The sequence below is a fragment of the Lontra canadensis genome, unplaced genomic scaffold (genome assembly GCF_010015895.1).
Source record: "Lontra canadensis isolate GAN:19392208 unplaced genomic scaffold, GSC_riverotter_1.0 scaffold32, whole genome shotgun sequence".
NCBI classification, from domain to species: domain Eukaryota; kingdom Metazoa; phylum Chordata; class Mammalia; order Carnivora; family Mustelidae; genus Lontra; species Lontra canadensis.
In genome coordinates this window covers 6,980,286-7,258,999 of record NW_022631026.1, presented here as the reverse complement: position 1 = coordinate 7,258,999, position 278,714 = coordinate 6,980,286, and the positions used below count along the sequence as shown (strand labels likewise).

Sequence of the window (278,714 nt, the reverse complement as noted above, 5' to 3'; positions counted from 1 at the left end):
CACTAACACCAACGCCTTGACCTTGGACTTCCGGCCTCCAGAACTAGACCATAAATGTCTGTCGTTGAAGCCTCCCAGCGTGTGGTGCTGTGTTCCGGCAGCCTTGGCAAGCCGACACGGCGGGCGGCCCCGTCCGGAGCCCCCGTTCTTGCCCGTCTCGCTCTTCCCCGTCAGGCCTGGAGGGCTCGCCGATGACGGATGCAGGTTCCCGCCGCTCCTGTGATCTGTCCCGTGGCGCTCGGGGTAGTGGAAGGAAAGGTCCCGCGTGGCGGAGGGAGGCCCACCCGAAGAGCGCCAGGCTGGGCGGTGAGCAAGGCCTCGTGTGCCTTCAAAGGGAAGTCGGTGCCCCCGAGCCTCGCTGACCCGGCTCCTGTGTGCCGGTGGAGGGAGCCCAGCGGCAGCCGCTGGGGACGGCCGCCAGTCCGTGCTGGAGGAAGGATGCGGGCAGCGCCTCTCTTTCATGGCCTGAAGAATAAAGCGGCCATGAAATCAGTGATACCACATTATTGCTTCCTGGCTGTGCGGGATGGGCTTCCTTCCCGTGGCCAGCGGCCCCCGAGCGGCGGCTCCTGCTCTGGAAAAAGGCTGCAGACACGTGTATCCTGGACAGCTGGGGTAGGGAGTATTTCCTCTTCATTGTTTGAAGGAACACTCAGGGGAAAATATGGAAAAAGCCGGAGAGTACACGCAGGTCGCCTGATCCAGGTGGTGCGGCCAGGCCTTGGGGGACGCGGCCAGCCTGCCACAGGCCCCGGGCCCGGCCTCCAGCTCCCAAACGCCTGGCGAGTGGCATCCTACCCGCCTGACCCTTCTTGTCCCAGCGGCCTGTAGAGCTGTGGTTCCTCAGAGGACACGGGCAGTGTCATTTCGGGGGACCTGTGGGCTCCCCACTGCCTATAGTAATGTGGGGGCCTGGGAAACCACGCTGGGGGGCACCCGCCCACACTCTGCCCTCACAAGGGAGCTGCCATGTGGGGCTTTCCCTCAGCTTCCTCTGGGGTTGGGGCTACTGCTGGCGGTGGTGGGTTCTCAGCTCTCAGGGCACCTGTCCCGCTTGCCCACAGGGCATACTCCCACACCCTCCGGGTCCAGCACCACCATGCACACATCGGGAGCTACGTCAGAGTCCCCCGTGCCCCCCACACCTCATGGAACCTGCACCCCATCAGGTTGCTGCATTAATTGTTACTGCATGGAAGTTTCCAGAAGGTTTAAGTCCAAGCTAGAAAAGAACCAGGTGAATCAAAGAAATGCAGACTGCCTTACCAGGCAATGAATGACTGCCCAACAAGCGGTGGGCTCCAACAGAAGAGGGGCAACCGCACCGTAAGAAGCAGTGTTAGCCATTACTGGGGCCGCAGGTACGGGAACAAGTGGTCCTCCATGGCCTTTCAACTGGAGCTTCTAAGAATCTTTATAACTGACCGGAGCACCAAGGCCCTGTAGCCCAGCTTCTTCCTGATGCCACTGCCCTCCAAAATACCACTGTTTCCTTCAGGCTTTGGGATTGTAGAATATGATATCCCCAACACTTCTCCCTTCTTCCAACAGAAGCCCCAAATGTTAGCACAGGACCCCCACGAACAAAGACTATACTTCCCAGCCTCCCTGGAGCTAGGTGTGACCGTGCCAGTAAGTTCTGGACCAGGGGGTATGACAGAAGCGGTAAGTACCATCTCTGGGAGTCAGGTTCCTTAAGGAGGGAGCATCCCTCCTAATCTCCTGCCTCCTACCCAGGGGCTGGGATTCCAGCACAGTGGCCAGATTTCAGCAGCCATTTTGGGCTGTGAGGGCAAAGGTTACACCCGTGGGGTGAGTCTCTGAAAGCTGGGAGGAGCCCAGAGATCCTGGTGATATTGTGGAGCTCCTGTACGGTCTCACCTTCTGGAACACCGGAGGGTGCTGCTTTGGATCCTTCTGCGCTGGATGGAACGACTAGTATATTCAGTTGATGGTGATATCCGCAACTTCCAATTTCCTTGAAGGGAGGGACTGTGTTTCACATTTCTTTGTATTCTTTCCAGCATCTGGCCCATAGTGACTGTTTTGATTTTATTTGATCTGATCTTTTAAACGACGGGTTAGCCAGGGAGTCACACAATATATGCAGAACTTCCTGCTCTGTCCACTGATGCTTCCCTCTTGCGTTCTAAAAATTACCTCTTTTAGGTTGCAGACAGGCCCTTTGTAAGGGATGCCAAGCTCACTTCGGACCCAAGTGAGGCTGATGACAGGTCTGGCTGACCTCGCTTCTTAGATCCAGTTCTTTCCAGATGGGAAGTTCCCTCCAGTGGCTGAGAAGGAAGCCTCTGATGGAGCCCCTGGGCGAGCCTAAGGCCAGAGGAGGAGAGGCCTCCGGGAAGGAAGGGCTGGGGTCAGGGGACCGGTGCAGGGCAGCCCCTGGACGTGAGGCAGGCTTTCTGGTGTGTCCTGGGCCACAAGCAGAGGGGACCCCTGGAGCTGGGGCCCCGCAGCAGCCCCGACTGCTTCACTGAGGAGGTGTGCACAGCTAGGAATGGCAGGACACAGAATGTTGGGTGCCGGGGCCCAGCTCCCCTGGGTGGGCTCTGGATGTGGACAAGCTGTGGCTCTTTTCCTGACAGCAATAGTTTCTTCCCAGCTTGGGGAGGATGGGGCCCCTTTATATCTTCCTTTATACACAATTGCATTGTTTTTCTGTTTTTGAAGCCTATTTGCTTTTGAAGGACTCCTGTCATTCAAAAGGAAATATTTAAAATCAATTCTTAAAAAAAGAAGCCATTAGCATGGAAAGATAAAAACCCAGGAATGCCTCTCCACAGCCTTCTCTGGGAATGGGACTCGTTTCCAACTGTGGGGTCAGCCAAACTCGGGGTCACTGGTGAGAAAAGCTTCGGGAATTCCAGACGCGGCTCTGGGCGGGGGTGGGGGGATGTCAGGTAGTCACAAGGGTCAAGGAGCCTGGGACGAGTTACATGCATGTCTGCCAGTGAAAGGAGTCAGGAGAGTATCTCTATTTCCATACTGTTTAGTCCTGCAGCCACCGAGTTGGGCTCCCATAAGACAAGGCTAAAACCGCATGGTTTCGGGGCTTGGCTTCATGGGAAGGACCCAGAGTTAGGGTGGGTAAGGGAAGCGCGCCCCTGGCTATGGGACAGCATCTGGGTACTCTCTCAGGGTGCACTTTGCACCCCTAGGAGCTAGACACTGTGTAAGATGCTACTCGTGGTGTCCAACTGCGGCTCACACTGACCCTGGTGGCCCCATAGTGTCTGCCCATTTCATAGATGAAGAAACTGACTCTGACCAAGGTTCCCACAGCCCGTGAGTTGCCCGGTTAGAACTGGTCCCTCTCGGTCTTCCAGGCTGAGCTGTGTCTACCCAGACTGGGCGGGCAGGCACAGTCTGTGCCCACTGAATCGATCTGAATGTGCAGGAGATGCTTAGCACAAATTATACTAGGGTTCACACATTTTCGTTTGCTTATCAGGCACCTGCTGTGTGCGTGGCCTCGTGTGGAGGTTGTCAGAGGTATGGGGGCAACATAATGTTGAGTGTTCCTTCAAGTGGCTGAGAAGCGAGGTACACACAGAGGACAATGCCCCGTGTGCTGGGTTGGGATCAAGAGCCCCGTGGGACACAGAACCCAGCCCCTTCTGGGTTAAAGGTGTCATCTGAGAGGGCTTCCCAAACAAAGTCAGGTTTGGGTTGAGCTCCAAGGCATGAGCGGGGCAGGAGTAGGTAATAACAAAGGAAGAACTTTCCAGAAGGGAGAAATGGCATGTGCAAAGAAAGGGTCGGGGACAGGCACGTGTTGGGCATAACGGGGAGACGATAATCCAGGCTGGCGGTACAGCAAAGGTCCTGCTGGGGTCTGGAGGGACCTCAACTTGGAAGGCACCCTTGTGACCCATGCCCAGCGAGGATGAACACTGAAGACATTATTTCTTCACTGAGCAGTGAAATAAAGAAATAAAGAAACCAGATCAATAAATGAATCCAGAGCCTCATCGTTTACTTGGGCTAAATCATGTTTCTCTTTCAAATCTACCAATTACACAAAGATTTTTGTTGGCTGCTAAAATCTGGCTAATAGCTTTCCATCTTCCCTGTTGTCATCTGTGGTTTGTGTAAACTAACTGGAAGGTTTTAGAGTTTTAATAAATGTGTTCGGAGTTCACCAAATCTCTTCATCGCGACGGTTTGTAAGCCGGCTGGAGAGTTATATGCTCAGGGTTTTGAAGTGTGCAGATACAGAATCTCTCTGGTTGATGTACTGCCAGTGGTCCCACCACCAAAAAAAAAAAAAAAAAAAAAAAAAATCACACGACAGTAGCATTTTCAAATGTATTTTCCAAAATGCTCAATTGTACAAGATAAAGCGATTTCTTGGCATTACCAGAATGTCATTTCCGTCAGAAGGGACAGACTTTCCGATAGTCCCGTGACTCAGAGAAAGGGTCACTAAGTTGGGACACTTGAGTTTCGTTTGTCCTCAGCTCCGTGGACCTTTTCGCTCTCCTGTCACAGATCACGTTTGGACCTTTGTGGAACAAAAGATGTTCTTTTCCCTCTGTCATGGCAAAAAGTGGAGAAGATTCTACTATGTTTAAAGGTGTTTTTTTCTCTAGAATCAGAAAGATAAGAAACAACAAGTGTTGGTAAGGACATGGACAAAAGGGAATCCACATGCACTGTTGGGGGGAATGTAAATTGGTGCAGCCACTATGGAAAAGAATATGGAAACCCAAAATGATAAAAAAAAAATACAATTACCACACAATCCGATAATTCCACCACTGGGTATAGAAAACAAAAACACTATCTTGAAAAGATATATACACCTCAATTTTTTTTCATTATGTTGTACATGTGAAACTAATATAACATTGTATGTCAACTATACCTCAATTAAAAATATAGTAAACAATTTATTTCATCAAAAAAAGGGTATTTTTTCCTATGATTTTATTTATCCATTCGACAGAGGGCATGAGAGAGAGAGAGACAGAGAGAGAGAGCGCGAGCGCACACGCAGCGGGGAGGGGCAGAGGGAGAAGCAGACTCCCCGATAAGCAGGGAGCCAGACCCCCGCCACGGGACTCGATCCCAGGACCCTGAGACCATGACCTGAGCCGAAGGCAGACGCTTAACCAACTGAGCCACCCAGGCACCGCAAGGTTTTGTTTTGATGAAAGGACCCACTGATATTTGCATGCAGTTGTTTCGCACGGATTACCTCGACTTCCTCAACAATGAAAAGAACAAATTCCCTGCTTCACTGTCTTTGTAACTGGATCCGGAATTCTTTCCTTAAAAAAAAATTCCCAGTGAACATGCCGCTCTGGTAGCCTGCAGAGCTTCTCAATAACACATTGTTTTAAAGAGGTCATTTACAGTTGAGACAATACCTTCCTCCAGTGGCTCAGAAAGGGAAAAAAAGTAGCTCTTTGTGCGTTTCATTTAGTTACAAATAATCTTTTCCAGATACAGTCGCAGGATCTGTAGTTTTATGCAATGGCTCAGCGCACTTGCCGCTGAGTAGTAACTGGTTTCACGACTGCTCAGGGTCTCCCCGCTGTTCTCTGGCATTTGCAGCAGTGTTTGCGGTGGAGGAAACGACTGGCGCCTGTTGTCACCTGCTAGTCCATTCTTGGACCCACGCAAGCGTTTGCCCGCCGGTGACACCTCTTAGACTTTTTCCATTAAAACTGAACTCAAAAGAAGCTTCTAAACACGTCTCATCAAACGTGCCGGGGTTGGCGCAGAGCCGGAGGGGGCAGCGACATCCCGGAGGGTGTGGAGATGCCCCTGGGGCTCCGGGTGCTGGGTTTCCCAACGTGTTGCTGAGTGATGGGGCGTCACCCCGGTCAGGGCCCGAGAGACCCAGAGGCAGGTGTCCGGTCAGCAATCGCAACGGATACCGACCTCCGCTCCCAAGTGCCTCAGTGGGTTTTCAGATCCGAACTGCGTGGTTTGTATGGGGTGTTCGTCAGCTCCGCGCCCTACCGTGCAGTGTGCGCTGATGTCACTGCGGGCACGAAATGCGCGCTGCTTTTGCACACCCGCGACCAATTCCCCATCTCCTTGACACCTGCCGGTGACCAGCTATGCCACTCCCTGCCGATGCTGTCCACCTGGAGCTTGCGTCCAGCACCCCCAAGTTAAAGGCTCAGCCCTGTAAGACCAGCTCCGCTTCCGGCTCGAGCCACTGTGGGGTGTCCGGGGCGCCCACACGTCTGCCCAGCTGCCTCCAAACTCAGGGCTTCCCGCCCTGCAATAACTCACAAGAATGTCTCCCAGAGCCCAGGACACTGCCTTCCTGACCGTCACAGTTTATTATCCCAGTGGACACAAACAGGCAGCACGGGGCCGGGTCTGGAAGGGTCGGAAGCATGCAAGCCTTGTTCCCTGGAACTCGGTGTGCCAACCTCCCGAACGTGAATGAGCTCATCGGATCCCGCCAATTCTGGGGTTTTGATGGAGGCTTCATGACTTTGGTACAATTGATTAGATGGTTGGCTGCTGTGGACCGAACTCAATCTCCAGACCCTCCCTCCTCTCTGGAGGGAGTGAAAGTTCAAACACCCTGATTTCGGTGGTGTCTTTCTGTGGACCAGCACCCACTCTGGAACTTTCTAGCACCCTTTGGGTCTTCTCATTAGCATATATACAAAACACTCTGGAGATTCCTGGGGCTTTAAGAGCTCTGTGCCAGGGACTGGGGACAAATACCATATCCACTGTTATTATTTTCAATTTATTGAAAATAAATTGTTTTTTATTTTAGTATCTTTTTTTTTTTTCCTGAGCCATTTTGAAGCTGCGTTTCCGTTTGAAGACAGTTACTGTAGTTAAAATCAGATGACATATAATCCATAGATCCCTCGTGACTGTTCTGGGGACAAGTGATCTGTGAAGATCACACGATGCTAAAAAGAGACAAAGCGTCAGGCAGAATGTGGGCGAGGGCTCCCTGTATTCTGCACACAGGAGCAACCTTCTGATGGTGTCAGTCTGAGAAATAAATATTTGTAAATCCTACTCTCAGGATAACTGAGTCAGCGAGGATTCTTGGGGCTGAGTGATTCATGCACAGATTCATCCCACAAACACGCACGGGGAGCCTCTTGGCTTTCAGATACTGTGGGGATTTGGAAGATACGGTTGCTTTGAGAAGCACATAGTACAGTCATCGACCCAGAAGGGCAAGCCAACAATCCCACTATCAGGTATCAGAATCACAGGTGATGACAGGTGCCCAGGAGCAAGGCGGGAGTCCCTTGTATCAGCCTTGAGTCATAGGAAAAGGGTCAAAGATAGACTTCCAGAAGGGAAGGATACACGGGCTGAGTTTTGAAGGTCAAAATAGAGATGACCGATGTCAGGAGAATAAGATTCAGGAAAATAGAAGGAGTGGGGTGAGGCCCAGAAAGAAATTTCCTGAGGTCAAGCTGGGCAGAGGAGAGGTCAGCGAGAGGCCAGGTTCTAGGTCTTTGTGTGAGGGTCCCCGGAGTTTCGACTCTCCCCCCAGGATAACGGGAGCCAATGAGGGCTCAAGGGGAATGTCAGGAAATATGTGAGTTTTAGGAAATCTCTCTGAGAGCAGATTAGAGGACGATCCAGAGAGAAGGAGACATGAGAAGCAGGCAGCCAGCGAGGGGGCACTGTAACTGTGGGGTGGTGCCTCAGGAAGGGGAGCTCCCTGGGGCTAGCCAAATTCAAGGTTAAGGGCCATCCTCCACAAGTTAGACCTCACTATGGACATCCACCCCAAGCTGAGGGGTCCCCAGGACCACCTTCATTTCGGAGCTGCTGGCTATGAATTTGGAGGTCCCCATGGACACTCTCAGGCTTGATAATTCCCTAGAAGGGTACACAGAACCCAGAAAAGTGCTATTCTTGATGGTTACAGCTGTATTATAGCCAAAATTCCAAATTAGAACTGAGCAGAGGAAGAGGTACACAGAAGAACTCGGGAATGCAGAGCCCACACCATCACGAGGGTCATTCTCTTGACATCGAGTGTGACAATACTCAAAGGCTATTGTCCTCTAGGGGTGCTCACTCGAGCTTGGCACCCAGCATTTTTATCGGCATTTAATTATATAGGCACAACTGATTGAACCATTGGCTGTGGGATTGACCTCGACCTCTAGTTCCTCATCCTGCCCCCAGGTCGGGTCTGGGAGCATGTGGCTTCAGCCCCAACCCTATAGTCACGCAGCTGGTCATTCCGGTTGCGGCCAGCCCCCATCCTGAGTCGTCTGCTCCCATCAAGTATCCGGACTCCCCCATCACAATGAAAAACAAGACACTCTGTCACTCAGAATCCTGAGGGCTGAGAGGCTTGTCCCAGGAAGTGGGACACAACCACTGGTCACAGGACACTGTGGGAACGTGTGGAGTCCAGGACCTGGAGATGGGACATGCCGGAAGGAAGAAGTCTGAGCCGTGGGGGTGGGAAGGACGGCTGGGGTCTGGACAGGGGGTGGGGCTTGTGAAGCAGAGTCCGTATCTTTTTTATTCCCTCCCACAGTGTGTGCATTTGGGGTCTTGTACAGGAAGCGTTTTCCAGTCTCTGGGTTACACAGATTCTCTATCATAGTTTCTTTCTACAGGCACAGCCCGGAAGTATTGCGCGTTCAGTTCCAGACCATTGCAATACAGCAACTATTGCAATAAAGCATGTCAAATGAAGTATTTGTTCTCTCAGGGCATAGAAAAGTTTCTGTTTACACTACACCGCAGTCTCTTAAGTGTGCGATCACACTGTGTCTATAAGTGTCTGTACCTTAATCAAAAAGTACTTTATTGCCAGACTATGCTCGCCGTCATGTGAGCGTTCGGTGAGTCATAATCACTGACCACATAACAGATCACAGGTCACCGTAGCAAATGAAATCATGATGAGAAAGTTTGACATATTTACCAAATATTTCATTACCAAATTATGGTGCAAAGACACAAAGTGAGGGGCACCTGGGTGACTCAGTCGGGTGTCTGCGGCTCAGGTCGTGATCCCAGAGTCCCCGGATCGAGTCCCCCATCGGGCTTCCTGATCAGTGGGGAGTCTGCTTCTCCCCCTCTTTCTGCCCCTCCCCCTGCTCATGCTTTCTCTCGCTCGCTCGCTCACTTTCTGTCAAATAAATAAATAAAACAATCTTTAAAAAACAAAACAAAACAACAACCAATCAAAGACACAAAGCGAGCCCCTGTTGTGGGGAAACTGGCGGCAGGAGACTTGCTCTATGCTCTAACACAAACCTCCAGTGTGTAAGGAACACAGCATCTGCGAGGGCACAAGCCGAGGTATGGCTGTGTCTGGTTTGCGATTGAAGTTATGATCCCGTCTGGAGTCCACCATTCAAGATGTGCTACAAGGTAGAGGAGTCCAGCTTAATTTCGCACAAACGAGGACCAGTTTTCTCAACCCCACCTTCCGATGAGCCCCTCTCCCTCGATGCTGGCTAGCAGGTGCCCGAGTACATATGGAGACATTTATGAACGGTCTATCCTGTTGGTCACTTTACTCGTCTACCCCTGGCCTAGAACTAGACTGATTTTATTTCTGACTTTCCACTTACAGACTAACGGCCCTGGCTTGGGGAGACTGGGGCCTCCGAGCTGCCTTTGCCCAGGAGGGCCGGGCAAGAGAAAAGGAGAAGCCTCAGAGCCCTGCTCTCTGGGGAAACCCCCCCCCCAACCTACTCTGATGTCCCCGAGTCCCCCTCTGTGGACCATAGGCCTGGCGTGACTGAGGGACTTTCGTGCTGAAACAGACCTGGGCAAACCAGCACCGACTCAACCCAGAAATAAAGAGACAAGGCTTCTGTCCTCAAATACCCCGCCTGAGCTACAATCAGCCTGACCAGTCTCAGAAATAAAGGTTTTCCAGACACGAGATTGAAACTAAAAGCCAGAAGAGTATTAAATTCCAGGGCAAGGAATTTCCAAACAACCAGGCTCCATTGTTGGTGTGTCTGCGAAGGCCGAGATAGGGAAGGCCCTGTTCGTTCTGGGTCTGGGCTGCCCCTGGAAGCAGAGCTAAGCAGCAAGCCACAGCTCGGAGCAGCCAGCAAAAGTACATTTGTTAACAAGGCATGGCCGGGGCAGCACCGGGGAGGCGGGGGACAGCCGGCTCTGCCTTTAGCAGCCAAGGAGAAGGTGGACAGGAGGTGCCTCTCCATCTGAGCCCCAGGACGCAGCCATGCCAATACGGGATGCTGGCCCAGACAGGTGACAGCACCAGCGGGCTCGAGAGGAGGCCCGGCCACTGCGGCACCGCCCAGGCCCGCCCGCACCTGGGGAGGATCCCACGTGCGCGATGACACTTGTGAAGACCAAGAGTCAGGTGATCAGGCTTGTTCTGGGTCTGAACGCGGGCTAGGCGCCCATGTATGCCCCTGAGACCTGGATGTCATCACTCCTGCTGGGCGCCCCATGGCGGTCTCTCAATGCACCGCCAGATGCAACTGAGGTCCTTCGACAGAGGCCCCGGGTGCCAGGAACGGCGTTCCAGGTGGCCAGGTGTCTCCGACCCGGAGCACGTCCTCCCGGTGGAAGGGGGAGCAAAACCCCATGCAGCCCCGCAGCGGCTCTGATGTTCCATCGGCCTCCTCCCCCCAGCAACCAGCCACCAGCCTCGGTGGCCCCCTCAGGGTCACCCTAAACAAGCCCGAGTCTTCTTTTCTCAGCTGGTCCCCCAGACGTTCGCTCATCCTTTCCTGCTCCGTGACCGTCCCACGCTCTCCGAGGTAGGACACCCAGCCCCGCAGCAGGGTGCAGGCTTCCCGAGGCGCCTAGCCACCCCAGCTGGGCCTGGCTACGGAATTTGTAGAAACATTTAATAATTGAGGAAACACCCCCTCCTTGTTCTCCTGTGTCACGCTGCTGCCGTGCTTGACAATTCACACACCAGAGGCAGGGGGTGGGGGCTGGGGGCAGGGGGCTTTCCCTGGATTGGACGAGTCTTTGACCCCGGCTGGCTGTCCCAGCATTGAGCTTGCTTCTGACGCCATCCACCTGGAGAGAGCGTCAGGGCCCATGGGCTCCAGCCCCAAGACTGTGCCCCCACCTTTGGCCACCAGCGGCAAGTCCAGATTGTCACCTGCGCTTCTGACCTCCTGGCTGCAAACTGTAGACGCTTGCAAGCTCCTCCTTCGATTAATTTGCTAGAGCAGCTCTCAGAACTCACCAAAACAGCTTGTTTACTGTTCACTGTTCCTTCTAAGAATATACAACAAAGGACACAGGTGAACATCCGGCTGGAGGAGATGGGTCGGGTAAGGTGTGTGGGACGGCGCTTCCCTCCATGCACGGCAGCCCCCCACCCCAGCACGTCCACGTGCCTCCAGCCGGAAAGCTCTGCGAGCCACGCCGTGGTGGGATTTCATCACACAGACACGATGGATCATCAACTCCATCCCAGCCTCTCTCCCCTTCCTGGAGAACGGAAGGTGAGGCTGGAAATTCCAACCTTGTCATCGCGACTGGGTCTTCCGGTGACCGGTCCCATCTAGCAGTGCGCCCAGACTCACCGTAGAACAAAGACAGGGCTATCATCCAGAAAATCCCAAGGGATTTAGGAGCTCTGTGTCAGACTGTGGTCAAAGACCAACGATTCCAACAAAGGATGCTTCTAGTGCTCTTATCACTTAAGACCTCGCAAAGGTTTTCGGAGCTCTGTGCCAAGAACCGGGGACAGAGATAACCTATGTATTTTCTATCATCCGCCCACAGTACAGAAGAAAACTGTGGGGCCCTGGTTCAGAAATCAGAGCACATTACGAAACAACAACAGTGGAGGGTTGCACGGACCCAGGGCCCTGTGTGACGGCACAGATCACACACCCAGGAAGACAGCCCCATCACAGTCACTCCCTCCTGGGTACCCCATGGCCTATCGGGGGTCCTCCTCAAAGGCCAGGGGTCAGGCTCCAGGGGCCTGCTCAGAGCGGCCATCAGAGTCGGTCGCGTCTTCCTTCCTTGCCCGGTGTTGCAGCCTGTGGTCAGAGAGGAGCCACTGGCCTCTGAACCCCAGAAGGGCTGGCCAGGAATGCAGATTCCAGGCCCCCCAACAGGCCCCCAGACCCCTGGATCAGCATCTCCGGGTGTGAGCTGGGGCCTCTGCCAGTCCTCAGCTCACACTGCTGCAGGAGGGAAGACTGAGAATCATCGCCGGCCCCGGGGCTGATTCTGCAGCCTCTGGGGGAGGAGGCTGGGCTGTTCGTGGAGCTGATTGTGACCTAAGTGTCTCCTTTTCCTGAGGGCTGCTGGTCAGCCTCATTGCCCCATCCTTGGCGTGAGCCAATTCCTTCTGACCTTCTCCCTGCAAGAGCAGGCCTGAGCTGACATCAGACGCGTCAGGCCTGAGGGTTGCCCAGTTGGCCGAGGTGGACGGCTGAAGGGTCCTGGGGCCCATTCGGAGCTCCTCCCGCATGCCCCGGAGGCCGGACGAACAAGCAGGGCCACTGGGGTCCAGGGCAGCTGGGAAGGAGCCATGGAGGTCGGAACCTACTCTGGAGGTGGGGACAAAACACGGGACTCCTGTTGGCAGCCACAGCCATGAAGCTCAGTAAGGCCCCCAGTGGACCAGGACCTGTGGCCGAATCCATGGCCCTCATGTCAGGCCCTTCTCTTTTCTGGGCCTCCCAACCTGGTTTTCCTTCTTAGTCCCCAAGCCAGCTTTCCTTGCGGCTTCAGAAGCTCAGGGCATGAAATGTGTCTCCTGGGGCCTCCCAGCCGGTCAGAGCCCAGGGCTCAGAGTTGAACAAAGGTCTGTCTGGGGCCAAAACCCGGAGTCAGAGGGGAGAGAGGAGCCACGTGTGGGCCCAGGTGCTGGCCCGCATCTGCCTTGCTGGGAACGTTGGAGAAAGGAAGCTGGTGGCCTCCACTCCCCACCCCCCCCACGCCATTCCTACCTTTGGAGGATGCTTTCCCAACACGATGTCCTCACACCCTCACTCTAGGGGGCGTGGCCTCTGTTTCTGAGCCGAAGAAACTGAGTCTTCACATAGCAGGTGGGAAAGGGTTCAGGAGGCAGGAGAGGCCACCCCCCCGTTTCTGGGAGGAACGTTACAATGTACCCTGTGAGCATTGCAGAGCAAACCTTTAGGGACAGAGGTTCTCCCTAGGAGGGAGGTGGCTCCAGGGACCAAACCAGGAGATCTGTGCCCCCAAGGGGCTCTGTGGGGGCAGTGGGAGATGTGCGTGTTTCTGGGCTGTCCTTGGGACCAGGCGTCCACATCCAGCACTTCAACCCCGGCTCCAGTGACTGGTCCAGGTCGGGTCTCCTTTCCGGAGCCCGGGAGGTTGGGGTGGCAGGTGGGGAAGCAGGGAGTGACCCCGGCAGAGTGACACAGCTCTGCACGCTGTGCAAACCACTGAGCCCACGGGTTTTCTCCACGACTGCGGCAGTGGCCTGGGCACAGCTCGGGGGCTGTCACTGTGTGGACCGCAGGAGGAGAGTCCAGTGGCGACAAACTGCTCGAACCCGCCAGGTGGGTGGGGGCCTGGGCAGGCAGCACGGGCTCAGGGACCCTCCCGGGGCTTGACATTCATTCACGGTGTGCGAAGGCGGCCCTGGCATCGGTCAGCCAGGAGCAGGACAGGGAGAGGCGCTCCAGAACCTGAATTCTCCCAGGTCCGCTGCTAGGGCACAAGCACACTCAGCGGGCTTAGTCCTGCATGCTCTGCTCTTTTTTCTTTCTTTCTTTCTTTCTTTCTTTCTTTCTTTCTTTCTTTCTTTGCTGGTTATTTCTTATGTAAATATCACGGTTCTTTTGTCATCATCAAAGCCCTACATGCTTATGTGTCTTGTCTTGCTCGGGCGTTTCTGAGCTGGTTAGACAGAGCCCCGTGTCCCCAGATGAACTCAGGATTTCAAAACGATCTCTGGCCCTGATTGATCCCCAGTCCTTCCAGAACCATGCTCCACACGCACAATCACCGGACACTGAAAAGCAACCCCAGTGCCTGGGCCCCACCCCAGAGCCCCGGATTTAGTGGGACGAGAGTCTGCTCCCCCAGTGACTCCAGCACCAGGCTCAGGCAGGACCCAGGGTGGCAGGGAAGCTCGCCGGGCAGCGCTGCTGGATGCCCGCCGACCAGCGAGAGGCAGGAAGGACCCTTGGTTCTTACCAGGTGTGTGACGTCGGCAAAGGCTCCGAGCCCCCGAGGTCCTGGGTTCCCCGCTATGAGTCAGGAGAGCAGCCCTGCCTTCTGTGTCTCCCAGAACCATGGAGAACATCAGATGATTTCGAGGATGGGCCGAGAGCAGGCTGGCAACCGGGAAATGCTCTGCCTCCTCCAAGGTCTGGCTCCTTGGGAAGGGCTCCGAGCCCGTGTGTAGCTGGAGACGCGAGTGTGGGACAAAGCCCCATGGGTCCGCCCTCCTGCGGGTTGTGCGACTGTGTGGAGAGTCCACCACGGGGTGGTGTGGGGGTTCCTTCCACGGGCTTCTGTGTGAGCAAGGCCTGGGCCTGGCGGGACACAGCGGGGACCGGGGAAGACGGGCCAATGTCAGCAACGTCTGCAGCGTAATGCCCGGAGGCCCAGAGTGTGTCCGAGGGGAGGCTTTACCCGGGTAGGATAGAGGAGTTACAGCACAGGAGTGAACGAGATCCCGGTTCCACGCTGCCGATGTGAGAATCCCACCCCCATCCCGGAGAAGGTGCCGGAGCCTCAGTTTCTCCATCAGTACAAAGGGCCTAGAGCCACTCTGAGGACTAAGTGAGACCATCCAGACCCGCTGCTCGCTTTCAACCTTGTGCTACCACGTCCGACACCACCGCCACGGAGGGCTGCTGACAGGCAGTGCGGACACCAGTCCTGCTGGACGTCCTATCCTCCCCCTTTTCTCAGGGGACAACTGGGACTCAGGCTGAGTCATTCACCTGAGTTTACAGAGCCTGCGGGTGGAGACAGAGCCAGAATTTGAACCCACGTCTGCCTCACCCCAGAGGCCGCCTGGCCTCCTCTGAGCGAGCCCTGTTTCCGAGCTGTTTGTAACTGGGAAGGAGAGAGGGCCCTGGGCAGCTGGGGGCAGGGCTGGTGGCCGCTTGTCTGACAGAAGCTGCTGGGTCCCCAGAGAGGAGCCCCAGGGACACATGCGGGGCAGGGGGCGTGGGGAGGCCCCAAGAAGCAGCCATAGGGGATGAGGCTTTGGGGTCTCCTGAGCCCCTAGTCTGTGCTCACACCCTGTGCCTTTGCTGAATCCTGGATCCTCACACCCGGGCGGGGGCGGGGGGGGGCTGTCCCGGAGACAAAATGCGACCTGCAACAGACAAGATGACCACCAGGCACTGTGTCCCCCCCGCCGGGAGCCTAGAGGACTGCAGAGCGTTGCAACAGACAGCAGGGTGAGGAGGACCCACGCCCTGGCCGGCTGGGTGCTCCCCGCCACGGAGAGGCCCTGGGAGTACCCAGTCCTCACGCCGGCGCCAGGCCCGGGCCCACGGCCTCTGCAGGGCTGAGCCCTTCGCGTCGAATGCAGCTCCCCGGGCCGGTTCGCAGCCTTCTCTGGGACCCCCGGCCGGATGGGCTCTGCCCTCCAGGCTGCCACAGCCATCGGGCCCATAGCCAGACACCCGCACCGCCTTCTGTGTGATGAGACCGGAAAGGCAGCTCGAGGAGCAGAGAGAGCAGCTGGGGCTGGGCCTGGGCCTCCAGCACTGGGACCCCAGCGCTGGGCGGGTGACCTGTCCTGTGCCTACATCAGGAACGGGGGTGACCGGCAGGCCAGCCGTGGGGTTTCTTTCAGAAACCCTTCAGGGTCTCTCCCATGGGGGCTCCTCCCGCTGAGCGGCATCCAGCCCAGCTGTCTGTTGCTCTCTGAAGCTCTGAGCCTCACAAGCCTGGCTGCAGCGGGCTCTTGTCCGCACCCCAAGACCCTCCGGAAATGGGGATCTGGCCTCGCTTAGAGCTGCAGGCCGAGTGGCCCCGTTGCCATTAGAAGGGCCCACGGTGGAGAAGCGGTCACCTTGCTCACAGCCCGTGCTCTGGAACGAAGGCCTGCGGAGCCCAGGGGTGGCCGGCCGTGTGGTCGCTGGGGGACCCACTTTGTAGACTTTATTGATTTGAGAGACAGAGAGAGAGCGAGAGAGAGCGAGCGAGCACGCAAGCACACGAGATCAGGGGGCTGGGGCCCAAGGAGAGGGAGAAGCAGACTCCTCGCTGACTCGGGACTCCATCCCAGGACCCTGGGATCACGACCTGAGCCCAAGGCAGAAGCTTAACCGACTGAGCCCCCAGGTGCCCTGGGGCGAACCGCTGCAAAGGCTGTGAGATGAGCTGGGCCGCCGCTCTTAATCATGTGGCAGGTTTGAAGAAAGAAATGACAGGCTCAGGACATGCTAACGGAATCACAGAGCTTGTCTTTGTAGTCTTGGCTAATGAGACTCAAAACGGAGCAGAAAGGCGCCTGGCTGGCTCGGTCGGTTAAGCGTCTGACTCTTGATTTCTGCTCAGGTGGTGAGCTCAGGGTCCGGGGATCGAGCAGGGAGTCCGCTTCTCTGCCTCTCCCTCTGTCCCTCTGCCCCTCCCCCTGCTCACTTTCTAATATGAATAAATAAATCTTTAAAAAAAAAGATTCACTTGCCATTTCATTATTAAGAAAAACAAAACAAAACTGAGCAGAGTCTGACTTTAACACCAAGTGCATTTATAGCCCCTCTGGGTCTTTTACGGGAAAGTGCCAGAGCCTTGGGGATTGTTGGGACTCTTTGGGAATGTTTGCTTTGCTGGGATCCCCAAACCCCTGGAGCCCACAAAGCAGCTCGTCCGTCCCAGCTGATAAAGCTCAACCTTTCTGTTTCCTCCTCATCCGCCAGCTTTGGCTGCCCATAGATGAGGGAGATCACCTTCCCCCACCAAAACCCCCAAACTTGCCAATTCATTGAATCCCAAACTCGAGGAATATATGTGAGAATGGATTTGAGAATATTAGACTGGAAAGAAAGAAATTGAATATTAAACTGGGCTGATTTCATGAATATAGCTGCTCTTAGCAAAAATCTGGAGTCTCTGGGTGAGCTGGGAGCAGTGCCGCGGGCCAGTCACGGGCTGGAACCTGTGCTCTGTGGGCCTAAGAGAAAGGAAGGGCAGCTTGCACAACCGTGGAGCAAAGAACCCGCACACGCCCGGAGAATAACAGTGGTCGGATCTACGCAGCCCCTCCCCCACCCCCGCTGTCCCCCTGGGGACACCGTCCCTTTACCTGAGACCAGCTGTCAAGGTTATCATCGGCATCTTTTTTTTTTTTTTTTTTAAGGATTTCACCTGTTTATTAGAGAGAGAGCAGAGCGAGAAAGAGAGCGTGGTGGGTGGAGCGGGAGGGAGGGGAGGAGGGAGAGCGAGAAGCAGGCTCCCCGCTGAGCAGAGAGCCCGATGCGGGGCTCCATCCCACGACCCTGAGATCATGACCTGAGCCAAGGGCAGACACTTAACCCACTGAGCCACCCAGGTGCCTCTCACCAGGGTCTTTGAAGAGATGAAGTGACTATCCCCGTCCTTCCCCGGGGCTGCCGGGATGGCCTAGGATTTGCTGCCCCTGAGATGGGCTCTGATTCAGAGAGAACGATGGGATCCCTGAGGGGCCAGGGGGCCGTGTTCTTGAGATGGGCGGCAGGACCCAAGTGGCCTGCGGACGTCTCCCATGGATCACAGGATTCCCGGGACCGAAACAGAAGAACAGCCGCTGAGGTCCTCCTTGACTCTACGACCGAAAAAACTTCCAGCCTGGCAAACAGAGACCAGGCTCGAGTCATCGTGGTGGAGCGTCACGGTGCTCAGCCACACCACAGACCTCAGAGCCCCTGGGATTCCCGAGAGAGGTTCCCCCAGGTAACACCACAGGCACGAGCTCTGCAGGTCAGCGCTGCAAAGGCCTCCTGAGCTGCCTGTGGCCATCGCAGGAACTCTGGGCTGGGCAAAGAGGAACCGAGACATTGCAGAGACAATCTGACATTGATCCTGAGTTCTGACGACCCAGGACGACTTAGTAGGGTCTCGTGACTGTAGCCCCCCAGTCCCGACACTGGTTTATGGGAGTCAGTGATAAAACATTCTTGGATGCTTCCATCCATAGAAGCCCATGGCGCCAAGAGCCCATGCCATGGGGGCGTTTCCCGACTGTGTGGCTGGAATCCCCACACTGGCTTCCCAGCTCACAGAACGGGGACCGTCACAGTGGAAACCAGCTACGCAGAGGTCTCCAAAGCTCCCTCTCCTTATAAAAAGTATCAAAGCACTACACACCCCGGCTGACATCAGAGATACTGGGTTTACCATCAAGCCTCAAAAGATGGAGAGACCGTGGTCAAAAGCCTATCAGTTTGGGCTTTGCGGGGACCTACGGGTCCTGGAGAATGGCAGTGGAGTCACTGCAGCTTAATCAGCGGAGGAGGGGGGGTTCTACCTGCAGCTGCTGCTCTCCCCAGGGCCCCTTTGCTGGGGCAAATATGGGCAGTGGTTCCCCGTCCGGGCAGCGATGGATGTGGGAAGGGCCCCTGGGCAGTCTACCATGCAGGCGGCGTGGGGTTGTTTACCTGCAGGGTTCTGGGTCTCCAGGGCTGCTCTCCGGCTCCTTGCTACAATGTCGTCCGCAGGGACATGAACCCCTCATTGTTGCAGAAGACATCTGGCTGGACCATGACACGGATAACGCCATGCCGCAAGCACCTGCTGAGCGGGAAGTTCTAGGTATCGTCTCAACGCGTCTGCGAGACTTCTGTGTGCCCGAGGACAAGATAACCCTCCGGCCCGAGCCAAGTTCCTGGGACTGTTGGGCGTCTCCCCTGCCAAGTGAACCTTGTAGTCCACACTGAGAAAGAAGTGCAAAGCACGGTGAGTCCCTGCGGATTTGGGAGACAACAGACATGATGTCTCTGCCGGCTGCCCAGTCCCCGGTACTGAATGGGTATACCACAGGCTCTCTGTTTCGTGGCGAGGGCAGGTGGAGGCTTTCTAGCTGATTCAGGCCTCTGTGCGGGGAGCTGGGCCCCTGATGGCAGGGTGTGCAGAGCCAGCATGCCCTAAGTGTCTAGCGAGACCAGAAGGTGGTAGACCAGAGGACCCGGGTCAGCCCCGATGGAGGGACAACTGTGCAGATGCCCAGCTCCAGGAGCAAAGCCACACTTTCAACAGCAAGTAACAGCCCTTCATTTGAGAAACAGCCCCTAGGCTGAATGTCGGCCATGGAAGATATCAAGTAACTGTGACCTTGAGCGAGGCATGTGGGGCTGGGTGTGGTCGGAGCCATCCAGCCAAAGGCTGGCTGTGTCCATCAGCCGCTAATCACCAGGGCGCTCGTTCCCTCTGAAACCTGTAGGAGGAGCCTGCCTTGCCTCTACCGGCTCCTGGTGGTTTGCTGGTGATCCCTGGCTTTCCTCGGCTTCTAGAAGCATCCATCACTCCAATCTCTGCCTGTGGTCATGTAATGTTCTCACCTTGTGTGCCTGTGTCTCTTGCCCTCCTCTTACAAGGACACCGGTCATATTGGATCATAGGCCTACCTACTCCTCATCTTAACTAACTACATCGGGAAGGACTGCGTTTCCTGTAAGGTCACGTTCTGAAGTTCGGGAGGTTAGCACATCCGTATATCTTGGCGGGGAGGGCACACAATTCAGCGCACGGCCCTAGTGGACTGAGGAGAAGTCTGAGTGTGGGTTAAGGATGGTTCGGCAGGACCTGCCCCAGGGGAGGCCTCCCGCACTGCTGGGCCCTGGGGCCCTCACCCTGAAGGAGGGGAGCGGCGGGCCTGACAGCGCTCATCCACAGCGTGAGGCTAGACCCAGCCAAGCCTGTCTCCCTGGCTGTCACGCAGGGCACCAGAACCTAGCTGGGCTATTGGTCAAGGGAACCATCTCCGAACCATGCTTCTCGAAATTTGCCCATGCGGGGGATGGGCAGATCGGTGTTGCACTGCCTGGAGCTCACTCCGTTTAAGAAAAGGGACACACGATTATGAGTATCAAATTGTGGGCTTTGGGAGCCTCCTGGAATATGACACGGTCAGGTGCCGTCCTGGGAATCAGAGAAGCACAGGGGGACACCGTGGGGAGGAGACCCACAGGGGCATGTGGGACCCACCAGTGGGGCTCTGGGCAGCTGGTGACCAGCGGGAGTCGTGGGGTGGGGGTGGGGCATCTGGGGGCCTGGGACAAGGCAGAGGGCCCTGTGGAAGAAGCCGGACTGGGGGCTGCAAGGGAGAGCAGGATGGGGTCCAGAACCCGCGTCTGGGGGAGCCAGCCAGCTGGGTGAGTGTAAGAGAAAATGAGTCTGGCAGGAGTGTCTTGAGTAAATTAAAGGGAACAGAGGCAGGGAAGCTGGGAGTTGGAGACGGATGTTCCTGGAGGCACAGGGTTGGCGGCGAGGAGGCCAGCGCAGGTAGAGCCCGCATAATGCAGGCTTTATATCACGGGAGGAGCAGGGCCTGGCAGCCAGCCCCGGGGTTCAGGACTGGAAAGGGAGGGTAGGAGGGAATTTGACCTGAGGGGATTGTTGGGGGAGCCGGGAATCTGTGGGAGGAGAGGCCAGAAAGGGGGTCGGGGGAGGGGGAGAAGAGTCCACAAGAGGGAGGAGGGGGAGCCAGTGGACACCAGGTGTGTGGAGACTCAGGCCCTGAGAATGGGCTGTGGGGAAGGAAGCGTGTCCTTCACAGTTGGAGAAAAGTGAGTAAGAAGTGGCCCAGGTGGGTAACCAGACAGCTCTTCTGAGGAAAGGAAGGTGAGTGGCCAGCCTGCAGCGAACCCGCCAGGGAATCTGTCTCTGGATCTAGTGACTCCGATTCCAGTACCAGGTCAACCTGTCTCAGCAGGAAGAACCCAGGAAGCACAGCCCTGCCCTTCCATTATACAGGTGGGGAGACTGAGGCCTGGAGCGGGAACCAGAACCCAGCCTCTCTGGCGCCACCCCTGGCTCCTGGTGTCGGGCTGCGCAGCAGGAGCCCCTGTATCTTGCCCCCGAGGCCCTGTGCCAAGAGGAAAGGAGAACCCATACACCCACGGCTCAGGGAGAGAGCAGAGCCCAGCCCTCAGGAGCGGGGCTCTGGCCCCACAGTCTCGAAGGATTGAGAAATCACTCACCACCACGTTTTGCTTACTCAGGTCTAATCTAAGAGGTTTGCGATTTCCGTTGGCTTGCAGGTGCATAGCCCAAGTGTAGGGCTCAGTCGTGAGAACCTGGTAGAGGGACGCTCTCCCTGCGAGTGGCCTCCGGTGACCCAGAGCCGCTGTGGTCACTGTCCAATTGGCACAAGGCAAAGTAGGGTCCCCTGGGGTTTGTCCCAAACCTGAAAATCAGTGCAGAGCAGAGAAGTACTTCTCCTCCCCATCCTCCGGCCCCGGCTGCCCCACCTGACCATGGCCTCGACACCATTAGCTAATATACGTTTATAATGTGAATCGCTTTTTATGATTATGAAAGATCCATGCTTGTGAGAAACTGGGAAAATAGAGGAAAGTAAACGAAGAAGACAGAAATCCTGAGCAATCATAGGAGGTGTTGGGGGGTCTTTTTTTTAGGCTTTTCTCAGTATCTAAATGTAATTTTCAAAGGTCATTATAACTGGGTCATACCACCTGCTGTTTCATATGCTGGTTTTTTTTTTAACTGAGTATAATAGTCTGTGGGATCTCCCACACTGATAAACATTATCCAAAAGCAAAACATGAATTCACTTTATTCAAACATAAATTTTTAGAGAGGTTAAATTATCCATGGTGCCTGGCACACAGGAAATCCCAACTGGCAAATAAATACCTAAATAAAAATGCCACTTCGTCCCCCGGTTCCACAACTTCTGCCTTGAGCTGGTCGGCCTCATGGGTGGACTTGGGCCAAGCAGGTCAGGCCCAAGAGATTTGGAAGCCCTGACGTATAATGGAGAAAAGACCCCTCCAGGAAACAAATCTGTTTTCTAGCAGAGACCTGGCTCTGCCCTGACACGGTGAAGACACTGTTCGAAGATTCATGTACATTATTCTATCGACCTACACGACAATCCATCAGATGGTGCAACTGGCAGGGATGTCCTATTTTCTCCCAATGTTCCTCCCCCTTCTTCCTGAGCATAAAGACCCTACTTTTATTGAGACACATGGGTGTGGGAATAAAAACTATATTCCTTGGAATTCCTGGTTGCTGGGTGGGACCATGTGACAAATTCTGTCTAAAGGCCTATAAGCTAACGTGTTGTGTGTGACTCCAAGAAGTGCCCTTTAAAGAGAGGCACTTTAAGATTTTATTTATTTGTTTGACAGAGAGAGAGATCACACGTAGGCAGAGAAGCAGGCAGAGAGAGGGGGAAGCAGGATCCCCACTGAGCAGAGAGCCAGATGCAGGGCTTGATCCCAGGACCCTAAGATCATGACCTGAGCCGAAGGCAGAGGGTTAAACCACTGAGCCACCCAGGCAACCCAAGAGAGGCACTTTAAAGAGAAGCACTCCTTACTCCTTTTTGCTAGCTGGAAATAGGATGTAGTGGCTGGAGCTTGGCAGCCACATTGGGCCAGGAGGTGAGAGCTTCCTGCAAGAGTGGCAGAACAGCGAGAAAGAGGGGGACTATATCCCTGCAGACTGTGAAATCACCCTGTCAGCCCAAGACTGCTTACCTGTGGAACTTCACATGACAGAAGAATAAACTTTTATCTTATTAAAAAAAGATTAAAAAGCCTTGGCAGGACTGTTAGAGCCCTGGGCTCTTTCCATAGATAGCTCACTACTATTAGGGAAGATTGTTAACATTTATTGAGTGCCTACCACTTGCCAGATGTATTATATACTGTATTTAATTAAATGTAATGTAATTTAGCTTAATTTAATTTCCTCAACAACCCTGCAGTGTTAGTATTATTATCCCATCCTAGAGATGAAGAAACTAAGGCTCAAAGAGGCTGAGAAACTGGTCATGTCACACAGCTAGTAAATGATAGAGTGTGACTACCCAATTTCTGTCCTCCCGGCTCCCCCCACCCTCCCAGACTCTGCTAGGTTCCTTGGCTTGCACTTCCGACAAGATGAGCTCCCACCGGAGAAAGTTAAGCTGCTAAAGGTAGCTTTGTCTCGTTTTCTGCTGGCCTCACAGTTGAGCTGAAGTTCCAGAAACCACTCCATTTCCCAGGGGCGTGAAGGAAAACTTAAATCATGTTTTAATATCATAAATTATTTTCTTCACTTAAGGGGGGGGAAAAAGCCCATCGTCAGCTATAATAAATCCAACTCAATTACACTTATTACCGTGATGACTGTTCATGCCACTCTAATTGGCTTCTCTCGGCATTTTCATTAAGAACCTGCATCTTCAAAGGTTTATAACTCAGACACTTCTTTACTTGGAGCTGAAATTTGGCGTTAACAGCCAGATGGGGAACCCAGGCGCCACAAGAAGGAAGAAAGCCCAGCCCCCACCCCTGGAGCCAGTGCTCAGTGCTTCGGATGGTGCTAGAAGGTTCGTCGGGGGACTGGTCACTGCACAGTTGTCCCCACACAGACCTGAGTCTTGTCAGGATGGGTTCCCGGGCTTGTCAGATGGTAGTGGGGCCACAGCCTGGCCAAACCTGGGCTCCAACAGGGATTCTGGAAGTCCTTTCGCTGTGAAACAACTCCCCAGGGACCCCCCCCACCAGGGGTTGTGGGGTTTGGTGGAAGGAGGCCAGTACAAGAAGTCAGACCTGGGTCATGGTCCTTCTTGCTGTCCCACGGTTTGGGGCAAGGTGCTTGGCCTTCTGAATGCCTCATCTTCAAAGTGGGTAATAGTTACCATGAGGCTCAGTGAAATCAACCATGCAAAGCAGTTATGGAAAGTGCTAGATAGATGGGAGTCTCTATTATGGCCCCCTCCCCAGGACACCCACTGACTTCTCTCTTAAGTAGAAAGCTTGGACAGGCTGGTTTTCTGGACCAGTGAGACTCAGACTCAAGTCACTTCTGCCTGTGTATGTCAAGCCGGTGAGAGTCACAGTGTGCCCCTTTGGTGGACGGGTTCCTGGGTGGATGAGGGGCTCCTGCGTGGCAAGGGGAAGGGTGCTTTCTTTAGACGGCCCTGGGTTCCAATCCTGCCCACTCCCCTTACTCTTCAGGTGACTTTGGGCAAGTCACTTAGCTTCCCTGAGCCCTGTTGTCACTAATCTAGAAGGCAGGTAATAATTGTGTGAGGTACAGGCCAGCACAGGCCTGCCCTCCGCACAGCAGACCTATTGTTATTAGCAGTGGGTGACCTTGCACAATTCAGAGAAACTGGTGTGTGGAGGGGAGCTGGCCGGCCCTCGTGACTGCTGGTGAAGGAAAAATAAAAAATAAAAACTTTCCGGCTCAAGGGGACCAGGCCCAATCAAGGGTAGCTTTGGGGGAGCTCATCTGGGGACCTCTGCCTGGGGATCCCCCAATGGGACTCCCAGCTCTCCCCTCAGCCAGCCCCACCTGCTGCATTCCCGCCGCTCATCTGCCTCAGTTTACTTCCTGGAGGAAGACAGAGCCAGCCTTGATTCAAGGGGTGTGCAAGGACAGGGAGAAGGGGGTGGCCCCTGCAGAAGCACCAAGGAAATGTCTAGGAGGGGCTCCTTCATGTGGCCGTGAGGCAGGGTGGCTGTGGGAACAGGGAAGCTTGAACTTACTCCCCCTCTAGCCCCATCCACCTGCCCTGGGGCGTCTCTCCATGTGACTGTCTCTCCTACATGCTGAGACCTGACCACCAGTAACTGTACACGGAGTGTGGGACCTGGGCTCAGCCACTCACTTGTCGGCTGGAGCCGCTTTCTGGGCCTCAGTTTCCTCATCTGCAAAATGGGGCAACAGTGCATACCTGGCAGGGTTGTAGTCAAGGTTAAATGAGACAGTGCACTCTGGGGGCCACACGGGGCCCAGCATGCAGCAGGCTTTCAACAAACAGGGCAGAAGCAACAAGTCGGGAGCCTCCCGGGACCCCTGGTGACCAACCAGTCCCGCCCCGTCATCTAACACGCCCATGGTCCAGGCATCTAGGGGTGAGGGCAGAAGCCTGCAGCTTGCCCCCTTGCACCCCTCCCACCGGGCCGGCTATACGCACCCCTCCCCATCAGTCTCTCTGCCTCCAGCCTCTCCCTTTCCCGTCCCTTCTATGGCCCACTGCCTGGGCTGCCCTCCTAAAGTCTCTCCATTCAGAAGTGCTCAATGGTACTACTGGATGGGTCCAAGTACATGACGTTCTGGAAAAGGCAGAACTGTAGAGACAGTACAAAGTTCAGTGGGTTCCAAGGGGAGGGACAAAGGCAGCACAGAGGGGGTTTAGGGAAGAGAGTACTCCGTGTGATGCTGTTGCGGGGCAAACATGACATCACACACTTGTCCAGGCACCTAGAAGGTACCACAGCGAGAGTGACTCTAGACTATGCACTCCGGGCAATAATGCATCTACACGAGCTCATCAGTTGTAACAAACGCACCGCACCGCCGCCCTGTATTAACACTGGGAGAAATCAGTGGGAGGCGAGGGGGAATATGGGAATTGTAGTTTTTGCACAGTTTTCCATACACCTAAGACCACTCCAAAAAACAAAAACAAAAACAAAAAAACACACTATTACATTTTCTTTAAGCCTCAACTGTTGTAAACCTCTTGATTTCAACCCCTCGGTTTGGCACTGAGGCCTTCTAGGAATGGACTTCACCTCCACCCCGTCTCCCACTCCAGACAGGGATACCCCCTCGCGGGAGGGGGCTGTCTGGCATCCCCAGAGCCCTGGGCCCTGGCTCTACCTGCGGGCCAGAGGCCAGCCTGTGCGGGATCAGCACGCTGGAACCTCCCCTGCTCTGCGGGGGCGGTGGGGGGTCCTCAGAGCCACCCAAAGCACCTTGGGCTCATCTGAGCGGCTTGGCCTCCCCTTGAACCCCCATGTGCAGTGTTGGGCGACAGTCTCGGGGTGCCTAGGGGCGCTGCAAGGAGGCGCCATCATCACGGCTGCGCTGGGTCCCATGTCCCCAAGGGCAGGAAGCACAGGGCAGCATGAGGGCATGGTGGCCGGTCACCCAGTCCATCCCATGCCAACAGTTCTAAATGTCCTGTTTGTGATTCCCTGGAGCCTCACGACGACCCAGATTTACTCCTCCTCCTACCCCCACCCCCCAGCTTTCAGACAGGAGGTGTGGTCAGCTGAGTAGTGGCCCCTGGAGGCCTGCGTGTCCTAATCCCCAGAGTGTGGCTTATGTGTCCCCAGGGATACATGCGGGGCCGTGCAGATGGGACAGGGCAGAGGCTCCGGAGAAGGGGGGAGGCCCCCAGTGTGACCGCCACGGGCCCTCCAGGGAGCAGAGGGAGCGCTGACGGCAGAGTTGGAGGAACAGGCATGGACCAGCTCCTCCCACCGTGGAAGTAAGCAGCTCTGAGGTCACCCAGCTTCAGCCCCGAGACACTCAGCTCAAAGTTCTGGCCTCCAGAGCTGGAAGAATAAATCAGGTTACAAGCCACTAAGTCATGACTTGTTACAGCAGCAACAAGGAAGCTAATGCAAAGGGGAAGCGACTCACCCAAGACCACACAGCCACCCGGCATGGTGGGATCAGGCCCGCATCCCCATGACCTTGGGTGCAGGTGGAACTCTGCCACCCGCACAGTAAGGCCCAAGGGACCGCAGCGGGCCAGAGGTACGCTACACAGCCTGGGTGGGCTGGACTTGACGGGATGGGCCACTGCGAGGTTGTCCTGGCCACTTCCATGGAGGTCCGTCCCTTCCAGCTTGGCACCTGTGACCTTGACCTCAGTGCCAGCACATGTGGCCGCCGCACTAGCCTCCTTCCCTCAGCCGGCCTCACACCCACCCCTCCTCCCTAACGCCAGGCCAGACCCCCTGCCTCTCCTTTCCCCATCTCCCCTGCACGTCTGTGCCCCTCCCTTCTGCCCACTGCCCCTGCTCTCCCCCTGCCTGCCGGACTCTGTGGGCCCAAAGCCCCCTGCCCAGTTCATCGGCAGGCTCTGGCCTTGCCACCCGCTTCCCACACCCCTTCCTCCCCATCCATCAGTCCCTCCAGAGCACTGATGCCCACTGCTGGGGACAGAGGCCCACTAGCTCACTCATGACTCATTTCTTCACTGGTTCTTCATTCGACAAACTTCCGTCAAACCCCCACAGGTGCCAGGCCGCATCTGGGTGCTGGGGACACATCATGAACCAGATAGAAAACTCCTTGCCTTGGTGGGTTCCATTCCAGAGGACAGGCCCCCATAAAATACTGTAGGCCCCTTCAGCCAAAGGTCAGGATGGGATAGGGAACAATCCCCTCCCACCCCCCACTGGGCATTCGGGGTGGGAGAGGGAATCATAAACATGGGAGATGGAGGACCCGCTGAGGGGAAGGAATGCAGCCAGTGGAATTGGGGGGCTCAGGGGTGCCGCCAGGTTCTAGGCCCAGCTCCTGGTCCCCGGATGCAGGCCGGCAGCTGCCGGGACATCGCGGACCTCATGGAGCCCAGTGGGAAATAGGCAGGAGGTCCCTCCCCTCCACCTTCCAGGCCCCATCTGCGGAGCTAGCCACAGTGAGTGTGGGCGAGGCTGTCTGCAGGGTCCCCCTCCTGCATCCCCAGAGCCCAACAGGGAAGGGCATGGCTGGGGCCGGGGGAAGACAGAGCCATCCCTGGCACTTTTCCCACCAACAGTACAGATCCCTGACGTCTGAGAGCTGCTCAGAGAGGCACAGCAGCACGCCAGACACCGACCCCCAGCCCCAGGCTCCACCTTGGGTCATCACCTGCTCCTCCCAGCTTGACTTCTAAATTTGGGGAGTGGGGGAATCTTTTCCTCCCCCTTTCTCACCTCTGGCTCCTCTCATCCAGGTAATTGCAACAGCCTCGACTCAGGCTTCCTGCCTGTGCTGCCTCCACACCACTGTGCGGGGGGCCTACCCATATCATAAACACACCAGCATGGACCCCTCTGGAATGCCCCCTCGACCCCAGTGCCCCAGCGCCACCGAGACAAAGGCCCTGCTCCTTCTTGGGGTGTGCACAGCTGCCTGATGGGGGGCCCTGTCCATCCCTCAGCCTCGGCTCTGGCCTCCCCACAACAAGAACACTTGCTCCTGGCTGCACCTCTCCATCGCTGTTCTTGCACCTTGACCTTGGTTCAAGCAACCCCTTGATGCCAGGCTCTTCACCTCCCCGCTTGCTCAGCTCACACCTACCCTGCTCGAAAGACTTGGACTGGATGTGGCCCTCCAGCAGGGCCGGAGCTCCCCGCCCCCCTTCCTGAGTGTTGCCGAGGTGTGCCCTTTGAATAGGAAGCAGGGTGTGGTGCAGCTTTGACCGGGGACCTTGACTGGGGACCTTGACCGGGGCAGGCATCTGTGGCACTACACAGGAGGGCCCTGGGTGAACCTTGCTCTCCTCGGCTCCGCTGAGCACCCACGGCAGGTCAGGCGTTGTGGGGTGCTGGGTTCAAACTCTCACTAGAGAGGTTGACTGACATGCAGAACAGCCCAAAGAGCTGGGTAACCCCTACCATCCCAAGACCGCTCGTGGGTGTCCTGGTCTCCAGCCTCCCCGTCTCCAGCCCTCCCTTCTCTGAGCTCCCTGATGGCTCTTTCCAAACAAGGAACACCCACCTGATCCGGAGAGTCTATGAGGAACTGATGTCAAAACTGAGATCTGAAGACTTGGCAGAAGTATCTAAATCAGGCTGTGGCTGGGAGATAACGTTTCTGGCAGAGGAGCATGTGCAAAGGTCCTGGGTCCCCCGAAGTGTATGAAACATAAGAGAAATAACAAGAAAAATGTGGCTAGCTCAGAAAAAGCCTACTCTTTCCTTCCCAGAATATCCCTGCAGGGATGGATTTCTCCTTTCCACACCCTCCCCCTGCGACTCGCCCACTCCCGGAAGCCCTGTCTATCACTCACCAGCCTTCTAAGACTGAAGACCAGAGATCTTTTGCCCCTGGCGGGAATATGGAAACGGGAGGCCCTTGCAGTGTATTTCCCCAGTGGGCTCCAGATTTAGGTCTCCAAGGATAGGCCCAGCCATAAATCCTGTAAAAACCAGGCCAGGTCTTCCTTTATCTACCCAGAAGAGGAAGACGGCTACTGATGCCTACAGACCTCAGCTTCGAAGTACAACAGGTGCGCCCTATCTGATGTTTATGTGCGGAGAGAAAATGCTTGGGTGTAACTTGCCAGAGGGATTGTGAAAAGTGGGAAGCTCCTCTCGTTCCAGTATCACCGTCTACACCTCTTTCTGGCACCAAGAGGACAAACCCTCATGGGTTTGGTCACACAGAGGCCCGGCCTGGAGACTGCCTGCTTTCTCTACTTTGACAACATCTGGACTCCCCGCCCTCCCCTGCCTTCATCTGCATCTGGACGCTTTTTCAAGGGCAGTCATCTCTCCCAGGCGTTTTGGGGATTTAAAAACAACAACTGATTAGGAGAACTGTCCTCTTGCTGAGAAGCCCACTTCTGGAGGCTCCCCTACATGGCAGACTCTCAGCTCCGTGACTTGGCTTTGTGCTGCTTTACTGGAAGGGGGGCAGTGAGCACAGTGAGTGCTGAGCACGTCAGGCCCTAGATTGCCTCTCTAACACAGTCTTGGCTGTCTTCAGAGCAGGAGTGTGCGGAGTCCAAGGGGGAGGACCAAGACTGGTTTAATCATGACAAGCTGATTCCTATTGCTGGATACTTGGTTTCTTAGGGTTCCTCATAGCTAGGACTAGTCATGAGACCACATATTGGACAGTGAGATGCCAGGGAGGGGTCTGCTGGGGAAGCTTTGGTTTTCCTGATAAAACAGATAGATGGGACTCTAACTCCTTCCTCTTTTCTTGCCCTCAACCAGGGTATGATGTCTTGAGTTATGGCAGTCATTTTGTAACAATGAGATGATCAACATGAAGAAAAGTCAACACATATGAAGGGACGTGTAGAAAGAGTCTGGACTCCCGCCCCCCGCCGCATTCTTGAGCATCTGAGTCAATGTTGTCTACCTCTAGACTTCTATTATATAAGAAAAATAAACCCCTATCTCTTGGGTCTCTACTATTTGTAGTTGAAAGCATTCCTACCTGATTCATCTTGTACCTCTAATAACCCTAAAATTCTCTAAAGTTGGTTCTGTAGAATTTATAGTTCCAGAATCTTTAATACAAGAAAATACCATGTCTGGTGCGGCAGAAAGAATGACATCAGTTTCATTTCAAGGAGCCTTGTCTCCTTTCATAATTTTCTGAGATTTAGCACACTTCTGTAGATTCATCACTATGCTTAAAAGAAGAAAATTAACGTAGGATTCAAAATCAAAGCCCAGGACCCATGTAAGGTGGCGACACTACTAGAAGATCTTGAACCCGTTATGCTAGAACTCTAAAGGGACACACACCCAGGATTAGTGCAGACCAGAAGTCAACCTTCCCTTCTTCCACCACTGTACAGACTACAAAGAACAGTTTCTTGGCCCTGAGGAGATGGGGAGGGGGGAATCTCAGCTCTGGGAAGTTTTGACCCCATATTAATCCTTGCGCAGATGGGTGGCCCAAATACACATTACCTGAAGCATCCAAAAAACTTCAAGAAGCAGGTGTACATTACGGTAATTCGGGAGTGGAAGTGTTCCTAGTCCATGGAAGAAGCAAGGACAGATCCTTTCTAGAAGAAGTCACATTCATCCCATCCTCAAAAAATTCCCACTAAGTAATTTTTCAAGGATAGTAATCACACTCAGTAAAATATAAAAAGCTCAAAGGGAAATAAGGCAACAAGAGCAAGAATAAGCAGGAAAAAAAAAATAGATAGCTAAACTGATGCCCAAATGCTTCATATATTGGAATAATAGGAAGCAAGCCATAAAGCTGTTTAGTATGCTAAAAGAAATAAAATACAAACTTAAAAATATCTGCAGGAAACAGAACTATAAAAAAGTGACCTGGCAGATTTTTTTAAAGAATCAAACAAAATTTTTTTAATGGAAATGAAAGCTACAATAACTGGAATTTGAAATTCAGTAAATGGATTTCATAGATTAAATATAGACAGAGAGAGAATCAGTGAACTGGAATATAGGTCAGAAGAAATCATCAAATGATAGTGCAGAGAAATCAAAAGATGAAAACCATGAAAAAGAGGTTCGGGGATGGGCAGGAGGGAGTGAGAATGTCCAAAAACATTCGGTCACAATTCCAAAAGGAAGAGCAAGACCAAATGGGGTCAGACTATTTTTGAAAAGATAATGTTTCAGAACTTTCCAGAACTGATGAAAGAGGTCAATTCATAGATTTGAGGAGCCCAACACATGCCAAAGATGAACAATCAATTGTGAAAAGGATGTTCAGAATCTGAGGGCTCATCACAGCCCTGTCTCTTATGGGCAGGGTAGACCGGTAATATGTCCCAAGGGTAGATTTACTCAGCCCATCCTGAAATGCGGAGCTCCTGCAGGGGCTTGAACAAAGCAAGTACAAATGTGATAACTGTCTCTGCAAAGTCCATTCCTTCTTTCCCCACCTAGAGCTACAGCAGGCCATGATCAGAATGACAGCTGAGGTGCCAGTATGTCCTGACCCTCCTTCTGTTTATTAGGTATAGCCCAAGAGAGAGGGAGGAAAAGATGGGAACCCCATTCCTCCAAGGCCGGATTAACTTATTATTGAGAAGTCTAGCATAAATTCCTTGTTGACCCCACCTGGCCCTTTACCTTAGTCTCCATGCCCACCTTTGTAGTGCCATGCACTTAGGATTTGATAGCAAATGCTCTGGGATCTATTGTCTAGCAAAACTCTTAGAGAAAAGTTCAATCCTGTAAATTTTGGAATATCGAAGCTTACATCTCATTTTCAGGTGGAAAAACTGAGGCCAGAGAAGGTCAGGAACCCACAAGGGAGGTCTGAGGTAAGGTCAACCTGGGCCAGGGTCTCCTGATGCATGGTTCAGGGTACTCTCTGCCATTTGCCTGCCCACTTCTTGAAGCATAGGGAGGCAGGCTATTTCATTCTTAAGGATGGCTTTCAAAAAGGGGTCATGACAGCGTGTAACAGAGTGAGTGATAAAGAAGATTCCAAGCTCCCCAAGGGTGACATGGAAGCATAGATACATGTGCACCCCAACTCCAAACAGCCCAGTTACATAACTGCGACAGCGAATGCTGAATCACTGCCGTGTAATGGAAAAATCAGATTGGCCACTAGGAAAAGTAAAAGGATCACTGTGGTGAGTCACGGGGCCCACCCTCACGTTGAGTCTCCGAAACGCTACACCTACCGGTTGATTCAGAGTCTGGGCTTTGTCTTCCTTTCTTCCACATCAATGTTTCAGATATTTCACAATGGAGCTTTCCAAGTGATGCGAATTTCTAAAGAAGGCTGGGCCAAAGCCCCACACGTTGTCTCTGGACTGTTCTAACGGGTCAGCTCTGCACCTACCCCCAGCAGAGGTGACGGCTTAAAATGGAATAGAAACCAATATTAGTGAGTGCTTACCGAATTCCAAAAAGACACTTGAACTCCTGAAACTCATTAAACTGATTCATCCTCATTATACCTCTATGAGATCGGCACTGTCCCCATTTCACAGATAAAAGAGCTGAGGCTAAGAAGGATTAAGAACATGCCCAGAGTCTCACAGTTAGCAGGAAATGACAGAGGAAAGAATCATCCCAGGAAAATCCATCCTAAGGCCTACCCATTTTCTACTACAATAGAAAACCTCCTAGGATTTTGTGACCTAAGAGAAAGACAGAACCGGGTGGTGGTTGTCATGAGGGGGAGAGGAGAGAGTGAATGGAGAGGGCCCCACTGTCCTGGTGCCTGTGGTGACTGTGCAGTAGGTATGATTTCCCCCTTTTTAGGAGATTGTAAGAGTTGAAGTGAAGTGGGACAAGAAAGGCAAACGCAGCCCTTGGAATAGGCCTTTTTGTTCAACGGAGGGCAAGGCTTAAATTTCTCTGCTACTCCCTTGGTAGACCATGTGGAAAGTTCTGGAAGGCAACCTTTTACTCAACACTGATGAGGAGCACTGACCCATACTGCGTAGTGGAAACTCACCCAGAATAACATTTTCCAAAGCAGCTGTTCACATGATAGGCTGGGTGTGGAGAATGCCTCTCCCGCAGGAAGTTCCAGCTCAGCATAAGTAAACATGCTATTTTGATGGCCTGAAGAGTAATTCACTTATTTATATACATTACTGGTGTGACCCATGTCCTCAGCCACTTCTCCTTGTTGTACTCAAATGAGTCAGCTGAGCCATTGCCCCAGAGCCTCAGGTACTTAGTTCAAGAGGACCAGACCCTCTGCCTCCAGTTGTAGAGAAGTTGACTCAGTTTCCCTCTGCAGTGGTTTCATTGTGGACATGAAAGATCATTGCCATGCACAGGTCCATCTCGGTATCTTCCCCACCTTGGTCTCAAGGACATCCCGACTGGCCTGGAGGCGGCCCCTTGGGGTGCCAGCAAGGAGGCGTGGTCTCTGCCTGCATCAGCTCCACTCTAGCTGCCCCTGGACAATTCCTCAGCTGTGTGTCAGACCGAGGGTTCTTGTGCCCAAGCTCACCTTTGCCCTCTGGTTCCCAGCCCTTAGAACACAGAACCTCTATGCAGGGGGTAGCAGCCAGGCCAGCCTTGTGTGTGTTCTGGTCAAAGGCCTGGGGAGAGCTCAACCAGCTCCTACCAGGTCACATACTCCAAAGTCCCCTCCCTCCTGGAGCCTTGTCTCTCCCACCTCAGAGGTTCTGATGATGCTGAACCTTACTGGCCTCACTCCACATACTTACACAATCAATTCCAGGTGGACTGGAGACCTGTGAAAGGAAAAACAACAAAGCCTCTAGAAGAGAAAATAGGAGCAAACCCTCATGGTCTTGGGGTGAGCAAAGTGTTCTTAAACAAAACACCGAAAGCGCTAACCATAAAGGAAGAGACTGGAAATTCAGACTTGACTAAAATCGAGAACTTTCGGTCATCAGTGAAGATGTCATCATCATGAAGACAGTGGAAAGGCCAGCCACAGACTAGGAGCGACCTGCCATACATATTTGTGACAAAGGACGTGTACCGGGAACATGTTTTTAAATATTTTCACGAACCGCTAATAATCAGACAAGCCAACAGAAAAAAGGGCAAACAACTTGAACAGGCTCCTCACCAGAGACGACATCCGACGGCCCGGAAGCAAAGGAAGCAAAGGAAATTGTAGTTTCCTTCATCCACCACTGGGGTCGGCACCTGGAACTGTCATCACTGCTGCTGGGAGGTGAAAATGGGGGCAATTGTTCTGGGAAGCTGTTCAGCCCCCTCAACTAGACCTGAACAGAAGCTCCCTGCCAGTCCCAGTGCCCACCAACGGCCACGTACACACACGTGCACAGAAGTGTGTGAGGGACTACTCACGGGAAATCAGTCTCCCAGAACTGAGGTAATGGAGTAGGACATGGCCAAGGCCGTGGTGCTGATTCTCTGATCAGCCTGTGTAGACGCCAGCCGGCCGCTGAGCTTCGGAGAGCACGCTGCAGGCTTTCATCCATGAACTTCCGAAACAGGACAGAGGAGGGTCTGCAGTGGAAGAAGTCAGAAAAGAGGTTACCCTTGGGGGCGGGGGGGCTTAGTGACTGCAAGGCGCACAAGGTGGCTTCTGGAATATTCTGCCTCTTGTGCCGGGCGCCAGGTTCAGCTTGTGAGAATTCACCAAGTTGTCCACTTAGAATGTGTGTGCTTTTCTGAGGCAGGTTCTAATCAATGAAAAATTTTCTTCAAAAATGTGAAAGGAAAGAGGTCAAGGTGTCTCGCTCTTTTCCACTCTTACTGTTTGTGAATTTACCCACCTCTGCCATGACCCTTGAACTCTGTGTTTCAAGGATTATATCCAGGAAGGGACTGCGACTCTTTCATGCGTGTAACCGACTCCGGGACCTCTGCCAGAATGCGGGGCACCAGCTGCGCTTTTCCTGCTGGAGAAGCCTCTGGCAATCGTGCCACGACAGCTGCTCTCACCAAAGCAAACAAGTAAGCTTTGCCTCACATCCTGCCACACACACACACACACACACACACGCATGCACGCACGCACGCACACCCACTCTCTTTCTCTGATTATGCAAGAGCCGCAGGCCCATTATCAAACATCTAGAAAACACAGAAAAGAATAAGGAGAAAAGGAAAGTCATCCACGATCCTTTTTGCCCAAACACAAAAGAACTCATTTTGACATGTTTTCTTCGATTTCATATAAATGTATTATATGAACACATTTATTTAACAGCTTCATTGAGGTATAATTTACACACAACGTAAGTCACCTGCTTCAAGGGCACAATTCCACACCTTCCAGTAAAGTTACACAGTTGTACAACCACCACCACAACCCAGCCATAGGACATTTCCCCCACCTCGAAGGATCCCTCGAGCCTGTCTACTATCCCTCCCTGTCCCCCTCCCACCCTCAGGCAGCCGCGATCTACTTACGGCAAATTTGTCCTTTCTGGACATTTCATATAAATGGAATCATACAATAGGAAGTCTTCCTCACTTGGTCTGTCGCATTTACCGTAATTATTCTGAGGGGCATCGCACTGTGGCACAAACCAGCCGTTTGTTCCTTTTTACGGTTGAGTATCACCCTGTGCAGGGAGATGCTGTATTTTGCTTATCCATTTATCAGTTGAAGAGCATTTGGATTTTCTCCATTTTGGCCATGAGTAATGTTGCTGTGAAAATTTGTGTACAACCCTTTGTCCAGCCCTCTCTTTTCATTTCTCTTGGGTATGTGCTCACAGGGGGTATATGGTAAACTTACGTGTAACTTTTTAAGAAACTTGGGGTGTATGGTAAACTTGGGATTTATGGTAAACTTACCATATCTTGGGGTGTATGGTAAACTTATGTGTAACTTTTTAAGAAACTGACACACTGTTCTTTTTGGGGGGGCTAGCCTGTTCCATGTTCCCAGTAGCCATGGGGACCCGTGTTACTGCAAGTTTTTAAAAATGATAGCCATTCTGGTCAGTGTGAAGTGGTTTTAATTTGAATTTCCCTAATGACTAATGAGCCATTTGTGTATTTGATGAAGTGTCTTTTCAAATATTTTGCCTATTTTAAAATTAGGGGTTTTTTATTGAGTTGTCAGGGTTCTTTATATATTCTGGTACAAGTCCTTTGTCAGATATATGGTGGACAAATATTTTCTCTCAGTCTGTGGCTTGTTTTTTTCATTTTCCTCAGGGAGTTTATTGAAGCACAAACATTTTTAATATTGATGAAGTCAATTTATCCTTTTTTTTTTTTCTTTTACTACTTGCGGTTTTCGGTGTTGTATCTAAGAACTGTTTGCCCAGCTCAAAATCACAAAGGTTTTACCTTATGTTTATTCCTAAAAATCTTATAGTTTAAGCTCTTATACTTATGTCTAGGATTTATTTTGAATTAATTTCTGTGTACGGTGTGAATTCAGGATCTAAATTCATCTTTTGGCACGTGGATATATAATTATTTCATTTGTTGAAAAACCATTCTTTACCATCCTTGAATTCCTTTGGCATCTTTGTTGAAAATCAATTGACCAGGGGCACCTGGGTGGCTCAGTGGGTTAAAGCCTCTGCCTTCAGCTCAGGTCATGATCCCAAGGTCCTGGGATCGAGCCCCACATCAGGCTCTCTGCTCAGCAGGGAGCCTGCCTCCCTCTCTCTCTGCCTGCCTCTCTGCCTACTTGTGATCTCTGTCTGTCAAATAAATAAATAAATAATCTTTTAAAAAAATGAAAATCAATTGACCACAGTGTTAGAATTTATTTCTAGGTTCCTGATCTGTTCCCTTGATCTAAGTGTGTATGTGTGTGTGTGTGTGTGTGTGTGTGTGTGTTAAGTCAGTACTATACTGTCTTAATTATTGTAACTTATTTGTAATAAATTTTAAAATCAAGAAACATGAGTCTTCCAACTTTGTTTTTCTTTTTCAAAATTGTTGTGGCTAGTCTGGGCTCTTTGCATTTCCATATAAATTTTAGGATTAGCTTGTCAATTTCTGAAAAAAACACCTGCTGGGATTTCGATAGGGACTATACTGTATGCACTTTCCCTTTGGAGAGGATTGCCATCTCCCCAATATGGAGTCCTCCAATCTATGAACATAGAACATTTTCCATTTATTTCAATCTTTAGTTTCTTTCAGAGATGTTTTTGGTGTACAAGACTTGTGTTTCTTTTTGTTTACCTTATTCCCAAGTATTTTATACTTTCTGGTGCCATCATGAGTGAAATTGTCTTTGTAATTTCGTTGTTGGATTGTTAATTGATACCTGTAATTGAACTTTAAACTGTGACCTTGATGAGTTCGTTCTTACTTCTAGCAGTGTGTGAGTGTGAGTGTTCCTTAGGATTTTCTATATATAGGATCATGTTGTCTGCTAATAAAGACCGTTTTGCTTTTCTCTTTTCCAATCTAGATGCCTTTTGTTCCTTTTTCTTGCTTGATTGCACTGGCCAGAACCTCCAGTAGAGAGATGAATAGAAACGGTGAGACTGATCGTTCTTGTCTTGTTACCAGTCTTAGGGAGAAAGCATTTAGCCTCTGGCTATGAATTATCACGTTAGCTGTAGGTTTTTGGTAAAGTAGGTTGAGAAAATTTCCTTCTATTACTGATTTGTTGTGTTTTTATCATGAATATTAGATTTTTTCAAATGCATGTTTTTGTGCTGACTATGTGATTTTATTTTTTATCCTATTTATACGATGTATCACATTAATTGATTTTTCTTGCATTCCTGTAGTAAATCCGAGTGGGTCATGGTGTCTAATTCTCTTTATATGTTGTTCAGTTCAGTTTACTAGTATTTGTTTTTCTTTTTTCTTTTTTTCTTTTTTATTTTTTTAAATTTTTTTATTTGACAGAGAGAGATCACAAGTAGGCAGAGAGGCAGGCAGAGAGAGAGGAGGAAGTAGGCTCCTTGCTGAGCAGAGAGCCCGATGCGGGACTCGATCCCAGGACCCAGAGATCATGACCTGAGCCGAAGGCAGCGGCTTAACCCACTGAGCCACCCAGGCACCCCTACTAGTATTTTTTTTTTTTTGAGAATTTTTGTATCTGTACTTATAAGAAATATTGGTCTGCAGTTTTATTTTCTTATGCTGTCCTTGCCTAGTTTCAGCATCAGGGTAATTTTAGCTTCACAGAGTTAAGCGTTCCCTCCTCTTCTATTTTCTGGAAGAGTCTGTGGCAGGTTGGTGTTATTTCTTCTTTAAATGTGAAGTCATCTGCGCCCAGACTTTTCTTTGTGGGAGGTATTTAAATTATAACTTCACTTTCTTTACCTGTTAGAAGTCTATTTAGATGATCTCTTTCTTTTTGAGCCTGTTTTGGTCATTTGTGTTTCTAGAAATTTGTCCTTTCCATCTTACTTGTCTGTTGGCATAGAGTTTTCCATGGGATTCCCTTATGATCCTTTAATTTTAGTTGAGTCGGCAGTGATGTTCACTCCTTCATTCCCGACTTTGGTAAGTGGTGACATCTTTCCTTTTTTCTTGATCAGTTCAGTGAAAGGTTGGTCATCATTGTTGATCATTTCAAAGAACAGGTGTTGGTTTCATTGCCTTCTTTTTTGTTTTATTTTGTAGAGTCCACTTTCATCTTTATTTGATGTACACACACATATATGTGTACATATCATAAATGTGTGCACGTACACATCTGTGTACGTATCACATGTGTATGCATGTCATAGATGTGTGTGCATATCACATATATATGCATATAATGTATATGCACATGTCATGTGTCCATATCATATGTGTGTACATACACATGCGTGTACATATCATATGGGTGCACATCATTTGTGTATGCATGTCATAGATGTGTGCATGTCATATACATGTGCATGTATGCACCCATAACATATGCACACATCATGCCTATCACATGTGCATGCCGTGTGTGTGCATATACATATATGTGTGTGCATATGTAGTTTTTTTAAAGACTTATTTATTTATTTATTTGACAGAGAGAGAGAGATCACAAGTAGATGGAGAGGCAGGCAGAGAGAGAGAGAGGGAAGCAGGCTCTGCCGAGCAGAGAGCCCAATGTGGGACTCGATCCCAGGACCCTGAGACCATGACCTGAGCCGAAGGCAGCGGCTTAACCCGCTGAGCCACTCAGGTGCCCCCATATGTAGTTTTTAAAGTAGGCTCCACACCCAGTATGGAGCCCAATGCAGGTTCCAAACCCATGACCCCAAGCTCCGAGAGCAAGAGTTGGATACTTAACAGACTTAACCGACTAAGCCACCCAGGTGCCCTGATATAAATAGTTTTTTTTTTAAAGATTTTATTTATTTATTTGACAGAGAAAGATCACAAGTAGACAGAGAGGCAGGCAGAGAGAGAGAGGGAAGCAGGCTCCCCGCTGAGCAGAGAGCCCGATGCAGGACTCGATCCCAGGACCCTGAGATCATGACCTGAGCCGAAGGCAGAGGCTTAACCCACTGAGCCACCCAGGCGCCCTATAAATAGTTTTTAATGAAATTTGAGTCACACAGCTTTATATCCTGTTTTTTTCTTAAAATTGTCACAAATCTTTTCCCATCATTAAACATTCCTTGAAACTCCGTTTTTGTGGATGCTTAATGTTACATTATGCTCGTCACTGATTGCCCTAAATGCTGAACATTTGAGCAGTTTTCTGATTTCTCCTGATCATGAGCAGTTCAACTTACCCCTATTTCTGGAGAGCAGTTTCTCAGATGCAAGTTTGCTGGGTCGAAGCAAGTGACTACGAATTCCTGTCTGGAAGGTCTTTACCAAGTTCTCTCTCTCCGCTGGGACGCGAGCATTTATTTGACTGCATTTCCATTAAATATGTTAAAGGAGGAGTCCTGGCCCAAGTTTTCTGGGGCTCGGTGACAGTGGGGACCCTGAGGGCTCCGGCAGGGCTGAATCTGAGCGTAGGCTCCCCGAGCTGGTCAGGCTGGGGGTGAGCGGAGGGAAAGCGGACGATGTCCTCTCGGAGCCAGGTCTGGTCTCAGCGACTGTTGACTGGTGCCTGTTGGCAATGGCGGTTCAGCACTGCAAGGGCGGAGATTAAGCTTCCTCAGCCTCTGCGATGGGGACCTGGAGGCTGGTTCAGGGTCCCCTAAGAGCCACGTGGTGCCCTCGGGGTCAAGGGACCTTCAGCTCAGCACAGACTTTGGTAAGCACCACACATCAGCCACCAGGATGGTTTGAGCGTGATGACATTGGCTCCCCCCATACCCAGAAACCCGCCATCAGTCTTCAGGAATGAAGTTCAAGTTCTTTAGTTCCGTTTTCTACACTTTCCTAGAGACGGGCCCAACTTCATTTCCTGGCTTTGTTCATTTTTTCATTCATGTGTGTAACAACTGGCCGTGCCTACTCTCTGCCGGGCACTTTTCTAAGGCCTGGGACCCGGCCGTGGTGAACACAGGAGGCCTGTCTTTGGGGAGCTTCCCAGCTCCCCGGCTCTCTCCCCACACACCTGTGGGGTCACCACGCCAGCCTCCTGCTCTTACGGGACACCGAGAAGCATTCTCTCTCCATAGTTCTGCCCCACCTTTCTAGAAAGTCTGCTGCCACCATGGGGATCTGGGCTGCTGCTCTGTAAGACAAAGGATTTGGCAAGATGGGAAGTCACCAGAAAGTAGCGACCCCAACAGTCCCCCTCTGGGAATTTTGCTACAGGTCAGAGTCCTCCTGGTCCCAGCTTCAGAAGGTCTGACCCAGGGGGCTGTGGCAGGTTCCAGGAAATGGCGTCTCTGATGATTGCCTGTCCTTGGCTTAGGAAAGACTGGACGAGGGCAACTGTGAGGTCTCCCCAGTTTCCCGAGTTCCTTGGATCTAAATGCAGTAACTCAACCTGGAAGTTCTGGGGAGTCTAATGAAATCGGCTCCTTAGGATTTCTGCCGTGTTTCTCCCTTTGAAGATGGGGACCACTGGCTTGTCCAGTTTTGGGGAGCCACGTCAGCTGAAAGCTGTGTGCAGCCCTCAGCTTCCACAAGACAGTGGCCTCAGAGTCGTGCTGTGCCCCGAGTCCCAGCCTGGGAACCCCGTTTGAAGCGGCCCCGCTGTTCTCCGAGCAATCTGCCCGCCACGGGCACCCTGAAGGGGAGGGTGTCGGGGACCCACACCTGGAGAGTTGCCGCCTCACTGAGCCTCGCCTTCCTCTTCTGTTCCGTGGGGGCCCCTCCAGCCTGCCTCAGAGGGGGTCCTGATGTGAGGGTCTGAGCCCCCTACCCCGGCAGGGAGCTGTGCTCCATTTCAGCCCTGGTGCTGAGCCCGGGGAGAGGGAAGCGAGAGGAGCAGGGGCAGGACTCTGACGGGGACAAGCAGCAGCTGGACCCCCGGACACTCATTGGGCAAAGACCCGAGCCAGGAGCCCGACCCAGTGGCAGGCGTTCAGGAGCGGGGCAGAGAGCGGCGGCCTTCAGTGCCCGGCGCTGGCCCCCGGCCCTGGGTGACACTGCCTGTCCCCACGGCTCCTGGAGGCCCAGGGCCCGCCCAGGGCAGCTGCTCCCTGAGGCTGGGTTTCCTTCCTCTTCTGCAGCCATGGAGAATCTAGGGACCCACCTGGGAACGCCGCATCTCAGAAAACCTACACGGGCAGGAAGGGGGCTCAGAGTGGGCCTGGCCAAGCCCGGACTCCGGCCAGCTTCATCTGTCTCCGATGCGGGTTCATGCGAGCTACAACTGGGGCCAGGGCCCTGAGTGGACCCAAGCGTCATCGAGTCCCACACGCCCGTTTCACAGATAGGCAAGCGAAGGCCAATCAGCAGAGCACGGGCTCCGGGATCCCCAGTCGGAGAACCATTCCTGCTCCGCTGTCCTCCGCTGCTTTCCGCCCTTCCTGGGCTTGCGCAGGCCGGGGTCGTCCTGGGCGTTTTCCTCGAGAAATGCCCGGTGAGTCCCGACCGGCCTGAAGGGGCTTTGGTGGGGATGGGCTGTGAGAGGGGTTTCTCTTGTCTCTGCTGGCCCTCCCCTTAGCCGCTGACCTTGGCTGGCCTTGAGTGGAGGAAAACAAACAAGAAACACCTGTTTATCTGCCGAGGCCGACTTTGGACTGAGGGCTGCAGGCAGGCGACCGTGAGGTGGGGGTGGGGGGTAGGAATTCTCGTCTCTTCCTCACGAAGCTGGAAGAGGCCAGTCTCAGAGCTGTCGGTGCAGGCCCGGGAGGTGAACCCTGACCCTGCGACTCCGGGACAGAGCACCTGAAAGAGAAGAGAGAACTCTGAAATGGCGCCAGGATTTCAAGCTCGAAGGACAAGACCGCGAGCAACCCCACTGCACCCCAGCTTTGCCTGCGCTCCCGTATCTGATTTTCATTTCTTGGCCACAACAGTCCTGTGATGGGGACATGACTCTCCCCACATGGCAGACGAGGACCCTGAGGGTCCTCGGAGCACATGTCCTGTGTGGGGCCATCCAGCTGGCAAAGTGGTGGGCAGAGCTGGAGCCTGGTGCTGTCTGACCCGACATCTGCTGACTCCATCCAGAACCTTCTAGTAGGGTAGGGGCAAGAGTAGTGCCAGGGCTGGAGCTGCCCGTGCCCTCCCACTTTACAGGCAGAGAAACTGAGGCTCGGAGGGGCATGCCAACCTGCCAAAGCTCGCATCACACGCAAGAGGCTCCAACCAGCCCAGCAGCCTTTCCTAGATGTGAGACCCCCTTTTGATTCCTGAGTTCCCCAGCTCTTCCCAGACCCGTTGCGGACAGACCGGGCCTGAGGCCGTCCGGGGAGGCTGCCCACCAGCCCAGCCAAGGACCGGGCCTGCGGCTGGGACTCGAGGAGACAGGGATGGTGTCCGCGGAGCCTGGCACAACACAGAGCCATCTGGTACTTTCAGCTCTTTGCAAATCCTGAAGTATCACCTTCTAATTGCTTAATTTTCTGCATTCTTCATTTATTTAGACTAGCCTGGGGCTCTCCCGCCTAGCATATTAGAGAGCTTTTTACTTTTTAATAATACTTAGCATTTATATCGCGCGTTTCACGTTCAAAGTGCTTTACCGAGTTCCCTAATTAATCAGAACGCTAACTGCCGCCCTGGGCAGGTTTGACCAAGTTCTCGGGCTCCTAATTGTGAGGGGTGGAATTCCTCCTGCTGCCCGACCCCTGACTCCCCCACCCTGTGGACCCCCATTTCCCTCTGCAGACGAGATTCTGGGCCACTGCTCACAGCTCGGCCCCTGCCCTGGGCCAGGCCTGGGCTGGGGACATGGAGGCAGGACAGACTGCCACCATTAGGGGCCCCTGGGGACAGAGGGAAATAGACTGTGTGCAGGTGACCCTAGGGTTGGGGTCGATGCCAGAGGGGAGAGAACCAAAAGACCCACGGCAGGGCATAGCGAGGCTCCTGGAAGGATGGAGATCAGAGGACTGACAAGGAGACCTCCCTGCAGGGGAGACAGGAAGGGCATCGGAGGCGGAGGGAACAGCCTGTGCAAAGAGGTGGCGTTGAGAAGCAGGAGTTCAGTTTGACGCAGGAGGTGGGGGGGAGACAGGCACAGAGGCCAGAGCCCGGGCTGCAGGTGCTGAAGGGCCCGCAGAGGAAGGGAGGTCTTCTGCACAGACCACGAGCTGTCATTGCGGATCTGCTCTTTCCAGGAGAGCAGGGAGGCTGAGTCAGGCACAGGAGTAGGATGGGGGCCTGAGCCGGGACAAACCCAAAAGTGAGATGGGGACTATGAGCAGGACAGGTGACCTGTTATGTGGGCATGGAGGGGCATGTGGCCGGGGCAGGCTGGGGTTCCCAGCCCATTGCGGGAGGGTCCAGGAAGGGGGTGCCTGCAGACCTTCTCCCAGCCTAGCTACGGGGAGACGGGCTGTGCGTGAATCTGTGCGTCTAGGGCTTGGAGGAGATTGGAGAGAGGTCCTGAAGAAGCCAGACTTGGAAGTCACTGGGCGCAGGTGGCATCTGAGACCTGGGAGTGTCTGGGTCTCTGGAAACATCAGTCTGTCGGGGGTGGGTTGAGGAAAGGGACTGGCATGGGCAGCTGAGGCAAGGTGGGCAGAGTGCGGCAAGGTTGGCTGGACAGAGCAGTGCCAGCGAAGTCGGGGGTGGGGTTGTGGGGGATTCAGGACAGCAGTGGTGTGGCAAGCCCGGGAAAGCAGCCCTAGGGAAGCACAAGAGCGCTTCAGGTCAGGGAGAGCTGGCCGGTATGTGCTGGGGGTGCAGGAAGGGTGGCTGGGCTGTGGCCGATGGGAGAAAGGGCAAAGGAGAAACTTGGGGGGGCACCCAGAAAAGAGGAAGGATACTGGCTGAAGGGGGGAGAGCCCAGAGGGGCGTCTGTCTTCACCTCGGTGGGCCTTGTGAGGACACACGTCGGGTGGGCTGGTGGGAGTCGAGCGGTTTTCCTGCCTATGCATGCTGGTCCTGTTGGTGGAGGAGGAGATGAATCTTTCCATAGGGCCGGGAATACTGGGCCCTGGTATCCGAGGCTGTGACCCCGTCCCGGACCTGTCCCACAGCTGGGCCTGCAGAGCTGGAGGGAGCTTAATGGCCATTAGGACAGTGGGCAGGTGTGTGGTTTACATCGTGGGCACCTGCTGTGCCCATTGAGGGCTCCAGGGGCCCACCTGTGGGTCCCTGCCCTCCCCAGAGGCTCCCAGGAGGATGGGGCCCAGCTGTTTGCTCACGCTCCATCCCAGCCTGGCCCAGTGCCAGGGCCTGCTCCATCAGGAGTCTTTTTTGGAGGAAGTGGACTCAGCCCTCCTTTTGGTCAACTCTTGGAGTGTGGCAAGCCATAGGGGTCAGGCGGCCTGCCCTGATTCTCAAATCCCTATCCAACTTCCAGCACAAGGGTCGGAGATGAGGCTTGAACCCCAAATCCGTGGGCCCAAAGGGGCATAGAGCCTCAGAGACCACTTCCAACTCGTCATGATGCACCCACAGCTGGACACACCCACACCTGAAGCAGTCCTCTAATCCGAGAAGACCAGGGAGAAAGAAGAGAAGCTTGAGGGCCAGACAGACGGCAGGGCCCAGGAGCTGGAAGCCAGAGAATCAGCAGCAGCAGCCTCCCGTGGCCAGAGGCGTCCAGGCCTTGGGAAGACGGGGGTGGGGAGGGTGCGGATGGAGAGAAGAGGTACCTGGGGGGAGTGGGGAGAAGGGCAAAGGCCGGCCAATGCCCCTTGTCTCTCTGATCGGCTGATTGTCTGATTGTCTTCCCCAACGACAAAACCAGGCCAGGCCGGGAGGGAGGCGGCCCTGAGGCTTGCTGGCTGGGGCCCTGCCAGGTCTGCAGCAGCCCAGAGACGTTGTAGCCCCGGAGGGAGGGAGGGGCGTGCCGGTTCTTAGTCTCCAATGGGGCTTCTGACTAAGGGGGTGCTCAGCGCCCAGGCCCAGCAGCCTCCTGGGTTCGCAAGTCCTCGGGGCTGGGAAGGAGAGGAAAGTTAATTGAACAGCTAATAGGGAACAGGCCCCATGCCAAATACTAATGATTAGCTTTTACCGAGCGCAGTGCTTGGCGCTCCCCACGGCCCTTCACACGGATTACCTCAGGGAAGGTTCACTGCAGCCCTCAGAGGGAGCAGTGTCCCTCGTTACAGATGGGGAAACTGAGGCAGGCTGCCAGGCAGGGGCATGTGAAGAAGTCACAGCAGCAGGAGCAAAGCCAGCCCCGAGCTCTTGTGCTGTGGCCCACCGAGGCTCGGGATGCCCAGAGGATATGGTGTGTATGTGGTATGCCGGGTGTGTGGAGTGTGGGCTGTGTGGGTGTATGTGTTGTGTGGGGTGTGGTGTGGTGTGTGCGTGCGTGTGTGGTGTGGGCGTACAGTGTGTGTATGGGGGTGTGTGTGTGTGTGTGGTATGGGACGGGTGTGTAGCTTGTGGACAGACAACTTCCTCTTCCCACGGTCATGGGTTCCTTCACTGATGAAATGAGCACTTTGGACCAGAAGTAGTCCAGCCTTTTTAACCACAAACTCTTACTCAATGGCAATCTGACATGAGATCGTCGAGATCGAAAAGAGATTAAAAAAAAAAAGAGAGAGTTTCCAGGGGAAGCCCCGGCTGACCCGACTTCTTTCCCGGCCCCTGCGGTCCGGCTCCCACCCCCACTGGTGCAGGAGATGTCAGCGGTGAGCCTGGCCACTGGGGGTGCCTTTGGGATTGAGGAGTCCAAGGGCACAGCAGTGCTGTGCACATTGTTCATTCATTCATTCATTTATTCATTCCTGTTATTTATGCATGTGAAATCAATCCACATATAGTGGGTGCTTTCTGCCCAGCTGAGTTGGGGGCTCCGAATCCTGGGGGCCGGAGAGGTCACACCTCCGGTGTAGAAGAGTATCCCTATTGCAATGGCCAGTGTAGATAGGCTGCGGTGCTTGGGCTTCACGTGGGCACCTGATCTTCCGCTTCTGCCCCCACTTCCTGGGCCGGGGTGTTGGGGGAAGCCACTGGGAGATGGGCCGGCAGTGCGAGGACCGGCCTGGGCCCCCCAGAGAAACACATGAATGAGCCAGCTTGGGGTGACAGCTGGGAGGGGCTCTCCCAGAACTCTGGCTTCCCCAGACACACCCCTGGACACAACCCCTCCAGCCATCCTTCGCTTCCTTCTTCAGGGGCCTGGCCCGGATGGCCAGGATTCTCACTTGCATGGTAAAGAATTCTGGCACAATGACCTGAGGCAGTCACCTAAATGGGTTTGTCAAACAAATCAGAATCCTTGAGTTTCGCCCTTGGAAAGTCCCCTTGACATTATGCAATCCATACGAATGTGGCCTGAACAGGAGGCTTGCCTGCCCTTGCTTGAATACCTCCCACGACGGGGACCTCACTACGTTTAAGGCAGCTCCTTCCTCTTCTTGATGGCTCTTATTAGAAATGTATGAAGTTTTCTCCTTGGTGGTTGACACACGTATCCTTACAGCAGCCCAGGCCAACCTCTATCCTTTTCTACAGAACATTTCAGCTGCTAGAAAACAGGGCTCACGTGGGCCAACCAAGGCTGCAGTCACATCTGCATGGGGTACCACTCATTCACCTTCAGGGGTGCAGGACCCGGCATTGACTCTGTCCCTTCCACGGAGCATGCCCAGCTCCTGTCTCCAGCGCCCAGCCTTCCTGGGCTCACGGCCGCTCGCTGTTCCACAAGAGATCTTCTGTCTCCTATTTAAACCAGAAACATCTATGTCAGCTTATAAATTTTGCCAGAGAGTCCATTAAGGTGATCACCACCGTGAGTCCTTTGGTGGCAGAGGGAGGTGGTGTGGCTCAGGAGAGGGTGTATGGCAGGATCTCGGGGGCCCAGGTTCCACTGCTCACTGGCCACGGGATCTGTGGTGCAGAGCTGGGGCTTCCTGGTTAAGGGGTTCCCTCGCCAAGCCGAGTGCCTGGTGGGGGCTGTATTTTCCTAGAGATGTTCCCCCTTCCGGAGCACAGGAACGCACCTCTCGGCACCAGCCACAGGCTGGCCTGGGGAGTCAGAGCATCTCTGAGCCTCAGTTTCCTTATCTATAAAACCATGTGAGTACTGACACCTGGGGGCTGCTCAGAAATATTGGAAGGAAGGAAGGAAGGGAGGGAGGGAGGGAAGGAACGAGGGAGGGAGGAAGGCAGGCAAGCCACCTTACTGGGCAGTTGTAAAGACTTATAGGATAAAGGGCGCTTACGCCCACTTGGCACCCAGCAGGTACACCATATATGAGCATTTCCTTATTTTACGTCCTTCTCTAGGTCAAAAGAAGAAAACCTTGCTGCATATCCACTCCTTTGTACACGGAGGCCCCGCTTTGGGGGCCTGCCTTGCATTTTGCTCTCTTCCTACACCGTGCTCTCTGCCGGGATGGACCCAGCCGAGCATCTGGCCCGGGGCTAAGGGGAGCCTTGGCGGCCCACAGAGGCTGCTTGGTGGCGTGGCTGCTGTTCCGTGCTGGGCCGGCTGTCTCGGCTGCGGGCCCCGACACACCCACCCCCTCTCTCGGGGGAGGCGATCCCAGGCCGTTGACAGAGGAGGCAAGTTAGTCCGTGGCCCTGGCAGCCTGCAGCGGCCACGGCTTCTTACATCACAGGCCGCACGCCCGGCCGCGGTCACCCACCCAGCACGCAGGACAACGCCCCAGCCCCGGCCCGCGATGCATCATGCCGGGAACTCCCTACAGCCTCCCTCTCCAGCTGGCGGGCCCCGTCTTGCCTCGGCACCCCGGCTCCTGTTCTTGCTCAGATCATTACGGGGAGTGTGTCGTGAGCAGCCTCTCTGTCTCCTAGGGTGAGGTGGCTTAGAATGCCCGCCCAGGGCTCCGTGGGACCTGGGGTTGTCTCCCAATGGGCCTCTGTGACCAGCCACCAGCAGCCCGGGGACAGCTTCAGTCATCAGGGTCAGTGATGCACATGGAGCGGGCTGGGGCCGCCGGTCAGTGTGGGGGGGCGAGGGCCGCCCCCGGCCGGCTGGGACTCTGGGAGCCATTCTAGCACCTCTGAGCTGTTCCGCCAGCCAGAAACCTGGGATGTGATGGCACCTGCTTCTCCTGGCGTCTTAAGTTCAATGCGATGATCCCCCGTAGAGCCCACGCCCCACGTGCCCAACACAGAATCGGAGCGCATCCACGAACGGTGCGTCCGGTGCAGCCAGAACGACACTCGACGGTTCTTTTCCTCTCCTCTCCATCAAATGGCCCGATGCAAATGCTCTTTTCAATGCAAGAAAAATCCTGAATTATAGAAAATCCCTCAGGCTGCGGGGCCGTGGGTGGCAGAAGGATGGAACAAAGATGGTACCTGTTCAGGCTAGGCCAGGGGCACACGGGGTCCTTACGCCCTTCTGTCGACATTGGCCAGGTCTGGTGTTTTTCGAAATAAAACGGTTAAATGAAAATCATTGTCTGTGGGTCAGGCCAACACTCGGGTTGGTTCGGGACACTCCCATTGACTGACATGGGACAGATTTAGCAACGATTTTTACTGAGGCTGATTCTACGGCAGGCTGGGGAATCGAAGATGAGGAGCGGAGGGCCGGCTCCCAGTGCTTGCAGCGGAATTGAGGAGGGAGCCATCAACAGCTCATCTGCTGGAGACGAGCCCAAAAGGAGGCCTTCCTAAGGAGACGAGGTCTGTTGGAGGTCTGCAGCCGAGCTCAAGCCGAGCTCAAGGGCATTTCAGCAGGGAGGATATCCTGAACGAACACGCGGGGCGCACGGCGGGCCCCAGGCAGTTCTGGACGAGGGTGACTTGTGACACCACGTGTGGGAGATAACAAAGCTGGGCAGGTGGCCAGCCGACGGTAGCAGTGGCTGCCTGTGTCACTGGGCCTCCATATGGAGACAGGAAGAGCCCTGGGGGTTGCACCAGGTAGAAGGGCTTACAGCGAGATGATTTTCAGAAAGTTCGTTTCACTCATAGCCATGGGGAAGAGATTGGAGGGAGCCAAGGACCAGCTGGGACGCCCCTGCAAAGGGGCTGGTATCATTGCAGAGAAAAATCAGCAGGGCTGGGCTTTGATCAGATGGAGGCGGGGGCAGGGCTCTGGGCGCCCCCCACCCTGATACCTGGTGGGATGACTTGTGGAATCTGAAGAGTGGAGAGGAAGGCATCTGGGATGGACCCCAAGGCTGAACGTGGCTCCCATTGAAACTCGCTGGGAGATGAGTGCACCCTCCTCAGCCATGGGTGGAAACTGAGGGTTGGCGTTGTGAGCGGGGAGGTGACAGCCGAAGCTGTGGGGTCCCTCAAGTGGATCCTCGAAAGTGAGAAGGGTGGGGGGTGGTCAAGTTAAGGGCACCTCAACATAAAGGGTGAGCAGGGCAGGAAGGAGGGAGCAGTCATGGAAACCAAGATGGAAAGAGGATCTGGGAGCAATCTTAATGTCAGATGGGGGCTGGCAAAACATGACATTTGCTCATTGGATTGACAGCGCAACCATTGCTGGAGAGCTCTACCAGGATGGACCAGCACTACAGCCCAAACCCCATGGGTTGCGTAGTGCACAAGAGGCCGGGTCATGGGCGCCCTGATGGAGTAAGTGAATCCTGCAAAGGAGGAAGAAGGGGACAGGGCTCTGGAGCAGGTGCGCCCACGGTGGGGTTTGTTTGGCGTAGGATACGTTTCTCAGAGACGGCCCCACCCTTCTGCAGGGGACTCTAAGCCTCTAGTCCTGACCACAGGCACACCAACGCCAGCTGGACCCAGTCACACAGCATTGGACCGTTCGCACCATGGAAACCCAGTGATTCAAATGGGTCCTAGGAGAAGGTCACAGAAAGCATCTGTGACCTCGATTCTTGTCGCAGCTCTACCCATCCTCAGTGTTCTCTTCGGTGAAATGGGCATAAACACATTGGGTCATTGCCAAGCTTGGGCAAGGTCGCACGCGTGGACATCCTGTGCAGATGGTATTGTGTAAGGGGAGCATGATTCTTGCCAGACAGTACTGGCCTCAGTACTCAGGGAATCTCAGTGTGTCAAGGGTCAGTCTCCATGATGCCACCGTGAAAAGCCGAAGTGGTCTTCTTTGGGTTGTAGCTCCCCAGCGACTTCAGGGACCTCATCGGACACAGGGGTGTCTCCAGAGCTCACGCAAGTCCACGGCACTGTCCCACATTCTGCTAAAATAAACATGGCTTAGTCTTGATGGCTCCCTGAATGGTTTCCGGGTGAATCAATGAGAGAGTGTACATGTCCTGTTAAGTAATCATCTTCTCTCCTGGGAGTTCCCCTCTTCCCAGGATGTGATCTATAGAAAGCTTGTTGTCTCCACGTGGGCTCTGACCCAGCAGCATGGCCTGCGTTGTGCAAATAGCCTGTGAGGAGCGCAAACAAAGGCCAGCTGCTAAGGTAGATGCTTCTGGTGAAAGGTGACGTAGGGCCCAGCGCAGGGAGGACACAGGTTCCTGAAACCGCCACTGGTGGTTCTGGCCCCTGTTCTTCTTATGTTGTCTGGATCTCAAGGTGCCAGCCCAGGGGACAGGCAGACCCTGCCTCCGAACCTACAAAGTCAAGTCATCTCCAGGGTGAGACACCTGGCTTCCTTGCAGTGTAAGGTTCAGTACCTTGAAGGCAGCTCAAGCCTTAGGGCCTTGAAGGGTAATTCATGAGCAGTTGGACCCAGCAAACATTTCTCTAGACACCTACTCTATGCTCATGAGATCTCCTCTTACCCTGTCATGAAATTACAGTGTTTAACGGTCAGAAAGGACGTGCACGGTCATCTAGTCTAACCCTGCCTTCTTAAACTACGCTTGAGTAATCTCTCCAGGGGCTCAGCCAGACAGATCAATCCCTGCTTTGTTGAATCCTTCAGTGCCAAGGAACTCATTGCCCTACAAAGTGGTCAGGGCCATCTTATAGCACCTTACACTGGTAGATTTTCTTAAAAATGAGGATTTTAGTAAATCCTTAGCAAATTATCCAGGATTTAGTAAATCACCCCAGAAGCTCAGATTGGATTTGCACAGACACTGGAGCCACAGGACCCTCACCCACCTGCCAGCCCTCCAGGTATTTTATATACAAACCTGTTGGCTGTTTCTGCTTCTCATGATTTCTCTCTAATACTTGTTATTGTCTGTTTTTTTTTTTTTTTAATTACAGCCATCCTAACTGGTGTGTGGTGGCATCTCATTGTGGTTTCATTTCCACTTTCCTAATGGTTAACGATGTTGAGCATCTTTTCATGCACTTACTGGACAGTCGTATGTCTTCTCAAGAGTCACATCTATTCAAAATCTTGGCTCAGTTTTAAAATTGGATTCTTTGTCTTTTTTTGTTGAGTTATAAGAGCTCTTTATATATTCTGGGTACTAAACCATTTTAAAATATATGATTTGCAAATAGTTTCTGTCATTCTGTTTTTGTTTTTTTACTTTCTTGATAATATCCTTTGACACACAAACATTTAAAAAAAAATTTTTCCAGCTCTATTGATGTATGATTGATGGTTAAATTGTAAGATATTTAAAGTGTACAACATGATGATTTGAAAAACATTTAAAATTTTTAAGGTCTTGTTTTTTAAAAGTAATCTCTGTGCCCAAGGTGGGGCTCAAATTCACGACCCGGAGATCAAGAGATACATGGTCAACCCACTGAACCAGCCAGCCACACCCCCAAAATTTTAATTTTGATAAGGTTTAATCTAGCAATTTTTTTGTCTCTTGTGCTTTGGGTGTTACATTTAAGAAGTCATTGCCTCATTTAGGCTCACGAAGCTTCATAGCTAAGTGTTTTGTTTTTTTTTTCCTAAGAGTTTTATAGTTGTAGCTTTTTTTTTTTTTAAAGAGTTTATTTATTTATATGACAGAAAGAGATCACAAGTAGGCAGAGAGGCAGGCAGAAAGAGGGGGAAGCAGGTCAAGACCTGAGCTGAAGGCAGAAGCCTAACCCACTGAGCCACCCAGGCGCCCCAGATTTAGCTCTTTATATTTAAAAGTCTTTGATCCAGGGGTGCCTGGGTGGGTCAGTGGATTAAGCCGCTGCCTTTGGCTTGGGTCATGATCTCAGGTTCCTGGGATCGAGCCCCGCATCTGCCTCAGCATCCCTGCTGAGCAGAGAGCATGCTTCCCCCTCTCTCTCTGCCTGACTCTCTGCCTACTTGTGATCTCAATCTCTCTCTCAAATAAATAAATAAATAAATAAAATCTTTTAAAAAAATCTTTGATCCATTTTGAGTGATTTTCTGTATATGGTGTGAGGTAGGGGTCTGCCTTCATGCTTTCACAGGTCGCTATCCATCTGTCTCAGCACATTTGTTGAGAAGACTATTCTCTCTCCCATTGAACTGTCCTGGAACCACTATTGAAAATCACTTGTTCATATGTGTATGGGCTTTTTTCTAGGTTCTCAAATTTATCCCATTGATATGTCTGTCCTTACACTAGTACCCAATTAGTAGCTTTGTAGTAAGCTTTGAAAGTGGCAAGTGTAAGTCCTCCAACTCTGTATTTCCTTATTAATATGTTTTTGGCCATTCTGCATCTCTTGTATTTCCATATGAATTTAAGGATCAGCTTGTCACTCTCTAAAAACAAACAAACCAAAAAACCACTCATCTGGCATTTTGCTAAGGATTGCATTGAATCTATAAAAGAATTTGGGAAGTATTGTCTTCTTAACAATATGAGCTCTTCCAATCCATAAACTGGGAATGTCTTTCTATTTATTTAGGTTTGCTTTAATTTCTTTCAACAATGTTCTCCCCCTCTCTTTGGGTCCACTCAAACTTTTCTCGTATCTCAAAACCTACAGTCCTTCCAGGTTACACCCATTATCCCTTGGCCTTCTGGCTGGTCCTCTGAACGTGTTCCTGTTTGTCTGAAGAACCCCTAAGCACCATGCTCCCAGTCTGGCCTGCATCTCAGGCAAAGAGGACTGCTCCTTGGGATCCCCTCCACTCCCTAGGATGCCATGCTGACCTCCAGTAACCCACTTGCTCCTAGATGCCAGCATGCTGGTCCTCGGCGTTCACTCATCTGCTTCCCCCAGGACGCTGTGAGCTGGTCGGAGGCAGTAACCCAGGCTCAGCCAGCTCTGTGTCTCCAGGGACTGACTGTAGAGCTTTTGCGAATGTTTGTAGAACAAGGGGGTTTTCTTGTTCTGGATCTAGAGAGCTGTGAATTCCACTAAAGAGAACACCTTGGGATGCTCCCAGAAACTGGTGATCTCATGGCATATCTGAACGTTAAAATCTCTCTTTGGAAACCAAGCGTTCTGACCATCATTGAAAATTCCCATCCTCCTTCTCTCATTCCATAGCCTGCTTCAAAGTGACGACTCAGGACATTTAGCTCTAGCTTGGGTGCTTAAATAGGACCATTGTTCACTTTATGAGAACCCAGAGGCTCAGAGATGGAACACTTTAAATGTGATAAATAATAATAATAATAATAATAATAATAATAATAATAATACTCTCCTCTCCTGGGGCCCAAGTCTTTAAATTAAATGTTTGGTTTGGGTGGCGCCTTCCAGCGCCTGCAGGCAACATGCAGCACGTTCAGATAGGAATTGCAAATAGTGAGAACCATGACTCAGGTTCACAGGAGACACTCGGGAGAGTGTGAAGAGGCTGTTCTTGAGGTACAACGTTTCAGGGGACAGAAACAGTCGGAAGTTTCCCCGGTAGGGCAGAAACAAGACCAGTCAGAACAGAAGACGCTGGATATGAGCCTGAGAGTTTCCTCGGGGAATCAAGCTGTGAATTGCCAGACGTTCTGCCCACGCTCCTCACTCGGGAGGGTCTCACGGAGTTAGGCTACCGAGAGAAACCCCACCAGCCGGGTCACTGACACCCTGCTGCTGTCCAGATACCAGGTGGGTATAGTACATTCTCTTTTGACTAACAGAACATTCTGGATCCTCACCCCACGTTGCCGGGGTGATTCTGCTCACCCAACGGAAATTCCAACGTAGGTGCCATTGATATTCCATTGGTCTGGTCCTACATTCTTGGGGGCATCGTTCTTTCTCAGAGCGCTATAGAAATGTGAGTTTTATGAACTGATCCTGTTTTGTGGGAATCTGCTCTCAAATGCTTATTGATGGGTTGGCTGGGGGTCGCCCAGCCTTGCCTCTCACCCACAGCGGGTTCTGCTTTGCGTCTTTCAGATCCTGAGACTCAAACGCTTCCGCCCTGAGGTGGAGCGTTGACTCAGTGAGCTCCAGCCCATCAGGCCCTGACGCCCCAGGGTCCCTTCTGCCCCCATGTTTGAGCCTCAGCTGAACCTTGGGAAACCATGAGCCCCTCCGCGGCGCCCCTCGGCAAGGGGCAAGCACTGGGCTTCAGTCCCACAGCCTGAACCCTCAGGCTTCTCTCAGAGTTGGCAAATCTGAGAAAACCCAACAAGTTTCTCATTGGATTCTCTGTTCAAAATATAAGAATTGTCACACAACAACATTTAAGGTTTAAACAAGTTCTAAAACACCAGCCCTACCTTTCTCTCTCTTCTTTACCTGTGGGCTCCTCTGTGTTCTGTTTGGCCCAACTGTTGAATCTGAATTTATCACAAGAACCTTTTATCCCAACACTCAAGGTCTTGGTCAGCTTGATGTTAAAAGTTCCTCCCAGACGTGCCCTTTCTCTGCCCCAGTCACAAGCAGGCTGGGTGGCCCAGCCGGCCCTCCACCACACGGGGCGGAGCCAACCTGTGCCCAGAGCCTTCGGCCGGGTCCCCACGGAGGCTGGCAGGAGCGTCGAGGCTGGAAGGTACCTTGAGGAGGTGGAAGGACCGGGTGGGCTGGGGAAGGGGGTCTGGCAGCAGGAGCAGGGAGGCCCGTGAGAAGAGGGGTGAGCACTTCCTCCTCGCCAGAGGGGGGTCCTGGGTCAGCATTGCCAGAGGCACCCGAAGAAGGTCTCCCAACGTGAGCCCGGAGCACAAGCCCCCAAACACTGCCTTGGAACAACATAAGCCAGGGGCGTTGGAGCCTCAGACTGTCTGGGCCACCAGGCTTCCAAGTCTGGTATCTTGGGCCACCACCTACAGGACCAGTCCTGCTGCCCCTTGTGTCCCCCTCACTGGACAGTGTGGCCCTGTGCCTTGCTCTCAAACAGAAGAGGTTAGCGAATAACCCCCAATTGTATCTTCATACTCCGTTGCCTTTTGGAATTTCCAACAGCACGAAAACAAAAACTTAAGGTTACGCACATGGTTGTCCCTCCCAAAGAAAAGTCCTCGGACAATTGACCCCACAGCCCTGTCTACATGCCAAGGGCTTCTCATTGCCATTTCAGCACCTCAGACAACCAAGGACCCAGGACCTAGAAATACAGAGACCCAAACAAATAAGCCAGAAGAAATAGTTTGTGCAGAGGAAAGAAAAAAAAATCATTCTTATTAAATTCCTGAAAGAAATATTAATTCCACTCACGAAGGAAGCAATAATAAAATGCTTGATAGAAAGACAAGAAAATTAAGGAACTCTCCCAGGAAGTAAAGCGAAAAGGTAAGTGAAGGTGTAGGAGAAGAGAAACAGGAAAACTAATGGTCTAGTGCAAAAGACCCATTTACAATAGAATAGAAGGGAATACATTCTGGAAAGAGAAGCCAAGAAAAGAGGAGAGGAAATAATAACAAAATAATTCAAGAAAAAGTTTCCCAACCTAAAGGTCCGAGGGTCGAGAATGGCACTGAGTTACAGTACAGTGGAGGCAAATGGACCAATGACCAAGGCTTCCCTGGAAAGGTGGCTTGATTTTTATTTCTCTGAAAAGTTGTAAAATATATGAAGGGAGGCTCCTGGTTCTGGTGGGTGAGAAGGCTTTGCAGATGGAACGAAAGGGGAGGCTTTGCATGTTTGCCGCTCAGATAGAGCGTCAGGGCCTGTGCCCTGTGGGTCCCCACCACTTCTTTTTTTTTTTTTTCCCAAAAATTTTATTGGGGGAAAACTACAAAACATTTACAGTACAATGTTTACAGTCACAATTTGTAGTGAACTGATTCCCCAAAATATATTACAACTCAAGTTGACTTATCTTGTTACATTCAAAAACCTACTTCTGTCAAAGTAGTCGCGAGTACATACATACATAGTGCTCCAACTGTACCTACGTACAAACTAAAGCTACTGCTCATTCATCCGCTGTCCAGGAAAGCATTCCTGCCTTTCTACACACGCGCAAAAAAAAAAAAAAAAAAAAAAAAAAAAAAAGTACAAGTTTTGGAATTTTCTGTAATGAAAACAAGGCATATTCATGTACTACATACCATTCTTAGCACTAAGAGGTGGCCTTTTCACTTTAGATCTATGTAAGGAAGTGGTAAATATTTTCTCCTTTTGTGCAGTTGAACCCATCCTACATTCAAATTCTCTCAAGCACTGATAGAAAAATACTTATTTGGTTGAGGAAGATTTAAGGCAAGTTCTGGCCCTTTCCAAAGGCACTATGAGACCAACCCCCCCCACCCCATTATTGCTACATGTCTTTAAACGCAGAGTATGTCACAGTAGAATTGTCCCCACCACTTTTTGAAACATGCTCCCTCCTTCCACCCTTGGGAACCATCTGAGACTTTTCTTGTGTCCAAATGTCACAGGAGGAAATGTAGGACGAGCGGGGTCTCGTCAGTGGAGAAGCTTACCAAAGGGAAGTGAGGTCGATCCTGAGTGTAGGAACTCCATTAGAGGTCCAGGCACCCTCAACACCAACCCTCCAATGCCTGCTGACTTCCTGGGGAGCTGGAGAAAAGAACTAGGGTCTGGAACAGGGGCATCAGGAACAGGGATCCTTGAAGGCTCCACGGGGTGAATCTGTGATGGGTGAGGGAGGGGTGCTTTGAATGCATTTTGGCAGAAAGAACAGATGATACCATGACACCCCCCCTACCCTCTTGGGGTAAACCTTCATCTGCTGTCATACCTGTATGTGAGGCAGTGACATGTGTTTCGAAGCAGGTTGAGCAATCCTCTCGTATTTACTTTGTGGTTGGGTGTGAAGAGACCAAGGCAAGGATGACAAGGCCAAGGGCCTTTCTCCAAGCGCAGGATTGATCTGTGATTCCTGAGTCACAAGCAGGCGAATGGGAGAGGCTTTCAAATTGGGGCGTTGGAGAGAAGCTTGGGTTATGTAATAGAAGCATGGTGAGTTGTTCTTGATATGATTACCACTCTCAGTAATTATTATTATTATTGTTTGACCTACTCAGATAAATCCAATTAAATAGAATTATTTTGCAATCAGCTGTTCCGACGATGGCAAGGAGCTCTGTCTGTGGAAGCATGAACAATCCCTTGGGGTTATACTACATGGGCTGGTTAAGAAGACGGCCCCACCAGTATGGTCTCTTTTTGATTTTTGATCCACACAACCAGAAGAAGAAGAAGAAGAAGACCAGGTATGATTCCCCCATTTTATGAGCAAGGAGTAATTTTATGGCTCAGAGGTGCCAAGTGACTTTCCCAAAGTCACACAGCAGGAAAAAGACAGAGCCAAGACTGGGCTGGTCTCCTGGACCCCATTTCAGACTTGGCTCTACTGGGGCAGGCTAGGTTGCAGAGAACCTCTATCGCGTGGCCGTCTTCAGTGCTGGAAAGAGTGGGAACTTTGGATTAAATAAAATACTGCAATGTGGGTTCCTATAATGAAACTATTGTGTGGTATTGAGCATGGCAGGAACCAAGCAGAATCTGTGAGCCTCAGTCCTTCACTGGGCTCTGACCAGACTGTACTGGAAGAGCCCTGGGTGCTGTTCGCCTTTGAAGGACATAAAAATCTTGCCATGGCCATCTCACAATGAAAATGTAGTTTTTCCTCCTGATTATAACAGCATGACAAATTGATTGTAGAAAATCTTGAAAATCCAAAGAACTATGAGGAACAATATAAAAAGCATCCATATTTCTATTAACCTTATGTATTTCCTTCCTGACATTCTTCTTGTATAGATAGCTATTTCTTTTTTAAGGACTTGGAATCATGCTGTATAAGGTTTTGCATCCTAGTTTCCCCCCCCCCACTTTAACTTAACTTTAACTTTCCCCATGACTTTTGTCTTTAAAAATAAAAATTTTCCTTGGGGCGCCTGCGTGGCTCAGTGGGTTAAAGCCTCTGCCTTCAGCTCAGGTCATGATCTCAGGGTCCTGGGATCAAGCCCCGCATCGGGCTTTCTGCTCGGCAGGGAGCCTGCTCCCCCCTCTCTCTCTGCCTGACTCTGCCTACTTGTGATCTCTTTCTGTCAAATAAATAAATAAAATCTTAAAAAAAATAAGAATTAAAATTTTCCTTGATTTTTGTCTTTGTTAAACCATAGAAATGAATTAAAACAGAAAGAATGAGAAACAGGATAGATGCCTGTATAAATTTCCAAGCTTGAAAGTCTGTTCTTAGAAAACAAAGTCTAGCAATGTAAAGAAAAGAAAATCACACACACGCACACATGCACACACACAGAGACTGATTAAGCCTAAAAAACATTTGACAAGCATTTAGTATCCTTTCCTAAAAAATTCTAAATAATAGATCATGGAAACTTTAGAAAAAAGGCCATTCACCAGGAACTAACAGGGAGTAGTTTTCTAAATGGTGGAACTTTAGAACAATGTTCAGTGAAATCAAGAACTAAACAATGATGATACTAGAAACAATGATGATACTAGAAACAATGATGATACTACCACCATTATTATTATTGAACTTGGTCTTGGTGCTTCCAGCAAATGCAATAAGATAAAAATACTATAAAACTGATTTGAACCTTGGAAAATAAGAAATTAATTTATTTTTCTTGATGATATGACTATATACTCAGAAACCCCCAATTAGCAAGGTGACCAAAATTAAAAAGTATTTGCTAACATAGCTAGATACAAGATAAATAAGCAAATATTGACAGTTTCTTTTCTAGCCTTAAGTAATTAGAAATGAAAAAAAATATATTCACAACAGTAAATAAAACTATCAAGTACTTGGGAATACAATATACAAAAAAGAAAAACATTTGCTTAAAAACATTAAAATATTGAGGCACCCGGGTGGCTCAGTGAGTTAAAGCCTCTGCCTTCGGCTCTGGTCATGATCCCAGGGTTCTGGGATTGAGCCCCGCATCGGGCTCTCTGCTCAGCGGGGAGCCTGCTTCCTCCTCTCTCTCTCTTTCTCTCTCTCTCTGCCTGCCTCTCTGCCTACTTGTAATCTCTCTGTGTGAAATAAATAAATAAAATCTTTAAAAAAAACAATAAAATATTATCATGTTACATAAACCAAGACATGAATAAAAGGAAAGCCATATCCTATTCTTGGATGAGAAGATATAACATATATTTAAATTTGCCCCTCCTAGAATTAATATATATATTTAATTCAATTCGAAATAGACCCCTAACAGAGTTTTGTGTGTATGTCTGTGTTTTAGGACAGATAATTGGACAAAATGATTATGAAGTTTATTTGGGAAAATAAATTCTTAAGAATACCAATTTTTTGAGGGGCACCTGGCTGGTTCAGTCAGTTGAGCATCGACTGTTAATTTCGGCTCAGGTCATGATCTCAGGGTTACGAGACTGAGACCACATTGGGCTATGTGCCGAGTGTGGAGCCTGCTTAAGATTCTCTCTCTCCCTCTCCCTCTGTCCCTTCCCTTGCCCTGTGCACACATATGTGTACGCTCTCGCTCTCTCGCTCTCTCTCAAAAAAACAAAACAAAAAACCCAACTTTTTGAAACAGAATAATTAGAGGAATTTGCATTTCCCAACCACGACATACCAGAAATACACTCTACGTGAATAAATATGGTATGGGCATAGGAAGAGAACATTATATCTAGGACAAAATGAGAAAGTAGAAATAGAAAGCAAAAAGCAGTATGTTTAAAAACATAATACATGAGGGGCGCCTGGGTGGCTCACTGGGTTGAGCCCCTGCCTTCGGCTCAGGTCATGATCTCAGGGTCCTAGGATCGAGCCCCGCATCGGGCTCTTTGCTCAGCGAGGAGCCCTTCCCCCTCTCTCTCTGCCTGCCTCTCTGCCTACTTGTGATCTCTCTCTCTCTCTCTCTCTGTAAAATAAATAAATAAAATCTTAAAAAAAAATAATACATGAAAATGATGGTCTTTAATAATGGGAAAAGATAAATTGGTCTTCAAGCTTACAACTTTACAATGATCAATTTCAGATAAAAACTTAAATAGAAAAAGAAAGACAATAAAAATCTCAGAAGAGGGATTTAATTTCTTTTCTTTTTTAGGAAGCTACATAACAATTTAGCAATAAGAAAACCTTTTTCTAGAAACTCAGAAGCTATTAAAAGGGAAAAAAAGATAGGCTTGTTTATCAATATTGAACCACTTAGAACTGTTCACGGCAGAAGATACCTTAAACAAGTTGCCAATTATATATACTTGCAATTCAGAGACAGACAGTGGCTTAGTATCTATTATACAGAAATTGATGAGACAATCACCCAGTTAAAAAATGGAAATCAAGGATATGGAGAAACAATTCATAGAAGAGCAAATCCAAGGGACTAACAAATTATTTTAATGATTCTCAAAACTCTAATGGTATAGGAAAGGTAGTTCATATTAACTGAGATAACTCTTCAAAATGATAAAATTAGTAAAATTTAAAAACAATAATAATACTTTCTACTCTTGGGGATATGGGCGAATCAGTACTCAGTTACTGGTTACAGCTTAATTGAGAGGCAACCCAACAATAATTCAACAATATTTCCAACAATAATTCCATGCCTGGGAATCCAGAGCATAGAAATAAAAACATCAGGATATAAGCCTTTATCTTCAAGAATTGCGGCCCTGGATGACTGTGGGAACAGAGGAAATACATACCTGTCAAAAGAGGTTGAATAAAGCGTAGTAATTCTCACTTTAGAATATAATAGAACCGTTAGGAAGGGTAAATTAGGGCTGTAACTGTTGACATCTTCGAGAAAACGGGATGCAAAAACCTGTATGAAGTATGACCTTGTTTTCGCAAACAATAGGATTAAAACCCTCTCTGTGCTTGTATGTTGTTATGTGAGTGAGGCGAATATGTACTGGGTTGTTAACATAGACATCCTGGAGAGTTGCTGTAGGTAGAGCTGGGAGGGGGTGGAGGGCTGGCAGAAAAAAGGAGAAGGAAAAAATTAGCACCCAAAAGAAAAACAGACCAAAGGGTGGGGATGGTGTGTTCTGATTCTCACTATCTTGATAGAAAGACCCAGCATGGAGGCTTTTCCTCTAATACTTAGGGAGTGGAAACTGGGAGACATGAGCTTATCAGTTTTTGCTTACTAGGACTCTGAGCTGGTCAGTATATTTTTACTGTAGCTTCTTTAGCAAGAAAGCAGTAATGGAAATTCTCACCTCGTCTGTCCCTCATACGGGTGATGAGACGCAGTAGCTGTCCCAGCGCAAACCCTTTCTGGGACAACCTCACTCCCCACAGTGCCTATAGCCCGTGAGGGCCACCCGACTCGGGTAGCTTGTCCATTGGCAGCGGAGGCAGGCCAGCTGGGATCAGGGTGAAAGAGGGAGCTGAGAAGACACAAGGACAGTCATTGGTCAGTCGTCTGGTGATTGTAAGCTTTCGCACCAGGAGGTCATACCGAGCCAGGGTTGGGATGACCATTGGGGCTGAGGAAGCAGGATTGCCGAGAGTGATGATGAGGACACCTGACTCCATGGCTGGCAGGGGGGGGGTCTGGAAGACCAAGGGCCCTGTGCCTCTGCTGGCTCCTTCCTCAAAGAGTATCGATGAGGAGAAGATTCCTCCTGGTGCTGAACACAGCAACAGCCTGTGTCCCACGTTCCCCTGGCATGCGACATTCGCGGATATGGGCCGCCATGTTCCCATCTCAGCTTGGTGGCTTATGAGATCTGCACCCTAGGCGGTGTTTCGTTCCACTTTCTCATCTGTTCGGCGGTGATGGTGACACGCCCATCAGCGGGATCCACCAAGGGGGTTATCTCGGGCACTCAGCATGGGGTCTGGCACTTGGCAAGTACCCTGTGAGCATTATAGTTAGCGGAAACCAAGTCAGTGCTCATTCGCTTCCCAGGCCAAGTGATGAATTGGTTTCCATGACACAGCGCAGGGGCGCCTGGGTGGCTCAGTGGGGTAAGCCTCTGCCTTCAACTCAAGTCATGATCCCAGGGTCCTGGGATCCAGCCCCTCATCGGGCTCTCTGCTCAACAGGGAGCCTGCTCCCCCCCCACCTCTCTCTGCCTGCCTCTCTGTCTACTTGTGATCTCTGTCTGTCAAATAAATAAATAAAATCTTTTTTTAAAAAATCACGACATAGCGCATTCGTGTTTCTCTTTCTCTCTTTCTCTGCTCTCCATTAACCTTCAAGGAACTAACAAGACTTTAGATCACTTTAGGCTACTAAAGAGTATCATGATTGCCACAGGCAAATTTGTGGGTCATTCTGCAATTGCATTGCTAGGTATTTACCCCAAAGATACAAATGTAGTGACCTCAAGGGGCACCTGCACCCCATAGCAGCAGTGTCCACAACAGCCCAACTATGGAAAGAGCCCAGAAGTTCATCAACAGATGAATGGATAAAGAAGATGTGGTACAGATACGTACACACATACTGGAGTGCTATGCATCGATCCAAAAAATGAAATCTTACCATTTGCAGTGACATGGATGGAACTAGAGGTATTATGTAAGCAAAATAAGTCAATCAGAGAATGACAATTATCATACGATTTTACTCATATGTGGAATTTAAGAAACAAAACAGAGGAGCAGAGGGGAAGGGATAGAAAAATAAAATAAAACAAGACAAAATCAGAGAGGGAGACAAACCATTAGAGACTCTTAATCAAACTGAGGGTTGCTGGAAGGGAGGAGGGTGGGGCGATGGGGTAACTGGGGGATGGGCATTAAGGAGGGCACTTGATGGAATGAGCACCATGTTAAATAAAACTAATGAATCGCTAACTTTTTCCTCTAAAACTAGTAATGCACTATATGTTAATTAATTGAATTTAAAGAAAATAAAATTAAATTTTAAAAAATTGTGGGTCATTTCACCATCTTGAAACTGCTGATAAATGTTTTCAAGTGAGCACATCTACTCATGCTACACTGAGTGGCATGACGGCCCCCAGAACAACTTAATAATGGTGGTTGGTCTTCAAAAATTCAAATATCAACTTTAAGAGGTGGCTTAAACTCCGTGTGACGGAGTTTATATGACCACCACTGTTAGCTCTAAATCCAATTCGCACAAAACCAGAGAAATTTATTTCTACTACCTTGAAGGGAAGAGAAACTTCATAAAAATTAGTGATTTTTTTTAAAATGGAAACTTCCAGAAGAACATTCCATAGGCACAAAGTTTATGGCCTTTGCAGAGTGGCAACATTTCTCTTCCATCTCTCCTCTCTGATTTCCTACCTCTTCTTCATTTCCCCGCCATTACAGAGTGGCAAGGTCAGACCGGGGTCAACGACCATCATGAGAGAGGAGAGCTAAACCCTCCTCATCTCTTGCTGACAGGAAGACACAGGCAAACACATTATGGTTTCTGCTGGGGTTGATGTGTGGGGCACACACCCACACACTGCTGTGTGGACTTGTTCCCACGAAATGAGTCTCTCATGGTGGGAAGGGAATATTAATTTATTTGATTGGATGCTTGTCAGCATTGTTCTAGAGGGAAAATACCAGAACCGCACCAGCAGACATAGTGATGACAAAGCATCAGCTGAAAAGTTTTCCTTGATTTACTTTAGCCTTTCTTCACCACAACTCCTGGCTGCCCTTGTGCCTTGCATACACCAACTGAATTCACTCCATTGTTCATTCCACAGGTATCTGGTATCTTCCACGTGTTGAGGATACACAAAGAACCTAGGATCCCACCTTAAGGAGCTCCCACTTGGGGGGGGCAGAAGAGGAAACACACAAAGGACCAGTGCCCAGTGCCCTGCAGAGAGCAGTTCTGGGCAGTCGGGTAGACAGGCAGACCACTGGCTTCACTCAGGATAGAGGCGGCTCCCTCACTGGGTCTGGAAGGCTGAGTAGACCAGGAAAAGAACCAGCAGGTAGGTACAAATGTTCAGAAGAGGGAAAGGCAGTGACCTCGGACTCCTCCAGCTGTGGGGTGGGCGGGCAGCCCATAAACACACCAAAGTACCATCCTTGTTTGTTGGACTGCGTATCTTGCCCAGTGGCCTGTGAAGGTGAGCGCACAGATGGTGTTTCCTTCCTTTGTGGGAGCCCCGGCACCCCACAATGGGCTTGATACAGGTGGGGCTACTCATGAGTAGAGAGTGATTCAAACAGAGGCCATCACCTGGTGAGCGCGCCGTGGGCTCCTTCCTGTCCTGGCCCAGCCGGGACTGGCATCCTTCCTCCTTCAGCAGACCCCGAGACTTGGGATTCTGATCTGAGAGCTTCATGGGTCCCTCAAAACCCCAAGATTCTTCCTCTCTCTGTACCCGTTTACAGAAAGAACACTAACGCCATCCCCAAAACCAGGATTTTTTTTATCCTCCTTTTTGGTCTATCAATTAATGTCAAAGAAAGACAAATGGGTAGAAGATCATACCCTTTAAAAAAAATTAATTATTTGATCAAAGAAGAATGTTTGGTAAACTTGCCCAGAGTTAAACTAATTGGTTTGGGAGCTGACAGAACCTTCCTGAGGTGTTCTGTTGCTAAATTAGTATTGGTCAAGGTGTTTGAAGTTCAGAGGAGAGCGGATTCTCAGAGGAGAAGCCATTTGAATAATTAGCATCACGTGGAGCTCTCAGGCCCCCGTCTTCCAGCACCCAACCCTCCTGGAGAGATGAAAGAGATGCTTCCTCTCCCGCTGACCTGGCTCCCATGCCGATGGAGATGTTCTGGAAGCTTTGAAGAGCGAGTGGCTTCTGGAACACTCACGAGCTCGAACGAGAAACACAGGGAGGGCCCCCTGCCCCCCACCCCAGGGTCTGGACCACAGCGAGTTTCCCAACCTTAGCGGTGCTGTTGACCTTAGGACCCAATCACTCTCCATCGTGGGGGCTGCTAGAGGCTTTGTGACCCGGTGGCAGCATCCCTGGCCTCCCCCCCCCACCCGAGATGGCAGGGGCACACGCACCCCCCCCATTGTGACAACCAGGTGTCTCCAGACATTGCTGAATGTCCCCTGGGAGGCCTAATCACCCCAGTTGAGAACTTCTGGGCTAGACCTATAGCATCTGTTCTTCTATTCTTGGCTCTAAACAAAATGTGGTACCCGTAGCCTCAACTCAGAGACTTTCTTGGTTAGAGAGTGGGTGCTCCTTCCTCTAGCTGGTGGCCATCCTCTTCCTAGCCTGCGGTGTTAAGACAGAGATTGACATCATAGGGGCGCCCAGGTGGCTCAATCAGTTAAGCATCGGCCTTTGGCTCAGGTCTGTGATCCCAGGATTCTGGGATCGAGCCCCGCATCAGGCTTCTTGCTCAGTGGAGAGCCTGCTTCTTCCTCTCCCTCTCCCTCTGCCATTCCCCCTGCTGGCTACTAAGTCCTCTCTCTGTCGGCTTAACTCTGTTGGCTTAACTCATTCTTATACATTTGGAAAGAGCCGGGAGACTGCTCTCTGGGACAGGTGCTCAGGGCTCAGGGGCAGAGCATGGGCCTTGGGCTCAGTCGGGCCACACTCGGGGTCTGGCTGTACTGTGGCACTGCTGGGGCTGGGTCACTTAGCCTCCTCACGCTCCTCTCGCCTCTGCTGAGCAAATGGAGTCAAGAATCTCTCCTTCACAAGGTCTTGGCAAGGAGGAAGTAGGGAGACAGATGGAAAAGTTCCGGGCGCCGAGCAGGTTCACGGACATGGTAAATGGTCCCGTTGGCTCGGTCCAAGTGACGAGGCCAAGCTGCGAAGGCAGAGCACAGAGCGTGACAGCAGTGCTGTCGGCGGGGGTTGACCAGGCAACTCTCTGCGGGAAGGTGCTGGAGCCGTTTCACTCGGCTGGGGCCTCTGTGCTGCGTTAAACCAGGCGCGAGCTCCGTGGAAGCCTGGCGGCTGAGCACCCTTAGGTTCTAGAACCATGAGACCTCAGCGCCGAGGGGACCGTTCATGACCTCCCCCAGGGCTTCCTGGCTGTCGGTTTTACGTACGAAACTCAGTTCCTCCGAACTAAGTCATCGGTTCCCCTGAGACCATAAAACTCTCCCAGGCAGTGACGAAGAGCTAGGGGCAGGTGGGGAGTGGGGGGTGGGGGGGGAGGGGGAGATGTCAAATCCTCTGGCGTCTCCCCAGGGGACCTTCAAGGTCAGAGACACACAAGTCCAGAAGCACTGACTGCACGGTCTTAGATGTGGCACGCAGTTTGCTTCCCCTTTTTCTTACTCTGAGACCCTTGGTTCTCAACGGCACCACCGTGGGTCCTGCTGCCCGTGCTCACACATGCCGCGCATCCACCTTAGCACGGTGAGGACGGCCACCGAATGCAGTGTAGACCTCCTGGTGGGTCCTTCGGGCGATTGTCCTCGCCAGCATCGCAGTGCCAACGGAAACCACTTTTCCATGGACGTTTATGTCACCAAGTTGATAGACACACATATCCTTAATTAGTGTATTCTCTTTTGTATGGATGGCTTTGTCATTTTTCTACTAACCTTTGTCTTTCTAAATTTTGTAAGTATGTGCAGTTTCCAAAATTAGCCTCGGAACACAAGACACATCTGGAGGCGTCTGGTTTCCATGCCCATGTCCCCTCTGGCCCTGCCCTTGCCCTCTGCTGATGGGCTACTTTTTCAAGTGAGGGTGCCCGGGGTGTCAGTCAAGCAAGTCAGTTAAGCATCTGCCTTCGGCTCAGGTCATGATCCCAGGGTCCCAGGAAAGAGTCCCACATCGGGCTCCTTGCTCAGCGGGGAGTCTGCTTCTCTCTCTCCCTCTGTCCCTCCTCCTGCTCATGTTCCCTCTCTCTCTCAAATAAATAAATCTTCCAAAAAATATAAATTAAAAAAAAATTCTAAATCAATCATCGTTCACTCATTGATTTTTTGTGAAAAATGATTGAATATATCTCACATCTACATTTTGAATGTGGATCTGTATCATGTCATGTATATATACATGTTATATCACCTAACATGTATATAACTTTTATTTATACATATAATTTTTAAGTTTGCATACTATATATGTACCATGCTTCTATGTCTCCATTCATCTTGAAGATCTCTCTCTCAGCGGAGTATGAAAGCTTTTTTTCATTCCTAAAATCTGTACCTCCACCCCTTTCGCTCTGACAGGTAAGGACACCAAGGCACAGAGACTCCCGTCTGCCCGCTGAGCCCCGCGCGGGGAGGTCCGGGAGACCGCAGCTCCCGCCCGGGACTCCTCGCATTAACCACAGACGGACTGAGTGTCCAGGGCCCAGCAAGATGACAGGCCAGGTCCCACGCATGCCGCCCTCCACCGTACCTCAGGCAGAGGGCCAGAGCCCCCCGGGGACCCCCTCCAGACCTCATCCAGACCACAGGACCCAGAAAGATGGCTAGAAAAGGCTTAGGCTACCGTCAGCCCCCTGCAGCTCCCCCTGCACAGACAAGAGGCCAGAGGCTGGGCGAGTCCGTGCACAGAGGTGGCCTCCCCACAGCCTCCCCATGCTCTGGGGCCTCACGTGAGTCCCCTGACAGTGCTGAGTTCCAGTGCCCTCATCTGTGGAGCAGGGACGCCCCCACGGCTTCCACTGCAGGATGGGGTGAGGTGGCCACACAAGGGGGTGAGCCTTTCCCGCACCCCCTGGCCGGGCGGGCTACGCACAGCAACCCGATGTCATCCAACACGGCCTCTCAGAGACGGCCACCCAAGGACAGCCATCCGGAGCACCGGCCAGCGGAAAGCCAGTGTGGGGGGCTGGGGGGAGCAGTGCTGGTCAGGGAGCAGGGTGCCCTCCCCAGCCTGCTTCCTCATGAAACCGGGCCTGCGTAGGCCCAGAGCTAGGGGCCCGCCTGGATTCAGCGCAGGGAATGGACAGAGAGAGCCTTCAGCAGAGGCTGTGAGAGAAGGCTGGCAAGGCCTGACAAAGCCATTTCTGCAAAAGGAGGCCCAGAAGTACCAGAGCCCCAAAGCCCGGCCTCCAGCCCCCTCTCCCGGTTCATAGATAATTGCCTGCGGCCCTCACCACCCCCAGGTGGCCTTGCCAGCCATAGTTTCCATTCTCATGACCGCTCAGGCTGCCCCACAGCCCTGTGGGGCAGGCCCAGGAGCGGCTGTTATCCCAGCTTTGCAGATTGGGAAACAGAGGCCTGGGAGGTCCCCCGAAATGTTAGAGTCTGTGAGAAATGCAGTAAGAGGACCCTGGTCTTCCCCACCCAGGAAGAGCATGTCCTCTACTTTCGTACCATAGGAAAGTCCCCGGGCCACTCTGAGTCCCAGCTTCCTTATCTGTAAATTAGATTCTCTCAAAAGTCCCCTCACTGCTTAGTTAACTCCTCAAATTCCAAGAATCCGGGAAAAGGATTTCCTTCCTCTGGCCCATTTGTGCCCAACCCTGCCTTGGGGGTCTGAGCCAACAGAGCCCGGGGCCCAGTCTGGGTGCCCATATTTGGTGGGATCGCAGCCCCATTGGCCTGATCTCCAGGTGTTGGACTCTCCCTGGCTCTTAGTCACCTGCCCAGGAATGCGGGCACTTGCAGGAGATGACAGAGTGTCTCCGAGCTCCCGCCTGCCAGGTGCTCTTCAAGCCCTCGGCTTCCTGTTCAACTCCTTCCCGGAAGGCTGCTGCGTGCACCCTGGAGATCGAGAGAAGGCTCTTGTGTCTGCCCCATGACGTCTCAGACTTTATCTTGCTCCCTTTGTTTCCGAAGAAGGAGATTTTTTCTGGAAGGTAAAATTAAGATGCTAACACTTCACCTCATAGATCGCTTGGAGGGAACCGAAGAAGTGAGACTTTTTAAAGGAAGCTTCAGCAAGGAGCTAGCCCAGACAGGGCACGGAGGGGCCTCGCAGGACCAGGAACCTGAAAGTGGGCAGTTCCCCAGGTTCGGAGGGGCCATGGCCACGCTGTGGGGAGGGCATCCCTGTTTTCCAGATAAGAAAATGCCCAGAGAAATGAAAATACTCCCGGAGTCACAGAAAACGAGTGGTAAAGCTGAGATTTGAAGAAAGGGAAGTTATTGGCCCTTCCGCATTTGGTGCCCAGAGCAAGCAGCTGGGGTGGGCTGTGACCCCGATGGTGCTTTCAGCATTGCCTCTATGTACCCCCCGCCTTGTCCTTTCTCAGATAGCCTCCCCCCGCCAGCACAGACCTCTCCCCTGACGTCTGGGATCCTGCAATGAGCAAAGCGGATACACCCTTTTCTTTTCTATGGATACCCATTCATTTTATAATTTTCAAGTCTCAATGTATTATTTTTTTAATTTGCCAGAGAAGCCATGAAATTATATGACTCTTCTGCCTCCTTCATTCTCTTGTTTCTCGGGGCATCTGGTCTACAACACAATAGCACTGTCTTTCTCGGGTTCGGTTGCTTTATAAGCATGACTAATACAAAACAGGGGCTTAACTTTCACCCTCAAATCTCACAGCGATTGGGGGCCACGCTAGAATCGATCCAGGTCCCCTCGGACCCCAGGCCCGTGGCTATCCCACTCCTCCCCCAGGAGAGAACCCGCCCCAGGACCTGGGTCTGCCGGCCCACCTGCCCCAGGACTCCCTAGTCTTGGGCTTCATTGCGCACGGGGCAAGTCTCCATCCTGGAGATGAAAGAAGCAAGAATATAGACTTTTCCACACACGGGCTTCTCATCTGGAAGCCCTATCTATCTATTTATCGTCTATTAATTTTTTTTTTAAGATTTGTATTTATTTATTTATTTGACAGACAGAGATCACAAGTAGGCAGAGAGACAGAGAGAGACAGAGGAGGAAGCAGGCTCCCTGCTGACAGAGATCCCAATGCAGGGCTCGATCCCAGGACCCTGGGATCATGACATGAGCCGAAGGCAGAGGCTTTAACCCACTGAGCCACCCAGGTGCCTCTATTAATGTTTTTAAAAGAAGGTAATTGACTCTCCCAACACAGCTCAGAGGCAGGAGGAGACAGTGTTTCTTTTTTTTTTTTCTCAGGAAGAAAGGAGCCTAGAGGTGCGGGCTGGGCAGCTTTCTGCAGGACTTGGCCTTTGAACATGAGGTAGAAAGCAGAATGGCAACAGCTCTGCTTTCCCATCAGACAACTTGACCCCCACCTGTCTCCGTTTCCCTTTGTGGTCGTGTCTCAGACCTGCTTAAAGACCACCCGCCAAGGGAGATCAGCGTGTCATCAAGCCCTCCTCCCAGTTCAAGCATCAAGAGCAGTGACCAAGGCCAGGAGAAGATTCTAGACTTTGTCCTGTCCCATCTCCTAGGGAGACGACCTTCATTTCGTAGGGTTGTCACGGGATTCCAGGAGAGAGCTCGCAGAGAATCCTTAACCCAAAGCTCCGCATATGTATTAGACACTTACTGTTACGATTTGCTGGCCTCTGGCTGAGATCTGTAATTATCATGCTGCATTGATTATTGGCAGGGCGCAAACACAGTATAATTTCTAAAAATTATATAAATTATCTTCTAGACTTTTTTTTAAACTTTCTTTGACTATATCTGCCTTTGTTTCTGCTTGTATGGAAATTAAAATTTTGCCTTTTCCTGCAAAATTATCTTTTATAGCCTACTAGATTATGATAATAATACTTTATACTTTTGTCGGGCCTTTTATCCAGGAATCTCAAAGCACTTCATAAACTTTAATTAATTCTTGCAGCAAGCCCCGTGAGGTAGGTAAGCATTATTAACCCCATTTTACAGATAAGGAGAGCGAGACATTGAGAAGTTAAGTAATTTGCCAAAGGCCCCAAAGCATTTAGTAGCTAAGTCTGAACAAGACCGCAAAACGCCTGTCTCAGGCCCTACTTGGCCTGCTGGCGCTGCCCCGCTGGTCTCCCAGGGGCCCCCCCGGGCGTGATTGATGGGGAGGCCTCAACTGATTGCAGCGCCCATGGTAAGTACATGTTGTTGGCCTTACAGGCGTTATGGGGAATTAATGAGGCTGACTCATGTTTCGCCCGTGGGTACTGGCCTATCTTCAGGTGAGCTGGGCAAAGCCTGCGAACCCACTTCTCAGATCGGAGTGCTCCTCAGCTACAAAACCGTCACGGCTGGTAGACCCCCTTTTCCCTCCTATCTGGACTCGAGCAAGCATCTGCTGTGAGCCAGGCATGGGCATAGGGACACTTTACCCGTGTCACCTCCTCTAAATTCTTGTGGTCATCCTTGGAGTGATGTCATGACCCCTCCCTTGCAGGTGAGGACACTGGAGGCTAAGAAAGTGGAGTGGTGTGTCCAAGGTCACACGGTAGGACCAGAACGCCAACCAGGTTCTGGCTCCAAGATGGGTGATCTTGTCACTCGGCCAGCTGACAACTGGCAGCTGGCTGTGTCACAGGAAAGGCTATGGTTTTTGCATGGGGCAACAGCAGGAGAGTAAGGGATTTCTATTGTCATTGGAAGCCAGGTCAAGCTCATAGCTCCTCTTCTTGGATGCATAAATTAACCGGGAACTCTCCTAGGAAGGTCTCGCTCTATGTAACATTTCAGGAAGGGACATGGTTCCTCCAGAACCTTTCCTCTTTCTAAAGCGCGCCAACAGAAGGCTTTAACGGCCTGTCCACACCACTCCGTCCTTCCTTACTCAACGGCCTCTTACCACGGGCAGCAAAACTCCTTCCCTGGGGCTTGAGACACTGGGATGGCTCAGGATGCTTCACTTTCCTCCAACATTACTGTTGGAGTTGGACAAGCCTGGATTTGAATTCTGGTTCTTTAGTGACTTATGGTTAATCTTGGGCAAGTCCCAACCTCTGCACACCCCAGTCTCCTCATCAGTAGAGGGACTGGTTGCCAAGATTAAATGAGCTGATGAATACAAAAGGCTCATGGCACAGGGTCTGCACTCAGTAGGTGCTCATTAATGTCCTCTCCCCACTCGTCTTCTTGCCTGGTCATTGCCTATACACTACCGTCATGGAGTTGAACGACTCACACCAGTGCTACCTTGTTCTTTTGTTTCCTTGTTGGCTTTGCCAACAGCTGGGCTCAGACTCGTGAGACCCTGCCACACCTCCCCCAGGCCATTGTCACACCCACCAGTGGTCACCAAAGCCCTCCCGCAGTCCCCTGTGACCACTGGGCATTGGCTGGGGGTCACCCAGCCCTGCCTCTCACCCCAGTGGGTGCTGCTTTTGCCTCTTTTGGATCCTGAGCCTTAGACCCTCGTCCCTGAGTTGGAGTGTTGGACCAATGAGCTTAATGGCCCAGGGCCATGAAGATGTGTCCTGACGTCCCAGGATCCCCTCTGCCCCCATGTTTGTTTGAGCCACAAGCAGAACCTTGGGAAACCAGGAGCCTGCCCCTTGCCAGCACCCCTCGGCAAGGGGCAGGCATAAGAGTTCAGTCCCACAGCTTGAACACGCAGGATTCTCTCAGGGGTGGCAAATCTGAAAAAAATCTAACACAGTTTCCTATTGGATGATCTCTTTAAAAAGTAAGAATCCTCACACAACATTTAAGGTTTAAATAAGTTCTAAAATACCGGCCCTACCTTTCTCTCTCTCCTTTATCTGCGGGCTCCTCTGTGTTCTGTTGGGCTCAACTGCTGAATCTTTTTTTTTTAAATATATAAATAAAATTTATTTCTTATAGATAGCATGTTTCTAGTAGACAACTTTTCAAATCTTAACTTATCATGAGAACCTCTTTCCCCGACGCTCAAGGTCTTGGTCAGCTTGAGGCTAAAACTTCCTCCTGGACTGGCCCTTTCTCTGCCCCAGTCACAAGCAAGGCTGGGTGGCCCAGCCGGCCCTCCACCACACGGGGCGAAGCCAACCTGTGCCCAGAGCCTTCGGCCGGGTCCCCACGGAGGCTGGCAGGAGCAAGGCAGCGTCGAGGCTGGAAGGTACCTTGAGGAGGTGGGAGGACCAGGTGGGCTGGGGAAGGGGTTCTGGCAGCAGGAGCAGGGAGGCCCGTGAGAAGAGGGGTGAGCACTTCCTCCTCGCTAGAGGGGGGTCCCAGGTGCCCCTCTTCATAAAGCTTTCCTCCATGCTTAGGCTAGAGCCTAAGCCCTCTGTCCTTGCATCTCTGTCCTTGTCCCTTTCTGCCCTGGGTTGCACTGATCTCCATACGGAGCTTATGGCCCCTGCTAGATGGCAGAACTTCTAGAACCGAAGCATGGCATCGTTCCTGGGCCGCCCCCACAGCCAAGCAAGACTTGTTTCTTCAGCACATGGTGAGGGGACACTTAGTAAGGGGCTGACGACACGACGGAGTGGACCTTGTCCTCCCCACAAAGGGGCTTACTTCCAGTAAGTCGAGCAGAGGCCTTCAGTGCAAGAGTGTTAGCCTATGGCTGGGAGTGGCCAAGCGATCACTGCTAAGGAGACATGTCCTTCGGGCAGGTTAGGTGGAAATGGGGTCCGTCCACGTCACTATTTTCAGAGGACAGACGGTGTTCTTTGCAGTACATGCAGCCCATCTCGCACATTGCCCCCTTGGAAGCAGCCCCCTTCTGGAACTTAGAAGAAGGGGCTGTGTTCTAGATTTCGTGTGGAAGTCAGTTACTTGGAATGTAAGGTGTGTGTTTCTAGAAACCCTCCTGTGAAAGGTGACCAGTTGACCAAAATTGCCCACAAAACCAGCTCAGCTCACGTTTGAAATGCTGCACACCAGTCAGTCTAGACTCTAATGGCCCTAGAACCCATGAGATCCTGGTTGTCCTAATCTCATTCGCCTAGGGGTGCGGACAGGTCCAGAAAAAGTGCATCCAAGACCTTCAGTAGCCCTCCCCACAGCTGCTCACACAGGACCAGCCCCCTAACAGCCATCCCGCGTCCTGTGTCTATCTCTGGCAGACCCTTGCTGTGGGTGCTGAGCCACAAGCATACAGCCTGGGGGAGCCCTTGAGCAGCCTTGCCTTGGTACCGCCATCTTGAGTCTCGAGGGCCTTTAGCCACTAAAGCCTCACCCAGAGCCTTTAGGGGAGCTGGGTGAAGCAGGCAGGGCTCCGAAGCCCCTTTACAGCTCACCCCAGCAAGACTCCAGTCAGATCTGAGACACGGCCCATACTTACCGACCGGGGTGGATACAGTTGGGTGTCAACTGGAGGCAAATGATGCCTTCGTGCCCAGTCATTTTTGCTGAGGCCATTGCAAGAACTTTCCAGAACTCAAGGTTGGAGAACCAGAGAGCAACCTTCCCTACCCTTAATTTGTTCATTCAGCCTGTACATCTTTACTGGGCACCAACTGTGTGCTTGTTCTTCAGCTGTAGACCTAAAGAAGCCCGATTATCTCAGGACAGAAAGCCTGGATGTGCACCTGCTGTTGGGACTAGAAGCACAGGATTCCCCTGAGCTTTCCTTTCCTTGTCTTGGACAGGGTCATTGCCTTGCTGGGCTGTGGCGAGAGTTAAAGTTGACCAAGCCCACGGAAGCATTTTTGTGAACCGGAAGCACTAGATAAATGTCAAATAACTAAGGAAATGGGGAGAGGGTGGCCAGATGATTTTGGGGTGTGGGTTCTTCCGGGGTCGTCTTGTCGTTTGCTCAATGACAAGTTAATAGTCGAGCAAAGGCTTGGACCCATGGCCACCTCCGAATGTTGCCCCTTCCCGTCTAAAACAAGGTGAACTCAAAAAGAAGGACATACATACATGACAAACTTCTCATTTTTCAAAATCCAGAAATATAAAAAGTAAAGAGAAAATCCCTCTTCTCCTTCTGCACAGGTGCACCCATAACGGCACACAGAAATGGTAGCCCAGCGGACGTCATTTCTTCCCTAGAGACCCAGGACAATTCCTTTTTTTTTTTTTAAGATTTTATTTATTTATTTGACAGAGAGTTAGAGAGAGCACAAGTAGGCAGAGTAGCAGACAGAGGGAAAGGGAGAAGCAGGGTCCCCACTGAGCAGAGATCCAGATGTCGTGCTCAATCCCAGGACTCTGGGATCATGACCTGAGCCGAACGAAGGCAGCTGTTTAACTGACTGAGTCCCCCAGATGCTCCGACTCCTGACAATTTTAAACGTTCCAGTGTGTGGACCTAGAGCGGAGGCCCATTACCTGTCCTTTGGATGGGTTTCCAGGGGGTGGGAAGGCCCTGAATCAGGGAAGGGAGCACGTGATATCACACATCCTACTCGCACAGCCCGTGCTCTAGATCTTCGTTTCTCCAACATCTGCGTGTGCACAGATCAACCCGGTCTTGTTAAAACACAGGTTCTGGGTCACTAGGTCTGGGGAGGGTCCTGAGAGTCTGGATTCCTACCGAGCCCCCAGGCCTCCTGTAGGTCAGGCCTCCCTCTGAATGGCAGGGCTGGCTGGAGACAATGGTCCTTGTCCCTGGCAGCACACCAGGACCGCTTCTAGGCTCTGCGGGTCACGCTTGGGCACCACTCCCCTCCAAGCTTTCTGCTTTGCTTGTCGAGGTGGGGATCTGGGCACTGGTGTATTTTGAAAGCTCCCCAGATCATCTCAATGTTCAGCTGAAGACATTTCATTGCAGGCTGGCAGACTTACCAAACAAACACAATCTTTATAGTCTGTTTTTGATTAAAATAAAATATGTGTTGTTAACGGTAATGTATTATTTCAATATTGATTCATCAATCGTAACATACCACATTTAATGCAAGATGCTAATAATAGGGAGGACGTGGGTGGGCAGAGGGCAGGTGTATGAGAACTCTATTTTATGCTCAAGTTTTCTGTAAACCTAATGTTCTGAAAAATAAAGCCTATTACTTTTTTAAAAAATTAACAACTGGCGTTATGCCGACACTGACCAATCAGATGGAAACAGAGTCCTTGGGGGATGGGCTGCAGCTCTTCTGGGAATGGAGGGAGGGAGGGGAAGGGAGAGGGAGGGTCTCAAGGCAGGGGCTGAGCAGTCAGAAGGCTCAGGACTGCAGAATTACTTCAACATGGAAACAGTGGGCGTGGTCTTGGCACCCACGTTCCGACTCTGGATAATGCTAATATTACCAGTTGTTGCACGGGAATTAAAGGCAGAAATGAAGGATGCCAAGAAGTGACAAGCTCGTATTCAGATATTGTTTTCCTCATTTTATACACGAGGAGGCAGAGGCGCACAGATTCGTGACTCGCCCAAAGTCACACGACTATTGAACGGCAAGCCTACGAGCCGAACCCAACCTGGCTTGTCTGCCTCAAAACCTAAGGTCTTCTCTAGCTAAGGCAGCTGGCGTTTACCGAGCCTTATCTAAGGTGACCGGTTTACTTCTCCGTGAAGGTGGGTCATGAAGATGGTGTTTGCAGAGCACCAAGAAGTACGGCTCTGTTCATGCACAGGAAGCTAGAGCTCCTGCCCTGTTCGGCCACTCACTCCACGGAGCGGAACCTTTCCCTCCTTCTGCTTCATTTTAGACCTGGAGGAAGTCAGCACTGCAGATACCTCAGGGCTCCTTGGTCAGTGGTCCCTCCCTCCCATTTTATAGACCGGAAAAGTGAGGTTCGGAACAGGGAGGCAACCTGGCCAAGCTCTTGGCAGGGTGCAGGTCAGAGCACTGTAATTCTCCCAAGCGCACAGGTGCAATTAAGCCGGAAGGAGCCATCACCCCCGCAGTCGGGGAGCCACAAGGCCTCTCTGTGAGCCGCGTGCAGTGATGTAAATGGGAGTTGTCCATGTGTGACTTCACAATGGGGGACAGGGATGGCTACACTTCCCCTGGGCTTCAAATCTGCAACTCAGCATCCCTCTGGATCCTTCATCCGGCCAGCGCGCGCTTCTCGAGAGTAATGCTTAGAGGAGAGTCCACTTAGTGTAATAAGGGGTTTGGTTTTATAAGCAGGAGGAAGTGCCTTTGTCCAGCAGCATGAAAAAGTGGATTTGAAAAGTTAAAATTATGTCATGGGGTGGCTCTCAGACTCCGGCAATGTCTCACACCTCAGCAGAGAGCTACAGGGGTGCTTTCATCCAAAGGGAGGTCAGAGCTGAGGCTGCCCAGCCTGTGGCTCAGGGAGCCGTCCCCACTTGCTTCTAAAGCGCTGAGTCAACAGACTTTCCAAGGAAGATCGTGTCCTCGGCCGCAGTCCCGTCCTGGGAACACGGTTCCTGGAGGGCCAGGCTGAAAGCAGTCACGGGCTCAGCAGGTTCGGATGGTCTTCAAAATGTAAATGCCGTTGGGCATTTGTATGTTGTACAAATTGTACAAATTGTACAAATGTTGCAATTTGTACATCCGAAATCAACATTGATAGCGTTCCCCTGGAGCTTCGGGATCCGACATGGTAACCACCAGCCAGGCACGGCTATTTAAAAGTTTACACTAATCAAAATGAAATATAATCATGAATTTGATGTCTCAGTCACTCCGGCCTCATTTCAAGAGCCACATGTGGCTTGCAGCTGCCATATTGGACAGCAGAAATACCCAACACTTACGGGGTTCCTGGGTGGCTCAGTGGGTTAAAGCCTCTGCCTTTGGCTCCGGTCATGATCCCGGGGTCCTGGGATCGAGTCCTGAGTTGGGCTCTCTGCTCAGCTGGGAACCTGCTTTTCCTCCCCCTCTGTCTCTGCCTGCCTCTCTGCCTACTTGTGATCTCTATCAAATAAATAAATAAAATCTTAAAAAAAAAAATACCCAACACTTCCATCATCAGACAATTGACTGGTGCAGGCTTAGAAAGTGAGCACCGCTGGCAGGAGGGGGTGCCAAGAGCGTATCATGTAGACCTGGGGAGCCAATCAGAAAGGCCCAAACTATAAGAGCATGTGGGAGACTCTGTAAGTCTAGATGTGGTCAGAAGATCTAGAGCTGGGAACAGTGAGGCCATCCTACAAGGAGAAATTCTCCAGCTACATCAAGGTGCCAGACTGGCTCTACCCAGAACACAGCTTCATAGATCTGTTCACACGTTATCACATAGCACGTTTGTCTAAATCATTATAAAACATTCATAAACACACTTGTAAAGACGGAGTACTCTTTTATCCTACGGCTACAGCATAATTTTACCCTCCTTCCACTCATGTTGGATGTTTGAAGTGTTTCCCATTTTTGTTATTATAAACGACATTTTCATGAACACCCTTGTGACTAAAATGTCATCTGCTTTTCAGAGTCTGTCTGTGGATAGGTAGAGCCCTACAAGTGGGTCTTCTAGATTCAAGGGTAGAACATGTTTAAGGTTTCTCATGCTTACTTCAAGATTGCGTTCGGTAAGTGCAGTACCGATTTAAACTGTCCTCACCGTACAGTGTCCTCGCTGTATGGGAGAGTGACTGTCACACCCGCAGCCCAGACAGGTTCATCGGTGAAGGTCCCGGGCAGCTCATGGCTCCTCCCTTCCTCCTGCCTGAGTCTTGCTTTCACCCTCCACGTGCTGCTGTCGGTTGAAAGCCCAGTCACGGCTTTCAACCCAGGCCACTTGAACTTGAAAGCTCAGGCTACTGTCTCAGACTCGTCTGAAAGGTCATTGGCGACAGGCCTCCCAGAATCCCAGAGATGGGCATATGGCCTGAGCACAAGGTTCAGACAGATGCATTCTGGAGAGAGACAATGAAAGAGGAGTGCCCAGGAGGCCATGAGAAGATCTGAGAGATGAGAGGAGGGTCACCTAGAGGGAGGGGACAATGAGACTTCTCAGCCAAACCAGGACATGTTGAGAGTGAAGAGGACACAATCACTCATTACACAGGAACAACAGCGAAAGCCAGGGCTGACTGTCCCAGGCAAACCAGGATTTATACCCGCCTTACAATGTCATCTGGGACACATGTCTACCCTAAAGTCAGCACCAAGAGTCTGTATGGAATGGGACCCCAGACATCAGAAATGAGGACCTAATTAGGGACTGTGGGTGTTTGGTTTCTAAATGGATGCAACAAAGGGAAAATATGGCCTTGTTGTCCTGTGAAAGTGCAGTTTCATGGGGTAACAGGACAACATGTGCATCTCAAAGCTAATAAACCACCTCGTCAAGGAAGCAGAGACCAGACAAGACCAGATACGGCCCAGAGACCCAGGAGAGGGCAGACGTAAACAGATCCGTAGGAATGTAGTTACTAGGATTTCACTGATTAGAGATGAGGCCAATTTCAATCAGCAAAGATCTAAGGGGAAGGCATTCCAGAAGAGGGAACTGGGTGGGGTAGATTCGGAAGCAGATATGAGAGTTCTCAACTGTTTGTTGTTGAGCCGCTCCCAAATGTCAAGGCCGGCACCAGGGACCTATTATCTATGGAATAATCCAGTAACCAACAACCATGTGAATTCCTACGTCCCGCAGTCCTACAAAATAACAGTTAGATGCCCCCACTCACGGAGAGGGGAAAGACTTTCTCGCAAGAGCCCAGCGCCAGCTGTAATGAGAGCTTCTGTTTCTGCTCACCAGGACCTGTGGTTCAGACAGGCGAGACAGCCCCCAGGACAGGCAGTAGGGACCTGCCAGGTCTGCAGGTAATTTGAAAACGATATTAAAGCTGACCGGAAGCGGCCTTGCCGTCACTGTCCCCTGGCCCATCAAGTCTCTCCAGCGGCACAGATGAAATACTCCTCCTTGAAAAGTTCCTTCGTTCTAAACAGTCGTTGCGGTCATGATCACGTTTGAATAATAGGTCTGTGAAACGTTTTCATTGCTCCCCTGGTTCATAACCGTCCTGCTCTGCGCCTCAGAGTAATTGGGAAATCTCTCAGTTCTGTAGCTGGCCCCTGATTCACACAGACCTGGCTGCGTGTGTTGGCTGTTTCTCGTGGTTTGCAGAGCTGCGGGAGGTGGGAGGCGAACCGGCTGGTCCTCCCCAGTTGCCCAGGACGGTTCTGCCTTTGACACTGAACGTCCCTGCCTGTGCGCCCAGCCCGGGAACAAGCCACGTCTCCACCTCCCACGACAGAGAATGAAATAAACAACGGCGCAAGGTTGTGAAGGCAGGACAGAGCTTGAATTGTTCCATCCTTCCCTCTGCCATTTCGGTGTAGAAGGTGTAAGCTGTGTAGAAGGTGGGTGTGCTGAATGCGACACGGGATGTTTGCATTTGACGGGTACGGATTCTCGTTCACACGCGAAATGTTTAATTCGATTTGGATGGTATCTGTAGAATTGAGTTTTTTTCTTTTAAAACAGTTTCTTGGTTGTTTTAAACCTAAAGAACAAGTCAAGAAAGTGATCATTGCTGCTGGTTTTTGCAGAAGTTACTAACAGAAAACAATTTAGTTGTATCAAGGAGAAGGACATTAAAAAGTTTTCTGTTGCAGGTGTCAAATTCAGGAGACTGGTGCTATGCGTAATTTCTCTCATTTAATCCCTATGGCAACCCCAAGAGGTGGCTTCTATTATCTCCCCTGTTTAGAGACGAGAAGACTGAGATTCAGGAAAACGAACTGACTTGCCAGGGAGGGCTAGGATTCAAATCCGTACACTCTGTCGCCAGAGCTCCCTCTCTGACTCCTGTCCTAGGAAATAACCCCAAAGCTGGGCTATTCCAGAGAGAGCTACTCACCAGGGTATGCAAGCCCAGCAGATTTATTTATTTTAGAGATAGAAGGGAGAAGAGAGAGGGAGATGGAGAGAGGGAGAGAGAGCATGCCCGTCAGTGGCGGGGGGGGGGAGGGCAGAGGAAGAGAGAAAAAGAATCTTCAAGCAGACTCCCTGCGGAGCCCAGAGCCTGACTTGGGGCTCGATCTCATGACTCTGAGATCATGATGGGAGCCGAAACCGAGAACCAGATGCTTAACCCACTGAACCACCCAGGTGCCCCACTCAGAATTTTTGGTAAGAACATTATAGCTGCTTCCTCCAGTTGTAAAGGCTATGTAACAAATTATTCCAAACTTTAGCGGGGTAAAGCTACCATCCATTACATGTGCAGATTTGGTGAGTCAGGGATGGTGAGGCCTGGGTTGTCTCTGTTCCATGACGTCTGGGTCTTCAGCAGGGAGCATCTGGTGGCCAAGTGACTCCCTGCGTTGGAGTGGGATTGTTTGTGCTGGCGCTGGCTCTCAACTGGCTAGGAGCTCAGTTCTGCTGGGAGAAAACATCTGCACGGGACTCTTCACCTGGCCTAGGGTTCCCAGAGCACAGTGGCCTCAGGGCAGCCTCTTATCTTACAAGGTAACCCAGGGCTCCAAAGGTCAGCGTCCCAGCTTGCAAGGTGGAAGTTGCCTCGCCTTTGCCTCATTCTGGAAGTTTAAACAAGCCCGAAGGCAGCCCACGTTGCACAGCAGGTCTTGAAGGGTGGGGGAGGGGAGGGCTGCCTTTGTAAAATCCAATCTCGGTCGCTTCTCTCTCGTTATCCAGCTGCTTCTCACTCTTCCAGGCCCAGCTCCGAGCTGGGCTCTTCCTGGGACTTCTGGCCTCCTTCAGACCCCGGTCCCTTAGGGGCCCCAGCCCAGATGACACTGTTGGGTGTGCCCCGGGAGAGGCAGAAGATAAGAGAAGATTTCTAGGGCTAGTGGGTGAATAGAAATCAGTAGAAGTCGACCAGGGAGGTCCCACCCTCCTCCCTAGAGACTGAGAAGGCAAGGGGATGTGATCCTTTCCCCCTTAATGAGACGGGAAGGGAAGTACACTGGGGAGAGGTAGTGCTCGGGTAAAGAGAGATAGAGGAAGAGATGCCTTCTCCCTCTGTCCGTGAGCCTTTGCTTTTATAAACTGTGTCTGATGTCTAGAGCCAGGCCAGCCATCTGCAGCCATGAAGAGAGCTGGGCCCTCACCCTGGGCATGGAAGTGAGAAAGACCAACAGGACCTGGGTCTTTGGTGGCAGTCAAGTGTTCCTGAATGAATGAATCTGGAGCCTCCCTTCCGTGACACTTCTTGGCAAGCGAGGTGATTAGTTTTCCCTGTTGCTCAAGCCAATAGGAAATGTGATCTTGTGCTTACTGGAACTCTTCTTGGGACGTGTCCTCCAAGTTAGCAGGAAGAAGATATTGACAAGCCTTTGGAAAGGGAGCTGTGCTTGTCATTAGCCGGCTTGATCTCATGCCCATCCCCCTAACCCCCAGGTCAGGGCTATTTCTCGGAGGGATGGAGATGGGGCGGGGGCTGAGCCCTGAAAATCACTTGCCAGATCTCTTGCCAACAGGGTCCAATCAGGAGGTCCCAGTAAGAGAGTGGAGGATGGGAGAAGCCATGTCTGTCTCCTCCTGTCCCTCTGCTTCGAGCAGCGTCTCTGTCATTGGCTGCTTTCCCTCGGTCAGTGCCTCTCTGTGGTGGCCACAGCTCTGCTGGGCGCCCTTCCTCCCTTTCACACCCAGCCTGTGGGCGGTAGGGGCTTTCTGCAGCTGTTAGATATTCTGTTATCTCTGTAACCAGTTCCCATGTTCAATTCACTCCACGGAACTGTGGGCTGGGGCTTTGAATGATACAGGACATGGCATGCCAAAGGGGAATGTTTAATATCTGCATTGGGTGGCTAAGCCCTCCTCCTGCCCTTCAAGATCACTGAGTCCTGTTGTCAGCAAGGAATTAGTTGGGCTGATGGGAAATGCAGACTGAGATCTGTCTGCACAACCAAGGAGTGGCCCCTGGGGGTCAGAGGCTGTACCCAGAGTGAGTCCCATCATACAGCCCTCAGTTCTCTCCCCAAGTGGAGCTTGGTACATGGATGGTGACCTCTCTCCATGCCTTTACGCTGAGTGCCCTCTGCCCCTCCACAGCTCAGCCCAGCCCTGCAGGAGTCTTCCCAAGCCCAGGCTTCACTGTTTCTAATAACCAGAGCTTGCTCATGCCTTTGTCCTTGGGACCCGCTGGGGGTACCCCATGGGGCCACCGTGCTGGTGACCAGAAACAGAGCACTCGCCTGGGACCTGGGCTCCCCTCTGACTGCACACTCCTTGAGGACAGGGACCTCCTTGGCCCATCTCCTCCTTGGCAGCTAGAGGGGGCCTGGGCTAGAATCAGAGCCAGGAAAACATGTGTCCCCTTGAGTTGCTCCTACAGGCTCTCCTTATGAGCCCAGATAGAAGTTGCCTTATGCTGGGGCCCCCCCAGGGCTCAGTCCATCATGATACTCTTGGCCCTTGGGTCTTGGGTCTGACATGGCAAGGATGTGGAGCTCACACTAACCCCAGGCAGAGCACACACTTTCCAGAAGGCCTGCACTGCGCCAGGGCCCTCCATATGCTGTTGCCTGCCATGGGAGAAAGAACTCTTGCTGGCCCCGGGTCTCCCATCACCACAGTTCCAGCAAGAAGTGGGGCGGTGGCAAAACTCAGCACAGGGGTCACGACACGTGGGGTCACAGGCAGTCACCAGGAGGCTCAGAGAAAATTGAACAAAAGAAGTGGTGGTGGGTTGGAAGGCCGGGCCCTTGGCCGGTGTGCTGAGATGCCCAAGCACCCAGCCCTGAGCGGGAGCCCCGGGATCCTCCATCGGCCAGAACACCAGCTGCATGTAGGAGACACTTAGGATAAACACAGATTGAATGAATGAATGTTCAGGAAGAATATTCGATGTCTTTTTGCCCTCTGATTTTGGACAGCACATAGGGAGAAATTCCCATGAGCTAATCAGCCGCGTAACCACAAGTCACAGATTTCCTGGGGGAGCCCCTCTCTCCAACCTAACAATGTTGAGTGGCTGTCGTGTGCCAGGTACTGGGCTAGCAACTGGATGTGTGAAAGTAAGCAAGCTGTGGTCCTGACTTCAACGGGAGTGGGAAGAGACAGGGGCCAAGACCCAAGGTGCCCATCCTGTGTGAGGCGCGCTGGGATGGCAGGCAGGCAGGCCCCACAGAACGAAGTGGTTTAGGGGGGCTGGCACACAGCCCAGTGCAGGAGAGGAGACTGGGAAAGGGAGCGGGACAAACCTCAGAGGAGACTGGGAAAGGGAGACTGGGAAAGGGAGCGGGACAGCTGGGTGCCGGGCTAAAGCGTCCAGACTTTACCCTCTGGGCCCAAGGCCACCAGGGAAGAGTTATAAAGGAGTAAAGTGGTCAGATCTGAAAACCTTTGTCCTGCTGTCAGGGTGAGGAAGGTGGCATATGTGAACCACCACTCAGTTCAGACGTCCTGGGACTCTGTCCTCAGGCGGCTCGGAAGGCAGGCTGCGGGAAGAAAAGCATTGCTAGAATCAATTTGCCAGTCAAATGAAACTCCTGCTCTTAATGTCTGGACAGAGGCCACCTTTTCTCTGCAATGTACCATGTGGCCACCGACCTGCCACGGGGCACCCTTGGGATCCAGGAGGTCCGGGCTGCGTTCCAGCAACTTCCCGGGGAGCCACACCAGGGTGGGTCAAGGTGGGGCCATGAGACCACACTTTATAATGTCCTGGGACTTCCACTTACACAGAGCTGTTCTTTGGCTTCTGACAGACACTTTGGAGGTGCTCCCCTTTTGTGATGACGCCTGTGTTGCTCAGAGCAAGGAGGGCCTCCCGGAAACTCTCTGTGCCTGGGGCACATCATTTGCATATTGGCAAAGATGTCACACTTTCCACCTTGGAGGGTGGACTGGATTTTTGGAAACACTTCAAGTGATTCGAGGGCAAGGCTAGTGAGTGGTGAGTGACAGAGCGTCCGAACACACAGACATCCACAGGTGACTAGAGCATCCCCTGCTTCCCAGGCGTCCTGGGAAGTCTCATGTAACTGGAGGTCACGCGCCTCACTCCAGAGCCAACTCTTGTGTTTCTGGGAAGATATCTGGTGCAGTAGCAGATGACCTTGGACATGTGGACAGAACACAAACCTATTTTCCAGGAGGCTCTCGAAGTCTAATATTCCAGTAGCGACCGTGTGGATACGTAAATGTTCACCGAGTGTTATCTTTTATGTTATTTAATTATTTCCAGTAAAGGTGACTCCTTAAATTTGAATTTGCTATATACACCTTCATAAGCCCTTTCGTGTTAATAAGTTCATGAAGAAAAAAACACCCCTTCTTCAGACATAGCCTCATTTTTTGGTTCAAAAACATATATAGTAGATTTATACGTGAGCCTCATTGTGAAAGATTCTTAGAACATCAGAGCGCAACGGCTTGCTGTTTATGTATGCCGATCTAGCCACAGAGCGTTTTACAAGCAGCCAGAGACCCAGCCAGGGAAAGGGAAGCCCTGGGCTCCAGAAGGAGCTCGGTGGTAGGGGTAGCTAAAAAACATGGAGTTGGTCCTGTAGCTTAGGTGGGATGACTAAGGATACAGATCCTACTGGCACATCCAATATGATTTTTTATTTTTATTTATTTATTTATTTTTTTGCTGCCATTACAGCTTCTGCTCCAAACACAAAAACCTCACCTTCACGTTAGTGTAACTTTTAGGCATTGGCCACCGCGTAGTTGACAAGGATCTGTTGCTTTTCTCCAAGGGAAGAGATAGTCTGGGAGATGACAGAATCTGCCGAAAATATGCAGAAAGACATTAATGCCACGCATGTGAAAGGGCCGATTTTAGTCATCACCGATTTGTCTTCCCAAATCCAGGTTAGTAGCTGGGTTTAATGACTCACGCCCTGCTAACTCCCAGACCCTAGGCCAAGGGCCACTCCACGAGTTTGCCTGCAGCCAGCCGGGCCAGTGCTCACGGAAGCAGCCCTGCCTCCTTCCTTTGTTTCTGTTTCCTAATCTGGGTCAGATGGATCATCTGGGCAAGACGGGGCCTCCCCAGAGGAAAGTATGGCGTGCGGGCAGGGGTTTCCACGTCTGGCGTGGGCTAGCCGGAGCAGCAGCGTATACAGGTGACCCGCGAGTGAGCGGCATGTACGTACAGGAGAGGGGCAGAGCACCTGGCTTCCTCAATCGAGAACTCACCTCTCATTTCAGTTAGTATCTCTATATCTCAAATACAGTCACACAGCTGAGCGGGAACAGGACGTTTGAGCTGACCCAAAACGTTCCCTTATGGCTGGAGACACGGAGGCTCAGAGGGTCAGGGAGGCGGCTGGGTCACACTCCGAGGGCAGCAAGCTGCTGGCGAGAGAGGGGATGACCGTGCTTCCCTCCACGCCAGGCCGCTACCAGGACCCCACATGCTGAGACATCCCGTCCCTGCTGCCTGGAGGAGGCTCCAGAGCGGGGACAATGTTCTCCTGGCAACGGCTGGCTGATTGACCTGCCAAAGAGAGCTGAGCGTGTGGACACTCTTCCCCACTTGGCCACGGCACTGGACCCGCGAGACTTCTGGAATGTGAGGAAAAGTCTGTCATTGGGACAAAATGTTTCTTCACAGAGGGGGGACAAATACCACGGTGTTTCCCGTGATTCTGAAGCTGTCTCATTTTGTGTCTGGGCTGTCTGGTGGTTCTCTGATGGGTTGTTAATCTCATCCTTGGGTAGGAATTAAGCTTGTCAGGGTGGAGATAACTCCCCTCCTCCCTTCCTTAGTTGAGCCCTGCCGGGTACCCACCCACTGGCTGCTCAAGGACTATGTAAAAATAAAGTTGAGCAAGGTGAGCCTCGGGCCTGGGGACAGTGCAGGGGAAGTTTTTCAAAACCTCACAGGGGATTTTGGAGCTGTAAACATCCTTGTATCCTCTGGTCCAACTTCCTTGGAGGCCCAGAGAAGGGAAGTAATAGCCCCAAGTTCACACACCACTCCTGCACCAGGGACGGGGTACAGCACTGAGCTCCTCCGAGGTCCCTCTGCACCAAACTGGCAACCTGCCTGGACTAGTGTCCCATGCCCTTTAAATCCTCACAGGGACCCTCCGGTGGGGCACACCCCACACTCGAGGATGGGATGTGACTGTTGCACTTTGTCTTCAAAGGAAAGAATGGTAAAATGAAAGAAAAAAGAAGTGCCCCACGTTCCTTCTCCCCTCCCTGGGGTCAGCAGCCGGGTGTGGCCCACATCCCAGAGAGGCATCATCCTCCTGCGGGGGCTGCATACTCAGGGATAACCGACTGCCTAGGGCTTTGCCTCCAGCTTCACTGTGCAGACTGTCGCTGTGCTGGGACTTAACAGGCTCTGTCCAAGCGAGGCACTCGCACCTGCCCTTAGAGACGTCTAGTCGCCGCGAATGCCGTCCACTATGGTAAAGGGCAGTGGAGGGACTTGGTGGCCTGTGGTCTCTCTACCTCCTTCCCCTAAGGCCCCTAGACAAGCCTCTGGCTTAACACCGCCCATGTGTCTTCGCGTGGCCGTCACTGCCGGCCATCCAGGCGGAACACACCTGGATACGTTGATTGGCGCAGTGGGAGCGGCCCGAAGCGGGGCCACGACTTAGCAGGTGACCCTCAGCACGCACCTGGCCCCGTCTGCGTCTGCGCCCCATTCTTGGAATCGTCACAGGTCCCCTTTCCTAGGACAGGAGGCGCCTGGCAGGAGGGGCCAGAGTCCACCCGGTGTCCACGTGGCCCGCTTGCGCCCGCGATCTCCTTTCTCTGTCCTAGGACACGAGGCATTCAAAGCCCAGAGGAAGAACAGTTCTGCCCAGCGCGGATGCTGAAATTCGGCCTCGTTCGCCTGCAGGCGCCCGCTCGTGCCCCAAGGCTGGTGTCCCGGAGAGCGGCGGGCGCCGGCGGGCCCAGAACCTCAGGCGTCGTGCGCGTGCGCGTGCGCGGGCCCGCCGCAGGGCCGGGAAGGGCGCGAGGCCGCCAGGGATGCCCCGCGGCGTCGTGCGCGTGCTCGCTGCAGGGCAGGGAGGCGTGAGAGGCCGCCGGAGGCGTCCTGTGGCGTCGTGCGCGTGCGTAAGTCTGCCGCAGGGCCGGGAGGGGCGCGAGGCCGGGGGCGGGCCCGCTGGCGCTCGGAGCCGCTGACGTTGAAGGGCCCGCGCTCCCCATCCTCCGTCCGGCCGCGGGTTGGCCGCCGCGGGCGCGCTCCGCCCCCTTCCTCGGAGGACGCCCGGACGGAACCGATCGCGGCTGGTTTGAGCTGGTGCGTCTCCATGACGACACGCGCGGTGCTATAAGTAGCGGAGCGGCGGCGCGTCGGCTTTGTCAGTCCCCTCAGCCTCCGCCGCCGCCGCCCCTCTGCCAGAGCTCCGGCGCCACCTCGGGCCGGCGGTCCTCCGCGGGAGGCAGCGAGGCGGCGGGCGGCCGGCTGACGGGGGCGGCGGGGCGGCCGGCGGTCCTGCGCGCTCGGCGGCGGCATCTCCATGGGGCTGGCCCGCGGCGCCCCAGCGCTCTAAGGTGAGAGGGGGCGCGTCCGGGCGGTTGGGAGGCGGGAGGGGGGACGGCCACGTGTCCCTGCGCGGCGAGCCGGAGGCCCGGGGCTGACCCTGCGCCTGGAGCTGCGAGGGACACGTGGTCGTCGCGCCGACCGCGGGTCCCTGACCCCCCTACCCTCCGGGGCCCGCGTCCCTCCGTGGAGCGGGACTTCGGACCCCCTGATTTTGCGCGCGTCCGGCGGCCACTTTCGCCGCGGCCGGTCCTGCTCCGGATCGCCCCGGCTTGGGGCAGCCCTGGCCGGAGGGGACTGCGTCTCACCTCTTCCGAACCGCGTCAGTGGGGACTCGGAGCCGGAAGCTGCCGGGAAGGCCCGCGGTTCTTTCAACCGCTGTTCTTTTTTTAAACCCATGCGGCCAGCCCGGCAGCAGGTGCAGGAGGGGGACGAGCGGGCCCGAACAAGTCTCGGGCTCCCGTCGCTCAGCTCACTTGTATTAGGACGAGGCAGGCCATTCTGCCTCCCTGTCCTGGAATTTTCTCTTAGTTTCTGTGTACGGAGGAAACGACCCGATAGAGCAGTTCTCCGGAGTTGCTGGAGCTCAAGTGTGAGATAGCCTTGTCTTAACTACGTAGGGTACATTCTCCCTTAGTTGTGCCGTAGAGTCTCTGAATGGCTTAGAGATCTAAGAAAGGTCTAGAAGATTGAGATCCCAGTCCAGGCAGCAGACTGACCCGTAGGAGGCAGCCCTTAAGGTTTTCCAAACAAGCTGATTGTGGTGGTTTTGAGAATCCCAAATAATGGGTAAATGTGGGGAGCAGAACTTTTTAGAAAGGTCTGAGGAGCACAAAGAAAGGGTTGACTTTATTTAAAGCTACAATTGGGCATGATTTAGTTGACTTGTGAAATTTTTTTCAGTTTTCTTAAATTGGTCTCTGTCTCGTGTAATACTTCCCGGTTGGCAGGAGAGACGTACCTAGTAGGAGAGTGCTGTCCTGTGCTCACTGACCCATCATTTCGAGTGACTTAGCTATACAGAACACTAAAGGGTGAAATTATTGTGTTGCAAGTTTTCAAAATAAAGCTTTAAAAGATGCTTAACAGTAACATTTCAAAGTAATAATTTCCCAAGTTTAAGCTTGAACATTGCTTTAAAGCTTTTCTAACAAGCTCCTAACTAAAGAGTCCAACAATCTGTTACTGTGTGAACTTGCGTTCAGTGTGGAATATATAGACACAACGGGTTTGCTGTCCCCTTAGACTCTTGACTTCCCCTAGAGGTGGTTTCGGCAACGTAGGAGGTTGACAATGCCAGAAAGTCACATCAGATCAAGTTCTTCCGCTGGCTCAGTCGGTAGAGGATGTGACTCTTGATCATGGGGTTGTAAGTTCAAGCCCCACGTTGGGTGTAGAGATTTAAAAAAGTAAATAAAGTCTTAAGAAAGGGAAAAAAAACCGCACAACAAAGGACAAGTTGTACCGTGCATGGGTTTGGATTTATGGCAGGCTCGTCCCCCTGGGCCTCTCATAGTGTCCCATGCCAGAGCAAACTGCGGCCCCGAACCATTGCCTGGCCTCTCCGCCGTAGGCTGCAGGCACTGAAGCGGGTCGCACAGTGAAAACAGAAACTCCTGCCTAGCAGAATTATATAGGGTAAAATCAGTAATTTGCGTCACATTTCATGAAGACCCAAGGACAGCGGCTCTGAATGCTACTAGCTTTATTTTTGCTTATTCATAATTCGTGTCTGCCTCCTCATTTTTGTTATTCATAAAGTTAGCCAGAAATTAACTTCCATGTCATTATTGTTCATTAACTAAGCAAGGATGAGATGAGATTTGCAGAATTGCTGACTTGATCGCCAACTCTGGTTTAAGAATGCTGATTTCTGATCAGATACAGGAGCTGTGATACATTTTGTTGATAATGAAGATTGCTCACTGTAAAAATACAAGTGTGGGGGGCGTCTGGGTGGCTCAGTGGTTTAAGCCTCTGCCTTAGGCTCAGCTCAGGTCGTGATCTCAGGGTCCTGGGGATGGAGCCCCACATTGGTCTCTCTGCTTAGCAGGGAGCCTGCTTCCCTCTCTTTCTCTGCCTGCCTCTCTGCCTACTTGTGATCGTTCTGTCAAAGAAATAAAATCTTTTTTAAAAATATGCATGGCGTTAAAATAAAGTGGCATAAAAATGAACTCAGAAAATTCTTAGGAAACTTCAGAGCACTCAGTAAGTTTAGCCTTAGACATTTCCACAATGCCTTTCCGTTATTAAAACTTTTGTGAAGACTTAGGGAAAACAGAAGGTAGATGTTTATAAGGCACCTTTCAGTAATTACTGAAATGTTCTCTTAAGCTTTTTTTTTTTTTTTAAGATTTTATTTATTTATTTGATAGAGAGATCACAAGTAGACAGAGAGGCAGGCGGAGAGGAGGGAGCAGGCTCCCTGCTGAGCAGAGAGCCCGACGCGGGACTCCATCCCAGGGCCCTGAGATCATGACCCCAGCCGAAGGCAGCGGCTTAACCCACTGAGCCACCCAGGCGCCTCTCTTAAGCTTCTAAAGAGTTAATGTATCCCTGAAATCAAATAAACTGGCCATTATAAACAATTTTTCCATTTTAGTGAAATGAGGATTCTGAAACCTGCTTTCTATAGATTTTTTAGCATGAATATTTGAAGTGCTTATTTTGAGGTATATAGTAATACATGTAGGATTTTAGCGTTGGGGCGCTTGCGTGGCTCAGTCATTAAGCGTCTGCCTTTGGCTCAGGTTATGATCCCAGGGTCCTGGGCTGGAGCCGCCATCCGGCTCCCCTGCTCGGCAGGAAGCCTGCTTCTCTCTCCCCTCCTCCCCTGGCTTGTGTTCCCTCTCTCGCTCTCTATCAAATAAATAAATAAAATCTTAAAAGATTTAGTGTGTTGCTTTGAGAAAGTCTAGTGTTGAATCTGCAGTGTCCTTGGATAGCGGAGAGGTTTATGGAATCCTGTGGCTTACGCCCGGAAGGATGGGATTCCCAAGTCCAGTGAGTGAGCGAGCGATCTCTGGAGCGCGCCTGTGCAGCCCTGCTTTCTGGGTGCTCACATCACAGTCCGTGCCTGATCCTTCCATCTGATGCCTTCCTAAGGTGGACAGCAGATCCGGTGTTGATCAGACCATTCCCCTGCTGCACCGGGGCGCACGCATCCTCAGCGGGATTTGGAATTCCAGAGAATTGCCTTTGTGAGAAATTGGCCATCATTTCTTTAAGTTCCATCTCTTCTTAGTTTTCCATGTAAGTATTCATGGTTGTTGCAGGTTATTGTTAACAGTTACTGAGTGTTGGGGCTCCTGGGTGGTTCAGTTAGGTGCCTTAGGCTCAGGTCATCCTGGATCGAGCCCCACATCTGGCTCCCTGCTCAGCAGGGAGTCTGCTTCTCCCTTTCCCTCCCCTGAACGGTCTCTCTCAAATACTTCTGTAAAAAAATTAACTGAGTATTGCTATGGCTTCCTGAGTAAATTTTTTCACCTTATTTGCAGTTTGTTACGTTTTGGAGGAACTGCAAGAAACCATGAACAACTTCAGTAATGCGGAATTAGACTGCCATTTCCTCGATGAAGGCTTTACTGCCAAGGATATTCTGGACCAAAAAATTAATGAAGTTTCATCTTCTGTAAGTTTAAGTCTGTGCTAGCAGTGCAGCTTTAAAAATCATGGGCACCTGAGTGAGAAACTTGAGTGGGGTCTTACGGAAGTACGATGGAACATGGCATGTTAGGTAATTCAGAACGTATTAGCTAACAATCACTCCGTGGTAATAGTGACCAGGGTAAAGAAAAGCAGGTTCCTTGAGACTGATGGGAACGACAGGGGGAGGCTGCATGCGGGAGTGTGATTAGGCCGCTAATGAGTTCCCTGCAACCACTCTTGCTGTAGGATGATAAGGATGCCTTCTATGTTGCCGACCTGGGAGACATTCTAAAGAAACATCTGAGATGGTTAAAAGCTCTTCCTCGGGTCACCCCCTTTTATGCAGTCAAATGCAATGATAGCAGAACCATAGTGAAGACCCTTGCTACCATTGGGACAGGATTTGACTGTGCCAGCAAGGTAAGCAAAGCAGCGGGACTCGGGAATGATGATCTCAGATGGCCCTGGTGCTCCCAGCAGGGCGGGTCAGAGTTGGGTTTCTTGGGCAATAGACAGCAGTGAAAGTGGGGGGACTGAATTCCCATTTTCCTGTTTCTTTCTTTGATTGGCTTCATATATATAAATAACATACTCCTGTTTTTCAGACTGAAATACAATTGGTCCAAAGTCTTGGGGTGCCTCCGGAGAGGATTATCTATGCAAATCCTTGTAAACAAGTGTCTCAGATTAAGTACGCTGCCAACAACGGAGTCCAGATGATGACTTTCGATAGTGAAGTTGAATTGATGAAGGTTGCCAGGGCACATCCGAAGGCAAAGTGAGTTGACTCCTCATTTGCGGGCAGGTCACATACAGGATCTACCCGTTGTGTCAAATTCAGGTTTCCAGTTTCAAGATTTCTGTACTTGAGTATAAAGTATAGGAGTGAGCTGGATCAGAGGCAGAGTAGAAAATCTTAAATCCTCTTGATGAATAAAGCTGTAGGAGAGTCTTGGGGTGCCTGGGTGGCTCAGTCGGTTAAGCGTCTGCCTTCTGCGCGGGTTGTGATCCCAGGGTTGTGATCCCAGGGTCCTGGGACTGATGGGGGAGCGGAAATCTGCTTCTCCTTTTCCCTCTGTTCTCTCTGATTCTCTGCAAGTAAATAAATAGAGATTCTTAAAAAAAAAGTATGAGACTCAAATCAGAGGGCATCAGCCACAGATGCTTTTTATTATAATCATGGCTATCATGGCGATCAGTGGTCTTCTGTCAGGGGAAATTTGATACACTTTTTCTGCTTCTAGGTTGGTTTTGCGGATTGCCACCGATGACTCCAAAGCAGTCTGTCGCCTCAGTGTTAAATTCGGTGCCACACTCAAAATCAGCAGGCTTCTCTTGGAACGGGCGAGAGAGCTGAATATTGATGTCATCGGTGTCAGGTGAGATCTTGGCGGTGGCACAGAGACTAAGATACTGGACGGTGCACATCTCAGGTTTTTCTCCCACTATAAGTAGTGATTTTCATAAATAGCATATTCTCCTTTCTTTGCCCCAGCTTCCATGTGGGAAGTGGCTGCACCGATCCTGAGACCTTCGTGCAAGCCATCTCCGATGCCCGCTGTGTCTTCGACATGGGAGTGAGTATATGTAAACCCAGTTCCGGGCTGTGGGCTGGGGAGTGGGGCTGACGGTAACGAGCCTCAGTTCTAGAATTAACCTTTTCCAGGAGTTATTCCATATTCCAGAGGCTTAAACCCAGCTGCTGCATACATTTTTACAGCTTGTTACTGATCTGGCTGCTCGATTGACTTGATTTTCTTGACTCTAGGCTGAGGTTGGTTTCAACATGTATCTGCTTGATATCGGTGGTGGCTTTCCTGGATCTGAGGATGTGAAGCTTAAATTTGAAGAGGTAATTTATAACAGAAATACAGCTATTTTAGCAAGTTTCATTTTCATGTATTTCCAAACTTAAGTGTTTTAAGTAATAACAAAAGAAATTGTACAAACATAAAAATGTTTTGGTATATTTTCAGTGAGTTCTGTTATTTAAAATTGTATTTAATGTGCTTTGGTTTTCTTAAGCACAGTGAGTCTGTTTCCCCCCAGATTGTGGGAAATAGTTGATTAGGTAGGAAAGAGCATGCAGACTTCGGTACATCGTTACCCCAAATAGGGTTTTCTAAATTTTGTACTTTTGAACACTTTAATTGTTTCAGTCAGTTATGAAGTTTAAATGGACATCTTACTAAATATGGGCCATTTTGCAGTGGTTGTTTATGAAATAGATCCACCTTCTTGTTACAGTTTTGTGAGATGGGCAGACTAGAGTCTGTCCTGTTGACGTGTATTTGGTAGATTAAAATATTTAGGCACCTTCATACCTCAGTAAGCAGTAATAAATTGAAAGTGTTGTTTGATAGAATTCTACCCATCAAATCCCAAAGGGAAATCCATGTGGAACCACAGGGAGATGCCACTGTCGGTTTTTCTTTTGCTGCTGTTGCTCGACAGTAAACCTGCCTGCTGCTGGCGTCCTGTCACGGCACTGGTTTTCTCTCTGCGGTGAGCTCCCCTTGGTGACAGCCCTCACTGTCTCTCGCAGATCACCAGTGTTATCAACCCGGCCCTGGACAAGTACTTCCCGGCCGACTCGGGCGTGAGGGTCATAGCCGAGCCCGGCAGATACTACGTTGCGTCCGCCTTCACGCTCGCAGTTAACATCATTGCCAAAAAACTCGTATTAAAGGAGCAGACAGGCTCTGATGGTACGTATAAAGGCCGAGTCATCGCACACATAGCTGTACGGTGGTACAGAAAGTGGTAATTGAGACTCTGGTGTCCTTCCAGATGAAGAGGAGTCCAGTGAACGAACCTTTATGTATTACGTGAACGATGGCGTGTACGGATCGTTCAACTGCATCCTCTACGATCACGCCCACGTGAAGCCCCTCCTGCAGAAGGTACCCTCTGAGCACGGTCCGCATGGCAGCGAGGCTGTGGTCGTGATGAGGCAGCTAGGTAACGCTTTTCTCTCTCGATCCAGAGACCCAAACCAGATGAGATGTACTATTCAACCAGCATATGGGGACCAACGTGCGACGGCCTGGATCGCATTGTCGAGCGCTGCGACCTGCCCGAGATGCATGTGGGCGACTGGATGGTGTTTGAAAACATGGGTGCCTACACTGTCGCTGCTGCTTCTACTTTCAATGGGTTCCAGAGACCGACCATCTACTACGTGATGTCGGGGCCGACGTGGTTAGTGACGACGGCGCGTGTTCCTGGTTTGATAAGAACAGATTTCTCCTGGGGTTTCTGCTGGCTCTTGCCTCGTTGAGTCAGAAGAAAATCATCTTGTTTAGGTGTAAATACTAAAAAGGTTTTTAAAAATAGTTCATTTTCTGCCTGCATTAAGAATATATGCTTGAGGAAATTTGGAAAATATAAGTGGAAGATTCCTCTGGTGATACTGGTCTGTATTCTCAGATTTTTATAGAGGTGTAACTCTTTCAAAGAAAAGCCTGGGGTATTTCTGTGTAAATAGAATATTGTCACAAAGGCACATGACTTGTGCTTTCCCTGTTACTGAAAAGGTGGTCCTGAAGACCGGCTTGCTTCTGGAATGTGCGGACTCGCCTCCTGGGGACGTAGTGACCAAGGGAGCACACAGGCTCTCGGGGAAGGGATGCTTGGGAGGCCGCCCAGTTCCAGGGGACTTGGGGTTTCTGAACCTGCCACTTCTCTCTCTCAGGCAACTGATGCAGCAGATCCGGAGCCGCGACTTCCCGGCCGAGCTGGAGGAGCCGGACGCCAGCCCCCTGCCCGTGTCCTGCGCCCGGGAGAGTGGGCTGAAGCGCCCCCCGGCCGCCTGTGCCTCCGCCAGCGTTAACGTGTAGGTGCCGCTCCTGTAGCTGTTAGCTTCGAGTTGAGCTTGGATTGGGGGATCGGGGGGGACCGTTTAACTTAATTCCTGCTAGTTTTGAGAGGTCTGTAAGTAGGGTCGGCACGGATGCACCAGTGTGGAAGACGAGGAGATGGGGTCACTTATCTGTGTTCCTATGGAAACTATTTGAATATTTGTTTTATATGGATTTTTATTCAATTTTCAAACATGCTACTAAGGGGTGCCCCTGCGCTGCTGAGCAAGCGTTTGTAGCTTGTACTTTGGCAGAATGGGCCAAAAGCTTAGTGTTGGAACCTGTTTTAAAAATAAAGTATCTTGAAATAATTGGGCATTGGAGAGTTTTTGCACCGTGTCCATTCCCAGTGGCTTGCCTGGAATGTGTTTCATAAGTGGGAATTTGTCCCGGTAGCTGAGAAGGTTGTCCCAGAGAACTTAGAAGTTGGAGGTTTTCAGTGTTTTGAAAGTGCATCGAAATGGCGTCCTCCCGTTCAGCACTTCCATTTCGAGTCTGGGAGTCTTGTGTGAAGTTTGCTGTGGATCCTCACAAAGAACGGAGGGTTTGGCCCACACATAGGTGGAGGGAAAAGCGTGGGTGACACAGGCCCTGAATGTCCCCAGGCGTGGCTATGAGGGAGCACCCAGAGCTCTTTGTTACCAGCGTGTGTCAGGGCTGTGCCGGGGGAGGACCCGGGGAGCCCCCGAGTGCTGCCGCAGGACAGATGTTCCCTTCCCGCTTATCTTCTCTCCAGGGACAAGTTGCAGAGCGGCAGGTTAGGAATGTGGTACAACATTGGGCAGTCAGCTCATTTTTCCGCAGTACCCTGTGTTGTAGGTCTCTCCTCTCCTCGACTTTGACCGCTGGCCTTCTATATTCCCTTACTCGACTCGTACCCCTCCTGCCCCCAAAGGACATCAGGTTCTCATACTGTGGAACCCCCAAGAAGAGCATGTCCACTCCTGCGGTAGCCATATGCGGGGAAGGAAGGTGTGCCAAAGCCTGATGGGTCTCCAGTAAGCCCCTGGGCCCCGCTGTCACAGAGCAGCATTGTCTCACCAGCTATACCGGGGAGGTGTGGCAAGATCAGAGTCCAGATGGCAGGGAGTGCTGTAGAGTGGATTCCAGGGGAACGACCTGTTTCCTAAAAACCACCTTCCCTGCCCAAGGCCTGGGTTCCCCACGGGCACTGCATTGTGGTTGCGGAGTTTCCTCTTTACCTGCTCAGCCAGGCTCAGGCTGGGCGTCACCAGTTCTGTTCTCCCTAGACCTGAGGGTAGGGTTTTAGTTGTTGTACGGACATACATCAGAAGCTACAAACACAATAGTTCTGACTAGAGCGGGGTCCAAGGGGAGGGGAAAACCTCTCCGACTGTCCCGCTTCTGTGAGCACATCCTTTCCTGATTCCTCAGGATGTTCAAAATAAAGGAATTGTTGCTGAGAAATGGGAGCTAGTCCCCAAGCCTGGGATCTTGGTAAACGAGGACTTCAATGTGACAGGAAGGGAGTGAGATCTCAGTGGCAGCAGTAAGCTTAGATGGAAGAGAGGGGGGGGAGTGTGTACTTGCCACTCATATGCCAAGGATCTGGAAAGTGCTCTGCTCTCAGCCAGTCCATCCAGCTGGGCAGCGCCAGTGGGACGGAAGCCACCCCAGGTCGTCCTGTTCCCACCCACACAACAGCCTTCGCCTCGATCCCGACCCCTGCTTAAACCACTTGTCAGCCAACAGGGCTTCGGGGATTTGCCAAGGCCATGTTCGGGTCTGGAGGATCGTATGGCCTGGCCTGGGCCAAATGGCCTTCTCTGGTCTTTAGACCTGACAGTGGGCAGATGAGTTTAGCCAAAGAGGATGGAGATCTCATGCTGGGTGTGTGTCCACTCCAAGACCCCGCAAGTCCTCGGTTGCTGCGTGTAGTTACCTACGCCAGGTGGTGAAGAAAGATGACACTGTCTAGGGGTGCCTGGGGGGCTGGTTGGTTAAACGCCTGACCCTTGATCTTGGCTGTGAGATTGAGCCCAACGTTGGGCTCAGCACGGAGTCTGCTTCTCCCTCTTCCTCTGCTCCACCCCATACTCTGGGGTGCCCTTGCTCTCAAAAAAAAAAAAAAAAAAAAATTCACAGAAAACGGACACTCCCAGACTTAATAGAGCGTGAAGTGACTGTGGCTCTGAGCCTGCACAGGCAGCCGGGGGGGATTTTCCTCCTGAGAGTGCCGGAGACTGGATAGGCTCCCCACGGGAAGGGCCCCGGGGGTCCCAGGCTGTTGATCCAGGATGAAGGCGGGTCTCAGCCCATCAGGCTCCACATTCGGTTCACTGGGGGACCATCTTCCGAGTGCAGGTCGCGGGGCCCACCCCGCACCCCGGAGATGGGGTAGTGGGGGTGGGGGTGACCGCCTGGGAAGAGCAAGAGGGGCCTCCCCAGCTGCTCGCGTCATACGTTCGGGGTGAGCGTTGTAATGAGCAGACACAAAATTAACGCACTTGAAGTCAAAAAGGTAAGAGAACCATGTGAACCGAGCTGCCTTTTTTCATACTAGCCGGACTCTGGTCCCTAACAGAACCACGTAATAGAGAGCAGCCGAGACACAACATGGGCTCACAGAAGTGAGATTTCCAGACTCGAATGCGCACTAACACGGTGGTCCTGTGTCGGGGGCGGGGGGGCAGGTGAAGGGGTTTCCCCGGGTGCCGGCCAAGCACCCCGGTTGCCGAGAAAGGCGACGGCGGGGGTCCTCTGCAGGCCACTGGGCTACGTCGCAAATAATCCTATCTGACCCGGCAGTTCTAAGGATCTGCTGACAGAAACCCCTTTGCGGGCTCTTCACTGCACTGTAACCACTCGTTGGAGACACCCACATAACCATCGGGTATGGACGGTCAAGGCATTCAGTAGAACGGGGCCCGTGGCCGCTCGAAGCTGCCAGAGCTGATGGGGCCCGCGTCCCAGCCTGAGTGAGCACAAGCAGCGTGGGGAGAGCAAACACCCAGCAGGCCATGCGTGTGCCCGCGCGCGCGTGTGTGTGTGTGTGTGTGTGTGCGCGCGCGCACATTCCCGCATGTGCACAGAGCCTTTCTGGAAGAGCAGACAAAGGGGTGGGAGGAGACTGGGGGCCCGAGGAGACTACACAGCCCTAGGCATGTGTCCTCGAGACTCATATTAAATCTCGAGCCTCCCAAGGGAGGAAAGAGGCTCAGAAACCAATTGCTCGAGTCCCGTCCCACGGCGAAGGCCAGAGGCAGGCCCTGTGACTCCCACGTTCACTTGGCGCCTCTCCTAGCCCACAAATGCGTTGCTGAACTTGAAGCCAGAGGCTTTCCAGTCCTGCACTGGCGGTTGTTATGAGGGAGGGTCAGTGAAGCCCCAAATGTAGGCCCCCGAGTGAAAACACCTGAGGAGTCCTCGCTGCTGTTCCTGGGGCGGAAGGCTGGTTCCATCCCTGCGGCTGACTGGAGGATGGGGAGGGTCATGAGCGGACGGGCCCGGGGTGGACTGGCCTCCGCAGCTTCTGACCCTGCCCGGGGACCGCGCACACTCAGCTCCCTGGCTTGACAAGTAGAGTTGCCAGACTCAGCAAGTAAAAATTTAAGAAACTGCATGGGACACGTATTTGTTGTCTGAAATTGAAATTGAACTACGTAACACTATCGAGAGGCCTCGGAGTCCTGGGTATCAGGAGCCCAGCCTCAGCCTGTGTGTGTGGTGTGGCCCACAGAAAGGCGTTCCTCGATGTTCATAGCAGCAACGGCCACAGTCACCAAACTGTGGAAAGAACCAAGATGCCCTTCAACGGACGAATGGCTAAGGAAGATGTGGTCCATATACACTATGGAGTATGATGCCTCCATCAGAAAGGATGAACACCCAACTTTTGTAGCAACATGGACAGGACTGGAGGAGATTATGCTGAGTGAAATAAGTCAAGCAGAGAGAGTCCATTATCATACGGTTTCACTTATTTGTGGAGCATAACAAATAGCATGGAGGACATGGGGAGTTAGGAGAAGGGAGTTGGGGGAAATTGGAAGGGGAGGTGAACCATGAGAGACTATGGACTCTGAAAAACAATCTGAGGGGTTTGAAGGGGTGGGGGGTGGGAGGTTGGGGGAGCCAGGTGGTGGGTATTATGGAGGGCACGGATTGCATGGAGCACAGGGTGTGGTGCAAAAACAATGAATACTATTCCGCTGGAAAAAAAAAATTAAAAAAAACAAAAACAAAAAACAAAAGGTGCTCCTCGGAGCCTCAGTCTCATCTGCCAAGTGGAACAGGGACAGAAAGCTTCATGAAGCACGTCCAAAAGGCTCTGAAACCGGGCGGGGAGGCCTTGGGGATCAGCACCCCCAAGCCTGAAACCACATTCCCAGTCACAGCCACCAGGGGGCAGCAGCACCTCACGCTCCAGGCTCCTCTGCCCAGCTGGGAGCGTGACCCAACTGTCAGGTTCCACAGTCACTCCGCAAACACCAGACCAAGGCCCCTGGAGAGCCCTGAGGGAACAGGAGCGTGCTCTGGCTCAGAAGGAGATCCAGGGCCAGCCACAGTAGTGGATCTGGGGCTTTGAGAAAGGGACTCCAGGCAGCCTTGGCCCCAACCAGGCCACCGCCCCCCAAAACTCTTCCTGAGCCCCCATAGGTGAAGCTCATCCCCCAGCCCAGCCATCGCCCCTCCTGCCTCACAGCCGCTGCACCAGCCTTTTAACAGCCTTGCCGCCCACGCCTGTCCAGAGTGGGTAACACCCCCAGCCACATCCTGAGGTGACCTGGTGACCCTGCCTACTAGCCCTCTTGCCCTGGACACGGCCCTCCCTGTCCTCTCCTATAAGACGGTGGCGTTGCGGCTCGGCCTCCCTGCTGCAGTGTGGGGTGGGGGAGGCAGAGGGGCGCTGCTCTCATGGAATCCCCACCCACTGTGCTCTCCTGGGAGCCAGGGTCCAGGTCCCCGCCCACCTCCATGCATCGGTACCTAAGGCTACCAGGCTTGCTCCCTCCCCGTCTTTGTGCATGGTCCCAGGCCCAGGTTCTTCCCACACCAGAACTGCCTCCATGGCCGTGGGGCGGGGGCAGGGGTCCCTTCCTAACCCTGGCTCTGGCCCCGTGGCCCCCACATCCGGGGGATCGAGGAGCCACTTGTCAGCTCTCCCTCTGAGCTGGGGAGTCTGAAGAGCAGGTGTTGATTCAGGGAGTAGCTTCCCCCTCCCCCAAGGCCCTGCAGCCCTTCCTTCTGGCAGCCGATGTGCAGGGTCAATGTCACCGTCTTACAGGAGAGGTCAAGGAGGGCCTTGTCCAGGGTCACGGGGCTCCTCATTGGCCAAGCTGAGACTCGTCCCTCTGCCCCCGTGTCTGGGGTGGCCGTGGCTTCCCTGCAGCACCAGAGAATAGGGACGGGCCACGTGCTGAGTCTCAGTCATCATTCCCCGTCGCTAACCCGATGCTGGGCCAGGCACTGGATCCAAGGACAAAGTGAGGAGTTGGGTGGACAATCCGAGGTCAGTATGAGGGAAGCAGTGCTATGACTGAGGGGAGCCTGGGGGGCTATAAGCCATCTGGGAGGAGTCGGGGATGGCTTCCTGGAGGAAGGGACATTTGCATGTAGTCTTGAAAAGGGCCTGGAGTGTGGGTGAGCATGCGGTTCACGGAGGACGAGGCAGGAAGGCCGCTGTTGTCGAAACTGGGGACAGGAGTCCCAGCAGCCAAGCCGGGCCGGGCTGAGGCCAGGGGCACAGGGGTTTCCACCCCACACACTAGGATGGGCGGCCGGGGCTACCGCTCAACACAGCCTCACCCCTGTCTTCTGGAGCCAGCCACTTGCCCACATAGGCCCAGGCCAGGTGCAGCAGACTCTGGACGCCACATCTACGTGGGACATGCCTGGCTGTGTGTCTGTGACCCCTCCACATGGGACGGACACACGCTCCAGCCTGGACCGGCCAGGCTCCCATCTGCGGAGGCTCTGGAACCGAACACACCACTGGTCCACAGACACACAGACACACACGGACACACACACACACACACATCCAGGGCAAGGGGCACGGTCTGGGGGCCGTGATGCAGCTAGTTGTCATTCTGCTACTGACTTCTGGGACCTGAGCAAGCCCAAGGGGCCTGGCTGATGGCTCGTAGAGCACTGGGAGCCAGCGGCATGTCCCTGGGACCCATTCCCTCCCCTCTCCAGTCTCCTCTCTGCTCGCCACCAGGTGGAGCACATGCACCACAGAGACCCTTGGAAACAGAGCAGCAGGGTCCCGGAGAACAGGGACGCGGGGGGGTGGGGAGGGGGGGTGGTGCGCGTGTGGCACACATGTGGGAGATGGGGACACACCCAGCCCACAGGCGGGGAGACTGGCCAGGCCGGGCCCAAGTGAGCCCTCTCGTGAACTGCAGGAGTCAGGTGGCCTGGCAGTTCCTCAGAGATGGCTCCCCTTTGGGTCTGAGCCCAGAGGTGTCCCCCCACCCCAGGGCAGTCTCAGAAGCTTCTGGAAAGAGTCCTGTAGGGGACAGAGGGGAAGTTTGCCCTCCGTGGGCAGCTGCCTTCCCTCGCCAGTTCCCTGCACTAGCCAGGCGGCACTCACCCCATGGCTCCTCTGGGCCCTGACCCAGGGTGGCGTCCCACGTGGCCATGTCCCAAGCTCTCCCTCAGGAGCGGCTCCCGCATAAACATGCCTCCGTCCAGGCCCAGGCTCCCTGGGCGCCTGCACCACTGCGTCTCCCACATCTACTCTACTCTCACCCCTTGTCCTCTCAGAGGTCTTCTGCATGTCCCCCAAGCCCAGGAGAAGGCCACGCTATAGGGCTCTGACTCCCTGAGGACCCCCGGGGTCCCTAGGCTGAGGGAAACCAGCAGAGGTGCCAGGCCCCCCGCTGCCCGCGGCACCCAGGGGCCCTGGAGCCCACCTCCACCGGCCTCGCACTGGGCCCCCCTCAACGGAACGGCCGACAAGGAGCCATGGCACCAGCTCAGCTCAGCAGACTCAGGACGGCTCAAGGCTGGTGGCTGGTGGGAGGCCGACTTGGGCCCCATAGGCCGAGCCCTGTGCCCACCGCCCCACTCGGTGGTGCATTCCCCCTCGTCCCCTTAGAGGTGGTCAGGCCCAGTTCTGAGCTGGGGCCCTTCTTCTGGATGCCCGAGTCTCCCCTCTGGCCCCTAGGCTCCTCGAAGCGGACTATGCACTCACTGCTGGCCCGTAACCCAGTGCAGGGCAGCTCCGGGAAAGGTTGGGGACAGGACGGACTTTCGCACAAACTCTCCTCCCTCTGGAAGACCTTCTGCAGGCCTCCGGCCTCCCCATCAGAAGTCTGATGTCCCCTCCTCAGGCAGCCATGATGGGACTGGAAGCCAGTGCCGGTGGTCCAGCGGGGGGCCACCTGGTCAACGAGGCCCGGACGGGAGTAGGGAGCACAGCAGACGGCCCCCACTCCCGGCCCCCAGCAGTGCCCCGCGCAGTGCCTCAGTCGGGGATGGAGATTAGGCCAGGGTGCCCTGAGCTGAGCCCTACTTAGGGACCCAGGGACAAGCCCCTGCATTTCCCCAGACACATGGGGCCCCGAAAGTGGCTTCAGCTACCTGAAGACCACTCTGTGATAAGGAGTCGTCCCAACTTGGGTCCTCGGGAGCTTATCCTGGGCTCCAGGCCCGTATGTGCAACCCCTTTCTGGAGCAAGCGACTTCTCCATACCCCAGGCCAACCATCTGTACCACGTGGGTAGTCACGGCTACCATGCAGGCTGATGGGAGGTCTGCAGCAGCACGTTCAGCAGGATCCGTCCTAGGAAGCCCTCAGCAGATGGGGGCTTGCATCTTGCTGGCTTAATGCCAGTCCCCACAGAGGAGGCCAGCCTACCCAGAGAAAGCCTCAGGCTGCATTAATGAAAAGCCAGGGTTGAGAATGAGGGGGTATAGCCCTGCCCTCCCAGGGCTTGATCAGGACCTGCCCAGATGAATACCTTAGACATCGAGCCCCGCCCTCCCACTCTCCCCTCCACATCCCAGGCCTCCTTCCTGAGATCTGAAACAACGTTCCTGCTTCAGGAGTGGTTCCTATTGTTGTAGGTCCTTGGGCGGGTGGGGTGGGGGGGCCACACTGACTTTTGTGAGCTCCTGCTGGGGCAGGGTGGAAGAGGACGCCCAGACCCACATCTTCCACATCTGGGCAGAAGCACTTGTGATAGTTTTGGGTTTTTTTTTTTTTAAAGATTTATTTATTCGGGGCGCCTGGGTGGCTCAGTGGGTTAAAGCCTCTGCCTTCGGCTCGGTTCAGGATCCCGGGGTCCTGAGATCGAGTCCCACATGGGGCTCTCTGCTCAGTGGGGAGCCTGCTTCCTCCTCTCTCTCTGCCTGCCTCTCTGCCTACTTGTGATCTCTGTCAAATAAATAAATAATATCTTTTAAAAAAAATAAAAACAAAGATTTATTTATTTGAGAGCACGCACGGCGGGGGCGGGGGTAGGGGAGAGCAGAAGAGAGGAACTTAATCAGACTATGTGCTGAGAGCAGAGCCCGATTCGGGGCTCGATCTCATGACCGTGAGATCGCAACCTGAGCCAAAAACAAGAGTCAGACGCTTAACCAACTGTGCCACCCGCACGCCCCTGATAGCTTTATGTGCCATTTTAACTGAGTCATGGGGGCCCAGATACCTGGTCAAACACTATTCTGGGTGTGTCTATGCAGGTATTTCTGGATGAAATTGACATTTCAGTTAGTCACCTGAGCAGAGCAGATTTGATGGCCCTTCCCGACGTGGGTGGGCCGCAGCCAATTTGTTGAAGGACTGAACAGAGCAGGACTCGGTCAAGGGCAATTCTGCTCTGAGGGTCTTGAACTGGGATGCTGATCTCTTGCCTTCAGACCCTTTCTGGAATGATGCCATCGGTTCTCCCGGGTGGAGCTCTAGCTCACAGATATTGGGACCGTCCAGCTTCCAGAATCATGGGGGCCAATGCCTTATAATAAGGCTGTGTGTGTTTAGATCTCCGATTGGGTCTGCTTCCCAGGAGGGTCCTTCTACAGCAGTCATTCCCATCCATGCCCCACCCCCATTCCTGGCCCCGAAGCGATGTCTTTTGTAAAATTCAAGTCCCTCATGGGAGGGGAGCCCCCCTGGGAGCTCACCCCCCCCCCCGCCCCCGCCCCCGCCAGGCAGAGTTGTCAAGACACCACCTTGTCACTTTCTAGCACAGAGAGTGCCGCCCGCCGAGGCCCACAGTTGGGGGGGCGCCGGGAACGAGCCGAGCCTCTGGCGGTGCCATTGACTCGCCAGGCACTCGGGGACAGCTGGAGTTCACTAACGAGACAGCCACCGCCCCTGCCCACCTGCGAGGCAGGCTCCGAGTTCAGGCTCTGCCCACTTACCTCCATCGCCCACCTCTCCGTTTCAGCCCTTCCACCAGAGAAGACACTGAGGCTCTGAGAGGCCCCGCAGCCCAAGGCAGGTGTGACAGACACGGCTAGCGCCCGTCTTGACTATACAACTCCAGTCCTGATCAGCCCTTCCCGCTGCCATGCCCTCTGGGGAAGGTGGGCCCTCCTCAGCCAAGGGTGCCTCTTGACTGGCCAGTCACGGTCACCTCACACCCCCCTGCCACGCACTGACCTAGGTTTCAGCCAAGGAGAGGGGAAGCTGGTGGGGAGAATTCTGGAAAGTTCTCCTCCCTCTCCAGGAAGAAGAGAAGACCGGGTTGCTTCTTATCCTGCCTGTGTCAGCTGGACTGCGGGGACCCCAAGGAGATAAGTGTGAGGACAAAAGCTAAATGAGGGATCGGGTGGTGGGGTGGTAGGCAGGGGTGGAAGGTACGGTGGAGGGTACCCGGGGGCTCCAGGGATATGCTCTCTCCGGAGGCTGGCCTTGCCAAGCCTACAGCACGCTGCCTTTGAAGTTGACGTGTGAGACAAACGTCTTACAGTACAAGAACCTTCTGCACGGTTTTGTGCTGCTGGGACCAGAGGTGTCCCTCCAGCCACTGGCTGAGAAACCAGGTCTCCCTCCAGGCCTGTGCCAATGGCTCGGGTCCCCGCTCTGTCCTCACGGGGCCTGAGAATCAGACCTGCCAGGGATGGTCACCTTTTATTTCCATGAGCATTTCTTGGCACAAAGGGGGCAGACATTGAAGAAAAGGCTGCGAAGACTTACAGACAGACACAGGGACACGACAGGGGCCAAGCTGACCGACAGCAGCCCGCTGAACCCGCCTTGACCCGAGGGTCTGGAGCAGCCCGGAGGCTCTCGGGGGCCAACACGAAACTCCGAGAATTCCATTTATTTGATCATTTTTAATACAGGAAATGCCAGACCAATCAACAGGGAGGACAGACCTTACACAGATGCCTGCGTTCACTACGTGGACGGACGGACGGTCGCCACGGCACTGGGCACGCATGCATTTCCTTGGAAACGGGCAGATTGAGAGAGCGCATAAATACCACAAAATAATCAGGCTCGGGGGCGGATCACGGGCCACTGGGGCGGGGGGGGGGGACCACGCATCACAGGCAACGGAGGCACGAAATACGGGACCTACACGGCACACGTCACTTCACCAGGGGCATAATTTATACACGAAAAGGAAGGAGGCCACAGTATCCGTACGTGCAAGCAGCTTTGGTCAGAGGAAACGCACGAGCGAGGTGGGGCCATGCACGGGGAGGGCTCGCCCGTCTACTCTCCCTCCGCTCTCGTCCCCACCTTTCCCACGGCCACCTGCCAACACCACATACAACAGCTGGCCTGGTCTCGATCTCAGGAAGTCCCATCCGTGTCCTCGGCCGTGTTCTCTGGGCTCCCTGGGGCGGGGAGATGCCCCGGGAGCCGGAACTGTGAGCCCTGTGTGTAAACACCTCCCCAGGGGGTGGGGGTCCCTGGCGGGGGGCCGGGCAGGGGGACAGGAGGAGGCCAGGTGGAGGAGGGAGGCCCAGCCACCAGGCCGGGCAGGTCGCCCGGGTCCCGGCGAGCAGGAACGGTGGAGGAGGCATCCACTTCTGCACGCGAAGCTTAGCCGGCGAGACGAGCCTGGGTTCCTCCGCCACCGTCCGGACGCCCGGCCCCTCAGAACTGACTGGCACTGCTGGGGTCGCACTGCAACAGCCGGACGATGGAGGGGTCGCTCTTGGCACCTCTAATGAATTCTTCCAGGGACAGTTTGCCTGTGGTGCAGGAGAGAGGGAAATGGGGTCAGCCAGAGCTCCGCACTCTTCATGCGTCCGGAGGTCCCGGCCACCGCTCACTCATCGTCTCGTCTAAGTCTCGCACCTTCCGAAGCTTGACCAAAGTGGGACTCCACTAACTTCGCACACCTTTCTGGAAAATCCCTTTCTGCTTTCACCGCCCAGGGCAAAGTATCAGGCACTTTAAAGGACACACCCCGAGCATGACCGGCGCTGTGGCTTATGGGACAACGTCAATCCTTTTGGAAGCCACCCCAGGCTTTACCTAAGAAAGGTGGGACTCGTCCAGAAAGAAAGTCACCCGTAACTAATTTGGAGCTGAAGGGACCATGGCTGGGGGAGGCGGGGGGCAGCCGGGGACCCCCACCCATCACTGCCCAGTGCCTGGTTTCCCCTGGTGGTGACATGGCTTGCTGCTCAATGGCAGGATCGGCCGGTGACGCCCTCATCCTCTGGCCCTCCCACACCACCGACCCCATTACTGCTAGGACCGGGAGTCGGAAAGTGGGTTTGAAAACTGAAGTGAGTTCTCGGGGGAAGCCATGTTGGGACACCCCCGCGCCCCTGTCAACGTGGAAGGACCTAGGTCTGAAGCTGGCCCTGTTCCAGTGACTTATGCCTTGGGGGAGTCTGCGGCTGTGAGGCTGTGGTGACAGTGACCCTGCGGATCGGCAGTAAAGGGAACGAGAAGCCTGTGGCCCGCACCACGCCGCCATAGGCAAGATACCAATGTTTCCACGCCTCAAGATCTTTAGCCCTGACCTGGTCTGGAAGATGCGCTCAGCAAGCTGGGGCCAGGGAGCCAGAAGAGGCATCCAGAAGCTTCCAGGCAGAGACCTCCCGCCAGCCCCCTGCCCGAGAGGAACACCCCCTCCTCCTGGCCCCCAGCAGGAGGCAGGCAGGCTGGCCCCAGGGGAGACAATACAACACCCAGGCTCAAGGATGGACTGGGAAGCAGCCCCCTCAATGGAGGAGAAGTTCTCCAGGGCCCTGTGCCTGCACAGAGGGGCTGCTGGGCTCTGGTGCTCTCCTGTGGTTGGTAGGGACTTAAAGCCACCAGTCCAACTCTGATCACTCAGAGCGAGAAGCTTCTGAGAGCAGAGCCCCTCCTCCTGGTAGACAGCAGGACAGGTGAGGGGCTGACGGGGGGGGACCCGAGGGGCTCTGGGGGTTCCTGAGCACAGTTTGGGTCTGTCTGGCAGCAGTCGGCGTGTTCCTGGCGCTCAGCCCGTCTCCATTTACACTGACGGCCGGGATGGGTTTGGACGGGAGAGCGCTGTGCTGGGGGAAATGCACCAGGCCCCCCTGACCCCTGGGGAGGGTGGCAGGGAAGGTAAGACAACGTGCAGGGCCCTGCCCACTCTAGCAGCCCCCTCAAGAAGGGGTGCCCCTGAGCACCCCTGCCTTTACCTTCATCTCTCCAACAGCAACTCTCCCTTCCTGCACCAAGTCCTGGGACAGATGGACACTGGGGCTCACGGAGGTGCCCTGCACTGCAGTGCAGAGACTCGGGGTCCCAAACAAGCTGGGAAGGTGTGGGCCCAGTTGGCCTTCCGGAGGAGCGGCAGGGGGAGCTCAGGCTGGGAAGCCAGGCAGGGGAGAGGGGTCAAGAGCTCCATGCCCAGGTCTCTGTGCTCACAGCACTCTGGGCATCGTCTCCCTGAATCCTCACAACCACATGAGCCTGCATTTATTATGCCCATTTCACAGAGGAGGAAACCAAGGCTCAGGAGAGCCAAGACTCGGTGCAGGTCCATAGGAGTCCGAAGCCTGCATCTTGCTACCCTGGAGGGTGAAGCCAGGCTTTAAATCTGCCCAAGGGCAATGCCAGGCTAAAGGCTGTCTTGTTTCACTCGTGACCATGACTAGGGAACCGTTGCCATGCTGTCTGCTGTGTCCGGCGTACCTTCTGCCCCTGTGCTCACACAGTAAGCCTGTCCCTGGGCCAGCTCAGTCCTTAAACCCATTTGCCAGAAGCACTGCAGACCTTGCAGAGCATTTCCTAATGCATTAGCTTGTTTTTCATCTCCAGCTCAACCCAGGGGGTGTTTCCTTTTCTACTCTGTATGTCCCATTTTTTTATTGTTCAAAAGCAAATCCAACCTGACTCTCAGACTGCACTTGACAAAACCGGCAGGAGGCCTGCACCTACCGGGTTGTAGCTGCCTGCTCTTACGTGGATCCTGCAGAGTCCCACTGCCACGGTCCCCCAACAGAGCCCCTGGGGGCCGCTGGGGAGCCTGGCATCTCAGGATGACAGCAAGGGTCCCACCATTCAGGACCCTTGATCTGCACCCTCCCCTCAAAGCCAAGAAGGGCCCAGGTGCCATCAGTGCCCCTGCCTCCCTGTCCCTGGGACACATCCATGGGGCTGACAGTCTCTCCTATTTTAAAAGCACTTTAAAACGACACTAGGGCTCAGCGGGGACAGGGAGCACAGAGGACACAGCCAGGACACAGACCCGGGTCTCCCTGACTGAATCCTGCCTCTTCCCTCAGGCCAGGGGGAGCTGGGGGAGGTCTGAGGAGCCGCCGAGGGAGAGGGAAGTGTTCTAAACATAACCTCTGCTCTCAGGAGCCCTGCACACACACACACACGCACACATGCACACATACGCACACATGCCCACTTCTTACCGTCGTTGTTGGTGTCCATCTGCCTGAAGATCTTGTCCGTTCGTTTCTCCGGAGTGGACTCATCCTCGGGCATTTTCATCACAGAGGACACCATTTTGTATATAGCCTGCAAAGAGACACGTAGAAGCATGTGCTCTGAGATTCTGGAACGTTCCTGGGCAGGTGGGGCAGGTGTGAACTTCTGCCCAGGCCACAGAAAGGCACGGAGAGGTCGGGATGCGAGCAGCCTTCAGGACCCTTCCTCAGCTTTCTAGAGGAACATTTCCAGAATGTTCCATGGGGACTATCACAGACGGCACACCGGGCAAAGGAAGCCAGACCAATTTATGTGACGTTCGAGAGCAGGCGAAACCACACCACAGTGACAGCCCGGAGACTGGGGGCTGTCTGGGGTGGCAGGTGGGACGACACTTGAGGGACCCTTCTGGGGGACTGCGAATGTCTCTAACTCACCAAGGGTGGTGGTCTTACAGGCATATGTGCACGACCCACCGTCCCCCAGCACACAGCTGTGAGCATTTCACTGTGTGACTGTTAGACCTCTGCTTAAAACAAGCAAGATTTCGCCCCTGACACCCATAGGGAGAACCACATCGTGACCCCCAGAAAGGACCGGCAGCAGGACTGCACAGGTCTCTCCAGAAGGATGGAGAATGCACAGGTGCACACCCCCTGGGACAGGACATCCTCACAGAACTGGGCCACGCAGCACGCCCAAGGGCAGAGCCAAAGGCAGCACCAAGCCGCTCCAAGGTCTTGGTCGGCTTCCAAAGTACTTAAAACTCCAGTCCATGCTGAGAAGTGTATAGGAGGTCAGTATCTCACCCGGCAGGCTGAGGGGCCACGGGGAAGGGTCTTGGGTTTGGGAATGTGGTGGGGGCACCTAGCAGCCGGATCCCATTAGCGCAGGCGTGGCGCCCACCCCTACCCTGTACACGTGTTTGAACAATCCCACTGATGTGTCTTGGTTTTGGCCAAGCTGATCTGCTCAGCCAGCGATGGGCATGCCCGTTTGCAAAAGGGGTGACAGGTAGGCTAGGATTCCAGGGAGAAAGAATTCTCACTCCCACCGCCTCTTACAGGGAAGGACCAGAAGGGACAACTGAGCCGCACAGGCCCCACCTGTGTTGACTTACTCTGCACGAGAACCAGCTACAGGGGGCAGCGGGGTGGTCACTCCTCAGGCCAAGTGCGGCTGGCGAGGGAGCTCATGGGGTTGACGTTCTTTGCTCAAGACTTAGCTCCTGGGCCACAAAGTTCCTTACATGCAGAGAATGCCTCTTCTCAGGAATTCTAGAACCGAATCCTCCCGGCTCCAGGGGCCCCAGGGAGCGGCAGCTTCCGGCTCTCTCCCCTCCCACAAACCCAGGCAGCCGGTGAAGGGAACCGAACGGGATTTCTTTCTGGAAAACGGCCTCACCTGCCTCTGACAGGCATGAATGCATGAAGGGCGAACAAGGCCTCAAGGGGAGATGATCCTTCTGAGTTGGAGCCTGTTACTCTGGGACCACTAATATTTCGGTTTTCCTTTACCGCGGCATGCTCCTGGGGACGTGGCACGCTCCTGGGGACGTGGCAAGCTGCGTGTCGCCGTCTCGAATATGGACACTCGAGAAGGGCTTAGCAGGGAGCAAGGGACCTCTCCTTTAGGATTTTCAGCTCTGCTAATTCTTAGGACATGCCCTCTCTGAGCCTCGGACTTCGTGAAATGCGGAGAAGGACCCCCAACCGTGCCCTTAGCCCAGGCCTGGTCCAGAAATATTGGGTCTTATCATCCCTACAGCAGGGAACTCCCCGGCCAGGTGACAGGCAGTCCAAGCTGGGGCAGAGGACAGGTGGCTTCGAGGGGATGGGGCAGGAGGGGGCGGGGGCCTTACCTGCACGACCTCCAGCATCTTGCGCCGGGGCAAGTGGCAGGTGGCTGCAAGGGGCCCGGGGCGGGTGGGGCAGGGCCCTACCTGCACGACCTCGTGCCGGGGCAGGGGGCAGGTGGCATTCAAGGGACCCGGGGCGGGCGGGGGCGGGGCCCTACCTGCACGATCTCCAGCATCTCACTCCGGCTGATGTAGCCGTTGCCATCCAGGTCGTACATGCTGAAGGCCCACTTGAGCTTCTGCTCCAGCTTGCCCCGGGACGTGACGCTCAGCGCGATGATGAACTCCCGGAAGTCGATGGTGCCGTCCCCGTTGGTGTCGAAGGTGCGGAAGACGTGCTCGGCAAACTTGGAGGCGTCGCCGTACGGGAAGAAGTTGGCATAGATCTTCTTGAACTCGTCCACGGTCAGGTGGCCGGTGGGGCAGTCCTTCAGGAAGCCCTTGTACCACTCCTGCAGCTCGTGGTCGGTGAACTCCGTGTTCTCACGCAGGTCCTGCAGCACCTCGGGCCGCAGCTTGCTGTTCTGCTTGCCCATGGCAGCGGCTGGTCACCCCTGCAAGACGGGCGGGGGCGGGGGGAGGGGGTCAGCAGGGGCAGGTGCCCCGGGGAGGGGGGTGCTGCGTGGAGAGGCCCCCACCGTGCACGAACGCCCTGCTGGGAGGGGGACCATTCATGGGCACATCCTGTCTCCGGGAATGTGTTAATGGGGGGGAGGGGCGGGATGCAACCGGAATCCGTGGAATGAGGTGTTCCGCTGCGGGCCGAGCGCTCCCGTGACCCTGGGATCTGAACGGCTCTCTCCTCTCTTCGGCACCACGTTCTGCTTTTGGAACAGGAGTCCAGAAACTCTGAAGGTGTCCCCTCTCTGTTTTGCCTCTGAGAAGCTCCCTGGGGTGGGGGGCGGGGTGGGGTGGCTCTAGAATTAGAACGGAGCAGCCCACGACGTTTCCCGAATGTGACCAGTAGCAAATCGGGCGCCGTGGGAGCGCGGGACGTGCCCCCCATGCAGCTCCCCGCGTGGCCTGGATGGAGGACTGATCCGCAGTGACATGGTGGCCACACACTGACCCAGCTGTCACCTCCCCAGCTCATTTCATGGTCCGGCTCTGACGGTAACACGGAACAGTCATCATTTTTCAAACGTACAGAAGACGAGACCATCAAAGTGAAATGTTTTCCGCCCCCGTCCCAGAGACGCCCGCTTGGAACTGCTTCCGTATTTAGGAACCCCAGTGTGCACCGCACCCCCATTCAGTAAGAGGACAGCCGGAGCTCATCTCTTCTCCCCGGCACGTCCTCCTGACTCCCTCCTGGGTTTTATTAGCTTTATGATATATATCCCTGTTTTTACTTGTTATCTATACAGCTTTATCTTTTTAAAAAGATCTTATTTATTCATTTGGGGGAGAAAGCAAGCAGGTGCAATCGGGGGGAGGGGCAGAAGGAGAGAGGATCTCAGGCAGACACCCCCGCCTGCCCCCGGCTCCCTGACACAGGGCTGGATCTCGAGATCCTGAGCTGAGAGCGAGAGCCAGACGCTTGACTGACCGAGCCACCCAGGTGCCCCTTTATGACTTTAAATTACATAGTTCAAGTTCCTTTCCTAACTTCTATGGAGGGCAGCCTGGCCATGTCTTTCCAAAGCTGCAAATGCCCAGCTCTTCCATTCGGAGGAGTAGCTACAGATACTCCAGCCGGGAAAACAGCATACGTGTGCTGGGCTTGCTGCCCCGATTTCTGTAACAACCCAGGCGTCTGTCACCGCGTACCGAGAAGCAGTAACCAAGATGTGCTTTTAAGTGAAAAGAGAAAGTGCGCAGCAGCACAGAGTTTGCTGCCCTTTGTGAAAAAGAAAACAATGTACACATGCGTGTTTCCGTGTCTGCAAGGACCCGTTAGGATGTGGCATTGTCTAGAGAGAGATGGCTGATGGACAAGGTTGGAATGGGCTGTTTTTATTGTAAATCCTTTTGCAATTTTAAAATGCTGACCTCTGTGTATGTATCTTCATACAAGGAGCACCTGGGGGGCTCCGTCGGTTAAGCCTCTGCCTTCGGCTCGGGTCATGATCTCAGGGTCCTGGGATCCAGTCCTGCTCCGGCTCCCTGCTCAGGGGGGAGCCTGCTTCCCTCTCCTTCTGTTGCTCCCCCTGCTCATGGGCACACTCACGCTCTCTCTCAAATAAATAAATAACATCTCTAAAAATAAATAAATAAAAATAAAAATAGCCCAACCTCTATTTCTTCATTGAGAAACTTCCCTCTTGGTTCTCTCCCCATAAGATCAAGTTACTGATCTCCCCTCTTCTTTATCAGCTTCTGTTCTGAGAACCACCATTTTTACAACGTCAGGGTTTACAATCTCTACTTTCTGCCCTTACCTATAGGCTGATCCTAAAAAAGCAGAAGCCAGCAAATATTTGAGGAAGCTAGTTGTCAGGGCAGGACCCACCCTGGGGGAACCATCCTTGCCTCACTCCAGTCCACGCAGAAACTTCGAGGCCACCTCGCCAAGTGCAGCATGTCCTAGGACAAGGACACACATGACTTTTGTTCTACAGGAGCTGAGAGGTCACAGGAAGTCAAGGTCTCAAGGTCAGGGAACCCCACGCCTTCACCAGCCAGCTCTCTGACCCACCCTAGGACGTGCAGCGGCACGGTCTGGAAGGCCCCCAAAAGTCCTGGCATTCACAGGTTGCTGATTCTGCTTCTGGTCCCTTCAGAAGCTCAGTTAATTAGTAAGATTTTTTTTTTTTTTTTTTTTTTGTAATGACCACTGTGATTCCTACATGAAAAGTAAAGGTGAATGTGGAAATCAAGATGTCTGACTGGAGAAGGAAAACAAACCAAGAAGCAGGTCAGATCTCTGTCCACTGGGAAACCTTCAGGCCAGGTTTGGGGCTGCGGCTGCCTCTTGATTCTGCGTTTTCTGTCATGCTCTTGGGGCCCCACCCGGACCAGCTCCCCAGCCCTTCCAGGTGTCCTCTTGGCGGGCCTGATGGCAGGCCATTGGTATGGCCTTGCCTGTCAAACCTAAGGACCGGAGCTGAGGGCACAGGGAGAAACCATGTGGGTGTTGTCAGGGCCTTAGGCCAGGTGCCCATCCTTCTCTGCCTGTCCATCTGTCCACCCACAGGCTCTCCTGCTCGCACTCCAAGGTGGGGATCAGATCCAGGCAGCCTTGGGCATGACCCCGAGACCCGCCCTGAGGCTGGTCCCCTCGCTGAGGCACACCCTGCCCATGCCAGCCTCCTGGGGGCGTGTTCTCGAGCACACATGTCTACACACATGGAGGGGAGCTCAGAATCCAGGAGGCCCCTGGTGCAGCGTGGGGACCCCCCAAAGGTGACCCCGCAGAAGCCACTGAGCGGGCAGGCCAGGCCGCAGGGAGAGCCCTCAGAGCTCAGGGCTACGGACACCCTCCGGTCTGTCTCCAGGGCACCCTTCTGCGGCCCAGCTCCCACGTGCTTTCTCTGCTCCCGTGAGGGTCCCTTTATTAACCTGCCAGCCGCACCCCTGCTTTGTCCGCTCTGTTTATATGGCCTCCTGGCCTCCTCCTGTCACTTAGGACTTCTGCATGGCAAATTTGGGACTGCAAAACTTGGAGCCCAGCTGGCCCGGTGGGTGGCCAGAGAAACCCCCACACAGGATGACGCGCTGCGTGGCTTCCTACTGGCAGCCTCGCCTCTCTGTGTCCTCGGAGCACTGAGCAGCACCCGCCCCGTGGCTCCCAGACGCCACCTAGGACACCCTGAGGGCTTTGAGCACTTCCAGGTCAGAGGCACATGGGCCTGAAACGGGCTCATTTCCAACACTTTCATCAGTTCAGCTGCTCTCGAAGCCCCGATACCGCATGCTCTCCTCGAGTTGTGGGCATGTCCCAGCCAGCGACCCGGGTGGGCACCCCAACAGTTGTCCGGGGTCTCCCCGTGGGGCCTCCCATCTGCAGCTTCAGCGGCCGCAGAGCCCCACGCATGGTGGGCCTGGGCCTCGGATGGTTCCTTCCGCACCTGCTCGTCCCCGTTCTTCACTCCATCTGCCAGACCCGGCGCTGTTCCCACCAGCAGCAGCGTGTGTCCCCGTGTCCCCAGGCGCATCATACCATGTGGGGTGCAGCGGGAGAGGACCAGCATGAGCAGGGCGGGCCGGCCGCCGTTCTGGACGGAGCCCCCAAATTCACCTTGGAATGCGACTGGATTTGGAAACGGGGTCTTTAAGAGGTAATTAAAGTCAAATGAAGTCATTGGGGTGGGTCCTGACCCAATGTGACTGGGGCCCTTAGGAGACACAGAGGGAAGGGCGTCTCGGTGGCTCAGTTGGTTAAGTGTCTGCCTTCAGCTCAGGTCATTCAGGATTGTTTGATCGAGCCCCATGTCAGGCTCCCTGCTCAGCGGGAGTCTCTTTCTCTGCTCATGCTCTCTCTTGTGCTCTCTCAAATAAATAAAATTATATCTTCAAAAAGAAAAAAGACACAGATGGAAGGCCACGCGAGGTCACAGCAAGAAGATAGCCGTCTGCAAGCCCAGGAGAGGCCTCAGAAGGGACCAAACCCGTGACACCTTGATCTCAGACTTCTGGCCTCCGGGATTGTCAGAAAATAATGTTTCTGAAGCTGCCCGGTCTGTGTTACTTGGTTATGACAGCCCCGGGATGCTAGCTCAGCTGCCCCTGGCCACGGACTGCGTCAGCAGATGCCATTAGTGTCTGTGGGGCCAGGCACTGGGAGGTTCCCACGGCCTCCCTCCCAACCTTCCAGCAGGCTCCAGAGGCAAAGCCAGCACTCGGCCCGGGGCTGTCCGGCCCCTGCCCCACACCCTGCAGCGGGCAGCCACGGGAGGGCCACGTGGCCACGGAAGGGTCCACGAGAGGACCACGTGGCCACAGACAGCACCTTCACCGGGCCGCCTCGGATCGTTAATGGCTCATCCTTTACCCTGATTAGCATCCTGTCTCTTTCACCATGGAAACAAGCGGCCTTCTGTCAAGTTCTAGGCTCTGCGGGCTCAGGATCGGTCCCTTCAGAGTCCACTCACCTCGCTGAAGACCAAATCCACACTCAGAATGATGCTATCGGTCTGCCTCAGGATGTGTCTGTGATTTATGTTCTTTCAGATCCCACAGAAACGCCAAACCCCCAACACCTGCTCTGCCTGAGACAACATGTGTTTACGGAAAGGAAGGTACCAGATTAGGAAGAGGGACCAGTATGGTCAACCTAAAACTGAAAGGTCACAGGCAGAGAGAGAGCTCAGCGGTGAGCCCAAGGGGTGGCCTCACACCTTGCCAGCTCCTTCCTGTGTGTGTCCCTGAAGCTGACCCACGAGACTGTGAGTCCCCCCTCCCAGCCCCCCTTCTCACAGTGCTTCCAAATGGGGGGTGGAGGGTGTTCCTGAGAGGCTGCGTGCGGGGAGAGGGCCTCCTTCCCAAACTAGGGTTTCTTCCTGGTCTGACAGTCTAAGATCCCTGGGTCTGGAGGTCCCAGGTGGGGGAGTCTCTCACCACAAGCAGTGACCCCTCCCAAGAAAGGTAAAGGATTCCGGGAAGGGAATACAGCATTCCCTGGAAGATTCTGGAAATGTGAGGTCTACACGTTGGTGTGCCCCACCTCACCCTGCACTGGGTCCTGAGTCATTTAATTGTGGGGATGCTTGCCCGCACGTGTCCCCAAGCCGGTGCTCTGTACCCCAAAAACCCAAGCCCAGAAGTGGGGGCACCCTGGCCATCAGCATGTTTTCGGGCCTGGTGCCAGGCTGGGCACACAGGGGGTGCAGTCTCCTGGAGCCCATCAGGCCCTCTGAATGGCCAGGGATGCACCTTCTTGTTCTCGATGTGCTCAGGCAGTTACCACACAGGTGCCTATGAATGGGGTGGGGGTGGGGTGAGTGGTGCTCCTGGGACAAACGATTACATTCCCACAGGGACGGGGGGCAGAGGGGGGCTAGGTAGTCTGCCTAGGAAGACAGCATGCATAATCAAAACCGAAAGATAAGTGTAAGGGCCTACTTAGCCAGAGTGACTCCATCTTGGTTAAACAGCCGTTTTGTTGTTTGTGCGGTAAACTTAAATTAACCCTCCCCCTGAGAAGAACTTACTTAAAAGCAAGACCAGGAAACCAGCAAAGTGTAGTTGGCTAGTCCCTGATAACAGAGCCCAGAATACAAGGACGAGTCAGGCCAGATGAAAACATCTAATCAGTAAAAAGCACATATGCAACCTCCCTAACCACCAAAGAATGCAAACCCCGCCTTTTGCCCACCAAACTTGGGCGCCAATTATGACCAGAGTGAAAAGACACACAAACCTGGTAGGTTAAAATAACAAGGTATGGGTTGTGGTTTTACCCAATAAAAGGTAGTAGCCTCTGAGGCTGGGAGTGGTCGCTCTCTCCAGGGGCGGCCCTGACCGGTCAGTCGATTCTTGATGCTTGGCATAAATAAAGCTTCGCTTAACCTTCACTTTGTATCAGTCTCGCTCCTTTGATAACGGACCCCATCTATAAGGAGGACTTTAAAAAAGCCACTGGAGGTCAGGGCGCCTGGGTAGCTCCTTGGTCACATGCCCAACACGTGATTTCAGCTCAGGTCTTGATCTCAGGGTTGTGAGTTCAAGCCCCACATTGGGCTCCACGCTGGGCATGGAGCCTACTACAACAAATAAAACCAAACCAAAAAGCCACTGGAGGTTGACGCCCACAGGCCACCTCTAGGCAGAGTCCAGGCGCTGGGAAGGCAGGGGCCACCTTGGCCAGGCTGGGAGGGGGCAATGTTATCTTCATCTTAGACACAAGTGAGGTTTCCATGAAGCACGAACTCATCTGTGACATTCTCTGGGGTCCCTTCCTTGCCCAGGGCCACAGGCAGTGATGGAGGCCACCACGGTGCTCCCAGCGGATAGTTCCCCCACCATGAAGTGGCACCCATGAAGGCGAAATGGAGCCCCTCACGCTGGCCCCTCACTGGGCCAGCTCCCATGTGCTTCCCGAAGACTCAGACGAAACAGTTAACCCCGAGAACCTCGTTTTAGCTCTGTCCCGGAGGCGCTCAGCCCAGAGCACGCAGCCTCCCAGGGACCCAGGACGGGGGAACGATGCATGAACACTGACCCCTTTTTTACTAATCACGCCAAGGAACTGTTATTGATGACTGGCTGGCTGGGAAGATGGATGCTAACAAGCCAGCCTTTCTGCAGAGACAAAGCAACCACCCCCTTTCTCAGCAGAAATGGCCCCACAGCCCTGGTGCTCAGGCACACACCCATCCTTCATCTGTAGACCAGGAAATCTCTCATCTCCGCTGACGGATGGGGTGAAGAATGGACGTGCCAGGAAGGGTGATCAATTCGGGATCAGAGCCACCGTCTCACTCCGCTTGAAAAGCTTCGTGATCAAGCAGGGCTCGGATCAGACAGCCAACAGCCTTCTGAATGCATCAAAGATCGCATTTTCATTCCCAGTAATGGAAGAATGGGGAGACGGTTAATGTAGCACTTATATCCGTCCATCTCTCTGGCTCTCGGTTACTCTATCTATCGTTCTTAATGTGCTAAATTGTTCCAAGAGAAAAAAAAAAAGTGCAAACATGTAGCTGGGGAGCCCTGTGAAAATATTTGACCCAAAGTAGGTATCGGCAGCAAATTAAAGCCTTTTTAATGGCGGAGTTCTTCCAAATGCTTGGTGAGGCTCCGGGGAACCAAGTACCGAGCGTGTCATTAATCACAGCTCCACACTGGCTGACGGCATGGGTCGACACTGCAGCCATTGCTTTAAAATGCTTTCGTCGGGTTAGATCTCCAGAGCTCGCTGGGCCAAGCGGACTTACAAGCACTCGGAGGAAAAAACGATGGGAAGGACGGGAGGAAACAAGTCCTTATGAAAGGCCAAAGCTCAGGATGAGGCTGGGGGGGGCAGGGGGGAGGGGTGGGATCCGCGGTGAATCTGAACTTCATGCAACCCTTGGGCTCTTCTGGGATGAGAGCTTGTTTTGCCTGGGGTCGAACAGGAAAGTCTGGGCTGAAGGGACCCGCAGAAAACGGGCAGTTTGCTCTGGTGACTCATTAACAAATGGACAAATGCTGAGAATTGGCCCTTCTCTTCTCCAAGGAAGCGGGTGAGAGGCAAGCTGCAGGCAGCCTTGGCTTCTAGTGCAGCTGGTCTGAGGAGGGGGCCAGTCCTGTCCCAAAGGGTCTGTGACCATTGCCGGATCGCCCCCAGCAGGAACAGCACCCTTGGGGCGGCTCAGGCTGCAACGCGGCTGGGCGGACCCTAGAGGGCGCAGGCAGGCGGACTCCTGGGGACCAGACTGGAGACCCCGCCTTCCCGCCCACCCCCCCCCCCCCGCCCCGCCTCCTCCGCATCACGGGTGCCTCAGTTTCTCTGTCTCTAACCTAGATTTGTCCAGTTCAGTAATCACCAGCTTCATGTGGCTATTGAGCACGGAAAATGTGGCCCGTCTAAATTCGCAGATGTGCCCACAGAGTAAGACGCACATTGGCCTTTGAGGACTTGCCACATAAAAATAATGTAAACTATCTCATCATGATCTTGGTATCCTGATGACATGTGGAGTGATAAGTGACACCGTCTGCGATATCAAGGGGTTAAACGAATCATGTTGATAACCTTAATCTCCTCTGTTTCATTTTACCTTCTTTTTTTTTTTTTAAAGATTTTATTTATTTGACATAGAGAGAGATCACAAGTAGAGAGAGAGAGAGGAGGAAGCAGGCTCCTCGCCTAGCAGAGAGCCCGATGTGGGACTCGATCCCAGGACCCTGAGATCAGGACCCAAGCTGAAGGCAGAGGCTTAACCCACTGAGCCACCCAGGCAGCCCCTCATTTTACCTTCTTAACGTGGCTACTAGAAAAATGACACATGAAAGTGGCCGATGTTCCATTCCTACTGGCTGCTCAGCCCTGGGTAGACCCTTGGGACCCTGCAGATCTGGGGCCACCACACAGGGACTCCTGAAGCTCATGACCACACTGTTGACAGGCCCATTACTAACTGCCACCCAGCTGGGGCAGGTACTCATGAATGAAAGATCGTGGCATTTCCATTTCCCAATCAGTCACAAGTTCTATTTCAAGCATTTTCGAGAACTTTCCTAGAGCCTAGCTGCAGTGATGGCCCAGGTCCTTATACGGCAGAGGATCAGAAGCGTAGAAAGTGTTCTCTCAGGAAGAACAGCCAAAGCCCCTGAATGAGATCAGGGGGACAGAGGCCGGCGGTGGCAGACCCCTTGGGAGCTCAGTTACAGGGTGCACCCAGGTCCAAACTCAGCCCTCTGACCTCCAGGAGCCCATTTTCAGAGGGCTTCCTGGAAATCTGCTGCATCCAGCTTACCAGGCCAGTGAGCTTTGGTTGAGAAATCCCTCTGAAAACCCTCTTGATTTCTGCACCCATCCCCCGAAGCTTAAATCCTCATGACTCTCCAAAAGCTATAAAAAAAATAATAATAAAAGAAAGGAGGGAGGGACGGAGGGAGGGATTTGGCTGAGACCTAGAACTCCCCTCCCTGTCTGGAGCCTTCCTCTCCACTCAGCGCAGGCTGAAATGCCCTAAATGAGGCTCAGAGAAAGGAAAAGGTGGAGAAGAGGAGAGAGAAACTCCCAAGAGACCATTCTTCCCCCCCCCCCCCCCCCCGCAGAAGCTGCCAATGCAGCAGAAACTGTGGGTGGCTTTCCCCACACATCTCGTGCCTCTGACAACACTGGTTTGTCCATGTGACTGCTCGCCTCAGCTGCCCAGTGAACTTCTACTCAACCTCCAAAGCCCAGCTCACAAGTTCCCTATTTGGGGCTGTGCGTCCCAGCCCCCAACAATTACTCTTTCTTTTGCACCCCAATACCAATTTTTAACCCATTTCTATTATGGCCTCAGCCTTTATAACACCATTTACTTGTGTCTTCCCCTCATTGGACTGTGAGCTTATTGTGGAAAGAGAATACCTCATTCATGCCGAAGCACTGTCCAGCCACAAGGCCTTTGCCGTGTGCTGCTCCCTCCACCTGGTCTCAAGGTGCCTTCCCTCAACGCTCATGTCTTTGCTCGAGTCTTCTTGGGGGTGCCTCCTCCAAGGAACCCATCTCAAATAGCATCGGCCCTCACGCTCTGGTCCCTTACCCTGCCCCCTTGTCCTAGCGTTCCCTACTCCTTGGTACCACACTGACACATTTATTGACTGTCTCCTCTCGTTCCCCTGTATCCCCATGTTGCCCAGAACAGGGCTTGGTGCTCGGTAAATCCATCTGCAGTAAGGGTTGTGGGTTCTGAGGGCCTAGCACAGTGCCTGAATGGAGGAGCTGGTGAATGAGTAAATGGGTTTCTTCTAGGACCCTCTCGCCCCAACATTTTGTGACTTCCCCAGTATTAGGGACCCAGGAAGGCGCATCATAGATCAGGACGTTAAAGCACTCTCTTGCCCAGATCTGAAGCTCCAAGAGGGACATTCTGTAATCCAGATTTGGTATTTTGGAAAGTTCCACTTATTGGCACGGGAACAGCCATAGCTGAGCAGAGGGCCTGCCTGGGGCATGTCAGACCCCGGGGTCCAATCACCAAACCCGTGCCATCCCCTCTCTCTGTCCGTGAACACACCCCAGCTAGGTGGCCTTCAGCCAGGGTTCCCACTCCCCCTCCGGCTGGGATCTTTTCCCCAGAGCAACATCGCTGCTCTCGGAGTCTCCAAAGGATGAGCCCTCGGAGCTACTTGCCCAGTGGAGGAAGGTGGCTTAGAGGAACAGACATAGACGAGCCTCTGGGGAGAAAAGTCAGAGGGCAGAGGAAGAGAAAATGCTCGGGAGACCGGTCTTCCCCCTTGTAGAATCTGCTAACGCAACAGGAAGAGAATTCCAGGAAGGATCCAAAACAAGACCCTGGGATTTTTCTTATCCCCGAACTGCCTTGTCAGACCACCCATATATGAGGTTCAGATCTGGGGGCTTCCGGTGGGAGCCCGCCGCTGCCAGGCTGGAGTGGGGGGTTGGAAGTTTCTGAAATTGCTCCCTTGCGCCAGCAAACATTTCCCACAGTTCCATTTCCCCTCTGCCAGGTGTGGGAACAGCTGGATGAACCACAAAGACAAAGGTGCCTGAAGTGCCCCTCCCCCGGCACACCCATGGGCCCCAGGGGTACTGTGCACAAGGAGGCTTCCTCAGGAGGGACCAGGAGCAGAGCTAGCCTGTCCCCAGGCAATGGCTGGGAGGTCGGAAAGGTGAGGTCTGGGCCAGGCTTAAAGGCTCCGGGGAGCTCTCCAGGCAGGCAGATGAAGGAAAGAGCTTCATGCGGGGGTGGGGAGGCTGGGAGGGAGCCCCCGAGGCTACAGAACCTGGGACACTGTCAGTGAGCACGACTGTGGAGCCACGCAACACTGAGGAGAGGGTCCAGGAGAGAACAAGTGGGGACTGGAGCAGGCGAGGCTGCCAATGTCCGCTCACCATGCCCGGCGGGTGTCCAAGCCCCTGGAAACCCTCAGAACGAGACAACCAGCCCAGGACTCAGAGCCTCTCTCACTGCTCCACCGTCCACACCTGGGAATCACCCGCCTTCCCCCCGGATGGGAGCCGGAGCCCACCAGGGTTGGCTGCTCTTTCAACGGAAACCTGAGATTTCAGAAGCCCCCCCACCGCCTCCATAGATCGGACCCCCGCTTCAGTCAGCCCTGGGGGCACAGAGCTTGTGGGGGGTGCCCACCCGGCTCAGCTGTGCTTCTCAGGTGTGGAGATCTGGGACGCCAGCCCGCACACGTCTGCACAAATGCCTCCAGGCTGCACGGGTCCGGCCGCAGAATGACTCCAGCGCCGGCCCCGCCTGCGTGGGACAGATCCACACTGCATGTGACCAAGCGAGCCCCGGATTCTGCACTGATGCTCCCGGCCAGGATGCGGACCCCCGTCCTCCCACCCCCTGCAGGAGGGAAACCCACAGGCGGTGCCTACACACCCTGGCCAGCGGGGCACCTCCTGGGAGGCGGGGGGGTGCCCCGAGTCAGGCTCTGGGGTGCGGTGGGTCCCAGGTTCGGGGCCTCAGGCCAGCGTCTGCTTGCTCCTCCGTCGTGGGACCAGAACGCCCGCTCGGTGGTGGCTGTGCACGGAGCCATCCGGGGCAGCGGGTACGTGGAAAATGGGCAGCCCGTGCTCTTCCCGGGCTCCCCTGCCGCGCCTTATGGTCTCGGCTGTCTCATAACTTCTCTGGGCCTCCGTTTCCTGAACTGTAAACGGGAATAACAGCCCTCGCCTGCTGCTGTGACCCGTGTCGCCGTGAGGGTAGAGGGAGATGAAGGCATAAAAGGACTGACAAATTTAAAACCTCAAGTATCTGGAAGTCACATCACAGCTTTTAGGATACAGGAAATGAGCTTAATGAGCTTAATTGCAGGATTGAGCAGAGCCAGGCTGGGAGCTGGAGGCTGAGGCTGGGGCTGAGGCTAGAGGCTGAGGCTGGCGAGGGCTCTCAGGCTGCCCACGCTTTTGCACTCACCTCTCGCCCACATGCTCAGCACAGAGCATGAAAACCTGGGATCCCAGCGGCCCAGATACAACCACTGCAGGTCCGAGTCCCTGAAATTCTAACTTCTGTTCTTCAGAGAAAATGAGAAAAAAGGAGAGAAGGAAAGGACAGTCCTCCGGGGGCGGAGCAGAGCCTCCAGCAAGCTCGCGCTGCCCAGGTTGCGAGTCCGGCAAAGCCGCCTGAGGTTCCGTGAGGCCCGCTCCACTCCCGCCGGCCACGGACACTGTGACCGGCCCCCAGGGGAGGGAGGAGGAGGGGAAACCCCTCAGGGAGCGGATGGGTTCTGCTCTAAGGGCAAGATGTCTCCTGGGGAGTCTGTGGCTTCTACGCAGTTCTGGTCCACGTAGGAGCTGGTTTCTGCACAGGACAAATGCCCAGAAGGACAGGGAGCTTTGCAGAGACTGAAGGAAAGGTCTGGAATTTGCCCAGAGCGACCCCCAGCATTCTGAGGAGGTTGGGCTGCTCAGATCTGTGCAGGACAGGGTGCACACACACACACACACACACATGCACCCCCACACCCCCACACCCTACCACAGCACATGGCACATACGCTACGCACACACCACACACATGGCTTACATACATCACGGATATACACACGCCGCTGACTGTCCCACTGCCTCCGCCTGCTCCCGGGAGCCGGAAGAAGAGAACCCAGGCCTGGCTGGGCAGGGGCGGGAGGTGCTCCCAGGACAAAGACCTTTCCGACTCATCAGTGCCTGAGACGGCCAGGATTTCACCCTGGGAGTGCTCTCATCTTAGAGAAAACAACACGGGACACGCTGACCCTTTGCTCATCCATTCCGCGGCTATCTGCTATCCTGCCCCTCACTGAACCTGCACAGACTCCTTAGGCACCAGGACCCCAGGCTGGAAAAAGGCAGCCACTGCGGGCCCGACATGACGAAGAACACTGGGCCGGCGGGGACAGGCCACCAGAGCTGCCGTCTGGGAAAACATTCTCCCAGAGGAGAAGGGTTGAAAAGTGGCCTTCAAGGAGGAGTCCCCAGTGTCCGCAGAGGTGTGGGTGATGGCGTGAAATAGCACAGCGTGGCTGCAGAAATGCCAGCATGGGGCACGTGGCAGAGGGGCAGGGCTAGCTTCAGAACTTTACCCTGGGGGTGCCGGGATAAGGCCACCAGCCCGGACCGGTCCCTGCTCCACAGCCCTGGGCCTGTTAGCTCTTGAGGTAACACCTTCATGAGCAATGACTGGGCCAGCAATATAATAGTACCAAACAGTACAGGACAGTCTGGAACAAAGGGATAGATTAACAAATGTAGGGTGTGAGGAGGAGGGCAACTAGGGGACAGAAGAAAAAATACCATCAGATCCAAGGAATTCAGACTAATTAGTCAAAGTGTGGTTCAAATGTGTCAAGTCCAACTCAAAAAATACCTAAAAAGGTGCCTCTGAATTCTTTCTCAGGTAAAGGGTGAGGGCTGGACCAGCAGCTCTGTGATGTAGCTGAGGAGGCTTTCATGGCAAGAAGTGAGCGGCTATTAGCACAGCTGTCATTCCCAGCGTCAGAACAGAGTGGGGGCCCCAGGAAGTCCTGTGCCTCAAAGGGCTGCTTTCCTCATCTGTGAATTATGCCTTGGGACTAGTGGCCCCAGAGGCATGCACCCGGCAAGCCCACTTGCTTGGCTGGAATGTATGTCCCTCTCCCCAGGATCTTTTTTTTTTTTAAGATTATTTATTATTTATTTGACAGACAGAGATCACAAGTAGGCAGAGAGGCAGGCAGAGAGAGAGAGGGGGAAGCAGGCTCCCTGCTGAGCAGAGAGCCCGACGCAGGGCTCGATCCCAGAACCCTGGGATCATGACCCAAGCAGAAGGCAGAGGCTTTTAACCCACTGAGCCACCCAGGCACCCGGATCTTTTTTTTTTTTTTTTTAAGATTTTATTTATTTATTTTATTTATTTGCGAAAGAGAGAGCACAAGTTGGGTGAGGGCGTGGGATGGGCAGAGGGCAGAGAAGCAGGCTCCTCCCCAAGCAGGGACCCCCAACTCAGGGCTCGAACCCAGGACCCTGGGATCATGACCTGACCCAAAGCTTAGCTGACTGAGCCACCCAGGCACCTCTTCCCAGGATCCCGGCTGGCAGACCCAACCCCGTCGCAGGTGGAAAGCTAAATTTCCACCAGGCTCCTGCTTGAGTGACAGTTCAATCCACAACACACACGCCCCAAATGAACAGCTTCCAAACTCTGAATTCATGTGCCCCCGATGAATGAGGTCTGGCCACATCCTAAGACACCAAGGATAGAAACTGTAAGAAATGTCATTACAAAAAAAAAAAAAAAATGTCATTACAGATACCGGATTTTTATTTTCTTTTTTTTTTTAATATTTTATTTATTTATTTGACAAAGATCATGAGTAGGCAGAGAGGCAGGCAGAGAGAGAGGAAGAAGCAGGCTCCCCGCTGAGCAGAGAGCCCGATGCGGGGCTCGATCCCAGGACCCTGAGATCATGAACTAAGCCGAAGGCAGAGGCCTAACCCACTGAGCCACCCAGGTGCCTCCAGATACCGGATTTCAAAGATGTTTTTAAGACGTTCAGAGTCCCCGGGGGTTTGTGGGCGCCGACAAGTGGCTCTGTCCCCAGGAAAGTGCACTGCACGAGGTGCTGCCCACAGCAGAGCTCCCGGAGTGCCTGGCTGCCACCAGGGGTCGGTCGGTAGCTTGTTCATGGCGCAGCTCCCTAGTCCGGAAATTTCTTTTTTTTTTTTTTTTAAACTTGGAAGGAAACTTCCAGTGAATCATCTCATATGCTACTTGATTCATGTTTAATGTCTTTGGGAAGAAATAAAAACAGTAAGTCATTCGCAACAAAAACGGCATCAGCCCGGCTAAAACACCAGGCCCCCAAACGGGGACGTGCCGGCTGCCGTCGGTGACCACAGCGGGCGTGGGCTTCACTTGTCATTAGGAGCGTGTTTACGATCAGGAGTGCAGACGGCTCATAAAAGCTGCCCTTTGCCACTTTCATTCTTTAAATCACAACACCGGAAGCCACGGATCTGCAGGGAGAGCGGAGACCGGTGCGCAAACTCGCGCACGGACGATGTCGATCGGCACACGTTAACTGAGCACATACCGAGTGAAAACCAGCGCACAACGTGCTGGGGACACACTGAAGGACGGGGGCTCTCAGACTGCTTACAGTGCAGATGGGAAGGCAAGGCATGCCCTTTCTTCTTCTCTATGCCGAGTGAGCGCCTCTGCTGGCCAGGCACTGAGCCCCAGGGCTGGTGGCATAAGGGGGGCGACGGAAGGTGGTGTTCTGGGAGGAACCGACAGACTCTAGCTTTCAGGCTGGGGCCCACGTCCTTTCCTGACCCTCTTCCCCAAGGACATAGCTGAGCTCCGTTCACCCGGAGTGCAGCTGGGAAAAAGCCTGTAACCAATTAGCATGGTGCCTGAAACATGGGAAAGTTGCAGTACTTGGCACTCGGCGAGAAGAAGGAAGTCAGGGACACAGGGAGAAAAGGTAGGCCTGACGACCCCTAGCTCCTTTGCAGGCCCAGCCCTTGCATGGGGAACTTGGCCTGGCCCCGTGGAGCCCACCTTCCTGGCTCTCTGGATTTCCCAACCCAGACAGTCTTTAACTTCAGGGAAGGAGCCCGTCTCTGGGAGACGCTGGGAGGTCCCAGGCGCATCCACCAGAGCAAACCTTTGTGAAGTATGCTCCCAGGGAGGACTTTCAGCCACAAACCCACACATACAGTCTGATGGGTCCAAGAAGAGTCAAGGGGTCCACAGGACAGAAAACGTGAAATGTGGGCTGACCCGGAAATCAGGGCTTTGGGAAGCGAGAAGGATCAGTGTCAGCCAAACTAAGAGGAAGGGTTTGTGCGGACGCAGACCTGGCAGGGAGCCCTGGCCCAGGAGCCAAAAAGCTGCAAGATCTTGGGGTCATCGCTTGCATTCATTCGTTCATTCAGTCATTGGATGTGGAGGCTCCCTCTGTGTCCCGCCCTTTTGGTACGGAGCAAAGGCTGATCAGCAGGTAAAGCAGCCCTCCTTTTATCTCTGCCTTTCATCTCCCCAACACAATGCAGAATCCTACCCTGAGCGGAAGCTCAGGGAGACCCAAGACAGTGATTCCCTGGCCCGGCGCTGGCAGTCCTGACTTGGGCCGGAACAACACTCCCTCCGTGGATTCCCCACTGGATGAGAACGCCAAGCGGAGTCGTGCGTGCCCATGGTGCGTGCGCACGTGTGTGTCTGTGCGTGTCTGTGCATGCACACACACAGGTGCCCACACTGCAGGCTGCCCACCGTGCCCGCCATGCAGGACCTGCCCCCTGGGTTGAGGCTTGAAGGAGATGCCCACAGGAAGCAATTTGCAAAGTCATCCCCAGTCACTATAAAAATAACCCTCAACTTGCAACACAGGAAGGGTTTCCCCTCTCCCGGCGCCCTGCCTCAAAACTGGAGCCGTTTCTACTTTGCAGGCCACTTCAGAGCGGCAAGGGGACAGCCCTCTGCCCCCTGGGACCCGCAGACCACCTGGGACCCGCAGACCAGCAACACTCTCTCGGGCCACAAGGCCAGTACCCAGAGGAGTAATGCAAAACCCAAGTCTCCTGCCCCTGTTCACTTAACATTTGCCAGCAGAACCGTGGCTACACAGATCTCTGTGAGCAATAATTATGAAATTTTTGAGGAGGGGGTCACTACTGAAAGGACCAAGGAGGTCCCCTGCATGGTTTGATTTTGGTGGCAATGAGATGGCGCGTTATTCCCCGTGTTCCTCGTCGGGTTTAGCACTGCAGGTGTCCTGCCCCCCCATGTATGACCTACGCCCACTCCCATCCCACCTGCCTGGTCCATCCACCCCTGCACCTGTTCATCCCCAGGCAGTGACACCAATCCTCCTGCTGCTCCTTAATGACCTGGGTGTCTTCTGCCACAAGCACTTTGCACTGGCTGTTCCTCAGATATAAAATAGCTTCCTCCTTCAGGTCTTTCCTCAACACGCTCCCCAGCGAGGCCTTCCCAAGTATTATATCAAAGCCAAAACCCCACCACACATTCTTTATTCTCCTGTCCTATTTGATTTTTCCCTCCGTATTTTATTGAGTTCATTGTCTCTCTCCCCCCAGAACTAGAAGGCAAGGTCCCCCGGGGCCAGGTTTTATTCTGGTTTGTTCTCTATCGGAAGCCCAGAACCTAGACGCTTCCTGGCGCAGAGTGTGTGATCAATAACTATCCATTAAGTAAATGAACGCAGGGTTGCTGGGGGGACGCCTGGAACCCACGGCCTCACACACAGGTGCTTCTGCTCCAGTGCCTGGGAGTAAAAAGAAGGGGTCCTCCCATTTGCTATCACCTGACCTAGGACATCCACTACTAAGAATACTGATGTGCGAGAAATACCACTGGACTCCCAGAGTTCCTCATCTCTTTTAGTGGTAGCAGTGGGGGTGGGAGCAGGGGTTAGTGGGTCTCTGCTGTGGGCACTGGGACCCTGGGCTGGGAAGAAACACTCCTTGACTGCCCCTTGGGCCTCTGTCCCTGCTCCTGACATCTAGCTACTAGCCTCAGCAGGACTTGACCTGGCCAGAAGCCTCCCCGAACCCCAAACCATGCACCTGTGCCAACCCCTGAGCCTCTAGCTGGGACACGCGTACAGGTACACCTCAGTTTTACCGGGCTTGTGCTTTCTCGTACCTCGTGGATAATGCATTTTTTTTCTGAAGATTTTATTTATTTATTCGCAGAGAGATAGAGGGGGCACAAGCGGAGGTGGGGGGCAGAGGGAGAGGCAGACTCCCCACTGAGCAGGGAGCCCCACACGGGGCTCGATCCCAGGACCCCGGGATCATGACCTGAGCCGAAGTCAGAGGCCTAACCAATTGAGCCACCCAGGCGCCCCGCAGATAATACATTTTTACAAATTCAAGGTTTGTCGCAACCATGCATCAAGTTAGCCTATCAGTGGCATTGCCCAAGAGCATTTGCTGACTTCATGTCTCTGTGTCGCATTTTGGTAATTCTTGCCATATTTCAAATGACTGCATTATGATTCTATTTGTTACGGTGATTCTCCGATAGCAGTGACCACTCGCAGTAAGCTCAGATGACAATTAGCATTTTTAGTGATAAAGTATTTTTAAATGAAGGTACGAGCATTGTTTTTTTTTAGACATAATGCTTTTTCACACCTAACAGACTACTGTATAGTATAAACACAGGTTTTGTGCACACTGGGAAATGGAAACAGTCACTGACTCGCTTTACTGGGACACCTGCCTTGTGGCTATGGTCTGGAAGGGAGGCCGCAGCGTCTCTGAGGTGTGCCTGGACACAGACAAGGTCTGGGGGACACAGAGCCCCACTTTCTCCTGTTTCCCAGCTCCCACAGGACTGGCAGAAAGAGATAGAATGAGTGAAAGCTGTACCTTCCCGGCTCCTCTCTCCCCTGAGGCAGAGGCTACCACGGGAGCATTTCACAGAGGTGAGGAGGACAGATGAGAGAAGGAAGGACACCCAAACATGAGATGGGGGGACCCCCATGCCCAAGAGATGCAGGCTTCCTGGAGGGAGCAGGGAGCAGGGAGGCGAGCTCTGCTATCTGGGGGCTGCTGGGAGCCTGCTGGTCTGACCCACCTGCCACACACAGCCATTGGGGGGGACTTATGGGGAACCAGCAGCCAGGCCTCTGCCCCCTCAGACGCCCTCAGGGCTAGAGTGCCAGGCACCCAGCCACCTCAGGGTGGTTTATTAAGGTGGAAATTGAGGTCGGTTTTGGGCGCAAATAGTAGTCTCACAGCTGAGCCATAAAGGTGATTCCTTGGAGGGCCTAGAAAAGTCCGGACTTTCTGCGAGGGCTCTGGGTAGGCTCTCCTGGGCTGGTCCTGGCCCCGCAGGGCTGAGCCCCCAGCAGCCCCTCCTCCACACTGGTCCCTACCCCTTGGTTGGTTGGTCTTCGGCCACAGACCCCACATCCTGGGCTGCAGCTGGGGCTCACGGTCCTGGGGTGGGTCAGGCCGAGCAGCGCAGGGCCGGTGACTAATGACAGCCACTGTCCTAATTACCAGAAGCTGGGCAGGAGGAGGAAAAAGAAGAAGGGTCGTGGGGCAGCTGAGGCCTCCCCAAGCGTCTACTCTTGCAACCACCCCAAGGGGGAGGCGTGACTGACCCTCTTACAGATGAGGCGGGGAGGCCACGAAGTGGACCCAATGGGATCCGAGGGCACAAACCCAAGGGCAGAGCCCTTTCTCCCACTTACCACCTACTTCCTCACCTGGGAACAGAACCGAACCTTGAGCCCAGCAGGAGCGACAGAAAGCACAGCAGAGGCGGTGGGGTCCTGGGCCCCCAGGGGGGCTTGTTCAGTGCACAGCCAGCACTTCCTGTTGGGGACACCATCTGTTGGCAAGGGAACCCTAGGGAGGACCTCTAGAGGACAGAGGACAGGCAGTAGGCTCAGCCCCGGGGGCCAGGAAGGCATTGAGAAAGGGTGAAACCCCTGAGCTCTGCTGTACAGGATGGACAGGAGTGGGCCAGGCCAAGAAAGGGGACGGTGGTCTACGCAGAGGCCACCAGTGAGCAAAGGCCTGCGGGCTGGACGGCACGTTCAACATTACAGGCCCTCTGCTCTCACGAGAACCCGAAGCAGGCAGTGGTCTGAGATGGGGCCTGGAGGGTGGTGGGTTCAAACAGACCAAGGGCTTATAGGTCATGTGAATTCCTGTGGACTTGACCCCTTGTCTGAGAGGACAGCAGCTGGGCTCCAGGTTTGGGGGCCGGGCCCGGCAAGGGCTTGCTGTGCTGCTGGAGGACAGGAGGGGCGTGGGACTGTGAGTGAGAAAGGCTGGTCAGGCCCTTGGGGCGGCAGGAAGGACAGCAAAGTGGAGGGGCTGGGAGAAATCTGGGAGGCTAGAGAAAAGTCTGGGAGGACAGGGGTGGGACCAGAGAAGGGCATCTGAATCCAAGGTTTCAGAGACCCCAGCGAAAGAGGGAGAAAGGAGGTGGGGGCACGGAGACTCAGCCCTGGGGCCCTGGGAAGGCAGCTCCTCCCGCTCTGTGGAGGTAGAAGGTGGGCAAGGCCTGGGAGATAGAAGCTTCAGGAATGTCCTAATTCCCAGATCAAAGCATCGCAGATCAAATGACCTACTAGAAAGACCTGGCTGGCTTCAGGCGAGAACCAAAATGGTCACGGGACCTGGGTGGGCTCTTCACAACCCAGAGTCTGTGTCCCGACCACCTCGTGGGGGTGCCGGGCAGGCTGTACCCCGACTCCTGGTCTCTTCCCACTGAGCTGGGTGAAGTCCTCACACGCCAGCGACAGGCAGGACCTTACCCCACCCCAGCGACGGGTCCTCCCTGCTTCCAGGCCCCTCTGGCCTCCCAGAGTGACTTACCCAAGGCCAAGTGGAGGTGGAGACAGTCGGGACAGGAAGCTGCAGGGGCACGTTCCACAGCCTTGCCTGGGCTGGAGACCATGACCCAGGAGAGGGGAACAATGGGTCATTTAGGGTGCGTACAGCCCCGGCCTGGAGCCCACTGCCTTTCTGGTGGCTTCTGTGTGCCTATCGGGGGGACTACAGCTTTTGTGAGCCCCACACGGAGCACAGGAAGGTCCAGCCATCGAGGGCAAGGGCCATGAGCATATCTCCCTGCTGCCCTGCTGCGGTCCTGTAGGGAGCAGTCTCCGGGGGAGATGCTGGCCACGCCGTGGGTGAGGGCACCAGCTACCGCACGTCGGAGCAAAAGCCAGGCCAGGCGGTGGCCTTCGGCCTCGGCGGTCCGCACACCTGGGGCTGGGGTGCTGGCAGCGTCACTGAGTCACTGGGGCCTGTCCCAACGCTCTGACCCACAGGGTCACCATCAGGGCCCCGGGATCGTGCACACCACAGCCTGGCACAGAGCAGGCTCAAAGGGGCTCCCGCAGACAAGCTCCCGCCCCTGCATGCAGAAACGGTCCAAGGGCGTCGCTGACCTGGAGCAACCTCGAGCCAACCACTCGGAGTCACACGGTCACTGTGAGAAGAGATGCCCAGGCACCGTGGGCATCCTGGGTGGCCCGAACCACTCCCCCACCCCCTCCAATCATCACACCACCAGCTTCTAGCACATTCCACACACGCTGCCTGCGTGGCCGATGGAGAGCTGACCTCCTCCTTCACCCCCTCCTGTGAATGGGCTGCACCCTGGACGGGGCGTGTAAATACAATGTTCTCATGGTCACCAGCTGCTGGGTCCGTGCTAAGAACTTTCTGGGCACTTATTTGCACTGGCCAGTTCCATCCTCCCAAGGGCCCTATGAGGTAGGTGTAACGACTAACCCCTGTTTCCAGGTGGGGAAGCTGAGGCTCAGAGAAGCTAACTACTCGCTCAAGGGCATGTGTCTTCCAAGCGGCAGAGCCAGAATGGAGCCCAGACTGTCCTGGGCTCTCGCAGCCGCCTTCCCCTCTGGCTGGCTCCTTCTCAAGCCCCAGGCCTCTGTCATGCGTCTCTTCGCCTGAGACCCCATTCTTCTTCCTAATCTAAACACACTTCCCAGCTCTTTTCCTGTAACCCGTGGTTGTCTCCTACAGTGACCACGGTGTATACACACTCATTGGAGTGGTCCTGAGGAAGGGAGCCAAGCAGCTCACTTGGCCCAGAAAATACGGCCCCTGGACGGTACAGGTACGAGCGGGGCACCCCTCGCGCCTTTGCTCCTACAGGAGGAGGGGCTGCGTCTCCTCCAACTGGCTTGGAGAGGCGGGAGGGCCGGAAAGTGCTGCCTCTGCTTCTGGCGGTGGGTATACAGTGGCACTCAATAAGTAATCAACATTTGACAAATGAGGGCTCCCAGAGGCACCATATAGACGTTCCCGGAAGCAGAGCGCACTTGCCTCAGGGTTAAAATTCTACCCCAAGTCACCAATACAGAACTTCTAAGCCACGTACGTTATTTAAACTCCCTGCTGGGCTCTGAGGCCCGGAGTAGAAAAGTCATACATCTTCCCACCAGAAATTCCCACGGGAAGGTCACTGAGCTTTTAGACAGAGCCACTGACACACACACACACACACACACACACACACACACACACACACGTGTATACAGACACACATATATGTGTATACAGGTATTTCAAATATTTATGTATATATTTTATTCCATCATATAATGTATTTTTTAATAGACTTTATTTTTAGAGCAGTTTAATGTTCACGGCAAACGTGAGCAGCCTTCCCCAGGATCGATGCGCCCATAGGGCAGCACGTTTCTGACAGCTGATGAACCTAGGTCAACACACGTCACCCCAAACCCATAGCTGGCATCCACTCTTGCTGGCGTTCCTTCTGTGCGTCTAGACTGGTGTATGATGACATATGTCCACCATGACAGTATCATACAGAGAAGTTTTACTTCCCCAAAAGTCCTCTGTGCTCCCCCTTGTCCCGTATTTTTTAAAGACACTTTCAAGTCCATGATCTTAGCTAAGCCATCTTGTGGCTCTGTAAACCCTGCTTTGACACTCAGGGAAAATCAGGTCCAGACGGGGTCAAGGGCCCTCCCCAAGGTCACCTTCGCAAAACCCAATAACAGAGCCAGCAACAGAATGTGCTAAAAGCCTTGAGTTCCACCCTTTTAGCAGTCCTGGCAGGGAGAGCCCATTCTAACCCCCAGTTTACAGAGGGGCAAACATACTTGGGGACATTTGCCATGGTCAGATGTGGCTAAGTGGGATGCCAAAAATGCAAATTCCTAAACCCATGCCTGCTCTCTCCATTAATTACAGGAGTTTCTGGGAGACCGTGGGAATGCAGTGAGTGGGCACCCCTGTGGGTCAGGGGAGCCTGGAGCCAGAGCAAGGGCTCCCCCAGCCCTCAGCCCTCTCAGGGAGACCCTGCCCTCCAGGACACACTCAGCCACCACAAGCACAGCATGGTTCATGCTGCTGGACCTCGCTTGGGTCAAGGTCAATTACCCGTCCGCTACAAAGGCCCTACCACTTCCAGCCTCCTGGGGGCAACCCTCAACAGTCAACATGCTCAGTTACCAGCTCAGGGCCCCAGGTGCCAGCCGAGAACATTCCTGGTCCACACAGACACCTTCCATCGAAGCTCTTCTGGTCCCAGAGGCACACACCAGCTCGTTCGGGAAAAGTACTGTGTGGCGAGAGAGCAGAGGAGGAGAAGCTCTGTTTCCCGGTGTGCCTCTGCCGCTAAATGGCCTTGTGACCTGGGCACGCCCTGTCATCTCTGCCATTCTGTTTCCCCATCTGCGACAAAGCCTGTGGGCTGTGTCCCCTCAGAGGCTGGCTGGCACTGCCATCAGGCTTCCTCGCCAGAGAAGGGTCCATCATTCTGGAGGCCTTGAAGGCTCTGTCTCCCCAGCTGCCTGGGAACACTCCATTAACTCAAATTGCAAATTTCCTCTGGGCTCTATCGCTGAGCCACAGGGGCTCCCGAGCCACCAGCTTTCCGTGACAGATAAAGATTACAGTCGTTGCTCAAGACTGAATCAAGTAGCAGAAGTCATTATGCAGAAATAATTATGTTGAGTTATGTCTGGCGGCTCCTGATTTCTGTCTAGCAATTGTCTTGCAAATGCTCGGCCTCTTCCTCTCCAGAGGAGCTAAGTGCAGAGGCCTGGGTGATTCAAACAGACACACGGGGCACAGTCCCACTGCTCCAGACTCCCGCCGGCGGGGAGAGGCCATCAGCATCCCAGGGTAAGGTTCTCTGTGAGGCCCTTCTGCTGAGGACCTGGGAGAGATGAGACACAAAAGACAAAGGCCTGGACAAAAGCCACAAGCACCCCTGAACTGGACCCTCCTTCGAAGCTCACTTCCCACATCACTTGCCCCATGGGGTCCTTCCTGACACCCCACCTTCCCCAGCCCCTTGTTCATGTTAGACATAAGATACCGCCTTCTCTCAGGTTTGGGGTTCCTGGGGAGTCACTTGGGCAATGATCAGGTCTGACCTACTTTTGTACTCCCCGCTCCTAGCAGAAAGCAGGGCCTCAGGAGAGCAGGGAGAAGGACACCGGAGAGGGCTGTGTGGCCGGACCACCTGGGCTTGAATCCTAGCTCTTCTGTTGCCCGGCTGTGTGACCCTGACCCACTGTTTAACTTCTCTCTGCCTCAGTTTCTAGGTATGTAAAAGGGAGATGATAATCGCCCCCACCTGGTACATCCAGTTCTTGTAAAAACGAAACGAGCTAATGCACAGAAACGTGTTTGGCACACAGAAGAGTCAGTGAATGAGAACAGTGACCGAAAGAGCAGAAGGAATGTGCTTCTAAGGACTCGGAGCCGGTGGAGAGACCCGGACACCACCCCTTCCCCGAGAAGAACAGACAAGCTGGAACAAAGGAGACCATCCGAAATGCCTATGACGGACGAGGCAATACCAAAACCAGTGACCTGAAGAATAGAAAGAATTTTACACCATGACCAAGTGGGATTTATCTCAGGAACGCAAGGTTGGTTTACCATCTGAAAATCAATTCGTGAAGTATAGCTTATCAAGAAAAATAAAAAACAAAAATCACACGCTTGGGGCACCTGGGTGGCTCAGTGCGTTAAAGCCTCTGCCTTTGGCTCGGGTCATGATCCCAGGGTCCTGGGATCGAGCCCCACATCGGGCTCTCTGCTCGGCAAGAAGCCTGCTTCCCCCCTCTCTCTGCCTGCCTCTCTGCCTACTTGTGATCTCTGTCTGTCAAATAAATAAATAAAATTTAAAAAAAAATCACACGCTTAATTGATGCAGAAAAATTACTTGACAAAATCCAACACTTTCATAATAAAAACACTAAATAGTCTAGGAATAGAAGGGAATTTCTTCAACCTGACGAGGCCAACATCCTACTTAATGGTGAAAGACGAAATGCTCTCTACCTCAGATGAGCACTGAGACAAGGTTGCCCGCTCTCACCACTTCTATTCAACAATATCCTAGAGGTTCTAACCAGGCTAATAAGGCAAGAAAATGAAGTACAGGATTAGAAAAGAAGTAAAATGATCTCTATCTGCAGATGACATTATCTTGTACATAGAAAATCCTAAAGATTCCGCTAAAAAAAAACCCAAAAACCTAACACTTCAGCAAGGTTGCTGGATATACGATCAATATACAAAAATCAGTCGTAGGGCACCTGTGTGGTTCAGTCATTAGGCATCTACCTTTGACTCAGGTCATGATCTCAAGAGTCCTGGAATGGAGCCCCGCATCTCGCTCCCTCCCTGGGAAGCCTGCTTCTCCCTCTCCCACTCCCCCTGCTTGTGTTCCCCTCTCCCATGTGTGTCTCTCTCTGTCAAATAAATAAACAAATAATCTTGAAAAAAAATCAATTTCATTTCCATATATTTGCAATGAAAAACCCAAAAATGAAATTGAGAAAATAATTCCATTAGTAATAGCATCAAAAAGAATAGAATAGGAACAAATATAACAAAAGAAGTGCAAAATTTATACTTTGGAAACATATAAAATATTGTTGGGGGGAAAAAAGAAGATCTAAATAATTGGGAAAACATCCTATATTCATGAATCAGAAGGACTTAACATTATTAAGATGGCAATACTTCCCAAACTAATCTATAGATTCCATACAATCCCCCATCAGAATCCCAGTTTACTTCTTTGCAGAAACTGACAAGCTGATTCTAAGTTTCATATGGAATTACAAGGGACCCAGGATAGTCAGAACAATCCTAAAGAACGAGAACAACATAGGAGTCACACTTCTCAATTTCAAAACTTACTGCAAAGCAATAATAACCAAGATAGTATGGTATTGGACCATGAATCAGAATCAATGAAACAGAACTAAGGATCCAAAAATAAACCCACACATCTTTGGTCAACTGATTTGGAACCAGTGTGCCTTGACTAGCTAATAGGGAAAGAGTATCTTGTAGACAAATGGTGATGGGACGACTGCATAGCCACATGCAAAAGAATGAAGCTGGACCCTTACCTCACATCAGATAGAAAAGTAACTCAAAATGGGTCAGAGAACTTAATGCAAGAACCCAAACGATAAAACTCTTAGAAAAAACCATGAGGTTAAATCTTCATAATCTTGGATTTGGCAAAGGATTCTTAGATACAATACCAAAAGCCAAAAAAAAAAAACCATGTAAGATAAATAACTTGGAATTCATCAAAATTTAAGATTTGTGCTTTAGAGGACATAGACAAGAAAATGAAAAGACAACCCACAAAATGGGTGGACATATTTGCAAATCATATAACTAATAAAGGACTTGTATCTAGAATATATAAAGAACCCTTATAATTCAATAGAAGGACTTATAAACCAATTAAAGTATGGGCAAAGGTTGTGAATAGACAATCCTCTAAGACATACAAAGACCCAATAAAACACATGAAAAGATTCTCAGCATTAGTTATTAGAGAGACACAAATCAGAAGCACAATGAGATACCACTTCACACCTGCTAAGATTTCTAGAAATTAAAAAGTCAGATCTATACAAGCACTGGCAAGGATTTGGAAAAATCAGAACCCTCATACATTGCTATTAGGAATTTAATGGTGCAGCTGCTTTGGAAAACAGTCTGGCAGTTCCTCAAATGATTAAACATATAGTCACCATGTAACCCAGAAACTTGGCTCCTGGGCATATACCCAAGAGATAGGAAAACACAGAGCCACACAAAGGCTCATACACAATGTTCGCAGCAGCATTGCGCATAATAACCAAAAGGTGGAAACCACCAGATGTCCATCAACAGATGAATGAGAACAGAACGTGGTATATTCATATGGTGAAATATTATTCAGCCATAAAAAGAAATGAAATTGACACACGTTACAACACAGCTGAATCCTGAAAAGATTATACCAAGTGAAAAAAATCAGACGCAGAAGGATAATATGACATGATCCCATTACATAAAGCGTCCAGATAAGAAATCTATAGAGACAGGAATTCATGGTTTCTTAGGGCTGGGGGATGGGGAGGTGGAAGGGGACAGCCAAAGGGTATGGGAGGTTCCTTTCAGGGTGATGAAGTATTCTAAAATTGACTGTAGGGATGGTTGCACACACGTGTAAATGTACTAAAACCCATCGCATTGTGTACTTTATTTTGGTTTATTTATTTGTGCATTGTGTACTTCAAATGGGTGAATTATATGGCGTGTGAGTTATGCTTCAACAAAGCTGTTTTGGGGGGTGGGGAGGACTCTAGGTCAAGGTCTTCGGACAGAAGGGCAAAGAGTAGGCTCACGGGAGCAGGTAGGCAAACCACAGGGCTACCTGCCAGAGCCTGGTGGCCTCGAACCCGGGGACGTGTCCCCTAGGCACACGTTGCAGTCTGAGCTGCAGCCCTGCCTCGGAGACGCCCCCGCCAGACACAGCATGTACTCCACACACAAGCTGCGTGTGTGCCCGATGCGTGTGTGAGACGCAGAGACAACAGCCCCACTTCTGAGCCCACAGCCAGTTGGGTAGGCTCAGATGTGCGCCCCATGTCCGGACACAAGCTCACGCGATCACTCTGCAGTCAAGGGCGGGACCCAGTGCACAGCAGGAAGCGGGGGCGGTCTCTCAGGATACACACTCAGGGAGGGACACGGCATTGAACACTCAGTTCAGCTCCCGAAATGGCCCAGGCAGCCCCCCTCCCTGCCCAACCTAGGAGTTACAGTTCTGGGGGCCTTTCGGGGGCCAGTTCCTGGACCCACACAAGGAGGGATGCGGTGCCCACTGACCTTGCTGGCCAGTACTGAGGAAACAGCTAGAAATCATCTTCCTTCCGTGCCCAACACCTCCTCACACCTGGACACAGACTTCCCACCCTGCCTGGGTCCCACAGCCTCTCCCACCGCTCACACCAGGGGTGGATGTGTGCTCAAGAGCTGACAAATTATTTTAATATATCCTAAACTCTAACTTCATTAGAGAGCAAAGTCCCCGAGGGAGGAAAATGGAGTGGGGTCTGGAGTCCAGATGGATGGGTTTTGGATTATGACTATGTCTGAGGGGACTGCGGTCTTAGGAACGACTAATTCCAGCACGGTCCCCAGGTGTGAGGCAGGACGCTCGCGGAATGCTAGTGCGTAGACGTTTTGCACAACAGCCACTTGCGAGAGGCATTTTCCTCCACGGCTCGGTTCAAGGACGGCAAGGGGCTGCGTGCCCTCCAGAGGGGACCCCACCGAGGCCACAAGTCTCACAGAGGGGAGCAGGTCTGGAAAGGACACCCAGGGGAAGAATGCCTGAGCCCGGCACAGTCACACACATGGCCTGGCACCAGCCCCCTGGTCACCTGGGCCACCGCATGGTGGCCGACGGCCTCCCCGACGTCCAATGAGTGTGCCCACTGTTTGGTGGTAGCCCCTGAGGCCGCTCCCATCACCAGGGGTTTGCAATCCTGCCACAAATCCGAAGGAGCCTCTCTCCGACACTCTGAGAAACTGTTGAGTTATTTACCAAGGTGCCCGCACACACCGCATACACTAGGAGCTCAACTTCTTGCTCAATTCCCAGCGGCAGGATTGGCACACGTCCACCGAAACACAAGATGCGTCACGGCCCCTGCTGGAAATGTCCAAGTCCGTCTGCAACAGACCAGTGAATGAACCGTGGGGTGTTCGTACCGACGGGAGACCACAAAGCATCAGAATGAACCTCAGCGGCGCGACCCAGAAACATCTCCAAGCAGGGCACTGAGCAAAGCAGCCGGACACACAATACTCCATGCTCTAGGGTTCCATTTACGAGAAGCATGAACGCAGGGAAAACAAATGCACGGTGATGGAAATCGAGACTGGCTATGCCTGGTGGGGGTAAGGATTAGAAAGTCATGAGGGGGCTTCTGGGAGCTGTCTCCTCTTGGGAAAATGCATACTTAAATGCACACAAGTGAAACCTCACCGAAAAGCCAAGCAAAGAGGGCAAAGCACCCCCTGTCATCCCTGCATCTCCTCCAGCCCACCCCAGGCACAACTGAAGGATTCCCAGCACTCCCCAGCCTGGCTGAGGCCATAGGCCAGGGGTGTCTTCTCGTCACCTGTCTCCTGTGAAACAGTGGGAAGACAGCAAGCCAGCTCAGCCCTGACCTCCCCCAGGCTGGCTAGCCTCTCTGTACCCCACCTTCCTCACCTGAGCACAGCTGTCACATCTGTCCAGGGAGGCTCCCAGGGACATGAACGTCCACGAAGCAACGGCCCTGTGTTATGAGTGGCCAGCCTACATTTCCCACACCAGCCATCCACTTACTAGGCTGAAATTGATAAGAAATTACTCTGGGCCAGGCACTGGGAATTCCTGAATTTTGTCAAGCAGTCTGCCTTGAAAGGGCTGACTTTCCAAGACACAAATGGGAGTGGGGCAGGAAAAATGGGTGAAAGGGGTCAAAAGGCAAAAAATAAAAAAACGCACAGAGATTGCACTAGAACACCCATAACAGACCACCACGCTGGTCATGGGTGGGGAGAAGGGAAATCGCTCCGACGGCCACCTCACCTCGCAAGGGAAGGGTCTCCCCTCTTTACGGTAGATAATAATTGATGTCATCTGTCCACAAGCGCCAGCCATAAGGAGCGTCTCAGAACCAAGCCACGGCGGCCAGGGGTAGTGTGTGATCATTGGGAAAGACAGAGATTCTCAGAGATCTGAAAGGAGAAGGAGGACTGGCAAAGCGAAGGGCTGGGGTAGCCCTCGGGGCGCTCGTGCTAGTGGAACTCCCAGGGCCATGTTTCCAACCCGGAGTTCAGCAGCCACACGCGCTCGCCCATCTAAGAGCCTCTGCCTTCCTTTCCCTCCACCGATGATGGGTCTCTCTCCAGTTTGCCCAGAGCAACAGGGGCACCCGGTCAACACCCCCCACTCCTCCTGTCTCACTCTCTCAGGTCAGCACCCAGATCTTTAGTGCGTGTTCTAAGACTGCCCCCCTCCCCACCGCCAGCCTCGCCAGGACAACAGAAAAAGGAACCAGGGAAATGGCACTTGGATTGTGTGCCCCCCCCCCACCCCCCAGCATCCATTCCCTCTTATAGCAATTATTCTCGGTGCCTCTTAAGGGTCCACACTGCCAGCATCCCCAACGCATCGGACCCGAAGGGACTCCCTCACTTTCCCAGCACAGACGGGCTCTGTACCGACACCACAAATGACTGGACGTCCCGCCACCCTCAGCCACAGCGGGTGGGCCTGCAGGTGGCACATGGGGGCTTGGAGAACAGGGGCAGCACGGCGGTGGAGATCCTGGAGCCTGGCCATGTCCCCACCCAGTCCAGCCGGGACCCCTCCGTGTTGTGAGGTATTGAATTAACCTTGTTTGCTTTAACCCACTTTGAGACCGTTTTTTTCTATCCCTTTCAACAGAGTCCGAACTGACGCGAGATGCCTTATACTCTTGCGAAGGAAAATACGACCGCGTCTCATCCTCCTCGGGGCCCCACTCTTCCACTAAAGGACCTTTAAATGCTGAAACGTCTTCATCTTCCTGCTCTTGCTGACATACAGTATTCCCAACAATGTCTTCCAAGGAACATTAGTTTGGGGTGTTGCACTCACAGACTGTGAAAGGTAAGAGAGGCTCCTGGTCACGGAAATGTGCAAATTACTTCCTGCCACAGAGTTAAATGGGTTTCTTTACTGCAGGACTTCTCAGACCCTTTAACATATGACTGGTTTGTTTGTTTGTTTCTAAAGATGTTATTTATTTATTTGTGGGAGACAGAGAGAGCACAAGCAGGGGGAGCAGAGGCAGAGGGAGAAGCAGGCTCCCCGCTCAACAGGGAACCCGAACGCAGGGCTCGATACCACGACCCTAGGATCATGACCTGAGCCAAAGCCAGACGCTTAACGGACTGAGCCGCTCAGGCATCCCTGACCGGTTTATTAACCTTCAATCTTTGTGACTCAGATTTATGTACTCAACTTTGAGGGGGGCATAGCGGCATGGCTGACTGCCCCCGTGGGCTTGGCTGTGGAATCTTACTTTCATGGAGTAACCAACCACAGGACAAGATGACATGAAACGCATTTCAGAACATGATCCAGCTCAAGTCCGGATTTCTTCTATTCCAATCTGCTTAGCCTTTAGGGGTCCTTTGATTTTCCCACCTGAGCCTTGCGGTTAAAAAAAAAAAAAAAAAAAAAAAAAAGTTTTCGTTTAAGCACCGCTGTGGCAGAAGAATTTTGAAAACAAGAGAGTACTACCAGAATACCAGGCCCTGGAGAAGGGCTTCTAAGAGCCCCTGGCCTGAGGGGCAGCAAGGAAGGGAGGTCTCTCTCCACAAAGTACGTTTTCTGGAGACATAAAATTCAAGTTTGTTCACTCTCGACTCTCCAGGAAAGCAAATAAACTGGCTTAATGCCCACGAACAGAATCCTTGGAACCTCCCGCGTACCAGCCGCTGCCGCCCCCAACCCCGCAGCTCCCCGATGCCCCTGAGCCCTGGACCAGAGGCCGCAGGATCGCCCCTCTGGTGCGTGTCGGAGGCACGTCCTGTTCGGTCAGACGAACAAAAATCGAGCCTCCGCCAACATCACAACAATGAGGCGGCCGCAGGGGAAATGTAAGTGGGGCCCCAAACTCGGGGTGGGGGGCACGCAGGCACCTGGGTTTGCCGGGCACACGCAGACTCCCGGTGCTCAGGCTCTGTACCACGCAGCCCATGGGCCAGGCCACAGGCCTCTCCCTTAAACGCCCTGCGAAGTTTTGTTAATAATGAGGTCGGAGGAGCGAGAGAAAAGGTTTGGGACGGGCTGTCAAGACCGCCCTTTCCCGCGACAGCCTGTGGCGCAGGAGAGCGCGGGCATTCCACGTCGGGTGAACGGCAGCCACGGGTCCACACGCGTGACGCCAACCGGCCTCCGGGACAGCCCGGGGTGGGCACAGCAAATTAGTCTCCCCCCGCTTCATGCACCAGGACACCGAGGCCCAGACAAGCTCGGGGTCTTGCCTGGAACCCCAGAGCCAGGAAGAGGAGGGGAGCGTGGGCTCCGGACTCCGACTCAGGGAAGTGGGCTGAGGCACTGTCCTGCCCGGAAGAGGCTGCCCCGTGTCCTCGGTCACGGCGGCTGCTCCTCCCAGGGAGGAGGCTGGTCCCAGACTCGTGGGAGTGGCCTCTGGCCGGTCCCCCTGCCGCTCTGCCTGGCATTTGAAGCAGGATCCGAGGAAGGTGTCACCGGGGGACGGAGGCCAAGCCTTGCAGCATGGGGACAGCCTGGCTCTCTGCTCTCCAGATGCAGACCCAGCTGGAGAGAGGGGGTGTGAGGGCACCCTTACTGCACCTGCCATCCCAAAGTCCCCTCCTCTCATAACCACGGGGCTGGCCAGGTGGCAGAGGACAGGAAACCTATTCCCCACCTGGAGGCCTCTGGGACAGCAGGTACTCAGAGCGCCAGGAGCGGGGGCCGGAGGGGTACCAAGCTCCCCTTCCCAGGCACGTGGCCCAGAGCGCGTCAGATTTGGACTCTGACTTACTGCCGCGTGGCCCTGGGCAAGTCACCTGTCCTTCTGGGGCTGCTTCTCCTTCCTGCTCTTGGGCGCCCGGAAGCAGCTTCGAGGACCCCGGGAAGCAGTGAATCCCAAGGACGCTTGTGCAGCCCCGACGCCCGACCCCGGGATCTAACGGCAGCGGCTAAAGCTCTACCTCAGGACCTCTGGGCCCATCCACACCTCGTCCCACTCTTGGGGTCACTGCCCCAAGATGGGTGGGGAAACTCAGCTCAGAAACAGGAAGCCACCTTCTCGAGGCCACAAAGGCAGGCGGAACTGTGCCCACTGAGACTAGCTGGCCTGTGGGCCACGTGTCCCCCACTGGCCACAGGGACGCCGGAGACCGAATCTGCCCGCAGGGATTGACGAAGAGCAAGGAGGGCAGCACCAGGAAGTCGGGAAGTGGAAGGCAGTGCAAAGGGGAGGGCTGAGGTGGGGTCCATGCGGGGCGAGAAGGGTGGGTGGACAGAGGGGCTCCGGGCCAGGCTGCCTGCAGAGCAGTGGCCTCAGGTCAGGCTCCAGGTGCCAGCCTCTCGCCCCCACTGAAGGCACTGGTGGTCCCGTGCCCCCCCAACCCCAGTGGTTTACCTCTGGAGGCCCCAGCCTCCCCCGCAGGTGCGGCAGGTAAAAGACACCAACAATTCTGAGCTTCCCTGCCACCAACCCTCCCTGGTCCCCAGCGTCCCCAGGACCCTGGGGGTCTGTGAGGCCTGCCTGGAACCCTTCCGCTGGGGATCCCCGCCCCTTGGGACAGCAGGGTCTTGCTCCCGCGTCTCCCAGCAGACCCCCGGCACGGCGCCTGGGGCATGGGGGGCTCTTGGTCCCTGCTTGATGAATGAACCGGGGAGCTGGCAGCTCAGAGACAAGACGTGGGGTGGGGCTGCAGAGGAACGACAGGGCTGAACCACGGAGGGCTTGTGACGCTGGGCTTCGTGTCGCTTTTGGAACACAGCGTCATGGTGGGCTCTCGGGTGTGGGCTTGGAGGAAGACCGGCTGGGCGGGCTGGACGGGAAGGACGGCATTGTGAAGGATGGTGTCGGGGGCCAAATCGGGGAGCAATCCAGGCACAGGCATTTGTGCAAATGGGACATTTTCAAGGGTGACTGTGACCACACACAGCTTGGACTCCAGACACCCCCAAGCCAGCTGGGGGCCACGCTCGCTGAAGCAGAGACCAGCAGAGAAAGTAAAATTTCCCCACAGACAGAAAGGAAAGTGGCCCGATGGGGGGCAGATCTGGTTCCCCCCAAAACGCAGCCTTCACAAGAGCCAGGAAACGGGCGCCCAGGGCCGTGGGGATGATGGCCAATTCTCCTGCTCAAGCCATTTACTCAGTAGCCAACATGGCATGCTGAGCTCGGCTGCCGTATCTGTGATGAAGGAGTAAGTCATCTGAAAACAAAAATAAATTATTCATTCCCCACAAATGAGCAGCCCCTCAGTTCCTGCAATAGCCACGGCACCACAAACACCCCAAAGGCTCAGCAAATCCTATTAGCGACACTGCTCTGCGGAGCAGACACCAGATTCTGCCGTCACCCCATGTAGATGGCTGTCGCCCGAGACCTGCCCACACGGCTTTCCACCCTGCAGCCACAAGTGACATCAGCCCAGCGTCAAATGGAAAATCACAGCCCAGCCCGGCCTGGCCTGGGAGACGCGGGGCTTCTGTGCAGAGCGCGTCTACACTGAAGGACTGGCCTTTTACCCACCGCCTCCTGACCCTGACCGCTCCCCCGTGGGGGCCACCGGGTCGACCGTCTGGACCAGGGACACAAGCCCGGAGTTGGCCTGCTGGCTAGCATGCGGATTTCTGGGCCCAGACACCTCCAGGATTCAGCCCAGGGAGGAGGAAAAAGCAGGGGGGCGGACACTGCACTTTCCAGCTGGGCCCACCAGGAGGAATCACCTGGATGGATCACAGCACAGCTAGCCTCGCACCGCTGGGCAACCCGGGGCAGGTTCTCGCCTCTGTGGCCCCAGGTGCCCTGGTGGGCTTTTGGGGGACGGCAAGAAAGAACATTTGCAAAGCCCTTGCACGCACCGGCGCTCAGCGGAGGCCGCTCACAGCGGGGTCTTTGCAGAGCCTCACATCTCCAGTTTTGTATCTTTGATTCATATCTGCTCAGCTCGGGTCACAGCTGGGAAGGAGAACCTGGAGGTTTCTCTGACTGCCAAGCTCTGGCCCACCAACGAGCTACACGCTTGTCTAGAACGCCCCCTGAGTGCCCAGAGAACCCCTCCTTCCTTTGGACCCCAGCTCTCAGCGCCCCCCACCCCGTCCCAAACTCCTGGCGGGCACTCCCTTCTATAGCTCATTTTGCTGCAACTTGCTGACCAGCGTCTGGAGCAGAGGGACAGAACAAGGACTGAGGTTTTTTTGTTTTTTAGATTTTATTTATTTGACAGATATTTCTCTCAAGAGAGGGAACATAAGCAGGGGGAGTGGGAGAGCGAGAAGCAGGCTCCCCACTGAGCAAGAACATTGATGCAGGGCTCGATCCCAGAACCCTGGGATCATGACCTGAGCCAAAGGCAGACACTTAACAACTGAGCCACCCAGGCGCCCTGAAGAATGAGGTCTTACCTGGGCACACCGCCTGGCCCAGAGCCATAGGGTTAGCGTGGGGAGTGAAAACTAACCACTTTCTCTTTGCAAAAGCTAGTCGTGCCATGTGACGTGAGCAGACAGGCCTTGTCCCTCTGTCTCCACCCCTCCATGACTGGTCTGCGCAAGAACAACCCTGGCTTGCTGGGTTTCCAGGCCCTGCCCCGGCTCCTGGGGACGAAGAGGCTTTCTGACCTGACTGAAGAAATGACTGACCTTTCAGCCTGGGGCCCCCACCTCCTCCACGCTGCCACCCCCCAACCCTCCCCAAGGGCGGAGGTCAACAGTTGCTTGGCTGTCTGTGTATGAAAGGGAAATTTGTTTTTATGAGTAGAGGCAAGTAACAGGAAGCAGACTCTGGCCAGAGAGCAAGCTTGCCCACCCGCAGCCACCTGCAGAAAGGAGTGTGTGTGCATGTGTGTGTGTGCATGCTGTCACACACACACGCACATACACACACAATTTAGTGGTTCTCCTCTGCAGGCAATTTTGCTCCCCTGGGACATTTGGAAGTGTCTGCAGACACTTTTGGTTATTACAACTGGGGCGTGGGGTCCCTGCTGGCATCTAGCAGGTGGAGGCCAAGAACGCCCCTGAACCTTCTCCAGGGAACCGGAGCCCTCCACACCCCCACACAGAATGATGAAGCCGGACCCCCAGCTGTGCAGAGGGTGAGAGCCCCTGCTGTGGATACGTTCCCGTGTGCCTTTGCTTGCCCCCATCTGATGACAGAACCTCGCCCTGAGTGAGGACTTCCCTGATGGAAGCAGGTCCCTCCGTCCCAAATAAAGGACCAACGGTCCTGCAGGGCACAGAGACACCCCCCCCATGGCTCGAGAACGTCTTGCACAAGCAAGCCCACGCTCCCCACGCTTCTCTCCAGCAGGGAGGGGCTCTCAGCAGCCGAGTTTCAATGGTTGAGGACTCGCGTCAGTTGTAGAAGGACCTGTCGTGTGGCTGGGCGGGACAGGAAGACGTGCAGCCCTGCGGCTGGTTTGCGTAGACCACACTCGGCCATGACGGCAGGCACACGCACTTGACACTCCTCCCACACGGGCCAGGGTGCAGCCCAGGGCCTCTGCTCTGGCTGACGTGGGCTGGGAAGCTCGGCCACGGCCCTTCCTGCGGGACTTGGCATGTGGCCATTTCCCTCTGAGCCCTATTTTTTTTTTTTTAAGATTTTATGTATTTATATGAGAGAGAAGGAGAGGGAAGGGGGAGCAAGAGCGGGGAGGGGCGGAGGGAGAGGGAGAAGCAGGCTCCCTGCAGAGCAGGGAGGTCGACACGGGGCTTGATCCCAGGACCTTGGGATCAGGACCTGAGCCGAAGGCAAAGGCTTAACTGACTGAGCCACCCAGGCGCAACCCCCTCCCCAACTTTTTTTAAGATCCCACAAGAGGGTGTCTTTCTGCAGGCCAAAGTCTCAAACGTTCCATCAGAGAGTTCTACAGATGGGAGGTTCTGCTGGCACAGGGGACCCGGGTGGGGAATTTATACAAAAGGTATCAGCAATGCGCCCCCCGCCCCAAGTTCTTCAGGGGAGAGGGAGCCTGACAAATGCGTTCCTTACAGAGAGGCCGCTTGGAGGCAAACAGCTTGAGCAATGGAAGGTAGAAGGTCCCACGGCAGCGACCCCCTAGACAGGCCCTTCAGGTGACCCACCTCAAAATATTCATGGGTGTCTGGTCCGCCCCATCAGCTGAACATCAGACTCTCGATTTCAGCTCGGGTCATGATCTCAGGGCTGTGAGATCGAGCCCCACACTGGGCTCTGCGCTGGGCGTGGAGTCTGCTGAAGGTTCTCTCCCTCCTTCTCACTCTGCACTCCCCCCAAAGCCCACAGGCCCTAACTGACCCGTGGGCTACTTAAAACCAGGCACAGTTACCAAAAAAAGGGAGAATTCCAGATTTTGCCGCACCTCCTCATCTTCCCCGTTTAAAAGCAGGCCCCACCCACTGCCTCCCTGCAGACTGCCTCTTCGCGGAGGTCCTGTCCGCACTCCACTGCACTGTACTCAGTAAATGTCTGTCTCCTTTGTTCGGCCTCAGCTGAATGCTCCCACCACCCACCCCACTGCATCCACGTTGTCCCTCAACCCTCTGGACCTGGCAGCCCGGGCCGGAGAAGGTGGGAGGCCGGCAGAGGTCTGAGCGGGAAGGGGGATCTGAGGTCCCTGGGCAAGACTTATCCTGGGGCTCAGTGACTCAGGCCTGCACTGTTGCTCAAAGCACCTCTAATCTTTAAGGAGCACAGGTGGCTTCTCGCTTGGTCAAGGGCCTACTGGGTATTTCATAGTTAGATGGACCTCCCTGGTGGCACCTGCTTCTGGGGCACCCAGATGCCTCCGAGAAATGGCAGCAGGACCCCTGCCAGAAGATTGCAGGGCAAGGTGACATGTGCCATGAAGGGCTGAGTGCAGGATGCTGGCGGCCGTGGGCACGGACAGGCCTAGAGCCCTACCTAAGGATCTGGGAAGGCTTCTTAGAGGAGGTGACATCCAGAGACCTAAAGGATGAGTATGAGTTGGTCATGCAGAGAGAGGGAGGAAACACAGAGGGGAGGACTGCAGGGAACAGCCTTGCCAGAGACTTCCCAAGAAGCTCCTTCCAGGCAGGGCAAAGCAGGCCCTCGGGGCCCAGGCACTCTAGGGACAGACCATAGTCAGTGGGCTGCTACGGTCAGTGCCCCTGGCATGCAAGGCACCTGGGTGGGTCACAGGGAGTCTGGCAGCCAGGTGGCCTCAGGCTTGTTCCCGGGCGGCTGGCCTGACGGGAAAAAGCCTAGGGGCTGGGTGTACTCGAGAGGCAAAGAGCAAACACTCCTCCACCCACGCCCTGCCCACAGCAGCACCCCTGCCCAGATCCTCGCCGGTTCTCATGGGCCGCTGTGCCCACAGCGGGGCAGCCTGAGACCCGGGGCTCTGCCAACATGCACCTGCCCACACACCTTTCTGGCAGCCCCAGGGCAAAGGAGCCTGGGATCTCCAGGCCCAAGCAAGCTTGCACACTTCCTGAGAGCTGGATTCTTCTTTTAATTTCAAGTTTACTGCGGCCAAGAGAGCAGCACCAGCAGCTTCCAGGGGCCCCCTCGGGGCGTGGGCTCTGGCGCAGTTAAAATTGTGCCAAGCTCGTCTGCGGGGATGACGGTTCCTGCCTGGACCCCCAGGTGGCCCTGGGGTAGGGAGTCCACCTTCCCTTACAAGACACTTTGCCCAGAGGACATGGGCCACCAGGCCCACTCCTGATTCCAGGGCAGGGGCTGGGACGTGTCCTGTTTGACCGATGGGGAGCAGCCGTGGACTTGGGGGTGCGCACCTGCCTTGCACGGCTTCTCAGGTCTTTCTCACACCTGTACGCTCGTGAATGAATGCATCTGCACTTGAACCAAAGTGCAAAGCCTGCCTTTAACTCTCTACATTTCAGCTCATTTTCAGCTCATCCTTTCAACCTCGCAGAGCTTCTGGGATTCCGCGCCCCCCCACCCTCCCAGGTTTTATCCACGGTGACGTAGGTATGACGTCATACACAGCAGGGGTGGGGGAAGATGCAGATGCAGTCAGGGCCAAGCCCACGGCAGCTGTCGGGAGCGGTCCAGGGTCGCCATGGCCCCACCGCTCGAGGCCTGTGGGGAGGGGTCAGGCCGCTGTCCCTGGGGTCCCAGGCCACCACGGCTCAGCCCCCACCGGCAGAGCCTCCAGCAGCCCGCAGAAGTCTAAGGGCAAAGACACAACCCAGCCACCCCAGAAAAAGGTTTGTGGCATCCTCACCGGCAGCCGCCCTCAGACCCACTCCCGGGGCCATGCCCCGTCAGTCACCCCCACAACTAACACCTCGCCCACCTCAACAGTTTTTCTAGAAACACACAGTGAAGGACATTTTGCAAACAGAAAGGAGGAGGCCGGGTCTGGGGGAAGCAGCGAGGCCGAACTTCAGTTCCGGTCTCCGGAATCGCGGACTTGCGCAGGCGGACAGCCCAGGCCTGGGTGCTGGAGACTTGACCGTGCTCCCGGTGGGAGGGGGCAGGCGGGCAGGTGCAGCATTCACAACGGTGGCTCCAGGCCCACACCCCGCCCCCCCCCCCCCCCCGACATCCCCAGGAGGGCAAGGCTGGCCTCCTGTGAAATGAGAGGCTGGACCGAAGCGAGTCCATGTCTAGAACCTTCCGTGATTTGCCATTAAAAGTTAAGTTTATAAATGCTTGTGAACCACCCGGGGGAATGGGCGATGACGCTCACTGGAAAGGTGGGATATGAAATGAATTTGTGGTATGGCCACTGTGTCCACTCACCGTCCTAGATATAAATACATACCAACTAGAAGAAACGGCCCACGTTAGCTGTGATTTCTCTAAATCGCAGGACAGGGGCTTAGATCTGCTTTCTTTTTTTTTCTGCATTTTTCACCTTCTTTACAATGAGCACCGAACATATATAACTAGACCCAAAATACTTTGAAGGACACGCTTCTCCAGCCCAGGTGCCCAGCGGACCGTAGCCTCACCCCAGCGGCTGGGCCCTGCACCGGGCAGTGCCCTACTTTGGAGACGGGGGTAAAACACGGCTGCAACCAAATTTCCCCAGCCCTGAGCACCTTGGAAATGGTGATTAGTCGCACAGATAAGTCCCACACCTCCATTCAAAGCAGCCTTTAAAAAAAAACACCAAAACAATCCCAACTCGAAATTATATCTCCCTGCACTTTGCCGTGGGCAAGGCAGGTGCAGAGTGGATCTGGAAAATGCCCAGGGACGCAGGCAGCTGAATCCACCTTCAGGATCCCACAATGTCACAAATCCCATTAAGAGCCCTAAAACCAAGCAAGTTACCCCAAAGGGCCAGTGTCATCCTGGCCTCCAGCATCCAGGCCAACAGAAGGCCACGGCCTGGAAATGCCCGCTAGGCTCAAGGAAGGCCTTCGGCCCCAAGTGAGGTGGTTTTTCTCCAGCACCCCCTTTCTGCATGCTGCTCAGACAAGCTTTCTTCTGAGTGTCCCCCTGTCCCCGCTCAGAGGACAGCCTGCTGTGCCCAGGAGGACTTTGGATGTTCTTCTGTATCGGTTTACCTGCGATGCTGGGCTGACAGTTCCTCAGGGCAGGACTCCCTAATAACCACTTCCGTATTTCAGTGCCAAACACAGCTCTTGGGCCAAATGGAAGGGAGAGAGGCGAGCCAGCCTCCGTTTGTGTGTTATAGTGAGTAACTTGGCCTTGGCTCCACCCTGAAGTTGCTAATCTGCCGGATACCCTCCAAGTACAACATTCAGGTAGGTGGCAGCATGACGTGAGCCAAGACAAACGGAACCTTCCAGAAGGTGGGCTTGGATGTGGGCCAGGAGAAGCAAAGTGCACAAGACAGGACCAGAAGGGGATGTGCCCACTGGGGGGTCCAGCATGGCCGGGCACATGGGTGCCAGAGTCCCGACTCACCTGTGAGCAGTAGGCCAGTGACATTCTCAAGTCCTATCCATACACCTCTCCGGGTTAAGTGCTAAAGCAATGGAAAAAACCAGAATGAACCTGAGTGCCCAGCAGTTCTGGATATACAGGTATCATGCCTTAGCTGTGCTTCCGCTGGGCCCTCTCCCACCAACCACCCACTGTGGGCGGGTGCAGCCTACGCCGTCCAGCTCACCCCACCTCTCCACGGTGCCTTCTAGAAGGACCTAGCGCTGAACAGCGGGGTGTCTGTGAAATAAGCAGTGCATGCCCAGGAATGAAACACGGCCAAAGCCTGCAAAATCGGGCCACGAAGGATGGTTTTAATAAAATGGAAGAATGTTTTCAATAAGTTATGGTAACTAGGTTACGACGCAGTATGTAAAAAATAGTCTCATTATAGTGAATAGTCATTATAGTGAACTTTAATGAGACAAGCATTTTCTGACATTCATGAGACTAGAAACTATAAAGCAGTGTGATCCGGGGCTACCCTGCTAGGCTAGGTGCCGTTGCTTCCAAAATTGCTCTCCCCCCACACACCCCTCCCCCACAAGCCCGCCAGGCCCAGTCCCACTTTGGATCTGGCACTGGCTCTGCCTAGACCATCCTCCCTGGTGACGGTCCCCATACTTGGTCAAATATCTCTTCCTTTTCCTTTTTTTTTTAAGATTTTATTTATTTATTTGAGAGACAGAGAGCATGAGTGAGGTGAGGGGCAGAATGTGGGGGACAAGCAAGAGTCCCCACTGAGCGTGGAACCTGATGCAGCCTCAATGCCACAGCCCTGAGATCATGACCTGAGCCAAAACCAAGAGTCAGACGCTCAACCGACCACACCACCCAGGCACCCCTCAAATATCACTTTCTTAATGAGGTCTGCCACCACTGACTAATCTCAAACTGTAAACCCCTCCCTCCAACGCCCCCACTCCCCATTGCCCTGCTCAGCTCCTTCCCAACGTGATGGAATTTGCTCGATTATCACGTTGGTCCCCTCCTACCCCCGTCCTTGAGGCAGGAGCTTTGTTACTTTATGTTTTAGGAGTATCCTCAGAGCCAAAAACAGTACCTGGCACATAGCAGGCATTCAATAAACACCTGTTGAGTTCACGTGTCTATCTTCTATAACCAGAGAAGAAATAACAATAGCAAAATATTTAAATGTCAAAAAAAATTTAAATGTCGGGGTTTTTTCTTCTTCATCTAGATCAGGCACATTTCCCCCTAACGTGAGACCTGGGTATTTTCAGATGCTTTGTCAGCATTAAGAATGGATCTTTTTTTGTAAAGACAAGTTCTTTAAGGTATAATTTACATATACTAAAATTCGGCCCTTTTAGGTACACAGTTCAGTGAGTTTTGACAAATGCACACAGTTGTATGATCTCCGACATAACATTTTCAGCACAAGGATGGGATTTTTGAAAATTATATATTAATAAGCAGTCACAGCTAATAGAAATATTTATCTTCTCTCCAACTAGTCTCCTAATTATTTCACTAATTGGTGGTTTTGCAGCTGGTTCTTCTTTCTCTCCCCAGATACAAAAGAAGGGCAGAAAGGAAACCAACGTTTGCTGAGCGCCTGGTACGTGTCAGGCACTGGCATGGAGACACCTTCCTGGGTCTCATTTTCTCCCGGAACCCTCCGAGGGAGGTGCTGCGTCCACGGCACAAGAGAGGAAACCACAGTCAGAGAGCGAACCCCCCACCCAAGGTCACAGGGCTATGAAGAGGCTGAGGCTTCCCTCCATCAGGTAGATTCTGACTTCAGAAGTCACGTTCATCCCAGCAAACAACAATGGGGTCACTGTCAAAACTGTGAATGACAACAGGGTGGTTCCAATCCCTGTTCGTTCTGCATCTGGTGAGACAGCCTTGCCTTGAATTTCCTGCACGCTATGAAATAGGGGGGCTGTCGATCCCACGCCCTCTGCCCGGTTTGCCTGCGTACTCCCTTCTTCATCCGTGTTGGAAGGGGACCATCCGTGTTGGACACACAGCTCTGGGGACAAGCAAAGCCCCCAAAACCCCCAGCCCCAGGACGAGTAGCTGAATGTCTAGGCAGGGCCTAGAGAATTCTACAGAGAACAAAGTGCTGCTGAACGAAAAAAAGAGGTTTTCACACAGTACCTAAGGAATGATCTCATGTACGAAATGCCATCTATAGGGCTATGTGCCTGCAGGGTTGTTCTCCTGGGGTAGGACAGGTACCAGAATGTGGTCTCTTATGCTGGGATTACGGGTAGGACTTCTCTACCCCCTGCCCCCACCTTTTTGTTCTTGCAGGATCTCCTTCCCTAAAGACAGCTAACTAGGGAAGATCCCCCCTATTCCCCCGCCAAAGATCTCTGGGCCCAGATCCCTCCAGATCCTTCCAAAGACCCTCTAGGCCCAGGTCTCCCGAAGACCACTCCTGTGTGGCCAGGCACAGACACAGACACCTGCCTGTCTGCCCACCCTTCCACTCAACACTTCAAGGCAACCTGTTCTGGGTGGTAAGCAGACCAACAAGGTCCTGTCCCATGGAGCCGCCACTCTGGTGGTGGGGGGGGGGGTCAGGACGCCTCCTCTCTGCCCTCCGGCACAAGGCTCTGCCCGCCTCCCCTCTGCCCAGCTCCTCCCACTGTGGGCCCTCAGCTCAGTTCCCAGGCCCTCCCAAGAGGCTCTTCCAAGAAGCCTTCTCGGATGCACACAGTCCAAAGCATTCTTTCCCTTTCCATCCAGCACTCAACACTGTGCTTCCCCCTCTACCTAAACTCTTGTCCCGTGCGTGGTCTTTGGATCGGACACCTGTGCCTGTCTCCCCGTGCGCTCAGAGAGGGCACGGCTGCTTTGAAGCCGTACCTCCCTCAGAGCCAGCGCAGGCCTCCCGTCTGCATGGGCAGCTCCCGGAGGGCAGGTCAGACTTCTGTCCCTGCATCCTGGCCTTCATACACATATGAGAAGCAACTGCTCCCTGTTACGACCCTAAAGACCCCAAGAATGGTCAGGTCAGGGGTCAACAGGCAACCCCCCGAGGCAGGGGTGTGTATGAAGACAAACAAGGCCAGAAGGGAACAGGTGGCCGGGAGTGGGGGGGGGGGGGACCATCCGTGTTGGAAGGCCACAATGGGTGACTTTTTTTTTTGTCCTATATCTCGCCAACTTTCTGATGCGTGTTATGTATTGGATTACATAACTTTTCTAATTAAAGTAAGGGTTTTAGGCAGTCCAGTGTCTCCTGGGCTCTCGTGTTCTGCCCCACTGACCTTGAAGACAGGGCCCAGTGAGTGAGGGGGATGATCTAGGACACCCTGAAGGAGGGAGGGAGGTGACCTTGCCTACGCAGCCAGGTTGCCTCGAGCTCCTGGAAGAGCCTGTCAGGAGACTTGGGGACTTGAGGACCTGTCCAGGCTGTGTTTGCTAGAGGCCCAAGGGGGAAAACACTGACTTAGAAGCTAAAATGTATACAAAGTCAATTCTGCAGGAGCCCAGGTGAGCAGGGGCTAAGGTGGGTCTGGACTGTGAGTTCCCAAGGTTTGACCCAGACTGGGACAAAGGAGAGAGATCCCAAGCACACGGCCAGGTGATCCAGAGTAAGGACACCACAGATCTCTGGGGAGCTGGCCGGGCCAGCCAGGGCTTCTAGCTTGCCCAAGGGCCCAGACATACTCAATCTGGGAGGCTTTTCTGGCTCCAGAAGGCTGAGGGCCAGCGGGGGAGAGGGCCAGCTTCTCAAGGCCGGTGAGGAATCTGGGCAGGAAGGGGCCTCAGGTCCTAGGGTGCCAACTCCAGTGTCCTAGAGTCCCTGGGACAGAAGTCCCAGGACTTCCCACAAGAAGCAACACTGTGGTGTGACTCTGAGCCCTGAGCTGGGACACGAGGTCGCGAAAACTAAGAACTCCCACCATCTCCCAAACGGAGAGACCTTATTTATTTCCTTGGCTGACAAAACTCTGAAACATTAAAACTCCACCGATAGCAGGGGATTTTGTGATGGTATCCTCTACACTGAGAGCCGCTCCCACACCCAATCTCCGGTTTCTAGGAACGCTCCTGTCACTTGTCACTTTAGATCACTTTAAATTTTAATTTTTCTATTATCAGTCAGAGGATAAGGATGATACTTCCAGCCTCCACCCACCACATGTCTTATTCATGGAGAAGCGCCTCAGCGTGCTGCAGAGAGAACTTGCTGGAAGGCCCCGTACTGCCCCTTCCTGGACAAGCCCCTCTGCCCGCGGCCTCAGTTTCCTCTCCTGCTTCCCCTTCCAGTCAGGGAATCTTGTCTACCTGTCCCTTACCCCGGGCCCATGGCCCATAGGCCCACAGGCCATTGTCCTCAGCCACTCAGGGCCGCTGTCCTCACAGGCCAGGCCCATGGCTGTTGCTCTGGGGAGCAACCTGTTCTGTGTTCTTACTGGAAGGTCAGGTCAACATGCAGGGCAGCAAGGCAGTGCTCCCTTTCTCGGGGCTCTGGAGCACTGCTCTGCTCACCAGGGAGGGCACCGAAGGGATGAAGGACAGGGAGGGGGTACCCAGGGGTCTTCCAGAGGCGGGGGGCGGGGGAAACCCTCAAGCTGGCCACCTTCTCCAGGACCAGCCTTGGCTTCCAGGCCAGGGAGCTGTGGGTCCCCGGCTGCCGCACTGGAGGCTCGCAGGTGACCAGCCTCCCCCATCCCGCATCCCCTCCACGGAACAGTGTCTGGAACACAACAGGAGCTCGGTCATGGACGGAGGACATGGAGTGGACGCTCCACGCACTTGAGTGGATTCCCAACGGTGCCCAAAGGAAGTGCCTCTCACGCAAGGTCTCCCCCGTCCTTAGGCGGCATGGCCCACGGCCCTCCAGTGTGGCTCACGCCAAGGAAATGCAGTGTTTCTGCTCCTCAGCCCCACAGGGGGATGACCAGAAGCAGAGATAAAGCAGACGTGAAATCGGGACCTCTGGTGACACTAGACGGGGACTGTCCACTGTACCCCCACGTTCCAACAGCGTGCTGCTGTGCTTTAATGTAAGAGGAAGACCCCCACGGGGTATCCATCATCTCTGAAGCTCAGGGCCAGAGGAACGGGCCTCTGAGGGAGAGAGAAAAGTCCCAAGACCCAGTCGTGACACGAGGAGGGGGCGGCTGGCCTGTGCCCTGAGATGTCTGTGTCATCACCCATGAATAGCTGTGTGGAAGTTTCACGACCAGGACCAGGACCAAACCCAGGCACAGTGCCACAAGGGCAGCAAAGGACCATGGCTGGAAGCCAGGTCCCTGTCCTCCACGGCACACTGCCATCCGTGGGTGAGACGGCCCAGGCTCGGCAGGGGGGACTTCCTGGGTGCCTCACCTGGCCGCTCGGGGGGGCTTTTTAGATGAATGGAGCAGCCCTGCGGGGAAAGTGCGGAGCAGGGGTGAGGAGGCTAAGGAGAAGGCCACCCGGAAACGAAGGCTAGTGTCCATGGGCCATGGGAAGAAGGATACGGTCCCTCCAGGGTCCTCTCTCCCTGCTGGGGACCCTGGGGCTGAAGGCTGTGGGTTGGGCCGGCACCCCATAACACGGCCAGTAACAGCCTCAGATAAGCCCTTCGCCGTACAGGTGGGGAGACTGAGGACCACAGAGAGGGAGGACAGAAGCTTGTGGGGGGGATCAGGATTAGAACCCGATCCTCCCTTGACGTGGCCGCCACCTGCAAGCCCGTCGTGACCCAAGAGCAGGGTGCCACTTGACAGAGGAAAGCACCCTTCCTCTCTCACCGAGTGGCTCTGGTGGTGTCTTTGTGAGTCACCCCCCTGGGCAGGCTCCTGTGGTCTGCAAGGGGCCAGTGTCAGTGGTCACTTCGTGTCTGGAGCCCGACCCCCGTGTCCAGGCATCCCAGGACAGCCTGTCCGAGGGCCTGCTGACTGTCACCCCTCTGTCCTCCATGGGGGACCCTTCCTGGGGTCAGACACAACAACCCCGAGGCCAGCACCTCCGACACTCCTTGGAGCCTCTTCCTGTCAGCACTGAACTAACCGCTCCTCACAGACAGTCCAGTTCTGCACGAGGCCCTAGAGTGTCCACAGGTGCGCACAAATGCGCGGCACAGGCCGGACACCCGCTAGGCCGAAATCCTCCCCCACCCCCCCCAATTCCATGCATGTCCCTGCGGGCACACAGGGACTCGTACACATGCTGCCCCTCTCTCCTCTGCCACACGCCCCACAGGGCCGCAGCACTGCCGGGCACCGGGGAAGTCGTCACCTCCCAGGGAAAGGAGAAATTCAGGAAGGCAAGCAGCAAAGGGCTCCTAGCAATCTCCAGCAAGGGCCCCCACACCAGTGTTTAGCCCTACCTGGCTGGGCACAATGCCAAATCCAATATCTGTGTCCCCACCACCCCTCCCACCACCTCCCCAGGGCCCAACCCAGTCGTTTGCTGAAGATAAGAGGACCAGGTATGCATCTGCACATCCAGATAAGGTCCATATATAGAAGGAGAAAGTTGTTTTTTCCAGAATGTTAAGAAGCACATTTCAAGAAGGGAAAAGGTTTCAAGGACACATGGGGGGTGGCCTAATGAGGCCAGAGCCTTTTCCTTTTCCAAAACCATAAGCTGAACTTAAATCTGGCCTGCATGAGCTCACATTGCCTTTTAGCTCACGGCGCTTTCCCTGGTGGATCCAAACACGGCACATTAGTTATTATTTGATTAATAGGGAACGGTTTCCAACAGACAAAATTGGCTTGCTTAGCCACCACCTCCTCCAACAAGGCCTGAGGGACCCCTCCGAGGGTTCCCGCCACACCAGGGCCCTATCTCCATCCCCCACCTGTTGTGGGCCACCGACCCCCACCCGGCCCAGGGCAGGCCTGCAGTTCTGGAACTTGCTCCTGCACCAGGAGGTGCTTATTGATGCCTGTCAGGTAGAGCTGAAATATAAAGTGACCAGGAGGCCCACAGGCATGCGCATCGAGAACCATCCACAGGTAGGCGCAACCAGAACCACCCACGGGCACACGCATCAAGAACCACCCACAGGCACACGCATCAAGAACCATCCACGGGCACGCGCATCTAGAACCATCCGTGGGCACGCACATCTACAACCATCCACAGGCACGCACATCCAAAACCATGTACAGGCAGATGCATCTAGAACCATCCACAGGCATGTGCATCTAGAACCACCCACAGGCACACACATCTAGAACCATTTATGGATAGACGCATCTAGAACCATCCACGGGCACTCGCATCTAGAACCATCCACGGGCACATGCATCTAGAACCATCCATGGGCACACACATCTAGAACCATTCACGGGCACATGCATTCACCTGTTAAAATCACCACACACAAAAGCATGTTTTTATGAACTCTCTGGCTTTTGTCAGAGACCTGATTCTCATTTCCTAGGGCAAGGCCACTTGTACTCACACAGACCCGTGCCCAACATCAGGTGGGAACCGTAGTGGGAGACGAAATCAGAGGCCTGGCCATCAACCTGGATCTTTCCAAGTTTGACCTGAAGCATAAATCACCCCAGAGCAAGACAGGCCAGGCCGACTCCCTCAAGTCAACAGCAAAGGTGGGGTGGAGAGAAGGACCACTCTGGGGCTTGGGAAGGGGACAGGAGCAGCGGCAGAGGGCTGCCAACTGGCTTTCTGGAAGACAGGCTCTCCCCTCAGGAGTTCCTTAGGAAAACCCCCTTCTCCCCGGAAGTAGCAGGGGTTGGAGGTTCACTGGGGTTGGAACCCGCTTTCTGCTGACTGTTCCCACCTCTCTGAAGCAGCAGGCAGCTCCAGATTCACAACCCGGCCCTGGGCCCGGCTCCACAGAGAACCCAAATGCGAGCACAGGGTAAGTGGCTGTCCTCACCCGGCCCCCAGCCTCCTGGTCCTGCAACCACCCAGCACCTGGACAGCAGGAAGGCAGGTGTCCACCAGGGCCGGGAAGGGCATCTGAGATACCGTGAGGCTGGGAAAACCCCAAGAGAATTTCCCAGGGGGTTGAGAGAAGAGCAAAGTGAGCCCCCGAGGAAACATACCCCTAAAAGGCCAGATGGGGCATGGCAATCCGGCACAGGCATTCCATGACTTTCCTGGGCAGAAGAGACGGCTCCCTCCCTCTGGCCCCACAGAGGCGGGGAGAGCTTCCTCACTGCAGCCACCCCAAAGTGGCGTCTTCGTGCTTTGGGCAGATTCTGCCACTGGATCAGGCACCAAGTGCACTGATCAGGCTGTGGCGGTGTCCAGTGCCAGCCGTCCCCCAGTCTTGGGGGAAAGCATGGGCCGCCGCCAGCTCGGGAGACGTGCTTTTGGGAAAATCCGGTCATGATGGCGTTCCTCTGCCATGTCTCCCGACTCGGGATAGATGTTGGCTAAGAAAATGAAGCCAGTTGTGGCAATGACTTCCAACAGATACAATCAAATGATCTATTCCTGGATTCTGCAAGTACTGAAATGTAATTCAATTCCTGAAATGTCATTTGGAGCTGCTGGCGCGGGTGGCAGAGCAGCCCAGTAAACACGCCACCGTTCAAGCCCAAACACACGCACCGACCTTGAGACCTGGTGCCAGGCGCTATGCGGGAGGCCGGCTCCCGAGGAAGCCAGAGCCAGCAGGCCCTGAGGAACAGTGGTCCCTGGGAGGAGCCACGGCCACAAAGAAGTGCTGACGATGCCGCAGGAGGTGTGCCGCCGGAGAGACGCTGAGGACCCGCACTGAGCGCAGGGAAAGGGGGCTCAGTGCACCCGGAGGAGTCAGGGGGCTCTGCAGCCACGCCAAAGCCATCCCCAAAGTTCCACTGACCAGCTGATAGGAGGGGACCCGCCCTGCCCTTGGGGGCTCTGGTCCAATAAATGTGGATGCACATCAGTCATGCATGCACACGCACACACTGACACGGATATGTGCATAGACATACATGCACACTCATTTACATGCATGCACATAGATGTGCACCCCCATATACAGGGACATACACATATGCACACTGACATGCCTGTTGGAGATGCAGGCACAAGTGCACACACACACATGCACACATGTCTGCATGGCCCTGCATACATGGGCAAACACACACATGTGACACACAGACACATGCACACATATACACACACCCCGCGTGCATGGGCACATATGTACACACTGGCATGCATGAGAGACACATAGACATATGAGCGCATATGCACACACAAGCATGTGCACATAAGTGCATGCCGCCAAGTACACAGGCACATATGTACAGTGACACACACGTGTGGCATGAAGACACATGAACTCACATGCACACACGTACATGCATGCCCCCACCGGAGCATACAGACATGCATGTTGACATGCAGACACACACGTGCACACATCCCACACATGAGCACACGTGCTGACACGCATGTTAGCATTCGGACACACATGAGCGTGCACACTAGCATGTATATATGCCCACTGGCAACAGAGACACACATGTGTGCACACGCACAGTCCCACAGTAGAGAGGGCAAGGACCAGATGAGGCGCAGGGATCCCACACGGCACCGGCTCTGGTGTGAGGGGCAGAGGGCTGCCCCAGCTCCGGGGCCACCGCGTCCACACCCCCACCCAGCACGGACCCACGGCTTCCTGCGGGAGCTCCAGGCAGGGGCTGCGGAACAGGAGAGGACGTCTCCTGGCACTTTGACACATTCACGCTGGGAAGCTGAAAATGGACATCAGAACTGGCAAAACTACTCTTCTGCTTTACTGGTTTCTTTCTGAAGTTTATGAATTTTCAATAAGAGAGATATAAAAATTTTTGTTCAAATCACAACAACAAAGTGCCCCCTGAGAACCGCATCTGTCTCCGCCTGCCCTGCCTAGATTAAGTATCTTACACAATACGTGCCGCACATGCAGGGACCAGGTTCTCCTTAAGTCCTTGGCAGATGACAATAAACTAGAGGAACGACCAGAAGTCTCTAGACAGACTCCTCTCCTTCGGACTCCCCGTGGCGACACAGGGGCCTCTCAGAACAGGCAGGGCCGGCACCACTCCGTGTGGCTCCCGGCTCCCCTTGCTGGGCCGAACACCCCTCCTCACACACGGTGTCTGCCCTGCCACTGGCTGCCCCCACCAGAAAGTCCCAGGCTGGTGCAGCCCTGAAAACAAGGGCACTGTATGAGATACACTTGGGGGTCCCAGGGCCCCCAACATCGTCCATCTGACAGCCAAACAACAGTGTAGTCTCGGGGTGCTAAGTTCTCCCTGTGCCATTGCTGGGAGCCGAGATCCTCACGGTGGTGTCCACATCAGGGGGTGGAAATCAGGACAGCAGCCCGTGGGGGAGCCCATGGCAGGCAAGGCAGGCATCAGAAGCTTCCAGAAGTGATACCCAAGCCCTGAGGTGACAGAATGGGACTGCGGGTGGGCTGGGGAGGGGCACACCAGGATGGGCCAAAGCCACGAGTTTGGCACGCATGATTCCCCTGGTCCTGGACCAGGGAAGTGCTCTCAGGAAACCAGCCCTGAAAGCAAACAGGGAGACTGCGTTATTTGTGGGAGCCGAGCGGAGAGCTCCTCGGGTACACAAAGCGTCCCTCCTCGGTCCACATTCAGTCTGCTTGAGCTCAGGGAGAGGGCCTCTGGGGACACAGGGTGGGGACGCATGTCCAGCTGAGGAGGTCCTTCTACGGGAACGATGCTATTCCAGAAACCAGAAGACCTGGGGCTGGTCCAGACCAACAGTTCAGGACTCTCATACTCTGCCTTCTGGGAGCCTGTTCATGAGATGAGGACCAGAGGCCACTTGGATGAGTGGGAGCCTGAGGGACGGTGGGGTGACCTGTAAAGCCTGGTGTCTGTCAGCTGTCCTTACGACTTACTCTCTGCAGCTGGGGAGGGAGGTAAAGACTATGGGGCCAGGTAGACGAACCATCCAGATTGGGTGGGAAGAGAAGCAATGGCGCCAGCTGCAAGCCCCAGAAATGGCCGTCTCTGAGGAAGACCTGCCTATCCCTCCCCAGGCCGGCGTCAGTTCCCCCTGCCTCCTGTATGGAGTCTGGGCAGACGCCCCACCCGTGCACCTTGGGGCTGGACGGTGCACTGATTTCTAAGCACATCCCCAGAGTCAGAGCTCAGTCGGTGGCAAACAGCACCCCCGCCCCAGACGCGCGCGCACACACACACACACACGGGCCTGGGGCAGGTGCAGCGAAGATGGGGTCGCCTGCAGAGACAGCCAGGAGCCCACTGTCCTAGAACATCACAGGAGAGGGGCAACAGCAGGGACAGGGAACCTGAGTTCTAGCTCCAAGACATCCGTTTCCTCCCCTATAAACCATGTCGATGACCAAGTTCCGGAGCACGGGGACAGCCCTGCCCACGACTGCCTCTGGGGGCTGGGTCTGCACACATGCAGGCAAAGGGGCCACAGATCCCTTGCATCCAGCTCCCCAGGACTCGCGGTATTTCCAGGATGGTGGTCAGAGGGGACAGGACACACCCGCCCAGTGACACCGGGGTGGCCTCACATAGGAGCTCCCGGTTCAGGGTATGGCCAACTTTCATGGGCCCAGGCCCCAGCTATGAAAAGACAAGCAGTGGGAACTCATGAGGGAAGGGGAGGGGACCATCTCCTTCAAACAGCCCCTCCTTTAAGGGGGAGCTGCACCTGCTGGAGGGACAGCAGCGAGAGGAGAGAGTTCAGAACGTTCCAGGCAGGAGGAGACTCCTTGGCAAGAAGTCAAGGAAGGGAAGGGAAGTTTCTCGAAAACCAGCCAACAGGAAAGGGAACATTTCCTTCTGATAATCAGTGGACAGCCGGGAGGGTGCCTCCCATGGGACTTATGGGCTCTGTCTCCCCAGGGTCCCCTGCCCCCGCCCCTTGCACACACATCCTCCCAGTTTCTGTCTCCCTGGAAACCCAAGTCCAGATCCCGGCCCCTTCTCCCTGCATCCACAGCCACACCCAGGTAGCTGAGCAGGTCCCCCATGGCTGTGTCCGGCTCGCTGGGCCCTCCTCATCTCTCAGGGAAAACCGCCACGGGAGGGGAGCCCGGGTTGAAAAGCAAGCAGGGCTACCCCAAGCAGGATCCTCCTTCTGGGTGTCCCTGGAGCCTGCGCCCTGGGGCAAAGGCAAAAAGGACACCATTACCCAGTATCACTGTAGGCTCTTCCCAAACTGCAGCCTCTTCCCCACTCCCAGAGGCCCCCACTTCTCCAGGAGGCCCCTGTCAATCCCGGCCAGGCAGGTTCCCGGCAGCAGGGACGTCCCCCAGCCCAGGGGCCTGCACCCCACTCCATGCCCTAAATCCCACCTGCCCTCCCCAAACTGCTTTCAGACCCAGTAAAGGCCACCGCTCGCTGGGCACGGAACACTTTCTCCACGTTAGGTGACCATGACCTAAAACGGTAGGTGTGGCAGATCCATCTTTCAGACCAGAAACCCAAGGCTCGGGGATGGCAAGCAGCTCCCTGGAGGTCAGGCAGCCCACGGACGCTGACTCCAGATCCGGGCTCCGCGCCAAGGAGTTCACACCAGGGGTGACCTCGGGGCCCACTTAACATGCAGCTGCCTTGTCCAGCCCTAGAGATCCTGATCAGTAGGACCGGGAGGACGCGGGAGTCTACACCCTAGCCCGCCAGCTGCCCGGTGGGTCCGACGGAGGGCGGGCCACACCATTCAGAAACATAAAGACACCCCACACCTGTCACTGAAGTGGAATGCCATAAGGAGAGCTCAGACACCTGACGATGTGCCAGCACATCCTAAAAGGTCCCTTCTAGCAGCTTCTATGAACAGCCAAAAAAAAAGTCCCACGTGTGTCTCCAGCACCATCCAAGGCTCGGGGCAACAGGAACGGGCCTGCTGAGGCACAAACCTCCAGCCCCCGAGCCCGCGAGGGCGCACGGCTTGCTTCACACCGCAGAATTCTCCAGAGTCAGAAATGCTCCCTGCCACGGTGTCAGTGACCTCAGAAGACCAGCTTTAGGAGAAATCTGCTTCTCCGTGGCTCTGCTCGGCACTGCCTTTATAAAAAACTTAAAAATCTTCTCAGCTTCCAGTCAACTTCAGAAAAAAAAATAAAGTTAGACACAGGTTGGGATAGATGGAGACTGGGGCGGTCTAACTCGGGAAACCGCTTTCCCCTCTGAGCCTGGGAGTCTCCGCTCCAGAATAACACGACCGCGTCCTTTCTAATGCAGGAGCAAAAGCCACCATTGAAACCAGTCCCAGTGCTGGGCACTTCTTGCTGGCCAGGACCACGAGGGGCTGCAGCTTTGCCCATGAGAGGCCCTCCGTGCCGTCCGCACAGCCTCCAGGACTGCCTCCCTCCTCTCCCACCACCGCAGAAACGGGATCCGGTTCTGCAGATAAGCGCCTGGGGCTGCCAGGTCCCTCGTCGAGCTGCCAGCTGGCAGAACGTCACATCAGGTCACGGGGAAGGCCTCGGCCGCCCTCCATCCCCACCGCCCACCTCTCTTTCCTAAAGGAACAAAGAGCATCTAAATAAGGAAACAGAGACAAGCAGAAACGGTCCTTCCCTGTTCTCCCCACTGCTGGATGCTCCGTCCCTCACAGGCCCCGGAACGCCCCTCCACAGACATTAACCCCTGAGAACTCCAGCCTGACCCCTCTGGGAAGCAGGACCCAGAGCCATCCGGAGCTCGGCCTGCTGTCATGCCACCCTCCCTGGGATGCCCCCCTCGCTTCCTCACTTGATAGCCCGAGACGCCCGCCACACACCTGCCACGGGCTCCTCCCACCTGCCTGGGTCCCAGCCCACAGCTGCCACCCTCAGTCCCCACCACCACTCGAGCACCACCTGCTCCCGCGGATCCCGCATGTGTACCTGCTCACCTCCATAATGCTAGCATACAGTAGGCGCTCAATAAAGACCCATTGGTTGAGCAACTCAGATTCAGTGGGGCAGAGTCAAGTGGAACCAGCCCTACGCCCCTTCTCCAGCACTCGCTAGCTGTGTGACCCTGAGCACCTTCCTTACCCTCTGTGAGCTTCTGTGTCCCTGTTATGGTTGAGAGGGTAACTCCAGCTGATACCACGAGACTCAAATTACCTAAAGTATAGGAAGGCAACTGGCAAGCTTTCAAGGGCTACAGAAATGTTACCAATGTTATTATGAAAAGACATCATCACCATAAGAGAGACTCTAACCTTCCAATGTACCAAAGTAATCGCTGCAACAATGGAGAGCTTTAAACACAACGGTAAGTACTGTGTACACAGCTTAGGGAATCCGTTTAAAATAACCGGTGAATCATTCATCTCAGGTTCCCAAACACAATGGTTTCACAGCACCGACGAGGAGGCATGACAAACGTCCAGGGAGCTGGGACTGGTCAAGGTCTTTGGTTAGAGATTCTGTTGTCTGATAATTTGAAGCCAAGTAGGGTAACTGATTCAAATTTCAGAGAGCCATGACAGTGTCCTGGGGTGACCCTACACAGCAGGCTCACCCATCCTCAGGTAGTATTCTAGAAATAGGGCCCCCCCAACCAACAGGCTGGACAGGGAGCTCCATGAGAGCAGGGCCCACATCCAGCCACCTGCTCCCATGTGTCGTCAGAGCTCCGCAAACGCGGGGCACATGCCAGGAGCCCTGACATCTCTACTGAGGGAGGCTGAGGGACAAGGGATGAAAATGCAATTAAGAAAGTTCAAAAGGATGGGGCGCCTGGGTGGCCCAGTGGGTTAAGCCTCTGCCTTCGGCTCAGGTCATGATCTCAGGGTCCTGGGATGGAGCCCCATGTCGGGCTCTCTGCACAGCAGGGAGCCTGATTCCCCCTCTCTCTGCCTGCCTCTCTGCCTACTTGTGATCCCTGTCTGTTGAATAAATAAAGAAAAATCTTAAAAAAAAAAAGTTCAAAAGGAGAGAGAGAGAGAGAGAGAAGGGAGGAAGGAAGGAGGGAAGAGGAGAGGGAGGAGAAGGCAGGAGAGGAACAATGGAGAGAGAAAGGGAAAGAACCCCAAAGAATTCTTCTGGAATGTGCACAGGCCTCCACTTTCGTACTACGAAGATGGTTGGTCTCCCGTCACATAGGATTTGTTTTCCAAAGGAAAGTTTAGTGAAAGGATTGTTGTATTTTGGGTTTTGCTTTCCACTGTTCATCGTTCATAGCTGAGCACAGTAACTATGTGAAAGTCTCTCGTGCAACGGGAGAGCCAAAGCCCTTGGCTCACGGGTCCGGCTCACGCGTGCTGGGTATCTGGGGAACTCAGTCTCCTGGGGGAGGTTTCCTAAGCCCGAACGCCCTCCCTGTTTGACACCCTCACCCCGGGGGCTCCTAGGGCAGCAGCTCCGTGCAGCCCCTTCCAGGGACACGACCCCCATACCCTCCAACCCACCACAGAGAGTCAGGGCCTCTTCCCCAGCCCCATGCCTCCTCCATCAATGTGCCTTTTAGGGGTATGACTGCCCTCTCAAGACTGGGGGCCCTTGCCAGTATCCCACACCCCGCAGCACGAGACCTGTGGACTGTCAGGTGACAGATGAACGGACAGATGGAGAAATTAAAGGAGCCACTGATCCGCCCAGAAGGCAGACTCGCAGGTGATAAGGAAGTGAGTAAGAGGCAAGTTCAGGGGCCCCCAGGCCTGGTGAAGACAGCAGAGTTAACCTAGCCTTCTTTGAAAAGTGTCCATTAACGCATCAGTAAATATGGAGCTAAAACTGCCCACCACTGCTGCGGGTACTGGCCTCCAGGAAAGGAGCCACCTTACTCAGAGTGAAGAGGAGCTGTCTTGACCGTCCGCCCACCAGGCAGTGGCGTGAGGGTCAGGGTCAGGATCACGGGAGGCCAGGAATCGAGGGCTGTGGTTTGTCTGGGGTTGGAGAGTGAGGCCCCAGCCACCCAAGGTGGCCTGGGAGGTGGGGGTCAGGGTTAATGGTCTAGAACCTTCCTTTCATGGCCGCAGGGCTATAGGTGGGAGGCTCTATCTACCTGGGCAGAGGGCCAGAGAGACAAGGCCCCATGGCTTGGTGGCTCCCCAAGAAGCAGAGAGCAGAAGCAAAGTCCCCCGTCCCCACTCGAAGACTTGCTGCGGCCACACAGGCCATCAGGATGGCGGAAAGGAGAGAAGGCAACCAAGCCTCCTGGTTTCAGTTTCTCAGCCACGGCTCTACAACACCTCGCTTCCGTCCTGAGGGCTGCCTGGAGCCCCTCGCTGGCCAGTCTGCACCCCTGCTGCTAGCCGGTCGTCATCTGGGTCACCTGGCATTTCCAGAGACCATATTTCCAAAGGCTCTCTAGATGGTTATGGCCCTGCTTCACCCCCGCTTTTCTCTTCATACTTTCTACTTAAAAAAATGGGGCCCGGGACACCTGGGTGGCTCAGTCACAGTTGGGCATCTGCCCTCAGCTTAGGTCATGATGTCGGGGTCCTGGGATCGACTCCCGCATCGGGCTCCTTGCTCAGCGGGGAGCCTGCTTCTCCCTCTGCCTGCCTCTCTCTCTGACAGATAAATGGATAAAATCTTTAAAAACAAAAAAAAAAAAAAGGAGGGGGGCTCAACCCAGCGATCCCAACACCCAGACATCACATCTGTCCCCCATTTATAAAGTGGGACCAGAGGCATTGCGATCAGGGACACATGTAGCCAGAAACTGGAGCCAAACCCTCTTCTTTCATACAGCAAATCCCCGGGGCCCCAGAGAAAAGCTGTGCTCATCAGAGCTGCACATAGCAAAGCCGAGTTTGAAACGTGAAAGGAAGTGGGCTCAGGGGAAGAGGACGGGCAGGGGCTATGGCCCCAAATCACAGCCATGTTTCCCCCCCCAGGGGCAGAAGCTCTGGGGGGTGCAAACCTGGGAAGGCGTAGCCATGGCCCCCTCCACCACCTTCCGCTGTCTCGCTCCCAGCAAACACAACAACACACTTTCTCTGCCTAAAGGCGAGGGCACCGTTTCCTACAGGAAGACAGCTCTGTCGTTATCACCGGTGGGGATGGGACTGCGTGGAGGAGAAAAACACGGTTTCTTGATCTTCTCTCCACTGCAGGCGGGCAAATGACAGGAGGAAATATCACTGTTCTGCAGACACCTCGCGGGGAGGGAAGGTCACGATGTTTCAAAGAACCTGCTGGTTCGGAGGCGGGTCCCCATCTAGAGTGATCCAATGAAGAGGCAAGAGGCACCTGCGCTCTTCCTAGCACACTCCTTGGAGGAAACGCATCGTGAGCGACGGTGTGAAACCCATCAGGGCAGAACCGCGCAGCGCAGAGCCTCCTTCCCGCATCCACCCAAGGGCGTCTGCTGCACCTGTGGCAGCTTCCTGGCCACGGCAGCCCCGCAGAAGGTGCGAGACTCGGCCTCCTGGCACAGCTCACGCCCCCAAGGAAGAAGTAAGACAAGCTAGCGCTGCCACGTAATAAGGAAAATGCACGTCCAAGGAGGAGCCTGGGCAAGACCAGAGTCGTGAATTCCATCCCCTGGCCCTCACCTGCCGAGGCTCTTCCTCGTCTCCTCCCCGACCCCTACCCCCACCCCCAGGCTGCCTGGACTCCTGTGCTCCCAGCACACTGCCTCCGGCCCCCTCCCTGGTCCTCCGGACGCAGGTCCCTGAACAGACAGCCTGGGAACACCAGAGCAGGTGCTCACCCACGAGTCGAGAGATCACTATTTTAAACAGCTTTGCAAAGGACGTTACGTGAGGGTTTGTGGGATGGGAGCAGGGCCGGTGCAAGCCCCTGAACATGGTCAGACTGGAGGAGTGTGCGGGGAGAGGCCCACACAGGGCAGGGCAGGGCAGGAGCTGGACCCAGGGGAGGTGGGCGGCTGAGACCTGGGGGAAAGCTGGGGCCACGGGGCCCAGGACCCCATGGGAGAGCCCTGAGAACAAAGGTGAGGGTTTTACCATATACCCACCGCTCACTTTGTACCACCAACCCTGGGGTGCCCTTTCCTGATGGCCATGCCCCAGGGTGGTGTGGATAGAGGGCACAGACCGACTATGGCACCAGACAGAGCTGGGTCCCGGTCCTACCTTTACAGCTCGGCCCAGCCGCTTAGCCTTTCCGGCTGCCTGCAGGATCAAGGGGACTGTGTGCGTGATGCCACATCCGGGCACCTGGCACAGAGCAGTGCTGCCGCTGCCGCCCCCCCCCCCCACCCCCCCCCCACCAACCCAGTGCCCCCCCCCCCCCCCCCCCCCCCCCCCCCCCCCGCTGTCCTGGCCTGCCCCTCCCTGCCTCAAACTTCTCGGCTATCCTTTGACGCCTAACTCAAGCCCCGCCCACCAGGTCCTCCCAAGCTAGAAGGGGTATCCCATGATGAACTTAGGCGCTGTGTGTCTTTAGGGAAGTTACCTAACCTTGCTGGGCGTCAATTTATGTATAATGAAACAGAGACAGTAAGACCTGTCTCGGAAGGTCTCTGCTGGAATCAGAAGAGCAAATGAAGGAAGGAATAAACAAATAAGAAGAGGAAAGGGCCTGGCGGGGAGCCAGCATGCGACAGGCGTCAGCGACATCAGGACTGAGCCCCTCGAGGGCTGGGGAATGCAGACGTGGGCCCATGTCAAGGACAGGCACGAGGCATGTTCTCCTCCCCAGCTCCTTTCACAGCGTTTGGGGCAGGACGGATGCTCCGTGACGCAGATGGCGGGGGGTGGGGGTGGGGGGATCTCCACGCACGCTTGTTGTCACTGCCCCTGCCAGGGAGTGGAAAGCTGATTTCCCAAGCCCTAGGAAGCCCAGAACGTTGGAGCTGGTGCCTCCATCTGGCCAGGGGAGGTCTACGCAGGAGGGAGGGCGGTGGAGGGTGGCCCAGCTCCTCAGAGAGAGGGAGAGCCCAGCCCTGCACCTGGGAGATGCTGTGCCTTCCCAGATGTGAGGCAGGGGCCCTGAGGATCCCAAGCCAGGGGGCCAGACCCTGAAGGGTGCTTCCCAAGGAGAGAGACAGGCCAGGTGGGGGTGGACTCAGGGCAGGGGCCAACCTCCCTCTCCCTCCTCCTGTTCGCCCCTCACCTTCTTTCTCGCTGTCTCTGCATCTCCCGCACCCCACCCCCCGCATCCCTTCCTCCTCCTCTCTCCCTCTGTCCTTGGAGAGCAGTCGGGCGTCACGCAGAACGTCTTCAGGCTGCTTCTCTCGCCAGTTATAAACAAGCATGTCTTGCCGAAAGGCCAACAAATCGCCATCATCCCACTCAGTGCAGTTGCTGAGGTAAATTGCTGGTTTGTGACTAATGTTCCTGGGGAAGAGAACACACTCTCCGAGACAGCCCAGCACCTCAGCCTGGGGCTCTTCTCTCCAAATAAGAGAAAATAGGTACCGATTTCCAGGACCCTCAGAGCAATGCCCTGTGCCCCCCCCCCCCGCCACACACATGGAGCCAAAGGAAACTTGCATAAAGTCATTACTTATCTACTTAGAAAAAATGCGTACATCTAACATGGAGTTTAATGCTCCCAGGCCTTTGCAAAACTAGCTTCTCCATCTCCCTGGGCGGGAAGCAGATAACAAAGGAGGTCAAGCCCTTATCGATTTTCCCAGCCAGTCGTCGGGTATTTCTCCACAAATTTACACAGTTGCAGACAGTCTCCAGGAAGAGCTGTCTTGACAAAACACCCAGTGTTGCTCTCCACTTCCTTTTCAGTGACCAGTTAATGCTGTGACTCTCCCGCAAACTCCTATGCACCCTTCAATGCCCAATCCAAATGCCCTCCCTTTTGGCTGCCACCGCCCGCCTCAAGAAGGTGTCCCACCACTGCTCCCCCCCCGGCTTTCAGAAGGCCAGTGCAGAGGCCCATCTGTCTTCTGACCTCCCACAGCCAGTGAGCTACAGGGGCACAACGACACCGTCTTCCCCACCATGTGCTCCAGAGCACCTAACCAGACATGCCTGGTCCATGGAGGAGGTTCAGAGGGCTTGACAGGTGAAGGAGCTGGGAGGAGATAACAGCAGTTTGCAAAACTAAGGTCACATCACAATTTTTCACACTAGGCCCATGCACAGGGCTGCACCTTTAGGATCAGAAGCCCTCGGGAAGTCTAGGTCACTTGTACGATAAGCCCCCATCCCTGCTCCCCACCCCGGAGCTATGCAAGAACCCAGAGAGAGGCAGAAAGAAGGTCTGAGTAGTCAGAAGCCTGTCCCCGCCTTGACAGTGCGGGGCCTCAGAGTGTGAGGCTGGCGTCGCCTGGCGAGCCAGGAGCCTCAATTTACTCCTCCGTGCAAGGACGACACTGATGCCTCCAGGACCCCTTGGCAAGGGAACCTGTAAGGTGCCAGGAGGAGGTAACAGCATTAACTGTTATCTGACCCAGCATTAACTTGGCAAAGTCAGCCTCGGTTTGCACCCCGAATTTCTGAGATCTGTTCACGGGAGCTGTGGAGGGGAGGGACCACTTACAGTGCAGGGGAGAATGAAGGCACTGAGGCTCCCAAGAGGTCTGTAACCTTCTACTGGCAGTAGAAGGCACTCAGAAAACACCTGTGGGATGAAGGAGGGAAGGGACGATGATGAGAATGAGCGCACAGCTGATGGACTGTGCGTAGGGAGGGGGAAACAGAACCCCGCTGGGCCTGCAGGGCTGCAAACAAAGACCTGTAAGCCGCAACTTGGGGAGAGTGAGCTGAGAGACGATAAGGAAAAGAACCGCATGATGTTGGAACACACTGCAGCTGGAGGGTGAGCACCCTGTCGCTGGAAGAATGCAAGCCCAGAGCAGATGAAAGATCACTTCATAGAACTATAATACAGCTAAAAAACCCAAGCATTGCGTGGGTGCTTAGAATAAAAACTCTCTCAGTCCCTTTCTACCTGACTTCCGGCATTCTACATGCTAGGCCAGGGGTCAGCAAACCTCTGTAAAGGGCCAGAGTAAATATTTTGGGCTTTACAGGTTATGGGTCTCTGCCCCAACTCTTCAACTTTGCCTACTGAGCAATAGTTGCCGAAGATAATGACATAAATGACAAATGAACGTGGCTGTGCCAATAAAACTTTATTTGCAAAAACAAACAAGGGGCCAGATTAGGCCCTGGGCCCAGATTAGGCCCTGGGCCCCTAGTTCTAGAGGGATGATTTCGTCAAGTGAAGCTGTGGGCAACTGGTAGTGTTGGCTCCCCCACAAGTGTCTAGCAGATAATACACACTGCTTTGCCCTCAGGCCCAATTTAAATCATCCTAGGCAACCCCCAATTTCTTTGACCTTTTACCATTTATTTTACTATTCTTGCTTCATTTGCCTATGTTTGAAATTTTCTGTCATAAAAAAGATTTAAAGAGAAGAAAGAAAAGAAAAAGAAGGCTTCCCAGAATCCAGACCCACGTAGAAAGCTGACCGTCTCAGTCCTGCCATCTTTAAACCACCATAAGCCACGGGGCCCTGAACCAGGGCCCCCCACTGCCAGCACTGGGACCAGACACAGCAGAGAGAGGAAGGATGACCATGTCAGAGGTTTCTCTACAAGTTGAGGTGCCTTTTCAGAGGACGCTCTTTTCTCCTGCGATCACACTTTCCCTTAACGATTGTTGCTATGAAAATGTCCCTTCTATCACAAAGAATAATTTAGGTGACAATGTTTTATGCCCTTATGTAACAAAAGTTAAAGGTAGTAACCCTATATGGGCCCTGATTAATTAATTAATTAATTAATTAATTAATTAGTTTGTTTGTTTGTTTTTGCCAGTTCGGATCCTAAAGTCTGGGAGCTCCTGCCCCCTCCTTGGGTCCTAAAAATTGACTTTCCCTCAGGCTTCTCTTCACCACCCCCAGCCTTACCCCTCCAAGACCCAATCTCCCACGTGAAGCACCTGTGTGATGCCCCCAGGTCCTCTGCTACCCCCAGGATGGCTGCAGCCCCAGGGTGCCCACGGCAGAGGCAAAGGAGTGCAGGGGACCTGCCTTGTCATGGGATGCCACCCTGACCTCATGGTACCATGCTCAAGGCATGTGCAGAGGCCTTTGTTGGTTCTCAAACAAACCTTTGAGGCTAGCAAGACAGAAAACTGAGGTACAGAAAGGCCAAATGACCCGTCCATGTTCCTCCAGCAAACCAACCGCAGGCAGAGAAGTGTGTCTCCACTGACGGCCTACCAGCCCCAGGCAGTGCGCAGTCTCTCTGCCTTCATCTTAACCTGGCCGACCACACATCTCTGATACCCTCTGACAGCAGGACTGATAAAGTGTCATCTTCGCTTAGTCTGTGTTTTCAGTGACAGGTTCAAATAAAAAATTAAGTGTCTAACCTGCTCACAATTTTTTTTTAATGTCAAGAATGGTACCCACCTTTAAAGAACTTACTGGCTGGTCAGAAAGACTAGAAGATTCTTTTTCATTCTGCTCCAGAGAGTACAGAGAGCTGGAACCTTCCACATCTGGAACATTCCAGAAGGCCTGGCAGAGCAGGGAGACTCCAACAGTGCTCCTGCTGGTAGTGCCAGGCCTTAAGTTCCTTCCACACCTCTCTGTGGAGGCCTGAGCTCTCAGGATCCCCCAATATTGAAACCAGTTCCCCAGAAGACAGAGAAGAAGGGAAATGCCTGGGTCTTACACTAGCATGCATGACCTGTGCCAATGGAACCAGTTGCTGATGGGGGATGAAGTCAATTGTTTCCAGGATAATTAATTTAGAATCAGACACAAACCTACTGGAAAATCAGTCCATTAACGAAGAGACTCAAGACCAGAATGGGGAAGTTTCAGCAATATGTGGGCAGGAATCAAGGTATATTCTATATTCTAAGGGGCTTAGGGGATTAGGGAAGGAACAAAGTCCCAAACACGGCAAGGGGACCTCCATGCAGAACCTCCCTCTACTAGAAATCTGAGATGGGGACAAGGGAAGGGGTCGGAGAGGAGAGGTCGAGGGTGTAGTGTGGATAGGCAGCAGGGCTCCTGGTGTTTTATTTTTAAAATAGTAGCTTTCTTGGGGCACCTGGGTGGCTCAGTGGGTTAAAGCCTCTGCCTTTGGCTCAGGTCATGATCCTAGGCTCCTGGGAGCAAGCCCTGCATTGGGCTCTCTGTTTGGCAGGGAGTCTGCTTCACCCCCTCTCTCCCTGCCTGCCTCTCTGCCTACTTGTGATCTCTGTCTGTCAAATAGATAAATAAAACCTTTGAAAAAAAATAATAGCTTTCTTGAGATACGATTCACAAAGCACACAACTCACAGATCTCAGGTATGCAACTCAGCAATCGCACAGAGTTGTGCAGCCATCACCACAATCAACTTCAGGACATTTTCGTCTCCCTCAAAAGACACCCACACCTATTAAGAGTCACTCCCATTTCCCTCCAAGCCCCCAGTCCCAGCTCTGGGCAACCCTAATCTACTTCCTGTCTCTACAAATTTGCCATTCTGGACATTGCACAAAGGTGAAATCACATAATCCGTGGTCTTTCATGACTTATTCCATTCACTCAGCATATTGTTTTCCAGCTTCTTCTGTTGTATAGCACGTGAATGGGACTTCCTTTTCATTGCCAAGTAATATTCCATTCTGCGGATCTAACACATTTTGTTTACTCATTCATCAGCGGTTGGACACCTGGCTTGTCTCCACACGTACGAGCATGTTTCATGGGAATGTGAGTTTTCCTCTCCTTGGGGTGTACACCTGGGAGGGGAACTGCTGTGTCATGTGGGAACTCTCTGTCTAAACTTGTGAGGAACTGACAGGGTATTTTCCAAAACAGCCGCACCAGTTATACCCCTACCAGCAGTGTTGAAGTGTTCCAAGTTCTCCGAGTCCTCGCCAACACTTGCATTTATCAGGCTTGTCGACTCTAGAAATCTCAGTGGGCGTGAAGTGGTATCTTGTGGTTTTGATTTGCATCTCCCTGATGACTAATGATGTTGAGCATCTTTCCAGGGGCTTGTACCATGGAAAATGCCTGTTCAAGATCTTTGCCCTACTTTCAATGGATTATTATTTTTTTTAATACTAAGTTCTGAGTTCTTTATTCTAGGTCCAAGTATAGAATACATGTGACTTGCAAATGCTGTGTTCCATTTTGTGGGCTGTCTTTTCACTTTCTTGATAGTGTCCTAAGTAGCACAGAAGTTTTTAATTTTGATGAAGTCCTATTTGCCTATTTCGTCCTTTGGTCATTCATCCTTTTGTGATTATATTCAAGAAACAACTGCCTAATTCAAGGTCCAGAAGATTTACACCTATTTTTCTCCTAAGAGTTTTATGGTTTTCGCTCTTACATTTAGGTCTTTGATCCATTAATATTTATAAATGGTGTGAGGTAGGGGTCCAACCTCATTCTTTTACATGGGACATTTGTTGAAAAGCCTATTCTCTATAGAATTACTTACTACCTTTGAAAATCAATTGACTGTAAATATCAGAGTTTATTTCTGGAGTTTGAACTCTATTCCACTAATCTATATGTCTCCCTTTGTGCCAGTACCACACTGTATAGATTACTATTGCTTTGTAATAAGCTTTGAAATCAGGAAGTATAAGCCCTCCTACTGGGTTTTTCTTTTTCAAGACTGTTTTGGCTATTCTGGGTTCCTTGAATTTCTGTATGAATTTTAGAATCAACTTGTCAATTTCTGCAAAGAATTCTGCTGGAATTTTCATAGGGAGTTGTGCAGAATCTATAATTTGGGAATGATGCACTCTTCATAATATTAAGCCTTCTGATCCATGAACATGGGATGTCTTTCCATTTACTGAGGTTGTTAATTTCTTTCAAAGTACATTGTCAGTTTCAGAGTAAGTCTTGGACTTATTTTGTTAAATTTATGCCCAAATATTCTATTCTTTTTGATACTACTCCAAATGGATTTTTTTTTTCATTTAATTTTTAGGTTCTTCACTGCAGTGCACAGAAATGCAATTCATTTTTTGTATCAGTCTTGTATCCAACAAGCTTACCAAAATTGTTTATAAGCTCTGACTGTTCTTAGTGGATTCCTTAGGCTCTTCTATATGCAAAATCATCTTGCCTACAAATAGTTTTAATACTTATTTCCCAACCTAGATGTCTTTCATTTATTTATGGGGTTTTATGTTTTTGGTTTGGTTGCCTGTGGGTTTTTTGTCTGTTTGTTTGTCTGCCTAACTGCTCTCTTTGACTAGAACTTCCAGTACAATAAGTGGCAATTGTGGTCATCCTTGTCTCAATTCCTGATCTTAGAGAGAAAGCTTTTAGTATTTCACCATTAAGTAGACATTAGCTGTTATGCGTTTAATTTAATTTATAAATTTCAGCCTGGAATTGATAATATTATAAGATTTCTCTTGAGTAGTTAAGAGATCCTTAAGGAATCACGTAAAATGTTCTATATGTAAAATGAGCACAGATGCCTCCCTGAACTTCCCTTGGACTATGGGATGTTCAGCATTCCCTGTGAGGAACAGGGCCTGCCAGGTGCTTGTGGGGGGCTGGTCTCCAAATTCACCAAGACTCAGCCATGCTTGTCCTCAAACCTGCCTACACAGGTTGTACTTATGTAATTACATAACAATTAAATTTTATGTAAACCATTGGAATAGGAGTTAAAAAGGAATTGTTTTTATGAAACAAATGTTGGATATTTGGGGACGATCACTGCTAAATTAGGCATGGACAAAAATCACTGTATGATATTGGGAAGGTGTTCCCTATTTCACTTGATAGAAACAGAAACTGAGAATCAAAGAAAGTAGATGGGGCATTAAAAGGTACTACAAAAAAGGTTCAGTAGACCCATAATACAAGAGAGGCGTTGGTCTTAAATCAGGCGACAAGTGGAACAAATGCATGTTTCATGTTAAAATAAGACGTTCAGGTATGTCTGCATCATTTTTTGATCCCCTCTTTACTGATCTTTTTCAATCAAGCAACTCACTGCCAGGGTCGATGGCACTGGAAGAGGGCTTCTTCTGGGACATAAATATAATGGCAGTTATTTCGGCAGGTGTGACAAGATGACACTTTTTTTCTAACTCCCTTTTACTATTTGGTTTTTTCAAAACATTCCAGTGAGTACGCATTGCTTTTACAGCAGAGAAAATGTGTAATAAAATACTTTTTTTTTAAAGACCCAGATTCTATTACTTCCTGCTAACAATGGGAAGGAATCCAGAAATGCCACCCTGGCCTGGCCAGCATTGTTTCTGGAGCCGACGAAGCACCCCAACGTTAACGAAGGTCAACAAGAAATACAGAAAAGGAACAATACAGAACACCAAACTAATCAGGATTCCCTGGCTCAAGTGCATTGCCATTTTCTTTGCAAGCTAATTAACAGTGAAATCGACTCCCTTGATTTGGCTGGAGCTGAGAGAGGCCCCTCCGCGGAGTTCTTTGGTTCACCTGCTGAAAGGCAGGCTTGCTTTCGGAAGAAGGTTCAAGTAACCCCACACCAGGCAAATCTCAGTTTCCTGGGAGAAGACCAGAATTCAGAGCGTTTTTGCAGAAACACAGTATTTCTGCTTAGCTCCACACCGGATGAAGCCCTCCCCATACCTCATCAGCGCAAATCATCAGCCATCTGGGGTCTATGGTTCTCAGCTCGGCTGCCCATTACCCCAATGCGGGGGACACTCTGCAGGGCTCATTCACTCCAACTGGCTCAGGACTTAGGCTCCCTCAAAAGGTGTAAGGAGGTTTGTTTTGTGTTAACAGTCTCAAGAAGACAGATGGCCTCCCGACTCAAAACAAGAAGTCACAAGAGGCGGTGCACGGTGGGGGAAGGGGGCAGGCAGGCAGAGTTAATGCTGGGGACGGAGGGAGCACCTCCAAACGCTGGTCCTGAACGAGACACACGGGCATTTGTACGTCTGTCTCCTTCTACCTCCTGGCCATCCCGGGACGCGCGTTCCTATAGGACAGCAGGGGAGGCCAGACTTGCCCCCCCCAACCACGTCCCCCGGCAACACCAGCACCCTCACTTCCTCTGAGAGAAAGGCACAAACAGAAATGTGCCAGGGCCTTGCCCTGACCTGGAGAGCTCTGAGTGCACCACGTGTGCACACGTCAGACACACTCAGGCTCACACTTCCATCGTGCCCACAATTACTCCTCGTGCTTTAGGCAGACAGATCATCTCTGTGAGTGCGTGTGTGTGTGTGCAAGCCATGCCAGAAACCTTCCCAAATGTGGCCAAATTCTCAGTGGTCACCCCTTTGGAGGCAGGGGGTATTGTACAATATGAATTCATTTCCTACTTTAATTTTTTAAATATTCTACTGTGAATATGCATTTTTCACATTTCTGTTCAGAAAAAGTTCAAGTGCACAATCTTTTTTAAGATTTTATTTATTGATTTGAGAGAGTGATAGAGCACAGAGGGAGAGGCAGACTGCCCACTGAGCAGAGAGCCTCATGTGGGGCTCGATCCCAGGACCCCAGAATCATGACCCGAGCCAAAGGCAGAGGCTTAACCGACTGAGCCACCCAGGTGCCCCTTGGTGCACAATTTTTAAAAAAGTCTTTCTAAGACAAGTAGCGCGGACAGCCTCCTAGCAGGACACACTATTAACCTCGCCCCGATTCCCTTCGCAGCACTGAGCACGAGGGCCTCCATGTTACACGGGAACGGAGTGAGGACGAGGGAGCCCACAGAGCGGCCCAAGGTCGCCCGGCCAGCCCAAGGTCAAAGCTGGCAAAGGGGTTGTCCTCACACCTGGGAAAAGGCTTCTCTGGTGTTTCCCGAAGGCAGCGGGGAGCACAAACAGGAGGAGAGGGAAGAAGGGGAGCCTCTTACGCGCGGTGAGCCAGACGCCTGCCCGTCTTACTCATTTGATTATAAAATATTTCTGAGCCACCAGATGGTCTAACAGCGGCTGCGGATGCCCAGATACTTTTCTTCATTTCTCCGCACAGGGCTCCATTTCAGGGACCTGAAGAGTGATATCCAAGAAGCTGTTCTGGAGTTCCATGAAGACAATAACGGCAGAATTGAAGAAACGCCCTGCAGTGCCCCCGCTTCCCAGACACGAGCCTGTTCACGCTTCCCAGATCAGCGGGCCTTGGGCTAATCCCGAGACGCCGGGGCGCTCGGGCAGAGCCTGCCGGGGCCCCTTCCCGCGCCGCTGGCCGGAGATCGGAGCTCTCTTACATAATTAATCCCGGCTCAGAGGCGCAGCACTCCGCCGGCTGGCGCGGGACGGCCGTGGGGGGAGCGGACATCAAAGACCACATCTCCCTTGTCCTCCAAGATCAAAGCCGCGGGGTTGATGAGTTCACCGTATCACTGCCTCTTCTGCTCGGCTTGTCCTGCCTTTTTTGTTTCTTGTTTTAGTTTTTAATAAGAGACCCTTCATCCCTGCTCCTTCGACAGCTCAATAACCTAGTTAAAAACACAACAGGTCAGGGCTTTCCACGGAGGCGCGAGCCGGGCTCAGGCTGCGCTGCGTGTGACTTCAAAGAACGGGTGCCCTGATGTTCTCAATAACCCAGAGAGCCGCGCGGGTCTTCCTGAGCCGGAGGTTGGCTCTCAAATTACTTGCTTAGGAAGAGTGCGGCCCCAGGCCATTTGTCCAGCCTGCACCAGAGAGACCCAAGACGGACCCTTTCTCTCTCTTCTCTGGTCCCCCCACGCCCCTCACCCCTGATCCACCTCCCAACACGAGAACAGCAGAGAGACTTTATATGCCACTGCGGCTGATCTGAACATCCCTCCATGAGGATGCGTTTTGTTTCTGGCCTTTGGCTTTAGTCGCTTCCAGCTGGATCACTCTGAGCCAGCAGGGGCCTCGCTCAGTCCAGGGTCTACAGTCAAAGGTACCTGCAGCTTGCAAACCTGTCCCCCAGGTCCTCTACCCAAAGCCACTCCTCACCCTGAAAATGCTAGCCTTCCAGAAACCTCCAAATCCGGAACCAGAAGAAAGAATCCTGGGAACAGTAGGACTGGCTTACGCAGAAGTCAGGGGGCAGACACTGGGCTACTCCCCTGCCTGGTGGCCCACCACCCTCTGCCAAGAGTCCTGGGGGCGATCAGGTGAGGTCAGTCCTTCACACCCTAGTGAGAATTACCAGTGGGTTTCACTCCTCTTGCTCCAGAAGAAAGCCACTCTCTGAGGATGGGCCTTAGTGGAGGCAAGGGAAAGGGGGGTAAGTAATGAGTGTGCTGTGTTTTAGGAAGTGGGACAGGCCTCCACGGGCTGCTGGCATGCACACCTTACGAAGGAACAGTCTCTAGCAGGAGGGACACGCTAGGGGAAGGGATGCAAAGAGGAATAAAAAGGAACAAATGTTTCTCTTGTCCTAAAACTCCACCAATCTCAACCCTGACCTTAGGTAGGGGAAAGGAAATAGCTCCTCCTTCTCCCTCCTGTCCCACATGGGACCCTGACCGGGAGCAGACCATCACCACAGCCAGTCGTGTCTCTGCTGCGTGGCTCAGCCACGCCCCGGCTTGAGGGTCCACCTGCCCGTAAGGGGGATGGAGGCCGCTGAGAGGAGAAACAAAATAGCCATGTACACGCCACAGCCTTGGATTCGGGCCACAGGACAGACAGAGAGAATCCTCAGAGGCCAGGCCAGAACGTTCTGGCCCAGCCCCTGGAAGGCAGACAGCCCAGCCTGGGAACATACTGGTCCTTGACCAGTGACAAAACAAAACTCAGCTAGAGAAAGAAAGAACCACAGAAGGAAGCTTATCAAGAGGCTTCAACATATCTGGCTCCTCACAGCCCAGACACCTTAGCATATGCTGTTCCTTATGCCTGGAATGCGCCCACCCCAACTTCTTCCCATGCCAAACATCTAGCATACTTAGAAGCCCAGGCGAGCGCACCTCCCTGGGAGGCCTCCCTAACCCTGACCAGGCTAGGCTAATTCGTTCCTCCTGGAGCTCTCTGGGCACTTGTCCCCGTGGGCGGTATTACGTGTGTACCCCCTCCCTGATCGGGCTGGAGTCTTTATCACCCGAGGCCAGGACCCAGAACTATCTGGCCCGGCACAGGGGATGCTGGGCTGTGGCCTTGGAGAGAATGCGGTGAGCCCCCCACCGCACCCCCACCCCCGGGGAGAAGGAACACAGCCCCCACCTCCCACACTTGCTCAGTGTGGAGTCACAGAATCCTCACCAGCCATGAAATTCCATCCTAATTCACACCGAATCCCACCTAAATGACACCGACAGCACCGCTGTGAAAGGATTAAGTTCAGATTTGGGGATCTCTGCGAAATATTTGCATTTTCTCCAGGGTAATCGGAGGGGGCTGCCCCGAAGACAGTGGCACTGTTGGCAAGGACCCCCCTACGCCCCCCACCCGCCAGCCCCTGCTCCGGCTACTGGCCCCGCCCTCCCTCAGAGGTTATAACAGACAGAGCAGCCCCAGAATCACTTCCGATTTTAACAAAGTCAAGGTCTCCCATTCAGGTTTCTGGGTCTCTGGGCAGCTGCCAGCCTATCAGGGAGAGTTCCTGCTTAAAGACCCCAGACCTGGGGCGCCTGGGTGGCTCAGTGGGTTAAAGCCTCTGTCTCCAGCTCAGGTCATGATCCCAGGGTCCTGAGATTGAGCCCCGCATTGGGCTCTCTGCCTCGCAGGGAGCCTGCTTCCTCCTCTCTCTCTCTACCTGCGTCTCTGCCTACTTGTGATCTCTCTCTGTCAAATAAATAAATAAAATCTTTAAAAAAAAAAAAAAGACCCCAGACCCCACAAGCCCTTACCCTGGGGTCACCACCAAACCTGACAGAGAGGGACTGATGGTGTGAATATAGTTCGGTCTCTGCCAGGATTTCCATTATGAATCCAGACCCCTGGGTCATCATCAACCCAGGCTGTCAGAAAAACTGCCCAGGACAGCCCATTGAAAGCATAACCTTACTGAGATCCTGTGTCTAGATGCATTACAGTGAGCGGGCCATCACATGGAATTCATTTGGCGTTTAAGACAGATCCAATATAGCATCTAGAATTTATAACAGATGTTTGGGATGTGTTTGGGCGGGGAACGATTTAGCCCCGAGAACAGAAGTCTGAGGGTTAATTAAGTAAAATCATCATGATTCTAAAAACTCTTTCTTACCCAGAAGACAATAAACAGGACAGGCACGCAGATACCCAGATACGGGAGAGGAAAGGGGCTACAGGCATTTGGGCTGGCTGGGGGGCAGGGCCAGGAGGAAATTTACAGGGCGTTGCAGGACAACCAAGTCCCAGAGGAGCATCCCAGGGCATCTGGAGTGAGAGCCTAAAAGCAAAGCTTTGGGCAGCAACAGCATGGGCCTAGCAAGCTCAGCCCCCTCTGAGCCTGCAACTGGGGGCACAGATGGGGTGCCACCCCGCAGGGGTTGTGCCACGCCCCCCTACAGCTGGTCTCTCAAATATACCCCCCTTCTACCATAAGCGGTATTCTGAGTTATCCAATAGGAAAGACACACTAATAACCAGAACATCTCTCCACCAGCCTCCGGAAAACATCACCCTTTACCGAGATCGTGCAGTTTCTAGCAACAGGCCCTACCATATAACACCATTTCTTTACGTGGTCGGAACATTCTGGACGCCCACACTGAGGAGCTCCAGGAATAAGGAAAGGAGGCGTTAATATCCTTTCCGTTCAAGGGAGGAAGCTGGGCTCAGAGAGGTTAGACAACACCTGCAAAGTCACGCAGCCGGGGAGGGACAAAACGTCACAGTGAGGTACGTGGGACTTTTGCTCTGCGGGGAAGGGGAGGGTGGGCCAGAAAGCAGTGCAGGCACCCACCCCCCACTTGATTCTCACATTTTCGAAAAGTCACAGGATGAGAAACAAAGTGACGTCACGCGCCCACAGACTCTACCAGACTAACAGAATCTGGTGAATGAACCCTTGGCACCAGGAAGGCCAGAACCACCAAAAATCCCCAAATTGTGGGCTTTTGGCTCCCCGCCCCGCCGCCCCATCTCTCAAGCCCAGAGCTCTTGCGATAGGCAAAGAGGGGAGCGTATCAGTCGTGGCTGGGGACACAGGAACCCCAGCTCCTCAAGGGTTCTGGCAGGAGGAAGTACTGGTCGCAAGTACCCCAAGAGGACCCCTGGCCCAGGGGACCCGCCCCGCCAGCCTGGTGCCTAAGCCTCACCATCCGGAAGAGGGTGGCGAGCTCCCTAACCTCGCATGCTCTGTACCTCGACTTCCCCTTCTGCACAACGAAGAGAACAGCGTCCTACCTCACCATGTCGGTGTTTAAAACTTTTTCTCATAAAAAAACTGCCAATACACAGAAAAGAGAGAGGACTAGAACCGTGAGTGCCAGGTACCCGTGACCCAGCGTCAGAGGCCAGCACACGGTGCCTCTTGTCCCCTCTTGGGCACATACCCTGCCCAGCCCCCCACCCCCCCCCCCCCTCCCCCCCCCCTATCTCTCCACCCCCTCTCACCCCCCCACCCCCCTTCCTTGCTCTGATTAAGTGAGCCGGCACGACACCACCACAGCCACACTCCAGGCGGCCTCCGCCACCACCACGACCACGCATCACTGTTCTGTCTATGGGCGGGGCCGCTGTCACCTGCCTGGTCCACCTCCCAGGGACACTTCAGAGCTCTACAGAACACAGCCAGTCCCAGGTGGACGTTGGCGCCACCAACACTTTCTGACCTGACGGTGTGCAGAAGCCAGCATTCCATAGAATCTGGCCTTTGAGTCTGGATTTGGGTCTTTCCCGGGCTGGCGACACGATGCTCGGTGGCAGCCGCGGCTCCCAGGCCGTCCCGCAATCACAGGGGCGAGCAGTCGAGACACGGACAGCCATGCTGCGTCCCCAGAGCCATTCTGTTTCTCACGCTCAGGACAGTGTTCAATAAACTACAGGAGATGCTCAACCCTCGGTTTCAACACAGGCTTCGGGTGAGAAGACTTTACCAGCTGTCGGCTGACGGAAGTGTTTGGAGCGTGCTGAAGGCAGCCCAGCAAGAAGCTACGACGTCGGACAGGTCGGGTGTGTTAACTGCACTGGCGACTTGCACTGGGTTGATCGGGGACGTCACCTCACCGTCAGCAGAGGAAGATCGGCACCGGGGTGGGCTCTCTGGACAGTGCCCTCCAAAAACACGGTGTCACGGGGTCTTGCCAAGTCACAGGTCGTGACTGTGCCTTACCGTCTTCATAGCCCGCTGCCCACACAGGGCGGGGCCCAGAGAAGGTGGCCTAACCCTCAGCGCTACAGCTCCGCGAACACCTGCTCGTGCCAGCCCATGCAAACATCACCTTGCCGAGTCCGTCCTCCCCTCTAGAGTGGCAACTCCCCTGCTTTACCAACAGGGAGCCTGAGGCTCAAAAGGATGAAAATCACACGACAACTAGACCTATCGGATTTCGAAGTTCGCACCCTGTCCCCTTGTGTTACCCCTAATCACTTATCAAAATATTGTTCATTATCATTCCCTTTGCTTTGTTTGAGAAGACACAGTTCTGCGGTTCCTGGCATATCCACAAGGTTGTGCAGGCGTCACCACTGCCTAATTCAGAGCGTTCTCGCCTCCCCCAAAGACACCCCCATTTCCCTCACCTCCAGCCCTGGCAACCACTGATCCACTAACTGTCTCTTCAGACTTGCCCATCCTGGATGTTTCGTATCAGTGAAATCTTACGAGTTGGGGCCCTTTGCGTCTGGCGTCTTCTGCGCAGGCACCCTGTCGTCTAGCCTCATCCACGTCGAAGCGAGGGTCGGCACCTTCCTCCTGTTTACAGCTCACTAACATTCCATCGCACGGATAGACCACACCCCGTTTATCCGTGCACCACCTCAGGGACACGTGGGTTGTTTCCACTCCTGGTTCTCCACCACACCGCTGCTGTGAACATTCGTGTGCAGGTCTGTGCGGACGTGTGTTTTCTTGGGCACATACCTGCAAACAGAGCTACGGGGTCACATAGTAACTCTATATACTAATTGTTTGAGGAACACTGCTGGATTGTTTCTCCAACGTGGCTGCCCCAGTGTACATCCCCACCGCCCATGAGAGTTCTAATTTCTCCCCTTCGTCACCAACACTTGTTACTGTCCGTCTTTTGGATTCTGGCCCTCCCAGCAAGTGATCCCTTTACGGTCTAGGCATTCACAGCTCACACCGCACCTCTGGGAGATCTCACGGGCTCCCATAGTCAACATGGAAAGGAGGCAGGAAAGAACTTTACTTTTTTTTTTTTTAAGATTTTATTTATTCATTTGAGACAGAGAAAGAGAGAAAGAATGAGCAGGGATGGAGGGGGAGACAAAGGGAGAAGCGGACTCCCTGCTGGGCCGGGAACCCCATGCGAGAGCTCGATCCCAGGACCCAGAGATCACGACCTGAGCCGAAGGCAGACGCTTAACCCTCTGAGCCATCCAGGCGCCCCAAATTTTACATTTGACAGATGAGCCAGCGGCAGGCCCAGAGACAATGAATAACATGACACAAGCGCCACCTCGATCTCAAAGCAATCCATTCCTAGCTCAGCTCCCTCCCCTAGTCTGGAGACCAAGCAGAAGCATGAGGTTCAACGAGGAGCTGAGGAAGGAATGTGGCATTTTGTTGGGCCCCCCTGTGAGGTTTACTTCAATTGCAACACGTACCCATCACGCGCCCCGGTCCCCGGGTCCAAAATGTGCCACCTCCGGGAAAGAGGCTTCCTCCTCGATAAACAAGCATCTGTCTTCAGTTCTGGGGGCTAACAGGATTTATAACGTTCCCTTAGGTATTCTAATAATAGTAAATCCCCTCCCCAGGTCCAAAGATGGTGAGCGATACCTTAATGCCGATTAAGCCAGTGTAGCCAAGGCCGGCTCATCCTCGGAGGGCAGGCTCTGATGGGCTTCCTCAGTGTAGGACCTGAGCCGGGCACCTCTCGGAGGGCCACACGGCCAGCCACAGGGCACGTCTGCAAACGGAGCAGGGGCTGGGCGGGGGGGGGGGGGGTTGCAGGGGAGTATTTCCACGCAATAGTATTTTTTTCCTTTGAAAATGAGTCATTGGGACTAATAATTATTTGTAATTTCACAGCAGGAATTCAGTAACAGTTAAAACCTAACATAATAAAGAGCAAAAGCTTTACAAACGTGCATGTTCCTAACCTAGCAATTCTACTTCTACGAATCCTGAGACCTAATGACACAAAGTGGCGAGGGCGAGGGGTTTAGAAACGTTCATCACAGCACATGGAAAATTTTATTGCTCAAAATTGTCATTGCCCCTTCCCATGGGGGGGAACGATACTTCTCACTCCACTAACATCATGCCTCACCATATGGTTTGCTTTAGCCACTGCAATGTGAGGGGGAAGAGAACGGCCTTACGATCCAGCAACTGCACTACTAGGGATTTACCCAAAGGATACAAAAATACAGATTCGAAGGGATACCCGTGTAGAGCAGCATTATCTACAACAGCCAAACTGTGGAGAGAGCCCAGATGTCCATCACCTGCTGAATGATAAAGAAGGTGGATATACTACTCAGCCATCAAAAAAAAAAAAAAAAAAAAAAAGCAATCTTGCCTTCTGCAACAACATGGATGGAACTAGAGGGTATTACGCTGAGTGCAACAAGTCAGTCGGAGAAAGACAAATCCATACAATCTCCCTCATATGCAGAATTTAAGAAAGAAAACAGATGAACATATGGGAAGGGGGAAAAGAAAAAAGGAGAGAGAGAGACAAGCCAGAAGAGACTCTTAAGGACAGAGAACAAACTGAAAGATGCTGGTGGGGGGGGCTACATGGCCGATGGGGACTAAGGAGGGCACTTGTGATAAGCACAGGTGTTGTATGTAAGCGATGAACCGCTGAGCTCTCCTCCAGAAACCAGTAGTGCACTATATGTTAACTACCTAAAATCTACATGAAAGAAGAAAGGAAGAGAGAAAGAAAGAGAGGTAGGTAGGTAGGAAGGAGGGAGAGGAGAGGGAGGGAGGGAGGGAGGAAGAAAGGAGGGGGATTGACGAGCGGCACAGGCAATTTCCACTTTTGAGAGAAAGCTTAACCACCCTGTTGTTCCACCATCTTTTCTCTCTCCGTCACGAAACCAGCAATGTCTCACCAGGGCTGCTCTGTCAGCCTGGGCCCCAGGGGGACAAGAGTGGAGAGCGCAGCCACAGCCAACAGTCCTGTAACCTGAGCGAGAGAAAACCTACATTACCGCAAACCAGAAGAGTGAAGGGGCCATTTGTTACCAGAGCATGACCGAGCTGACTGATACACAGCCACATCCCCACCAACGCACAACGGCAAGCAACACAAACGACCAGCTAAAGAACACAATACGCATACGTACTAACAAATAACACACTATACGTTTTAAGATATTACGATGTTTATATATGTTACATGTGTGTTACATACAACTTACATGTATACATAAGTACGTGTATATCTTACGAGATATGTGTGTGTGTGTATGTATCTCTACAATATGAGGTCAAGTGTTCAGTTAGCTCAGAGCGAAAAGACTGTTTGTCTGCATACAAAAACGTTCTCAGTAGATTATTAACTTAAAAACCAGAGTATGAAATAGTATTATTGACCAAGGATTAGTCTCCAAAATATAAAAATATCTATAAATCGATAGGAAAAAAACAACGTACCCCCAAAAAGAAACTGGACAAAGGAAGGGAACACATCAGTCACAGTGGAGGAGACAGCAAATGTGCTGAAAAGGCGTTCAACCTCACTAGAACTCCGGAACGTGCAAATTAAGAGCCGTGAGATACTGTTTTAAACGCATGAGATACACGGGTTAACACGCTAACATCAGAGAAGACCAGTGCTGGAGAGGTGCGGGGGAAAGGAACCTCTTACCCTCATAGTGGGGAGAATAAGCACCGCAAATGCCGTGAAGACGGTTTAGTAAGAACCAGTAACAGGGAGCGTGAGCAGAGGACCCGGCAGCTCCCCTGGTAAATATTCCGTACGGCTCCAGGACTCTCATGGTACGCTCATGCTAGTCATGCTGTGTAACACAGGATCTCCCCAACTTTGCAGCATAAAATAAACACTCCGATATCACAGGTCCTTCAGGTAGGAATCTGACTGCACCTTAGCTGGGGCGGTGGGGGTGGGAGGGCTCTGGTTCAAGGTCAGTCATGGGGTTCCAACTCGGTTTCTGTCCAGGGCTGCTAGGCAGTGGTGGAGGGTCGGGATGGAGCACTGTTCTGGGCTCACTCCCATGGGTGCTGGCAGCCTCCCCACAGGGTGCCCTCACCATGTGGCACCTGGCTTGATGCAGTGCAAGGGACCCAAGAGAGGGCAAGAGAGAACGCCCGAGTTGGCTACCGCAGTCCTTTTATAACCGAATAAGGGGACATCACAACACTCTGCTGTTTTCCATCTTGGAATCCAATCAGTAAGTCCGGTCCACACCCAAGGGCAGGGGATCACAGAGGATGCTGGGATCAGCGGGCACCGTGTCCAAGGCTGCCTTCTGGGGCACTCAGGAAAAACACAGTGCTCGCTACAGTGCTCTCTGTAACAGTAAGAAAAAACTGGACACAACTTGGGAAATGCGGCTTATTGAGACAAGGGAATGCTATCCAGGAGTTAACAAAAAGAGGGAAAAGAAGACCATGGACCATATCTACATATCACTACGACTGACCTCAAAGACAGTGTTGGATATATCGTCAAAGGCCAAACTACAAAACAACATGAAGAGGGCACCTGGGTAGCTCAGTGGGTTAAGCATCTGCCTTTGACTCAGGTCGTGATCCCGGGGTCCTGAGATCGAGGCCCGCATGGGGCTTCTTGCTCAGCCAGCAGCCTGTTTCTCCCTCTCCCTCTGCCCCTCCCCCTGCTTGTGCTCACTCTCTCTCTCTGACAAATAAATAAATAAAAAATTTTTTAAAAGATATGAATAATAAGTAGATTTAGGAGTATTTCTAACACATAGAAACTAATGTTTGTTTAAAGCTCTTACCACGCCTGTGGCAAGAACCCAGAACACGGATAGACACAGCCCCAGTCCCTCAGCAGAGGGGCACCCTGGGGAAGGGGCGGGCAGAGAGAAGGAGAGGTTGGGCATTGGCGGGCCTGTCATGTTTATGGGTCTTTATAGAACAGTAAGTCAAAATGAAATGAAACTATGATCTTTTTTTGCTAAAATATATACAAGTTTTATTATACGTCTCTATAGGACATCTATAAAGTCTGGACACAGAGGACACACTTTAATTCTTTTACAGATTAAAGATGACCTCGTATCTATCTGCCTACCTTTCCAGACATCACGGACACCATTTTGTAGACAGAAATGAGGCTCGAGGGGTACACAATGGGAACCTAACAAGGGTTACATGAGGGGGGTGAGTGCTTACAATTTTATAAAGGATCCTTTCCCTTTGTTTTTCTGTGTTTGCCTATCTTACCAAGTGATGCAGAATTTTGTGCAGGAAAATGAAAAATTTCTCCAAAGATTAAGTCAATACAAAAGTAAAATGGCCACAGTTGATACCAGAGCACATGAGTCTTGAGAGCATAAAGGAATTCCAGTTTACAGGGGAAAGTTTGGGGGGAAGCACCTGCATCTCCGGAAGACACAGGCCCCTGGAAGCTCATCTTAGGCGGCAGCCTGCCCCAGGGGTGGCCCGGGGAAGTGGCACCTGTCGTCAGGACCCCGCGGAGCTGCGTGGGAGGCAGCAGCCTGGCTCCCATCCCTGCAGGGAAGGGCTTGCTGCTGCCGGTGTTGAAGGGAAGAAGCTGGCGACAGCAGCATGCAAGCTCCCGGGCACCCCGCTCCGGCCCCCCGAGGGCTCACAGATTAGCGGGGGTCAAGCCAACTCCCAGAGCACAGGCTCCACAAGTACAAAAGTTATGACCACCCGACTGATGCCCTCTCTGCTTCCTAAGTCTACAGTGAGAACACATTACTTTCGTAACAGGGGAACAAGTGACTTTATTTTATTTTAAGATTGTATTTGTTTATTTGACAGACAGAAATCCCAAGGAGGCAGAGAGGCAGAGAGAGAGGAAGGGAAGCAGGAAGCAGGCTCCCCGCTGAGCAGAGAGCCTGATGTGGAACTCGATCCCAGGACCCCGGGATCATGACCTGAGCCAAAGGCAGAGGCTCCAACCCACTGAGCCTCCCAGGAGCCCCAACAAGTAACTTTAAAGGGCAATATCTCTACTTGCACAGGTCCACAATCCCCAAGAGGCTGATGAAAGACCAACCCCGGGTTGCCCCGCCCCCCCAGAGTCCCTCCTGACTGCCGCCACCCGCCCCGCTCGGCCTGGTCAGTGAGAGTCCCCCACCCTCCACATCTGACCACCGCAGCCCTAACCCTGTTCCTCATCCCTGACCTTGGATGTATTATTAACCCTTGGCCTGTCTTGAGCAACGAGCCCAACCAGATTCCTCCAACACTGGAGGTCCCGATAAGCGATGGACTGTCTGCTGACTGCCCCTTCCCAGCCCTGCTGGCTCCATCCCCGCTCATCTGGGCCGTGCTCTCCCTTCTGCGGCCACAGAGGCCCACCCCCTGCCCTGCTCCTGAGTCTAGGTCCCCCGCCGCTTACCACACGTGGGGATGGTTCCTTCCTTGACAGCCAGCAGCCTGCCGGGGAGCTCCAGGCCCCTCCCTGCACACGACCCCCACCCCGCCACCTGCCCAGAGAGGAACGGGGGTCGCAGAGACAGTTCCCAAGACACTGGGCGGGCGGGCCAGGCCGATGGGCCTTAAACACACGGCTGGGAAAAGGTCGGAGAACATGGTGACTGTCGTGCCGCTATGAGGCCTCGCATGGACTGAATGGGAACTCGGAGGAGACCCGGGGAAGGAGAGAAGGAAAAAGGCGGTTGGCTGGGGGAGGCGTGGGGGAAAGTGGTGACAGGACAGGGCTCGGGTCCCAGTGTGACCTCAACTCTGTGTGACCTCAGGCAAGTCACTTCCCCCAGAATCGCCCTCTGGCATCTTCCATGGAAGTAGGAAGGAAGAGGATGCGAGAAAAGGAACCACTGTCCCAGCAAAACGAGCCATTCTTCTCTTGGGTCCGTCGGTCCGTCTGTTTCGCAAGAGGGATACACATCTGCCCTGGGAGAAGGACACACTCAAGATGCTCAAGGCGTGACATGGAAAGTGCACATACAGCAGCGTGTCTCCACACACCGCCGGGCAAATCAACACTCAGAACTAAACTTTTGAGTTCAACGGGCTGAGACTTGGAACACTTTTAGGAAACCCATCACAGCTCACCGGCAGGCTGTGATCTCTCTCTCGGGCTTGGCCATCGGATGACCAGGTGCCCTCGCTGACCACCACAATAGCCCAGGGCGCTCAGCCTCCACCGTGGACCCCCCCATCACCCTGCTCCCCAAAGCTGTGGTCTCTCCAGGCCAGGGCCCCAGGCTCTGCTGTACACCGGGAGCAAGCTCCCTGCCTGCCACCTCGCTCTACCTACTGGCGGGGGGACGCCACGGACACCCAAAGTCAGGCAAATGCCAGCCCCCCCCCACCACACCCCACACTGCCTTCCCTCTCAGCCAGGCTCACGTGCCATTTCTGGATGACCACGACAACTCCTAGTGACAGCCGGGACAGGCCAAACTGACCTCACTGACCTCCAGCAAATCCACTGATGGTTATGAAGGATTTGTTCTAGAAGCCAAGGAAGGTTGGCACGGGAAGGGCCTTAGAGATTGCCTGGGTTCGTGTTTTCAGACACTTTGGCTAAGGATTTAAAAAAGGAACTTCTCCCAGAACCTCACTAAAATGAACCCATGGGGAGTGGGGTGGGGGGCTGAGATGGGAAGGCAGGTAGGGCTGCTTGCCCCTTGCTCCCCAGTTCAACCAGACCCCAGGCCCGCCCGGGACGGACTCACACTGAGGCTCGGGGCCAGCAGCCTATGTGTGCGGCAGGTTACCGCACAGCCAGGAGCCAAGGGCGTGAAATGACGACAGGTGTCACAGGGCTGCCTCCTGGGATAACACAGGTGACACAGACCTCCCCAGTGAGCTGACAACAGGTGACATTGAGCTCCCTGGTGAAATGACAACAGGTGACACCAGGATCCTTTCCAAGTCCCCAGAGGATCAGACGGGGAGGAAGAAGCGGCTGGAGACACCAGAAGAGCCGTGAACAAAGAAGGAGACCGAAACTGTAGAAAACCCAAGAACTCACCACAGCGTGGGGGTGTTCAGCGAAAGGCAAGCACGGCCTCGCCCAAGGAGCACGCCCAGGAAGACAGGATGACCAGCTCGGCTTGGCCGTGGGCCGTGACACAGCCTCAAGAAAGCTACTGGGAGCTCATTTCTTACTCTGGAAAATCACTTCTCACATCCACTCGGCCGACAGACGTTTCCTGAGTGTCTCCGGGTTCGGAAACAGTGCTCGGGGCCACAGAGGACACGAGGGAGCCTGTGCTTGAGAACACAGGCGGGAGGAAATACAGGAGGAGGGGTGCCAGGGAGGGGTCCTCCGGCAGTGTGGGGGGGCCACGTGCGAAGCTGGGGAGGCAGGTGGGGGGGTGCCTTGCTCAGCAGATGGCACACAGCTCTCTAAGCCTGGGGCCAGGGACACCTGGAGTGTGGCAGAGAGGTGGGCAGGAGTCCAGGCAGGACCCACTTGGACGCCAGGCAGTCCCCTGAGCTCGAGCTGCCTTCTGCAGATTGCTGGCAAGGCCTTGGAACGTAGAGCAGGAGGTCATGTGGCTCAAAGAAGTCACTCTTGCAGGCGGTAGGACAGACAGACACATAAGGTGGAAAGGGAGCCAGCCACCCAGGGAAGGGGGGACAGCCCAGTCCACAGGAGAGGGGCAACCGTGGACCAAGATAATGATGAGGCCCGTGGACGGGAGCTTGGGTCTCGCACTGCGGTTCGTGTGCTTGGGAATACTTACTTAAAATGCAATTCCCAGGCCCTTGCACAGTGGTGTCTGACTCCCAAAGCCTGGTGTGGGGCCCAGGTACCTACAGTCTTGGATAGATGTGGATAGGATCCACACTTCCAGAAACACAACACGGACAGCAACCACCGGCGCGTGAAGCAAGTTAATGTCTAGCAAGAAGAACCTAGACCTGGCATGCAAGAGGCACTCGAGAAAAATCCCTCCAAATTTTCCACAGCTAGTGCTGGCTGCCACCTCTTGAGTGTGCCAAGCACTTAAATATATCAGCATTCAAATTAATCCCTCACCAACCTGATTCCGACGAGCACTGTAGTTCCCATGTGAATGGGAACTCAGCTGTGGGCTGAGGTGTACGTTTCCCCCACGTTTATATGTTGACGCCCCAACCCTAGGAGCTCAGAATGTGACCGGACCTGGAGACAGGTTCTTTACAGAAGTGACTGGAATGACCGAGTCCCATCTGGCCGGTGCTCTTATCTGAAGAGGAAATCAGGACACAGACACACACACAGAGACGACCCTGTGAGGACACAGTCGGGAGGCAGCTGTCCACAAGCCAAGGAGAGAGGCCTCAGCAGGACGGCTCGGAAGGCCCGGAAGGCCTCCAGACTTAGCCTCCAGGACCGTGAGAAGACATTTCTGATGTGTGAGCCCCCCCACCAGAGAGAGGCCTAGTTAAGGAACTTACCAGTAAGGGGCAGGAAGGCATAGGACCCGAGTCCCCTAGGCCTCTCCAAAGAAAATGTTCCCAACCACTCTCCTTAAAGGACTAAGACCATTTCCTATGAGAACATTCTATGCCTGGTAAATGTCTCCCCGAAAGTTCAAGAGATCATCTTTCCTCCTCATCAGAGGTGTCTACAGGGGGAGCACCAAGGGGGCCTCACAGACCCCGTTACGAGGCCCTCCTCACACACTCAGAGATCACCGGGCCGCTCAGAAAAAGAAAATGCGTCTGGCTCACCACAAAACTGTACAAAGTCAAGTCTCTAGTTTGAAAGGAAAAAAAAAAAAAAATCAAAAGGACCAAGATTTAAATAACAGGAAGTGTTCTGAAGGCTGCAGACCCTGCAGGCCAAGTGTGCAGGTGGAAGGAGGGAGTGAGCTACAGAGAGGAAGCCGGGGTCCTGGAGCCCGGCACCGCCAGTCACGGTCACGGCCTACACCTCCTCTGACGGTTAGCCCACGTCATGCAGGAAAAATGCGACAAGACGGGCCCAGCACCACTTAAATGCGCACAAACCGCCGGATCCTGAACTCCGAGTCCCCGCGGCTGGGAACGACGCTGGCCCAAGCCCCCAAAGTCCTGGACTCTGGGCACGGGCAGGGGTGGGGTCGAGGGGGCAGAGGGGTGGGAAGGGGATACGCTCTGGAGGGAGAGCAGGAAGTGACGAGGAAGAGACTGGCCTCGCTGGGACAGAGGGGCTGCAGGGCTGCATGGAGGCTCCGGGGGGACTCTGCTTCCCTGCGTTTCCCAGCTTCGAACTGATGCCCACATCTCTTGGCTGGTGGCCCCGTCCTCCTCCGCCAAGCCAGCCGCAGCGCTGGCCGGCATCTCCCAGCCCTTTCTCAGTCACATCACGTCAGACCGACTGCAGCTGCAGGAGGCCCCTCCCTCTCGAGGTCGTGGATCCACCTGGAGAGTCTGGGACACGGTCCCTGAGCCAAGATCCCCGATCTCAATTGCACTGCCAAGCTCTTTGCCATGTAAGGTTGACTTGGCTACCTTACTAGGATCGGGAATGTGGACCCCCGTCCAGGAAGGTGGGAGGAGTGGGGGAGGCCACCATCCTGCGTGCCGCGTGACCGTGAAGGAGATGGATTCCACAAAGCTGGAGCAGTGGTTTCTAACTTGTGGGTTCAGAGGCCCCCGGAATGGCTCAAAGGCATTCTGAGGCTCACCCCCATTTTCCCCAATGCCAAGGAGGTGGGCTGGGGCCAGGAAGCTGCATTTTAATCATCTTCCTCAACAACCCCCATACCCCAACGGGCCTGAATATCCAGAGTACAGAATATTCAGGTGGGCGAGTCGCCCAGATCTTGGACAAAACCTGACTGAGCACCTGCTCCAAGCGAGGCACTGTCCCAGGCTGGAGTGGGACACACCTGACCTCCAGGCGCATCGTCACTTCCGAGCTGTGAACCCTTGGAGAAGTTGCTTAACCTCTCTGGGCCCGAGCGTCCCCACTGTGCAGTGGGATCCTTGCCACCACCAGCCTGCTGGGGAACACACCTGAGCCACATACAGCCAGGTGCACAGGGTGGCCCCTCAGCCACCCCCTCCGTGCCCCACGGGGCCAGGATTCTAGAAGCACACACACAGCTTGGACAGAAACGGCCTCAGCTTACGTCCTTTTCCGCTTACTACACTTACAGGCCGCTACCAACGCAGCTTCTGATACATCAGCCAGGAAATGAAAAGTTACGGGTTGAGTGTGAACCATAAATTACCCACTTGCGAGTACATATATAGTAAGTCATCAGCGCGAACGCCGGCTGCAAAGAATGGCACCCGGAGAATTCAGTCCCATACAACCAGGCTCTGAATAACACCGTTGTCCGGTAGAACAAGCCAGGCTCTTCTAAATGGCTGAAGGTAAGAGTACTTACGCCCACGGATGACCGGCAAACTGGTTCCTGTTCCGTCTTAAAAGTACACTAATAAACTAAAACGAACACAGAGCTCTAATACAAACGAGCCCATAGAATCCTCATGCCAGCCTTACCAGGCCAGTACAGTTAACGCAGTGGACGCTGAGGCTCGGAGTGACTTGCGTGGGGCTCACAGGGCCAAGAAACGGAGCCAGGGGAGATCCGGAGGAGCAACGGGCATGGTCCCTCCGACAGCAGGCCCACCACAGCCGCCCAGGGAGCCGTTTTATACATTCTGGGATTATAGAACCAATAGCCACGAAATGCACATTTTGAGATTCTAACACAATCTAGAACACTTGCAAGGATTTCTCCGACTCTCAGCCACGGCTGCAAGTCACAGAGTAATGGGAAGGCGAGGCTGGACTCTGGGTAGACTCATGAGACAGGAGCCCTTGCACACGCTGCATCGGGGCTGGGGTCCCGGGGAAGAGGAGCCCCAGGGCGTGCCCCACACGGGCTCCTCTCCTTGGGGACGCCGCAGCAGAGAGGCTCTGGGCCGTGTCCCTCTAAGATGTGGGGTCCACAGGTCAAAGTAGGGAGCAGCCCCACGTGCTCTGGCCACCCGGACACAAAGCCCGCTCTAGCTGGGTGAGGGAGGGACAGCAAAGACAGCAAGCCGGAGGCCAGAAGGACACGCTGATGTGTTTGCGGGGTGGCGATGGTCCAGCCCAGCTGGAACGCGGGGTGGATCCGGGGGAGGACACGGTGGCCCGCGGCCCAGGCTGAGAGCCCGGAGCATCTGTTAGCAAGCACCAGCCAACTTCAAAGTGCATGGGAGGGGGAAGGGGGGGACAGCGTTCTCTAAAAGACAGAATATGTGTCAAGTGACAGTGCCCCAATTCTCCCCAAAGGGAGAAACGCCCCGTCTCATATATTTGTCAGCACTGCCGCTGAGACGGGAGAATCCCTCACGCAGGACACCCCAGACTTCAGGCCAGCCCTGTGCACTCTCCCCTCGAGTCACAGAAAGCCAGCGGAGCCTAACACACCAGGGAGGGCACCGAGGCTGGGGGCAGAGGTGAAGGGAGGCCCCAGGTCGGCTCACTCCTGGCCCTGGTGTCCAGCCAACATGACCGGACCCCCACCCCCACACCCCCAAAGAGTGGCCTGCCAAGGTTTTGGAGGTCAAGGATAAGAGTGTCAGAGGTCAAGGTGTCCAAAACAGGACCAACCACAGGGTTCCCACCACCCACTTTGAGAGTCTGAGGATGAGAAGATGACACACCAGCCTCCTCCAACACACACTGAAAGCAACCTCCCACCCTCCCCGAGACTCCTGGCGCAGCATCTGCTCATGGCCCCGTGGCCAGTGGCCCCGTGAGGCAGGGACACCCCCTGTGCTTACTCTGAGAAGCAACTCCAAGAAAACGTGGCTAAGTTCATTAAACTCTACATCCCCCAGGCCAGACTGGGAGAGCGCACCTTTCCTCCAGCGCAAACCCCTGCCTTCTGGAATTATTCCACCCCTATGTGCTCACTGGGCACCAGCGGGCAGGCACACCAAGAGGGGGCGTGGCCACAGCAGAGAGGGGACACGGGGCAGCCCACAGCCCACCTGCAGCCCTCAGTCTCACAGGCCTCCGCCTCAGCGGACCGATCAGGCTGTCGCTCTGTCTGGGGTGTGAACGGACTAGTGTGTGGAAGGTGACATAACGGCAGGGCAACAACCTCGTTCCTACAGAGTTTAAGGATCCCCAACTGCGGCAGCATCTCCCAACCATCGCCAGCCCCCCTCCATGGAGCGGAAAGAGGCCCGTGGGGTCTCATCTACAAGGCCCTGGACCGCAGCCCTGCGGAGGCACTAATTAGCACCTGGCAGATGCTTCTGGGCCCTCCTCCCGCTAAGAGAGCAGAGGCTTCATATGCACCGACTGTGTGGGATTTTGACATCCTAAAAGCATGTACATGTTAGGAAGCTTCTTTGCAGGGACACCTCAAAAGAGACATCATGGCGACTCTGGGCCCAGCGTTAGGAACCAAGAGGCCTGGTCAGCTGGAGTCTGGAGGAGGAGGGGGCCAGCTCTGAGCAGGCTTCTGCGGAAGCAGGTGCAGGGAAAGGCTCGGAAGCGTGGGTCCCCAGGGCCTCTGTGGGACACAGCGCCATCTCTACCCAGCACTCAGGAGCCCACGGCAATCCTGGCACGGCTATCTTAGGGCTCTGAGACCTTGGGCAAGTCGCGCTCTGAATCCCAACGTCTGTAAGTCCTTCTCCTGTAAAATAATTATGGCCCCAGAGGCTGGAGCTCCGGAGCAAAATGAAATGAAGCCTGGAGAGCCTTGTCTGTGAACTGAAAGCCCTGAGAAGGTGTGATGATGGCAGCTGGTGGGTTTCATCCGAACAACCCCCCCGACCCCTCCACCCCCACCCAGAATGGAGCAACAGGGCAGGTAAGGTCCCCACTGGCCAGGAGCCAAGATGACAAAGAACAGCACCTTCACCAAAGGGCAGGGAAGACAGACAAAGCGGGACCAGGAGCAGCTCCTTCACCTGCCCTGGGCACTCTTATTCTGGCTTCCCCAAAAGGTCATGACACAGGTAGCGTGGCTGGACTGGGACCTCCTTCCAGAGAGTTCCGCCCCTGCCCCCAGAGACGCAGTCACTCCAAGAGCCAGGCCCCACCAAGAATTCCCCAGGAACAGACCACTCATGACAGAGCGTCGTTGTCATGGCAACCAAAGTCTTAACAACTTTGGCATTTCCACAACCTTTGATTGATCCAGTTCCCAAAATTTACATTACAATGAAACAGTATTTGCATTTAATTTATTTTAATTGGCTTTTACATAACTAAACCTCTGGGCTTCGCCCTGTTAATAACAACAAGAGCGAGGGAGTTTTTCCTAGGCGGACCGAAGAAAGCACCGAAGAAAGCTAATAATTTAGCGTTTTCATGCTTGGAAAAATTCTTCCCTGACTTTCTGGAAGTAGGTTTTTGCTTCAGTCTCCTTTTTTTTCTGAGAAGACAGTAGGACCTTCCCCAGGTTGGAGTTCATCCTTTAGACTATCCTGGCATCACACTGAGAGGGTAATCTGATTCGAATGCTTTCTGTGTCCGTTCAAGGCGTGTGGACGAGTGACAATGGAAGCACAGGTGAGTTCCAAGAGGACCTCCAAGAGGTATCTTCCTCCCCACGGACACATCCCTCCAGCCTTGCGTCCCCGCAGAGAGCAGGCACTGGGGGTGACTGTGTGTCCAATGAATGAATGAGGGCTAATTCTCATGGCCCGCGATCAAGGGCCATTCGGGATGGTGCTGGTTACTCAAGATTTTACTATTTTCATCCTGAGCGAGGTGAGGTTCGAGTATGGAGACAGGGGTGCCTTTCTAGGGCTGAAGTATGAGGGGTACAACTGTGAGGGGCTCAGCCAGGAGCTTTCCTCTGGAGCTGCCTCAGTCCCATCCCGTCAATGCCACTGAACAACCACCTCTGTGGCAAGGGGAGTAACAGCCCCAACGCGCAGCCTAACAGGGAACAGAGAGATGGACGGGAACACATTTGGTCTCCACTCCCCAGGGGACTCTGTGTGCTGGGAAGAAAAACTTACTTTTTCATGCCATTCCCTCTAAAAGATGCTCTGATAATGACAGTAAAATACAGGTGCGCAGGGCACAGGCAGGTGAAAAGGCATAGCTTCTCGAAGCTTCTTGAAGGACATGTGGGGGCTCACCAGGTTGTGGGGGGAGGCGTCCTCTCCTCAAAGGATGAGAGTCAAGGTGAGGGTTCTCTTTCCCCATAACCCAAGAACCAAAAACCTAGACAGGGCACGCCCTGCTTGCTGAACACGTAACTGATCTGAGCCCAGCCTGACGTCTGTATTTGAACAAGTGTTTTTAATCTGACCAGTAAGTTTCCAGGCTGCCTGACATACAATCAGCCAGTGATTCCCCTCCTGGCAGACTTAGAAAGATGGAGAAGATCCAAGAGTCCCAGAGGACGGGTGAGCAGATACAAATTTCCATTTCTTTTGTGAGTCTCGGACAATACGGTTCTCCGGGCCTCTGCTGCGGGCTGACACCTTGCAGGAGGGAAACAGGAACCCCAAGTGGGAGAAGAAAAAGGGCAGAAGACTCAGAATTTGGTTTCGGGGGAGCGGAGCAGGCATAAAGACCCAGCAAGGTAGACCGGCCGAGTTAGACAACCATGGGTCAGGGGCTAGAGGATGTGAATATAAAAAGATTAATTATGACAATGATGGTAACAGTCTTTCCACAAATACAGCACTTTATAGTTTACAAGAGTTCTAATGCCGATTTCTTACAACAATCCGGGGAGGGTGGGTTTTATAATTCCCACGTCAGATGAAGAAAGGGATTCCCGGGGCTGTGTTCCAGCAGACCCAAGGGGACCTGCCTGGGGAAGCAACAGTGGGCGCTGTTTACACCGTGGGAAGGGGAGCAAGATAGGGACCGAGTCCACACAGGTGCCTTTTCTCCTTTGGAAAAGAACAGTTTTTAGAACAGAATTCAGTCCAGTGTCAAGAAGAGACATCTTTAGCGCCACCCCCCACTCCGGGTGGCTCAGTTGGTTAAGCACCCAACTCTTGATTTCAGCTCAGGTCTGGATCTCAGGGTTGTGAGTTCAAGCCCCAGATTGGGATCCAGGGTGGGCACAGAGCCTACTTTAAAAAAAAAACAAAACAAGGGCGCCTGGGTGGCTCAGTTGGTTGAGCGACTGCCTTCGGCTCAGGTCATGTTCCTGGACTTCCAGAATCGAGTCCCGCATTGGGTTCCCAGCTCCTTGGGGAGCCTGCTTCTCCCTCTGACCTTCTTCTCTCTCATGCTCTCTCTCACTCATTCTCTCTCAAATAAATAAATAAAATCTTTAAAAAAAAAAACAAGAAGAGACAGCTCTAGTCTGGGATCACCCTCTGCAGCTTGATGAGGCAGGAAGTCTCCTCGGTGCCCCGGACCCTGGGGGCCTGAGGGTGGTTTTCTCATTCAGATGACAGCATCCTCTGCAGCCATGACCGCTGGTCTAAGCACAGGGTGCACAGAGGCTGGAGTCTGCTGCTTCCTCAACGTCCCCGACGCCCAGTGTGGCCACCAGCTCTGCCCCGTGCCTACCGGCAGCCTCTGCAGCTGTGACAAGGCCACTCGAGGTCCCCGCCAGTCAACAAGCTTGTGCAAAACGAGCCACCCAGTGGTGAGGAGGCACAGGTCCTTGCTTACTACAAACGTGCAGCAGGCAGGACAAAGAGGACATGCCTTCTCTGCGGAAGGAAGCATTCGGCAGGAGAGGGAGAGGGAGGCAGGGAGGCCCGCCACGAGCCTGCAGCTGCTGTTGTGGGAGGCTGTCTGTGGCTCCGTGGCTGCCGGTGGGAGCTGGCTGCCGATCGGCCCAGGGCCCCTCCTTGGCTTCACGCTGGACCTCTCCTGGCTTCACGCTGTCTCCTTATGGGTCACAACCAGAACACCAGCCTGGCAAGGGCAGGGCCCCCAACATCGTGCTCCCTGTTGGTCCCCAGGGCCCAGAGCCCAGCCCAGCGTACAAGACAAAAGAGTAGAACTAATTTGCCGAACTGTAGAGTAATCATCGTTCATGCTAAAGAGAGCATCCCTAGCTTTATTAAAAGATTTTGTTCTGGTTGTGTTTCCAGTAGGTGTTCCCTTGATTTTTTTTTTTTTTAAGTGTTTCTGGCAGGAAAGGCAGGAGCACACAGCATTAACAATTAGACAAACAGAAAGGAGGGCAAAATCATGTCAGAAATCACTAGTCTAAGTCCACAAAACGTATGACCCTTGTTTAGAAAAATTTAATTCACACGCATAATTTCAGAAGTAGAAGTCAGGCTTGCTCCTTTTCCAGGACAACTGGGAAACCACAGGGACACGCCCGGTCTCCATGGTAACCTACCTGTTTCCATTGATTTGGAGGGCTTCCTTCCTGCCTCCATGTGGAATCCTACAATACACTGAGGACCCAGCTTTCAAAAATAATAATTTCTGAACACTGTAGCCAGACTAATTTTTTTTTTTTAAAATATGGGTTCCTTATGGTTAAGATCCTGACATAGTCTACCCGATGTGTACGGAATTTTGCTGACAACTATTTTCTAGCTCAGGATCAGAAATATGGACCTCGGACCATAAAGTTGTGATTTTTTTTTTTTTTTTTAATTTCAAATCCAGGGAACTAAACTATAAGCAGACTCTGAGCTAGGGGCAGAGGCAACATCTGGTATTTCACATTATACGGCCCAGCCACCAGGATCTCTCCCTCATTCTCCCTGAAATCTATCCCTCATGTTAGCCAAGTCCTCTGATGACTGGCCTCAACTTCATAACCTCCCCCTGCTGACTCAGTATCCTGGACTCAGGCAGATCAAACCTCTGGAAAAAAAGCAGCCTAAGAAGCGTCTGGAGCGATGCCACCAAGAGTCAGGCACGGCCCTAACAAGGGCTGCGGGGGTCCTGCTCCCCAGCCAGTAAGGAAAGACGGTCAACCCAATGTCAACCCAACACCAACCCAAGTCAACACAAGGTCCGAGGCCCGAGCAGCACAGGGAGTGGGGAAGACTGGCCTCCAACTGGAAGAGGATGAAGACCAGCGGCTCTGCTCTCAGGCGGGCATGAAGCCAGGGAGGTCAAGGATGGGGAACAGAAAAAGTTATTTTCAAAAAGGGAGCTGAACAGCAGCCTAACCGACAAACAGCAAGGACATCATCCCTGGAGGAAGGCCACTGTGCTTAACACCTGGTGGTGAGAAAAGCAAAGGAAAAGCAGTAAGAGCCGAGACCAGCCATGGGCGGGGTGAGGACACCGACCTCCTCATTCAAACACCCTGGACAGACCCAGTGGGAGCCACAAAGGCTCTTCCAGATCAAGAAACAAAGGGAACCCCCAAATTCGAGCAAGTAAAAAAGAAGCAGCATATTCTCGACCTTAAACAAACTCTACATGTTGCCATGTTGAAATGGTGAATTTCTAAGAAGGCTCACAACATTCTTCTTCAAACCCAGTTAATAAAGTTACTCCGCATGGAATTTAGATGAGATTAGCAAATTCTAATGATGCATTACGATAAATTTCCATTAATTCAAATCATCACAACTATGGAATTCATGGGTTCCAGACAGTCTGACTATAAAAAGAAAGTTTGCTAAGCAAATAACAGGGTAAACAAGGTTATCAGAGGAATGTGTCCTTGGGGTTTCTTTTAAAACCTTTTTTTTCCTTCGAGTTGCAAGAGTAATACACAGCCACTGGTGAAAATTCAGAGTGTAGAGGAATATGAAAAGGCAGGGAAGAGAAACCACTCACGATCTCATCAGACTCAACCACTGCTGAAAGTTCAGTGTAAGCCCTTCTCATGTTTTCTCTTTTTTTCCCTCATAAACATAACTGGAATGAAACTGTCCATATAGTTCTATACCTTGCTCCCCAGCCCTGTATATATAGGAGAAATGCCTAAATTGCTTGTTTTCAACCCCTTTAGCAAAAACCTAGCAGCCTATTACCATAAATGTGCTCATTTCAAAGAATTATTTTTTAAGATTTTATTTGTTTGTTTGTTTGTTTGCTTATGGGGTTGGGGAGAGCACAAGGAGAAGGGCAGAGGGAAAGAAGAGACTCTTGAACAGACTTTGGCCTGAACACAGAGCCCAACATAGAACTCAATCTCATGACCCTGATTGACCTGAGCTGAAACCAACAATTGTCTGTTTAGCCCACTGAGCCGCCCAGGTGCCCCTCAAAGAATTCTCAATAATTACATTAGCTCAATTAATTCAGGAGTTTGTGTTAACACACGCTTTTGTCCAAGAATAACACAATTCCTTGTCTTCTATAATACTCCCTAATTCTCCCTGAGTCATGGTTAATCAAAACAGAAAGTTCAGTCTACCAGTTTGGTGATAATCAGCAGTAAGGGCCTCCCAGCCAGAAGAGAGTTGCACCATTACAAAAAGGAGGGCTCTATCTTCTGCACTGGTTTTCCCTGGGTGTGTCCTCTTAAAGGGATAGTCAACAGCTCCTCAATCAGGCACCAGATCTAGGGCCTGAGAACTTGGCGGCTCCACCGCCAGGCTTCTGTGCTCCCACCAACATTGCTCACCACCTTTGCACCATGAGCCCATCCTCTTAGTTCATATACAGCACAGGTCCTGGGACAGGAAGTTATAGGAACGTGTTGAATGACAGAGGGGTGGATAAAACATACAGAGGTCACCTCCCCAAGTTCAGTATCCTCTGACCTTCCCCTTCCTTCTCATCTGTGCTCCATAGGCTTGTCCCTCTACAGGACCAGCTTTTTCTGAATCAAGGTGCTGGCCCATGAAATAGCACTTACTAAGGTGTCTGTGCTTTCTAGAACGTTCATTTTTTTGCAGTCAGTTGAGCTAGGAAAATTCTCTCCATGCTTATGTTGGGTGTACCCTATAACTCAAGTTTACATTTTTATTTTTTAAGATTTTATTTTTAAGGTGCATCTGAGTGGCTCAGCTGGTTAAGCTTCTACCTTCAGCTCAGGCCGTGATCTCTAGGTCTTGAGATCGAGCCCGGCATTGGGCTCCCTGCTCAGTGGGGAGTCTCCTTCTCCCTCTCCCCCCTGCTCGTACTGTCTTTCTCCCCCTCAAGTGAATAAATAGAGTCTTAATAGAAAAAAAGATTTTATTTTTAAGTAATCTCCACACCCAATGTGGGGCTCGAACTCACAACCCTGAGATCAAGAGTTGCATGTGCCATGGACTGAGCCAGACAGGTGCCCCTCAAGTTTACATTTTTAAACATTTTTCCTGAACTGTAGAGCTGACAGAGAATGCAGAGATTACCTAGTCCCAAGCTCCATTCGACAAACCAAGAAACTGAGATCTAGAGAGGAAAAACCACTCATGCGAAGTTAAAGCCAGACACCGACAATCAGATGGGGCTCATTCCACCAGCCCAGAAAGCCCTGATGGTTTCTACACCGCGGTGCTGCAATTTTAGCGAATGGGAAAAACACTTGCCATCAGTGATGAGCACAGAAAATAGTGCTGCCCCGCCAATCACACATCCAGCCTGCAAAGCAGGCCCTTTTGGCAAAGGCGTTGAGGTTAAATACTTCAACTCCCCCACCATCCTCCCGCCGAGGGAAGGAAGCCGTGGTTTAGGCACACATCTGGGCATCCACTGTGTTCCAGGTTCTATGCCAGAAATGGGGGCCCATGGAGGAGAAATCCACAAGGTTCTACATGCAAAGAAGCCCACTGCCCTAGGAGAGGCAGAAAAGCACAGTGCACAACCAGGGAGGTGAGGTTCCAGCCAGCACTGGTGAAGAGGGCCAGCAAAGGGCCTACACAATACAACAGGGGCCAAATTTATCCTCCCTGGAAGGGCCGTGTGAAGCTCAACAGAATAGGAAGCACTGGGTCTCTCCTGGGCCTGCAGGCAGGTGATTTCTCAGTCGAGGAGACTTACTGGAATTGGCTCATGCGACTTTGGACGCTTAGGAGTCCCACAACCTCCCAACCGCAAGCTAGAAACCCAGGAAAGCTGGTGTTATTCAGTCCAACTCCAAAGGCCCAAGAATCAAAGGAGCTGATGGTCTAAGTGTCAGTCCAAGTCCAAAGGCCGGAGAACCAGGAGCACTGATCTCCAAGGACAAGGGAAGACAGACACTCCAGCTCAAGTAAAGCAAATTCCACCTTCCCCCTCATTTTTGTTGTATTCAGGCCCTCAGGGGATTGAATGATGCCTGCACACAGCGGGGAAGGGGGTCTTCCTTATTCAGTCTACCAATTCAAATGCTTATCTCTTTTTTTTTTTTTTTTAAATCAGAGAGAGAGAGGGAGAGAGAGCCAGCGAGCACAGGCAGAGAGAGGCAGCAGAGGCAGAGGGAGAAGCAGGCTCCCTGCCGAGCAAGGAGCCCGATGTGGGAATTGATCCCAGGATGCTGGGATCATGACCTGAGCCGAAGGCAGAGGCTTTAACCCACTGAACCACCCAGGCATCCCACAAATGCTTATTTCTTCCAGAAACATCCTCACAGACACACCCTGAAATACAGTTTTACCAGTTATGTGGGCATCCCTTGGCCAAGTCAAATTGACACATAAAATTAACCATCACAGGTGGGATTTTTCCAAGAATATTCCAGATCAACGAGTCTTGTGAAGCCTTTGTTAGAGTAACAATCCATCACCCACCCATTTGGGTTCTCTATGCCTACCATCATCTTGTACTAACTCTCCTCATTACCCTCCTAACAGTAGGTGTCCCCACACAACCTGTCGGCAAAGAACAGCTAACTCAACAGAAATGGGCTCTATGAAGCAGTGACCCAAACATGGTGGTGTTGATGGCAGTGGTGAAGGTGATGATGACGATGACGGTGATGGTGGTAACGGTGACAGTGATGACTTTAAGGAGGATGATGATGGTTATGGCAGTGACGATGGTGGTGATATTGATGGTGATGATGGTGGTGATGGTAATGGTGGTAATGATGGTAGTGATGAGGAGGAGGAGGAGGAAGGTGATGGTAATGATAGTGATGGTGGTGATGGCAGCGATGAGGAGGAAAAGAATGATGATGGTGATGGTGGTAATGATGGTGACGATGGTGATGGCAGTAATGACGATGGTGATGACAGTGATGAGGAGGAAGAAGAGAATGATGATGGTGATAGTGGTGGTGATGGTGATGATGATGGTGATGGTGGTGATGATGACGATGGGATGATGATGGTGAGGAGGAGGGAAGGAAGAGGAGGGTGATGGTAATGATGGTGATGATGGTGATGAGAAGAAAGAGAATGATGATGGTGATGGTGGTGGTGATGGTGAGAAGGAAGAGGAAAGTGATGGTGGTGGAGAGGGGGATGGTGGTGATGAGGAAGATGATGGTGATGGTGGCGATGACGGTGAGGAGGAGGGGAGGAGGATGGTGATGACAGTGATGGCGGTGATGACGGGGATAGTAATGGTGAGACTGATAACACGAGTGTGCTGGGAAGCCAGCATGTGGCCCAGGATAAAGCACAGGGGAAGGGGAAATGGGCCACAGTGAGATCTTCACGCTGCTTGGGGGTCCCTGGCCGAGAGGACCTGGAATTCCTCACCTGTGCTACAAACCCCCTCCCCCTACTTCCTCCAAGACAGCAAAAATCACTCCCAAATGCATGAGCTTTCTCCTCACAGCTAGCTCTGAAAACAATAAGCCAGGCCATTTGTTTTGAGGGCAGATAATAGCGTATCACCAAGAACATAAGCTAATAAAAGCAGCAATTCTTTATCCCACCTTCAGAGAGAAAGAGGAGGGACAAACACACCCCAGAGAATAAGAATGGACCCTAAGGGCCAAAGGTGCAGCGTGAACGAAAGCCGAGCCTCAACACTGTCCCAGGCCTCTTCCTACCTTCCCGTACTTACAAGAAAGACACCCAAAGACGGCAAAGCAGCCAACAGATTTCGTCTCCCACCCTTGGAAGCCGAGCCAGACTGTCCAGGCTGCGTCACCAAGCATGGGATTGGCACTGCATGACTGAGGATTTTTAATAAAGGCTTATTCCTGCCACTGCCGCCCCACGCTTTGGAGAGGGCTGAGAGAGAGAGAGCGAGAGAGAGAGAGCCACCAGTCCTGCCCACCCACAGCCCTGCCTTGGGCCCACGGTTGGGGCACAGGCTTTTCTAGACATCCCACACTCACTCTGGCAGGAGTGACTCCCCAGCCCCACATGTAAATACAGAAAATCGTACGATGTTGGAAATGATTTGTTTTTAAACCCAGATGATTGATTTTGAGAGGTTCTCGCTTCCCTCCAAAAATGGATTGCAGCACGGCAAAGGGAAAGGATGGGAGTGACAGGGAAGGGTGGGGAGCTGTCGTCAATTCTATTTTCTGGAAACGTCTGTTAAATGCACAGGAAGGAAGCAGGGACTTGAGCATTTTGCTGCTGGAGGGGGAAAAAACGTGCTGTGATCCAGACACACAGCCACAGAGAATGGAAACGCTGCCGGTGTTCCCAAGAGTCTCCAGGCACACTAGCACGCTCGCAAGCCAACCCAAAAAATGGTTCCAACCACTCTTGGAGGCAAGGGATCAAGAGATCAGGGCCTCCCTGGGTCTGAGGAACAACCTACCTAGATCTGCAGAATGACCTCGCCTAGATCACTTTGGGCAGCCCCCAGAGTGCACCACGGCTGTGTCAGAGACCCTCAGAAAGGCTTCTGAGAAGACATGAGCTGGGCAATCCAAGATGGCAGCTCCCTGACTTCCAAATCATGGCCCGCACCAGCTCCCTTCCGGGAGCCTTCACACACACGCACAGGCTCTCACAACAAATGCTTTGCTCCTACAGTCTGGGTCAAAAGGTGCCTAATAAACCTGAATATGAGAAGAAAACCTTAGTGGCAGAAGAGGAACGCCTCCAGGGAACGTTAAATAGCAGTAATGGCCGCCACTTAACCACAGAAACGTGACTAGTTGATGACTCCACCACGACAACTCTACATCCACGTCCCACGTGACAGTCTAATGTGGCCACGGAATCCCTTCATGAACAGGCTCAGAAAGCGTCACCCAGAAGATAAATGACGGAACAGAGCCTGACTCAAACCCAGGCCTGCCGGACCCCAACATCCGCCATCTTCCGAAAGACACAAGACACTCTTGCTGTCTACCAAGAAAGTTCTCTGCCTCAGCGGGAGAGAAACACCATTTGTGCTTTCTTTTAGTTTTGTTTTTTAGCCCTATTGGAGATCTTTCCTTTTGTTTTTGTTTTTTTAATTTTGTTAGTTAACAGACAGTGAAGAGAGACCATTTGGGACCCAGTGGCCTACACACCCGACCCAGATCTACCTGTCTGTACATTTCTGTGACTCAATTTGCAATCTGCAAAATGGGTCTTCTCCTCTGCTTTTCCTTGAGGAACAAAAACAACCCAAGAAGGGAAGTTCTTCTGAAACTCACAACCCAGGCAAGTACGCTCCCCTCCCAGGGCCCCTGTCTGTCTACCTCCCGGGAGACCTCCCTGCGCCCACACACACTTACGTCACTGCTACCCCGTCAGCTGTGAGCCAAGTACTGGGGCAAATGGAGACGCGGCATGCACCACTCATGCCCTACAAGGAACTTCCATGGCTTGGAGACCCTGACAAGAGAAACTGAACATCACTCTGGGAAAAGCCCCAGAAGGGTAGATCCTGGCTACCAAACACAGGTGGGAGAGAACTTGACCTGGCTTCATTCTTGGTTCTTCTCCTTGCCCAAGGTTTTCGGAGAGTTGGTGTGCTCCAGGCATCCTAGATTTTCTCATTTAAAAAATGGGTGTAGAGTGCCTGGGTGGCTCAGTGGGTTAAGCCTCTGCCTTCGGCTCAGGTCATGATCTCAGGGTTCTGGGATCGAGGCCTGCATCGGGCTCTTGATTCATGAAGCGGGGAGTCTGCTTCCCCCTCTCTCTCTGCCTGCCTCTCTGCCTACTTGTGATCTCTGTCAAGTAAGTAAATAAAATCTTTTAAAAATTTGTATATAAATAGATAAATAAATAATGGGTTTGACCCCTTTTGCCTCACTCTGTACTTTAAATCCGAACCCCCCTGCGGGATACCCGGGAGCCCACAAAAGAAATGGGGGGGAGCAACTTCACCTGAGCGCAGAGCAGCCAACAGGCCCTGGGAGCAGCCCAGGGGCCCAACGCTGCGCTAGGGGAGGGATGGGGGCCAGAAGGACCAAGTCAGGGCGTCAAAGAGCTGGCCCGCCCACCTGCGGGCAAGCACCCAGCCTCTTTGATCAGCCTGAGGGAGCAACCAATTCTCAATGGAAAACTCCAGGAAAGCCTCAAGGAGAAGGCCCTGCAGCCAAATCTATAACCGAGAGGGAGGAAGAAAAGGCAGATATAGAGACAGAAAGCCCATTGGTGGTTGCCTGGGGATGGGGGCGGGGACAGAGAGTGACAGTAAACGGGCAGGAGGGAGCTTTCTGGGGTGATGCAAAGGTTCTAAAACTGGATTGTGGTGACGGCTACACAATTCTGTAAATTTACTGAAAAGTACTGGATTGTACATTTGAAATGGGTACACTTCACAGTATATAAACTGTATCTCAATAAAGCTGTTAGTTAAAAAGATTTTTTTTCCCCCAAGGATGAGTAGGAGTTTAGCCGATAAAGAAGTCTGGGTGGGAGAGAAGAAAGGCAGGTGCTGTGGCAACCCCACCAGGCTCACCCTCCTGGTCCCACCTCCCCCCAGACACCTGCACCCCTTCTAGCACAGCTGGGAGCCAGCACCCCCCCACCCCACCCCCTGCCCGCCCCCCAGCCCAGGGGGAGGAGCTTCCTTGGAGCTCTTATCAAAGTCTGAGGGCTCCTCAGGCCGGCTCCCCAACCCGCAGCCCAAGCTGGGCTCTGGCAGGAAGGAAGCCTGGGTCTGGGTTTCAGAGTCCGGCTTGGAGCAAGGCACCCAGCAGGTGTCTTACAGAGCAAGAGCATGAACTTGGGGTGGGGAGGAGTGGGGGTGGGGGACTCGGGGGGCGGGGACCATAGTGTAGAGTGAGATGACAAAATCTGTTTCCCACAGTGATCTGATGACAGCAATGACCCAGGTGGAAGCAGGGCCCCAGGATAAGGGATAAGAAAGCTTGGCCCTGTAGAGACAGGAGTCGTGGGGTTGGAGAGGAGGGCTAGGGCCTCAGAGGACTGACCGACTCAGCATTCCTGGATGAAGAAAAGAGGAAAGAGCCCAGAAACACTCCTGAGATTTCTAGCTGTACTGAACGAGTAGGCAAGAGGCAATCTACAACAGGCAGAGGGACCCGCCTGGAGGAAAGTTCTAGGCTCTGCTTTGATGTGGAGCAGCACGGAGCGTGTACCACAGGCCTGGGTCTGAGTGTGGGGAGAACTCAGGTCTGCTCACCTGCCAGCGCACAGACGTGAGCCCAGGTGAGAGGAGAGCACGTAGAACGGTGCCTAAGGGACCCCTCCCAGCCGAAAGAGGCACAAAGCAAAGGAAGCTTCCAGCTGGGGCATCAGGGTCCCGAGGCAATCTAGGGAGATTCCCACGGGAACCGCACACCCCCCAAAGCCTTCTTCCTGTCTGCAGATCACGGCAGCCTCACCCGGGGAATGCAAACTTAACTAGCCTGAGTGCTTCTTAGCCAAGGGTCACCGACCCATCCCTCGCTCCTCAGAAACTTCTCATCGTCAGGTGAGGCAGGTGGGACTGATGCCAGCACCTCGACCCGTCTCCTGGCTTCCTGCCAACCTGAGCTGCACCTCAAGAGCTCAAAGCAACAGATATCTGGAAAACACGGCTGCTGGATTAGCGGGGGAGGGCGGGGTGCACTTGGCTTATGAAGGTAAATGAAGGGGCACCCGGGGGGCTCAGTCAGTGAAGCGTTTGCCTTCAGCTCGGGGGTCGTGATCTCAGGGTCCTGAGATGGAGCCCCGAAGCGGGCTCCCTGCTTCAGCAGGGGGCGTCTGTCTCTTCCTCTCTCTCTGCTCCCCGCCCCCGCTCATGCGCTCCCTCTTGCTCGATTGCTCTTGCTCTCAAATAAATAAATAAAATCTTTAAAAAAAAAAAAAAAGGTAGATGAAAAGAGCCCCAAGAAGACATCTTTGCCCACCTGATGCCAGCAGGGGAGGGCTGCGACAGGAAGAGCCTGGGATCTCTCCGTAAGTGTCTTTAGTTAGTCATGCCTCATAAGTACAGAGATATGAAGCTTTGCCTCTGAAATTCAATTATACTTGAAAGGACATGGCCAAGGCAGGGCTCTCTTAAAGGATTTACTGTGCCTTCCTGATGATAAAAAAAAAATAATTCTTTAGACTTGCACCTTGCTCATCAGTGCCTAAGAAACGTTCACCTGTCAAACCACACTGATTACCGGAAGTTACATTAAAACCCATGCCACTAGACTCCAACCTTTTTTTTGGGGCGGTGGGGGGTGGAAAGTGATTTGAAAGAAACATTTACCCCCCCCATGGAGCAAGCGTCACCGGGACAGCCCCTAAGCCTATTCTGCTATCTCCATATACCACTACCTGTCATCCCCTGATTAGAAACTAAACCCAAAGGGAAGAGGACAAGAGCCATGTGAGATGCACGGCCTTATGTGTGGGCGGGGGAAACACCAAAGAAATCCAATGAGACTGTAGGAGAATGGTGAATCCCAAGGTAGACAGAGCACGGTAAGTGACCTCCTTCCACAAACACAATGACATCCGGGACTGACACACTAGCAAAACACACCTAATCCCCCACTGATCCCAGGCTGGCGACTCACAAATTGGAAAGACTGTCCCCTCACAAACAAGCTTGGTTTAGGGCTTGCTGGCACGCTCAGTTCTAACACAAACTTGATCCTCATCTAGATAAAATGTCAGTCACCAAACAGCTTACCCCGTAGTGCCAAGTAACTGTGGGGCTCCTTAATAGTATCCCGGATTAACACCAGTCCCCAAATGACCTGAGCGCTTTTGTCACTTACAAGTGGCCATACAAGGTCCCAGGATAAGTTGGGACCGGGGAAGGACCACAGGCGTAAGGGGGAGACAGACTACTTGATACACAAACGCTCAATAGGGTATTCTATGGGAAAAAGCAAGCCTTACAAGTAAGTGTGCACATGGAGCCAAAAAAGGCAGTGGGTCCAAGCCCCCCACCCCCCGGGACCCCCCCCCCAAAAGACAGCACTACTGCTTTACCAGGATGAAACTCCAGAGCAGCTCCAGGTAGAGACAGAGCTCAGGAAGGAGGAGGCCCCCATGGGGACTGTGCACTAAGGTGAGGCCACTCCCTGGCCCTCAACAGCTTGTATTTCTAATTCTGCACAGCCCAGTGGCCAGAAAGGGGCATTAAGATAAAATTCTGAAGGCATTAGTCTGAGCTCCTTTCTATCTCTTAGAGTTTCCCTCTAGAGGGCTTACTGGAAATGAATGGATCACCGGCTCAGGTTTGGGCAAATCTCTGTTCTTCTGGGGGTCTGACCTGTTGTTTCTCCACAAGTCTGCGCTTCCAGGCATCTGATGGCCAATGCCAGGTGTCCCAAATTATTATCGCACGTTGACATCTATTTTTCACCTTTTGGAAAGCATCCAAGTGGGACCCGAAGGGAGCAGGCAAGGCTAAAAGTCAGCACATCCCATGGCAGGCAGGCCAGGCGGGAGGCAGAGGCCCCGGGCCTTCCCTCCGGCACATTATCCAACAAAACCTCAAGAGCTCAGTAATTAGAGGCGCTCTCAAAAGTGAAACAGAAATAGATCTAGGGCCGAAGCACTGGTTTGCTTGAGACAAAGGGCTGGTTTTAAGCAGGAAAATACAAAACAGCAACCCCAACAACAAACAGCCCAGCTTTTGGTCTGTCTTCTGAGCTAAGAAAGCCAGCCCGATTTTTTTTTCCCCATTATTACTCAATCTGATTATGGGGAAGACAGTAGGATTCAGATGAAAAGCCCTTTTCTCCTCTAGGTTATAAAATCATTTTCTGCAACAGAAAAAAAGCAGGTTGCATTCTAAGTGTGCCCCTCACACCCAATCGGATGAACACTTGGCTCCTCCAGGTCCCCCGGCCCGCCGTCACCGCTGAGACCTCAGCCTTTGGGGCCGGCCAAAGAGAGACCAAGCAAGAGCTTTCTGCTCCTGTGTCATAAAATCCTGCAAAGGATTCCAGCTTTCCTGAGCACACCCACGGCGGGCAGGTGACCCCGGGAGACACATCCCATCCCTAGGCACAGCCCTGCTGCTCAGCCCCACGCCCCCCCATGCCCCCTCCAGGCCTTTGCTCCATTTTGAGAAAACCATGCACCATGCCCTCCGCAACTCCCATCGAGAAAGCTTATTTGTTTTTCCGACTGGGAAGGGTCCTGAGAGGAAGAAAGAAGCCACAGCGATGGAGGGAAGGAATCACCAGCTCTGGCAGAAGGCAGCAGGCCAGCGCGGGCCAGCTGGCCCCGCTGGGTCTCGAAGGCGCGATGCTGCAGTTGGCAGGACTCTCCCTGAGAGCAAATCGTGGTTCCAGGGTGTGCGTGTTCACTGCAGTTCAGTGTTACGTAGTAGTAGGCTTCGAACTAAATATTTTAAAAAAATTAAGGTGTAGAACTAGGAGGAAGGATCCCCCGGACCCCTGGGCTCCTGCGTAAGGCTGATCAACAGAACCGCCCTCGGGTGGATGGGGGGAGGGTCGGAGGGTCCTACTCCGAGGCCCCAGGCAGGACTTGCGGTCCTGGCAAACACCCTCCTCTAGGAGGACTCGGTATCGGCCGGAGTCAAGGGGATGGCGTTCAGCTTGACCAGGCCCGGCCAGGATGCCCTGGGAGCCCGAGGTCCGTCTCTGCGGGGAGCGCCACTTTCACGCCCTGACTCTGTGAGCCGCAAGCCCCGGGGACTAGGCACTTGTTGAACAAAAAGGCTCCCGACTCATTCAGCAGCCGCCGCAGTTGGCCAGGAGAGGGACCCCCAGCTCGGGCGCGGGAGCCTTCCCTGCTGCACGCCCGAGGCGGCGCCGCCAGGGAGGTGCGGCGAGCAGGCAGCGCAGCCGGCAGCCTAAACTTTCTCGAATCTCGGTGCTTCGCGGTTAAGTTGGGGGCGTGATGGGTGGGGGTGGGGGGCAGGGGATGCAATAGCCCCACCCAAGATAAAGAATTAAATAAGGGTTAAAAAAAAAAAAAGAGGCACCAATTGACACTAATTGAATTAACTTAGCACCTACTATGTGCCAAGCAGCGGGCCAAGAGCCATCTTTGATGCGTTCTCCTTTAAATGTCACGGCAGACCCCGGGGGAGGAACTGTCCCCATTTGCTAGAGAAACCTCTACCAGAGAAGGTGGCGTGTCTGGCCCAGGTCGCAGTGCGGGTCACGGCGAGGCCAGGGCTCCTAACTCCGGAGCACGGCTCTGTCCGTCGCCCCTCGGCCTAGTGGGGAGGGAGCAGATGGCCGCCGAGCCGGTCCCCTACCCTGGCCGGAGCCCACCTGCCACCCACGTGGGCCGCACGGACCAGCCCCCCAGGGGGGCTAGCCCACGCTGCCCCAGAGGCCCGCGCTAGCTCCTTCGGATGCCAGCTGTCCCCGGGGCCCCTGGAGCTCCGCACTGCGCCGGCCGGCGGGGGACAGAGGGCTCCGCACGCAGGGATGGACTGCCCACGCCCACCCCGCTGCCCGCGCCCCACGCGCAGCCGCTCACACCAGCCACCCGCCCCGCACCCGTCCCCACCAGCAACTGCGCCCGGACACACAATTCCACAAACGCAACCCCAAATGTGCACACCCACAGTACACGCGGATCCCCACGAGGATACGCCATTCCAGGGATACACCACCGTCCGCGGTCACCCACAACTCTACGACGCAAACACAGGCACCCCCAACACACACGCGCGCGGACACACACACACACGCAGAGAGCCCGGTCGCAGCTCACGCCGGTGCACACGCCCGCACTGCCCGCAGCCGGCAGTCCCCTGCTGCCCTACCTGCTCCGGCGCAGGACGCGGTCCGCCGGCTTCCCGAGCCCAAGTTCGGCGCAGCTGGTGCTGGGGCGGGCGCGGGCCGCTGCCCGGGACGAGCGCGCCGAGGCCGGGAGGGTGGCTAGGAGCGCGGGCCTCTGTGCGCCCGCAGCCTCCGCGCCGGCCCTGTGCTCATCGCCTCCCAGAAAAACAAAAGGAAGCCGGCAGCGAGGGAGGGAGCGAGGGGGAGACGCCCGCCCGTCCGCCGGTCCGCCCGTCCGCCGCCTGCAGTCACCGCGGCCCGCCCGCCAGCACCGGGAAGGAAGGGACTTGAAGGCGGGACCCGGAGGCGGAGGCCGGGGGCGGGGCGTGCGGCCGGGGCTGGCGCTCAAGTTTCCTGCGGACCCGCCCCCGCCCGGCCACGCCCCCAGACTTGGCCCCGCCCACCAAGCCCGCTCGAGTCGCGCCCCTGTCCCTAACCACGCCTCTTGCTGGCCCTCGGGTGCCCGGCCTCGGAGCCGTCCGAGCCGGGTTCCTCGCTGCGCTTTAGCGCGCTCTCCGCCCAGCCTAGGCTCTGACCCGGCCCCAGGCCTGGTGGTTTTCGGGGCAGGAGCGGAGCTGAGCACCGGTTCCGCCTCCCTAACCCTTGGCCTCTGGCCTGCGGGTGTGGGAGAGGCGGGGAGGCGGCACCGGGAGGGACCAGCTCGGCGCCCACTCCCCCGCCTCCCCGGTCCTCTGCAGGAAGTGTGGCCCAGAAAGGGAAGAGGCCGGATTCGGCCCAGGCCGCCTCCCGGCGCCCTCTGGCCCCCTCGCCGCCAGGCCCCTGAGCTGTTACCACCAGCCTTCCCGCGCCTCTTTCTGGGAAGGAGCTGAGGACCCGGAGGAGGGACACCTGAGTTCCAGTTCTGGTTGCCTTTTTCGGTTCTGGGTGATTTGGGCGAGTCCCCGAGACTCCGGAGGGCTTGGTTTCCCCGTCTATAAAATGGACGGGAGGAGGAGCAGGCTTCTTCTGGTCCTTCCCTCCCCGACATGCTGTGGGTCTTCCGTCTCTGCTGAGGAAGGGGTTTGGTGGACATCTCGGTCCCAGGGACAGGTGGCCTGGGAGTCAGGGAGGGAGACCTGTGTTTCCTACGGACTTCCTCTGTCCCCCTTCGAAGGCACCTGCACAGAGGGAAGGAATAAGGGACTGTGCTTCCCAGAGCCTCTCACCCCAGTAGCTCCGGAAAATCTGGGCCCTGGGAAAAGCAAACACATACCCACACCCACCACTACCACCACCGCCCACCCCAAATATCCCCGAAGAAAGGTAACCACAGAAACAGCCCTGAATGTGGAGCTGGGCGTTAGTGTTAGGCTGAGACAGACTGTCTTTCTGGCATCTGCAGGGGAAAACTCAAATCCTCCTGCAAAGCCTCCTCCACAAAAACACCGCGAGTGAACTCCCACTCCACGGGAGGCTGCCAGGAGGAATGTTGGTGGGCGGCTGGGCAGGAAGAGAGGGGCCGGCAGGCCAGGTGGTCTGAGAGCCCAGACCCCTCTCTCAGCAAGCAAATGGCAAAACCAGCCCCACAGGGAGTTAGTCTCCTAGGCAGCCCCGCTGTGGGGATTAAATGCAATAGTGACAGTGAGAGTCAGCCGTGTGGGGCTGTGGTGAGGTCACACGGAATGGCTCTGGTACCCAGGGGCAGCATCTCTCCTTCTCCGCAGACCAGGGGCCAGGGGCACTGAGCAGCCTTCCTCTGTCTGTGTAGAGGGTAGGGCTGTAGGTGAGAACCACCCACCTGCCAGTCAAGCCCAGGCCCGTCAGCCGGGTGACCACAGATACTGGGTTCAGTGGCGTAGGTCACGTTCTGCTGTGGTCACACGTAAGACCCACTTCTCACTCGGGCTATGCTTTGACGCCAGGTCAGGGTGCACGGGGAAGGCTCCTCACGGGCGTTCTTCCGTCTCAAGATTCCGCCAACATCTCTTCCATTTCGAGATTCTTCTTTCAGGGCTTCTGAGGAACCGCTGCCCCTTGACTTCCAGCCAGCAACAAGGGAAGAGATCGTGCTGGTGGCGGGGGGGGTGGTATTGGGGGTAAGGGGGGGTTTCAGGGTCATCGGGAGCCAGGCCTAGAGGAGGCACACATAACATGGGTCCGCATTCAGGAACCAAAATTAGTCACACCGGGCTACCTGGCTGCAGGGGTCTGGGAGAAAACCATGGAGTGGGTGAGCACGTCGCCATGCCTCTACCTCTGATTCAGAACATCTAAAGGAGGAGTGTCTCCCTCAGGTGGGAGACAACCTGACCTCTTCCTTTCATTCTTGCGGGCCATGCAGTAGTGATCAGTGGGTACTTCTGAATTTAATAAACTAGAGCAAAGCAACAAGCAAACACAGGATATGGTGCCCTGTGAGTGTCCTGGGGCTGCCGTAAGGAAGTACCCCAGGCTGGCTGGCTCAAACCAAGACGTTTATTATCTCAGAGTTCTGGAGGCTGGGAGGTCCAGGATCCGTGTGTCGGCAAGGTAGGTTCCTTCTGAGGGACCTGAGGGGAAATCTCTTCCAGGCCTCTCCCGATTTCCATCAGGGGCTGCTTGGCTTACAGATGGCCATCTTCTCCCGAAGTCTTCCTGTCATCGTTCCTCTGTGTGTGTCTGCCTCCGTGTCCAAATTCCCCCCCCCTTGTGTAAGAACACCAGTCATACTGGATTAGAGCCCGTTCTAATGAGCTTGACCATGGGCAAAGACGCTGTTTCCAAGCAGGGTCATGTTCACGAGTACCAGAGATTAGGACTTCAACATCTTTATGGGGGAACAATTCAACATGTAAGAGGTGGCCTGCTCTATATACAATTTGTCTTCCATGCCATGGCTATAAACAATTTAAGTCAGGAATGAGCCTCATTATTCGTAATAATAACTGACTTAGGGCACCTGGGTGGTTTAGTCGGTTAAGCGTCTGCCTTCCTCGAAGGTCATGATCCCAGGGTCCTGGGATCAAGTTCCGCATTGGGCTCCCTGCTCCGTGGGGATCCTGCTTCTCCTCTCCCTCTGCCTGCTGCTCCCCGTGCTTATGCTCTCTCTCTCTCAAAATAAATAAATAAAATCTTTAAAAATAATAATGATAATCCTATCTAAGGAGGTCCTTTCCAATAACCAGGGTTCTAGCCCACAGGCCCCTGCTTCTGAAAGCTTGAAGAAGTGAAGGCCCACTCGTCTCCAGGTCCTCTTTTGACTCTGGTCCTCTGTGTCACTGTAACTGCAGAGGGGAGAAGTGTGGCTGCTGGGAATGGAGTGGACCGTGCTCCCTTGGGCTAGATACAGCCCTCTGGCTGCCCACCCTGCCCCTGACCCTAGAAGTGCAACCCGGAGACACAGTCAGAGAACATGCTGGCGGCACCAACAGCCAGACTTGCTGGGATGGCTGGATCCTGCCCGGGGTCAGCATGGATCAGAGGCTGATCAGGGAAATGGGAGGGCGAGGCCACCTTGCCTCTCCCTGAGGTACACCAGTGCTCGTGAAGGACCCCAAGGCAGATGCTGTGACCCGTGGCTTACCTAGGGATCGTGACTCAGAGGCACATTCAGATGACTCTCCCTTCCCCCTTCCCCCTTGCAGGTGCCCAGGTATCAAGATAAACTAGAGTGTCCCTTCGCCTAGAGAGACTCCCGTGCTATGGACTGAGCTGCGCCCCTGCAGAGTCGTACACTGAAGCCCCAGCACACCTGCCTGTATTTGGAGAGGGGCCTTTTAGGAAGTAATTAAGGTTAATGAGGTCATAAGGATGGGCTCCTCATCCAAGAGGATTGGTGCCTTATAAGAAGAGGAGGAGGGAATGAGATCTCTCTGGCTCTCCATAGGGGCCATGCGAGGACACGGCGAGAAGGCTACCAAGTGCAAGCCGGGAAAGGAGCCCTCAACAGATTCTGAGTCTGCCAACACCTTGGTCTTGGACTTCCAGCCTCTGAAGCTGTGAGAAAGAAATGTCAGGCCTCTCGGTCTCAAGATATTGTTATGGCCACACAAGCTAAGACAGGCCAACATATCTTCTCATCTTCTGTTTCCCACCCCACCTGCCCAGCTGTCCCCCTCGAGTCTCAAAGCTGGGCCCTGGAACCCGGTCGTCAGGACCCGGGGCTCTTAGGACCTTGTTTTGTTCCTTGAACAGTGCATCGCCCACTTGCCTCTGCTCCCTGAGGAACAGGGGAAGGGTGCGGAGGGGAGCCTGGCTCTCTGGTGAGGGCTCAGGGGCTGGGCTGTCTTTCGGAGTCCCCTAAGGCACGCCCACTGAGGTGCAGGGGAGAGTGAGCAGGGTTCCGGGGCAGGCAGACCTACAGGCGGGTCTGGATCCCGCATGGGGACCTTGGTAATAACTCCCTTCTTCCATCCCTCCCCCCTCCTCCCTCCTTCCCCCTTAGTAGGTCCAGAACATTCTCTTCAGCCATCCCAGTGGAACCCTAATCAGGGTTCTGATTTCCTAATTTGTAAAACATGGATATTCATGTCTCCCTTGGATTTAAAAAGGCAATGCATGAAAAGGGCCTGCGGCATGGTAGATACTCAAGAAGACATTACCTTCAGCATCATCAGCAGCTCACCAAAGGCTGACCGACTCAGTACAAATGTATAGAAGAGAGCATCCCAGGGAATCTCGGGAGATCCAGTTGTGGTACGTTCTAGCTGTGTCACCTGAACAAGACCCCCTAACCTCTGGGAGCTTTCTTCCTCAGGACAGCGCTCCCCACAGGTGACCAGGGCAGGGGAGAGGGTCAGATGCAGCAAGGATTTGGGAAGTGGCCCAAGACCCTGTCGAAGCACCTGCTGGGGACTTGGAGCGGCGATCTTGAAGTCGCGGCTGCACAAGGCATGCTCACAGTGCATAGGACTGGATCCCCGGGACAGGTGTACCTTGCTGGTTGGCACAGCTGGATGCAAGGGGGCCTGTGTCCGTGTCCCGCACGATGACCCGGGGTAGGCAGGGCGCACCCAGCAGTAGCCTGCCAGGCCCCCCGTATGTCCAGCCAAGCCTCCAGCCCGGGAAGCCGCACACCCAGCCCGACATCCTTTGCACGCTGGTGAACCATGAGGGAAGCAGCCAAGAGTCTGTCTGGCGGCACCACGCTCCGTCTCAAGCACGAAACCCAAAGGCAAACACAAACAGGAGCTCTGACAGGCTCTGACCGCTGTCCCCAACCAGTCTGAACCGGAAAAGGCCGCTTGCCTTTCCAGCTCAGCTCCGGATGGGTTCTCTCTGGAGAAATGGCGCTCCTTCAGCCGGAGAACTTGGTACGTGTTCTGAGCAGGACAGCAGGTGACTCTGTGCCCAGAACAGTTCAGCGGCTAATGTGGTATGGAAATAACACCCCCACAGCGCTGCTTGTCTCTCATTTCACCTTCTAGCCAACTGTCCACATTCCAGCGGAAAGGAAATGTGACCCACATACGCAGACACATTTTTAAGTGTAAAAAGACACAGGTGAAATTAATTTGAATGATACATTTTTTAATTCAACATAGAGGAAATATTATTACTTCAACATGCAATCACTCTAAAACCTATGAATCAGATATTTTGCATTCTTTTTTTTCATATTAAGTCTTTGACATTCAGTGTGTGTTCTATATTTATCACACATCTCAGTTCGGGCTAGCACCATTTAAGGGCTTAATAGCCATAGGCGACCGGCGGCTGTCATTTAGATGGATTCAGAGCAAGGGATCCCCAACTTTCGCGTCCGTTGGAATCCCCTGAAGAGCTTGCAAGGACACACACCGCTAAGCTCCACCCCCAGAGTTAATGATCCACAAAGTCTAGGGTCTCGCCTGTGGATTTGCATTTGTAACAAATTACCAGGTGATGATGATGCTGCCCATCAGGAGTCCACACTTGGAGAACCACTGGCCTAGGCAGTCTTCTGAAACAGCAGAAGTGTGCTTTATAATATACAGCTGGCAAAGCTGTATCGCTACAACAAAGCTGCAGTAATCAAGAGAGTGTGGTACTGGCATAAGAACGCGTATACAGATGAACGGAGCAAAATCGAAATCCAGAAATAAGCCCTCCCATTTGTAACCGATTGCTTTTGGACAAGGGTGCCAAAACAATTCAGTGGGAGAAAGAACAGTCTTTCCAACAAGTGATGTTGGAACCACTGGATGGGCACAGACGGTCACCTGTAGTAGAAGAATGAAGTTGGGCCCCTACCTTACACCACATACAAAAGTTTAACTCCAAATGGATCAAAGACCGAATGTCAGAGCTAAAGCAATAAAGCCTTAGAAGAAAACACAAGTGTAAATCTTTGGGACCTTGGATCGGACAATGGCTCCTTAGGTCTGACAGCAAACGTACAGGCAATCAAAAGAAAAGTTGACAAAGCTTAAAACTCTGGGGCTTCAAAGGGCACCATCAGGAAAATGAAAAGACAACCCTCAGAAGGGGAGAAAATATTTGCAAACTGTATATCTAATAAGGAGTCTCTATAGTATATAAATTGAATTCTCACAACTCAACAATAAAAAGACAAATGACCCAACTTAAAAATGAGAAGGGATTTGTTCTGAGTGGACATCTCTCTAAGGACAATATGCGTACAGGGCCAAAAAGCACATGAAAAGACCAACATTATTAGTTTTCAGGGAAATACAAAGCAAAACCTCTATGAGATTCCTTGACACACACGAGCATGTTTATAATAAAAAAGAGGAACAGTAAAAAGTGTGGGTGAGGACCGGAGAAGCTGGAACCCACCCATGTTCTTTGCTGGTGGTAGTACAAAATGGTGTGCCAGCTATGGAGGCCAGTCTGGCAGTTCTTCCAATATACATCCACCCCAAAACTTGGGCTGGATGTTGATCTCAGCATTCTTCATAATTGCTACAAAGTTTGAAGGGGACATGGGGAAAGAGACATTCCCAGGCATTGAGCTGAGAGTGTAAATGGCAACAGTCCCTCGGGAGAACGATTTGCCAATATCTGGCAAAGTTGGAGAGACAGATACCCCCACCCCAGAGATTGTCCCTCTAGTTACCCACCCCGAGAAAACCTCTGTGCATACATAAGCCGAAAAGCCATGTGGAGACAACACGTCCCAATACAGGAGAGAAAAGCTGCCTCAGTGTCCTGCATGGGGGGTCTGAGGGGGGGAAGGAGTGAAAAAAGCCCCTTATATTCACACGACGGTTTACTATAAATGGTAGTAAAATCCATCAACTAGATATGTCCAAATCAACATGGAGAGATCTTTAAAAAAAGCATTGAATTTTTTAAAAAAAGAATGGAAACAGAATGGTATGTTACTGTTAAGTTCAGCTATAACAATACAATGTACATTTGTGTAAATGTATGCAAACATAGCAAAAGCATCAACGTGGGCTGAAAGACAGCGCCGGGATTGCTGTAAGTGATTGCTTCTGGGACAGCGCGAGATGGGAAAGAGAGTACAGTGCTACTCGACTGTACCTGACGGACATTATTTCTAAAAATATGAAGCCAATCTGTTCCGATAGCAACTCTGTTGCAGAAATGTATGTGTCTGATATATATGTGTCTCTAAATTTATCTGTGTTTTACAATATTTCTCATTAAAAAAAAAGTAACACGAACAGTATCTCTCGTCCCTCATTTCATCTGTTACGAAGTTTGGATTCTAATTTATGGCCATGCCCAGCGCTCGTAAAATGGCAGAGTGCCAGGAACCCCAACCTTTGGGAACGCAGCACTCAGACCAAGTGGAGGAAACGGCTCTTGCCACGGAGAAGGTTCTTAGGCAGACCAGGTCCTGAATTCAGCCTTTGCTGGCCAAATGAGGCAGACACATGGAAACCAGTGAGCCATCCTCAGAGCAGAGAAATGCCCGTAGCTCAGAAGGATGTTACATTTCACATCTTTGGAGAAGCATCAGTGGCGTCACCGTGAAGCTCAAAATAAGGAAGGGCCAGGACACAGGGAGGCATTGCCAAAGTCAGCGTGTGTAAAGACAGCCCACCAAGGGTCAGCTCGAGAGACAGGTAGAGAAAGCATCTGACGCCACAGCTTCCTGGGCGGGAGGGGATCCTGTGCAGAGGGGAAGGCAGGACCCACAGAGCCGGGCATCTGCCCCATCAGATGCAGGTGCAGGCTGCTCCCACACAGCCATGGAACCCCTGAGGACACGGTGTCACCACTGCTGTGACACGCTTCCTAGGTTCCCCATCGGAGCCGGGACACGCATCCTTCCGCTACCGGGAGTGGTGGCTGCTCATGACTCTTGGCTGATTCCTCCCTGGAATTTGCCTTTGAGTGAAAAGAGCTGCCTTCCCTGCTCCCCAGGTTCAGCCCCCATCCAATAACTGGTAACTTGGGCATGTAGCCCAGGATATCTCTGAAGGTCACCTTGGTCTCAGAGCTCCCCATGGGGACAGCTGAGGTTCTGGTGAAGCTGCCCTCGCCCTGTGGCCCTTCCCTCCCGCAGAGGTGCGTGACCACCGGCACTCCCTAATAAACCTCCAGTTTGAAAATCTCATCTCCAAATCTGTTTCCTAGGGAACAATCAAAGATAGGGGATGGCTACCGGCAGTCAAGACAATATTACAGTGTGTTTAGGAACCTCTCTTTGAGGCTGGGTGTAATATATCTATAGTCACTTCTGCATTAGAATCAGCTGCAAATCATAAAGGCCCCCAAAATATTGGCTTCAGTGAGATAAGCATTTAGTTCTTTCTCGTTGAGGAGCAGCCCGGAGCAGAACTATTCTACAGGACAAAACGCAGGAAGGCGGTACCTGAGGCAGCTGCGCGGAGGGTCGTGGGAGCAGGGATGGAAAGCAGAGGGCTGCAGAACGCTTTGGGGAGTGATGGAAATAGCCTACATCTTAACTGGGATAGTGCACAGGCATACATTTGTCAAGCCCCAATGAACGATATACTTAAAATGGATGCATTTTAAGTAAATTATAACTCAATAAAGTTGACTTAAAAAAATTTTTTTTAAGTAGTCCAGAGACAGGAAGTCTGGGATTAAAATGGTCCCAGATAAGGGCACCTGGGTGACTCAGTGGGTTGGGCCTCTGTCTTCAGATCAGGTCATGATCTCAGGGTCCTGGGATAGAGCCCTTCATTGTTCTCTCTGCTCCGCAGGGAGTCTGCTTCCCCCCCACTCAGCCTGCCTCACTGCCTACTTGTGATCTCTCTCTCTGTCAAATAAATAAAATTTAAAAAAAAAATGGTCCCAGATAACAGGAACACAGTCTTCTTTTATTATGTTTCTCCTCCTTCCATGATCTTTGGTCTCAAGGGCACCTCATGGCTCAGAATGGCTGCAGAAGTTCCAGCATTTATATCCTTGTCCAGGCAGAAGGAAGAAGGAAAGGGAAGAGGGCCATCCCCTCCTCCTAAATAGAAGGCAAGTGCCACACAGGGCTTCTGCTCACATCTCCGTTGGCCAGAACTTAGTCATATGGCCACATCGTTCAATAAGGAAGCTGGAAATGGGGCCTTTGCACTCCAGATAAATGGGGTCTTAAAGGGTCTTTGCAGTTCCAAATAAATTGCGGATCCTGCTGTTAAGGGACAGGAAGAGAACCACTGTACGGCCAATTTCCACAATATCTTAGATTTCTATGATGAAGTTATTGATTGATATATATTTTTTCCTTTTTTTTCTTTTTTTCTTCTTCTTTTTTTTTTTTTTTCTTTTTGCATGCTTAAAAGGGAAAGGATCAAGCTAGAAAACTGACCATGTGGATGGAGGTCTTGGGGCTGTCCTGGCAAAGGCGCACGATCCAAATGTCCTCACAGATCTGTATCTGTACCACGGAGACAGGTTTAGAATCTGCAAAGATCAAACATCCAAAGGAAAAATCACTTATTTTCTTAGTAAATCACTTTATTTTCTTACTAAACTCATGGTTTCCTAGGGCTGGAGTCAGGGATGAGTACAATGCGGGATTATCCGCTAAAGGGGATGGGTTTCTTCTTGGGATGACGAACAAATTCTGAAATTGGTCATGGCGTTGTTGCACAGCTCTGTGAACATACAGAAACCATTGACCTGTGCACTTAAATGGGTAAACTGCATACTATGTGAATTATATCTCAATAAAGCTGTTTCAAAAACAACAAAAGATTTCATTTTCCTGTATCTTCTTGGCGGTCACCTGAGGAGCATTCCTGCCTCCAGGCCTTTGCACACGCCGTGCTCTCTGCCCAAGGCTCTCCCCACCCTTCCTCCACCTAGAAACACATTTAGCCTTGAGAAGCGCCTCAGGAGTCCTGAACCACAGCACAGCCCCGGGCTGAAGGGAAGTGTGCGCCCCTCTGTACACTTATCACAATTCGTCCCATTTCTGAACCCAAATGGGAAGCGAGTTCTACACTCCACTCTACGTGGAAACCCCAAGTCGCCCAGTGTGTATATAGGACTTGGCCCCGGTCACATCTGTCCAGGGCACAAGAAGACCCCATCGGCCATGACCTTGGGTAGATTAGACACACTTGTTTCCATTGCTCAATAATGCAGGTTCATACAAGAAACAACAGCCTGTCTCTGTTTAGTTTTCAATATTTTGTTCATCAGGGATTTTTTTTACATCAATTTTGAGTTTTAAAAACATGACATTAAAATTGAATTGTCTTGAGGACTGAGGTTTTGGTGCCCGTTTACATCTTATGTGTAAGGCGAGGGCCTCACTCTCCTCGCCCTGATCCTTGCTTCGCAGAAGCCTTCTGTCTGCTTGTCCTGCTTCTCTGGAAGTCTGTCCCACAGCTGTCACAAACTCAGTATCGGCCTGTCTCTGCCACCAAACTGTGAGTTCCCTGGGGGCAGGACTTTTCTTACATATTCCTGGACAGCCTGGACAGAAGCATGCTGTCACCAAGTGACTGAATTCACGAACTAGGGACCCAGTATGGGTCTCCGTGTCTGCCCTCCCCACCTCCTGGAAAGCAAAACAAAGAAGTAACCCAAGTTCTTTTTATCTCCCTGGGAAAGTTGCTTGGAGCCTCAGAGGCTTGGTGGGCCAGGCTTTTATCTTCAGGCCTAACCCGGGCTGGCTGTGCAGCACTGTGTTTGGGGCTTGGGGAAAAGACGGCCCCTTCTAGGCCCACAGTCCCTGCATTCAGACCGTGTGCCGATAGAAGCCCCAGCTTTGACTTACTAGTAGGAACGTCTCAGCCAAGTCCTGGGCAGATGATATAGAGGCTCACAGGAGGCGGCTCCAGGGAGTCTGGGTCTGGAATATTCTACCCACATCACTTACAGGTGGAGGAGGGAGAGAGGACCCAGGTCCCTCTCCGAGCCAGTGACAGTTCCCGCTCAGACACCAGGGCTCTGGCCCCACCCAAGCCACAGTGGGTCCTTCCCACTCTGTGCTATCCCCTCCTTCTTTTCCTTTGCCCCAAAGCCCAGGGCAGAAGCTTTTTCCCCATCACTGTCCCCGAGGAGGGGTGGGCGAGACACCAGCAAGAAAAGGAACTCGAAAGCTTTGCAGGCAGTAAAGCCCCTTGTTTTGTTTCTCTTTTCAGGGCTGCGGACTACCAGTGTGCTGGGTCAGCTGGAAGGGTGCCAGGCTCTGCTCGGGGTGGGTGGGGGAGGGAGGATCTGCTAGCTCGGATTCAGGGGCTGTTCTGATTTCCTCCCACCTTCCCAGGAGACCCCAGCTGTCCTGGTTCGTCAGAGGATGCCTCAGCTCAGAGGGAGCGCCCCGGGCCCGAGTTCCCTGGCCCAGAGCACAGGCAAGGGAAGGCCAGCGGCTGTCTGCACCAGAGGCGGGGGAGGCCTGGCATCTCCCTGCCCCGGCAGGCCTGCTCTCCAGAGAGAACTCCCCATCAGAGCTCTACATCCAGGGAAGCCTGTACATGGGTAGGAACCCTTCCAATGGATTGGCACCCAAGACCTGTCTTCTAAGCTCAGTAAAGGCAGGAGGGCATTGCAGACTTTTCTGGCTCTGGATCCCTCCCGGAGCTACACCAGTCTTCCTTGCTCAGAGCCTACCAGAAGCTGGTTAGAGTGGAGTCAGCTGAGAACGAAGACCCACCACAGGCCGGAAGGCCTGCAGAACCAGAAAATGGGCCTCCTCTCTCCCTTGCTCTTCTGAAGGCCAGTCTGCACAGGTCCACCCTGGAATTCTTTCCTCCTGGCACTCGCCAGCCTTACCTGCAGCTCCAGGCCAGAGAGCGGCCCCCACATTACCTACTTATCAAGCACCTTTCACCCTTCACAACTTGTCTCAAGGCTCAATGTCACGTCCCTAAGCACCTTTCCAGCTGCTAGCGCGAGCGGCCCCCAGATGCTCCGGCCTATGCCTGCAGTTCCTGGGTGGCCCTCTCAGAGCACTGTGGCTGAGCTCTGCTACCTGGTTCCCTGCCTGTACCCTGGCCCCCCGTGCTGAGAGCCGCACGCAGCAGCCCTGGTCCAGTACCCGTGCAGCAGGCCCCCAGTGGTGAGTGGGTTGGCTTGTTCACGTTGGACAGGACCCACGGGGCTGCTGAGCCCACATCTTCCTCGTGCCCCATACCAGTCAGGGGCCAGAGTGACTCAGCACAGGAGGCCGGCTTCCTGCTGAAAGCCCAGCCACTTCCTTCAGCCAGCCAGCCGGGAGCTCGAGTCCCTTCTAGGACCTGGGGCCTGTGGTTCTGAGATGCCAGCCCTGGACCAGGGGTCAGACTTGAGCTTCCTATAAACCATTTGCAGCGGGGTGGCCTTACGCGTGTTGCACAACCTCTCTGAGTCTGGGTTTGCTTATTTCTGGGAAGTAGGGCTTGCGGCTCAGTGTTCCTCCCAGAGCTGATTCAGGAATTAAGTAACCGTGATCTTTGCCCTGAACATCCTGCCGCTCAGCGCTCCGCGACAGGTGCCTTGCTCTCTCCTACCTCTGCCTGGCAGCTCCTGCTGCGGCCGCTCCGGGAAGTCCCTCCTGCCTCCGTCCCTGAGAACCCTCCGCCCCGGCACCTGGGTGCCCGCAAGAGGATGTGTGGCTCCCAGCACCTCACACCCCTCCTTATAGCCCTTGGGTATGCTGCGGTGCCTCTCTGCAGGTCTGTTCCCTTCCTGCTCTGGGAAGGCGCTTCCCAAGTTTCTCTCCTTACAAGAGAGGAGGCCCATTGGAGGCAAAGGAAAAGCCATGGACTGTGGGTCATGGACTAAATTCAAACTCAAATACAAATTTCTGCTTCTGCCTCGGGCCCCGAGGCAGAGCCCTCACTCCTGCCCACGCCCAGCTTCAAGAGGCGTCTCTGACGGCGCGTGGCCTTCCCTCTTGTGGGTGTGCTGGGCTCGAACAAGTTCCCCTTCAGGAAGTGCCCTGTGTCACAGGCAGGCCTGCAAAGGTGAGTGCCGCTGGGACAGAATAGTTCACGGAGGTCACGATCTCGGGGCCAGGTCTGGGGGCCACGAGCGGGCACAGCGTCTGTGGTTGTGTTTTCCAAGCCCCACATTGGGACACCCAGATTGGCAGTGGTTGTCCTGGTGATTCTGGGTGCTGAGGCTGCTGTGCAGGGCGATATGCTCCGATCTCCAGGGGAAGGGAGTTCTGCTTGGCCACAGATGGAGCCTGCGGGAGCAGCCACACTCTGGTGCCAGGTCCTGCATGGGGTCCGTGAGCGCCTGCCAGAGGGCACAATGCGGCTTTGTACTCCACCTGGCATCCGTGCCAGGCTCCGACAAGGCAAGCCCATCACAGGCCTCAGCTCCCTGCACCCTAATGGCAGAAAGGCCTGGAGCATGGCAGGGCACCCCTGAGTACGCCCACCCCCCTTGCAGCCCAGCTCCCACCTGGTTCCAAGAGTTCCTGAGGCATGGGAATCCCAGGACCTCCCAGGGGGAAAGCAAGGGTGGTATCTTCTCTCTTCAAGCTCGCCCTTCTTCCCGGAATGCTGGAGCGCCTTCTGCTTCCATGCTTTGAGGCCTGGGTCCTGAAGCCAGGCCAAGGGAGCCCTCCCTGCCTTCCCTGCTGGGTTAGCCGGAAGCCTCTGCCCCAGAGTCCCAGGGGCCCAGGGCCACCTTTCAGTCCGCACCACCTCTACACTGTGACGCTGGGCTCTGGCCAAGTGGAGCCAGGGCAGGAGCTGGTCTTACTCCCCTCCATGTCCCCAGCTTATTGTTAGGGCCCTGACAACAAGCAGCTGAATGACATGGGACAGGAAATAAAGGTACAACCTAGTTTGATATGGAAACTATGATTTTTTTTTCCCTATTCATTTTCTTTGTTGCATAAGAAGGATCCAACCCATTTCGGGGCTGAATTCACCTCCCAGGAGAAAATGCAAATATTTCCCCTTATATCCAGGAAGTGTCTGGAAGTTAAGCCATCCTGGCCTTTGCAGAGAGGGGATCGAGGCCCCCTGGGATCTGATGTGAAGGAAAAAGAAGAAATGAGGGCCTCAGGGTGGAGAGATCAAGAAGACAAGGGTGAGAGACAGGGGGTAGCCGCCCAGGTGGGGAGCTGCTCCGGCCAAAGGGGCCCCTCCATTCTGGAGGGGTGAGTGGGGATGAGGGACTCTTGTCGGGGGAGGGCTGGGCTGTGAGTGGCCTTGAGATAGGGGTCCAGGGGCTGGGTGTGAAGGACGAAACTCTCCCCACAGGCCGGCGCTTACGAGCCCAGAACTGAAGTGCCCGGAACACCAGCCAGCCGGACAGGGCTGCGTGGCCGCCGGGCTCAGGCTGGGGACAGGCCTCCGAGCTGGGTGGTGCTTGGTGACCCCTCATGACAGTTGAGGTAGTGGGGGAGAGGTGTGATGTAGAGAGGCAACGTGGTGGCCCTCGGAGGACAGCCCAAGGCTCCATTGGCTTCAAGGCCACAGCTGGGACATTCCCCCCGCTTTTCCCTACCTTTCCTTGCTCTTCTGCCAAACCCGTTTCAGGGCCCGAGGACCCCCTCTCCCTGGGACGAGCTGGGTAAGAAGGCACAGGGAGAAGGCCATGGAGCCCTCCCTGTGCGCAGGTGGGCTCCTCGCCACTGCTCCATCCTTGTCAGAAGTGGCCAGGGACACAGGTCATCCCTCTCCTCCTTGGGACAGATTTGGGCCCGGAACCCTGCCCGGGACAGCGTAGAAAGCAGAGGTGACTTTGACTTCTTGCTCACAGTATTGGTCCCAAACCCACTGTGTCTAGGAAAAACTCCTCGGTTCCGTCCACTCACAGAATACTCTGGATCCCAGACATGTGGGTTTTCCCCCGACCGGGGATGTGATAAGGAGTGGAGCTCCCCCTCTCCAGGGACATCACCCTCCCAGGGCCTCCACGCCTTCCCCAATCTGGAACTCTCTGAACCCTGCCTTTGGGGTTCTTACGGAAGCTTCATTGGAGAGGCCAGACTGGTTAGGTTACTGGCCATTGGTGACTGAGCTCAATCTCCAGCCCCCCTCTCCGCCCAGGAGTCAGGAGTTGGGACTGAAAGTTCTAAGCCTCTAATCCCGCGGTTGGTTTCCCTGGCAACCAGCCCCCACCTTCAGGGGCTTACCAAAAGTCACCTCAATAAGGTGAACTCAGGTGTGGTTGGAAAGAAGCATAGTTTCTCATCACTTAGGAAATTCCAAGGGCTTGGGAGCCCTGTGCCAGGAAGGTGGGGGGCGGGGCAGGAGAAATGAAGACCAAATATATATTTCTTATTATAAATCACAATATCAGGATGCCCGTGTGGCTCAGTTGGTTAAGCGTCTGCCTTTGGCTGAGGTCATGATCCCAGGGCGCTGGGGTCGAGGCCTGCATCGGGCTCCGTGCTCAGAGGGGATCTGCTTCTCCCTCTACCCCTCCTCCTTGCTTGGGATCACTCGCTCTCTCTCTCTCTCTCAAATCAATAAATAAAATCCTTTAAAAAAAATCACAGTATCACAGGCTGCCACAACAAAATACCACAAAGTGGGTGATTTAAACAGCAGACACTTATTTCTCAGTTTGGGGGCTAGAAGACCAAGATCAAGTTGGTGGCAGATTTGTTAGGTGAGGAAGCTATCCAGGGCTTGAAAGTCAGCCTTCCCTCTGTGTCCTTGAGGCTAAGGGAGGGAGAAGAGAGAAAGGGTTCTCTGGTGTCTCTTCTTTTAAGGAAATCAGTCCTATCCAATGAGGGCCCCATCCTCATGATCTCACTTAACTCTGATTACCCCGTAAAGGCCCTTTCTCCTGGGAGAAACTCCCCTTGGAGTCACATAGGAGTTGAGCAGAGGACACTCAGTCCAGAACACCTGGGCCCTCGAGGCTCCCGGGCCTTCTGCTGCTTCCCTCTCTTTCCGGGCAGCTGTCCATGCAGGGTTCACCCTCACCTTGGGAATTAGCTGAAGCACCCTGCACCTGTTTCCCGGAGGACGCACCCTGGACCCCAGGAGCGCCCAGTGGGGGGACCGGGATCAGCAGGAACTGGGAGAGTGTGCCTGTGCAGATGTGTTTCCCTCTCTCCAACCTGAGTGCCTGCTACGTCTCCCGGCTGCCCACCTCGGAGGAAACAGCCGTGGGCACAGGCACAGTCACTGTCCTGCCTAACGGCATGGCTTCTGGTGTGTCCTTGTCCCCTGAGTCCTGGGCTTTCGCTTTCCAAAGAAAGAAGCAGCTCTTTCACCTTTGCCTCGTTTCTGCCATTTCTGCAGGGCTGGGACTGAGACACATGCTGACCCAGGGCCCGGAGGGAGCTCAGGAGGCAGTGGAATTACCGTGCTGCATGCGAGAGAGACACACAGGAGGGTAGATACGAGAGAGTCACCATCATTCCCACGCTGGATGGCCAACCTCCAAACTTCTTCCCTGTTGGAACAGCCCCTTAAGAGCTTGATTCCCTGGGGCTGGTCTCTGAGGTGGTCAGCTTGGGCTCACGGGGTTGGGGGGTGGGGAGGGGTTTAAGCGACTATTTCTTACAATCCTAGAGGCGGGAAGTCCGAGGTCACGGTGTCGGTAGATTGTTCTTGCTGGAGACCCTCTTCCTGGCTGGCATATCCTGGTTGGGGACCCAGGTCTCCTGGCCCCAAGGCAGCCACTCTTGGGTCCTCAGGCCGTGAGAACAGAAAGGGAGGTGATTGGAGGGGAAGAGGGGAGAGAAGGGCCCAGGCTCTTGGCTCAGGAGCGGAGTGGATGGCAGCACCGTGGGCTGGAAGAGGGCTCTAGAAGGGTGAGGGTTTGTGTGAGGAAGAGAAGGTCACGGCAAGACATGGGGCATGGGCAGGATGCCGGCCCACGGCTGGATACGCAGGAATGGGGCCTGGGGCAGGGATGACGGTGGGTGGCAGTGGGAGGAAGTGGCCAAGCACGGGGAGGAGCCGTGTGGGGCAGACCTAGCACAACGCAGAAAGCCAGTGGCCAGCCGAGCTGCCAGGCCCTTTGTCAACCCTCTTTCGGTTCGTGAAAACATAGAGGAAGAAAGAACTCAGTCAGGCGGCGGCTCAGGGAGGGAGGGGCCGCCCACCCACCGAAAACAGCTCTCTGTGGGGGTCCTCCCCACCGCGGACCCGCTGCCCCAAACTCAAACTAGGTTTAAGGATTTGTTTTCTGTGTAAAGCCTCGGGTTGGATGTTTGAAGTATAACTCGATTATTCCCAGTCTGATAGACACATAACCTTTCAGGTCACCACACAAGGGTGCATCCCCGTGTATCAGCAGAAAGAAGCCCACAGAAACCCTCTCACGACCTCTCAGGGCTGGTATCCCTTCAGTTCAACAAAAAGTTGGTCAAGGTGGAAAATTATTTGTAATTATTTGTAAATAATTATTTGTAAATAATTTTGAGAGAGAAAGAAGGTGAGCCTGGGAGGGGCAGGGGAAGGGAGAGAGAATCTCAAGCAGATGCCTCGCTGAGCGTGGAGCTCGGCCTGGGGCTCGATCTCACGACCCTGAGATCATGACCTGAGCCGAAACGGGGAGTCGGACGCTTGACTGACTGAGCCACCCAGGTGCCCCTATAATTTTTATTTTTAACTGAAATCCTTTGCCCCTCTGTCCAGTCAACTTGGACAGAGGGGCAAAGGTGTCTCTGGGTGGGCGTCCCATGCTTGGAGCAAGAGTGTGCCCTCTCCCTCCAACAACACCCACACCATCCTCCTGACCCCTGCTTAGTACTTCTTTGAAATCCAAATTGAGCTTAAAAACACTTGAGAGACAGGCCAAGTGCGGGCTCCACTGAGATTTTTATCGTTTTTCTGTGATTCAGTCACAGAGGCCTTGCCTGTGGGAGCTAGTTACCTCTGGCCACGTAACAAGTGACTCCAGTACATGGTGAATCATACAGGTTGTCCCAGGGTTTCCTCTGAGGCTGTGGCCAGCTGGCACCCGGGCCTGCCCTCCAAAGAAGGATTGCTCGGGGCCATCCGGTTGCCCTCCAAATCCGCTCACCCCCACAGTGGAGACAGGTGCGGGCCCTCCCATGGGAGGCCCCAGCTCCTCCCCACGTGGGTCTCTCCAAAGAGGCTGGAGTGTCCTCGCGGTGTGAACAGCTTTGTCCAGAACTCATGACCTGGGACGGTCTGGCAGAGGCTACGACGCCTTTTACTTTATCCTCGGAAGACACAGTGTCACGGACACCGTTTTCTTGGGGTCTCACAGGGCAGTGTTGACCCCGTGTGGGGGAGCCTCTGAGAAGGTGTGAACACCAAGAGGCGACCGGCCTTGGGGGGAGCCAGTGTGGACACTGGCTGTCCCACCAAGCTTAATTCGACAGCGATGGTTTTAAAGCAGCTCACCCTTAATGAATCTTTTTCAAAGCATTTAATTTAGCGTTCATAGAGAAACCCTCTCTTTGAATTCCTACTTTATCATTTTACGTGTATTGAATTACCATGTCGTTATAATAATAAGCATAAGGAACATAAACGGATTTGGGAGCATAATGGACTGACAGGTGATCAGGTCCCTCTTGCTGCGGCTGCCCAGGGATGCAGACGCCCCAGGGACAGCGGGAGATGCTCTGTGCCGGGTCAGAAATGGAGAAACAGAGGCTGATGGGCCATCTGGTGCCCCTGGAGCCCTTGAGAGGGCTGAAAACACCTGAACCCGGGTCCGTGCTTGATGTCTTTGGTGAACCTAGGAGCTGTACAAAGTATGGTGTGTTGGGGCCAAAAAAAAGGTTACTTCACTCCAAGAGGCGTTTCCTGAACCGTTGAAGATCCAGGCCCGGAAGGAACTGAATTCTCCCGGGAAGTGGCCGGCGAGTGAGGGAAACAGAGGCACAGAGAGTGTTTCCAGCAGGTGCTCCCGGGGGTCGGGGCGGGGGTGGGGGGCGGAGGGAAGCCCAGAGGGAAGCTAAGGGAAGCCAAGAGAGGGTATTAGTTTGCCTGGGGCCTCCATAACAAAATACCACAGCAGGGGTCGGGGAGGTGGGCTGCTTTAACAACAGACATTTATTTTCTCCCAGTCCTGGAGGCAGGAAGTCCAAGGTCAAGGTGTCAGTGGGGCTAGTTTCCCTGAGGCCTCTCTCCTGGGCTCACAACCTGCCCTCCTCTCCCTGTTCCCCACACGGCCCTCCCTCCGTGTTCTCTGTGTCCTAATCTCCTCTTATAAGCACACTAGTCTCCTAAGATTAGAGCCCACTCCTGTGACCTCATTTTACCCTAATTACCTCTTTCAAGGCCCTATCTCTGGTGCACCGGAGTTCTGAGGGGGGTTAGGGCTTCTCTGTATGAATTTGGAGGGAACAGAATTCAACCCTCACAGGAGGGAAGAGCATCAAGTCCATCCCGGGAAATCTGAGTGGGCTTCAAAGCCAGCACTGCCCCAGCCGGGTCCTGACGGATGGATAGGAGTTTTCCTGGCAGACAGAGGGTGGGGGTGGGGAGACGTGCTCTGTGTGACCAGTGGGGGAGGTGGTCTCAGCCTTCAGCATGGAACGTGGGCTCAAGCAGGAGAAGCCCTCCTGTTTTAGAACAGGTCCTGGGTCCCCTCCACCCAGCCCTGCCTCTCCCTTCTCAGGACTTCGCCTCCCACCTGTGTGGAGAGCATGTGGGGAGGGGGCTCCCCCCTCGGAACCCGGCACCTTGCACCACGGCGTGAACCAGTACTGCCGCTGCTTACGGGGAGTAGCTGGTGTGTAGTTTGGCCTTGAGCGTGGAAAGTTAAATCAGCTGGAAAGAGTAAAAGGAAGTTGGAAAAACATTTTAACCCAGCCACGACCACAGGAGCGATAAAGACGTGGTGAGGTCACCAGGACTTGAGGAAAATATGAATCGGCCAGACAGTCTGAAGGAAAATGAGTAAAGCAGGGAGGGGTGTGTGCGTGCGTGTGTGTGTGTGTGTGTGTGTGTGTGTGTGTAGCTGCCTCTCCGGAGGCAGTCTGCCTGGCCGCGCATAGGGAGTCTGGCCCCGTGTGACCGTGTCTGTCACCCTTCCAAAGAAACTTCGGTTTTTCTCCTCTTGCCAGCTTGGCTGCGGGTGTTGGACTCCAGTCTTTGGGAAGGAAAAGGCGGGTTGTAAGCGATCGGTCTCAGGAGCTACACCTCGCAACGGAAGCACTGGCAGGAAACAGAGGGAGGGTACAGGCTCACACACACACACACACAAAGTGCACACACATGCTGAGAGTGGGTTCAGAGTCCTACAGATCGGCTCAGCCTCTGCTCATTTGGGGTCTCACTGTGCTTCTGACACGGGTCAGGGCAGAGGCTGACCGTGGGCGCGACGGCGAGCTTCAGGCAGCAGGTGGGAACGCACCCCGGGCTGGGCGCACCTGCAGGGCCCGGGCCTTCCTGACACGATGCCAGCCTCAGGGGACAGCCCGGATCTGGGCCTGGAAAGGGCTATGCTGCCAGGGAGAGGCACAGCCTGAGTAGTACAGGCTCGGGTCCCCCAAGGCTGGAGCCCTCCAAAGGTCCCCCAAGCCGGGGGGTAGACCCACCTGGGGTGCGGGTAGGGAACAACCCAAGTGACAAAATAAAGCCTCGCCGTGGGATTGGATTTGCCCTTTAAAATTTCTCTTTGGGGAATGTTTCGTAATTTATGTAACACAGTACAGAGCACTTGTGTATAATACAAAGCTGAACCAAGGTCTACACAGCAGGGTGTGTGCTCAAAACCTCTTTTTTCCCAAGTTCTTATGTTGATTCCACTTAGTTAACATAGAATGTGGTATTAGTTTCAGGCGTACAATATAGTAATTCGACCCTTTGTACTTCCCCCAGTGCTCAACGGGACCAGGGCTCCCCTTCCTCCCTGCCCTCTCTTTTCCCCATTGCCCCCATCCCCCTCCCCTCCTGTAACCCTCAGATTGTTCTCTATAATTAAAAATCTGTTTCTTGCTTTGACTCCCTCAGTTTTTCCCTTTGCTTGTCCTTTTGTTTCTTAAACCCCACACGAGTGAAATCGGGTGCTGTTTCTCTTTCTCGGATGGTTCACTTGGCCTTGCATTTTCTAGCTCTGTCCATGTTGTTGTGAACGGCAAGTTTCCATTCTCTTTTTAACGGCTGAATAATATTCCATTGCATGTCTACACCTTGTCTTCTTCATCCACTCGTCGGTTGATGGACACTGGGTCGGCTTCTCTGTCTTGGCTATTGTAGGTAATACTGCTATAAACTTGGGCTGCAGGGTCCCTTTGAGTTAGCGTGGTTACTTGTTTATTTATTTGAGAGAGAGAGAGCGATAGCGAGCGAGAGAGAGTGCATGAGTGGGGGCTGGGCAGGGGGAGAGGAAGAAGCAGGCTCCCCACTGACCAGGGACCCTGATGTGGGGCTTGATTCCAAGACCCTGGGATCATGACCTGAGCTGAAGGCAGACATTTAACTAACATTTAACTAACTGAGCCACCCAGGCAGCCCTGAATTAGTGTTTTTTATATTCTTTGGGTTCAAAACCTTTTTTTTCTTTAAAAATGTATGTATTTGAGAGAGAGAGGGAGAGAGAGAACACAGGTTAGGAGAGGGTCCAAGGGAGAAATCTTCAAACAGACTCCCTGAGACAAACCTGAGATCATGACCTGAGCCGAAACCGAGTTGGAGGCTTAATGGACAGAGCCACCCAGGTGTCCCTCAGAACCTCTTTCTTGTAGGGGCGCATTGTCCCAACCCCTGTAGCCCACACCCCCTGCCTGGCACTCAGGGGTCTAAGCACCTCCCTACCTCCACCCTGGGCAGTGGCTCGGGGCCAAGCTGTCCCTCTGGGGCAGGAGCTGATGTGTGGGGAGACCTCTGGTTCTGCGTTTTCCTGAGGTCAAGGAGGGGCCGATTAGAAATGTCCTTCTGGTGTAAACAGGCAGAGCACGCATGTGAGCATGTGCATGTGCATACACACACACACACTCACACACACACACACACACACACACACACACACACGCTGCCCATTCAGCCCAAGGCACCAGGTCTGCCAGCTCTAGATGGAGTGTCTTGGGGAGGGCCACCTGATAAGGCTCCTGTGTTGGCCCAGGAAAGGGGATTGGCACCAGGCAGGCCAGCTGGCATGGCTCCAGGGCCTGGCTGACGCCCTTGGCCTGTCTGCCAGGTGGAGCCAGGCAACCCTTATGGGCTTGGTCCCTGGGCACCTTCCCCTTGGAGAAGTCCCTCTCCCAGAGGAGACTCTGACCCTCTCACTTCACAGCTGGCCGACTGAGGCTATGGCAGAAGAAAAAGCTGCCCAAGGTGACCCTACTGGCCAGCGCTGTTCCTGGTAACGTGCCTGCTCTCCCCGGCTCTTAAAGCCAGAAGACCTGGCTCACCTGCCCCAAACAGGCCCGTCCCTGAGCAAACTCCCACAGCAGGTGTGTGTGCGTGTGTGTGTGTGTGTGAGAGAGAGAGAGAGAGAGAGAGAGAGAGAAACAGAAAGAAAGAAACCACTCCCCGTCTGCCACTTACATGGCTTCCATAGTTGGACTCTCGTTGGCCACATGCCCTCCCGATACCCAGAGAAGCACAAGGAACAATGGGAAAGGTGGTAAAGTCATTATTTGCACAGAATTTCAGCTTGAAGCCAAGTCCCTCCGCGGGGACACACACACACACACATACACACACACACACACACTGGGTGTGGAGTGGAATTACCCTCCCGGGCACAGGAGGAGAAGGATGGGCAGAGAGATGAAGTGTGCAGAGCCCACAAGCCCTTGTCTCCTGCTTCAAGTTCAGAGTCATCTCTTCTGCCCCCATGTTACATCTTAATAGATTTCATTTTAGGGCCGGCTCTAGACCAGCAGTCTCAGGACCCCCTCTGCGCTCTGAAAAATTACCAAGGACCCAAAAGCTGCTTTGTGTAGCGGAGTTATATTTACTGATATTTACTGGGTTAGGAATTAAAACAACAATTTCAGCAATACTTCTTATTGATTCGCTTTAAAATAGGTCCATTCCATGCTAGCATAATATTTGAAATGAAGAAAAAAGGGGGGGGCGCCTACGTGGCTCAGTGGGTTAAGCCTCTACTTTCGGCTCAGGTCATGGTCTCAGGGTCCTGGGATCGAGTCCGGCACCGGGCTCTCTGCTCAGCGGGGAGCCTGCTTCTGCTTCTCTCTGCCTACTTGTGATCTCTCTCTCTCTCTCCATCAAATAAATAAACAAAATCTTTTTAAAAAATAAAAATTTAAAAAAAAATTTTAAAAACCTGTATTTTCAAATTTAGTGAGAAAAATATCATGCTTTTACATTTTTGCAAATACCTTTGATGTTCGGCTTGATAGAGGACTCTGCGTTTAAACTCCACTGCACATTCATGAGAGAACAAGAACAATAAAAAGCAATTAATGTCTTATTATTTTTATCGGACTAGTTTTCCTCGAGCCAGTCTTGGGGTTCTGCAGGGGTGCCCCTGGACCAAACTACCATCTCTGTTGTGCGGTTTGCTTCCTACCTCATCTTCCTTCACCACATCTCGTTGCTTCTGAGCCGCGTCCCCTGCCCCTGCTGTGATGGGATACTATTCGTAAAATCCTGATCCCAATCCAGCTACATTTGGGGCGTCCCTCCCCCCACGCCCTTTTGCCATTGCAGGTACGTCTTTTAGTAGGTGGCCTCTTACAGTCGGGGACGCTGGATCATAATGATCACTGATAGGGGGGCCTCTCCAGACGGCTCCCAGCACAAGGGTCCCAGCCTACACTGGCTGGAACAGAAAACAATTGAAGGCTGGGGCAGGGGCATGGGGCAGGGGTGAGGCCAGCCCGCAGACAGCAGGAGGAGCACTCCAGCCCTGCCTCGGCTCACTGCCTCCTGGGGCACGCCGGGTGGGTCTCGTCTCTTCCTTCCACGGCCTGTGTGCTTGTCCGGGGACAAGCTGTTGTCCTGTTTGCCCACGGGTCTGCCTCCCCACCTGGCTGCGGGCACCCGCGGGGAGGGAGGTATCTTTTCCATTTTTATAGCCTCGTTTCCCAAGCCGAGACTCGGCGCGCAGCCAACCCCCAGCTGTCGGAGAAAGGGGACTGGCAGGTTCTGCCCCGTCAGCTAGGGAAACCTTAGCCTGCAACGGCCCATTCCTGGGAGCAGACGGAGGGCAGAGCTGGGGGGGTGGGGGGGGATCGCCGGGCAGCTGCTGCAGGGCATACGGTGCCAGCAGGCAGGGAGCTCGCTGCACACAAGAGGTGGTGTCTGGAGAGCCTCATGAAGACAGGCAGCTTGGGGGGAACATGGCCCCAGGGTAGCCTCCAGGGACGTCCTCTGGTCAGAGGTGCCCCTCGATGGCGCCGATCGCCAACCCCCCAGCCCCACCGCGCACGCTGGGCACAGCTCCCCACCTGCTTACAGTTCTGGGGGATGGTCCTGCTTGTTGTCTCCGGGGCCCCCAGGCCAGGACCCATAGCAGCGCAGGGCACCGAAGACAGGGCTGTGGAACTGAATATTTTAAATTCACTAGGCGGTGGGCAGGGGCAGGAGCAGTGAGGTGACTTGAGCCGCCGCGTAAAGTTTTAATCTGGATTGAGACCCGGGGCCCTCACAGACTCGTGTGGACTTTCCTACACTAGCCCGCTGGGCGCTCACACCTAAGGCAGCCGGAACGCTCAGGAATTCTCACCAAATCGGGCAGGACATCTGCAGAGGGGTGAGCTGACTTCTTCCTCCAGAAGAGGGGGACAAGAGGAAGGCTACGAGAACCAAGGGGGACAAGCCTCAGGGGCCAAGGACCGTCTGGAGGCCTTTGGGGGGACTGGGGCAGCTCCTTGGGGGTGTCCTCGTGGAGATGCCAGCTGTGAGTCAGAAAATTCTAGAAAGTTCACAGGACTTCGAGAAAGGTGAAGGGAACAAAGCAAGAGATTAGGGCAGCCTCCTCAGTCATTCCAAACTGCTGGGAACAGGCAAAGAAAGGGGGAGCCTGCCTTGTGGGTCTGGGTCCTCATTCTCACTCCAGGCAGGTCTCAGAGTGTGGAGGGTAAAGGAGGGAGGAGATGTGAGAGGCACAGAATAGAACCTGTGTATTTTTCTACCACAATCCTGGAATAGTTCCTAAAAACCCCATATAAATGACTCACTTGTGGGGCTAAGTCAATAAAGGTCTTTCCCTCTTTTTTTTTTTTTTTCTGTTTGTCATTTGTTTTATTTTGTGTGTTTGTTTTTACAAAGAACCCAGTATCTGTGAAACCTGGGCTTTTCAAACCGGGGTGTGAGTGCCTCAGAGGGTGGGTTTTGAGAGTACACAAGGCACCTGCTTTGGTGCTGGGCTCTCCCGGGGCATTCTCTGCTCACAGACTGGGAAGGAAAGCATAACTTTTATGTTCAAACAAACATAGATATTTTATGGAAGTGAATGAAAAATAACTATGTTTGTGTGTTTTGGATTAGAATCGGGAATCTTCAAGAACATTTCTGGTTTATAGGCAGGCCCCCTGGGATACCCTAAGACGTTCACCCTCCAGACCACTCATTCTCAGACTTCTGCCCCTAGGCGCTCTGCAGTGAAAAGTTTGAGAGCCACTTTAAGTCTTTAAAAACCAAGACTTCGGGGCAGGGGTGGGAGGTCGGGGGAGGGAGAGCGCGGCTCCTGGGTGGCTCAGTCAGTTAAGCTTCTGGTTTTGGCTCAGTTCATGATTTTAGGGTCCTGGGATAGAGCCCCATGTTGGGCTCCCTGCTCAGTGGGGAGTCTGCGTCTCCCTCCACACCCCACTTGCACACACACTCTCTCAAATAAATAAACAAAACCTTAAAAAAAAAAAAAAAAGCAAGACCTCGGGGCGCCTGGGTGGCCCAGTTGGTTGAGTGTCTGACGCTTGATTTTGGCTCTGGTCATGATCTTAGGGTCGTGGGATCGTACCCCGTGTCGGGCTCTGTGCTCAGCGCAGAGTCTGCTTGTCCTTCTCCCTCCACTCCTCCCCTTCCATGTGCTTTCTCTCTCTCTCAAATAAATAAGTAAAATCTTTAAAAAAAAAAAAAGATGTAAAACAAAAAATGAAAACCATCCAAGACCTCATCATTGCCCTGGGCTTGGTCAAGTTGAAAGCTAGCCAGTCTCGGGGCTTCGGGAACCGGCACTCAACAGCATGGACTCAAGAGCTTACCCTCGTGGTACAAGAAAGAACCCTGAGCCTCAGGAGACACAAGTTTCCCGGGGAAACCGAGGTTGGTCCTGAGTCAGCAAATTCCACCCTGGACCCTTTCCTTGGAGAGTGAAGGCCCAAGCTGGCCCCCGGCAGCCCATTACTCGTGTTGAAGAACATGTCCCCTCCCCCATCCTGGGGACCGCAGAACACCAGGAGCCCCTAGGACCACCTCCCTGGGAGCTCAGAGGAGGTGGGGAGGAGACAGCCGAATCAGAGCAGGATGTCTGCCAAGGAGGTGAGCTGAATTCCTCCTCCAGAGCAGGTGACCTAGGGGGATAAGCCTCAGCGACAAAGGACCATACAGGGGCCAGCCCCTCTGGCACTGGGTCCAGGGGTTGGGACAGCCTCCTCCAGAGAAGTTCCGCCCACATTTGGACTTGGACTTGCAGGTGCGAGTGAAGAGCCTCAGACAGGGCACACGGGTCCTGGGGGTCAAGTCTGCCCTCCCAATGACGGGCCCTCCCACTGACTGGCCCTCCCGGCCATGAGCTTCACAGTGTCCCCTGTGGTCAGAAGGGGAATCATCCCAAGATCCCACCCAACCCTGAAACTCTGGGCACCGGTCTCAGATGGGCCAGAACTGGGAAGGGGAGAGTGGGGTCCTGGGGGTGGTTAGCCTTAAGCCGACCCCAGGGAGTAACTGCTTGGGGTAGGGACCAGGTGCAGGGGTGTTCTTGCCACAGGGAGGGACTCTGGGCTGCCCGGCCTCCTGTCAGTGTCGTGTGCAGCTCAGGGCCCTGTCTGCATGCGGTCAGCTGGGTCACAGCCCCCAAAGGCACTCGTGTCCTAATCCCAGGAATCTGTGAATGTTCCCTGGTATGAGAAAGGGTCTTCGCAGGTGTGGCTGAAGTTCTTGAGATGGGACTTTTATCCTGGGGGATCAGAGTGGGTCCTAAACACATCCCCGGGCGGCCTTAGGAGGGGGAGGCAGAAGGAGTTTTTTCCCAGAGAGGAGAAAGTGGCAAGATGAATCGGAGAAAGATCTGGAGATGCTCCCACTGCTGCCCTTGAAGGTGGCGGGAAGGGCCGTGGGACAAGAATGGAGCTGCCCAGAACCGAAAGGCGAGGAGACAGACTCTCCCCGGGAGCCCCGCCAGTGCCTGGGTTTTAGCTCTGAGAACCTGACTGGACTTCCAACTTCCAGAACGGTAAAGGAATTAACACGCGGTATTTGGGGTTTGGATGTACTTTATTTTTTAGAGTAGTTTTAGGTTCACAGGAGGACGGTACAGAGAGTTCCCCTCTACCCCTTGCCCCACATAGGCACAGCCTCCCCGTTATCAACAGGCCCCTCCGGAGCACAACGTTTGTTATGGTTGGCGACCCTACAGTGACTTGTCGTTGGCAGTGTCACCCAAAGTCCTGACATCACGGTCTTGTCTTAGTGTAGGACGTTCTAGGGGTTTGGGCACATACACAGGTGCATGTGAACACCCTGATCATAGACACAGAGTAGTTTCTGGGCCCTAAAAACCCTCCGTGCTCTGCCGATCATCCTTCCCCTCTTCCCTCCATAACCTTTGCCAACCACTGCTCTTCTTCTTTTGCCTTTTCTAGAACGTCATGTAGCTGGAATCATATAGTCTACAGCTTTTCCAGACTGGAATATCTCACTCAGGACCATACATGTAAGTTTCCTCCATGTCTTGTCATGGTTTGATAGTTTATTTCCCTTTAGTGCTGTGTAATACTCCATGGTTTGGACGACCTCGGTTTATCCACTCACGGGCTAAAGGATGTCTTGGGCGCTTCCCAAACGCTGGCGATGAGGAGCAAAGCTGCTACACACATCCGTGTGCAGGTTTTTGTGTAGACAGTGGCTTTCAGCTCCTTTGGGGAAACACCAAGGAGCACGACAGCTGGATCATACGGTAAGAGCATGTTCAGTTTTGTAAGAAATCCCCAAACGGTCTTCCAAAGTGGCAGCCCCTTCTGCGTTCCCGCCCGCGGTGAGCGAGCGTTCCTGTCGCTCCCCTGTCCTGCCTCGCTGGCATTTGGTGTTGGCAGAGCTCTGCACTTTAGCCGACCCAAGAGAGGCGAACTGCTCTCCTGTCGTGGTTTTCGTTTGTGATTCACCCAAGACCGATGACGGGGGAGCATTTTTCATCTGCTTATTTGCTATCTGCGTGTCTTCTTTGGTAGGATGTCTCTTGAGGTCTTTAGCCCATTTTTTAAAAAGTCAGGTTGTTTGTTTATTGGTAAGCCTTAAGGGTTTTTGTATATTTTGGGTAACAGCCCTTTATCAAGTATGTTTTTTGCAAATATTCTCACCTGGTCTGGAGCTTGTGTTCTCATCCTCTTGAACGTGCATGGTTTTAAGCACCTGTGGGAGAAGAGTACATTATCCATGATGAAGTTATTCTCAGGCATCAGAAGCCATGACCAACCAGAGCCAAGGGGCCCCACTCGGGGCGCCACTGAGCTCAAGAACGTATGGACCAGGGGCGCCTGGGTGGCTCAGATGGTTAAACCTCTGCTTTTGGCTCAGGTCATCCCAGCGTCCTGGGATCAAGTCCCTCATCGGGGTCTCTGCTCAGCATGGAGCTTGCTTCTTCCTCTCCCTCTGTCTCTCCCCCTGCTTGTGCTCACTTGTGCTCTCTCTCAAATAAATAAATAAAATCTTAAAAAAAAAAAAAAAAGAAGAATGTATGGACCAAGGTGACATGCAGAAGACGTAACCAAAAAAGCACCAGGTAAGGAGAAAGCCAAGGGCTCTCCAACAAGGGTGAGGGTGTCGCCTGCCTTTGGAGCTGGTGGTGCTGGTGGACTGGGAGGGGCAGGGGATGCTCACTGGGAAGCTATCGCCTCCCCTCCCCCACCCCTCCCCTCCCACCCCGGAAAGCACCTGACAATCATCAGGTTTCAGAATCAGGTCACCAGGGAGCAAGGACATGAAGCACAAATGTAGGGACGGGGAGCCTGGCTTCAGGAGGGGTTTGTAACGCACCAACAAGAGACTCTGAAAATAGAATCAAGGAAGTATATGACAAATGAGGGAAAGAAAATGAAAGGGAAAATAGGTTAGGTCTCAATTAGAGAAAAAGCAGATTAATTTCCTGATTTTTTTTTTATCCCCAGTCTCTGCTTTCACTGAAAGCTAAAACATTAGCAGTCACGTATTTTGCAGAAACTATAAAGAAACCTAAAACAGAAAACCTCCATTAACTTGGGTCCAGATCAACCCTCCTCTCTCCCGATTCTAATGTCTGAGGCTTTCTCCTAACAAAAATTTTCTCAGTGGATTTGGCTTTAATCAGGAAACAAAAATAGCTTCAAGAAAAGGAATAAGCTTCCATGCAGATTAACAAGAACCAAACCCCTCCCTGTGTCATGGGCTCAGAGAACGCTCATTGAACCTGACCCCAGGCCCCTAGACCCCCCAGCTTCCCTTCCCCATGGGGGGCCCCAGGGATGGCCTTCCTTTCAAAGCAGTCTACATAGGTCACTCCAGGGCTCAAAGATCTGCAATGACTCCCCATTGTCCCCAGAATCAAGATGGTGTTCCCTGGACTCCGGCTCTGGTAGGAACTCCTTCCTCCTTCCTCTGTTCAGAGCCCCCATGGAGGTCTTCCTCCCCCAGATCGCCCACCTGCCCTCTTTGCCCCTCCTTCGATTAGATACCCGCATAGACGTCCATCAGGCCTCTCAGGGATTGGGGTGGATGGCGGATGTGACTTACGGCTCTCTCGGGCCTGGCCCATCACCACCTTCTTGTGCTCACCCTCTGTTCTCCTCTTCCCTCCTAGTGGGCTGGAGGGGAGGCAGCCCACAGGGTGACCTTGGGAGCCACGTGGCAAAAGGGTAGTCCTACAAGATGGAAGACGCCTGAATCCCGGGTCTCTGCTTACCTCTAGCTGCCCAGGAGAGCTGCCCCACATCCCACCCCCCGGACACTCAGATCTGACTATCGCCTGAGTGACAGATTTCTGTGTCCAGCTCCTGAGATGGTGAGTTCCTCGGCTAGAGCAGAAGCATGTCCCTGCCCGGTGTACCTGGCATCACTCCACCCCCCTCCCCACCTCCTTTATCTCCCATCAGAGAGAAGCTGATTCCCGGCCATCGACATGCCGGGTGTCTCTGGATGGCCTCTCTCTGTTTTTCCAGCCTCCGCATCTCTCGTCCCCTCACCGTGTGCAGGACCCACCCCATGTATCCTCCTGCTGACGCCCGCGTCACCTCCCGCACATTGGGCTGATCACATCATGTCCCTCCTTAAACCCCAGGGATTTCCATTGCCTTCGGGACCAACTCCAAGCCCCTGCCCCTGGCCGTGGCCCTTCTGTGGTCTGCCCACTGCCCGCCTCCCCACCCCCCACTGTTTCCACTCGCATGCCACCCGGATTCCAAACACTCTCCCTGCATGGCGGTCCCCTTCATGCTTGGCTCCCCTGCTCCTATGGCCCTCGGCCCACACCCAAGCCTCAGTTTGGGGGTCTCACTCCGGAAGGGCTTCCTCAGCCCCTCCAGGCTCCCCTCACTCTGGGTTCACGCCAGCTCTGTCCCATGGAGGCCATGACCTGCTTTCCTGAGTGGAGGGGACGTGCGTGGGGTTCAGTCTGCCCAGCACCTAGTTGGGGAGCTGTCCACCCTCTCTCTAGATTCTGGGGTTCTGGGGGGCCCTCTATCCAGGCACCTGGCCGGGACCTGACCCATCACAGCACGATGTCGTGCACCCATCAGGCCCATCATAACTGTGGTCAAGGTGTGATTGACTCCGACCCTTTACCTTTCCTGCAGTCAGAACTTTCGCCACACGACACTGAAGTGTCCCCTCCCACATTCATCTTTCCGGTTTGGCCATGGTCCATTTGAGCTGCTATAGTAGAAATACCGCAGTCTGGGTGGCTTAAAAACAACAGAAATTTATTTCTCACCTTTCTGGAGGCTTGGACATCCAGGGTCAAGGCACCAGCAGACTTGGGTGTTGGGTGGGGGTCCTGCCGCCTCGTTCTTGGATGGCCATCTTTCCTCCGGACCCACAGAGGTCACGGAAGGGAGCTCTCCAAGGTCTCCTTTATCAGGGCGCTGATCCCAAACCTTCGGGACCTCAGCACCTCCCAAAGGCCCCACCTCCTCACACCATCAACCTGAATAAGGGGAAGAGGGACCCCTGCCGACCACCGCACCCCAGGACTAAGAGGGAGAGAGAAGGTGCCAGTTCTGGGTGTTGGCTTGAGGCCTTGAGTGTTTCTGCTCAAGCTTTGCACTTCCCCTCCCATCAGCATGAAAAGAGCTTCTCCAGATGCCCGCTGCGCCCTCAGCCCCGCCAGAGCAGATGCACGGGGAGCGAGCCTGCGCCCGCAACTCAGGGGCAAAGCTGAACGCAAAGACCGAAGAGAGCCCAGCCTAGGTCAGCTAACCCCAGCCAGAACTGCAGCCGCTGAAATTTGTGGACGTCTGTTTAGGACCCAAGCGCGCTATACAACCCTCCTTAGGAGATTGCCCATATGCTTGCTGAAAGGGAGCATTCTACTCTCTTTTTAGTTTAGTTCAATTAGCAAACCAAAAGAGGAAAGAGCAGTTCTCTTTCCTCCTAAGTCTGGGGCCCCTTTGAAGCAGGAGGGCATCAGGCTAATGTGCCCAGGGCAGCCGAGATAAACAGGACAGAGGCGTGGAGGAGACAGTGAGAGCCCAGACAGAATCATTTAAGGCCTGCCTCACCCCTGCACTCCGCAGCCATGTGGGCCAAAGACGATTCCTTTTGGAATGGTCTAGATTTCTTCCATAGGCAACCAAAAGGCTCCTGGTTCTTTTTTTTTTTTTTTTTTTTAAGATATATTCATTTATTTGAGAGAGGAGGGAGGGGAAGGGTCGAGGGAGAGAGAGGATCTCAAGCAGGTCCACGCGGAGTGTAGAACCTGACTCAGGGCTTGATCTCACCACCTTGAGATCATGACCTGAGCCAAAAGCAAGAGGTGGACACTTAAAACGACTGAGCCTCCCAGGTGCCCTGGATATTTCTTGTCTCTCTATGTCCTTAGCTTCTCGAGGACAATGACTTAGCTTAATTCACCTGTCTTCAAAGTACGGCACTGGGCCTACCAAAGGGAAAGCTAATAGAGCAATAAAGCTTTAATCACCCCCTTCCCAACACGGCACACCCCACTCCTGGGTGCTAGGCAGTTGAGGTGCGCCCTGAACAATGGGCATTAACCATCCTTCTGGAGAGTGGCTGTGCCCTGTAATTCAGAAGTGAACTTGTATTTGTCCAGGACGTCTCCGAGGTGATGTACCTGGATGATGTTGGGTAAACTGAGGCAGAGAGTACCCACCACATTTAGGGGGGTGGAATTCCGGAATGCCTCGGCTCCACTGTTGCCCTTAGATGCCCCTTGGGATGGCTCCAGTATGCCCCAGCTCCAAGATTTAATGACAGCCTCAGGCAAGAAGGCCCTTTGGACTTAGAAAGAGCTGGTTGGAATTCTGTTTTCTCTATAAAATGGTGCTGATTGTGCCTCCTGCTCAAGGTGCTGTGAGGGTCCAGGGAGTCAGTCCTGGAAGACGCTGGCCCTCCCTCTCCCACCTGGGACACAGTAGCCCCAGCCCCAAAGCCCCTGAGACTTCTGTGCGCAGGTGCCTGAGCCAGAGCACCCACTCCCCTCGGGGACACCCCACCGCTGCCTCTGTTGAGGCTCCAAGTGGGAACCTAGAAAGAGAAGAGCCTGTGGGCCGTGCAGGAGACAGGCAGGAACCTCGGCGGGACGCCTGGGGCCCATGCTTCAGGGCACAGGCAGAGACGGAGGCAGGGAATGGGTCCATTCTGGGCTCCCCAAGGTCCGGCCCCACATCCAGACCTGCACTAAGGCTGGGCCAGGCTCTCCTCTGCTGGAAAGGCTCTAGGGTTCCAGGCAAAGGCTGTCACCTCACTCAGCACAATGGGTGCATCACTGGGCATGAGCTCTGATTGCCCCAGGCCGTCGCGGCAGGCTTGGAGCTCTGGGGGGGCCCTTGGGAACAGATCCACCTATGGGCTTGCTTTGTGCTCCCTGGTATGTGATCTTGGAGGGGACCTCTGGTTCCAGCCTGACAGGGGTTTGCTTTTTTTTCTGGTGGTTTAAGAAACAGGAATCACGGACCAACATAGCTGCGAAGTCCTGTTTTTTCTGTGCTAACAGCGTGGGGTGGTATTAGCAACCTGGCCACTGGGCTGGCGACTTCCGCAAAGACAACTGGGGATATCACTCTGCACATGTTTATTGAATAAATAAATAAAGAAATTCCTTTTAGTTCCAGCTGATTAACAAACTCCTATCAGACAGATGCAGAACACCATGGCCTGTTTCTCATTTGAGTTGCAGTGTGCAAAGCGCCTTTGTCTTGACCTGATCCTCCGGGAGGCAGATGGGGGGATGGAGAGGTAGGTATTAGGTACTGCTTATAAGGAAGCCAGGGTCATCAATGCCTATGTCCTGGTTCAGAGAAGGTAAAGCGCAATGCTTTGCTCCAGAACCACAGCCTTCCCTGGAGCTCCCTTAACCTGAAGCCAGCTGATGGTGGCCCCGGCTGCAGAATGAGGGAGGGGCCTTGCGGAAAGGGTGTGTCTCGCAGTCCCAGCCCTTGCCCTCCTCCTGTGCCCCTGCTTCTTCCCAGACCCGCTTGGCTCCCGGTGTCTTTTTTAACAAGAAGACCCCTGTGCTACCCTCCTCCCTGACATTTCTTGAAAGCATTTTGGCCGAGGGGATATGGGGAGCACGTCCCAGAGACAATGGCAGCCCAGCACAAAGGAGGGGAACCCACAGGGGCGGGAACTCACATCGCACAAGCGTGAGCTCACCTTCACAGGCCACGTGGACAAGGGAGCAGTGTGTTCTGCCCCCGATATACCAGGGCATTCTAAGAGGCTACATTGCTGGGTGTCTCCAGGCCCGGGCTAGGCACAGAAACACAGTGTGCGACCTTGAGCTATTTCTTTTTTTTTTTTTTTTTTTTAAGATTTTATTTATTTATTTGACACAGAGATAGAGATCACAAGTAGGCAGAGTGGCAGGCAGAGACAGAGGAGAAGCAGGCTCCCTGCTGAGCAGAGAGCCGGATGCAGGGCTCCATCCCAGGACCCTGAGATCATGACCTGAGCTGAAGGCAGAGGCTTTAACCCACTGAGCCACCCAGGTGCCCCCCTTCAGCTATTTCTGCATGAGCTTCCAAAACAGGCAGAGGGCAGACCCAGGCAGGGTACGAGAACAAGGTGGTCCCCGAGAGGGTCTGGAGCAGAACTTTGTCTTCCGGGCGGCTCGCCTCCCCCACAGCCTCCTACAGGCCCTGGGGGCTCACGCAGCTCCCTCCTTCCCTCCCAGCGTTGTCAGCCCACCATGTCCCCCAGCAACCAACTTCCAGTAAAGCTCCAGGTATATTGTGTGTCCCTGGATACAATCTCATCACTGTTGTTTGTGGCGTTGGCTTGTTTGTTGCTTGGGGCCATATCTGATAAGATATGGTGTGAGGAGGGTACAAAGCAGTGCCCACCAAACAGAAGATGCAACAAGCGGTTTGTGGCAGCGATGCTGGTATCAAAGGTGGTATGAGAGTGTGGCGAGGGTGGAGGAGGTGCTGGGCCTGGTGACAATAAGGGACAATCATGCTCACTGCAGACAGACAAGTCTGCTCTGGGTTTTGGGGGTCTGAGCCTGGGAGGCCCAGGGCAGGGAAGACTCCAGCACATTTATAAACCCCAGCTGTGTGATCAGAGTCATTCTCCAACCCACAGCCTGGCTCAGTCCATCCCTGGTCAAATGCTGCTCATGATCAGAAAAGGAAAAGTCTAGCAGGAATGTGTTCTCTCTCTGGGCCGCTGGAATGACAGAGGGAGGAAGAAGAACTTGGAAGCAGCCCCTGCCAGTGCTCCCTGCCTTGGCCAGGTAGGGGCTGGAGGGCATGAAGGAGACTGAGTTCCTGGCAGGGAGCACAGCCAGGCCCCTGGGAGAGACCCTTCCCGAGTTCCTTCCTGGAAACTGCGCCTCCCATAGGTGGGGCGGGGGCTCACCTTGGAACCCAGAGAGCTGTATTTGGTATTGGGGGCTGGGAGCTGAACGGCCAGAAAGCGAGTCTCGAGAGACTCCAGCAGGCAAGCGAGGGCTCCAGGGCTGGGGAAGACAGAATGCTGGGTACTATGGCAGCCTTGACCCCCACACCTGGGACGATGCTGCAGCCCCAGGCACAGCATGGAGAGCTAGGGCAAACTGTATAGACAAGGACAGCGGCCCCCCAGGGTAGGGTGCTGGGGGCAGGAGAGGGGCAAGGAGCAGGACGGTCTCCTCTGCCTCTTCACAGGGCCCAGGGCACCTGGCTGGGCTACCCTAAGAACCACAGGTCATCACCAGCGCCCTAGGCAGCCCACTCCCCACTGGGTCCCTCCCACCCGCACTCACCAGTGTCCCGGCCCGCTAGGAGCCTGTCTCGGTACTGCCCCCCACCCCAGGTTCTCAGAATGACACCATAGGTCTCTACTTCCAACTTGGCACCCCGATATAGGACTCTGGCCCTACCCTCAGCTTGAGGGAAAGGAAGGAGCCAGGGGTTGTCACTTATGACAGGTGCCATAGACAGGGGGTGGGGTCCAGGCTTGAGCGGGGACCGGCTGAGTAGAGCACAGATGCATCAGCCTCAAGGGAGTCGAGAGATGGTGTTGGGGTACCCCCTTGGCCAGGAACTCTTACAAGGCCCCAGAGAGTTAACAATTGCTGGCGAATTCCAGAAGCACCACACTCAAGGCGTCTGTTACCACCGAGGCTTTCTACCCCTTTTCTCACACTCCTTTCGGGCCTCAGGGTCCCCCATGATGGCAGCCACCCAGATGGGGGATCTTCAGCATCCAACCCATTAGGTTCCTTTCCTGTCCTGTTGGTCTGTCTCCTCTTGATCAGAGCGAAATAATGATGATAATAATAACAATAATAACAACAATTCTGTGTGTCCCCTTGGCTGGGTCATGGTGCCAGGTATCTGGTCAAACATTATTCTGGATGTTTCTGGGAGGCAAATTTTCTGTGAGTCAAGTATTTAAATCCGTGAACTAACCCCAACCCTAACCCAAGCCTTCCCCAGGCTGCCAGGGAGCGGGCCCACCTGGGTGATCAGCAGACTCCTCAGCAGCAGGGGGACAAAGGGGTGCCCTGCCAGGCCGCCTCCCACTCCCTTCCCTCACAGGCATGTGAAAGGCGGCCATCGAAAGGGGGTCACCCTGGATGTGCCCTCCCTCCATCGCGCCTCTCCCCTCCCTTTCCAGCCCCTCCCAGGTCTCAGCAGGAAAAGTGGGCCCTGGTCCCTGGATGTGGTCCTGCTGGGGGCTTCCAGCTGGCAGTGTGACCACCTCCCCCACCGGGGAGCTGTGGGGGCTCAGTCACGAGCTACCCGGGGACACGCTCAACTGGCTAGGGCAAAGATTAATTTTTTTTTTCCTTGGAAGCAAAACAACGCAGCAGCATATGCGGAAGGCTCTGTCCCTCCCGGGAACGGCTCTGACCTGCGCCTGCGCCCAGCAACAGCGGCTCGATGCCCTGGGAGGGCCACTCCTCTGGGCCAAGCAGCCAGGATCAGCTCTGCACACTGTCCTCCCCGCGCTGTCCTCCCCGTGGCCCTCCTGCCACCCTGCCTACTCCCACCGCGGGAGGGCTCCACCTTCAGCACACCCCCCACCCCACCCCATGCCCCGACACAACCCATCCTCCCTGAGGACCCCTGGCCCGGAGGACTTTGAGGAGAGCCAGACTTGGAGCCAGACAGCCCTGGACTGACTCCTGGTTCTTCAGCTTCTCGGCCTCACCGAAGATCCCTCAGCTTGCTCAACCTCCGTTTTCTCATCTGTAAAGTGGGCTGATAGTCAGGGGGCCTCAGCCGGTGGAAGCCCCCCACCCCGCCAGCCCTCCCAAGTGCCAGGCGTGGCGTAGGTGAAGGTCACTGAGCAGACTCCCGGCTCTGCGGCGGTGACAGACAGAAGGGCCAATCTGGGCTCCCACAGCCCTGGCCCTGGGTCCCAATCTGCCACCCGCTGCCTGTTTTCTCTGGGCCTCCACTTCTTTCTTGGCAAGTGATGCCCCGGGGTGGCCTCGGGGACACCAGCGAGCCCAGGGGAGGGCTGAAATTAACGGGACTCCAGCACATTCCAGAAAGCCGGTACTGTTTGCCAGAGCAGCCTCCCGATGGTGCCCTAAGAATTTAGCTAATGCTCCCAGCCCACATCCTCTCCAGCTTCAGAATGGAAGAAGTCCAGGAGAAGCCCCCTTCCCAGAAAAGCCTCTGAACCCCTGACTCGGGCACCCTTCCTTGCAGCTGCTGTGCTACTTGCCAGTTTTTCTTGCTGTCTGGGAAGGGTGGGGGGAAATCCAGCAGAGTCAAGAAATGGTTGCAAGACGTGGGGTGGCGGGGACAGGGCAGACATAGAGCATGACTTGGGGGTCTCCTGCCTGGGCGGTCATGATGAGTGTGGGGCGTCAGGGCAGAAGTCGGGAGCAGGGGCACCCAACCCCCAACCTCTCCACCAGCACAACGCCCCCCCCCCCGCTCCACCCCCGGGCTCCATGGGACCGCGGCTGTGTTGATGGTGTATACGGGCCCCCCTGGCCAAGTATCCACAAGGATCTCCACACGCTCGTGCACGTGCACATATACACACTCCCCTATGCACACACACACACACCGCACACACACACACACACACCATATGCACACACCGCGTACACATACACACCACACATGCCCCCCTCCACATGCACATAGACACATACACACAGAGCCCAGCAAACAGCTCCCCGCCAGAGGACTTTTCAAGGAAGACGAGCATTTCCCCACATCTGCGTCTGCTCGGTGCCCGCAGCCCGGCCGGCAGCAGTGCTGTCTGTAGGTGGCTGCTGGATGCGGGGCTCGCCCACCGGCCTGGCTGTGACTCACCACCTTGCAGGCAGCCGTGGTCCTGTCAGATCAGGGAGAGGAAAGCCATCCTTGGAACCTCAGAGTTGGCTTTGCCAAGCATGGAGACAGGGGCCCAGGGGCAGTCAAGAGGCCACCTTGAGCCCACCCCTGACCTGAAGGCGCACCGAGCTGGGCCGGCCGAGGGCTCATCAGGCATCAAGGCTCTGCGATTGCCCCCACCCCCCACTGGGGAGGAGCCCTGAGAGCAGACCTTTCGGAATAAGTTCTAAATGCAGGGCTGGTCCCGGACGGAGGAGGAAGGCTCCTATCAGGCCAGAGTGCTCACCCGAAGGCCGTTATGGGGTGCCAGGACCACAGGCTGGAGGGGATTCCCCTGGGGTCAGCTAGGGTGCCGGGATCACAGGCCGGCCACGCAAGACCAGAAACAGAGGGACGCAGCTGGGGACAGAAAGAGCCACAGAGATCTGGGCTCTGCCGGCCGCTGAAGGATGACCCTGCCTCTCCTGGGAGCACTCACACCCCAGGTGCCCATAAGAGTGAAGACTGCCATCCCCAAGGCCAGGTTCAAGTTCAGCCTGACACCCACTGGATGCCGCCCCCAGGCACAGAGATCTGATGCCCAACTGGGGGTTACAGATGACACAGGGCTTGGCGCCGCCTCCCCCTGCAGCTCTGTCCAGGCTCTCCTTCCTTGGCCTAGATGCCCCCTTCTCAGGGGGGCTTTCTGGTCTCCCCCATCTTCCACCCCCTCATCTGCTCTGCGTCTGCTCTGCTCTGCCCTGTCCTTGGCTTTGCCATTACTGTTGCCTTCTGGAATGATCCTGGGTAGGCCATCTAGCAGAGCCCCTGGCACCTGCCAGGCCCTCGGGAAACATCTGTGGGACACAAATGATTGAAAAAAATGCATGAAAACACAAAGAGCAACTGCAGAGTCCCTTCTTGGCTCTGGAAGCCACGGGGGCTCCTGAACCTGAGTCTGGTCATGAATGTGGGTGAACCGCTTGCTTTGGGAGCCCCAGGCTGCCCTTAGAGGGGACGCCAGTGCCCATGCAGGGCACCGTACGCAGCTCTCTCTCTGTGGTGGTCGTGGGCCTGCCTGGCCCCGCCCGTCCCGTTACCTGGGTGGACAACAGTGACACTTTCCCCTCCCAGCAAGCAGCTTTCAGACCAGCCTTTCCTTCCTGCTGCCAACGGGTGCTGCCTCTAAGTCCTGTCCTTCCTTGGCTTCTGGAGATCAGCAAGCAGGCAGGGCAGACAAGCGCCCAGGAGCACCCAGCCCTCACCCGGCCACCTGTAGAGTTAGTGCAGGGCCGCTGTGCGGATTGGATGAGATCCAGTATCAAAAGCGGGAGTGAGCCTTCGAACATGACAGCAGCTCCTGGGCTTCTTAGGCTGAAAGCCTCTTAGGGCTCCCGTCTTGCTCAGAACCAAACCCCGTGGTGACTGACACCATGTGGGCCCTGCTCCCACCTTGTTCCCTGTAGCACCAGCCCCTGCTCCCTCTGCTCCAGCCTCTCTGCACCTGTATGTCTCCCAGCACGTCTCCCTCAGGGCCTTTGCACATGCTGGTCCTTCTGCCTGCAGTGCCTCCCTCAGGCATGCTCACCTCCTTGCCTATCTCTGCTCAGAGTAGACTTTCTTCTTCCCCACATAGGTTAGCAACAGAGCCCCCCTTCCTCCATTAATCTTTCTTTTCTAGTAAGCCCTTTAACCACCTGACATTATATTTTTATCTGCCTATTTCCTTCTTGTCCCCTTCCTCCAAGGCAAGTGCTAAGAGGGCAGGGTTTACGCCTGCTTTGCTCACTGCTGAATCCCTCTCTCCCCCTAGAATGGTCCTTGCACCTAATAGGCATCCCATCAGTATTAATTAACAGAACAAAGGGCAGAGTTGAAAGTATCACTCATCAGAGTATTTAGTGTATAAAAGGCCCTCGTGTCCTATGCACACATGGCAGCCAGATTGAGCAAATAGAACTGTGCCTTATTTGGGACCGATACAAAGCAGTTACTTGGGGTTTATCTGAAGTTCCCATTTAACTGAGCACCCTCTATTTCATCTGGCTGCGCTAGCCATGCAGCCCCCACTGCCCTCTGCCTCCTTGCTTTTCCCTCCATGTCCCCAGCGACCCAGGGGCCAGTGACCAGTGCGCAGAGATCTTGGGAAGGGCGGGGGCGGGGGGAGTCCGCTGCTGTGAGGAGCCCGCTCCCCTCACCCCGGGGGTTAGACAGCGTTCTCCCCCTACCGCACCCCCAGCACCCCCTAGACTTCTGTCCCGCGGCAGCTCTGCCAGCATCGTCCCCTGCTTGAATCGTGGAAGGCAAGGTGTGTTCCGTTCGAGCCGAACACAGGCTGTGCTGGAGCCGAGTTCCTTCTAGGGGAATGTCCCCAACACCCCAGTCTTTCCCTGCTGTCACCTTCACCGGGGGCTGCGGTCTCCAGACCTTCAAGGGTGACACCCTTCTCTGTTAAGGACGAATGACTGACCTCATCTCCCTCCAAGAGTCCCCCCGGCTCTCCCCCCCAAAACACAAGGGCTTCACTGTGACGGGGGCTCTCGTGTTGGGGCCCGTGCGCCCTCCACACTCCCCTACACACCCTTGCAGGCTGTGCGGGGATCTGGAAGATGCGGCTCAGGCCCGCTGCACCAGACCCACCCTGGGAGCCAGCAGAGTCCTGAGCCGCACGCAGGCTCCGATTCGGAGTCTCGAGGCCGGGGCTCGAATGTCCCGGGGGCTGTCACGCGCACTCGAGTTCGAGAGCCTCCCTCCGTGCAGGGGGGTAGCGGCAGGGAAGGTGAGGGGAAGCGCGCGGGGAATCTCTGGGACTTGCAGACCCCACGGCAGCAAGCATAGGCCTTCAACCCTCAGCTCCTTCCAGCCGTGCGCGGTCCGAGACCCCGACCCGAGGGCCCTCCCTGTGAGAATATTGCGGCTCCATCCCGCCCTCCGGCTCAGACACAGCGACAACCCTGGCACACCACTGTCTGCTCTATTTCTTAAGCCAAAATCATAGGATTCCTCTCTGCTCTCGACTGCCCCCGTCAGCAAACCTCCCTGGCTGCACCTCAAACACAAGGGAGATGTAACCATCTTTCCGTCTCTCCCACCGACATGCGGGCTCAACCCGCCCGCCCTTTTCCGGGGACCACGACAGACACACAGTGCTCTCCGGCTTCTACTTTTCTTCATTCCAACAAGTTCGTTGGAGGCCTGTTCCGGAAACGCTTCTTTGTTCATGGTAACCCCGAAGTGGACATGATCCATGTTCTTCAAGGGGTTAATGGTTAAAAAAGCCGAGTTCTATCCTTGCAGCAACACACAGAAATGAACTCTTGAAACACAGAGCAGTGCAGCTAGAATGCGAGGAAGTGATGGGAAGCGGAAAAAAGCCCATCTCAAGCGGATACCTACCCCATGACTCCAGTTCTGTGGCTTTCGTGAACTAACGTCATCACAGAGGTAGAAACAGAGCTGTGCCTTCGGGATGGGAGAAGAGAGGACGTGCGCAGGACTGCAAAGGCCCAACGAGGGGAGCCTTGAGGGGTGGCGTCGCCGGGGATCTCGATGGTGGTCGTGGTTACACACGGCTGCATGTGGGGCACCATTGCACAGGCCGCCGCACACATGCACGTGCAAATGAGTGAGTGAAATGTAGACTCAGAGTGAACCCCTTGGACTGCACAGTGAGAGGTTCTTGGCTCTGGGCAAGCAGGATGGTTGGGTCAGAAGTTAAGACTGGTGGGCGTGGGAGAGGACACATGGGACCTCCCAGGACATTTCTGTCCAACAGACGCACGTCTTGTTATTCCCCCCAACCCGCCAAACCTTCCATGTATCCCAGCTTTGTGACTCCTGTCGAGGAGGGCCTCTCCACGGAGGTGACACTGAGACCTGAGGGACGGGAAGAGCCCAGCTTTCAGGGGTCAGAGGGAAGAGCTCGAGCAAAGGCCCTGAGGACATGGCAGCTCTGGTGTCCAGGAGGAGGAAGACCCGAGGTGACAGGAGAGGGAGCTGGAAGGGGCGGAGCCAGACCAGGCCCAAGACTTGCAGGGCGTTACGAGGTGGGGTTTGCCCTGGGACTGATGCCACTGGAGGCTTCTATGCAGAGACACCAAACTACATTCCCATCCAAAGTGACAAGGCTCCTTTTTCCCCACATCTTCAACACTGGTTACGCCTTGTTTTTTTTGAGCCTGGCCATTCTGACAGGGGTGGGGTGATGTCTCACTGTGGTTTCAATTTGCATTTTTTTAATGATGAGCGATGCTGAGTATCTTTTTATGTGTCTGTTGGCCATCTGTGTATTTTCTCTGGAAAGAAAAATGTCTATTCAGGGCACCCGGGTGGCTCAGTCAGTTAAGCGTCTGCCTTCAACGTAAGTCATGATCCCAGGGTTCTGGAATCGAGCCCTGCATGGGGCTCCCTGCTCAGCGAGGAGCCTGCTTCTCCCTCTGCCTGACCCCCTGCTCGTGCTTTCTCTCGCTCTCGAATAAATAAATAAATAAATGATCTCTAGGAAAATGTCTAATCAGGGCATCTGCCCATTTTTAATTGGATTATGTGAGTTACAGAAGTTCTTTGTGTTTTGGGGATAACAACCCCTTATCAGACATATCATTAGCAAATATCTTCCCCCAGTCACGAGGTTTCCTTTTTGTTCTGTAGATGGGTTCCTCCGCTGTGCAAAGGTTTTTTATTTTGGTGTAGTCCCACTTGTTTCTTTTTGCTTTTGCTTCCCTTGCCTGAGGACACAGATCCATAACTACGTTGCTAAGGTCGATGTCCCAGAGATTACTGCCTTTGTTTGCTTTTAGGAGTTTTATGGTTTCAGATCTCACACTCGGGTCTTTGATCCCTTTGGAGTTCATTTTTGTGTACGGTGTAAGCAAGCGTTTCATTCTTTTGCGTGGAGCTGTCTGTTTTTTTGTGTTTTTTTTTTAACACGGTTTATTGAAGAGACTGTCTTTTCTCCATTGTGCATCCTTGCTTGCTTTGTTGCACGGTCCCTGACCATCAAGGACAGGTTTATTTCTGGGCTCTCTATCCTGCTCCATGGCCTAGCCCGGCTGTGATCGGCCTCGTCCGCACCCAGGAGACCAGGCGAGGCCGGTGGGATGCCTCTCACGAGGGTCCTGCCCCGAATCAGGTTGTGGGAAAGCCCGTCTGTGTCCAGAGAGCAGGTGAGGTTGCGTTCACCCCGGTGACTGGGAGCGTCCCCGTTATGCTGGCTTAGCCCGGAGACCTGCGGAGAAACAGCCAGAACCCTTCTAACCAGGCCCGAAAATGACAACGCCTGGGCTTTCTGTAGGTGAGCCATTAGGTCTCCTTGATGGATCCAAGAAGCGGTTCATCCCTTCAACACTCATTTTCGTGTTTGTATTTGTATTATGAAATATTTCAAATAGAGACCAGCAGAGCAAATAGACTTTATCACGGAAATCAGTGAGCACTGAATTTTTTCACTTGCGGGGAAAACCACCCCAATACACCTCCCGATTGTGCAGACAAGTCAGGTGGAACCCAGGGAGGGGGCAGAGCCCCCCACCTTCCGTTCTTCTCCCCTTTTCTCTTCTACCCTCTGCCTCCGCCCTCCCACCCTCTAGTCCTGGAACCAGGCTCCGCAGGTGGGTCTGAGCCTGCAGGGGCTGGGGTCCTGGGTGTGCTCCTGCCAGGGCGGGACTGGGGATTCTCCATGCCCTCCCTCGCCTGGTCTCTGTGTTTAGTTACTGGGGGCAAGGAAAGTTTTCCTTTTTCCATTGTGCGGGGCCCCGGCCCATGGAGAGGACATCACGCAAGGCTAAAGGGTGCGCCAGCCCCACAGAACTTTCCTGGGAGGCAATCCTGGGCTTGTTCTCCAGCCGGAGGCTTCTGGGGTTCTTGGGGCTCACTGAATAGACGAGGAAACCGAGGCCCAGAGCAGACGAGGTGAACCAGTGCCCTTTGCCCCAGACGAGCTCCAGGGAGAGGGGTCTGCCCAGGGTGGGGTCTGTAGGCCAGCAGGGGTGAAAGACTGCGGGTGCGGGTGGAGCCTGGCGGGAGGGGGAACAGGGGCTCCCGTCATCGATTGTCGCCGCTGTGTCTGTGAACCCAGGCGTCACACCCTTGGCCTCTCTGACCGCCCCACCTGGCCCAGGGCTGGTGCAGCCCTGCTTTTCCCTCCCTACTCAGTCCGCTGGGGAGAAGTCATTTCCTGCAAACATTGTCCTCACGTCACTCCACTCCACTGATCAATATGAATAATGAAGGCAGTAAGCGACGTTTATTAGGCACCGATAACATGCCAGGCCCAGTGATAAGCGCTGCGTAGCCAGGAGGGGCTGAGGCAAGCCTCCCTCCCACACCAAATCTTGCCCCTTCGAGGCTGACGGAGGGTCCTTCCCTCCAGGGGGGTGTTTGGGTCTACATGTCTGCCTGGCCTAGGGTCGCTCCGTTTGCAGCCTCAGACACGTCCCTGCCCCCTCCCCGCCCCCACCGCCCCCAGCTGTGGGCCGCTTCCCTGTCGGTAGAACAAGAGGCTTGGAGGAGCAGGTGCTCCCTGGGGCCCCTGGGGCCCTGAACGTTCTGACGATGATAATAATGATGGTCACAGAAGCGCTTCATGGCCTGTGGGAGCCCTGCCTGCGTTCATGGCTTCCATTAATATAGACGCATATTTTTAACATTCTCCGGTGCCCTCAATTCGTTTTCTCATTTTTCATCCTCATTTCAGTTGCCCGTCGGGACTTAGGACCTAATTTTAGCGAAGGTCAGAGGCAGTTTCTTGGGGCCGCCCCTTTCTCGACACTCCACCGTCACAGAACAGGACAGCAGTGGATGCTTTGGGCGGCGTCTACGTCCTGGCTCCGCGGCCCGGGGGAATCGTGGCTTCGGGCGGGAACGGGCTGGGGCCCCACGGCTGGCAAGGAGTCCTGGCTGGTGCGCGCCGGCCGGGGTGTCCTCCAGAAGGGCCCAGAGCCACGAGAGGCCTGAGCGGTCTCTGATGCCACCTCTCCACTTGCAGGAGGGGACACCAGGCACAGAAACAGGCTCGTGTGAGCAGCCGAAGACGCAGCTTCATCCAACTGCAGATCCCATGATCCAACGTCAGGAAGAGTGAGGTGGGAGTAGGGTCCCTCCCCATACATGCGTCACAGCATCAGACACACCCCAACATCCCCAGAGAACTAAATACTCCATTTAACAATTGAGAGAATAGGGGCATCTGGGAGACTCTGTCAGTTAAGCCTCTGCCTTCGGCTCGGGTCATGATCTTAGGGTCCTGGCATCGAGTCCCACATCCGGCTCCCTGTTCAGCGGGGAGTCTGCTTCTCCCTCTCCTTTTGCCCCTCCCCCACGTGTGTGTGTGCGTGCATGCGCAGCGCTTTTTCTCTTAAAGAGATAAATAAAACCTTTTTTTTAAAAATGTGGAGAAACAGCATGTCCCTGCATTTACTCCAGACTCCGGCTGGCTTGAGCTGGGCTGGCTGTGGTGACCCAGTGTGGAGGAGGTCAGCGGCATGGGGCCGATCCGTAGCTGGGGAGGGCTACACATGAATGTGTTTCTTAGAAATACAAGGTTGAGTCAGAAGTGCCCTTGGCTGACCTGCTTTATAAAATCTCTGCACCCGAAGAACAGGCCGCTGAATGATGCAAAGACACTTGGGAGGAGGTTGGCTGGTCACGGGGGCGAGTTTGGAGGGGGCGGGTCTCGAGTGGACAGTTGGGCTTGAACGTGGATGTGCTCGCCTACAGTCTAGCCCCCGCCCCCAGTCCTGCCCCACGTCCAGGGGAGCCGTGAGAATTAACAACTCACAGCCCCAAAGGTCCAGGCACCGGTCATGGCCGTGGTCGTCGGCCTGCTCGGAGCCTGCAGACCGGATCTTCTGCCTCCTGCCCACGGTGGAGGCTGCCTGCCCCTCACGGCCTCCGCCTCATTCCTTCCGAACTGCCAGCAGCAGCGGCTCGTGCCCTGCCGAGACCGTGAGGAGTAGGCAGTGTTTGCAGATAACGATTCATCTCCGAGGCTGCGGCTCTGGAAAAGGCAAACTGCAGATACCGGCCTGGGCTTTCGTGATGGGAGACGGTGATGAGGGAGGAGGCAGCCATTCCTGGGAAACGCTCCTGGCTTGGGGACCCCCATCACCACAGGAAACTTGTGGTGTGAAGGGGTTTTACTGGGATCCACAGAGGCAGGAACCTGGCCCCCCAGCCGGCCCTGCTCACCATCTTTCAGTACCCCTCGCTCCCACCAGGACATGAAGACCCAGATGCCCAAGTTTTGCTCATGTGCTCTTCCGTGCCAGACCTCTGCTCAGCCCTGGTGTCCCAGCTAACGTGTGTGTGCACACGCATGGCGCATGTGTGTACACGTGTGCGTGCAGTGCAGTGGTCTTTTCCAGGGCCTTCTAGCCAGGCGGGCCCCAGCTACACAGATGGACTCCCCAGGGAGGAGATATGACCAGCTGTATTTGACACAAGGACACTGAGGCTCGGGGAGACGAGGCAACCCGCTGCAGGCCCCCAGGCCCTGCCCCATGTGTGCTGCTCTGGGCACCTCCCGCCGTGGGATGGAGCTCAAGTGCACGTCAGTGAATGTGTTGTGTGCACTGTTCTCGGCTGGGCCAAGGCAGCCATCTGCGGGGGTGTGAAAGGGGCATGGTGAGGCCGAGGGCCTGGGTGTGAGTTAAGGGGTCTCCAAGGAGGCTACGGCTCGGTGCGGGCTCTGGGCCTCTTTTAACTACTTTCCCCTGAGAAAGCGGGCCTCCTTGGGGTTAGGATGTGCTGCTGCCTGGGATCCCCCCTCCAAGCTTTCCTGCAGCTAGCACACAGTAGGGCCTCGTCCACTCTGAGTCTAGGTATGGGGTGCCCGCCCCTCTCTGCCAGCACTGCAAGCCCAGCCCACCTCTGACTCACCCCTGTGCATTGGGATCCCCTTGCTCCCCCTGCAGGAAGGAGGGCACGCAGTGGGTGGCTGGGGATCGGCGCTGAACGAAGCAGGTGCCCCAGGATTCTCAGAGACACCTCTGTCTTGAGGGACCCCCTCACAGGGACACACACCATGACGGGAGGAGAGCGTGATGGAAAATTCCGCCTGTGACTCTGTGTCCCTGCGTGCCCTCCCCGCAGCACGCCTGCCACTTCCCCACTCAGCCAGCAGCCTAAGTGCTCCGAGCAGTGAAAACCTTTTAGAGCTTCTGGGACCTTCCCTTGGCCTCTTTTTTTTTTTTTCCTTTTCTTTCCATTTGAAAGAGAATTAAGTAGATGTTGAAAATGCAGGCTGAGCACCTCAGGGTGGGGTGGGCTGGAAGGCCCGGTGCCCTCCCCCGGCTCCCCCCCACCCCCCCCCCACACCCCCCCCCCCCCCCCCCCGCCTCTGAAGGGTCACCTGAGACCTTGCGCGGAGCTGGGCCGCAGAGGTAGGGACTTGGTGGGGACTCCACAGAAGCCAACTGGAAAGGACAGCTCATCTGGGGCAACAAGATGTCTCATCAGGCAGTTTCTGTCCCCTCGGGGGGGTGCTGTAGAGAGACCTGGCCCCAAGGCCTCTGTGGGGCCCACGGTAAGGAGTCACACTCCTTCCTGTCTTGCCTAGCACCAAGCCTCCTTGGGTCCAGGCCCTTGGACCTTCCTCTGGCGCGGTGGGGGCGACGGGAGGGGACTCTCAGGCCTCAGGGCTCAGGGCGACCAGGGAGCTTTAGGAAAACCAACGCCGTCAAGGCAGCCCACGGTGGGAGGATGACAGGTGGACCAGCATCATTGACCCAGCCACAGATGTGCGTGAGTTAACAGCCGAGATCCGTCCACGATGGGTGAAACTTCTGGAAGGCTCTGCCTCCAATTCCGGGACACCGCCCGCCTGAGCCTCAGTTCCTCACGAGCATAGAAAGAGGGTGGAACCAGATGACCCCGCGGGTCTGAGACATCACAGCGCTCACCCACTCAGTGCCCATCCGGAGGCAGGAGGAAGGAGCTCCTCCCTCTGTGGAGGGGGCAGCAGGCAGGACTCTCGTGTCTGGGCTTCACTGCCTTACCCGCCGTCGGGTATGGCTGCCCCTGCTGGCAGCCCTGAGAGTCCGGAGAGGAGCAGCCGACGAGCGAGGGTGTGCGTGGCCTCGCTCTGGCCATCCTGCGGGGCCGTCCTGACCGAGACCATGCTCAGCTGTCGGTGTCCACGCGCCGCTCCAAAGGAACTGTCTTCTGTCTAGTGACTGGTCTCGTGCTTCTCCCAGGATATCACAGGACGCCGCAGCAGCGGGAGCAGGAGCCGGAGGGCCTGGGAAACCATCTCGACCTCTCTGTGCCCTGCCTCTAGAGGGATGCCTCTCCAAACCAGAGGTGAGATGTTGGGAGTTGGATCTCAGACTTGGCTTCCTCTATCTCAGGGTTCTGCCAAGGGCCCCTCCGCGTGTCCTGAGGTTCAGGGTTGACCCTGGGAAGAGCCCAGCCTAGGGAGCCATTGACAGGGCAGCCCGTGTGTGCTGGGAGGAAGAGCAGATGCAACAGTGTCAAGGTCATGGGCGCAGCACAGAGGGCGAGAGAAGGGACACGGCCCCAGCTCTGCCCAATGCCAGATGGGTCGCCTTGGGTGAGGAAACACTCTTGCCCATAAAAAGGGAGGAGACCAAAATCTATCCCTTGGGGTAGACGGGATGACCATGGAGAGCCTGGCACAGGGCCTGGCTCAGGGCCTGGCACACAGCGCTTCCTCCAACAGGTGGCAAGAGAGCATGAGTTGGGGGTGGGGTCGCAGGGCTGATCACTCCTCGTGTTGGCCCACGGTGGAGCCCCTCTGGCTGACAAGAGGGACAGCTCTCCGGAGCTGGGCACCAACAGGAGGGCGGCGGCTGCTCACGCCTCCCACCGCGGCCCGGCTGCAGCCAAGCTCGGGGGTCAGTTTGCAGGAAGGCCCTTGGGTGGCCAGAGTGTCTCCAAAGATCTGTGCACAACACCAGCGGGGACAGGGCCCTGCCTCCTCACCCCATCTGCACCAACACAGCACCGTTAGGAAGGAGAAGGCTGAAGCGGACGCGTCGCTCCCGCTTCCTGCTCCCCGCGCCCCGCTCTCCCCTCTCTCCGCGGGCAGGAGATGCGGCGCCGTCTCTCCGATTGGATTGTTCACCGCGCAGGCCCGGGTGGGCTGGCAACGTTAGCTACAGAGAGAATTGTCTGTGTATTTGGGGAATAAAACTAGAAAGCACTTGATCTGATAAACGTCACCCACCGGAGGCATTTTCAGAAATGCATGCAGCAGCGGCCCAGCGACAATCGATGTCAAAGGAAGCTGGCGTCACGCCGCCCTGTAAATAATGGCTTTGTACTTTTCCAGGGCACTCCTGGGGATCCGTCCCACAGCCACGCGTGACTCACCCGCCCCCGCGTCCGCCCGCTACCTGAGCTCAGTCGGAGTCACGCATTCCACAGGACCCTTCCGATGTCTCCAAACGCTATGCTCTTTGGATCTGGGACGTACCTTCTACCACAGACAGGGTCCCAGGCTCCATTACACCCCCAACCAGCTCGGCCTGCAACTGGAGGGGCTCCTTCCCTCCTTTTCCTGGCACCCCCTGGGTCTAGAACATCTGTCTCAGGGTCCGTCAGCACGGGGTCCGTCAGTCTCACATGTCCGTCAGACATGGCTCACTCAGGGTAAAGGAGGGAGGGGAGCAGCACCTGGCAACGTCTGGCTGACTTGGTTGAGGGTCCTGGAGCTCTGCCTCTGGATGAAAATGGGTCCCCGGTGGTGAGGGACGGAGGTGGGGGAAGGTGGGTCCCCAGTGGTGAGAGTTGGGGGGGGAGCGGGTGGGCCCCCCGTGGTGAGGGATGAGGGCACATCAGGATCCACTGGACCACGCCCATATCTTTAGACAGAGCTGTCCCTGGAGAGCGCCCAGTGGGGATCCGCTGGGGTGTCTGCGTGTGGACTCCTGGAGAGCTGGGGGGAGCAGGTGGCCAGAGCGGCAGGGAGTCCTGGGAGGATGGAATAGGAGAGGGAGGAGTGGAAGGGAGGAGAGAGGGCAGGGAAGTGCCCGTCTGGTGCTGGAAAAAGCTAGACTGGGATCAATCCACCAGAAGCAGAGGGCAGGGGGGAGCTGACTATTTCCCCTCCCCCCCCCAGTTCTACAGGGTGGGCTGTGCTCTCCCACTTAGGCTGAACCCCTTCAAATCATCGGGGATATAGTAGAAACCATCATGGCCTTCATTTCAGACCATGTAACTTAGAATCCAAATAGGGAGCTTTGGGGCACGGAAAAGGCAGACAACCAAAGGGTGTGGTGCTAGTGACAGAAATACACCAGACCCGTCAAGACACCAGGTACACACATACCCTGCTCCAGAAGACCTGGGCTAGGCCGGGCTCAGCCTTTGCCAGCTGTGTACCCCTGAGGATGGCACCTGATCTCTCTGGGCCTCAGTCTTCTCATCTATGAAAATGGGTACAGTAAGACATAACCCCTGGGGGTGTCTGAGGGCAAGCTGAGAGAGCAGATGTGGCTTCACTTCGTGAACTCCACAGCACTAGTCAGAAGTCACGAGTCACTGCCACGTCCTCATGAGCAGGTGCTCCCGGATGGGAAGGGCGGGAAGCGGTTATGGGATGACTTTCCTCATCTTTCAGGAACAGTCCTAGGATGACAGGGAAGGCCATATCTGAGGACGATGAGCTGCTGAGAAGCTCCTTGGAAAATTCCCAATCCCCAAACAGGGATGATCTGCAGTGCCTCCCATTTCCCTGAGGAGCCCTGTCCCGTCATCATCTCCTGGGACATTCCCGACAGTCCCACTGGGAGAATGGCAGCGCTGGGGTCAGGGTCCAGACCACTACAACCACTCAAGGCCCATTGCCTCCTGCCCACACCCCCATTTCTGTCGGGAATTCCTGAGCAGTTCCCACAAGCCAGGCGCTGGCTCCACACCTTGGTCGTGACCCTTTTGACCCTTACCCTAAAAGGGCTGCCATCTTCCTCATTTCCAGAAGGAACAAAGGCCCCCAGAGGTAGATCCCGAGCCCCAGGGTCAAGCGGGGATTAGAACCCTCTTCTGCCTACTCTGCAGCCCACAGCCGCCCCCTAGGATGTTCCCAGGAAAGTGGACAGGGGCTGGCCTGGAGCCCACTGACAGGAAGTGGATAGACACACACAGGTCTGTTTCCTGAGATGTTGGTAAGATGATGTCTGCTGGTCTGCCGGCATGCCCGAAACTCCAGGCCGGCCGTGGTGACCTCGGGTGGCCTGGGGGCTGCCTGGGGGGAGGGTGGCTCGGTCTCTCTGAGTCTCCCTGACTCTCCTACAGGAAGAGTCTCTGCTCCCACCCCCTCCTGCTCGTCCAGGTGGCTCCTGAGCTCAGCCCAGTGGGGGAGTCCCACCGGCTCACGGGGCGGGACCAGCTCCAGTGGGAAGTGCGGCTTCAGAGTTTTCACACGCTTCCTGTTCTTGCTGGAACCCCAGCTTCTCCTGGAGGTCTGTGAATGTGCAGCACCTGAGCGCCCGCACTCAGCCTCCTTTATCCTGCCCCACATTCCCCCCAAAGCACTGATCACACCTTCTTTCAGCAATAAGCTTGCTCAAGTCCTGTATCCATTGCCCTACAGAGGGAACCTGGCGTTCTGTAGGAACCTGAAGACTCTGGTCAGTGGCCTCTACAGAGCCCTGGCCCATGGACCCAGTCAGCACCCCTTCTTGGCCTCAGAGGCCTTGACTCTTCCCCTAATGGTTACACACACCGTCTGCATGTTGCACGCACTTGACTCGGAGCTCCCACTGTCCTTTGCCCTTGCAGCTTCCTGGACCGAACTTGGTCATATTTGTTTTAGCGTGCTACTGTTTGCAAAGCACCACCTCAATTACCGTCATCCGATCTCCACGCCAGGAGGGCGTTATCATTACCCCTCTGGGCAGAAGAAAACCCGGGGCTCAGGAGGTCCAAGGCAGAGCCGCGAGGCACGTTCCCCCCCAAGGTCCTGACTCTGCCTGCGGTGTCCCCTCAGGCTGAGCACCCTCATGACTTCAGAGAGAGCTTACCACCCCGAGACAGCCCTTCCAGAACTGGGGTGCCCTGACTTGCAAAAAGTGCTCCCTCGGCTTGAGCAAAATCCAGCTGTCCCTTTAGAGATTGGAGACAGTTCCCTGACCTCCTCAAGCATCCCTTCTCCAGCTTAAAATTTTCCTAGTCCCTTCTGCTTGTCCTCTTGTGACTTGGTTTTCTGTCTGGCAGGCCTGAGGGGCAGAAATCAGAGGAAGTTTCTGGTCTGGGTTTTTAGAAAGGGGCCTGGAGACTTTGGTAAACTGCTTCAGGACAGTAGTGGCAGCGCCTTGGTCCCTGCAGTCAAATGTGTGATGTGTAAAATGTAAATATTCCCCCCTAAACTGCAACGTTGGGGAGGGGCTTTTCTTTTGAGCTGGGTGCTGAGTTGACAGGGTGTGGCCATACAGGAGAAACTTCCCCCCGCTGGGAAGGTGAGCTGAGAGGTGCGGAGAGAACTCAGAAACATCATTTGGGTGCCTGGATATAGCCATACCTGCATACACATTGTAAGTATCTGCATTCCTATTGGTGTCTTTACTTGCCAATCAACTGCTTATTTTGTTTAAGCCAGTTTGAAGTGGTTTTCTGTCACTTACAACCCAAAGCTCTCTGACTGCCACAGCTTTGTGAACACAAAGTATTTGATAGTGGCATCTTAAAAACTGGATTCCTGGGCACCTGGGTGGCTTAGTCAATTAAGCATCTGCCTTTGGCTCAGGTCGTGATTCCAGAGTCCTGGGATCAAGCCCTACACTGGGCTCCCTGCTCGGCGTGGAGTCTGCTTCTCCCTCTGCCACTCTCCCTGCTCATTCTCTCTCTCTCTCAAATAAATAAAGAAATCTTTAAAAAAAAAACAAAACAAAACTGGGTTCCTAACAAAGTCTAAGCTTAGAGTCATAATAAAATGACTATATATATGTATCTTACAATTCATTCTAGTCAATAACATAATTATAAATAGGTTAAGCCATCAATCCAGAGTCAAGAAAGGTCAGAGGCCACATCTATCCATGCGCTTGGGAAAAGTTAACGCTAATTAAGAAAGAACGGAGCTAACATCTTGTAAGTACTCTGTTCTTTGTGTTCCAGGCACCGTGCTAGGTCCTGCTGCATGTTTTATTCCATGTCCCCAACAGTGCTAGGAGACAGTGTTACTTAGAGTAGCTCCAGATGCTACAACAAACAGTCCAGAATACACAATGGCCCGGCAACAACAGAGGTCTGCTTCTCACTCAAGGTAGAATTTCAGAGACCCCGACTCCTTCAGTCTTGGGGCTCCACCGGCTACGTGGGCCTCAACGTCCTCTGCATTCAGCTGACAGAGGACAACAGACATGGGAGAGCACATCCTTACTTCTCAGAATCCCTGACACAGGAATTTCGCTCAAGATGTACGCTCATGTTCCGCCAGCTATGACCCACTCACGTGACCACGTGGAAGGTCAGGGAGGCCAGGAGGCAGACCTGGGAGGTGGATGTGGAGAGCAGTGGGGTGTCATTTGCTCTAAGATGAATCACAAGGGGCTCCCATAGCTGGTAAGGGACTGAAACACGATTTGGACTCAGTCTTCCTGAGCCCGCATCCCACTCTCTATCCTTTCTCCTGCTACCTGAATCTGTGACTGGTAGGACACCGAGTGGCCCTTCTTCTTGTGGGGCTAACAGTCCCTTAGGAAAAACCCCAAAGCCTGGGAGAATCATTCCAAACGTGACAAGAGGCTCCTGCGGGGCTGGTCAGTGGGTGCTGCCTGGAAGAGGGCCCGGGTGGCTTGATGTTCCTCCGAGGTGGGTCATCAACACCAAGCGGGTGTCCCGGCGGGACTCCAGCAATAACCTCGGTCTCACATCTTTGAATTATTCCAGAGGGGGGAAGCAGAGCGAGGGCAGGCCCTGGTATTCGCGTGAGTGCAGCTCTTTTCGGGAGGGAACTGGGGGGATGAGTGTCTGTTGGTGGTTAGGCCTCCACTTCCTTAGCAAGGTCCCTGCCGCAAACAGGTCATGTCAGAGAGGAACGTGGAGCTGCGTTGCGTGGGCCCGGGCAGGCCCCTGGATAGCTTCCTTCCCCCAGCCCCCGGGGTCCCCAGAGTCCTCACCCTTCCTTTGAGTACCTACTTCCTCTCCAGGCCCTCAGTCCGGCCTTGGGCTTTCTGGGGGATCTGGGGACCCCGGAGCTCACATCCCGGAGGCAGCATGATACCCAAAGGAGGCTGGCTCCCGGGCCGAGCCCTGCTCCCTGCTGTCCAGGATCCTAGGGGTCTTCTCCCCTCTCTGAGGGCATCTGTCGACAAGGAAAGAGACCACCTGATCCCAGCCCCAGCAGTCCGCAGGGGCCAAGCTGGAGAGGCTTCCTGGCTCCCACCTGAGCCCCAGTCCCCGGACAGAGGCCAGGGAAGGGCAGGGCTCGCTAAGTTCACCAGGCAGGTTAATAAACAGGTGTGTTTGTAACCTGGAAAGTATATGCCCCCGCCCCAGCCCCCACAGCAGAGTGTCCCAGGTGTTTTCTACTGAGACATAAAGAGCCAGTCAAGTCTTGGGTAAACACCCAGTCTGGGAATGGTGGGCTGGTCTGCGACACAAACACCTTTTCTTCAGTTAAGGAGCAGCCCCTTCCCGTCTCCCCAGATGGACCCTTGCCCCACTCTGGGCAACGAGCAGCAGGGTCAGAGTTGGCCCATCTAGCTGGTCTACTGGGGGCAAATGTCTCAGAAGACAGGTTCCGCTCTTGGTTCTCAACTTTGGCTGCACATTAAAGTCACCGGGTAACTAAAATACCGACGCACACACCCTGGTCCCAGAGACTTTGATTTAGTTGATTTGGGCTGGGGATGGCCAGGCGACTCCATTGTGAGCCAGGGCCGAAACCCACTGAGCTAAATGAGGGAGACCCAGGGTTCCAGGAGCCCCAGCCCTGTGTGGGGGCCAGACACCCACTGCCGTGGTTCCAGTGGCAGTGCGGTCCACTCCCCACCAGTTCACCGCCTTTGACAACCAGCACGGGAAACTGCCCCCATCTCCAGCTGGGCTCGCCCCACACCATCACCTCGCCGGGAGGACACTTGTACCACTTCTCCTGGTTGGCACAGAACACAGCCGGAAGGAAGCTTCCCAGCTGTCAGAACAAAGCTGAGATCCCATTAAAGACCAAAGGGGGACAGAAAGTCAAAGCTTTCCCGACAGTGGAAGCTGAGGGGACGGACCATGGCATGGAGTCATTTAGCGCAGGGGCAGAAAGTGTCCAGCTGAAAAGCAGACGGAAGGCTTAGCACAGCCAGTGGTGCCACCAAGTAATGCCTCTGAGATCAAGGAGGCAAGTTAAGGTGAGTTTAAGGAAAGAATCTCGGGAGACAAGATGACTAGAAGATTCTGGAAGATACTAGTGATGCCTCCAGACTCTCGGGCTAGCAGAGGTCAAGGGAACGCATTCCCAGCACTCAGGCCTGTGTCTTCAGCTCCCCTTGCTCCCCCATACTCAGGGGAATGGGTCTTGACGGGCTTCCACTTATTAACATTGGTGCCCTAACTAGATCCCACAGTTGGGAGGGAGTGACAGAATCTGATGGAGAGTGAGGAGATGTGACAGGCTGACATCTCTCCTGGTGCCAGAAGAAAGCCAGTCAGGACCTGGTTCGGGGTAGGTGGTGCCATCAGGAGCCTTGACCAGAGGTCCTGCTTCAAGTCCGTGAGGGTTTTGGTGGCCTGCAACCAAGTGAGAACTGCATTTGTGGGTCGAGGGGTTCCCAAAGCTCAGTGTGTCCACTGGGGTTCTGGCCTTGGTACTGAGGTGTGTAGCCATGTCCACTCCTTCAGGAGATGATGGGAGAATGGAGGGCAGTTGCTGGTGTTTGTAGAAGTCCCCCCTTCTTATAATGGGAAATCGGTGACTCTCTGTGGGTCCTGTCCCACTGGGAAAGATGATGTTAGGCCTGGGAGTTAGAGAATCTGGAAATGATGGGTGTGCTTCAACTCTCTCCCGAACAGACTGAGGGGCAGGGGAGAGGGAGTAACTTGCCCTAGGTCATATGGAGAACCGCTCACAGTCTGAACTTGGGTTCAAGAATGTAGGGCCTCCTCCTGGCTCCAGCCCTGTTCAAGATCCAGGAGGCCTTTCATGCCATCAGTATTGTACCAGCTTCCACAGGCTGTAGTGATAAATCCCCACAAACATAGTGGCTTAAAACAACACAAATTTATTCTCGCCGAGTTCTAGAAGGCAGCAGTCTGCAATGGGTGGGCAGGGCTGTGTTCCTTCCGGAGGCTCTAGGGAAGACTCCGTTTCCTCGCCTTTCCAGCTTCTAGTGTTTGCCCTGGATCTTGGCTCATGTCCTTGTCACTTTGACTTCCAATTCTGTCTTCACGGACCTTCCTCTGGTTCTGAGCCTCCTGCCCTTCTCTTCTTTATAAGGATTGTTATGATTACTTTGGGGTTTTTTAAAAGATTTTATTTATTTATTTGAGAGAGAGAGCACACAGGCAGGGGGGAGGGGCAAAGGGAGGGGGAAACTCCTCATGGAGCAGGGAGCTCGATTGATGCGAGACTTGATCTCAGGACCCCGGGATCATGACCTGAGCCAAAGGCAGAGGCTTCACCCACTGAGCCACCCAGGCGCCCCTCAAGATCCTTAATTTAATCACAACTGTAAAGTTGTTATACCATGTCAGACAACATATTCACAGGTTTTAAGCATTCTGACATGGATATTGTTGGGAGTGTTATGGGTTGAATTCTGTCTCCCAAAAAGATACATTCATTCTACACTAATGGTTGGAGACTTTGGTATCCCACTATCATAAGAGATAGAAGAACCAGACAGAAAATAAATAGGGAACTAGAGGACTTGGACTGCACAATAAGCCAAGTGGATCTAACAGACATCATGGAACACTGTGCCCCAAAACAGAACCCACATTCTTCTCAAGTGCACATGGGACACCCTCCCATGACATGGACCATATACCAGATGGCAAATGACGTATCAACAGACTGAAAAAGATAAGTATCATAGAAAGTATCTTCTCTGACCATGACAGGATAAAGTCAGAAATCAAGAACAGCAGGAAAACCAGAAAATTCAGGAAGTCATGGAAATGAAATAACATAGTCTGAAACTACCAATGAGCCAAAGAAGAAATAATAAGGGAAATCAGAAAATACTTAGAGACAAGTGAACAAAAGCTCTGTTTGTAGGGATATATGCTTACCTTTAAAAAGAAGAAAATCTCAAACCAACAAACTCACTTTACAGCATAAGGAACTAGAAAAAGAAGAACAAACTAAATCAAAAGCTAGCAGAAAGAAAGAAAGAATCAAGATCAGAGCAGAGATAAGTGAAATAGAGAATAGAAAAAAAATAGAGAAAATTTTAAAAAATCAAAAGTCGGTTCTTTGAAAAATACCAACAAAACAGACACACTTTTAGTTTGGATGACTTCAAAAGAAAAGAGAGAGAAAGATCCATTTACAAAGATCAGAAATGAAAGTGGAGACATTACTACTGATACTAGAGAAATAAAAGGGTTATAAGGGAGCACTATGAACATGTAAGCAGAAAACCTAGATGCAATCCCTAGAAACGTGGAACTTACCAAGACTGAATCAAGAAGGAGGAGAAAATCAGAGTAAATCTAAAACTTGTAAGGAGATTGAATCGGTAATCAAAATCTTCTGACAAAAGAAGAAGGAGAAGAAGAAGGAGAAGGAGAAGAAGGAGAAGAAGGAGAAGAAGAAGGAGAAGAAGACATCCCTGGATCTAATAGCTTCCCTGGTAAATCTTACGAAATAGTTAGAGAATAACAAATACCAATCCTTCCCCAATTTTTCCCAAAAGACGGAAGAGGAAGGAATGTTGCCCAAGTCACTCTATGAGGCCCGCACTGCCTTGATGCCAAAGACATTGCAAGAAAAGGTAACCCTTTATCACTACTGATGCAAAAACCCTCAACAAAATACTAGCAAACTCTATTAAGCATGGCCAAATGGGATTTCTTGCTGGAATGCAAGGATGGTTTGACATACCAAAAGTGATCAATGTCACTCCATCAACAGAATGAAGGCGGGGGAGGACCATATGTCCTCTCAACTGATGCAGAAAAAGCATTTGATAAAATACAACACCCATTCATGACAAGAACATTCAGTAAACTAGGAATAGAAGGAAAGTACCTCCACATAATGAAAGCCACATATGGAAAATCCACCATAAACACCATATTCAGTCGTGGAGGACTGAAAGCTTTCTCTGTAATACCAGGAACAGGGCAAGGATATCCACCTCCATCACGTTTGTGCAGCATATGTACTAGAAGTTCCATCCAGAGAAATTAGGCAAGAGAAAGAAATAAAGGGCATCCAAATTGAAAAGGAAGATGTAAAATTATCTGTTTGCAGATGATATGACCTTATGTGTAGAAAACCCTAAAGATGTCACTAAAATAACTATTAGAACTAATAAAGGAGTTCAGCAAAGTATCAGGACACAAAATCAACATGTAAAAGCAGTTGTGTTTCTATCCCTTACCAATGGCCAATCCGGGAAGGAAATTCAGAAGCCAATTACAAAAAGAAAAGAAATGAAAAAGCAGGTGTGTATGCTTTGTTCTATGATGAGGGAGCTGCTTCGGGGGGGACACCCGCACCCCAGGGTCAGAGGCAATGAGACTGATGAGCATCTTAGTCCATCCTTGTGAGCTCCAGCTCATTAAGGGTTTAAGCTTATTCTTCCTCTTCCCTCCCACCTTTCTGTCCTGGGGACTTCAGTCCCCTCCCTCCCTGCCTGCCTGGGGGACTTCAAGCTCCGGCATCAGCTACAAAGATGACAGCTTTCCAGGAACTCCTTAACCAGCCCCCAGAGTTGCAAGCTGCCCAAGGTCAAATACCTATAACAAATCTCTTATAAACATACGCACAAGTGCACATGCACTTTCACTGTGCAGATGCTGGGGAACAGAGCTGGCATCCCAGGCCTGCTCGCTTGTAGCTTCTGTCCTCACTGTGACAATGGTTAATTATTAACCTGCAATCAAAACGTCCACTCCCTGTTCACCTCAGAGGGTCAGTTGACCCGTGGAAGCAGGATTGAGCACGCCAGGTCCTGACAGCAGACATCTCTGTCTTCCCAGAGTCTGCCCAACCCCGGAGTCCAATAGCTGGGGTTTCTCCAAAGCTTCTCAGGGTTGAGGTGAAGGATGCTGTTACGGCATGACCCAGCGAGCTCTGCCCACTCTCTCACAAGGAAGGGGTAATTCTAGGTGAAAAGATTCATCTTTACAGATCCTTTGAGAGCCTTCTGAAATACATGGCTACCTCTGCCCCCAAGAAGCTCCCGTGTTTGAACCTGACAACAATGAGTACGCTTATGTACCAGAAATATGTACTGGAATGTTCTTAGCGCCACTCTTTGTATTGACCAAGAAGCAAAAGGACCCCAATGCCCATCAAAAATGGAAGAGAATGGGGGAGCCTGCGTGGCTCAGTGGGTTGAGCTTCTGCCTTCAGCTCAGGTCATGATCTCAGGGTCCTGGGATGGAGCCCCGCATCGGGCTCTCTGCTCCAAGGGGAGCCTGCTTTTCCCTCTCTCTCTCCCTACCTGTGATCTCTCTCTTTCTGTCAAATAAATAAATAAATAAATAAAATCTTTTAAAAAATAAAATAAAATAAAAAATAAATAAAATCATTTTAAAAAAATGGAAGAGAATGGATAAATGCACAGCAGTACAGTTGTGGGAGGGACTCCTCCAAAGCCATGAGCAGGAAGGAACTGGAACCGTGTGCAGCGGTAGGGCTGAATCCCACAAACAGACATGGGCAGAAGGATCCAGACCCAAGAGGCGTGTGCATAGAAGGAAGACACGCTGTGGTTCCAGCTCAGTTTAGAAAACGGGTGAAATGAAGTTCATGCAGTAGACACCAGAATAGTGCTCACTCCCGCACTTGGGATGTGTGTGCTTTTCTCTATTTTTCACTTCAACCAAAAGTAAAGAAGTCCGTGGTGAAAGAGCTTGAGCATGTTCCAGAGGCCCCAGAGTAAGAGAAAGCCGTGTGGGGTGACAGGAGGCTCGCCATCACGCCCCCGGCCGAGGGGCCGGTGATGGCTGTCCCGGGAGGCTGCTGACAGGCCAGAGGCCACCTTGGGCTTAAGCTCACCTTGTACTGAGTTGACCTATCTCAGCTCACATCCCTCCAACCATCCCCTTCACCGGCTTCTGCTTTGGTCCCTGGGATATTTGCTGGGGAAGACTTCAGCCACCATACAAGCAGCTGGACAAACGTTGGCCGCCATGTTGTCAGGAAGCCCAAACCGGCCTACAAGAGAGAATGCCCGAAGAACCCCCAAGACTTCCAGACAGTGATGCCTGGCTGGCCCCCAAGGCCTTCAGCCTCTACTGTTCGGATTCGAAGTCTGTCTGACTATGGCCATAGGAGATCCTGAGTTAGAACCTTTCCATGGGACCCTCCCCAAATTCCTGACCCACAGAAACCACGAGTGACAACAAAAAGATTGGTGGTATTGGGGACACCACATTTTAGGGTGATTTCTTACCCAGCAACATGTAACTGGAATGCCTTGTTTGAGGGATTAAGGGAATGCTGGCAAAATCCAAGTCAGAGGGCTTTGGGGAAAAGAGAATGTTGGCAGGCGAACCCCCTCCCCCCACCTGGAGGCTGGGTCTGCTGAGGAGGGTCAAACGGATCAGAGCTGTGCCCGCTGAGAGGGGCCGCTTCCTCTCTCAAACTGTCTGCAGGGTGCTGTGGCCAGGGGAGCAGCAAGGGTGGCTTAGGGCAGCCCGGCGAGCCCTCCCTGGGGAGTAAGGACAGGGCAGTAGCCAAGGGGTGGGGGCAGGTAGGGGAGACCAAAGGGGTATCGTTCCCTGCCCCATCTCACCCTGCAAAGGGAAGTGAATGTCCACGATCCAAAATTGACTTATGAGACCAGAGGAAGTCATGGACTCTGCAGCCCCGAGAAGTTCAGGGAGCTAACGAGATTTTAATATTTCAGAAGCTTCTGGGTCAGAGTTGAAATGGTGTCTCAGAGGCTTGTGAAGTTCTGGGCCATAACTAACATCACCCAGCCACACAATCTAGAGGCACAGATGAGGCTGTGAGGTCAGGCTGTCTGGGCTTCCCTCGAGCCCTTGCCCTTCATGGGTTGGGATAACCAGGGGGTGACCCAAGGTCAGGAAAAGCTGGTTGGGTCCTAGCGCTGCGGCATCCTGGCCAGCCTCACCCGGGGCAGACCCAGGGAGACCCCCAAACAGGGGATGCCCAATGGAGCAAAAAGACAGGATGCAGGTCAGTGGGGGTGATGGGAGGGGCCTCCTGGTCCACGGGGCCTATGGCCTCCAGTGTGTCGACCAGAGCAGGGCTGGGGACAAGGGGCATTTGGCCTTGGAACAAAACAACAGCCAGCAACCACAGGGGGCGGTGAGGGAGCAGGAGAGGTGGGCTGGTTTCCTGGGGACCAGGGCCAGGTGTATCTTCAGGAAAATGGGTTCCTAGAGGATGCCATATTCAAACACTCACGCTTTGAGACCAGCAAAACGGACTTTTAAAAAAGTCTCTGGATGTAGCACTGAGAGAGGAAGAGAACAGGACTCAATGAAATGACATGGGCCAGGCCCTCGGGGGCACCGCAGAAGGCAGCATGGAAGATTCCAAGCCTCCTCCTGACTCCTGCTCTTTGATCAAGGGGGTTACCATGAGAAGGCTGTGGGCACCCTAACTCTGCCCAAGGCCCTGGTGGAGGTAGACATGAGGGGGATGGGGGTGCACCAAGCTATGGAGTCCCTCAGGCCTGGGCCCAAACCTGGGCTCGGCCAGTTCATACTGTTAGACCTGTCCAAGAGACTAAACCTGAGTCCAGCATCCTCCTTTGTTGATGGAGGGGAGGGGGTAACCCCTATTCCCAGAGCTGTGAGAACTGAATGGGCCCCGTTTGGGCAAGCGCCGGCCACAGCCCCTGGCCCAGGGAAGGCCTCACTGCTCGGGGTGCCTACTTGGGAAATTCAAAGCTAAGAAAAGCCACTTTTTCATGTATAGTGTAATCTGGATTTTAGACGTGATTTGTCTGATCATCGTGAGTGTTCTTCCCTCTTTAGGGGGTCACGCAGAGCCGAGGGCAACTTAGGCATACGACTGCGTGGTCTGCTCTGATGTGTCCACTCCTCATCCGGGCTCCCCCTCTGAACCGGAAGCCCAGCCCGGAAGCTACGATGCTCACGCACCGTCTGTGTCTCTGACGGTTCTGAGCTTTTCTTGGTGTCACAAACTCCCCTTGGGTTTTTTTTTTTTT

General features: G+C 53.7%; 2 protein-coding genes and 1 non-coding gene across 5 annotated transcripts; 2 read left to right on the top strand and 1 right to left on the bottom strand.

Moving 5' to 3' along the window:
• Nucleotides 1-88,181: 88,181 nt before the first annotated feature.
• ODC1 (ornithine decarboxylase 1) lies at nucleotides 88,182-96,173 on the top strand. 2 transcript variants are annotated; one of them, XM_032866840.1, is made up of 12 exons: nucleotides 88,186-88,358; nucleotides 91,453-91,599; nucleotides 91,845-91,978; nucleotides 92,242-92,415; nucleotides 92,601-92,773; nucleotides 93,240-93,374; nucleotides 93,491-93,572; nucleotides 93,764-93,847; nucleotides 94,541-94,703; nucleotides 94,786-94,898; nucleotides 94,982-95,196; nucleotides 95,690-96,173. In XM_032866840.1, exons 3-12 carry the CDS (start codon nucleotides 91,877-91,879, stop codon nucleotides 95,832-95,834), a joined length of 1,386 nt encoding a protein of 461 aa, XP_032722731.1. In that variant the 5' UTR covers nucleotides 88,186-88,358; nucleotides 91,453-91,599; nucleotides 91,845-91,876; the 3' UTR covers nucleotides 95,835-96,173. The 2 variants fall into 2 exon arrangements, with proteins under 2 accessions (XP_032722732.1, XP_032722731.1); XM_032866841.1 differs by lacking the exon at nucleotides 92,242-92,415 and having other exon boundaries at nucleotides 88,182-88,358.
• Nucleotides 89,816-89,950, top strand: LOC116873306. Its single transcript, XR_004383780.1, has one exon. It is a non-coding gene; the product is annotated as a small nucleolar RNA SNORA42/SNORA80 family (small nucleolar RNA).
• Nucleotides 96,174-106,084: 9,911 nt separating the features above from the next.
• HPCAL1 (hippocalcin like 1) lies at nucleotides 106,085-216,468 on the bottom strand. 2 transcript variants are annotated; one of them, XM_032866839.1, is made up of 4 exons: nucleotides 216,197-216,468; nucleotides 111,673-112,068; nucleotides 109,641-109,746; nucleotides 106,085-106,982 (listed from the first exon to the last, which is right to left on the bottom strand). In XM_032866839.1, exons 2-4 carry the CDS (start codon nucleotides 112,048-112,050, stop codon nucleotides 106,885-106,887), a joined length of 582 nt encoding a protein of 193 aa, XP_032722730.1. In that variant the 5' UTR covers nucleotides 112,051-112,068; nucleotides 216,197-216,468; the 3' UTR covers nucleotides 106,085-106,884. The 2 variants fall into 2 exon arrangements, with proteins under 2 accessions (XP_032722730.1, XP_032722729.1); XM_032866838.1 differs by lacking the exon at nucleotides 216,197-216,468 and adding an exon at nucleotides 172,818-172,865.
• Nucleotides 216,469-278,714: the final 62,246 nt, after the last annotated feature.

Excerpts from the sequence above, each read along its gene's own strand:
- HPCAL1 (XM_032866839.1), bottom strand. The coding sequence starts at position 112,050 with ATGGGCAAGCAGAACAGCAAGCTGCGGCCCGAGGTGCTGCAGGACCTG. Across the intron at positions 109,747-111,672 it reads AGATGCTGGAGATCGTGCAG|GCTATATACAAAATGGTGTC; the intron begins GTAGGGCCCCGC and ends GTCTCTTTGCAG. Across the intron at positions 106,983-109,640 it reads GATGGACACCAACAACGACG|GCAAACTGTCCCTGGAAGAA; the intron begins GTAAGAAGTGGG and ends CCTGCACCACAG.
- ODC1 (XM_032866840.1), top strand. The coding sequence starts at position 91,877 with ATGAACAACTTCAGTAATGCGGAATTAGACTGCCATTTCCTCGATGAA. Across the intron at positions 91,979-92,241 it reads TTAATGAAGTTTCATCTTCT|GATGATAAGGATGCCTTCTA; the intron begins GTAAGTTTAAGT and ends CTCTTGCTGTAG. Across the intron at positions 94,899-94,981 it reads TGAAGCCCCTCCTGCAGAAG|AGACCCAAACCAGATGAGAT; the intron begins GTACCCTCTGAG and ends CTCTCGATCCAG.